The sequence below is a fragment of the Aristolochia californica genome, unplaced genomic scaffold (assembly GCF_029961685.1).
Source record: "Aristolochia californica isolate CCGP_79_NKW_82.1479 unplaced genomic scaffold, dmAriCali1.0.hap1 SCAF_4, whole genome shotgun sequence".
NCBI classification, from domain to species: Eukaryota; Viridiplantae; Streptophyta; class Magnoliopsida; order Piperales; family Aristolochiaceae; genus Aristolochia; species Aristolochia californica.
Window position 1 is genome coordinate 46,017,662 of NW_027182103.1, and position 245,374 is coordinate 46,263,035.

Below are 245,374 nucleotides of genomic sequence, written 5' to 3' on the forward strand. Positions count from 1 at the left end.
TCGGATACGGATTACAGCAAAAATGGCTTATTCGGGTTCCAAGAGGCGCTTTGCCTCCAGTACTGTTAAAAGCCGAGTTTCATGCATCAAATGATACTCAAAGATCTTCTGTCTGGGTTGTTTGATCTTTAGATCTTGTAAACAGGCAATAAAGTGAGAGGAAAAATGGACAATATCTTTGGGAAAAAAAAAGCAAAAAAAGTGCCGTAGCATTCTCTGTGAGTTTTTTTGGGAACTTTCGAGACCTGATAATTGATATGTGATATCCTATCTTATCATAAAAAATGAAACAAATAAAGCCGGCCGCTTCCACTTTTGATTTCTGGTAGAAAAGTGTTCTTTAAATGGGCAAAACAAAAGTTTGATTGAACCAAGATAAGATGTTTTCAAGTGAATGAAGACAACTAAGTTTGATTCCAGTTAACATGTTTGAGCAGACAAGAGCCCCATGGATTCTTTGAAACCATAAAAATGAAGAGACCAGTAGCCTCCAAGCTACTGGATTTCAGCCATAACTCTCCCGTTTCATGGCAAATTTTAGTGTGCTTTTAGTTTTTCCCCGAAATGACTGGCTGTCTAATAATACAAACGCATAGGTTTAATCGGACCGACAGCTTCAATTATTTGTCTAATTTATGTATAGCTTTTTTAATCGAATCAAGTATGAGTTTAGACTTTTTAAGTATTTTGAAATATATTCAGTTAATGTAAGAAGGGTCCTTACTATTACTCGTTGCCTTGGACGAGATTGTTAATTTGAACTAGATTCAAATAAAAGAATTTGATTGCTAGATCAGGTTTAACAACGTTGGTCACTCGTAAAGACAGATTGCATAGTCAAATTGCAGTGGAAGATCCTGTGTCATCGACAAAGTGTCTGAACTGTAACGTGTTGTAGGAAAAAAAAAAGGCCTCAAATGAAGGTAGAAGACGAAGGATTGTTTTCTCGATTTCCTCTTCTGCAGTTAAGATCCTTGGCTAAGCTCTGTTGGCGAAGGAAGAGACAAGAAAACGGAAACACTCCCGAGAAAGAGAAAGAGCTTCTGTTTCACTGAGAGACCCGAGACGAGAAATGAGGGAGCAGACTAGGAGACAACACCAGGGTCCCACCACTCACCATTGCGAGCACCACACCCACCTTCCTAATGCTCACTGCCCGATGGACAAAATCACAATCTCTCCTTCCCCGCGCCCTCTCTTATACCTCATCTTTCCTCCCTTTCCCCCTTGCTCTATATCTCAATTTCTTCCCCCAGTTCTAAGTCCCCTTTCGAAATTCCTGTTTCTCACTGAGAAAAGAATTACATCGAGTGTTGGAAGATAGCGGCTTGATCCACCTCTTTGTGGGTTTTCTTGTTCGCGAGAGGAAGACAGAAGGGGGAGCTGAGAGATGCACGGTGGTGGTGGTGGTGGTGGTGATTCTTCTGGTAGTTCTAACAACGGGTCCATGTCGACGGTTTCGAAAGCAGAGGTGATAGAGCAGGACTACGTGGGCCTTTCGGAGGTCTCGTCATATTCGAAGCCCAGTCGCATGGAGGGCGAGGAACTCGAGCTCGGTCTCGGCCTCGGCTTGGGTCCCAAGGCAAAGCCTTCTGTATGGGGGGAGTATTGCAGGATTCTCACCGCCAAGGATTTTCCTTCCATTATCTCTCCTGCTGCTTCGCCTTCTCCGGCGGCTAGGCCAGGTGTTGCTGGTACAAAGAGGGCCGCTGATTCTGTGCCACAGGAGGTCGCATCTAACTCTCCCAGGTGATTCCTCTCTCTTTACATTTTCCTTCTCACTTTTATTTTCTGCTGAGATTTTCGCCGTGATAAAAGCTCCAAAATGTAGTAGGATCGTTTGCAGTAAGTCTTGCTAATGGGGTTCCAACTTTTTAACATTTTCATCTTCCTTTTGGAAATTAGTTTTGATCATTCAGAGTGGGCTTTATTTTCCTTGTTGAATCCTTAACGTTTCCTTTTCTTTGTTTCTTGTGATGTCCTCCGAAACTGGGTGGAAGGATCGAGGAGTCTCTGTTCCGTTGTAAATGAAATGTGATTCTGATGCAGTCATTAACAATTAAAAAATGGTACAGGGAGAAATAGAATGTTCTTCATTCTCGTGGTTTTAGATATTTCTTGTTGACTGGGGATTTCAGCTACTCATTCAATAATTTCTTCTCTTATCTCCATGTCTTTTTTTTCTTTAATTCCTTTCCATTTGCATGTTCACCAGCATCCAAATTCTCGTCTCTTTGCTGAGCCGGGGCCTTTAAATTTCTCCTCTTTAGTAGTTGCTCAACCCATTCTCGTTTCTATTATCTGAAAGTACACAGCTTGTTGGCTCTCTTTACTCGTCCCTGATTTTTTTTCCTGAATATGATTTCTTGCTTTTATGCAGCCCGGTCGTGGGATGGCCGCCTATAAGAGCTTACAGAATGAACAGCTTAGTTAACCAAGCCAAGGCTCTCTCCGAGGATACCGCCGCTGGTAACGACGATAATTCCAAAAAAAATGCCATAAACTCGAATAACAAAATCAACAACAACACCAGCAATATACGGGAGAAAGGACTTGGAAAATCCTTATTTGTGAAGGTCAACATGGATGGGATTCCCATAGGAAGAAAAGTGGATCTGAGTGCTCATGCTTCCTATCAATCTTTAGCACAGACGTTGGAGAACATGTTCTACAAACCTACCACCAAAAGTAAGTTTCTTTTTCTCCTTCACAGTTACTCATCATTCAATACAGACCTCAACTAAATCCATCTATAATTAAGCTTGTGTTATAACTGATATCGGGTGTTTATGATTAGGCCAAAGCAGAGCCTCAGATCATGAAGTGAAAGCAGAAACACCCAAGATCTCCAAGCTGTTGGATGAATCTTCTGAGTTTGTTCTCACATATGAGGACAGAGAAGGAGACTGGATGCTTGTAGGAGATGTTCCATGGGGGTATGGCGGCAAACTCTTTCAGTGCTTGTTTAAACTGCTTCTAACTTATAAGGATCTGAGTAAACAAACACCGGACAAGATGGGAAGCTCCAAATACAAACAGTGTAAATCCATCTAATATAATTATCAAAAGGAGTCGCTAGTTGTTACCCATCTGACAGCTAAACTGGTTTTGACTTCTTTTCCAACAAGAAGGCCTTATTTCTTGTGCTTAATGTCTAATCTTATTTTTTTAATTGCAGAATGTTCTTGAGCACCGTGAAGAGGCTTAGAATCATGAGAACATCTGAAGCTAATGGACTTGGTAATTGCTGTTTTTAACTGTATTGGCTACTGGGTTTTGTTTTTCTCCAGCCATCTGATGCAATGTTATACATCCTTGAAATGCAGCCCCCAGGATCCAATACAAGGCTGACAGGCAAAGGAGCAAGCTTGTCTAGTATCATTTTGTGCACGCTTGAATGAACTGAATTGAGACCTAAAGGAACTAAAGACAGAACAAAAAAAAAAAAAAAAAAAAAAGAAGAAAAAGGAAAAAGTGGGTTGGATTGAGAGCAAAGCATTTCGCTTTTTTTTTTCTTTTAAATATTTGCTGTTTTTTTTTCATCATTTCTGGTCCCGTTTGTGGGAAGTCCAGCCTTTTTTGTTGGTCGCTCACCTTACACTACTTCCTTTTCTTCGGTTCTTTCTGTAATATCTTATACGTAATGAGTAGATGACTGGTTTCTTCTTGCTGTAAATAAACATGGAAGTCCCTCTGTGTATGGTTTTTGTGGATTTTTTTCTCGAGCACTAATGGTTGATGATATTGATTTATAAGAAAAGACAAAACAATTACTCTTAGGCCCTATTAGTGCCCATGGTTAGAAATTTATATCCCAACAAAAAATGATTACAAAAATGATTAGTTAATTCAGTTTCTTCTCCCCAATATTGAGACTATAAGCTAGTTAATTAGTTCCTCTAAATCAGCTTCATATTCTTCTTCGTATTGTCCAAATTCTACATCATCGCCAGTGGTTTCTCTCGTTCAGTTCCTTCGGCGCTCACAACGAAACATCCACCTGTCATTTCCCAAAGCAAACAGTGTCACAACCGTAATTTGATTTTCCGTGCTTAGGCTACTTTGGCTCATCTTCGTCACTAAAAACCGCGCGACTAGAGCCGAACTGACTCGTTTTCTGGAAGTCGACGAAAGGCGCCGGAAGGGGAAAATACCCAGAAGCCCCGCCCGCTGAAAGGAATATAACGCCCGCGAATCCGTTCTTTTTATTACTGAAGAATCTCTGTTTCCAATATATTTTTTTGCCCCTTTCGATACAAGAATCTCATCTGACGGGAGCGGATTTGTCGCTGTTGAACAGCAGTGGGCGTTTCGCTCCTTTGCTGCTTTCAAACCCTAGAACTACTGGTCGCTTTTCTGTTGAGCTTTGATCATTCTATACTTCGGATTTCTGCCTAGTTCTTCCTGGGTTTTATTTCTTAGGTGCGTGATTCTCTCTCATATGTAACTGATGAACACCTTTCGTCTTCGTCCATTTGGGCTGTGTAGGGAATTTGCATTTCGAGCAGTTTGTTTGTCTTTTCACTTACCGCACGTGCATGTTTGTGTTTCGGCTCTTTCATGTGTGCTGCTGTTTCTAAACTTTTGCAATGTCCGTAGATTGTATCCGTAGATTGTAAAGTGAATTGTATTGCTTGTTTGCTGTCGCTAGTAAATGATTGTCCGGAAAATTTTAGGTATTGACCAATTGGTTTCTATATTGGATCGAACTCGATTCTTAATAATGGTTAAGATTTAGAGTTTTCAGCAATGCGACCTTTTTATTTACTATGTAAGAAGAGAAAGCTGCTTCAAGAGCACTATTTACTATTTACTATGATCGCTTGATCTAATGCATTTGCTTTTGTTTCTTCTTTTCTCGAGCAGGAACTCTTACCTTTGTGTCAACAATCCGTCAAACTGCACGGTATGGGAGATCAAGAAACGGAAGTTGAAAAAGAACTCGAGGACAAAAAAGAGGAGGTGGGAGAGAAGAGCATGCAGGAGGAAGATGCGGAAAGTGATTCTAATGATTCATTTATCGTTGATTCAGATGATGAAGAGGTATCAACTCCCGAGGATGAGTGTGAGTCAAATTTTGAGGTGAGTCATAACATTTTTTTTAAATTGTTTAGATTTTATTTTATTTTCTTTATAATGGCCCACCAACATGGACTATAACAGATTCTGAATACTTATTGATTCTGTTTTCTACTTGTTATGTCTGTGCTAAGTTAGGTGACTCATTTTGTGCTTGTGTCATCCCCACTTTGTTGGAAGTTGTTGAATTTGAATCCTGTCAACTTAGCTAAAGTATTATTCATCTTGGAGCATGTGTGCTACTAAGATAACTGGAAAAGGTTACCTATGAAGGAATTGCATAGTTGTCAGTCTTAATTAATTAAAACGATTTGATTGCTAATGTAGGCTCATTTGCAGATGTCCTGACTTGTAGTGAGTGTTGTGCTTTAGTTTGAATGCAATGTACATCTTGGTAGTTCTATTTTGTCCCTCGGTTTTCTTGTTGAGCTGCCTTGACTTGTCTGTAAAATATTCAAATGAGGCGATGAATGATCATGGAAAAAGGTAAAGTTTGTTAAATGCATGCTTGCCAACCCTATTGCCCTGTGGCAATTGGTATTGTATTTGTAGAGCACACATGGAAGGTAGAGAGACGATTTTGTACAGGAAGAATCCCACTGCATGTGTGGCATAGTTATTCACATATTATCAGTTTGTATTTCCAATAAAAAACCATAGATTGTCAATTGTCAAATATTCAGGGTTTATGAACAAAAAGGGAAGATGAGGTTGCTCTGTGTTCAATTCTTAAAGAAATTGTACATACCACTCGCCAAATGCCTCTAAATAAAAAACTTAAGACTTGCCAGCTTAAATGCTGCTGGAGACAATTTTAAGTCACGGAGATATTTCCTTTCAATCCAATAATATTTGGTTTTTTATTGTTGTATTATTTTCTGTTTTGAATTCTTGATGTAGCTCTTCTGATGTTTTTTTTTTGATAAAGTAGCTGTTCTGATGTACTTCTTCTTCTTTAGGAAATGCTCGTTTGATGTAATTTTTTCTTACTTTTTTTGAAGAAAAAGGTCATTGAGGCCTACCATCCTTTCAATTGGAACAACTAAATATCTACAACCACATAAAGTTGCTTGGGCCCACACTATTAGCTAATACAAGAAAAGAGAAGAATAAATGTTTTGGCTGATAAATGACATGACTTCCTCCAAAATAAAACAAGAAAGAAAAGACCTCCTTCCAGAACATTGATAAGCCCCCTTGCAATAGTTGATAGGTTCCTCCTTGTCCCTTTTGGGTCTGCCAACCTTCCGTCTGACATTGTTGATTGTTTTGTCTGAAAATGATGTTGTCTATATCATTTGGCTTTTATTATTCTACCTTTTCTTTTTCTTTTTTCTATCCAAAGGTATTAGGCAATTGATCTGTTCATTAACCCTAGTAATTTTTATTTTATTTTTATCTTTGTTGTTTGCTTTGCCTGCACCCCTGGTTGTGGGAGGAGCAGTTGTACCTTATTTCCCCTTCTCAATAAAATATCTCATTCAATTTTTCTCAAAAAAAAAAAAATGGTTGTTTTGTGTTTATGAGTGTATTATATTCATGCTTGAGTAGACATGGTATTTTTGGTTTTCTTCCTGCAATTTTGTGGATGTTCATGTGTACTTGCATATTTGATTTATTTTTCTCACACTTGAAAATGTGTTGTCCCTCACTTTCTATTGTTTGCATATTTGATTTATTTTTCTCACACTTGAAAATGTGTTGTCCCTCACTTTCTATTGCTTGAGCATGAACTATAGTATGTTTCATTTGCTCCCAGGCCCCTTTAACTGACACAGAAATTGAAGAACTAATTGCAGAGTTCTTGGAAGTTGAAAGCAAGGTATTCTTCTTCTTGGTTTTTATGTCATTTCCGTTATCACCTTTTTAGTGATCAATTTGTCCTCCATTTTCCTGCTATTTTCTTCTATTTTCCTTTTTTTTCTTCTCTCATTCTAATTTTTAGGCGGCAGAGGCTCAAGAATCTCTGGAAAAGGAGTCACTTGCACGAGTGGAAAGTGAAGTTAGAGCAGAGTTGGCACAAAACCTTCATGTGGATGAAGTTAGTTTCTGCATTGATTGTGTCTATATGTCCTTTTTAAGCCTTTACAGAGCATGCATAACTGATGTCGATTTTGTCTTGTGAATAGCTGGAAGTAGCTGTAGCTACTGAGATGAAGACATTTGTTGAAGACTGGGAAGAAGTTCTTGATGACTTGGAAGCAGAGAGTGCTCTTTTGTCGGTGTGCTTCTTTCTTCTTAGTTTTTTTCTTTTAATTTCAAGTTTTATTCAACTTGCTATCTGCTAAGCATCTTCCAGTAGAAAATGGATTGTGGACCTAGTAAACTTTTCTCTGATGTTTCTAATACCATTACATTTGATGTTTAAGGGATGCTGTAATACTTGTGTTGATGGTCATTCTCACACACTTTTTGATTACAGGAACAACTTGATGGGGCTGGAATTGAGCTACCTAGTCTTTACAAGTACATAGAAAGTCAGGCACCTAGTGGTTGCTCCACTGATGCTTGGAGGAAGCGTATACACTGGGTTGGGTCTCAGAAAACTGATGAAATTACAGAATCAGTAGTAAATGCTGAAAAATATCTACAATCATGTAGACCTTTAAGAAGGTATGGCTGGTTTCTTCCTGGGTCCTGAATTAATGATTTCCTCTCTGTTAAGGTCATATTATTTATTCTTTTCCTTTTTGTGGTCAGACAACGTGGTAAGTTGTTGGAAGAAGGTGCTAGTGGGTACCTTGGAAGAAAACTTGCAATGGAAGAGAATGAAGAATCAACAACGGGAAACTCTGAGAAGGATTGGAGCTCATTTAATGAACTTCTTCAATCTCATAGGCCTTCTATTTCTTTTGGTAGCAAGCATTGGGCTTCTGTTTATTTGGCTGAAACCCCCAATGAAGCTGCAAACTTGGGGCTCAAATTGCCTGGAGTGGATGAGGTAGAGAACCTCATTAAACTGCTTCAACATACAGTAGATTTTCACCTGCTTCTCTATCTTCATTTCTCTCTACCTCTCTTTTCTCTCTCTCTCTCTCTCTCCTCTTCTCCCCCTTGTTTTCTGATTCTGTTTCCTCTCTGGTGCAACTGGAGTCTTATGCTTATGGCCGAATTTTATCTTCTTTAGTAATTTAAGGTCGTTCCTTGTGTACTTTAATCGGGGAATTTCTAATTGGTTTACTTTTATCACAGGTGGAGGAGATTGATGACATTGAGAATAATCCTAGCGATCCATTTTATGCGGTTGCAGTAGCATCTGAGAAAGACTTAGACCTTTCTGAAGAACAAAAGAAAAATTTTAAGAAGGTAATGAAAACTTTCAATTGCATTAACTTTGTACCTAAAGTATAGTGGCTTCTGGTGTCATTTTTGCTGAGATACTGTTTACGATTATTCATTGAATGGTTGGTCCTGCTGTGCCTATTATTTGTTTATAAAGATTATAGCATAAAAAATTCTGTGAAAATTATGATACTGCAAGTTACTCTTACCTGACTGAACTCGTCATTTTCATCCATCAGACCTTTGTTCCAAATATGGAGGCTATTCGTCTTACTCTGGCCCTTTTGGCCTTTCGCAACTTCACTGAAATTGTGATTCAGGCTCTCCTCTTTGTACTCAATTTAAGGATCCTTTGATTAAGCCCTTGTGGTGGAGGGTGATTCTGGAAGTTTTTTATTTGTTTAGTTTGGGGATGCTGGTCCCCCTGGTAATTCCTCCAAATTCTCAATGAGATCATGGATATAATAGAAATCTTGTTATCTTTTGGGAAGCATGCCTATAGGAGAGCTAACCACCTTGTTGACTCCTTTGTTGGTTAGGAATGTGGTTATTGGTTGACATTCTTGTTGTGGAAAATTCTATTCTGATGGATTAGTTCCTGTACTTTTAGTTCCTTCTTTTGTATATTCTTTGCTCTTTATGTAAACTTTGCTCCTCTCTGGGCCGCTTTCTGAATTCTTTTTTCTCATGGCGCTCTTGAAAAGAAAGAAAGCTTACAGACAAAATAATTTGTAAGCAGTCAAAAGTTGTTGTCCAAAAGTTAACAAGTGGGTGGAAATTTTTTTGTTGCAAAGATGTTCATCTGGCGGAATTTCAAATAGGTTATTATTAATTTTTGTCTTTTGTTTCTACTATTTTTATATTTTTGTTGGCAGGTAAAAGAAGAAGATGATGTAAAAGTTACACAGAAGCTACAGTTTCAACTGAAGCGGAGACGTCACAGATGTCGGCGCTATCAGGTAGATTCTTGCATCAGGCTCATTTTTTGCTTAGAGCTCTTTGTTTTGAAGGAGCTAATCAGATGTAACTGATGAAAATATGCACTTTGATTCCAGTTTTGACTATTTCTCTATTTGGTTATGATAGTGAAATAAGTACTTCATCCACAGACATTATTTTCTCAGTCAAAGATATGACCTTTTTATCTTTCCACCTTGTTCATATTCTTTATACCAGGACTCCCTTCAGAAAGAGGTTTCATCAGTTGATAGAGTTATTGAAAGTGAAGTACACAATTCCATATCCTTGAATGAGAATGGTGAGCTTGTTTCAGGGATCAACCAATCTTCTGAGACTGGGAATGAGATTTTGAGTCAGAACTTAAAGGTTGAAAAAGTTGGCAGTGTAGAGGCACCTGAAGCCATTGAAGGGAATGTGATAGTAAATGGTACTTCGGTGGATCATTCTGGGTCCAAGCGTTCTTATGATTCAGATGATTTTGAAAATGATGCTAAGAGGAGCCGAACTGTCATTATAGATTCTGATGATGAAGTGCATGTGGTGGAAAAAATATCTTCAAATGGTACTTCTTGTGAGACAAGTGCTGTTGCACGTTCTGCACTGAAAGCTAGGAAAGCAATTGATATTGTAGATGCTGATGCTTTTCCATCTCCAAGTCCAATTGGGTCTCGTTTCCTTGTGGCAGAAGATTCTATGAGTTTTCACTGCACTGCGTGTTCTAAAGTGTTGAGGGTCTCTGAGATTAAAAGGCATCCATTACTAGAGGTTATTATATGTGAGCATTGCAATTGCATGGTTGAAGAAAGGATGCACCAGAAGGTATTGGTATTTGCATGAATATTTTGCTACTGGGCAGATATGTGTTGTACTTATCTTCATTGTTTATCATACTTATGTGATATCTGGGGTAATGCAGGATCCTGATTGCACTGAGTGTTACTGTGGCTGGTGTGGGAGGTCCAATGATCTAATTAGTTGTAAATCATGTAAAATTTTATTCTGTACAACATGTGTGGGAAGAAACTTTGGAGAAAAACGCTTCTCTGAAGTTAAAGTGTCTGGTTGGATCTGTTGTTGTTGTTCTCCAGCCCTATTGCATGAACTTATTCGTGCATGCGACAAGGCTCTAGAAGCTGCTGGTCAGGTGTCTTCAAGCTCAGATAGTGATTCAGACCTCTCAGATTTTGGTATTGATGTTCGAATCAGGTGATACAAGAAAGTTATGTTTACACTTCTTATAATACTTACTAGGATGTCTAGAACCAGATTACAGTGGATAGTTGAACTAATTTCAGCTGGCTAGCTGCTATCTGATCTAGTTGGTGAGACTTGATAGTGCAAAGGACAGTCTTTTCCATAATCGCATTGCATTATGAAAATTGGGGCCTTAAATTCTTTTAGATTGAGTAGGAAGAATTGGTTATGTTGCCATAACCTATACCTGTCAATACAGCAGATTCAAGAGAGGCCTGAATGGCAGCTGTTCGTATTCATGCAAACTTAGTTACTTCAATTATGTATCAGTTTGAAATATTGTTGACATTTTTGCTGTTCTGGTCAAAATGTAGCCTGGATATGTCATTTTATTCTGTCGGCTAGATTCTTCTTTCAAACGCTGGACTAAATATACAAGTTGCATCAACACTATAAACAAATCTAATGGAAACTTGCCCTTTTGTTTTTTGCTGGTTCCAGCAGCAAGAAACGACAGAATCGGGGAATTAGGAGGATACTGGATGATGCAGAACTTGGAGAAGAAACCAAGCGTAAAATTGCAATTGAGAAGGTCTTTTTTTGTTTTTGTTTTTATTGTGTTTTTAAAGTGAGTGGTTCTATTGGATTTAACCTTATGTTTAGCATGAGTCTTGTCCTTGTAGGCTCGTCAAGAACATCTTAAGTCATTGCAAGGAAAATCTTGGAGTAAGAGTACTGTGAATTCTAATGGAACTGCCCTTGAAGGTGCCGATTCTGAAGTGCTAGGTGATGCAATAAAAGGCTTCATAGTAAATGTCGCTAGAGAGGAGAATGAAGAAGCTGAAAGGATCCCTCCCAGTTTATCAGCAAAACTAAAACCTCATCAGGTAAGTTTTCTTTATCTTATACAACTTTTATTATCATCATTTAGAAGTTAAATGCCACAAGGGCTTTTGGCTCAAATTCAATTTTTGAAACTCCTAGCAAAATTTAGAAAGTCCTTGAGTTTTGTAAAAATTTCTAATAAAATTATCAAAACTCCACAAAATATTTTAAAAATTTTCCAATAAATTGCTAGAAGTTTGAAAAAATTGTTTGAAATCCCTCCCTTGTTTCCTTCATCATTCATTCATTCCCTTTTTTCACCATGGCTGACAAGATTGGTCTGATGTCAGAAATAACTGTCTGCTTCCATCTGACAAAGACAAAAAAGTATGTTTAGAAGAAGGCTCTGGTATCTTGTGAGGCCAAACTCGTGTTTTGTTTTGGAATTCATTTATTTTATGGTTTTGAGTTCAGAACTAACTTGTATTTTCGTGCTTGAACCTCTTTATTATCTTGTTTGGTTCGGATTTTGTAATGGGAAATGATATTTCCTTTTATTGTAAAATTTTATCTCCTTATTGTGGGATCTATGGGGTTGATTATTTCATGCTTGATTAGTGGGATAAAACTGCTATCACACTGATGTAAGTTTTTTCCACTCTATGAGTGGATCTGTCTGATTGGACTTCTTGAGATTATGTTTCTGTTCAAGGGGAGAAGGAAGAAGTTAAATAATGAGAACAATCTGAACCTTCCTTATTCAGTTTGTTTATATTTGTTTCCAAGTTGAGACTCCATGATACAATTCCCCAGCTTGAAAGGGGGTCATGGTAGAAGGTTGTTGGTGTTCATGAAATTTTGTCCAAGAATCTATGTATAAGATGCAAAATTCAAGTGGTCATACACAACCAAGAATTTGTGTGAAATTTTTGTGAGACCAGTTGTTAGACAAAGTTAACTCTACTCAACATATTTGATCACAAGTCATGTGGAAGTCATCCATTTGTTGGCAAGCTGAGCATTTCATTGTTTTTTTTTCCAAGTCTGATTTATTTTGTGAAAAAAAAATGGCATATTCAACTATGGCAAGCTGGTCATCTATGATCTACTGGTGCCAGCATGAGGGGGAGTGTGCGAGTATATTACTTTATGTGAATATAGTAACAGTTCTAATGTAATAAAGAAACTTGAAAACAAAGAGTTTGTTGTACATTGGAGATTAAATTTATAACTAGAATCTGACTTTAACTATGAAACTTTTATGTTGGTAACTGGTGAAGCTTATAAATAAGGGGTGATAGGCCAGTAAGATACTCGAGAGTTCCACTCTCTTAGGATGTCTCTTTCTCTACTTTTACATTCTTACAAGAAGCATAAATGTTCTTTGTCACAATTGATTTCATTAGTTTGATGGCTACATGTATAGTCAAGTCTCTTTCTGGGAAAGAAAAACACCTGCGACTCGAATTAGCTTTATTATGTATTTCTCTGGACAATATAGATTCAAAGGTGTGCTGAGTTGTCTTTTTAATTTTAATGTAGATTGCAGGGATACGATTTATGTGGGAGAATATTATACAGTCGGTCAGAAAGGTTAAGTCAGGGGATCGGGGTCTTGGTTGTATTCTAGCTCATACTATGGGCCTCGGCAAAACTATTCAGGTTATGGTTACTTCTTTTGATGCTTTTGTAGGTTTGCAAGTTTATTTTTATGTTAATTATTGCACTAGAAGCAGAATAATACGGTCCTTAATACTGTCAGCTAATGCAAGATTTGAATAATTTCTTCCACTTAATTTCCATATTTGAGTGCTTTCTTCAAATATCTGAAACTGGTATGAATTTAAAATTTCAAAAGAAGTTCTTAGATAAATTATTAGGCTTTCAGATTAGCTACATCTTGAATCAATCTGAAGTTGAACCTGAGAAGAGGCCTTGCTGATTTGGGGGCTCTACTCTGTAGCTATCTCTGCTCACTTCCTGAAATCCACTAGCTTAGATGATCAATTAATCTCAGGTGTTCTCAGAAACTTGGGCTATGTCCCCATGCTTGCTGAAGTCATAAAGTTTCATCCTTTCTTAATTAGATTTTTTAAAGCCAGCTCTCAGTAGAATTCTTGCTAATATATAGGAATAAAAAAGAAAAAGGTTGATTAATTTCCAGTTTCCTGGTGACTGGGTGGTGCTAAAATAATTCTGCCCCACCATTGTGTCTTTAGCACCTTTTTTGAAGAAATTCAATACATTGGTAAGATCTTGCTGTGATGGGATCCCACTCAAACATTCTTATCTTTCAAGAGAAATACTCCTAGAATTTTGTGGATTTGGATAAATTTTATTCTCATGAGCAATTATTCTAACTAGAATCTTTTTAAACTCTAATCAAACTCTGTTTGTTTTTGCTTGATATTCGGATAAACATTATATTGATTTAACCACTAAACTGTATGTGTAGGTCATAGCATTCTTATACACTGCTATGAGAAGTGTTGATTTAGGATTAAGAACTGCGCTCATAGTTACACCTGTAAATGTGCTGCATAACTGGAGGCAAGAATTTGTGAAGTGGAGACCTTTGGAACTAAAACCGCTCCGTGTGTTTATGCTTGAAGATGTTTCCAGGTTTGAATACTTGTTTCTTACTCATGGTATGGTTAATGGCATGCTCTTAAAGCCAAAAGCCTTATTGTGTTGTCTTTTTTCAAATGATTGCACATTTCAATTAGTCATAATTTTTTCCTTTTAAGTAGTTTATTTTAAAAAAATTATGTCCAATAAATGCTCTTATTACTTGTTTCCACAGGGAAAGAAGAGGAGAGTTGCTTGCAAAATGGAGAGCAAAGGGTGGGGTCTTTTTGATAGGCTATGCTGCTTTTCGAAACTTGAGTCTTGGAAAGCATGTTAAGGACAAGTATGTGGCATCAGAGATTTGTCAAGCTCTCCAGGTGCTTTTCTAGTATGCAAAACTTTTTCTTCTCTTTTTCTTTCTATGGTTCTTTATTATTATTTTTATTTCTCCTCTAATTTCTTGATATAAGTATGCTATCTGCATTTTCTTGTCTTTGTAAGACTTAATTTTTTTCTGGGGCTGCATCTGACAAAAAACAGGGGGTTAGACCTACTCACTTTGAAATTATTACATTGATTCAAGTTGGGTCTAGCTGGCCCATGATGTCTGAGAGGTGGTCTTAGCCTCCATATGAGGTATGAGTCTCCTTTGTTTTTTTTTTTTTTTTGAAAAAGTAGGTATGCGTCTCCTTTCAAAAAACAACAAAACAAAAAATGGTATAAAATGGTATATCCTTTGTCTCCATTGATTAAGTTTAATAGGTTTTTCTTGCCTTTCTAAGACAGATTGCACTGGATTTCCAACAATGCCTTTCTGAGTGAAATACCTTCCTGGATTCATTGTATTTTTTCTACTTGCTTGTTTCCTTGATGGTGCTTAATCTCTATCCTATTAAATAAAAATACTTACTAAAAACCAAACTCACTTTTATTTTTTATTTTTTTATTTCCTATAACAATGAGAAAGAAACTTCATGAATGGATACATCAAAGGAAAAGAAAAAAAAAACAAAACAAAGTACCCTCTTGATTTCCTCCAATACCTTCCTGGATTCGTTGTAATTGTTTTACCTGCTGGATGCCTTGATGGTGCTTAATCTCTATCATTTTAAATAAAAAATCACTTGCTAACAACCAAACTGACTTTTATTTCTTTACTTTTTTTAATATGAGAAAGAAATTGCATGAAAGGATACATCAAAGGAAAAGAAAAAAACAAAGTACTTGCAATAAACGTAGAAGGAAAGGCATAATTAAACGGGTTGCCTAGATGCACCCTCCCTAGCCAAAGAATCTGCCAACCCATTTGCGCTTCTTGGACTATGGCACCATGTAATAGACAAGGTGCTAGAAATGTAAAAACATTTCATCTTAATACAATAAAAATCTCCCTGAAGAAGATGTTGTCCCTGAAACCCAATTACAACCAAAGAATCTCCCTCAACAGTAAGTGGTGCAGAAATCTTGGCTGAGAAAAGCCTCAAACCTTGAAGAAGGGATCTCAATTCTGCCAATTTGGAATCACACCAGCCAACTGGTGTAGAAAAGGAAGAATATTTTTTTGACAAAAAAAAAGAACATAATCTGTAGGGCCTGGAATAATCTCACCTCTACCAGCCAGCTCACGATTGCCACAAGAGCTACCATTAAAGTTTAACTTAAGAAAACCAAGAGGTGGACAGGGACCAAGAAATGAGTTTGGGAATTGGATGAAAGGAGATAGAGATTCACTTTTCCAATTATTTCTGATGAGAGGGCTGGAAGATGGGAAGTCTCATGAAATTTAGTCACCCAAAATGCTTGACTGCCTGAATGACACTAATACTTTTTTTTTTTTGCTTTTTTCAAAATGTTTGTCCATTGTGACTCTTTCCGAAGATTCCAAGAAATTGCAGTAATTCAAAGCTTCTAGAAGTTCTTTCCAATCTTTCTGTAAGGAACCATAGCTGACTGCTCAAGCATTGCAGTGAAATAAGAGGAAAATCATTAATTAGGACCAAATTTTATTGGTGCATGCCAAACTTGCCTAGAAAGTGGGCAAAATATTAGCAAATGCTTGATGCTATTAGGATAATGTCCACATGATTTGCAGTTTAGGTCTTCAATCATATTTTCCCTTTTCTTTAGCTAGCAAGCTCACTGTTTAAATTCTATGAATATGCTCTGTTGAAAATCTCTGTCATTGTTTTCATGTTTTTAGTATTTAAACAGAATATTTGGTGGAAGACCTGAATGTTAATCAGCATGATATTCACTTAATATTCAAGAGACTGGTCTCTGAAGAATTTCAATAACTTCTCTGTTAACATCCAAGCACACTGGTAATACTTTATGAATCTGCTAAGTTGAAAATTTTGGCATGGATTTCCTGTTTATAGTTTATAACATAAAATGTTAGGTAAAACTAGTGAATTTTAGCTCAAGGAATTTTTCATGAGCATGTTGCTGTGAGTAATACTTTCCTCATAACTTTGGCGTTGGGGTTTCTTCTCTCCCTCTCTCTTCTTTAATACAAAGGTTCCAATGTCCTCAAAAAACTTAAAAAGAAAAATTGAAGGAAAATAAAAACAAAAAAGTGAATGTTGATCTGCATGATATTCACATAGTCTTTCAAAATCCAGTAATCTTTTTGAATGGTAAATAAGTAGCTTTATTTGCCAATAATAACCATAGCTGTTGTATACTTTGTTGATGTCTTTGACAGTGCTTTCTTGTTTATATCATATTTACATGAAACTGTTACTTCTGATTCCATTACCTGATAACGATCTCTCTTTGTTAGAATGTGCCTGATATATTTGTATGCGATGAGGCTCATATGATCAAGAACACAAGGGCTGACATCACCCAAACCTTGAAGCAAGTGAAATGTCAAAGAAGAATTGCACTGACTGGCTCACCATTGCAGAACAACTTGATGGAGTATTATTGCGTGAGTTTTTCTTTCCAGTTGCTCTCTGCTTTGGTTTAGTAATCCAAATATCTATTTATTGTCAATGATTATTTGTGTCTAATATGTTTGTGGAGCAGATGGTTGATTTTGTACGTGAAGGTTTTCTAGGCAGCAGTCATGAGTTTAGGAATAGGCATGGCTCTTCACCTATTCTGACTTGCTAAAATTGTGCATGGATCTTTTCTAAATTTTTTCATGTTTGATTTGTAACTATATGCAGGTTTCAGAATCCTATTGAAAATGGACAACATACTAATTCTACCTCTGATGATGTCAAGATTATGAACCAACGGTCACATATCCTCTATGAACAATTAAAAGGATTTGTCCAAAGGATGGATATGAATGTTGTAAAGAAGGATTTGCCTCCAAAAACTGTGTTTGTGATCACTGTCAAACTCTCGTCATTGCAAAGAAAATTATATAAAAGATTCTTAGATGTACATGGCTTCACAAATGTCACAAGTGAAGAGGCTATCAGGAGAAGTTGCTTCTTTGCTGGATATCAAGCATTAGCTCAGGTACCATTTACTTGTATATATGTCTGGAACCTGGAAAAGTTGGACAACAAAGTTTGGTTTACTGCTGTTACTATTATAACGATAATGACCATTATTGGTAGATATGGAACCATCCTGGGCTCTTACAGTTGGCCAAAGAATACAAAGATCGTCATAGACAAGAAGACGCTGTTGAGAGCTTTTTAGTTGATGATAGCTCTAGTGATGATAACATGGACCAAGACATACAAAATGGAGGTAAGAATATTCTATTTTGTTCTGTGAGTGCTTGAATTGTATTTTCTGAAAATATGAGAATTAATCCATGTTTATATCAGACGAAGCTAGAATTTTTCTTTTTTTAAGGATAATCCATTACCTAACGGGACAATGATCTGGATCTCTAATTCATATATATCACATCGCTTTAAGGCTGAATAATTATGAATTATGAGTCCAACCAGTTTTTTGGTGATAGTGAGAAAAAGGAATCCATTAAGAAAGCTTCTGGAGTACAAAGGTAGATAATTACATCATGAGAGATAATCTCAGCTCTAAAAATAAGAAAATACAAGAGACCCAAAAAAGGAGAGAGTTGTCTGCAGCGAGGTTTTTCAGGGTGACCCCCTTCCCTAGCTAATGCATTGGCACTCCTAGGGGTGTATAAACAGTGTCATACTTGAGGTTTTACAAATTTAATCTATCTCATTGAAGAACATAAAAAATGCCCTGGTGAGCCCGTATTCCTGGTGACCAATTAATAGCTGCTGCTGAGTCCCCTTCCACAACTAGGGGATGGAGAATCTATAGGAATAACCAGTTTGATTCATCCAACAATCGAGAGCTAGTCAATGTTATGAGTTATGCAAATGAGTGGGGAGGTGGTTATTCTTCATTGAATAGGTTTTCCAGTACTTTTTTAATTGGCAAACAAAAGTTTGAATCTGCTCAACATAACAAATATCAGAAAGTCGATTGATGACTGCTATCATACAGAATTGTATTATGCATAATGAACATGATATACTTTATTACCCACTCATGATTTCTATGATAAGTTTTCATTTTGGCGATGATAGCAAGCTTGAATAGGAATCTTTTATTTATGCAGAGAAATTGAAAAGCAAGCATGACTTCTCACACCGAAAAAGTGAAGAGAGCTTCTTTCATGAGGTATTGCCAAGCCTTGATTATTGGGGAATTCAGTCCAACCAATTAAACATGAAACAGCTAGTTACCTCTCCATGTGCCCTCTTTAACTGAATACTTTTGGAGTGATTTGGACAATAATGTTGTATGAGAGTGTATCTCATTTACATTTATGCTAATGAAAGTGCCTATAAACAGTTTTCTTATGTGGTGGTAGCCAACATTTTTTTTGTAATGGGTTTAGTGAAGACATGCTTAATGTTGGATAAAGAAAATATCTCGGAAATTTCTTTTCTTTTTACATTTAGAGCTTGGAATTTTTTTATTATTAATCTTGTTCCTTTTTTTATTTATATGTTTTTGCTTTCTTTTTAATGCTTGCATCAATGCCTGTTGTGTATCAGGGAAGCTAATGGACTAATATTTCCTGAATAAGTTTGTCATAGTTTCTACATTTAAGATAAATTTTCATGTGTTTAATTTGTTTTCAATGATTATGATGCCAATGTGTATTCTCTTGAAAAGGTAAAAGAAAAAGAAGAACAACCCTGAAACATGAACCTTTGTCTGCTGCTATCGAGTTGCCCTCATATGACCTATTGGTCCTGTTTTGACCTTTGTATTCCCAACAAATTTATTGCATCAGTTGATTCTTTGTATCATGGCCAGTTGTTCTAGGATGATATATTTGTTTTAAATGATCAGTCTTGAAGAAATTTTGTTTAGACATTTTGTTGCCTTGCTGTATGACTAGCTTTTGTCTGCTGGTGAACATGTGTCTAATCATCCTGATCTCTGTTTCAGCAAATTGACTGGTGGAAGGATCTTCTTCAAGAAAAAAATTATAAAGTGGTAAATTATAGTGGTAAAATGGTCTTGCTGCTGGACATTCTATCTATGAGTGCTGAAGTGGGTGATAAAGCACTAGTTTTCAGCCAAAGCTTGCCAACTTTAGATCTCATTGAGCTATTTCTGTCAAAGTTACCACGAAAAGGGAGAGAGGGCAAATATTGGAAGCAAGGCAAGGATTGGTACAGGTGTGTGTGGATTATTTCTGCTTGCAGTAAGTATCGCATGTCAATTCACGCATCGTGTGAAAGGTACCTTGAGTTTGTGTTGTAGGAGTAAGCCAGTTTTTATTTTCTGGAAAAGATTCAGGAGATATTCTTGCAAATGCTATGGAATATTGTGGAAGTTAGGGAATGTTCAGATTTTGCTAGGGCATTTGAAATATAAAACTTTGTGGGAAATGTTCTAGTGACCATATGGCAAAATTTTCAGAAAATTACAGAATTTTGTATGGAAAAAGAAACACATTGTTAGCTACTTTGTCTACATCCAAGAGAATCCTATTCAAAAAAGTCTCACAGACTTAATGTTATACTTGTGTGAAAAGCTAAGTTATTCATAATTTTCCTAAATTAGATTCCTAATATTTATATGGTTAATTTATGAAGAAATGCTGACTAGGCCAAACATGTAATTACCTTGCCAAAGACTGAACGATTTGACTTCTGTGTCGTAGAACAAGAGTACCGTGCCTTCTTCACAAGCTTCCTTTTACTTATTTCTGAGAAGTTTCTGCTGATGTTAATTAAATACTTCCTTGTTGCGGTTAATGTCTCCTTGGAGTTCCTAAGGTTTCATGTATGTTCTCTTTCCTGAATATCTCTTTTTGGCTGGGTCACTATTTAATTTTGCAATAATATTTTCCATTACATTTTGGACCATGTTGCATGACTTTCTGATGGTCATATTTTCATGTGCCTGTGGTTCAGTAGGGACTTGGGATTGGGAGTGCTTTATTGTAGATTGGGTCTTTGGGTCATTGTCACATGGGCATTTTCTTCATTTGAGTTCTTTGGTTCCACTTGTACAGGAACTTGGAGGACCTATTCTCTGTTTGTAACCAATATTCAAAAAAAAAAAAGTGCTTTTAACTAACTGTTCGCTTGTCTAGAGAAACTCCTATTGTCTGTTTGTAACCAATATTCATAAAAAAAATGCTTTTAACTAACTGTTTGCATGTCTAGAGAAACTATGGAGGAGTATTTTCAGTAATATGCTTAGTGATAGCATAGACTTCTAACATCCTCAGTTTTAGAAAGTCTTTTTAATAAATAGGAAGAACAATATTGATTCGCTCTGGTTAGTAAAAATGTAGTAATTTACTTCACCTATATGCTCCACAGGCTGGATGGGAGTACTGCGGGGTCTGAAAGACAAAAGTTAGTTGAGAGGTTTAATGAGCCAAGGAATAGAAGGGTAAAGTGTACATTGATATCAACTCGAGCTGGATCTTTGGGCATTAATCTTCATGCTGCAAACCGCGTAATTCTCGTTGATGGATCATGGAATCCTACTAATGATCTTCAGGCTATTTATCGGGTTTGGCGGTAAAGATTTGTTTTAAGATCTAATATTTTCTGATAGATCAAGTATACCTTATAAAGCTCTACATTAAAAACTTCTTCGTGGCAGATATGGGCAAATTAAACCTGTGTATGCATATCGTCTGATGGCACATGGAACGATGGAAGAAAAAATCTATAAGCGGCAGGTAACTATCCAATGCAGATGCTAATTAAAATTTTATACAGATAAGTGAGGTTTTTAAAACCAGCCAATAAGTGCTATGAGTTTGACATTTTCTGTAAGTTTTTAACTAGGTGACAAAGGAAGGCCTTGCTGCAAGGGTAGTGGATAGACAACAAATACATAGAACTATGTCTAAAGAGGAGATGCTTCATCTTTTTGATTTTGGAGATGATGACAGCACAGACCCAAAGCTTGAGCAGAAATCCAATCAAGACATGAGCTACGAATTTGGAGGCTCCTCTATGAAAAAGAAAGGCCTACCTTTTTCCCAGGGAAGCTGTTCTGACAAGTTCATGGAAACGTTAGTTAGCAGATATTATCCACGGTAAAAACTTGACTTTGTTCTTTCTAAAAGTTATGAGAATCTTGCAGTAGGTTTGGTTTTTGTACACTTATTATTAACACAACTTTCTAAACATTTTACTCTTTTAAACCTTACTTCTGTAAGTTATATCACTCTTGGATCTTTTGTTCTAATCTCAGATCCTGTTACCAAATGAAAACCGTTATGTTCTATCTGTTTAAATTTTATTTAGTGATTATCATCTGATAAAAGTCTGTTTTCAAAAATAACAAGTTCCGACATGAGTTGCTAAACTAATGGGAGAAATTCAAAGAATATGATAATATTTTGTGGATTGAATGATAATAGTAGACTAAAATCCATCTCTCTCTAACATTTCATCCTTTATCTGCATCTTTGCACTTCATCTAGCAGTTCTTTGTTGTTCAGGATGTGGATTCCCATCTGACACTGCTAATTCCTCAACGTGTCATGGCAGTCCATCTGCCATGCCATGTCAAATAAATAGTCCCCCCTGGTTAAATCTGGAGGTTCTCTTCCTCCAGATCAAGCAGAAAATGTATACAGTTCTTTGTTCTGGTCGAATGCATTGCTCTTCCCATGGCTTGCATTGTTGTACATTATCTTAGTGATTCATTGCCTGGATAAAAACAGATCCAACTGGTTATTGAGCAGCGAGGGCAAGAGACGTGGTTGAACAGCTTCCCTTCTCGTGTGGCTAGTGATGCATCATTGCTGATGAGCACTGCAGGGTCAAGGGAGGCTGCTACTCCAGTCATGTGGCCTTGATGATTGTCACAGATTGAGAGTTGCCGGAGTATTGCAATGTCACTTACCATGGCAGCTAATGTGCTGCTGCAATTATGGATGTTGTGCTGGTGCCATTTGCCTTGTTACTTGAAGATTGACACGCAACATTTTTTTTTTTCGGAGAATCTCCTCCAAAACAATTACTGGAGGACAGTAATGATCCCCTATCGAGGTAGGTGGCAGCTGCATTGTTGTGACCAGAGAAGAAATATTAAGCTTTACCACTAAATCTAGAGGTTGAAGGTTCATGTGACAAGGCATGGGGTTCATGTGACATGGCATTCCATATGGTCTACCGCATCACATGTGAAAATTCCACGTGAATTTGGAGGTTGCACTGTTCCTATATAAGTATCGTTGCACTCATGAAGTCTCTGATAAAGAGCTTCTGTATCATAAGAGTCCGTTACAGGCAAAGGGGTTAGTGGGGCAACCTCTATAAAGTGGGCTCACAGACCTTCCTGTATCACTTTCATATGGTGCGGAAACAGGTTACATTTCTGTATTGTATCAAAGGTTCCATTTCTGAATTATGGCATTTGGCATTTCATATTGTTTCTTCTGTTTCATTTGATATCAGAAAACTTTGGGTTGTTTGTTAGATCTTATGTAATTGAGAAGCTGCGGCTGTTTAATAAGTTCCATTTGAATACTCTTCAGCTGGATTGCTAATTACCACGAGCACGAGAGCCTCCTGCAAGAGAATGAGGAAGAGAAGCTCTCGAAAGAGGAGAAAGAGATGGCATGGGAAGTATTCAGGCGTTCATTGGAGTGGGAGGAACTACAGAGAGTCTCGTTTGAGGAGTCATTGTCTGGGCAAAAGCCCGTGGCTACGGCGGCCCTAACAATGGAGAACAGTCTAAGACAGACCAAGCACAGTATTAGGAACCGAACTGTTCAACGGAAATGCACCAATCTCGCTCATTTGTTGACGCTGAGAAGTCAGGGCACGAAATCGGGTTCAAGTACCATTTGTGGAGAGTGTGCACAGGAAATCAGCTGGGAACGTCTCCACAGGGATGGTAAAGCGAGATGATGATTTGTCATACCGACTTGTCTATATGTCTCTTCAATGTTTTCTTTTGATTTTTGTAAATGTTAAATAGTTATATGTAAACGAGTTCAGAAGTCGATTCAACACTAACACCCATATCCTCTGTACAAATGAATTTCACAAATTAAAAAAGGCAATAAAAGAGAGAAATTGACCATTTTTTTGGTTCAACATTGAATGTCTTCTTCCCTGGGTTTTTTCTTTGTAGCCTATGATCACAAAATGTCAGGATTCCAAATGTCCACCAGATCCTGTATGCTGCTCTTGTAAAACTGTATTTACACCAATATTGTCACTACACGCACCCTGCTGTATATAACATTTATTTTCTTGAATGACATGGATTGTGAAAAATATTTAATGAGTAAAATGAAAAATTCGTTGAGATAATTAATATTGTTTCCACTTTTCTCTAACCCCAGAAGCATTCTCTAAACAAAATCTCTCCTTTTTCGTTATTTTCTAAGTATATATCCGATCCGTCCGCCGCTGAAGAGAAGATTAATACACTTGGCTAACGATCTCTGTTTTACCCTGGCGGCACGCTTTCCCAAATCCTCGGCTCTCCGTCGTCACCTCCAATCAGACAATAACCGAAAACTCGCGGGATGCTTATCTTGTCGTGTATAATTCCCAGTTTTTTTTTCTCTATATATATATATTAACGTCAAAGGTTCACAAACCCAGAACAGCACAGCCTCGCTCTTGTATCGTCAACTCCGATTTGCCCTTCAGGATCTTCCTTTCTGTTTTCTAATTCTGCCGAGGATAGAGATGGAGAAGGCCATCCAGAGACAGAAGATGTTACTTCAGCATCTTCGACCCGTTTCTTCCTCTGTTTCGTCTGATATCGCCGTAAGTTCTGTTTTACCTTTTCTATCTCTGTTTCTGTCTCCCTTACCTTTTGAATTGTCCGGCTATTTCAGATTCTATTGTGCTGCTTACATGGGGTTTGGTAACGAGAGATGTTGCTCTGAAAAATTCGGATGTGTCTTCCATCTTCATTTGGATTTTGTTTAGAATATTAATCGGGTGTTTATTTCCGGTTTTTAGTTGTTGAATTTGCTTTTGAGAATAATTTTAGGTGAAAGGGGTCGAGGTTTTACGTCTGCGCGAGTATATAATTAGATAAATTTTAAGGGTTTATGCAAAATTGAGGTTGGAATTTGTCTGCCCTTGTTAGGGTGCTGGCACTCCTTGGAATTAGTCTTTCACTTGTAGTGTAGAGCACCTTCTGGGAGCTTTATTCTAGGAAGTGGGGTGAATCTACCCCTGTGATCCCTTAATTGACGTTTTTCTTTTTCTGTGGAAAGGCATCGATTTGTTTGGCTGGGGATAGTGCGGCCTATCACAGAAATGCATGTTTTGGAGATGATGTTGTCATTGTCGCGTAAGTTTCTCCTCTGGACAAGTGATTGTTCAAAATTATTTTTTCTGTGATCTCTGTCTTTTTAGCTTATTCCACTTCCCTTTAACAGGGCTTTCCGAACACCGCTTTGCAAAGCAAAACGTGGAGGTTTCAAGGATACACATGCTGATGATCTGCTTGCTCCAGTTCTTAAGGTTTGTTATCATCCATCATATAGTTTTTTTTTTTTTTTTGTATTTGGACTTGAAGATTGAAGTACAGATTTCTGAACGTCACGTTGGACTTGGGTCAAAACATATGAATTATATATTAATACTAGAACTTCCTCGTAAAAAAATACTACAACTTGTATATATGAGCCGCATCTCGATATTAAATAGTTGAACTTTGCTATTAAAAATGTTGAATTTCACCTTTTATTTGTGATATTTTTATTTCTGAATTTTTATGTAGGCTCTGATTGATACAACTAAAATAAACCCCAGTGAAGTTGGGGATATTGTGGTGGGGACTGTTTTGGCTCCAGGCTCTCAGAGGGCAAGTGAATGCAGGATGGCAGCTTTCTATGCTGGTTTTCCAGGTACCCATTTGCTCACCACATTATTTGGAATGTATTATGTAGCATTTGGATTGCTATTTATACAGTTAATCTTTTTTCCACTAACATAAGTACTGCAGAAACTGTGCCAATCAGAACTGTGAACCGGCAATGTTCTTCTGGCCTTCAGGCTGTTGCCGATGTTGCTGCAGCTATAAAAGCTGGCTTCTATGACATAGGTACATGCAGTAAATTTCTGAGACTTACATTAATATAAAAAAAACAAAAGAAAATGAGAATCATTCTAGCTACTTTGTCCATGAATTAGTTACTGACTTATGTTGTTTCTTGATGCAGGAATTGGAGCTGGATTAGAATCGATGACCGCAAATCCTATGGCGTGGGAAGGCTCAATAAACCCTAAGGCATGCTATATCTTTTCCCTTCATTTAAGTTTGTGACACGTCAGATTCTTTATGGCTGTGATTGCTTATGACTTCTTTTTTTGAAACTTCAGATAAAGAATTTCCAGCAAGCTCAAGATTGTCTTCTTCCTATGGGTATTACTTCTGAAAATGTTGCTCATCGATTTGGTGTCACCAGGCAGGAGCAAGACCAAGCTGCTGTAAGTACTTCAAATGTGGAACTTGATGTTAACCTCTGGCCGCTTTTATAATTGCATTAATGACCTATATATTGTTGTTCAGGTTCTATCCCATAAGAAAGCTGCTGCAGCAACTGCATCAGGAAAATTCAAAGATGAAATCATCCCTGTGGCTACAAAGGTGAAATTCACTATGTTTAAAATTTCCATTTAATTTATTATTTTGGATCTGTAGTTTTAAGGTTGTCCTTTCTCCATGGTTGTGATTTTTTCCCCTTCTTTTCTTGGAATTAGATCATTGACCCTAAAACTCAGGAAGAGAAAAATGTTGTGATTTCTGTGGATGATGGCTTTCGACCTAATGCATCTGTGTCCGACTTGGCCAAGCTGAAGCCTGTTTTCAAGAAAGATGGCACGACCACTGCTGGTATCATTTACTTACTACTTGGCTAATATTTAGAACAGTTTTACTTCTTATTAGGCCTTCCACAGGAATAAATGTATAATGTTGATGGGATTTGGTAGAATTCACAGTAGCATTAACAAATAATTTTATCTTCCACCATTTTCTTGATAGCTATACATGCTTATCACTCTGGGTAAATCCAACGAACATTAATAATGGGTATTGTTAAAGTTTATTGTCAATTGATAGTCTATGTAGTCACTACTACATAGAAAACTCTTGCTTCATGTTACTATAGCTGTAGATCTCCATATAAAAAATCGTTGGTTGAATGGATAAATGTATGCTCTCTCTCTCTCTCTCTCACACACACACACCCCACACACACAAGTTGATTCCTAACTTTTATCTCATATCATAGATATGTTATGTATGCAGTTTTTATCATATCGGCCCCAAAATAAGCACCCCCCCCACCCCACACACACACACACACACACACACACACACACACACACATACATACTGTTATTAAGCAGGTTTTATTGTTTCGGCTCCAAAACTCCTCTAATTGATCTTTAAGACCCATATCAATCAAATTAGATCCTTTATCCATGTAATCTAATATATGAAGTCTTTCTTTGCTACAATTGATTAGAAAAAATTAGGAGGTCTACTTGTTTGACAGGTAACTCGAGCCAAGTAAGTGATGGTGCTGGTGCAGTCCTCCTTATGAGAAGATCAGTTGCAGAGCAGAAAGGATTACCAATTCTTGGTGTATTCAGGTATTTTTTTACTGCACATATCTTACTTCAGTTCTAATGCAGCAGACAATTATCTGATTTTTCTTGAAGGATAACGGAATTAACTTGGTAGTCACTATGACATTTTTGACAATTTTTTCTCATCTTTGATATAGGAGTTTTGCTGCTGTTGGAGTGGACCCTTCTGTAATGGGCATAGGCCCAGCTGTTGCAATTCCTGCTGCGGTGAAGGCTGCTGGTCTTGAACTTAATGATGTCGATCTTTTTGAAATCAATGAGGTGAATTGCTCTAAAAGTAATTTGTCCTTTTTTTTGATTTGTGTGTTCTTGTCAGTTCATAATCATTAACTGGTAACACTATCATTTATGTAGGCATTTGCGTCTCAGTATGTCTACTGTTGTAAACACCTAGACCTTGACCCTGAAAAGGTGAACGTCAATGGAGGTGCTATGGCTATAGGGCATCCTCTGGGGGCAACAGGTAATCACTTGGCAGTTGAATCTATTGCAGTATGCTATTTCTAGTTGAAAAAGTTGACATTCAGTCCAATCCAGAACTTGCTACTTGTTAATGTCGTGTATTGTTGTTATTCCTGTTTTATGAGTTTCATTTCTTTTTTCTGTTTACTGTTTGGTAGGTTGAATTTGTTCCTGGTTCTGATTATTTAGGTCTTAAACCAAAGTTGTGCTAGAATAAAAAAAGGCAGAAAGTTATGGAAGCTTAGAAATGAGGAGAATTCCTGCATAATAAGAATTAGTCAGGGAAACAGTTAGCTTAATACATCAATACTGTCTCATCCTTCATGTTTTTTCAGCATGGAGAAGAACACTTGTACCACTTACGGAAAGTACTCGTACCATGAAATTTTTTTATTGTCTACTAGAGCTTTGCCTGAAGCATATCGTGATTGTTTCCATTTGCAGGCGCTCGATGTGTGGGAACTCTATTACATGAAATGAAACGTAGAGGCAAGGACTGTCGGTTTGGAGTGATCTCAATGTGCATAGGTATCTTTCTCAACATTACTTAATTTTAGAAATGGTCCATCAAATGCTTGATAAAACATAATGGGCATTCAAACTTTTTAAACATATTTGGCAGGCACTGGGATGGGGGCTGCAGCAGTCTTCGAGAGAGGAGATGTGGTGGATTCCCTGACCAATGCTCGCAGTATCCAGGCCAACAACCAGCTTTCCAAGGATGCGATATGAAGGGAGCCCCGACTCTCAATTCCCACCTTCTTAATAAAGCGGGATTGGTGTTAAATAATAAGTGGAAGAAACAGGAAATTTCACTATACGATGACATTCAAATTACAAGTAGGCCGATAGTGTTACTGTTTATTGTGTGCTATTGGGCTATCTTCTTCGTCTGCTTTTGTAAACACATTCTAATTTAGTGAAAGACGTGCGTTTTCAATACGCTCGATTCTATTCTATAAAGTAGGCAGAAACTCTCCCCGACTCTCCTTTTCATGCTAATTCTACTGCGACACTGCCACCAGCTGACTTTCTGCTGTTTTTAAGCCGGTTCAAATATGGAAGCTTCCGTCTGATGAGCTAGCCGCTTCTGTAATAAAATATGAATGCTGTTCATGATATGTCTCAATTTGTGTTCCAAATCAGAGTACCCGTAGCACAGGCCCGCTGGTGTCGTTGATTAGGTCTCTCAAGTACTAAAAATCACTGAAACATGGAATGTTTCTTCTGCAACCTGCCTTCGTGAAGACAAATTTCATGGGGGCGGGTAAATCATGACGTCTGGAGGCATTTGAAATCCTATATTCTGAGAGTAGCAGCAGCACCGCTAGTAGTAATCTTTTGTCTAGCAATGTCATATCGATAGCTTTTTGAGCACCGAAAGCTCGCAGCCAATTTCTACTTTGCTGCCTTCATTAACTCCATATTCAAATGCAGCGGGGCTCGTAATAACTGCTGCAGCTTTGATAGCTTTTGCGATAGGCTAACTGGACAGCAAAATTCAGCCAGGCGATTCCATGGTGAAACTACTACCCTATCTGTCGTATTAATTGCTCCAAGTTTGTTCTGTTCAAATATAGACAAGCAGAGGCACGGGGCATTGGCCACAGCAGCGAGAGCAGTGGGTAAGAGGTAAGATCTCGAGAAACTGCAAGATGGAACTTTTAGAAGAAAGTGGCTTCTGCACTTCCACTGGCATCTACTATAGCAAATGGAACTCCCCAGAATTACCGCTTTCTCCTTCCCTCTCCCTCCCCTCCTTCCTACTCGCACACTCCCACCCTCGCACGCTTCTCAAGCCTGCTTTCGTCCATGCCAAGTCCGGCAAGACCGTCACCTACGGCGAGATGCGCGTGCTAGTTAATGCCATTGCCGCTGCCTTGCACTCCCTCGGCATCAGAAAGGGAGATGTGGTCCTCCTGGTGGCTCCCAACTCCCTCTACTTTCCGTTACTCGTCTTGGGGATCATGTCCAGCGGTGCCGTTTTTAGTACCGCCAACCCCATGAACACAAGGCAGGAGATCAAAACCCAGGTGGAGGACTCCAACCCTGTACTGATCCTTACGACACAGGAACTCAAGCCTAAGATGGAGGGTTTGCTACCCACGCCTCTCCTCCTGGTACATGACTTCCTGGATAACGTATTACGAGACGTGCCACCACCCTTACCAAGTCCTCACACCTCGCCGCCCATTTGTCAGAGCGACACGGCGGCTCTCATGTACTCCTCCGGGACGACGGGGAAGAGCAAAGCGGTAGTTTGTTCGCACCGGAACTTGATAGCCATGAGCTGCCTTCTGAAGTACGTCTGGAGCCATGAGAGTGGTGGGGACCTCGACGAGGTTTACCTCTGCGTGGTCCCTCTCTTCCACATGTTCGGCCTCTCGGTGTTCGTCTGTGGAGCCATGGCCGTGGGCTCGACCGTGGTCGTCCTTGGGAAATACTCGATAGAGGCGACCCTGACGGCGGTGGAAGATTACGGTGTAACGCGACTCCCGGCGGTGCCGCCGATAGTGATGCAGATGGTGAGGGCGGCCAAGAATCTGGCCACCAAAGAGTACGATTTGAGCAGCCTGAGGGAGGTGATCTGCTCGGGGGCTCCATTAGCCAAGGAATACATGGAACGGTTCAGCGAGATTTACTCCCAAGTTACCCTCTCCCAGGTGAGAACTTTTAAATTTGAGATTTAAGAGAACGATATCCAGAGTCCAGATCATATATTTATGCAGGAAAAACTTAATTGAAAAGGCAGCATAACGAAGCATTTTAAGTTGATAACAAGGATCACACATTGATATGGGGAGGTATATATGCAGTGGTCTTCAGTCTTCACACACTGAAAACAGCTACAGAGTTCTGCCCGAGCAAAAGAAAAAGACAACAGTGATAAACATATGTTACAGACTTACAGTTAAGAACAATAAATACTTCTTTAGAATTAAAAAAAAAAAAATCCAGATGAACTAAACTTATCATGAAGGTGAAGTGATGATACATATTTCTTTTCATTTTCTTTTTTGGAGTCAACTTTGCTCAGGCTAAACAGATTTTTTAAGGGCGACTAATAACAAAAGCACAAAATTAGAGTAAATTTATTACAAAGCAAGGGCTGTTTTTTGAAAGGAACACAGTAGGTGAGGCAGTTTTTTAAGTTCTTAAGATGTAACAATGACTGGGGCTTGTGTCCACCGGCCACCATATTAGCCATGATGATCTTCCTCGGACATTTGCTTCGTCCACCCACTGAGGTGGTTGGAATTTCAGAAAATTTCTATTGATACGGCATCGGGTACCGGAGATAATGAAGAAACGTGAGCTGTCGTGAGGCCCACACTGAATCAACAACCCTTGAGCTTTTAGGTGATTTTTTCCCGATTCATTCAAGTCTAGTACTGTCGATAGAACAAACGCACTTTCGAAAATATTTCTTTTTTAATGGATTGTTGCAGGGACGACGCGTGAAGCAACTAATGAATTTCATTAATTTTGTTAAACTGGGAATGCAGTGTTACGGCTTGACGGAAACAAACGGGCCGATTACACTCTGCGACGGGATTGAAGGAAGGTTTCATGTTTCAATCGGGAGACTGATCCCGTCTCTGGAAGCTAAGATCGTAGATTTATACACGAGACAGCCCCTTCCTCCTCGCAAATGCGGGGAGCTCCTCGTCAGGGGCCCTCCCGTTATGCAAGGTAGATCGGTTTTCCCGCTCCGGGTAGTGACTATTTTACACTAGTGTTCACTTTCTCTCGTTTCTGCTTTTCGTAGGCTACTTCAAGAACCAGGAAGCCACTTGTTTTGCCATTGATGAGGAAGGTTGGCTTCACACGGGTGACTTGTGCTTCATCGACACATTCGGGCTTGTCTATGTCGTCGACAGGATCAAGGAACTCATCAAGTATAAAGCCTACCAGGTTCGAGAACTGTTTCGACTGGTTCTCCGTTCTCGGTTGTCCGAATATCGTCAACTGATCATTTTGGTATTTACAGGTTGCTCCGGCCGAGCTGGAAGAAATCCTGTGCTCCCACCCTGATATAGTAGACGCGGCCGTTATCCCGTACGTGTCCTTTAAACCCTTTTATCCTTTTCGTCAATTTCTTTCTTCTTGATCTCCAACAAAACTGGGACTGTAACCAACTCAGATGTCGGGACGAAGAAGCAGGCGAGATACCTATGGCTTGCGTCGTGAAAAGCACAGGTAGCAAGCTGCAAGTGGAAGACATTATCAAGTTTGTCGCAGACAAGGTACCCACCCCAGCAAGGGCCTTTTTTAACATTTACTGCTCGGAATTAAAATATCTGCTATGCATTCATTCGTTAAAGCTGTTTTCTACAGGTAGCTCCCTATAAGAAGATAAGAAAGGTGGTGATGGTGGAGAGTATTCCAAGATCTCCCTCTGGGAAGATCCTGAGGAGGCATCTCAGAGTCTCCATTGCACATCCTCGTTTAGAAATCTCTCCGAGATTGTGAGCTGCGGATCATCATTCATCAACTGATATATTAATTAAAATTTTAATTTATCCTATGTGTTTTTGGGTTCTTTCTATTATATTCTCTTCATTGAGTTGATGTTGTCAAGAACTTATTGATGCAATAACAAGTCCGTTGAGAGGCTTCTAAGGAAAAATTTTATGCCATGGCGGGTTGTTCTTCCTTAATCAAGCATAGCAGTTGATCATATTAATTTGTTCAAAATGTAATTTTCAGGATGAGATGGAATCAACATCTATCAAGCATATTGGATCAATTTTCTTCTCACACATTATTGAACAATTTTATTTGCTATACACCAATGGAATAATACATAATAATTTCATGTGTTGTGGTAAAACATCTTAATCTATTTGGCTTGGATTTTCAAGGTGCTAATACCCGACGAAGTCGGACTTGGATTATAGCAATAAAAATACTTATTAATATTTAATCATTAAACTTATAGATAATGTATTAATACTATAATAATCTATGTTATACATATAAAAAAAATTACAATAAAATATTATGTTTATAGGTTTATTATATATTTTAGTATATATATATTTTTTAAGCTTAGAAGAAATAGAGTGACCCACTAAAATAAGAAGAATACCATCTGGATTTTTGTTACCTAATTCGAGGTTAAGATACCTTTAGAAATTGAAGAAGAAGCAAGATTGATGACTATTTTCTTGCTCTCTATATCATATGAGGTTCTTTTTTACCTTAGGGACTTTAATGTTAACATGGTCAGCTACTTTAATTGGTATAAATGCCTTGGAAATGGCTCCTAAGATGGCAATTTGTGTTAGAACCAACTTTGATCTTTCTTCTTGGGCCAACTGAAGTGTCACGTTCCATTTCCATACGTGTGTGACAAAGAGACACAACGGTGGCACTCGTGGGAGGGGCAAAACCGTCAGCCGACTATGTCTCTGAGAACGGCAGCATTCGAGGCTCATTCCTCGGAATAATGATGAACGGATTACTTAAATACCCTTAAATGTTCGCCTTTTTATGGCTGTCATACGCGGTCTTTTTTGGTCAATTCGTACTTCACTCAATTCCCAGGAAAAGCCAAAGGGGTGCTTCTCCTGTAGACAGCGACCATTAGTACCATTTCGCTCCTTTCTGCGTATATATAAATACGTTTTTTCTGTTTTTTTTCTCCGGTTGAAATCTTGTTTACTCGTTTCTTTTCTTTCTTCTCCGGAGGATTCTGTGCTTCAATCCTCGCGTCTGCATGCAATCAGGTATCTCTTATCTTCCTTTTCTCTGATACTGTAAATTAGAATCTTCAGGTTTGGTTGGTTTCGTCTTTGTTGAGTGAAAGATGGTGGTTGGTGGAGAGATACCTGTTTCTATGTGACAATAGGATGAAGTTTCTCGAATTGTTTGTTTTCAAATGACCGGGTATGATTTTTGTAACTGCATTTTATTGTGAACTGTAGGTGATTGTATGCTTAAGTTCGTACAGGAATGTAGCGGCTACTTTTTATGGTTATAGTTTTACATCTAGACCAATTTTTTTTTTGAGAATAATGTCTTTTTTTTTTTAAATTATTAAGCTGTTGATCGATTGTCACAATGACTGAGGTATGGTACAAAGGTGGAAAAAGCTTGATTATTGTTAACATTGTTCTTTGGATTGTGTATTTATGAACATTTGTAAATGTTTTCTCTGGTGCGATCACCCTAGACCATCATATTGTAGACAAATGAAGAACTGATTGTTCATTGCAAGGGCAGAGGGCTATTTTACAAAAGGGTTTGTAGATTTATAGGTTTTTATTGCTGCGGTTTAGTTGCAGGATCTGTATAAGTTAAAAAGTTAGGTTTTCAGTAGATACGGTAATGTAAAATATTTAAAGTAAAATTTTGATCAGTTAGCACATTTAGCTGTCGGTTTCTTAATATGTCAAGATCAGATTTAAATCACCAACGCTACAGGGTCAATTCATTTCTGGGACTGTTTTGCATTGGAATTTGAAATTTGAACAATGTCTGGAAGTTGGGTCACGAAAATATATGTCCTTTTCATGTTTGGTATATCAGAAATTCAAGTTGTAGCTTTGTAATCATCTTCCCACTCTTTAGTATGCGGTGCCAAGAAAGACCTAGAAGTTCATTTTCTCCCAATTCCGTGAAGCCGTTCTCATACCTGATCCTTCGAGGTTTATTACTTTCTTCCTTATTCATTACTGAGCAATTTGCAGTAAAGATGAGGTCTTACTTTATTTTTTTTGCTAATGTTGTTATTGTGCCTCCTCTTCAAAAGAAATTAATGTTATTGTGCTATCAGAAAGTAACTGAAGAGTGTTTTATCCAAAGGCTGTAGCTGGTGACAATGTGATTTTAGAAAAATAAAATGTATGTTTGCAGTTGTAAGATGTACTACTAAGTCAATCTGACTGGAATTTAGGGATATAGAGAGAATATCTGTGGAGTGGTTGGCTTTTCAAAGTGATGGGAGTGGGTAAATTGTCAAGTGTGTGAATCTTTTGGAAAATGGAAGCAGGGATTCCTCACAATTATAAAAAAAAAATCCATCCCTTGACAATGTCTTAAATAAGTTTCTTTTTTAACTGATAGATAAAGGATCACATAATCTAAATTTTTTATTACTTATATGTGTGAGTAGGTTATATTGCAAGTTGATGGCATCAAATTGAGGATGCAACAGACAGTCATCAACCTGACTTCCCAGGCGCTTACCTTACTTAGCTAGAGAACTGATGTACTCCTAGTTATATTATGCGATGGAAAGTATCTATTGAAAGACACATCCATGGGACAAAGAGCAGGCATTATGCATGTATTTTCATAATTACAAAAAGTAAATAATTTTGTGTTCTGCACAATGATAATAGATTAACTTTTCAACATGAACTGAGATGAATGAGTTTTTCTCTAAGCGATCTAAAATGAACTAGTTAATCTTGAATGCATGAAACGTTGTGTCCTAATTTGGTACGAATTAGGAAAACATTTATCGTATTCAAATAGGGCAAAATGATCTCAGCATTCTCTGATAATCATGCTCTGAATATAACTTAGATTTGGTGATTTATTCGGTGATGGGGATTTAAACACCTAGATTTTAACATCTCTATAATGATGGTGTAACTTCTCTTCTCATTTTGTAAGGGTTTTATCAACATCTAAGCACGACCAATATAACATGGATGGAAGTAATAAGGAAATTGTTAAAGGTCAACCTAATAATGGAGGTACCAAATGCTTGTATACAGCAGAGGAGATGGATATTATTTTGCGAAGTCTGAGATCGTTCGGCAGGCTGTGATGATGATGATGATGATGATGGATACTTTTTAAAATATACTAGTTTAATTTTGTATAGACACTCTGGTTTTTAAACTAGATTTTCTTTTTACTAAAATGTTTGAATTTTGAATTTTGAATTTTTGAAATTTTCAGTTAACTCTGTGGCATCCCTTTAACTGTGCGGACATACAACAAGCTGTTTCTTAGCTGGGATTTGGAACCCTGCAGGCAGAAATGTTAAGCAGCAAAGTGGTCTTAACATATCAGCGAAAGAGATCATCAGCTCGAGTTGAAGCTGGTCATGGTACAGAAAGTAAAAATCCTCATTCAGAGTCTCCTGTTAATATTCCTATAAACATATTGAATTCCAGTAATGAATCAAGCACAAAAGACCCACTGGTGAATCGTAATGGAGGTGGTGAGGTGAGGAAGTCATAACTTCATCTATTTTGTTTTCTTAGTTGTGATTTCATTCGAGCCCAATGGCAAAAATCAATAAGAGCTAGGAAGGAGGGTCCCTAACGATAAGAGACCGAAGATTAACCCTTCCTTAGCTGACAAATCAGCTAAACAATTTGTTGATCTAGGCATCTTATATCCAAAAGTCTTGAATTCTTCTTTCAATTTAAGTGCCTTGCTATTTTTGTTCTAGGAACAAAGAAGTATTGGTTTGATGGATGAAATTCACTTTGCTCAATTGGTTCTTTGCTTTTATCTCATGGAAATTCTTAATGCAAGTTTTAGCTTATCAGTGTCTAAGTCACGTCATCCATGTACTTGAACATGTCTTATTCTTTTTGAAGGATGGCTCCAATGGGCAGTTAACAGACTCTGCTTCAAGTGAAAGCTCAGATTCAGGGCTTTCTGGGCTGCTGCAAGATCAAGATCAAGATCCAAGGAGGGAACTGAAGTGTCTCTCCGAGAGGTCTGATGTTGGACCGATTATGCTTTGTTCTCATAAATTGTTCTTGACACCTAAATGTGGACAGAGTGCTTCACAGACATTTGTAAAGGATTCAGATTCTAGTTGGGTGGTGTCATCAACAGAAAGAAATTGTGCTGTTGAATGTGAGGGCCTCACAAAATCAGAGAAATGTTCTCCAGAAACCAATTATAGTGTACAACCCACACCGTCGTTCAGTACTGATCTACATAGAAAATTTAGAAACCCCTTAATTACTTTTAGTCGAAGATCCAAAAAGAAAGAGTCAATGAGCAGGAGTGAGAATCAGACTTGCAATTCAGAGCTCTCTCCAAAAGATGTGGTTTTATTGAGGGAAGTAGCTGGGGTGAACCCATTGCCACTTCAAAGACAGGACAAGGTACATTATATTTACTTGGATAACCTTTTAAAAAAAAAAAATCTACTTGGCTAACTGGCTTTTTAGCTGCAGTTCATGTGGTATATTAAGCTTTTTTGAAGAATAGTAAATAGCTTTATCACTTAGAGAAAAATTACATTACATTCTTATAGCCTAAGGGTTAAGGATAAAATTTATACTGGGCCAAAGCCTAAATTTGAAAGCTGAGGAGAGCTTCAGATCATTAATTGGGGATGAGAGATATCCTCTTGGTCAATGTCTGATATTAAAAAAATATGTAATTCCATATCTATTTGATCAGTTAGCTAGATCAGGTGTAACTCAGGATGGTTTAATTGAAATTTTGATTCCTTTCTTTGTTATCCATGCTGAGTGTGTTTTCTCTTGATTTTCTTATTTTTCAGGAAACTTTTGTATTTTACTAGCTCCGTAATTTTTAGTTTCTTCTGCTCTATTCTACTCAGCTAGTCGTCTTTATGTGTTTTGTATCTTCTTCCTTCGTTGAATGAATTTCTCATGATCTTAAAAAAAAAAGAAAAACATATGTACTTCCTTTTGGCACTATCTGAACCACTGCACTTTTTCTTTGCATCATGCTGTTAAAAAAACAATTAATTTTCTAACAAGCAAGTTAAGTAGTAGAATCTTGAAAAGTGGTTTCTGTTAAGAAATATTGAACTTGCCATAAGTTGCCCCAGTTTTGTGGAGGATTAAGTACTTAGAAGGTGGGGTATAACATGGCCATCATCTAAGCCATGCTAACTGCACCTGTGCTTAAATTCTAAAAACAATGCTTACTTTACTGTTCTCAAAATATAAAATACTGTGGATGTACTGATGTACTGAAGTAGTCATATGTCATTTAGTTTGACTGCCTGGTAAATTCCTAAGAAAGTTGATATTATGTAACAGCCTTCACTTCTGACCTATTGACTTTACTCATTGAACCACTGAGTTTGATCTGCTGGTTTCTGCTATCTAAGTATTAAATGTAAAAATTTAATCAGAAATGTTTATCTCTATCTCTTTCTCTTAATGTTTGACATCTGTATTTTAGTTTGAGATCTAAGTTACCAAAAATTTGCTCCAGAAGAGGGTAGGCTACTCAAGTGTTCTCTTCATCTATTTTTGTCATCTAAAATATTTAGGAAAAAACTGGTGAACAATATAGACCATCTTATTATGAAATCTTTCATGTACAGTAGGTTTCTCTAGAGCTACCTTCATCTGGTACCACTTTTTAGGGCCTTGGAACATAATCAAGAACAATGCTAAGTTATCTTAAAATTGTATTGCATCTTGAATGCTTTATATATGCAGTAGCAATAGTACTATTAGTTCTTGTGAAATCATTCTGTTCTTTGAATAGCTCGTCTGTCTAAACACTGGCCTTTTTGTTCATTTTTATCTCACTGAATTTAGTAAATATTTAGGATTGTTCTTTTGAATATTTTGTGCTCAGTGTGTACTTTCACTTCTTTCTTAGGCATGTCTGCTATTATTTCATTATCTAAATTATTTTACAGTGATAGGTTCATTTATTAAGTTTCATAAATCTTAATCTTTGATCTGGTATTTTGAGGCTTTCTGATCTAGTGCATGTTGAATATGTAGTTATATACGTCAGCAATGTTCTCTTTTTTTATGAATTAAAGGTTTCTCAAAGAAAAAAAGAAAGCAAAACCAGTTTTTACTAATGGCTTGACTTCTAAAGACATAAGAGAATGCCTGGTGTAGAATAGCTTGACTCCTAAAAGGCATAAGAAAATGCCTGGTGTAGAATGGCTGGACACCTAAACGGCATAAGAGAATGCCCAGTTTAGTTGCGGTCTCTGTTTCAGCATTCCAATGTTTGCAATTATGATCTTCTTCTACATTTTAAAAAAAAGAGCTTCTTCTTATACTCTTGTGTGGAAAAGACCTATTGGTATATATCTTTATGTTCAGGGCACTCTTACATAATATCGCACTGCATAAGAAACGGCGTTTTGAGAATTAAATAAACACCAGACTCTGATCCATGATTAACAGATAGCCAATGAAGAGGATGGAGGCTGTAAATCAAGTGATACTGGAACCGTGTGTGAACTTACAAAGTAAGTGCATGTTTTCTAAAGTTCATTGCATGCTGTGAATTATTTTCTATTATTTTTTACACTTTGGCCGTTTTTATGCAAAGTCTCAAGAAAGAATCAAGCACTCACATTCAGCATAGTTTGGACCACTGTCCTTCTCCTCTGAAGGCTGAACCTACTGGTTTGGTCCAGGAGTATTACCATCCTGCCAGACGTGATGAAATATCTTCTTTAACTTGTGGAATGGAAAATTCCTTTTCTGCTGCAAGAGATTCTCGGTCCAATTTGCCAAAAAATAGAGCCAGCACTGGGGAGGCACCCAGGATATTGTCAATGAATGAGGATGAGGCCAATTTGGAGCTATCTGTTGCACCTCCTAATGCCATGAATTTGGATGTATCACGCCGTGCAGGTATTGTATTGGTAACAGTTTACTTTTTGGGTCTTAGAAAGGACACAGAGTGCTTCCCTTTGCTCTGTTAAGCTAATTTTGTGCTATGCTGGTAGATGAGGTGGTCATCAAAAGAAAGAAAGTGGAACACTGCTCCTCAATGCTTTCAATGAACATTTTGAACCAAGAAGAATGTCCAAAGGTAAATTGTAGCTTCTCTATGAAATTGATTTCTTTCTTTAGTTTAATTTTGATTAGAAGTGATTCTAACATGTCATCTGAGTTTTTAGAAGGTGAAATGTTTCTAACTTGTTGGAAATTGAACTCCTCTTGATATGCAGAGCCTTTCTGGAGAGGTATTAAATGAAGTGTTCCCACTAACATGTAGGTCACCAGAGGGAACAACTTCTCGCATTGATCTTCAGGGAAGAATTTTTCCTCCACATCTGGACCAGAGCCAATCTAAACAAAATCTAATGAAGTCCTCACTCTTCCCCCCTCATTTTCTAGATTTGTCTCTACCCATCAACCCTGGAACTCCAGTTGTAACCCTTCAGAATTCGCCTCGTATGCTCTCACCTTCAAGCTTTAGCTCAACTAATTGTAGGACCCAGTCTGCGACTGATGAGAAGGCATCATCAGATAGACACAGGCAACTTCTTGATAACATTTTACACCGTGTAGGAATGTTTAAAGCAAACCAGGTTTATTCATCAGAGAACCTCAGGGCTTACACAAGCATGTGGTCCGAGGAAGAATTGGATTCACTCTGGATAGGTGTAAGAAGACATGGGAGAAATAATTGGAATGTGATGTTAAGGGATCCGAAGTTGCATTTCTCAAATTGGAGGACTGCTGAAGATTTGGCAGAGCAGTGGGTCCAGGAACAGTCAAAACTTTTGAATGGTAGTAAGCATTGTCAGCCAATGACATTATCAAAGGCAGATCTTATTACGTGTGGTCGTGTTGCATCCAAGAATTGGTCCATACCTACCCTTCGGAATGGAGCGACTGAAACCCACCTCTCTCTTGGAGATGTATATGGTCAGAAAGATGGAGCTGTTCTAAAGAAGTATCCTTTCCATTTTTCACAACCCTACTCACCACCTCATATGAAAAAGAGCTCAGTTTTGTGGAGAACAGAGTTGTCACAACAGAAACCCACCAGAGGCCAGAGAAATCGATTGTATACTGACAGTAAACGGGTAACGGGTTTGTGTGATTTACAGGACAAGTTTGCAATGTTTAATCATGGGGTAAGCAAAAGGAATTTATGTGAAGCTCAGTTACCCACCAATGATGATCTCTCATCTGATTTGCAAGAAAAGGGTAATCTTCCTCATTGGCTAAGAGAAGTGACTAGTGTCCCTTCCAGGCCGACTGAGTTGACATTACCTCCAAATGTTTCAGCTCTCACTCGGTCAGTAAGTTTATCTTATAATGAAAATCCAGTGATCCCTTCCATATCTAATCCAGGTTTGTTCACAGTGCAATCAAAAGATTCAATTAAACTGCCAAGGAAGAAGAACAGGATAAGCTGTAGAACCGGTTGTCTTAGAGTCACAGAGAGATCTGCATCAAAAACTCCTGATATGAGTGGTACAGATATTTCGTGGATGGAAACCGGACTTGGTCTTTTTCCAAGCGTGGGATCAAGCCCCTTAAACACTATGAGGAAGGTACTTGATCACAGTAAAAGAGTTGGTCAGGATCAGGTTGAGAACCCATCAGATCGGCTTGCCCCAAAAGATCCGATCGTAGTTGATAGTGATGCCTCTTCTGAGGAGACAATATCTGATGATCAAAGTGGTAGGGAATGTTAGTCGTCAAGGCTAGCATTTTTTGGTTCAAAAGTGAAAGCATCTCACAATTGTAATAGGTTTCATTCTGAGGCGGTTGCTTCTGTACAGATGATATTTTGTGAATATATAGTGGATGCAGAATTAAATTCCCCGTCGTTCACCAGAATAGTTATGCGTATTCCTACCAATAGTTTCGCTAATTTCTTGTAAAAGAACAGAATGAATCTATTGCAAGCACGAACAGAACTCACAATTTTTATTTCATTCATGAATGAAGGGAAGCAAGGTGAATGATGCTACCGGAGCACACGCGCACGCCAACAGAGCCGAGGGGAAGAGAGCATCCACCTTTAGTTTTACCATGAAAAAGCTTCACTCATGAGTGCCCGGTTAAAAGCATAAAAGCACCTCAGTAGTGGGGAGGCATGGTGTGTTCTCTTTTCTTTTTCTTCAACTTTTTCATCCTTACCTTACCCTACAAATCGCGATTCACGCCCACGCACAAAATTCTCCACTTTCTGTTCCTTCTCCCTTCTTCCAACCTACCTACAGTTTCGAGCTTACAAATTCGATCAATGGCTGGGGACTTTATTCTCCTGTTCAAGACTTCTGTTTCTTTGTCACTGGATTCAATAGCAACAGGCGATTAGATACACAGAGCTGTAAGGAGAGAGGGAAGATACAGAGAGAAGTAATTTGATTCTGTCCTCCTGGCGCAGAACAGATGCACTTCCCTAGTATGCTCTTGTTATGCACCAACCAGGTACCGAAACAGCAACAAAAAAGAAGACGACACCAATAATGGCAGTGCAAAGAGTTCGGAGCTCCCTTCTCAGCAACCAGACTCTAATAAAGCAGCAGGCGGAGGTCCACAGACTACCAGTAACAATACCATTGGCGGCAGTGGTGGAACGGAAATGCAACAGCCATTGTCAATTCAAACACAGACGCTTCCCCTCAAGAGTAATCTCAAGAAAACACCGTCCGGCGAAGAACAGCCGCTGCGGAACGGGAAAAGGAAAGTTAGCTGGCCGGATGCCCAGGGCAAGGATCTTGCACATGTTCGAGAGTTCCATACAAGGTACAAATATCTCAATCCTGTTTGTCCATGAATTCCTTTGATGCAAGCTGATGATTTCCCTCTGTTCTCTTTGTGATTTTGTAGTTCATTCCACGACAGTGAACTGGAGGAAGTAAGGAATTCTCGTATCTGTGCGATTCAATGACGGAAGATGTTTCACTTTTAAAGAGTACGAGGCTAGCAAATTTATTCTTGTTTTCTCAAAAACTCAGATAGGAAGTAATCTTCGCCATTTCTAACTATTTCAAGGCAGGATCTAGAAAACATTTCCTTGCGTCAAGTGTGAAGCGAATAGTGAATATGTTCATCCGCAAACTGCTAAGGAATACAGAAATTCTTTCCTCTGATGAACATTTTAACAAAAGGCAGAATATTGACGAGTGTTCATCGATTGGAAGAAGGAATCTGCGTCAGATCGATGTCGATGGAGTAGTTGATGGATTACAAAATTTGTGAACCTCCATGGGTCTATGCGTGTGAAAAATGGCTTATTTCCAAACAGACCCTGATAGCGTTAGTTTCGGATTTCATGACCAATCCTAGTGTGTTATTAGCGATTGGTAACACAGTGATAATGTAGAGGGATGAATTACCTGCAAACGGCTGATTAGTCTGGAGTTGAGATATGATTATGGAGAAGCAAATCCGTGCTTCGCCCCCAAACACCTAAATCTGTGGAAACAACTCTTTGCTGCAAGAGAGAGAGACCCTCCATAGTCTCCAGCCTCTGGAGATCCTCTTTCACCCCATATGTGTGGGAATTGAAGCACTGAACCACAAGGCCTCTTTTGTCTGCTGTCCCCTGCTTGCCACTCAACAGTCGTTCCAGTGCATCCAAATGTACCGAAAGTAATGTTCTTCAATAGCTGTTGTCAAATCCATTAATGGAATTTATACAAATTTCATGATGGGCAGGTAATACGCACCAAGAACATTGACATAAGCCCATTGTCTACCAAGGGGTCAAATGAACATCATCATCACTCATCCTAAGACCCTCTTCTGGGAACTTCAGTTTTTAAATACAAACACAGGCGAACTAGAACCATATGCATGAACTGTAAATAAATTGGATGGTAAAAAATAAAAATAAGGTGGACTGTAACAGACTTAAGGATGGTTAAGATACATTGCAGATCTCTCGATCTTCCAATTTTTTTCTCTATTTGTTTGAGGCAGATCCCTTCTGGACGCCTCCAATTTCCTTATCCATTGCGGCTGCAACAGTCTAAGAAATTTCAACAGGACAACTAAATCATAAGCAATTTCATCAGCTGGTAGCTCTGTACAGAAAACAAATACCTTGGAACTATACATCAATTGAGCCAGATACGATTCCTAGAAAACAATTGCCTAACAATGGGAGAAACATATAAATAATTACCAGGACATCATGGCTGATCTTCATCTGGTCTGGCCCGTGTGAACCTTCGACGCCTCCTTGGAATTGAAACATCATCCCCCATGTCCCCACCAAGATTCCAATCCTCTTCATCCTCATCTTGTAGACCCAGCAGGTTTTCCCCCCACAAGTGACGGCGGTGACTTGTGAATCCTCCAGAAGAGCGGCGGTGTCTTCTCCAGGCCCTAGACAAGCCACCTCCTCGTTGCTCATCAGCATGGGCCATTGGACTGATCATATGGAAGAGAAAGAAGGTCGTCCACCATGACCCGCTTCCTTCCACAGGCACACTTTCTCTATCGCTTGAAACACCATCCCCAGTATCAATAACATAATCGCCAATCACAATTGCTCCTGGCATGGCTGCACGTATTGCACTTACGATATCACCATATTCTTGTTGGTGCTCAAGGTGGCGCCAAGCACGTTGCCTTGATGGGTCCACATCTGCAGGCCGTGTAGTTGGGTGGACCCGTCTAGCATGCCTTCTTAACTCACGGTAGTTGCCAGAAAATGAGCAAGACTCCCTAGAGCAGCTTCTCTGCTTCAGGTCAAGATACTGTCTTGCCTCCTTCACAATCTTCCAGCCTCTCACAGTTCCTCTACAGAGGGGACACGTTAAGTTTGAATTTGGTTCCAGGGTACATCCATCTCCCAACTCCTCAGCTCCAGAGATGGTGTCTCTACTATGTGACTGCCTATCAGAATCCTGGCCATCATTATTTTCTTCCACGGCTGCCAATAGCCCAGCTGCAATCCCCACATTGTTTCCTTGGTAATTGTAAGGTTCATGAGTTTCAGCAAAGCTCCTCCTCCTTCTTGGACCCCTGGAAATGGGTTCAGAATTTGCACTGTGAAATGGCCTGTGAGAAAGAGTTTCACCTTCAGGAGCTCCGGTGTAGGATGGACCAGGTTGTGCTGTCTGGTCATTTTGCTGCTCAGAGGACCTCAGTTTTTTTAAGCGGTCCAGGCAGTTTGAATGCCTGTAACTCGTGTCACAAACGTATGATCTGCAGCCTTTGTCATGAGAGCTGCAAAGAAGAAGTACAGCATTATGTGGGTGGTCCATGCAGATTGGGCAAGATGCGTCATCCCATTCCTTGTGCATGGCACGGATATCAGAATCATTTGATGTGCTTCCTTTCATATCTGTCATCTTCACTCGAACTGTAGACTAATTTATTTGACATATTGAAGCAATTAGTTAGCTACAGTTCATCCGGTAAAAACACAGATTAGATCTGAACATTGACCTTCCAAAAGGATGAGAACAACATACAAAAAAAATGAAAAATAGAACAGGTCACTATTCATGCATTCTCATTGTGAGATACAGCATTCACCTTGAAAGCAAACAGAACTATAGAGGGAAACAAGCCAGCCACACTCCTACAGCTACCATAATTGCATACAGGAAAACTTTGCAGAGAACTGATTCATTCCAATTGATTAATGGCATATGGGAGCTAGATCCAGAAGGTCATTTATAAAAACTTTGAAGGGTAAAAGTTATCAAGAAAACAATTTCTCCAAAAGCCACCCACCTACTGCTACCTTAATCGCAATATCTACATCTGGTAGGTTAAATTGTCGCAACAGAAGCAAACTGGCCGAACCCTCATCTTAGATTGGCTTGCCACATGTCACGGTCACATTTGAAGAGCTATGGTAACCAGCTAATCAACATCTTACAATTTTTGGGAGTAAATCTACACCCTACATTAAATTTATTTATTTGTTTATTAGTATAATACACCATACATTCAATGGTAACTTAGGAAGTGAGCTATTATGTAAACATCAATTCGATGGAGAGTATCTACTATAGTGAAGTCCAAACTAACAAAGGGTTAACATGACTAGATTTCCAATTTCCAGTTGGGAAAGAAAATCTTCCTTCCTTTGCCTTCTTCTTAAGCAAGGGGACCCCGAGTTGGCAAAAGTTTGATGGAGTGAAAGGTCGAAAAGTGCATCCTGCGGAGGTTCAAGCTTTTAAATCTGAGTCCTAATTTATGGCACATGAAGTATAAAGCTGAGTCCTAATTTATGGCCCTCTCTATATGGTTCCAGAATGTCATTATATTGGATTTTTTTTAAGGATAAAAGTTATCAAGAAATTTTTTTCTCCAGAAGCAAGCAAGCAAGCCACACTCCTATGTCTATCGTGATCACAATATCTACATCTGGTAGGTTAAATTGTCACAATAGAAACAAACTGGCCGAACACTCATCTTAGATTGGCTTGCCACATCTAACAGTCACACTTAAAGAGCTATGGTGACCCAGCTAATCAACATCGTACAATATTTCTGAGTTAATCTACATCCTACATTAAAGTTGTTTATTTATTTACTTATTTATATCATACACCATACATTGAAATAGGAAATTAGCTATTATGTAGATCATCAATTCAATGGAGAGTATCTACAATCATGAACTTCAAACTAGCAAAAAGCTAACATGACCAGATCTCCAATTTCCAGTTGGAAAAAGATCTTTCGTCCTTTACCTTCTTCGTGGGCAAGGGATTCCAAGTTGGCAAAAGTTAAATTGAGTAAAAGGTTGAAAAGCGCATCCAGTAGACATTCAAACTTTTAAAGCTGACTCCTAATTTATGGCACATGAAGTACAAATGAATTAGCATAACAGCTGTCTAAGTTGTTTTTTTCAGGAAACTGTTTCTGATAATCAATGGCTATTGATAGATAATAAATCCGACATAAAATGAACAGACAATCTACTTATTTTTCTTCAGGAAATGAGAAATATTTTTCTATACGAACACCCCTTTCGTATCTAGTTGATAGTTAACAGAAATCAACAAAGGCAAGGTAATTCCAATCCTTTAGTTAGAGATTATCTCTCATCCCTTTAGTTCTCTACACTGTATTTTATTGTTTGGTTCCACAAAATGCATTTTCAGCAGGACAGCTAAGAATTTCCACCTGTTCATGGCTGCTCACATAGTGCACAAAACCAAAGAGTTTATACACAATAAGAACTATACAGTGTCATTCAAACTCCATACATATGATCAGGCTCATCGTGTATGCACTTGGCTTGAAATCATAATCCTTGATGCAAAGGTGTTGTTATTCAAAATCACATCCCCTGAACATGAACAGTTTTTTCCTCTTAATTAGCATAGGAAAATATTTTTTGATTACATGCATACCAAGTCTACAAAAAACACCCAAAAAATCACATCGTCATAAACTATAAAGCATATTCTTAAGCATTATTTTGGACAAAAAAAGCAAGCCAACAGCATCCAACGTATAAACACTCACCAGGAAAACAGGAACTCTGGACTTTATCCCTTACTTGTAGCTTCTGAACTCCTATGACTTTGTAATCAGCTTTTATAATTGACAAAGATAGCAATTTTTTGATGAAGGAAATCCTACACAACCCAATGCAGAGAGCTTCCAAAGATTGTAATTAATATTCCAGTGTCCTAAAACATCTCCAATAAAGTGCAGCTTGGACTAAAAAATTAATGTTTATCTCATGCTCCACAAAGTCACCAATGGTTCCAAGATCCTGCACTTACCGTGGAACAAGGATGATAGTCATGTACTTATTATCCAATCATCACAAATATCGAAAAACATGGACATAAAAAGACATTCATAGGCAATTTATGAAGAGACCAGAAGCAAAAGAAATCAAAATCCAAGATTTCACTAATTTCACAAAACTGGAGTTGCCGAGTCCACAATGGGAAATTTAAAAACAAAAGTTTCAGCAGCAAACAAAAGGCTAATCAGATGAGCTATGAAAACTGAAGATGACAGCTAATAAATTTCCCTGGCAAGCATTTCAAGCCCAAAATTGGTTAGCAACCCAAAAATCCAACAAGCAATAGAACAATGACCCATCGCTTAAGAGGAAAAAGAATTGAAAAGAAATCATTACCACTTGCTCTAAATAACAAATAAGGAAAAAGCGACTAATTCATTCTGTTGCTCATCTATCGGATCATAAAACCAAACTTACATCTTGATGAAGATCAAAATACGATTTTTGTTGTAAAATTCAATCCTAGTAAACAACAAACAATTCTCGGGATCGACAAAACCGGAACTTTGATCTTTCCGTAGTACTTGCACAGGATGACTCCCGACACCGCCTGCCAATTTACTCTCTGGATCTAAGGTACAACCCAATTTTTAATTTGTATTCCTTTAATTTGAAATAAAAAGCAAAGACAGCACAGTAATCCAAGAAATCCAAGCCCATCCATGCCACCCAACCTCATACCAAAATAGAGAACCGACCTAATCTATCCAACCACCAACCGGGTTTTCGTTCATTCGGCGTCCTATAACGCTCAAGCGCAACGAAGCGATGTAGATCAACCCAAACAGGTCCAGATAAAAAACTTAATAACCAAACAATAACGTACCCCTAAAAACACAACAAAATCCACTAGCACAACATGGCACAAAAAAAAAAAAAAAAAAAAAAAATCAGAAAAAACATAAATCGTCAAATTAGAAGTACTAAGGTGCGGATTTTACAGAAACTTGAGAGGTTGCAGGATAGGAGGCAATTAGATTGACGGAGCAGAGGCCCAGAAAACGCAAACGTTTTCTTCAATTTCTCAGTTTACCCCCTTCTCCGCAACCGAAAACAAGGGTTTCGTCTTTATAATTATCGTTTTCCTTTTGGTTTCTTGTAGCAGGAAACCGAAGCAACAGAGAAAACCAAAAGCAGACGACTTGGATATATTTTGAACAGCTTTGTAAAAACGACTCTGCGTCAGTGCGTGCGTTACCACTGGTAGTGGAATAAATAAATCACCTTCAAACTCGATTAGTGGAATTACGTTTACTAAACTAATTTATCAAATAATTACGCAACTAATCAGAGTCTTTGGAACCGGAAAAGCGGACCGAGTTAGGCATCGGCAAAAGTCATCCTGCGCCATCGAAAGACGAGTACAAACTATCTCTAGTTGTCCAAAATGGACTCTGACTCTATTCTAGCGTTTTTGTAGGTTCGTGACTCGTGAAATAATGAGCGTCGCAAGGGGTGGTGGCACTACCGGCGAAATGCACGCACCTCGCCGTAATTTTATCACCCCAGACTTTATTCATCTAAAAATAATTTGGCCCAAATCAGACGAGATCTCCAGTTCCTCACTTCCCTCTTGCATGGGAGTGGTGCTGAAAGATAAACAGGTGCCATGATTATGTTGTTAATCCAGTTCAGAGCTGCCTCCTTTTTGGCAAGCAACCCATGTCTCCTTAATTTTCTTATTAAAATTCTCACATTCATATCAATCTTTTTGCACTACCCCCTTGCTTTCTCTTCACAATTTCGTCTGATCCAACCCATCATTCTTCCTTGCTTTTCTTTACAACTCAAAGACTGAGCTATATCATGCTGTCCACTCATGATCACCACCTCGGTCTCTCTGTTGCAGTTCGATTAATTTTCTTTAATATGTAGCTCCTTCCGGATTCGAAGATGAAGAAGGTGATCGGCTAGCTTATGGAGGAGAAGGATCTTCTCTGCAAGTCTCGACAAGGACGTCCAGGGTCGAAGGTAGAGAGCAGGTGTGAAGAAACTACCATGCATGAATCAAGAAAAACTGAGAAGAATCCGGGAGAAGCCAGCAGGCAAAGACCCATTTTCTGCTTTGGGAAGTGGAGAGGATTCAGGCAGCGTACTCGATCGAGATGCTTAGTCTGTTTGCAAGTTCATACGATTAAGGACTTGCCATTGTGTATAGAAGGAAGATCTCTAGTTGTTGGGTGGAGAGCTCAAGGATGGGACGGAGAGACTACTGTTCCAGTTCATGTTTGTGAAGGGACGGTTGATTTCGATGAGATTTTCCTACATTACTGTACCATTCAAAGCCCATCGAAGAGTTTCACTATATGCGTTTCCTCAGCAGATAAAAAAGCCTGTGATATGGGCACTTTCCAAGTGGATATCAGCCAGTTGAAGCCGGTTGAAAATACAAATCCCAAGTTTTGCGGGAAGACGATGAGTTTTGACCTCGGCGGAACGGCTGCCGGCGGGACACTGACTGTTAGTCTCTATTACACGATCATAGAGCCTGAACCTGGTTATCTGCAACCTAGAAGGTGTGATTCGATCGGTGAGTCACTGTTACTCCGAAATTGAATCAAATTGCTGTTTGGTATTCGTTTTTTGCAACAGATTTAGATTAACTACAGAAGTGTTATAAACTCCGATCTCCTGTTAATTTTGAGAAACGAAAAAGCCACGGATTTTGTTTCATAAAACAAAAAATCGTTTTTGCGTGTCGAGAGTTCCGTATTCTAAAAGAAAATCTAATGCAGGCCAGAAGAAGACCGGAAGCAAGTGTTTTTCCTGCCTCCCTGGATTGAAAAAGCAGAGAAAAACCCGCTCCCCATCAGGGTCTAGCCGCCGAGTTTCGTCTCTCAATCTCGACACCAACTTCATCACTATCGAAAACTCAACTGAAGACAATGACAGCTACGAAGACGAAGACGAAGACGAAGACGAAGGTTTTATTACAATCGAAAGAGGATTAGTCCGTGTACGTTCGTGGAGACCTCCTTCCCTGAATTCAATCACCTCCGAAGATGGCGAAATAGAGAAAGACAAGCCATTTCATTTTTCAGGTTTCTTCGAAGAATCTGAAGTCGACCATGTAGAAAATGAGTTCCTCAAGATGCTGGAAGAAAAGTCATCAAATGAAGCAGTGCCAGTACCATCACTGAATAAAATTGATGAGAAATTAAATGTGGGTATTGATTTGGATTTGAATCTAGGTCTGGGTTTCGACCTGGATTCAATGCTGATGGCGGCGGAGAAGGAGCTGCTGAAGGCGTCTCGAGTTTGGAAGAATAAAGTGGAGGCAAGGGTGGTGGAGAAGGCTGAATTTGAAGAGCTTGTGAAGATATGGAGATCAAATCAAAGCTCGAACCCTTCCCAAATTCACGGGGGATTTGGCAGCCCAGTCTGATTTTCCTTAATTATCTTCCAACGTTGAGCCATTGAGTAGAAGCGCAAAACAAGAATTCTACAGATTTTCAGTAACTGATTGAACCTATTGTAGATGACAATCTGATTTATCTTATTTAATCATATTTCAATGGATCTTTAAACCCAAATCCGAAACGTTATCCCAACCGTCGGATTAAAATTATCTTATTCGTCCAATCATGATCAACGATTATTTCAGTTGTCCCATCATGATCGGACGGCTGAAATAGTTGTTGATCGCGACTGGAGGGCTAAGATAGTTGTTGATTAGGACTAAATATTTTGCACCAAATCATTTCGTGTATAATACAAGATGGTGGCTCACTCAATTTACTTTTTAAGTAGGCGATTAAGTTGAAGAAGCCAAGGAAACAACCTAAATGTAGGGGTAGCATCCAGTTGAGTCAAACTCGAACTTGTATATGTTCAAATTTGGTTTGATTTAAATATTTCGAACTCGAGCTGAAGACTGGAGTTTTGGGAGAAACGTGAGTTTGCTCTTCTCCTTTACTTTGCTTGTTTTTTCGAGTTTTTGTCCATTATTGGCATGCATTTGTTTGGAGTTGCATACCCTGTCATCTGTTTCAAATTATTCCTTTTGCATACGATATTTTCTATTGCTTGATGGAAAGTTTTGAAAATTGCAGTTCAATGTTTAAAAGTCTTCATTTTCATTTCGTTTTTCATTCCGGGGCTTTAGTTTCTCGTGCTCTGAAAGGGCTTCATTGGCCTTGCTGTTTTTTTTCTTCTTCTTTTGATTGGGTTGCACAATACAGTTTTGAAATGTCAGGTACCAATCTCATAATATATAAACTCTTAACATTTCAATATTAGAACAGGTAGGATCTTAAAAACGGCGGAGAAAAAAAGGTGAAGAGAGAGGAATTTCTCTGAAGAAGATTCAATCAAGGTGCTTTTTAATGAAGAAATCACCAGCTTGGGTGATGATGGTTTCGAGGGATCATGTGAAGAGCGCCAGATTTTCATGGATGTTTTCTTTAGGATTGGCAAGGGAAGTTTGAGTAAGAGAAAATTCTGTTGCTGAAGCTATGAATTCTGAAGCAGAGTGGATTCTCTTCATTGTTATACTCATCAGTTGCTGGAAAGTCGGTTTATGCCAGACCTCATCTAAACATTCATTTGGAAAGGAAAGGAGTGGAATTAGTGTACTACAATGCATTCATCACAGCTATACTTCATGCATAGGACACAGTGGGTTTGAGGAGAATTCTAAGCAAAAGGAGACTCCATTTGATGTGGCTTGGACTCAGGAAAGTGGAAAAGCAAGCTGTTCATTCTGTTCCAGACAGGAGGAAGATGAAAAGAAAGGTTCCAAACGAAATTTTAAAGAGATTTCCAAATGAGAAGATAGGACTTCCGAAGGTGATTGCCTGTCATCTAAAGGTAAAGAAACTAATATGGTTGGAAGAAATAATAAAGAAGTTGGCAGATGTGAAAGCATAAAAGAGAGTTGCTCAAGAAATGATTTTATAAACCTCTTTTCGGAAAGGTTATCGAGGCATTTCTTCGGGCATAGAGACGGTACTAGAGAATTCTTTGGCTTGTGTGTTTTATGTCAGAATGGTTCTGTCCACTATTATAACTTGTAGCTTCTGTACTTAACCGACTAGTATTTTAGGTGTGGAAAATTAACCTAATCAAGATAGGTGGACCGGAACCACCTCCGACACCTACCCTGCTCCTTACCATTCCCCGCAGTATTCGAAGACAGAACGTGCCGGACCTGGGCACCACGTGGTGCGTTCAAATCTCGACGAAAGCGGTAAAAAATGAGAACGGTGGATGTCAGAGTTAGAGGTGGTTCTATCCACCAAAGGTATTTGGTTAAGCGTGGAAAATCACCGCTTACTAGAGTGGACAGAACTACTCTAATACTTTATTCTTCACCGCAAGAGATTAAAAGAGAAGTGGATACATAAGAGAAGGATTAGAATAGAAGCCAGGAAGGGAGACTAGGAGAGGAACAAATGAAGCTATAATAAAATTATTATAATAATAATTTAACCATTTATATGTATTTGTTCATAATTATATTATATTACATAAAAATTTAATAAGATAAAAAATATTATATTTTTAAATTTAAATATTACAAATAAATCCTATTATATTTTTTTACAAAGAAGAGTAAATAATAATAATATCAAGCTTTGGCACCGGGCGGATCCCCATATTGTGTCCACCGCCATCGGACGGCACGGATTCCCCTTCAAGCGCCTATCGACCTCTCCGCTATAGTGCGCCTTGGTAAACAAGCGCACTAAGTTGGATCATGGCTGCGTGTCACCTGTAGACGCTCGAATCGATACTTCAGTTCTGCAATGCGAATCTATCGTCGGCCCTGATACGCAGGCGGACACGTAAGGTCAGGGTTTCAATGTATGGATCCTTCCTCTTTTGACGTCTCCGCTGTTGATTCTACTTCAGAGTTTCTCGCAGCGCTGGATATCATAGAGCGTCAAAACGATACGAAGGTAATTCCGTTCTCTTTGGTGCGAGTCTTTTGCGCTTTTTTTTTTTTTTTTTTGTCGTTCTTTCGAAGTCGCAAAAATACTCGATCTGTCTACAATCCGATTTAGGGTTGCTTGTTCTTTATTGAATATTCTGTTCCAGATTTTTCTTTGAGAAGGTGGTAATGAGTTTAGTTTCGTTTGCTGCTTGGATTTTGTTTTCTTTAGCGTGTAGGCTGGCTCTCTGAAATTGGGCTGTCATCCTCAATGTACGAGCTATTGCGAGACCTTGGGTTTTTATTCAAGTATAAAGTATTTCGGTGGGTATGAAACGGACTTGTGAAGTGCAATGCTGGGCGTCCTTTTCTACTTTTTTCAGTGCCTTTTCTTTCCTTTCTTAAGAAAAATGTGAATGGCTCTTCGTTTCGGTTATTTATTTAGTTTATCTCCAAATGTCATAACGAGTAGACTGGTACCAGTTTGTTGATTTCGATCTTGACTACCAGGACAAATTCTTTTATAAATTGTTCTTAGATTTAACAAACTATACTGTTTTTTCAGACTTTTAAGGTTTGTCCGACAGTTCTTTGGCGATTTTAATCTTGGTTTGAATTTTTTTTTTATTGCTAGGTGTTAGTTGTTTTGAAAATCTCAAATAATTATGTGCAGAGTATGGAGAGTATGGAGGTGGATCAGATAATGGAAGTTCCTGATATTCCAGATAGATTGGCTTCACAGAAGACTAATGCTTCTTCTGATGGTGATCAAAGTAAGGTAATTTTGAATAATGGGCGAGTTGAAACATTAAATGGTACGCGAAGGGTGAATCCCAGTTGCAGGAACAGCAAAAGATGGTCTCCTAATCCTCTATCTGGTCTCCAAATTGTCAATGAAACTAGACCTGGGAGTTCTAATGGACATAAGAAGCCTGAGAAGGATCAACCTGGAGCAATGGTTTCTGGTGGTAGAATTTTTGAGGAGGTTGGCAATCGATCATCTCAAGTTCAACCTTCTTTTTCACACTGTTCTCCTGATGTGACTGAATTTTTTGGCTTGAATGAGAAGCATAAGATTAAGGAAGAAGCCAAAGGAAAAGTGAGTGATATAAACAACAAAAACATGTCTAATAATAGCCATTCGACTGAAGGTAGAGTGATGGGAAAAAGAATGCTTCTTGGCAATGGCAGTTCTAGTATGGGGAGGAATGTACGCAACGATTTTTCCAATTTCAAGTTACAGTTTGAGTCCAGAAAGACTGAAAAGGGTTGTTCCCTTGGCATGACCCATAATCATGTGCCAGGAGCAGGTCCTATTGGGGCACTTCAAACAGAGGCAACCAGCAAGACACAAGCAGCTGATGGCAGTTATATACCAGCTAATGCTGCACCTTCTGTTAAAACCCCCAACTTTTCCCTGAAAAGAGAGGTATTTGCTCAAGATGGAGCTGGTGCTGGTGGAGATCTTCTGGATCCTACTAGAGGCTTAAGGTGTAAGGATAATGGGAAAAGTGTCGGTCCATGCTCTGGTCCTCAATGTAAAGATGGACAAGATGGTTTGATGTGGTTGCAGTCTCATGCCCCACCAAGGAGAACTGGACAGAGAAGGCTGGTGCGCAATGGGTGTATCTCTCCCTATAACATTGCAAAGGTCACGAGCTCATCCCAAGACAAAGGCAAGAGTGCTGCTAATGATAAACAGGATGGAGATGGGATAGCAACTGGTGGCAGACCTTCAGATCGAACTAATCCAAGCTTTGAGGGCAACTGTGCTGGCATAGAGAAAGGAAAGGGAGTAATGATTGATGCGGTGCCAACAAATGAACGTGGCACTAGAACTAGATCTTCTGCAAGCAGGTAAGCCATTATCTCTCCAATTTCTCCTCATAAGCCAAATATGAACACATCTGGTTTAATATTTTGTCAAATATACTCTTTTCAATTAGCAATCTTTTAGTTACATCCAAACTGCATTTGGTGGCAGCTTTAATTCTGACACTTCGGTTTCTTTTACAGAGATTTATTTGTGCTTGATGAAGATGATATATTCAAATTTGCTGAAGAAATAGGTGGTTGGAGAAGCACACGTAATCGTTCAAAAAAGACATCCTTACCAGCATCTCAGGAGACTAAGAGTTCTATTGACAGAAGTAGTTCATTAGGTGGGAATGAAGGAAATACAGCTGGTGGAATTGAAGATTTAAGGCTAAATAATGAGGATCCAGTCATTCTTGAGCATCCTGGAAGAAGCAAATGTCTTGTTCAGCCATCATCTAGAGTCCTGCCTGTGCTAGATCAGGAGAGGGAAAGAAACATGGGAGTCCAGAAGCTAATGAAAAGAGCAAAGAAATCTACATCTTTGCAAAATTCTCTTGGTGAATGCTCTGATTTGGCAATAGATGAACCAGATAATTCATTCATTCAGTTGTCTGAAAGGTCCTCCAATGTGCTTCCAAGCAGGACTTGCAATTCCCTACATCGTCGAGTGGGGTCAATCATAGAAGTAGATGAGTTGTTTACTCCTGAAGTTCAGAGTAACAATTCTGATGGCACAGATGACATGGTTAATGATGCATCAATTGCAAGAGCTAGACAAGTTGAAGCTGATGAGGAAATAGCTCGTCAACTTCAAGAACAATTCTATAATGAAATGCCAGAAGTTGGAGAGGTAGAGGCTTGTGTTGGTGCCCCTCTTTAATTGTTCTTCTATGTTGTTGGTACTGAAGCTGGCGTAGTGCATTTAGTCAACTATTTAACATTTCTTGTTAATTTTGAGGAATGAGTTGATGAAACTTTGCTTCTGTCCTATCTCAGTTTATTTTGCATTGATTTGGTTGCTGGCAGTTCAGTCTCTTCTCAGTCTGATCTGAATGGCAAATTGTCATTCTAAATTTGGTTCTCAATGTTTTCTCCTACACCTTGAATTTGGTTAGCCCTATCAGGGTCGAATTTGAATTTAGACCACTATATTTTACAGTTTGAATGTCTGTAAGATGATCCAGAAGTCAGATAAAAGTTGGATGTCTTGTGCTTCTAGGGCTGCATGGCATTTTTTTAGTTCTTGAATGTATTCTTGTCCAATGACATCATTGTTTTCCTACATGTCTAGATGTTTTGAAGCTATTTTTGACACAGTGTTTCTTATTTGTTTATTTATTTATTTATTTATAACTAACAGATAGATGCAAGTATAGCATGGACATTGCAACATGAGGAAGATTCTCATGCTACTTCAGTTGGAAGTCACCACCAGCCACATCTTGTAAGTTGACCATTTAACATTTGAGCAGAAACAATGATTATGTCAATGAAATCAACTTGGTGTAGCTTCCAGGAGGCCTGGGGCTCTTTAGCCTCTGAAAGTTTCATGAGAGAAAATCCCATCTGGAGCTGAGGAACATATAAGTGTCTTCACACTATTATTTAAATATTCTGTCAAATTTTCTGCATGGTAGAGTTTACTGATCTCTTTTTTCCAGAAGTAGTTCCCTTTTGAACTTTTTGACAGGTTAGTGTGTGATATGTCTGTGGTTAGAAGCTACTGTTTTCTGTATGCATTTATATTATGTGGTTTTGAGTCTTTATCAGATCTATAGTAATAAGCTATTCTTTTTTATGTTTTTTGAAACTTAATCAGCTATCTTGTGAATGAGTTACTTGAAATATCTGTGTCCATTTTGCAGAGAGATTTGTCAATGGCACATTTATATCAGCATGGGCCACGATCTTTGCGAAATTCTTCTGTACGATCATCCAGTCATGGTCGAGTACCCACCTCTACCAGAATGGCACAACTGAGGAGAAGCTTTCGTGGTCATCCCCCCCCTACATCCTCTGGTGGAAGAGGTTTTCTTTTTCCTTCTAGTATGGATTTGGAAGCGGTAATGGTCATGCAATCTTTCTCGTTTTATTTGATTATTATCAGCATGATATTCTTTTCTTATAAAATTTCTCATGTGATCACAGTTAACAGTTCTTTGTGAGTGAGCCTTTGTATGCTTTCCCCATGTTAGTAGCACCTGTTCCTACCATTTGAAAGAAAATAATTAATAGAATTTCAATTATAAAAAATGTCTTGCAATGGTGTTTTCTTTGTCTGGCCATGTATGTCTCAGGTGTAAATTTATTTATTTTTGAAAAAATGTGTGTATATATTAACAAGAAAAACAGAAATTACAAAGAGGGGAGCATCTCCCTGACAACCAGGGATTGTAGGGTATGTCTCAGGTGTAAATAATACAAGAAAGTTGAACTATAAGCTATTATAGATAAAACCTTGTGTTGAGTAGGAAAAAAGTCCCACGTTAAAAAATGAGAAAAAAAGTTAATGGGTTATAAGATTGAGCAGTCGGGCTCCTATGTGGCTAGTCATTTTAGGATAGAACTGGACACGGTTTTGAGCAGGTTGTGTGTGTAGGCTAAGACCTAGTTTGTCTTCCCTAGGTTATCTATGTTGTGAGCTCCATAAGGTAGGAGTTTGTCTTGTGGTCTTCATGAATAAGTTTGTATGCTCCATTGGAGGTTTGTGTCCATGTCTCGGGTCCGTTATGTGTAAGCCTAGATGTGAGGGAAATTGTTGAGTGGGAAAAAAGTCCCATGTTGAAAAATAAGAAGAAAAGTTAATGGGTTATAAGGTTGAACAATAGGCCTCCTAAGTGGGTGGTCATTTTGGGATGGAACCGGACTCGACCAAAAAATCCAACACTTTGGCTGCCAAGTAATTTGTATTTATATAATAATCTTTTATGGTTATATTTTAGAATTTCTTCCTTGCAATGACCGACAAACTTATTTTTAGCTCTTTGATTTTTATCTCAATTCAATTCTGTTATCCCGAAATCCAGAAAACAAAATTTTCATATTGTGCAATGATCTGCTTTTCTACATTTTTTTGGATGTGTTTGTGATTATTAGAGGAAATCACATAGGTAACCTTAAGTCTGTTTCATTGTAATATCATTAACAGGGTAGCCATGTTTTTTGGGATTTTTTTTTCATTTCTTAAATATTGGATTTGTTACTTTTTGGTATTTTCAGTCTATTATTATGTTAGACTTTGGCAGGTCCAAAGATCGGTAAGAAGCATTTTGTATGTAGATCAAGCAATCATTTCTGATTGTACTATTCTTCCATGAAATTGTTGATATTCTTTTATCATATTTAAAACTCACTTAAGAAATTTCTTTACTTCATGCCATAGTTTCAATATTTGGGTTTAAGTTTGTTTTGTTTGTTTTTCTTTTTACGATTTAGATTATTTTTCTTATCACCCAGAGGCTTCAGTTGTTCTTTTATGATATTTAAGGCTTACTGAAGAATTTTTTTTACTTTATGCCATAGTTTCAACATATGGGTTTAAGTTTGTTCTGTTTGTTTTGCTTTTCACAATCTAGATAAATTTTCTTTTCTTGCAGAGACTTCAGTTGTTGGAAGCACTGGAAGCGGCAGATAATGCAATGGCACTGACTGGTCGTGATTTTCAAGTTCATCGTGATTTCAATGAGTAAGAATTTGTTGTATCAACCATATCTAAAAAAAAAAAATAGAAATTGTATTGACATCATATATATATATATATATATATATATATAATTATTCCATGATGGAGTAGCATCGTAAGTATGGTACTTATAATTCACAAGAATCTGGATGAAATTTTTGATTGTGGTTTTCAAAAATATTGTTCTCCTTGACTTTGGTTTCAGGCAAACCATCTCTGAATCTGTTGACAATTGACATAACATGGACATTTTTGGATGTGTACCCAGTCTGTGTCGATGGATATGTAACTTTATTTCTACTGAATCTTAAACTCTTATGGTTTACTTTTATACAAGTTTTCCTGATGGCCTCGTAGTCTTGACAGCTATTTGGTTATTTATATATTTCTGGTTCTGGCTTTCTGTTTAAGAAATCCGGAGAACAGAAAAATAACCATTCTGTCTGGTAAAGTGATTTTGGTTTGTTTATTCAGTAATTGATATGGACTTAAGCTTTGACAAAATAATTGTCTGTGACAACTTTTTGCATTCTAAAGTCCTGAATGGCCATTTTTTCTTCAAAATAAATTAAAAAAAATAATCCTGAACTCGAAGCCCTTTTATCTAATGTGGGAATACCATCTAATTCATTTTTTCTTTTATTTGCAGAGATGACTACGAGATGCTATTGGCTCTTGATGAAAACAACCATCAACATGGTGGTGCATCTGTTAACCAAATTAACAGCTTGCCAGAGTCAAAAGTTCAGGTGTTTAGCACCTATTTCCTTTTCAGTTTTCTTGATCCAATGCATTTATTTCTTTACTAAGGCCCAAGCATTTATTGGAAAATAGCTTGTTATTATTACTAATTTGGTTTTATTCTTTCTTATGGCTTCATAGAGCTGTAACTTTGAGGAAGCATGCACGATCTGCCTGGATACTCCTGCTGCTGGTGATACAATTCGCCATCTACCTTGCTTGCATAAATTTCACAAAGATGTAATGATCAGTTATTCTTGTTTTTGTAAGCTTATCCTATTTAACAAACTTCTAAGTGTTTTTCTTTCTTTTTGAATTCTCAGTGCATTGATCCATGGCTGCAGAGAAGGAAAACCTGTCCAATTTGTAAGTCAGACATCGGTTGATTCGGTTGTACTGTTTCGGGCATGGTGCTTCAAGTGATATGTTAGTAGCTGGTACTCAGCCAAAGTGATTTGCTCCTCTCTCTCAATCCTCCTGTTGGGGTTAAAACATGAGCGTGTGCTCTTTTTTGGTATGCTGGGCCTGTGGTTTCATTCTCGAGCTGAGTGATAGGTTGTGCTCCCTCAGAAGTAGCATCTGGATAGAGAGGCTCAAGGGAGCAAACTTTTAGTCTTCTCCAAGATAATTGGCCTTATTTTTTTAAAAAGGGTTTAATCATCGAATCTCAACGAGTATGAAACCGTGGATATTATCTTATAACTCTTAGCAAATTTGCTTTACTATTTTGTTTACTGAAGAAAGAATGGATGAAATGTATTCTAGCGTCTGTTGCTACATGAATGGGGCATTCTCAGCAAGGCATTAATGTGGGTAAATGGTTTCACCCATCGTATTCATCCTGAACTGTGTTACTGAACATCTTGAATGCATGTAACAACATAACAAACACAACAGATGTAAGCAATTAATTCTAATCTAATGACTAATCAAGAAAAAAGAAGGTTTCCACAAAGGTTAATTATTCTTTTGTTCCCGCTAAAATGCTTGAATGCTTATCGGGGGCGGGGATTATAATGTCGCATTTGAGCTTACGTCTTGATTTTCTCTCTTCCCTACCATTTGTAAATCCAAAGTAGTATTCGGCTCTGTGCGAGTGGGTTCAGATTCACTGGAGCAGGCAATCGTCAGCAGTTCGCGGACAATGGAACCTGACGAAGAATTTCCTGATTGGATCCTGTCGACGAGGCGGAACTTGATGTCATCGAAGCATCTTATAATCTCTCTAAATCTGAACCCGTATCCTCCTCATCTAAGCGTCCAAAGGCTTCTCCGGAAACCGTTGTCGCTCCTCCGGATGGGCGGCGTCGCTTGCCAAACCGGGCGTAAGGACTCCGCAATCATATGCTTCTAGAGAATCAGCCTCATACGCGGTCTTCAATAGGAGGCAAGATATCGAATTCAAACATTTACAAAAATACTTTATTTATCGATAGGATTTAAAAGTTTTACATCCATATGATCTTGAGAAAAGCATTACATCGCATTTCTCTCGGATTTGATATGGAGTGGACAAGAGGTTTTCGTGTCCTTTCTTTCCATTGCATTGCGGCTGATAGCTTTCTGATCTTCAACATTTAGCATTATGGCGTTGGTAAGGATCTACATGAATGAACTTGAAATCCTGCAACATGTGGTTCATGACATGGGAGGGCTACTATGTACGCATATAGTAGCAGAAAAACGAGTAATGATTAATATATAGTTGTTTTGAAACTTCACTTCTATCGTTTCTTTTGGATTATCTGCTGATCTGTTTCTTTTGCAACATTCTCTGTGGTTAATTTAAAGGCTAGCGTTGTCTCGAGTAAAACCTCTGAAGTTGAGCTGATTTGTCTGGTTTATGCTGTTCATTTTGATCACTGTTAGTTCATATAATCAGAGTTCAACTCTTCTTCACGGATTCAGGTTATATATACCCTACCTCTTTTCCGACTCCTAGGTTTTGGATTTCAGATTTTACGATGGACCATGGAGCAACAATGGTTATTAACGCTAACCAAACTTCTAGGCTGGTAAATGAGATTAGCTTGATGAAGTCTGGTTTGTCACTTCTTGGAAGTAAAAAACTAGGATGGTGTCAACCCCTTTTTTTCAACACAAATGTACCCGGCTACAGGTTACACAAAGAAACCCCCAGCTCACAATTTTCCTTGTGATGTGCGCACTGTGCAATGGCACCCATAGTTAGAAAGCAGAAGTCAGATCCAGTGGTTGGCTGCAAACCTTTTTCTCAGAGAGATGCCCTCTTAAGAAAAACAGATCTGCTCTGTTCTGTTGAAGACCAGAACAGGAAATTGAGCAAGTTACAGGAGAGTGAATTGTCAAGAAAGAATATACAGAGCGGAAGCTTGTCGTATGCCGCATTCTTTACAGATATGGTTCGATGGAAAAGAATAAAATAATAGACAATTAGCAAAACCAAATAACCAATAGGTAGGACGGTTTACTCTCTTCTTTTCTTATTTGTACAAAAGCTATATTCAGATGCTAGTATTTTCTACCCAAGAGGTAGCAGATTTAACTGTCTCCAGGGAAGTAGTATGTCCTGCGAAAACACATCTTCACTATGAAGCCGTATGTTTGAACCCAAAATTTGGGAATAACTATGACCTGTTTGCAGTTGGACTGTGTCCTTTAGCTTGTAGGGCCATGGACATCGAGCGCAGCCTGCAAGCAATCTCAGAGAATGATGGACGAGCTGAAGGATCTGGTGACCAACACTCTTCCATGAGCTTTTTCCAGTCAGGGTCACAACGTTCTGGAATAGGTGGTCTCAGAGTGTTGTTCACTATCCCCCCTTCATTGTTCAGACAAAAGGAAAATTAACATCTATAACATAGAGCCAACCAAGAAAAGAGAAGAATAGAAAGTTGTGAGATAAGGTACTTGCTAGGATTTGGGAATCAGAGTAAAAAAGAGAAGGAAAACAGTGAGAAAGAAGAATGAATGTGAGAAAGATATCGAGTGAGAAAAGACAGAGAAGGTCAAGTTGTCCCCTAACCATCCCCTCTTTCTTTTATACCATTGCATAAATATGTCAAAGTAAATGCATATCCCTGTTGTAGTAATTCTTAAGACGTAGTGGTAAGAAAGAAAATACAAGTAAAATAACAAAATCTAATGAAAAAAGTATGCTCAAAGAGAATTTCATCAAAGTACTATCCTTTAAGGAATTCTTTATTTTAGTAATAAATACAGCTCCTACTACTATACTCTATTAATATTTACTACTACTGCTACTATTTTTTTTTTTTTTTGAAATGATACTACTGTTACTATTATTATCATTAATATTAAAATTACATAAAGAGAACAGTATAAACAAGTTGGTTCTATGTTTCATGAGATTCTATACACTAGAACTCAGAGAGGAAAATGAATGACCAACATCAAGCTATCATAATATGAGCAAACAATTGATCAGCGTTGGGCTTAATAAACTCACCAGGGTAATGTGTTTCAACATTCAAAGAAAATATTACCTGCTTACAAATCTACTGAAAATATGACTAATAAAATCCAAATTTCAACACCACCAAGTTTTGTTTGCCATTTGGCTAAAAAATCACCACCTTTCAAACAACAACAAAATAAGTTTTTGTAAATGACTAATTTGTTAATAGTAACTAGTTCTCCTAGCATAAGAAAAATTGCTTAATACAAAGGGTTAATATTGTTTGCATGTTTTCCTAACTCGGACTCAGGAATTGACTCAACTCTCGAAATTTCGAGATGGATCTAACAAGTTGCTGGGGTCTGAAGGCTGGACTCAGGCAGGAATCACCTAGAATACAAGAGGCAATTCTTCCCCACCTACCTTCCAAGGGTGAGTTTATTTGGTAAGTTGCAATTCAAGATTATTTCTTAAGAGGGCAAAATTAGCAACAAGGTCTTCTAGCATAGAGGCATTTTTTTATTTTTTATTTGAATATTGAACCAGTACCTGGACGAGACGAGAAGCCAAAAGTCCACAATAGAACCCCCCATGTTGCCATTGAGTCCAATGTCCAATACACATCAAGATACTAGTTGATAAATTCAATCTACAACTAGTGCCATCTTATTACAGGATCGTTCTAATTAATAAACTATCTTATTCATTTTTCATTGCTTCTAAGAATTCCTACGAAATTTTAGTAGACCATAAACAAGATGTTTGGCTCATTTTTAAAAGCACTACAACCCACATACAGTCATGGTGCCGTTGTCACTAGTCAAGTCTACATTCTGAATCCGGAGCATGGATATGATCTCAATCACAAAATGTTAGAGCAACAGTCTTACCTATGATTGCACCACAATGCATATTAGCATAAGGTTCCTCTCCTGTAAGGATCTCCCACATTGCAATTCCAAATGAGAACACATCAACCTATTAAAAGCCAGTACGCTAGGGTTAATATCATTGCTACTATAACCAATCAAAAGCAGAGAATAGGCTCACCTTCTCAGAGACACGGCTGCTACTACCATTCAATAGTTCTGGAGCCATCCATGGAAGGGTTCCTCTTACACCTCCCGAAACCAGAGTATTGCGCTTAATTCTTGATAACCCAAAATCTCCAACCTGAAAATGCAATTAACAGTCCTTCCATCACATCTATAACTTTTTGAGTTTGTTTAAAAATGGTTACCATAGACATGCAAGAACCCATGGGCTTGACTAAAGATACATTAAAAACCCTATTTGTGCTGTAAAACTCTATTTTGATAATTTTTTAGTAGAGAAACTTGCTTCCATATAAGATTGATTAAAATGAGACGAAAATTACCTTGCATATTGGTCGCTGGGAATCCCTCATATTGACAAGCAAATTGTCACATTTCAGATCAAAATGAACAATGCTTTTTGAGTGTAAGTATTCCATTCCAAAAGCTGCATCCATGGCAATTATAAGCCTTTTTCGACGATCAAGAGCCCTGAAAGAAAAAGCAGATCCCATAAATTACAGGATTTTCAAATGTTACACGAGCATAATGAAGGAAAAAACAAAAAGAAGATTTCAGTAATAAAAGGATTTAAATACCCAAGAGAACAATGAAGTAAAAGATTTTAAATTTTACATTAGAGAATAAAAAAGGGAAAAAATTCAGTTAACTTACTTGTCTTTCCGTACAAGTACATGTCTGAGAGACCCATTTACCATGAATTCAGTCACAGTAGCTAATGTCCCACCAGCACCATCCGGAACCACCCCATAGAAAGCTACTACATTCGGATGGTGAAGCTTAGACAGAATCTGTGCTTCCCTCCAAAAGTCCTTTGTCTGCAGAGACGAGATGAGTTACAATACCAACTAGTGGAACTATTTTTACATCAGGTTGGCTTTATAGATAGGTATCCAATTACACAAATGGTTTATCTCAAAAAGAAAATACAGACAAACAGGGGAATTGGTAAAAGATTTGTATATAGACCCACCAATCGATCTTGTTCAGATAATCGCCCTGCAAAGCAGCTTTTTTTTATCCGTTTAATGGCAACATCAGTACCTCGCCACTTCCCATGATAAACTGTACCAAATGTACCAGAGCCTAGTTCCCGAAGTTCCTCCAGATCAGCATTCTTTATTATCTGTGCATCAGTGTTTGAAACATTCAGCTAGATACAAATAGGAAATATCTTCCATGTAGGTAAAACGATGGAATGTGTCTAGCTATGCGCAAGGAAATGGGACTTGGACCTTTGCCCTGTGGTTAGCATCTGGTTCCACACCTTGACTCAAAAGTTCAAGTCCAGAATAGTGAAAATAGAAGAATACCCAAGCATTCAAGTCCAGAATAGTGAATCAAATAGAAGAATACCCAAGCACTATTCTTATTTAGTTGTCTTCACAGTTGATTGATACCAAGTTTATCCAATGTACATGCAAAATTACAGAGGAGAAATCTCATCCATCTTCTGATATACGACACAGTAAAACTAACACTGATGATGACAACAAAAACAGCAGCAATCAGAATGCGTTACAAGTTAATATCAATATTTACATTTTTTTCTCAACATAAAAATAATAGTAGTAATAATGCATTATGAATGAGATAACTAATTTTTTGTATTTCTTTTTCATGTAACCTATAACAATACCTGCATGATCTTTACAGACTTTTTGAACTTTATGTTTTTGTCCTTTCTGAATGATAATAGGATAATATTAATAAGTAAAAAGGAGTATGGACCTAAATTCATCTAAGCTGGTGCACCCAATTTTAATTTAACTATCAAACTTAAAACAAATGCCTTAAAACTTAGATTTGTTTTTATTCTACATCTATTTCTCATGCCATGTATGATTCATGTTCATTTGAGTTTTTTTTTTATTTTTATTGATTTTAATGATCAAATAGAGATAATGACATTGTAAAATAAATATAGTAAAATAAATGCACTCTTGTAAATGGTGTTGCTTTTTACAAGAAAAAAAGTTGGGTGTACCTAAGGTTGGCCAGACTTGAGTCCAGCCTCCTTACCCTCAATAAATAATGTAACCTTGCAGGAATTAATGCTAACTTTTGCTGATGGTAAGATAAATATACTTCAACAAACGAACAAATTTGAAAAACAGGAAATGAGGGATCTCAAATCCAAATGTAGTGCAAACCATGACACTTATTTTCTAACCTGCAGACCATAGATTCCAGCTTCCATTTCCGCTATTGCAGCATCACTAATAGATTCATCAGCTTCCCTTTCCTCAATTCTAGCATCCTGGTACAAGTACCAGCATTCAGACAAGGAAAAGCAAAATTAAAGAAATTTAAACATCACGTATAGTTCAAATAATTATAGTAATCACCTCAGATAGAGTTTCTGGAGATGAGCTTTCTGCAATAATGACTTTTGACGAAGAAATGGTATTGTTCAGTTCATCGTCAATTGTCTTGAGATCTGCATGAGGTACAAGAGAAGAGAGAGGGCGGACACCAGAAGGCATATTATTAGTTACATCTTCAATAATGACCTGAATTTTCTCACCAGAACCATATATGGGCCCAGCCTGGACTGAATTTGCATGTTTTGCCTCAGAAAGGTCATAATAAATTCCCTCCAAGCTGACAGCTGCAACCATTGGAGACAGAAATTTCACATGGTTCTGATCATGAAGAGAAGCTTCTCTTCTGGGTGTTTCATCCATCACCTGATTTTGAAATAAGGACCAAGAGGTTGAAATATCTGTGTTCGAGTCACCAGGATTTGGAGGATGTGGGGACAAGTTAACTGAATTAACAGGCCTGAATTCTTGGCCATCCTTTGTATTGCCTGTGCTAACAATACCGAGAGTATTTTTGGACAAAGGAAAAGAGGACAGAGATGCAACAGTGGCCTCGTTTTTCATATTGCCACTAAATAGGTCTCCTGACCTGTGCAGCTGATCACCAATTGTTCCTTCCCTAAAGCCAGGAAACTCATTTGTGGTCATCTCCACCTGAAAGTTAGATGGCTGATCCTCATGAAAATTTACACGAGTGTCAAAAGCAACAGGTGAGATGGGAAGCATGTCTGCCGGTACATGCATGCCAGAACCATTCATGGGATGACGGTCAATGCCAGATAATCTGCTTAAATAGGCAGAAGGTGCAATAGGGTTATGGTTCTTCGTTTCTCTGTCATCCCTCTCATGTGTCTCAGTTGCACTTCCAAAATTTTGGTCATGGTTCTGTTGCTGGATAGTGGTTCCTCTAGCCTTCTTTTCAATTCCACATGCCTCAGTATAGGGTATACTATGGTTAAATGTATCATTTGGGTCTGAATACACAGGATGTTGAACAAATGGGTCCAAAATTTTAGCATGCTTTTCAGATTGGATAGCCCTTTGTTCATAATTCTGCAGTAAAGGTGATAAGCCTGTAGAAAAGGCGAACTGTACATTTTCAGGAGTTTCTTGTTGCAAATAATAAGCAGTCCTGGCACCTTGCTCTTGCAGAAGGGAATCTGAAAGCACATGTGGCATGCCCCGGCAAGACCCATTTGGATCATTGGATTCTAATTGACCCAGGGAATATTCCATCTCCCTTGGAAATTTCTCAGAGTGGAATGTCCTTTCGCTAAGCAAAGGTTTTTCAGGAAAAGAATACCCCTCCATGTCACTACCAACACGCCCAAGAGTGAAAGGGACAAACTCCCTGCTGCGTGTCCGGGTGTGGAAATGTGCTGCCCGAGAATTAATTGGTGAGCTTGCATCCATCTGTCTATTAGCTTGATGAACTCCCATTTCCCCATGTTGATGACAATCAGAATCTAAAATATAACAGTCTGGTTTCTGAACGGTCACAAAGGTACTATTATTGTTACAACTTGCATGACAGAACTGATCCTCATAAGCCTGCTTTAGAGCATTTCGAGAGTTTGCTTGATGAATATGAACAGGTGAGATCGGAGGAGAATGGGTGGGAGAAGACCTAGCATTGATAAGAAACTGAGGTGGGGAAACAGAGAACATTCCAGTCAGATCATTAGCCTCCAAAGGATACAAAGGAGAAGAGGAGTCTCTCTGAAAGCTGAGAGCACTATCTAGAATATGGCCAACTTGGCTAGCCAAGCTGTGCCCACTTGAGCTTTTACGTGGACTAAGTATTCCATTAACAGCAACCACATAATTGTACTCGGAGTTGTTTTGTGATTCTCTTGAATCAAAGGCTTCAGGTTCATTTTCTGAGATAAGGAAAATCCGAAGTCTATGAGACCCATCAACCTCCAACAGTCCTTGATATTCTTCCATCATATTTAGAAGATCCTCATCTGAGGAGATTGATATTAGGGCATCGAGATCCTCTCCAGGAAGCTGGTATTTGATCATATGTGGTTGACAGCATATCGCTAGGGTTTTCTTCATAAGCTCCTTTAACAGGAGATTCTCTCGAATGCTTATGATCCGAGTTTGACCACCTACATATCTAAGTTTCCCATCACTTGGCCGAGGCAAAATCTTCCCTCCAAAGCTGCATAGGAGCTTTAATTTGCAAGAACTATCTGACTTTCCTGATTCACTGGTTGAATAACCAAGATCAACATTAGTTTCTTCCAAACAATTATTGGATAATTTTCTGCTGAGATTTTGTTTATTAGAACAACCCTTTTCACCAACCCACAAAGCTGGACCTGCTGCTCCTGAGCAAGTTGGAACATCAGAACAATGTACTGCACCTGCTCCACTGTGTCCAAAATGTGAGAAATCCTCATAGCCTGGGTGAGGATTCTGATTGAAACCAAGTGCTCCCACTAAATGATCATGACCTCTATCCGTTATCCTTGAAGGGATGCGATCCTTAAGGAAATCCAGTGAAAATTCCTCACCTGTCTGCAGAGAGAAGTTATTCACATGATTTCCCACGGCAAAGAACGAGTCTTGTGCAGTCCTGTGGTCCGAAGGACCGGGTATCTCGTTTGAAACCCCTCGATACATTTCTTGGCTAGTCAGCAACTATGCATTAACACTGCGTGGCTGGCAGGAGCCCTAGTTTCCATGCCGCTCCTCGATGTTAAAATTCTACGGAACTTAAGCAATACTCCCATAGCTTCTATAAAAACGAAACAGATACCAAGAACAGCCAAAATTATCAGAGTTTTCAGCTTCAAGATAGTAATTTCCACCTAAAAAGGCTATCAAATTGACCCAAACCAACGAACGTAACAAGCGTGAGATTAATTCGAGCGGGATCGACCCAATACATCATCTGCAAAATCAATAACGTCTCAAGTTCAGAACAAATTCTTCTAAATTGCGGCAGGATCATTGACTATTTGAAATCACGTAAATTTTGTAAAAAGGGAAACAGCGGAATCGCCACGTACCCGCAAAACAATAGCAGAGCAGAAATCACGAAACATTTGAATGGCATTGGTACATCCGGTGATATTTCAACAGGATAAAATTGAGGCAAACTCAGGTAACCGTCGGATCAAACGACTAGAAAAATGAAAATGGAATTTGGAGAACTTGTAGTCCTCTCTCAATTCCAAAGAGGAGAAGATCTCACAAGCAGCGAAAAAGTGTTAAGGAATAAGGGATCCACAATGGAGAATTAACCGACGTCAGTCCTAAAAAATCCGGACGGACCGAAATATTTTGAAGAAGCAAATTTGAAAAGGAAAAGCCGACAAAGTACCTGCTGTTTATGACGATCCTACGAAAAGATAAGTAGAACTACGAATTTCAGAAGTGAACCATTTGAAAAGGAGCAAGAAAGACGAGGTTGGACTTTTGGATTTTTGTGGAATTTGGATTGATAGAAGGGAGGACCGATGCTTACGGCTGGGAACTTCAACCTGGGGCGTGGGAGAGCGACGCCAATGAGAAGAAGGCGGCACTAAGAAAGGAAACCACTAACTGAAACTCTGAAAATAATAATAATAAAAATTTTTACTTAATTTTAGTCTTTTATTATTTTATATTTTTTTAATATTTTAATATTTTATTTATTTTGCATCCCCTCATCCCCTGTCTTCACTCATCGGCCATCGCAATCTGATGTGGGCATATTTTTTATTTTTTATTTTAAATATCTCTTTTTAAGGATTAGAAAAAAAGGTCAAAATTATTTGGTTTTAACATGGCACGCAGGATGGGATGCACGTGAATCCATTCAAAGACCCAACCATGGGGACTCCATTCAGTATGGACTTGATATCAAGATTTGCACATGAAATTAGTCCCTCCAATTAGAGGACTATTGCCCTCTATTAACTGGTTTAATTTACTTTTTTCGGGTGATTAGAAGGGACAAATCTCATTTCTCGAAGACTTTCATTCTCCAATGCTGCTGCTATGTAGAATTAGCAGATTGACCTGGTATCTGGGCCAGAAAATCTCATAAGTGGAGGGCCATCTCTCCTCTAGGCTCTAACCATACCAGAATCTTGAATCGGTCCCAACTTCCCATATCGATATAGATCCAGATGAAGACTGATCGTCTTTGAAGTGAGTCGCCTGTCAATGCTGTTCAGTACGAGCTGCCCCTGTAAGACCGTCGGCGTGCTTGTTAATTCTATAAGCGTATTCAGCCTTTTCGGCACCTAATAAAACACTGAAATCCACATGGAAGAGCACTCACACCCTTGTGGGCTTCATCATTTACTCCACGAGAAATTTCATCGGGAATATCTAACACCTTTCTCAGATTCAGTGGCTCACACTTCCAAAGGTTCAGAGATAAACTAAATAAATGATCAGACGTTGAGATCATTTAATTAATCGTCGAAGTTCACAGTTATGTATTCTTCTCTTCCTTCACGAACGTTGAACAGAGGAGATAAAAGCTCAATTGACAGTAAAAAAAAAAAAAAGTGAAGTCAATAAAATGCGTTAACTTTTATGGTTCAGGGACAGATGTTTCTGCTAATCCCTAGATTAGGTACACAGTACCTGCAACAGGGCAGGGGCAACGGGCAAAGATGAAACACGCAAAAACTAAACCCCAACAAACCTTTTTGTGAGTATCGAAGACGTTAAAAACAAGTTCCTCACGTAAGCATAGAAGTATAGACATTAAGCTCAGTCATAACAATCTTAGAATGACAAAGAAACTGCAATGTTTTTCTTCTTACAAAATTCACTCCATTAAATTCATACAACTTCCTGTAAACACGTGTTCATATATTTCTTGCTGTACAATGAAAATGGGGAGGATGGGAATGGACCCTCCATCTCAATCAACTTTAACCCGTCTGACTATGACCTACAAAGAATACTGCCCCCACTAATGTTATTCTAGAAAAATGAAGAAAAAACAAACCACACTGCATCAAGGGGTAAGAGCATCTCCTTGCCCCATATAGACTATCACTAAGGACATTTTACAAATCTAAATGAAGAAAAGAATAATTTTACAACTAGGTACCTGAATATTGGTGAAATATTGGAGAAAAATGGGATGGATTTACATTAACCGCATAAAATCGACAACCTTGCGGTGGAATACAAAAAAAGACAGCCCCTGGTTGGTGTCACAGCCTCACTCTTGTAAAAACTGGAAGGCTGGATTCTCAAGGAGCTGCTCTGCAGGTTTCACATCATTGAAGTCCTTCTCTTGCAGAGAATTAGATAGGTCATCAACCGAGAACGGAATGCTGCAGCAGGAGGGCATCAAACATTCATCAGGTTGAATATCTTCTCAAAGAAAATGTCAATGGAGACTAACGCACAACATACATGTATTTTAATTCATTACCTGGAGTTGTCATCCAACAAAAATGAATTGCTCGCAGCATCATTGGAGTCTTCCGTCATCAATATTCTCATGCTAGCAATCACCTGCCAGAATAATATAAGAATGCTGCATCTTTCAGTATGCAGTACAGATAGGAACTGTGTGCAGGTTCAAGAGGACATGACTTCAGAGAACAGTATGTATAAATTAACTAAACCTAGCAAAAAAATAGTATCAATGCCAGTAAGTGAAGTGGAAAAATAGCAAGGGTAGAAGTAGAAAAAAAAGTAAGGTATTCCTCTATAGTGAGCAAACCAAATGAAAAGAACTGAAAATATGGTTTTTTTCTTTAAACAGATACATTTATGGAACAGCACTAACTAGGGGTAAAATGTAAAGATATGAAGATTCTAGGAAAAAATTGTGTTGAAGCACAACCAGCTGTATAAGAGCTTATGAGGTATTCTCGTGTTGATCGTGAATGACACATGCTTTTTCAACAGATGAATGATAAATATTTGCATGAATGGAAAAGATGACAGTAGCTTCAAAAGCTAACAATCATAGGTAGGATGTGAACAAGAACATGCACAAGCAAGCATGAGAGAGAAATCGGTACGACCCCAGTGGCTTACATTTGTAGATACACTTTGAGTGCCATAATTTTCATCCCAATACTGCGTACATATTCTATAAAGCTGTTGTGCACTGAGCACCTGCAGATGGCAAAATGATATAGTTTCAGGGTACATCTATAACGATACACACACACAGACACACACACAGAGATATACCGGACAAAGGTCATTCGTGATATCATCATAAGAGATTCTTGATTTCTGGTGTATTACCTGTAAAAGCAAATAGCACAGGGGCATCAAATAAACTAAATACTCAAGCACAATTCCATTGGATGCCATAAATTTGAATAATTCCTGTTTGCTAATCACTTCAACACTCATAAACATGCTCAGGCTTCAGGCAAACAAGTCCATGGGTTCACAACATTCTCAGTACCTGCTAAAAGCCAACTGGAAACAATTTTATTTTCTTTTTCTGATGAACAGTGGAACATAATTTTGTTCTACCATATTAAGTTCCCTTCGGAGAACAGAGACATTGTATATACTAAATCCAGTGCCTACCACCAAATTCACAATGCAAAACCAGGATCCTCTGTCAAGTATAATTAACTTCATTACAAACAAATAGTTCCAAAGTTTCAATGTATAAGAATGCCCCATGTGATCTGGAATCGACAATATCTACTGTAACAATATTTTGAGGCTAATTAACAAGCCCCTAGATTAAAGGACAAGAACTGGTAAAATCATGCCTCAAGCAAAGACAGATGAGTTTGGTAGTAAACTGGTCAAATATTTCCCCCACAAGTCCAAAGACACAACAATTACCATAACCCACAAACAGGAAGATACATGAATGTTAGCACCTGGCACAAAACAGTTTCTCCGTGGATACACAACAGGTGTAAATATTGATCTTAAGTCAGTAATCTTTTATCTGTTATGTGATGGCCTCCAAAATGACTAATTAGCCTACAACCAAATAATCTTCCACAACTCAAGATTGACACAATTGCACAAGACATCTAATATAAAACGTACATAGAATTGCCAGCAAAACTAAAAAACGATTTTTTACATACCAAAAATCCAACAGCTTGTCTTATATGTTTAAGTTCATCCCAAGATGAGCCAGCATACTGCAAGATACATTGCCAGATTTAGTAAATGGATGTATCACAGTGTAACTATAGACCTTGTGAACAATGAGGATCTAAACATGATATATGAGATCGCTTCTTTCTCTATAATTGTCAAAGAGAATGTACCTCTTCTTTTGCTCGAGCACACCATAGCTCTAATTCAGCCAGGCCAGCCTTAACATACTCCCCATTGGTGAAGCTACAGCACTCACGACGCAGGAGAAGACTGGTACATGTACAAGAAAAAGAAAACTAATAGTAAGCTGTCATGCAGCATGAACTAGAGAGAGGCATCAGAGTTGAATAGCAGCTTTACCTATTAAAGAGTTGCATATTGATATATGAAAAAACCTGAGTAAAGATCTTCTGGACAAGAATTGAAGGAACCTGAAACACAAATAATTATTAGTGTCTTCCCCTATAAATAGTGAAGTGTCGCTGAAAGTTAAACAAGAAGAGAAACTCACATAATTCTCCTGAAATGTTTTCAAAAGAGTATTGAGGGTTTCGATAATGTTTTGCCAGTGACTGTTTACAGAGTTATTACCAAAGGATCGTCCAGACGATCTAAGCACACTTGCCCTTGTTGTTCTTGGGGCCTGTAATGATGTAAAACAAACATTAATAAAGACAACGAACTTTAAAAAGTTTGTTTAGTTAATATCTGCATTCAGTGGTAAGAATCAAACTTCCAGTATAAAATGATGATAAAACTGCAAAGAGGAGCAAGCTACTTTGGAAGTATCCATGCAACTCACCGGCATGGCTAATGCATTTACAAGCAAGAACCACTCAAGCACAACAATCTTGGATACTATGTCAAGCTATAAGTTATCCCCGGTTTTTGAACTGATACCAAACCAATATTGAATTATCATTTACCATGCGCCACTGTTTCTTTCCTTTTGGTTTCCCGTGGTTAAGGATCTAGCGTCGAACTTATTGTGCTACAGTTAGAAAAAATAAAGTAATTTGGAATTTCGAGATTCTGCATATTTGAAAAAATAAAGAAAAAGAAAAAAATCCCAAGCATCATTGTCAACCTTGGAACCAAACCACTAGCTCATGTGACTCAATTGTGAGGTGCCCACATCAGGGTACCCATAAACAACTTCTTGTGCACAATTACACTGCCCCAGCTTGACATTGTTTTTTCCTAATTTCTTGTTGTTTTCGAATCCTTGCTACTGTGAGATTTTCACCATTTTTAATCTTTTCCAATGGGTTCTCTTCTCTTAGCCACAAATAATTATAATAAGAGTAACAATAGTTATTAGTAATAGTAATAATAATAATACAGTAATAATAATAATAATAATAATAACAATAAAAAAATAAAGATAAAAAATCAACACCTAATTTCAATGGTTTGAAAGAAAGCTAAAAGGAATATTTACAGCAAGAACCATCCAACATGCAACTTAATCTTCACAAAGATAACCTCTAAAAACAAAGGAAAGAAAGATTACCAATCTGCTCGTTTGAGCTCTCATAATAAAATTCAGCATCATTTGAAAAAAAAAAAAAAAAAAAACTATAAACCTACCTGTATACAATGATTCAGTGATGTTTGCAAGTCCTTCTTCAAGTTGTCACGAATAATTCCATAGATTTTCTCCACATATGCTGTAAGCTGCTGCTTGAAAAGCAGAGCTGGGTATTTTGCCTCAACTTGGCGTACAACATCAAGTCCCCCAAGATTCGCAGAAGAACGGAATCCCTGAGAAAAAAAATGTATAAGCATTTATGCTTTCAAGCAATTCATATTCTTGAATCATAACCCCAAAAAGCCTATCAAACTCAACAAATAACATAAAAAAAGAAGCTAAGAAAAGGGCACGAAAGCCTACTTGAGTCATCCGGCCAAATAGGGACGTTGGAGGAGGTGGTTTTCTGCGGGGGGATGATCCAGCTCCCCCCGCTGCTTTTAAACTCCTTTGAAGTAAGAAAAGTAAAGAAGATGTATTTGATAGCCAGTAAGCCATATGGTCATTGTTGTCCTGATCCTGCATAAAGGATGATGCTTTACTCAAAATACAGTAGCAGTTGAGTTTCAATAGGTATCACACACTATAAGGAAAAGCCCAGTTACCTCTATTGCAGAACCTATCATCTGAATAAGGCGATCAAAAACACTAGTTCTTTCAGCCTCAAAGGATTTCCAATGGATAAGACACTTATAAATGGTGATTGCTGCAACTGGCTTTCCATGACTGAATCCAAGATTTTGCAACACACATTTTATGAGAGAATCAACACTTTCCTGCAAGAGAAAGAATCTCCATATTAGCTGGCAGAATTTAGGCTAAATTGGACAAATCATTATGCATCCAATGAGCAAATTGTTTTTCAACAGATTCTTTGTCCATAAGAGTAATTGTAAGAACATACATGTTGCTTCTCTACAAGAGATCTCCTCAATTTGCCCTCAGATTCAGCATCACTCTTTCTTGCAGATTGCGGTTCCTGGAGACAATATAAGGACTCAGAGAGGATAATAACAACTCATAGATGCAAGCAAAGATGAATGCATCCATTGACCTACACTTTTGTCTTTATGCTCTTCAACCTCATGGTGACCATTCTCTAAAGTCTGCCAAAAGAAAACAGAAACACATTAAAATAAAGAACTAAAAGCAAATTATACAGAACAACAGGAAAATCTTCCAGAAGCACAAATACCTTAGCACTGACAATTAACAAATGCTCTGACATGGGTTTTACCGGTGAATTTAACACTTGTTGACGGAGGATTTGATCTTCAGTTTCCAAGTCAGACAGTTTTTCTTCGAGCCTGACAAACAATAAATGAATGAATTTTCACTGCCAAAAAAGTAAGGGTCTTGTCCACTGACAAATTAACAAGTGCATCAACAGAGAACCTGGTATACTCGAGCTGAGAGAGCAGGATTCTTCATTAAATTAAATCAAAATATATTTTTATAGTTAACAGAAAAAAAATGAGAACCTCTGCATTGCAGTCTTCAACTGAATTATCTTATTCTCAGCATCCTCAGCTTGCTTCAGTCTTTCTTCACTGATCCTCTGTGTCTCTTCAAATTTCTTCTCTGTTTCATCAATCTTTTTCTCCAGAGAACTCACCATAGCCTATGACAGGTTACGTAGAAAAAAGACCATAAACATACAAAAGTATGTAGCATATAAAAACTATATTTAAGCTCATCTACAGTTTTCAGCTGAATATAGTCAAGTGAGTAATCTCACCTTGAGTTTTTCATTTTCAGAAGTAAGCTTCTCCAGCATTGCAGTATCAACAATTGGGACCTCCTGTATTACGGGAACTATTTCTGCAGCCCGTTTGGCAGCCTCTCTTTCCTTTATCAATAAAGCCTTGGTTTCTTTGAACTGGAGTTGAATCTCTTGCAAAGAAGATTGCAGTTTTGCATTTTCTTGAGTTTTGCTTTCCTCCATATCAGACTATAAAGACAACAAGATGCATCAAACAAGCAACTGAGATCGAATAACACCAATTACAAGATATAGAAAATAAAAGAAAAGTAGTTGAGTAACACCAATTACTGGATGTACAAATAAAAAAAAAGTAGCCAAATAATACCAATTACTGGATATAGAAAATAAAAGAGAAGTAGGCATAGTTTTCTGAAGAAAGATAGTTGAAGTAATACAAAAGACAATTCCCAACTAGCAATATGCAACCTATGAGCCTCAGATGTCCGATAAAGAAACTTAGACTGCATGACACAAACTCATTAGCATGTAAAATTTTAATTTGCAGTGTCAAAATTTTCTCTTGAGTAATAGACAAAAACTTTCAGCATTTTCTCAAACTCTGTAAAAAGCTTACCCTCATGCGTTTCTCCAGCTGAAGTCGCCATGTAAGTTCCTCGACCTGCTTCTCCAGTTTATTTTTAGCAGCTTGGAGAGCACCCGTTTCTCGTGCCGTCTGCAAGCAAGGCAGGTATAGTATTATGCTTAAAATAAATCAATCTTCAAATAACCTATGAACTATCTTTAAATTGGTACGAAGTTGAATTACTTGACCAAAGAATAGGTTGACTCATGAGATATGGGTTTAGGGGTCTCCAAATTATTTTTTGAAAAAGCTTTTCTAAATAACGAACTAAATGTAAAATCTGAAATGCTAAAAACGTACTGAACTTGTTAAAGAAGTTAGATGCCAGAAGGATCTGGAAAACAGTAATGTTAGACTGGTGTTGCTTGTGTTCCCTAAGCAAATCAAAGATATATATTTCCTTTCTTTCAGAAACGGAGCCAATACTAAGGAACCATGTTTTAATTAAACCATTAGCCTTTAGTAATGCCAACAGGGGGAAAGGGGTGGCAGTAGTTCCTTATATGAGACCTGGGCTCCAAGTATCTGAGGGTGCAAGGGGCGTATTGAGACACCTGGTAAACTGAGTTGGATGGCCTGAGTCGGGTCAGGTCATGGACTAGCCTAGAATAGAAGGGTCGGAACACCATGGTATAGAGTCCAATATAAAAAAAAATGATCTTACCATCTTAAGTTTGCGTAGCTCTTTTCTTGCCACTCTTCCTCTCCATGCACATTGTGTGGTGATTGCAGCTTTCTTTAACCTCATGTAGTGTAAACGAGCCAAGTATTGGCGGCACCAACTCTGGCATAAAGAATTTGAGTACTCATTAAAGTGGATAGGAAGATAACCTCATATAAGTGAACCATTACAAATACTGCTAAAAAATGTTGGTTGCCCATTGTGATCCAACAGTTTAACCCCTAAAACAGAAAATTATGAATTTATCCATAAACAAGCTCTACCTGGATAATAGTTGCAGTTTTAGTTTGACGCCTGGACTTCAACTCATTACGAGCAGCCGTCCCACGCAAACCAGATTGAATTGTAACAGCAGAAGAAAGCAATTGGTTGTAAGCTTTTCTTGCAAGATGCATACGTAGATCTTTTTGGATCCTGAGACAGGCAGCTTCTCTCCGCATATCCTCATAAAGTTTACGTACGAGTTGTCCTGAAATTAGAGATAATATGAACGCATGTACAAGTAGAAGGAAGAAAGAAGTGAAAGTTCATATCCAACAATACATGAATCTCCTATAACAAACTTTAAAATGTAAGATACCTCTGCATACAGCTTGAATCTGTATTGTAGATCTCCGCAACAAAACAAACATTTTGCGGGCCAAATGGGAACGAACTTTTCTTTGGATGATGGCAGCTGATCTTCCCAAAACTTCACTCCTTCGGCCATCTAATTCAGCCATCTGACCAGCCCGAAGAAACACCTTTGTTTTACCTATCTGCAGATTCAAGTCTAATGATCAGACAACTCAACTGATTCCACTTTTATACAACATATTACTCCCTACAAATTGGCTTTGATACCATTCCAAGCAATTACCTGATAGCCTCTAAGACCAGCCTTCTCTAGCAACCTTCTAGCAGCAGTGACCTCATCACAGCTGATATCGAGAAGAAAAAAAAAATAACTTCAAAAAAAGAGTCAAATAGCATTTAGGTAGTGGTTCTAAATGCTGAAAACCAATGTCACTCAGCTACCTTCCATCCAAAACTTCAGGAGCAAGGATCCCAAAACGGTCGACAAATTCCACAAATGTACGTCTTGTTGGGTAACCTGCACAGCTTATCCTTATTGCCTCCATGACACCCTATTGTTAGATGAACGGGAAGTTATGACCAATAGGACTATGAGCAAAAGCCACACAGCAAAACCAAGATGCAATCCTGAATAACATAGATAAGAACCCTCTTACCCCACATCGGAGCTGTTGTAGAACATTATAATTTTCAAAAATTGCTGGCTTCAAAAGATTATTAGGTTTTACACAACGAATATAGTGTGGCTCAGTGGCACTCAGAGTCTCTAACAGAGATTGCAGTTGTTGCTGCATGGACACAAGAAATGGTTTAATGATGTAAAGTAGAGTGACATCTAAGCCAACTGGAAGAACAACAGTAACTGACCTTAAACCTTGCGCCTATTGATGCAAATTTAGTTGCTTTTGCTGCATCCTCCACTGGTGGAAAAAGACTGGACACAAAGGAACACTTTGAAGCACTCAAGAGTGCTTGGTGCTCAGCAACAACATAGTCTTTGTTCTTGTCCAGGAATAACTCTGTTTGGTAAGTGACCTGCAAAATATTAACTATTTCTAAGTGAGAATGCATTCAAAATTTTGACACAGGAATTTTATATAATAAGAAGGTGCAGCTCTGGACAGAAGGGACTTACATCGCCAGCATAATGAGAAATAGTGAAGTCAGTGCGTGCCAATTTTGGCTTGCTAAAGCGCCTGTGGTTCTTAAAAGTCTGGTATAGCTTTTGGGAAAATGTTTCATGCGTTGAACGTGGAAACATACTACAAACAAAGAAAAGACAAATCCATCTCTTAGCAAAAAAATTATAAAAGAGAAAAGCATCAATTGTTGAGTTCTATATTGCAAAGCTGAACTACCAAGCTTCATCCAGAAGTGCAATTATTCCGCCAGGCTTCTGCAGGAAATGAAAGGAATCATTAGGAAAGAAAACATGAACTACATTCAGAACCACACTTAACAATCAGGTGGCCTCTATGATCTACACACACACACACACACACACACACACACACACATATTATATATTTAGCAATCAAAACAGCTTCACATGCTAGTATTGCTGTATGAACAGGTGTTCACTGAATCATCCCAACTCTTAACATGATACATTGAACAGCTACTTCTTCATGAAAAATAAATCACTAGGACGCTCAACTACTATTCCAACACAGAAGAAAAAAAAAAGAAAAAAGTGCACCTTTTCAATTAGATCTAAAACATCTTGGTTATCAACGAAGTCGATATAGCTCCAATCGATTTCCTCTTTTGTATATTCTTCTTGCTCCATTTTAAAAACATGCTGTTTCATGTAAGACATAAGTATGTATCAGTGTACTCTTAAGTTGTGTTACATCATCACAGGACCTCATCAAGAAACAAAAAGGAATTCAGGAAAACCTGATTGAAATGCTGCTGAAGTTTCTCATTGGTCAGATTGATGCAAAACTGCTCAAAACTGCACAGGACCAAACCACAAATGGAATGAATCTGAGAACAAGTCACATGTCTAAAACATATCATGGTAACTACCATAATTGATACTAAAAAATGATTTAATTCCCAAAAATGCTCACAAAAAGCATATAGACTTCTTTAAAGGTTCAGCAAGATTTGCAAGGAAAATAGAACATTAGGCACTGCGGATCAAGAGAACCAAATATAGCATACTGTTTGGCTGATTCCTGAAATTCCAGCTAAGACTCTGAATATGACTTGTTTAAGCAGATAGGCCTCCATGAGAAGTCTAAAGAATGTCGATTTTCCACAAGTCTCTATGACGATTCTGTGCTTCAAACAAGATATGAGCATCTCTTGGAAGTTGGAACAATGTCCAGACACCAGCCAACTCTCTAGCAGAGGAATAGACATGGCTTTTGTGTTTACTCATGTTTCACAATCAATAGTATGGGACATTTGCCAAAATTTTGGTTACCTTAACAAGGAGATTAAAATAGAAGAATGTTTACCAATATACCATATATTCTAGTCATGTAACATAGCAAAGCTTATTTGAAGTAATCACATGAACCTTGGTTTATCTTATAAACCACGTTATTGCTATTTGAGATTTAATTCCATTGTTCTAGAAACAGCTGAATAAGATCTCATTCCATTGTTCTTGCTACAGAAAGCCATATCTCCCTTTACTATGGGTGAAGTACACTTCCCCTGACATAAAAGCACAGGGTTTCCATGCAGTTTGGGAAGAACTTGACCTCATAAAATGATGAACACAAAAAGCGTACCAGTTAAGCACCTGTTTGTCTTGAAACTCTCAAAACCATAAATATCCAGCACTCCTATTAAGACTTTTGAATCAGGATCCTGACCAATTGAAGAGTTTATTTTGTTTACAAGCCTGCAACAAGGTTGAGGAATTGAACAGTTAAGTCAAACCCAAGAGGAGCAGATTCAAAATGAATCAAAACAAAAAAAAAAAAAAAAAAAAAACAGATCCAAAACATCTTCAAAATAAGCAAATCCAACAGAGAATAAATACCCTCATGGTAATATCTCAAAGGAAAAGCTGAGCATACCAATTTCTTTTTAAAATATTAGGAAGTTCAATCGAATAATGAAAATAAATAGCAGGGAGAAGACCCCAAGATAATCGTACCAGTCAAATAATCGTGAATATACAATTTTTGCCAAAGCATCTCTACTTAAAGTTGCAGCTTCTGGGTCAAGATTTTTTGTAATGCTCTCATCACGTGTAACAATCACTCGCTTGCACAAGGAATCTTCTAGAGCCTTCTCATCACACCTGTACAAAGTTCAAGGGAACTGGAATTACACATTTGAACATGAAACACACTGGAAGAGGACAAAACATTAAATGAAATGGGCATTTACATGAAAAGCTCAGCAGCAGTCTTAAGATGGAAGCAGGACTTTTCATCTTTCGGCTCCGAAGAATCATTTTCTGTCCCCTTTGCAAATTCAATATTTCCTAAATGAAGAATAGCAGCCACAACTCGAAAAATAGCATCCTGAGCAACAAAAAAAAAAAGAGTGTGTGAGTGTGCTAGTCAGACTTAACAACAGCAAAAAGTGGCAACTTTCTTTGAGTTAAACAAAAGTTGTACCTGGTCCTCATAACTGATTCCTACAACTTCCATTGCCCTCCTTGTAGCTTGATATTCTTTAGCATCATCTATCTCATCAAGTTCATAGCAATTTGACTGATTTAGATAATGAAAAGTTCGTGGATTTCCCAATTTGTACTTCTCAATATCCTGTCAGCAGCAAAATAATACATGAGAGGCTTTTCTTGTAATTTTTTAAGGGAGAATAATCTCACAGGGGCTAACATGAGGAAAAGTCATGTACTTATTAGTTTCAATTTTGGGATGGACCTAGACCTAGTTTTAACAAATTTAAAAGCTTCAATTGCTGTCTCCAGTTAATTTTAGTCTGGCGACTGAACAAAGTACCTTGAAAATGGGAAAAATCACATGCTTTGTACCCTAGCAGAACCTCTAAACCACAGAACGAGTGTAATACAAAGCAGAAAAGAAACAATTCAGAGGAACCAACCTCTGTTGGTGCAGCACAAAGCATATAGAAACAATGGTAATTTCTCTCTGGATCAGACACTTGACAAACACGGGATCTTTCGAGCAAGTAAGTTCTGATGGCAGCTCCAGAAATCCTTCGCCTCTGGTCAAACTGAATCTCAACAAACTTTCCAAAACGGCTGCATCAATTAAGAAAAATGTTAAACAACAGAATTTAAAGAAAAAAGGAAAGCAGAAAAAAATCAAAACATGAACTCTGAAACACTACACCTCGAGTTATTGTTTCTGACAGTTTTGGCATTTCCAAATGCTTCCAGAACTGGATTGGACTGCAATGTGGAAAATGAACAATTTGGAGTTTCACTAATAAAACTACTTAAAAAGAGTTAGAATGACATGATTTTTAAGGGAAATTTGATAAAAACTGACTTCCAGGACTTGTTGCTCCACAGTTCGGCCCTCAGAAACTGCTCTTCCACCCATGTAAGCCAGGTAGCGCATTAGCATTTTTGTGCTTTCTGTCTTACCTGCCCCACTTTCACCACTAACTAGAATTGATTGACTTATTCCTTCATTAATCATCAATCTGCAATCACAGGCATAATTTTCTTTTCCCAGTTATCCAAAAGTATCTATCAATCTTGAATTACTTGCAATTACAGGGTAAAAGAATACCTATATGCAGCATCTGCAATGGCAAAAGGATGAGGATTCAGCTCGCCCAAAGCTGCCCCTTTATATTGTTCCATCATGTGACTGTCATATAGGTGAGGTAGTCTTCTAAAAGGATTCACCGCAATCAAAATATTTCCAGTGTATGTCTGAGATGCAGTTTTAGGTCCATCAGAAGACAAAATAAAAAAAAAAAAAAACTAAGAGCAAATACTAAGTTCAACCTAGGGCTTACAGTTCGACTTTTTTTTTTAATGGCAGGACTTACAGTTCAAATGCAATCCAAAATGCATAAATAACTTTTTTCAAAAAATAAGAGCATTTAATACAAAAAAACAAATATCATATCCCTTCGGCGAAGCATCTTAATCCATAAAAGCTCAATTAGTGGGCCTCTTTGGATAAAAGGTGACTCCAGTTATAATAAGCTGGAGTGAAGAGGAAATCAAGCTGCCTTGGAGACATTGGCAGATCTTCCACAAGATCATGGACCTCGTTTCTGATTAAAATTGTGTTAGGACAAATTTACCTAGATCAGTCAATCATATTCCCAATTACCATATTCCCACTTTCAGAATGCTGTAGTAGCACATAATAGTAAATGGCATCATCACATTACTTGTAATGTCCAACATGTCTTGAATTTGGGGGACATTATGGATGTCATGTAAAGCCTAAGCTGCAGACAGTGATGTGTTACAGAAGTTTACAGACATTGCACGCCAAACATGTGATGCATATCATGTGGGGTTTCCATAATGCCACCACTGCCTTACAGGATGTGAATGCCAACTCTCTATGAATTATATTCACAAGGAAAAGACTTACATATATTTCATTCATGTCATATCTTGATCTCAGATTCTGTAAAAGTCCTGGCTCATGCAAATAAGCTAATTTTGTCATATCATCCACCCCACAAGGTGGTACCTCAGTATCTTTAGCACAAATTTTGGAAGCATGAGCAACGACCTGCAGGCAAACAATAATCATTTGCCATGAATACTATAAGAGCTTCCACCAAAGGAAAATGGAGACTTAGAAACATTATTTATGAATACAAAAATAAAGCAGTAGTAATGGATAACATCCACAGCTTTACTCCCTATATAATAAATGACATACTTCAGACTATGAACACAGGACAAGGAACATAGCAAACAACATACTGTCTTTTCATTTGTACACTGGATCTTGACATCTTCACCATTGACCTCCAAAATCTCTCCATCTATCCAGGCAACCTCTGGATCCTCCACCCAAACCTGAGCGCCTACCACTATATTGAGCTGAGTGGTCTGCATATTTCGCCATGCCAACCAAATAAGTAAGATAATAACAACTTCCCTCGAGTTTTTGTAAGTAGCCTTAAGTTTTTGTGAACATAAAGAAGTGAAGGGTCAAGGAGAACTACTATAACCTACAGATACATCTTTTAACAGATCTCAAGATAGTGAAGAAGAATCTACAATTTGACAAGCACATGTTTATAATTGAAACAAGATGAACAGAGTAGATATAAACTCTTATTTTTCCCAATTGAGAACATTTCCAATAAAATCTGCGCATAAAGGATCACCAGGGTTTGATTTATCTGAAACTGAACACAACTATAACTTATATAGTAAAATAATTAACTATTGATGAACTTTATGGGTAGACACAAAAAAAAAGTCCTCCAGTAATTTGAAAAAGGAGTCATGCCTAATACATACGTCTAATGATCCTAAAATTCACACAGTAAGTCAAATTTGGGGACATTATACATTCATGATATCAGACTTATACAAGGGGGCAGACATGCACGAGAAAAAGGAGTAGGACACAATGGGAAGTAAGTCTCAGTCAACACACTGCTGTGAGGAAGCTCTGTTTCTGCCCAAGGAATGACGCAGATGATTGGTTCCATTGGCATCTCAATCCAGGACAATGTGTTTGAGCACTAATATCTTCGATACTTCTAACAGGCTCTGACTTGGCCTCTGTGGAATCATCCATACAAAAGAAAGCAGAGGAGAAAACAAGAATCTTCTCATGCAATCCCAGGTTGTATCTCTACCACCTGCTAGCTCGTGGTACCTCTTGAGATACTGCCAACATTCAATTTGATCCATTTATCAGGTGGAGGATCTTAAACCCTATTTCTTCTTTAAGAATAATAACATATCCCATCATTTTAAGACCAAACGAACAAAAAAGGTTAAGAGGTACATAAAATAGTCGCTTCGGGTGTCTAATCTACTCCCCGTATACTACACACCGAGTGAAGATTATCACCAATAAGAGAAAAAACAGAATTGAGTAGTCAAGGAATGAGAAAAGGAAAAATGTCAGTCAGATAAAATGGCATGAATCATAATTCACGAATGGAAAGCTGCCCGCAGAAAGCACTCTTTCTCAATAAAATAAAATAAAATAAAAGCTGCCAGCAGCATCCATAACAGCTTGGAAACGATTTATTAAAATCATTTGTGATTTATTAAATCAGTCGATCGTAGAATATTCAAGGATTTTGATAACACAAGACGGAAGTAAAAAGTAAAAAAAGCAAAAAACATAGAAATACAGGAACTATCATCGAGAACAAAGACAATGTTGCATCAATCTGATTGAAGACAAAAATCGAACTAAATCACTTAGCTCGACCTGATCTATCTCATGGCTTGTTAACAATGTCCAACTAATATGAAAATAAGAAAGAGGATATTTTATCTTCATGAACCAAATTGGTGCAAGTAGAAAGACACCCAATCAGTCTCCAACACACACGACGAACAAATTACTAAACCGGATGGGTAACACTATAAAATCGGTTGCATTTACCTCAAAATTGCACCAATCCATCCCGAGGAAAAGAACATATAAAATGAGCCAAAACAAAACAAAAATGAGCCAAAAAACTCAAGCAAACCATACCATTTCGAATTCGATCTGATCAGAACTGCCGCCACAACGTGATCCGCCGTAAATCAACCCGTTTGCCCCAAAGATTGCAACTCATAACCTCTGCAATTTCGCAAGATGTAGTCCTCCCTGCTAAATTCCCTTGCTTTGCCAAGAAACAATGCTGGCGAGGAGAAAGAGAGAGAAAGGCGACCAAGAGAGCCTCTCTGTTTTTCTATTTAGTATATTCTATATCTTCTTCCAGAATAATGTACACCGGCCGGAGGGCTACCCTCTCCCTTTCCCTTAAATTTCCTAATATTCCTTCTACAACTTGATTCTATCGATTTTCTACAGATTTACGCCTCTTGCGCTGTTCAAATGGAAAATGTTGCAGAGTCTCAGCTTCAATCCCCCACCAGTCCGATCGCCGTAAACCGGCCTGTGTGAAGACCAAAACCCTGCTGCAACCTTTTCACCCTTTCTCCGCCTCCCAGACCAAAACAAAAACACAGACGTAATTAATTTTAAATTAGGCATTTTCCGTAAATGTCCTTAATTGTTAAGGCAATTGCCACCGGATGCCCTCTTTCCATTTATTAAAAAAAAAACTGAAAAAGTGCAAGAAAATTATCCCGGCTGGTAGCCTGTACGGCGACAAAGCGTTTCCGGTTTTGCCATTGACTCTTCATTTATTTTAGCTACTTACCACTAACTCACCATTCGTTAACAATTTAATTTTAGGTTAATTCAACTCACTTTTAAACGCTAACAAACTATTAACGTGAGAAGCATGTGCTGCGCGTATCCGGGTCCACTAACATGACTGCCCCCAAAACCGGGGACCAGATGATGCATCATCATTGCATAGTTATTTTACTGCGTCAATCGAGGCATAATTGATTCCCAGATTGAGATGATGTTCGATCGATGACGTGGGCTCAGGATCCGGCTTCTCCTGGGCTTCTTTCACAATGAGCTCTCCACACCTCCGTCGCCTGGATAACGTGTCGAATGAACTGAGATCTTTGAACAGCAGGCAGCAGCACCGTTGGTTTTCGACCAGAAAGGTTTTGATACCAAAACCAAACAAGATGGTGAATTGAACGAAAGATGGTTATTCTTTATTTATTCTATCTTCTGGCCTAAGCAATGCGGCGCATCACCCTGTACACTGTTTCATCCATTTTCCAGTCTTTGCTTTCAGTGGGGTGGATTGGGCAGGAAACCGAAGGTAAAAGATTTGGCTTGCAAGCTTCATCCAGCTTCAATGGAGGAAAAGGACACATTTGTCACTCCACAGATAACTGGAGGAAAGAATTGTTCGTCATCGGCAACACCCTCTTTGGCCGTTACCCAGAAACAGTTGGGAGTAAAGAGAATCGAAACTTGAATGGTTTTTACTTTTTAAAGGGGACTCCCACCGTACGACAAGAAAATATTTTCAGCAGAGAAGAACTGAACAAGAAATCAAGAGCTTTAATTTTTTTTAAAGAATGAGTCAAATGAGGTGGATCGGAACGGGTAAGGGTAGATTAGTAAATTAATACAATGAAGCATTTCCGCGTTGACGTATTACGTCTGAGCCAAAATGGTTTATCCTTACACCAGATCTGCACCGTCACAGGGAGAAGTTCCACAAAAATCTCGTGAGTCTTTTTCTAATCGAACACGTAACTGGAATCGCACGGTGCAGGATAACGGATCGGAAGGGATCAAGAGCTGCGGGTCCCACTGACGGTGACGACGTTCAAGCGACCTTCAGCTGTCGAAGACTCGTTCGACGCACGTCTTTTAGCGCGTCGCGATGTCGGAGGGCGTCAGCACGGTTAATGTCGAGAAGAGAGCGAGGGTGGCTGTTGGGATACGGATTCCAATTTCGAGGTCTACGGGCGGAAAATGGACCGTTGGATTTGGGAAGATGTGACGTGGATGATCGGCGGAGATGGATTTCGGCGGCACCGCTTTAAAGTTGGACCGACTGCGTCTAACTAGGGTTAGGGCTTCCGTTACTTTCGGAGTGAATGTTCGCATTGACTACGAGCTGTGAAGAAATCAAATCCCCGAAGGAAGTCCTCGGACTACTAAGTTTGGTAGCCCTCACTAAATCACGGCGCCGTTTGCTGGATGTAAAGATGTGACACGCAACGTTTACGCGGTTGATCTCGGGGCCACTCGTCCATATCATTTTCAGTCATGGCAAGTTCCTGTAAAATCTGAAGAAGGAAAGTGTTTGTAAGAGAATGATTGGAATTTAGAAGTTTCAAATCACGCAGGATCGATCAGAGTTTCAGAATAAGATTTTGAATTTAAATAATGAAGGCGGATAAGAAAAGGGATCAGGAGAGGACGAGGCTGTCAAGCGGTGAACAGATGGGAAAGGGCAAAAGATACGATTCATCATTTCGTCTGCTTAGCAAAGCGGCAGCTTTTGAGGGGAGGGGAGGGAGACAGGCGACACTGCTTCTGATTTTTGAAATGGAAGCGATGAGACTTCCAATTCAACATTTGCTTTTTACAATCTTTACACTTGAAAAGACGAAGTAAGAGGAGAGAGAAGGAGGGTTTGGAACGTGATTGTAGGACGCTACCTTGTCAACCTGATAGCTCCATCTGTTTGTCCTTTGCAGATCTTTTCTTTCTGAAGGGCAATTAGCAAAAAGTTCTGCGACGGCCGAAGGTTATTATAATATAGTCAATGAAAAGTGAAGTGAACCGAAAAAGGAATGGATCTGTTTACGGAAAGTAACAGCTGCATGTCATATAAAACAGAGGCCAGAGCGTTCTGGTTTGAGCTGGAGGCCTGTCGTAAACTACGCTGATTCAGTCCCTCATAAAGGTTGTATCAGCTTAGCAACTCGTTATGCTTGCTTTTAAGCAGGAGCAACTGCCAATGTCACCGGCAGCTTACTCCACTGCACCTTTGATCAAGATTTTAGCAGTTCACGCACAAGGAACCCAAACAAGATATGCAGACCGATAAATTCCAATCCCAATAAACTGATCAGAAAGTCATGGTTAGCTGTTAAATCAAGCAGAAGCATCCATCCAATCTATGAAGAAAGCAAATGAAATCTTGTTTCTTTTTATTGCTCAAGGAAGAGTCCCAGCCGAATTCCTTATTGCTGTACCAAAACATGATTATCATCATCTCTTTAAACTGACAAAAATAAAAATAAAAATTAACATTCCTGACAAAAAGTATAAAACATCTACCTTCCCTTTCTTCAAAGATTATCAGACAGTTCAAAATGCCCCACCCTTTACAGTTCTGAATGGTGAACATCTCACTCTTCTGGATCAGTTTTTTAGCTCCAAATCGAAGAAGGCTATTTTTGGGGTTAAATTTCAGTTCCAGTTACTTTTTCACTAATTGTAGTGCCATATCCTGGTCCACCCTTGCGGTATGACATGAGAAACTCAACTGGATAACCCTTCAGTTTATGAGGCACTACTCCCAGGTCATCAAATGTTAGAGCTACAACACAGAAAACAAGAGATGTATCAAATAATTATACTTCTCAAAGCATCATGAACGGAAATCTTCACCAACTCAGGGAACCCAAGCACAAACCATTTGGAGACACAAGTGTATCTACAGTGAGAGCATTGATCTCATCCAAATTGAATATCTGAGGTGAGGGTAGAGGAACAGGAACTTTATTTAGTAAGAACTCTCGAGGAGACGCCAGTGCCTGCAAGACCATGATTAAACTGTTAGCACTGATGCCAACGATCATTATAGAACATTTTGATTTTCTTTCTTCTAGTTTCCTTTTGCCTATTTTGACAACAGATTGTTGGATCTTCAATAGCCAGGAAATTAGATATCACTTATAGTTCAAGGCAGCGTATAAATCAGAAGAATGCATTTACGTAAATAAAAGAAAACAAGTGACAGACGAGAAGCTCTATACCAAACTTAGAACCTAACTCTCTTTCCTGTATACAGATATTCTTGCTTTTGAAATCTATGCATGATGCACAACCTTTTTCGACCTTTCCTTGTATTTCTTATTATAGCTTTAACCAATAACACTCACCACTAAAAAAAAAATGTAGTGAAGATTAACTTCTACACAGTCTAAGATATAAAAGATGGACTCAAGCAGATTTTACAGACCAAGCTTTTTTACTTCAGAGACTTCAACTTGAAGATCAATGCTTGACAAAAGCAAAGAAGTAATATAGAGATGAATCTTTACAAAAATCGTCTATTAATACCTGAAGATCAAAGCAGGCACATCTCAAAAGTTACTCTGAAGAAATATCAGTAATCAACTAACAGACCAGAGAATCAGATTGTATATCAATTTGAACTTGCTGAAGAGTAATGTAACCTTGCAGACTAAGCACTAAAGGGCAGAGACTTACCCTTGCAATGGGGAAAGGAACCTTTACATAACGAGGCCATTCACGGATAGTGTCATACATTAGCTGTGCCTGCATAATACCAGCGCTACGAAAAATGATCTCTTGTTGAGATAATAAGCAGATTTCTTTCCATTTTCCATCACTCAAAAATGAATGCAAAAGACCAATAAATTACCAGTTCATGTATTGTAAAAACCTCCGGTCCACCAAGTTCATAAATCTTCCCCTTGCTAGTTCCGCCATCCTTCAATGAAGCAACTACTGCAGCAGCCACATCAACAACATATACTGGTTGAATTCTGGAACAAAAAAAAAGAGCAGAAGTTATTTTCGATGTTTTGTCAAGACTGCAAACCACAAAAAACAGCAACCAAAGTAAAAACACATCAAATGAGAAAAGACTGACAGTCGAGAAAAAATAGAACAGACTGAAAAGAATTTCTGGACATACTTGGCAGATCCATCTCCAATGAGTGGAAGAAAGCTCCATTTCTTTGCAAACTGTGCCCATCTATTCAATATCCTATCTTCAGTACCAATCAGGACAGCAGGTTTCATTATGGTTGCCTGTGAATGGAGCTTAACACAATCAATCCAGCTGGCCACAGAAGGTACAAGTTTCATTAAAGCCACCATGCTTTAACACTTTTTTACTAACTAATCGTGCATATTCAGGAGGGAAAATGATCAAATGGTAGCTTCCACTTTTTTCCCTCAAAACTAACTGAGTTTGCCTTAGTCAAATGAAAGTTTAAGATCTCAAGCCAAGCTAAACCTCAACCAGAAGAACACTGATTCCTTCAGAACCCTAGCTTGGATAGCAAATCCTTGTTTGTCTTGAAAATTTTATAACAATTGATAAAAAAACAAATTCAACATCACATTTCTTGAATGTTTGCGATAAGCTCTTTCTCAGAAAATGATGCCTTTCAGAATGGTTCCAGTCAAGTGTTGCACTGTAATTCATCCATGACCATCCATTAGTGAAGAATGATGCAAAAGAAGAGACATTGAGAAAAATCCATGCCTAATTACCCAAGATTATATGAATTTGTGAAGCTAAGTCTAGCCCCTATTGCCAGGTTTTTGCACTTCTGTCAAAATTTCGCATTAGTGATACTCCTTTTTCATCTTTTGACTTATGACAGGCAGGAATTCCATTGGTGAGACTCAATGTTTAAACTTCTAGCTGAATTCTGGATTTCTGATTTTTCTCGAAGAAGGCATTAGCTAAAATCTTAAGCTACTTCAGTAGATTGGCCAAGAAGATTGGAGTGCAAAGTCTTAATAATTTGACCAATTACTGCAGCCACTTCACTTTTGAAGACTAGTCTCCCTTTCCAAATTTCACAACATATGTGACTTGAGGGGACTTCTAAAAGAGATTTACTGCCTTGGCACAGGAATAAGAAACATGACAAAGGAATTTAGAATAGGTGTCTCATAAGTACCATTAAGCACATATTTCACGAAGAACCCCCAAGCAGAAATGTCAAAGAGTACAGAAAGAGGTGATCCACAACAACCCCCACAAGAGTGCAAGAGAGCCAGGCTTTATTAACCCTCTCCATTGAAGCTGGCCACAAGTAAGATTTCTCCTTTTTGTGGCACACTTGAGAAAGAGTGAAGCTTTGGTCAACTGAAAGCTTCCATGGGAGGAAAAGGAAATATTGGTGCGGACCAATGCTTTGGAGATGAGCAGAACAAGAAAACTGTGCCACTTCCACAAAAATGTCTCATTGTGGCACATTGAAATGGGCTTAAGCTGTATATAAACAGTCATTGACCAAATTAGCCCCATCTTCCCTTACCCTCTCTCAAGGTTTGAATTAAAGTATGAATGGCTCCACCCTAGAGTCTCCACTGCTATCTATTTATCCTTGCTATGCTAAGAAGAGAATCGTAAGCTGCTGCTACGCCCCCACCCCACACACACACACACTCCTCCTCGGTCATTGAGATAAATTTTCTTATTGTGAGAAAGGTTACTTATGCACTTATAAAAAGAAGGTTTACAGAAGGGAGAGAAAACGCCAGAATACAAAAAATGTATAAAAAGGAAAAGAATAAAGGGGAAATCAAAGGATCAAGAGAAGAAGGCATCAGTCAAATGGGGGAAACAGAACAAACTCTTCTTACCCCATCATTAGCCAGCAAACTTGCCTCCAAGCTGCCAGATAACAGACCATGAGACAAAATTTTAACAGTTAAATCTTTTATTTTCTCAAAATAGTTACCATACCACAAATGAACAGATCTTGCCCATGAAATCACGCTATAAGTATTTCTTTCCACCATTATGGGGAATGAGAAGGTCTTGACTTATGGTATTCTAAGAATTATCTATGCCAGTATAAACAACCGAGTAAAAGACTTGACCTCAGGAAATTCTCTTAAGAGTGATTCTTCTCCAGCTGCCTTAGCTCTCAGCATTCTAGATGGAGACGAAGAAGAAGCACCCAAGCAAGATAATTGCACAAGTCTCTCAATTCCACCATGTTCTCTAGCTAGCTGAAATGTGAGAAAAAAGGAAAACTTACTATCATATGATCCAAATAATAACAGAGGTTTCAAACAAATGTATTATTCTCCACCATCAAAAAGTTTTGTCACAGGATTCATAAAATAAAAACCAGAAAAGAGAAGTTCTTTGATATTTGACGGATTCTCGAGGTCCCTGGATAAGTTGTTCATACAAAATATAAGTTGAATCATGTTCTAGTATCATAGGGTTCAAAGTAAAAGTAACAAATCTAAAAAATATGCAAATATAACCTGAAAAAATCTCGTAAAATAAAGAATTTGAGTAGAGAAGGGAGCAGATATTTTTAAGTTCTTTGGTGAGTTTTCTATACAGAGCAGATAATAAAAAACATTTTAGGTGCTTACTGCATCAATCATACATACTATTTACTTTCAAGAAGTTACAGAGACATAAGATGGCAACCTATTTATAGTATTTTTTAAATGGTATTTATAGTAACTTTTAACGTGTGCTTCACAAAATTTCAATTTCTTTTGTCTGACACGTTGAAGTGATACAATAATAAATGAATAGCAAAATTAATCTTCAATAGCCTAGAGACACATGATATCTTGCACGAAGTTTATGGTGAACTTGTTTTTTGGTCACAAGAAATTACTCTAAATAGTGTTCAGAGACTTTTTAAATGGAGGCGACTGTAAATAGTATCCGTAGTCTTATTCTCATTACCTCTCTAAACAAAGTTGGATTTCAGTATACAAAAGATTAAGAAAATCTCTCTAACAAAGTCAAAATGTCCTTCTGTCAGTCACTCTTTTAAGTCTTTGCAAGCAAACCAAAAATTGTGCAAGGAAAGGTTGAAGTTTGTCAAACCTAAAGCCCCTATCAGGACACAGAGATACTTCAAATTTTGTTGCCAGAATATTGGTGTTTCAACAGAAGCAACAACATCTTGCATGGGTTAACATATGAGGCTATATACTGCTAGATCAATATTTTCATTGTTTTTAACCCGTCTCATCTGTACAAAGTTATCTGCCTTTATGACCCACCACAATAAAGTGGCTTCCCACCTTTGCTAGTATCCCAAGATGTCTATTCCCAAACTTCATACTACAAACCGACCTACTGGCCTGGTTCCTGAGGTTAAACAAAACAAGTCTGTTTCTGGTATATTTTCTGATCATTCCTCCCCAACAAGAAAACTGTTTTTGCAATTAAACATGGTTTCCGGAAGAAAAAAACTGTTAGAAGTTGTCATTTTAAGTCAATTAGTTTTCCTTATATTCTAGAAAACTAATTTCATCTAGAAAGTAGATTCTTAGGGTTTAGGGTTTGCAAGGTTTTGAATATTGTTTAACTATAAATAGGGGATGGTGGTCTCTAATGTCAAACGCCTAGCCAATACAGCCCAAAAGACCGGTCTGTTAAGTGCAGAAAACCAAGTACCTAACCCAGGTGGACCAGGGGTGGACAAAACCTAACCCAGATGGACCGGAACCACGTAGCTCTGACACCTACCGCTCCCGTTCCCTACCGCTTCTGCTGGGATTCGAATGTGGAACGTGGTGCCCAGTTCTAATATCATGTCAAACGCCTAGCCAATACAACCCAAAAGACCAGTCTGTTAAGTGCGGAAAGCCAAGTACCTAACCCAGGTGGACCGGAACCACCTAACTCTGACATCTAAACCCTAGTCTCTCCAACACTTTTCTCTGGCAAATCCCATATAGTATTCGAGCATGTCGTTTAGGGTCTATGCGTTGACCTGGTCAACTAACAGAGATCATGTTCTTTTCTTAATCTTTATATGAGATGTTATTGTTTGTAAATTAGTTTTTTAGTAAAATAGTTTTCTTCTCCCCCAACCAGCAAGCTTTGTTCCCGTGCAACCTCCTCCTATGATTTGAGAAGCTTGTCTGCCTCTGACAATTGAGTCTGCACTGCATCATTCCTTTGTTCCTTATCGATGCCAATGTTGAAGTAGAAGATTTTTTAAGCGAAAGATACTACTATGATATAGCAAAGAAGGTCAAGAATTCAACTGTCACTGCATCAAAGTCAGACTTGATGAAGGCGGTCCCGTCATACTGATCAAAAACAATTGTCCAAAGCTGCCTCTCAGTCCCCACTCCACAACCCCCCCCCCCCCCCCCCCCCTCATATATTTCTTTCACACTCATCCCCTATATATATCACATAGTCAGTTGTGCTAGCTTTTGCATGCCTCTGTTGGTTTTGTTGATGGATTCGGTGCCAACTAGAAATCAAACTCCAAATCAGTTGTCTCAAAAATCTTATCCAACAGGCAACCATACAGTGGATTCTCACAATTGGAGTTCTTGTGGGCTCCTCTTATTTGGATTGGCTGTTGTGTGATGAGTTTTCAGCAGGATGCTATCAAACGGATTGGATTTGTAGCTAGTGCTAGTGAAGATGATTCAGTCATAATAACTCATCCACGTGGTGGGATATCTATGCAGGAGTTCCCAAGGATTATGTTGGAGAAGAGGTATTATTCCCCTAGGGGAAAAAACATCTCTTATTGGTGACAGCCGGAAAATTGTTATCTTTATGTTGATGACCTAGTGGCAGTATTAAAGATAAAACAGAGTTTGGGCATAAATAGTGCTCTTCTTTTTTTTTTTTTCTTGAAGGCCCAGTTTTTATAGTGTGGCTGCTGGGATGAGGACAAAAGGAGAAACTTTTGGGCTTCTCCTATAGCATTTCACAAGAGAAACCTGCACCTATGCATCAGAATTCTGGTGCAGCCTCCATTGTTAAGGACGATTGGGTTCTTGAGCTCTTCCCTTGTGCAACTGCACTTTGTGCCCATGTCCAAAGCCTTAGTCCACTCTTTCAGCACTAGGTTGTTCTTCTCTCATTAATCAACTTTAGTGTTTACGTGTAGTTAAATTTCTGGTCAGATTTACTAGTCTTATTTTACTAGCCCAATTTGATTGATTTGCTGATAAACTCTAGGTTGAGTTTGTGGTCTAAATTGATGGACAATTTTTTTTTGTAAAATTATTTGATCAATGTTTATGAATGGTTTTCATGGTGATTTTGGTAGTTCACTCTGGCGGTCTCATATTGTTATGCACTTCGAGTTAATCATATTTTAAGCACTTCTGTTAGTAGGATCCTCCCGTAAGCTTTTCTACTCATTGTCACATTCCATCTTAAATTAGGAAGATGACTCTCTATAATTTAGTACAATTAATTCCTTCATGTTTTGAGATGAAACTCTTTATTTTTCTTTGGACTTCCAAATACTTTGTGTGGTTCAAACTGTATCTGGAATTGAATGTGTCAATCCCTTCACATGAGCTTCGTTTGGTTTATTATTGTGGGGTATATGGAGTAATTTTGTCCTTCAAGATGTATTGTGGCAAATTTCTTCTGCTACCCATAAAAGTTGGTGGTTTTTCGCCGCCATTAGGTAGTCTGTTCCATATATTTCCACCTTTTCTGTGCCATACCCTCCTGCCAGGGTTGTGAGAGTCCTTGTCTTTACTAGCATTTTTTTGTCTGTATTGTCCGCTGGGACAACTTGAGGTGGCCTGATATTCAAGGGAAAATGGAAGAAGTTTAATGTCAAAGCATCTAGAGTTTCACTAATGTTCACGCTACAATCATTGGTATGTATTTCCTAGCTTGACAGGGGGGAAAGAAAATAGTACGAGTGCTGATGAAGTTAAGCCCAGAACCATCCTACAAGTGCAAGCTCAAGAATTAAAACTACAAAAAAGTCGAAGATCACATAAAAGTTACAAAGCTTCACAAGCTGCAAAGTGAGGTGACCAATTTCTGTATTTCTTTCTTGTTCTTATGCTTAGAATGGGAAATTACAAAACATATTTTGTGACAAGCTGAACATATACGCTCCTGTTAAAGAGGTTTGTAGAAGTTGTTATTTTGAGTTAATTAAGTTTTTCTTATTGTATAAGAAAGTATTTTCATGTAGAAGTAAATTCCTAGGGTTTATGTGTTATAGGAACATAACTGTTCTTTGGATATTATTTAAGTTACAAATAGGGGAGAGGAGTCTCTAAACCCTAATCTCGTCAACACTTTTCTCTTGCAAATTTCACAAAAACCTACTTCCTAATGCTAACTGTTGATAATGTGGAGGTAACGAGTCAAATATGACATGTATGGCATTTAGAATTTGCTAAGTTCCCGTTTTCTTGCAAAAATGAGTCCAAGTTATCTCAAGAAAAAAAAAAACTTCTTCCCGTTGGTCTGATGATATGAAGATTGAAAGCTAAAGCAAGATGTCACCTAGCTATGGAGTAACTTTACAAACATGTTTAAAACATTGGGTTGTGTCCTATCAAAAAGAGAAAAAGAAAACACTGGGTTATAGAAGGGTTTGGCTCACAAAGCCCTAGTAACTCAAAAAATAAAGCGGATCTAGATGTGATGAGAAAAATCTTAAGTTTACATGTATCTATGAAAACAAATGGAGCAAGACAATTACAAACAAACAAAGGACTGCAAAAATGATTAGATTTTAAAATTTAGAATTTTTAGAATTTTTGAAAAATGTCAAACACATAAAATACTTTTGTATCAGAAGCAATTGGTGTCTAGTAGCCAAGATGATGACTCCATCAAAGTTTCAAGTTGCTACATGGTATCCCCTCCAACAGGGCTGTACCAAGCTTAATTTTGACAAGTTTTCCAGGGGTAATCTTGGGGCTTCTAGCATCGTTAGCGTATTTAGAAGATCAGATGAACACATTGCCCTCTCTTTGTTTGGGCCTTTAGGCCAATCTGATTGCAATTCAGTAGAAGTTAGTGTTGTGTTGCAGGGATTGAAGCTCTATCACAACCATTTTTCTAAGCAGCTGGAGGAGGGGGATTCCAAGGCAGTTATTAGCTGGTGTATTAAGTCCCTTAAGCCTCCTAGGAGGCACTAAAAATTTTCTTTGAGATTTATTCTAGCAAGCAATGTTGTAAGTAAATGGCCTCGCTGACAAATTGGCAAAGGATGGGGTAGATCATCAATTTTCTCATTGTTAAGATATCATTGTTAACTAATTCAAAAAAAAAGATCTCATTGTTAACGAAAAATCACCTTTTTCCAAAGCAACAAAAATCATGTTGTGAAATGAGAAAGAAGAAAACATAGAATTAAGAGACATTCCTCTTAATAAAATCAGTATATTGAGCCTCACTAAGCAAACTTAAGTCAAAAAATTTCAAAAAAAAAAAAAGAGAACTTAAATAACGTAGCAAAACCCTATTGGTTGGCACTCTGGAAGTTCAAAAATCATTTTCTTAGATTACATACTATGGTCTTTCAAATGGGTATCTAGCATCTGCTGTGGGATGATTCTGCCTAATATGCCACTTTGTTTTCATGTTTCCAACCTACATTAGTACTTTTTTTTTTTAGGGTCGAAAAAAGTTTCATTCGATATCAAGGGAAGAAGAAGACGAAATAGCGACCCAAAGGCCCTGGGAGTCAGAAATACAGGACCCTACATTAATACATAGTTTCATCCATTCATGTTTAAAGATAAAACCAGGAACCTACCACTGCAATCTGTTCAGCCATTGCATGATGAACCTCCTCAAAGCTATAGTTTCTTGTCTCATAATCCCTTCCTGCTAACACAATCTACATCACTGATTTTCAAAATTCTAAAATATCCTGAATTCAAAAAAAAAAGATAAAATAAAAGACTACTGACCTATGAGGTTAATAACAACGTTTGCCTTTGCCAAAACTGCTTTCACAGAATTTTCATCTCTAGGATTGTATTTCATGGGTACAATCTGACATGTTAAATAGTACAAATTTGGTGAGAAGAAAACTGAAATCAGAGTAATCACAAAAACCAAGGTCCATCAGCCACCCAAAATGGAATTGGAGTGCATGATCACTATTTACCTGACCCAGATCACCCATTAACTTGAGATGCCGGGGAGAATCTTCAGAACCTCGAAAAGGAACTAGCACCTGGGACCCCATTTTAGCTGGACACGCAAAAGACTGGATTAAAGTCCATGGCTGTAGTAATAGTTCACAGACATATAAGATGAGAAAACAATTAACGCTATCACATAGCATATGCAAGAAAAAAAAAATGTAGTGAAGTAGCAAATAAGAAGAAATAGTGGAGAATGACCACAGAAATTAATTTCCATCGTACTGACCAAGCTGTTGGACAACATAGCGGCCAAGAAACCCAGTAGCTCCAAACACTGTTGCTACAATTCCACTGTCAAAGGACCCCAAACTCCATTTTAGATAGTAAATCAAAGATAGGATATTGCTTTAATAAATACAGTAGTCAAACGTATACCTGACAGAAGATCTTCCACCAGTACCTTTGCGAACAATGTAGCCTGCACCCCTAGAGGTGAGGGTTGATCCATGCCGGGGATGATCAATTTGATAATCTGATTCAGAAACAAAGCAGCGAAATTGTGATGTCGATAGATAAATCAGAAACAGAAATTTATAAATCATATGAAGAGAACTATAAAGAGAAATACCTAAAACTGTGTATGGGGAGGACAAGAGCATAAAAATTTACAATAGAAGTCAAACTAAAAAGCCACAATCACGGAAGAAACTTTCTGTTAACAAAAAAAAAAAAAAAATCGGTCGGAAAGGATCAAAAGAAAGGGAATAGCCAATCTACCAGGAATGCAGCACAAACAACTAGAGAAGACAATAAAATGTTAATATTTTTAACTACAAGAGAATAACCCCCGGAAGGAATAAAGTTACATAAACTACACTGAGAGAAAAATGCAACTTTTAACAGAAAATAAACTGAAAACATCATATAACTGTTCGTTTTCGTTTTAATAAACTCTTCAAGTTTCAAAAACAAAAACAAAAAAAATCAGATAACTTGCGGTAAATGACAACAGAAATTGCCAGAGTAAACATGCGAAATTGAAAACTATAAAAGGAAACGAAAATGAAAATCATGACATGAAGCAAGGGAAAAGCACAATGATAAGAACTACAGAGACTAGATTAGTCATATAATAAAAGCTCCAACAGGCAACGAAGCTGACAGCCAAAAAGTTTGTGTAGACGGAATGCGCGATCACTAAGCCCTAAAATAAAAAAGAGAGAAAAGCACTAAGACGAAATTACCACTAAAGTAATAAATGGATTTCAGAGGAGAAACCGATGATGGAGGGCTCAGTCGCTGGTTGACGAGGCATCTGCGATACGCCTGCAACATTCTTCTCCCCGCTCTGTCAATGCTCTTAGGCAATGTAAAACAAGCTGAAAGAGAAGAAAGAGAAGAAAGAGAAGACAATGGAAGAAGCCGAGAGCTGCACTGGATCTGCCTACCATTGTGGGCCGTGAGCACAGTTGGCCTATGGATCTTGCGAGCTCCCGTTCACCGCGGGCGAAGTGTGCCAGCGTGCACAGCAGGATGATTGGCCGAGTTAGATCAGTGTCAAAAAGCGTCAACTCGGTTCTGACTCAGATAATAAACCTAAACAAACATGGTTAATTTTATAATGAGTAATTTAATATAATATTAAAATATATTAATATAATAATTAATTAAATAAGATATTTCATTAATAAATTAAGATATATTACTATTTAGTATAAATTAATACAATAATTACGAGTTAAAATTAAACAGTGCACTAATTAATTATGAAATAATATAATATTTAAACAAAAATATATACTTTTATAATATCTAGATACTTAATCAAATTCTTACTTTAATAATATTTTAATTATCACTCTTAAATCACTAATTTAATATAATAATAACAATAATAAAAATAATAAATTAATATAATAGTATTTTATTAATAACATAAGATAAATTATAATATAGTATAAATTATTAAGACAATTAAAAAAATGAAATTATTAGTTTAATTAACCATAAAAATTAAATACATAAACAAAGATATTTATTTTTTAATTTTATGAATAAAAATATAAATTATTTATATTATTATATATAAATAAATAAATAAATAAACAAATAGAGTGAAGGAAAAACAGGGAGAAACATAGAGTGAGAGGCGAGAGAGAGGAAAAAAAAAACTGGACACAAAGAGCATTGAGCGAACAAGTAATAGTGAATGAACTAAGTTTAGAGTAGGAATTCACTTCCACTCGTTTTAATGCACTAACGTTTTTGGGTCTAGGTAAATGCACTAACATTTTTGGGAAGTGAGAGAGCATAATTTCTTTGCGGGTAGTTAACTTATATCAGTAAAAAACAAAATACCCTTATAAAATCGGTTTGATGAATTTTAAGCTCATCTGTTGATTTATTTAATCAACAGAGAAATTTGGAATTTGCGACTGAATTTGATCAATTCGCAGTCATGTTAGGAACGTACACGTTGGTTTCGTGGGAAGAGTCGCGCTCCTGGAATGAGTTCAAGGTTCAAACTTAAAAAAAACGATGACGTTGCTCGAACTGGTTCTGTTCCCTCCAAGATTGGGTGATCGTCCTTCCACCGAATAGCCTGGCATCTCCGAAAGCCAATTCTTTGCAGCGCTGCTCCCCTCGTTTATTGGATTCATGTTGGCTTCTTACGTTGGCATCTACTCACCGTTGAAGACTATCAGAAACACTTTATCTCGTTACTGCACTTCCGCCGCTGTAAGCCGACCTTCAGTCCATGTCATCCACCTCCTTCAACTTGCCACCGAATTCCAATCTCTTCGATTTGTCCGTCAATCTCATGCTGTAATATTTTCTCTGGGACTCCAACACGACACTTTCTGCGGGACGAAGCTTATCTATGCCTACTCAACTTGCAGGTTCCCCTTTGAAGCTCAGACTGTCTTCAGCACGATACCCCGAAAGAACGTGTTCGTTTGGAACTCCTTGGTTAGTGGGTACGCTAAAAATCATATTTTCGAAGAACCCTTGACACTTTTCGGTCAAATGCATCGAGAAGGAATTTCCGATAATTATACTTTTGCCACTGTTTCCAAAGTAGCTGCCGAGATCGGCAGTTTGGAGTCTGGGAAAAGCATTCATTGCATAATCATAAAAACAGGATTTGGGTCTGACACAGTTGTGTTGAACTCTGTAGTCGCAATGTATTGTAAATGTAACAAACTTTGTGATGCTCATAGTTTATTTGAAGAAATGACGCATAAGACTGTAGGTTCTTGGAACGTTCTAATTTCTGAGTATGCAGACAGAGGGGATTCTTTATCGAGTCAGAAGGCATACAATCTTGTTAAGCAGATGTGTGACTACGGGGTCAAACCAGATGCCCATACAGTTGCCTCTGTTCTTCCGATATGCACTAATAAGAATGGGATTCGTGGAAGAGAATTACACGGTTTTATTATAAAAAATGATTTGATTTATGGTTCTGATCTCCACGTTGGAAGTTGTTTGGTGAATATGTATGCGAAGAGTCATAACATATTTTTGGCGAGACATGTTTTTGACCTGTTGAAGTACAAAAATATTATCTTGTGGACTGTCATGATTGCAGGTTACATACAAAATACCAATTTTGCAGAGGCTCTAACTCTTTTCCGCAAAATGCAAGTAAGAGACGGCATAATGCCCAACAGGGTATGTCTAATTACTGTTCTTCCTGCTTGTGTGACACTTGCCAATTTGATCCAAGGGAGAGAAATTCATGCTTTTGCTATTAGATCACATTTCATTTATGATGTTTCACTTAGAAATGCTTTAATTGATATGTATTGCAAGTGTGGGAGCCTGAAATGTGCAAGGTATACCTTTGATGATGATTCATGCATTAAAGATGTCATTTCTTGGAGTTCAATGATTGCTGGTTATGGACTACATGGCAAGCCTGAAGAAGCTATCCTATTATTTTATAAAATGTGCGAGCTAGGAATGCATCCAGATTATATAACATCTGTGGGGGTTCTTTCTGCTTGTTGCCGAGGTGGCTTGGTTGACAAAAGTATGGAGATATACAATCTGTTGGTAGCTGATTATGGAATTGTGCCCACAGTGGAGATATGTTCATGTATGGTTAACATCTTGGGTCACACTGGTCGGCTTGAACATGCTCTAGATTTCATTTATACGATGCCTGTGAACCCTGGTCCCAGTGTTTGGGGAGCATTACTGAATGCTTCTGTTATTCATGGAAACCTTGACATGCAAGATTTGGCTTATAAGTCTCTCCTGGAGTTAGAACCTGAAAATCCATCAAATTATATATCACTCTCAAACACACATGCTTCTTCTGGGAGATGGGATGTTGTGGCAAAAACTAGGTCGCAGATGAAGGTGAGAGGTCTGAGGAAGCTTCCAGGATGTAGTTGGATTAATTTTAATGGAAAGGTTCATTCCTTTTACGTTGCTGACAAGTCACACCCTTGCTTGGAGCCAATCTATGCCACATTGGATAATCTTGTGTTGATGATGAAGGGAGTTTCTGTTCCAGATTTTGAATATTTGCCATAGAATTTGAAATTTTGGGTTTGATTACTATGATGGGTTTATCTACCATAAAGACTGGTCTCGATCATGAGAGCCAATATGAGGCCCATACAATCTGATGGATAGCGAGTGGAATCGCCATCATATTTGTCTTGCTGACATCTTATTTGAGGATCCGATGTGGCATTTCTCTTTCTGGTATTTGAGCTTTCCCTCCACATAAGTTTCCATTTCAATCATCAAACATGCTGCAAGAAGGATGCCCGTTTGAATTATTTATTTCACTATGTAGCTCTTCAAAATTAACCATTTGATATTAAGAGTCGTTTTTTGTCATGATGGTTCCACGAGTTGTCAACTAGACCAGAACAATGTTGAGCAGCTGTATGGAAATGCTGGATCACAAAATAGTATACAATTCTGATTCCAAAAGTCTGCTGGTCTCCAAGATTTATATTTTTTTCTGATTATCTATTTAATTACTTGCAGTTGCACTTCTTGGAGATCTAGTTTGTGAACCACTATGAAGCTTTTAACCGGGACATGTCATTTCTGTAATCTTAAATTTGAGCTTATTTATGACATTTTGTGTGAGTGTTTGTGCTTTTTTTTTTTGTAATCGGGCCCTTATAATTTTTCATTAGTTTGAAATTTGGCTGCTACCTATAAGTCCAGTTGTTTGAGATTAGTTTTTGTAACAGTTGATGTTGCTGCCAAATGCTCAGAGTGTGTAAGGAATTCTGCTTGTGTTTCTTTCAAATTAAAACTAGATTCCTGAAACTCTGACATATCTTTATGACAATATAGGGGGCTTTTGCTTAATAAGAAGATGAGCATGTTAGGTTGGAATGTCTAGGGTTAAAGGAACATGAATTTGGTAATTTAGCTTCACCATGTGAAAATGGACTTTTCAAGGTATACTTCACTAACATTAACTTGTTATTAGTATATTACTTTTCTGATATTCAGTTTGAATAGTTAAAAAACTCAAGGACAGATAATATGTGATGAGATCTGAGTTGAAGTTGCATTGAGGCTTTGACTGGACATTCTACTTTTGATTTTTTTTAATAAACACATATAAAGGTTGTTGATCAATTCAATCAAGGAAAAGTTTCTTTGAAAATGAATGAAATATAAAAAAAATTGAAGATAATTTTAGAAAATAATGTTACATGGATCTGTTCTCTTAAGAATGCAGGGTTATGTGATTGCTACAAGATGAAGTTCTTTTGTGCAGGAGACAATTCTCATACTTCTGAGTGAAATATCTTAATTTTGTAGACAAGGATTTTTGATTATTTCAATATCTTTCAAGATGATTTATTTACTTTAAAAACTTTACATGTTAGTGACTGTTTTATGTAGTATATGCTCATAAGCACCATTATTTGCAAGATAAAAAACCTAAAAGACGCTGCATATTATAAGAAAGGTGAAACTGAGTCCTGTGATCATTGACTTTCTATCATTTTTTTTTCTTTTGAAGTTTTATCCATTATGGGCAGGCAATCATGGAGAAGACATAGAACTGGGACTTCCATTTACCTGTCTTGCGCAGTTAATTTCTGAAAATTTTCTTCTGATTTTACCTGTCTTGTGCAGTTAATCTCTTATAATTTTCTTTTGATTTTCCTTCCTTACATGCTCATGCATCTTTTGGAAGTAAATGTTTGGGATCTTTCGCATACTTTTTTCAGGAAGGAGAGTTCAAGTACCTTGGATCTGCAGAATATGGGTTACAGACAGAAGGAACCATCATTGTTATAGGTAATTTGTGTTTGCAGCAAGGTGTCACTAGAGTTCTACTTGGCACATAATAGCTTACAGAGAATAGAGCATTGGATCTTGCGGTTAATTTTACTGCACACAAGGTAGCATCTACTTTGGATTTGCAGTCGTACTGTTTAGAGTGATTTCATGCATGAGTGATGAGCTCCAATTTCAATTTTCTGAACCAATGGTCTAAGGAATCAGCACTTTCAGTTTTCTGTGATTTGTGAAAATCTGATCTTTCCAAGCCTTTAATCCAAGCCTTCTGAGATGTGTAATTATTTTACATAGGAGGTGTATCATCTTGTCCTGTTAAAAATCTGAAATATCTTATAGATATACAAGACTTTGAATGCCTGTTACCCATACCCAAATCCTTACCTTATCCATGATTTCTCCCTGTTCAACATCAGATGTTGCACAGAGAAAGAGTCCAGGCACAACTACATCCTTTCAGTGTACTTCTACTTCTCTTTCCTTACCTTAACCGCGAGTTCTTTCCGTTAGACATCAGATGTTGCTCAGAGAGAGTTCAGGCCCAACTATCACCTTTCATTATTCTGGTACCACTCTGTAGTTTTGATTTGAAAAGGTATTATTCTTGATGTAGGTTTCAAGTTTTAACTAGCCGCGTGAAGCTACAGCAGAAGCAACCAATAGTGTAAGTTGAGAAGAGGTTTCAGTGTTCCCATCATCAAAAGTTCCCTGCATAAACCTTTCAGGGTAATTGAAAAGCAAACACGGTTGTGAATGAAAGAAAGTAACAGAGACAATGACAAAAGAGAGAGAAAGAGTGAGAGAGAGTCTTTGACCACGGAAGATATTAAATACACAGTGACAAGTAGCTAGAAACGATAGAGCAGAGGACCAAATTGGATGCTTCTCCAGGCCATGAGTAGTTCACATGGAGGGACTAGCTGCTTCCACCGTCTTCACAAGCTCACCAACTTCAGGTCTTCCTTGTAAACCAAACGCACAGCCTCACAGACGCTCTCCTCTACACTTTTGGACCAATCTAGTTCCTCTCTAGGTACGTCATTCAGGACCACTGGAATTTCAGCTTCATCAACGAGGTATGGTCCAGTTTAACTCTTTTTTTTAATACAAAAAAGAGGATTCAACTCTTGGCATGAATGATGAGTCCACCTCTTGGGGTGGTAGGTGTGAACGATATGCCGCCGTAATAGAAGCCTGCAGACCAGGCTTCCATGACCGGAACCGACACAAGATGACCGGATCACAGGGTTTCACAAATAGCAAATTTCTATTTCTACTTTTATGTGCAAATACTCAATGTAATATTGGTTTCTAAATCGTGGTGAATAAAGAGATTGTTATTGAAATGTTATATGGTATCCGAGCAGATATTCATATGTAGGCCTTTACCCAAATTATCCACATGTAATAGAGGGCCTACATGTGAAGGGGAGTATTAAGGAATAATCTCACATGGATTAGTGAAAACAAAGATTTTGAGTTTATTGTTTAGGAAAGAAGTTTTCTAAGATAATCATTTTGGGATAATTCTTGGACCCAGATTATTCCTTAACAGTAGGACGAGGCCCAATCCCTTGCTAGAATAAACCCATTTTTGTAACTATTGATTTTCATCGAAGCCCATGATTGTATTGTCGACACATGTCGTGTTTAGGATAATATGTGTTAGATTATAAGGGTGCTAAAGTGACACAATATGCTTGAAATGACTCAATACCATCTGGTACATATTGCAATTCGCATTTCAGGCATATCATGTCGGGATTGACATGGCCCGATACGACACACGATATTGATAGGTGCTTGCCAAAGACCACTTGGACCAAATTAAGTTTGGGAAAAAACATACCATTCAACTTGTACCATCCAATGTCTTAGGTCGAAGCTCCCTTAAGACGGTGGTCTCTTCTTTGCCAGCGAAAAAGGAGGAGAGGAAGGGGGTCAAAGCTTGTCCTACATCTTATTTTCTTTTGGGATCTCATTATGAAGGAAAAATGCAATGTCACAACCAATGTTTTTAAAACCGAATTAGTCATCAAAGTGGTGGCTAAGCTGTCTAATTTTAAGTGTAAAAGGTTAGACCAGGTTCAACCTTAGGCTGGACCAAAATGGTATCATTTCATTTAAGTCTAAAGTTGAAACACTAGGAGTGGTTTGGTGGGTGGTTAGACATTTACTATGACTACATTGGATTGGATGCTATATGCTTTTTTTTTTTTTTAACTTAATTTTATACATTTTTGATGTATGATCCACCCAACTAGATGTACCTAAAGTACCATTGTCTTGATTATAATTAATACATATTGGCTGATGTGCAGATACTTATCGGATTTGTAGGCCATATATCCAAACCCCTACTCTCAAAACTCAACTTCTCATGTCAATTTGGATGTCAACTATTGCACTTTTGCCGTATCCATGACTTGATACCTAACTTGGGCCATGAAATAGACTCCATGCCAACCACATTCAATCATATCTTCACTTCATTAACCCTAAGTTTTATATCAATAATACTCTTCTCCATTATTTATTTCCAAGTAGTTGATTTTACATAATTAAAAAATAAAAATAAATATTAAATAAAAAATAAAGAAAAGGGTCATTAAAAGCCCTAATTAAATTTTTTAGTTTAATTGAAAAATAAGATAATAATCAAAATTTCTTTTAATTGATCACCACCTTTGGGACTTCGGATGAAGGGGCTGGGTGGATGGGAACAAATGTCCCTCTATTTGAACCTGTCAGGAACTTCCGGACCGGCCTATGATTGGTCCTCCTCCACGTATTCCTAAATTGACTACACATTGATACGAACAAGTTGGAAATAAAATCTGGTTGGCAAAAGGTCCACTCCACCCTCCATCGCTCTCCCACCATTGCACCATCCTATAATACACATTCCCCTTGCTTCCATCTGGCATCGGCAGCCCCAGTCCCGGCCAATCGGAACGTCCACACCGTCGCCGTCGCCGTCACCGTCGATAGTAATCATGTACCCATAATAGCTCCGATACGGCTCGTGATGAGGTGGCCCACGAACACAGATAGGTCCAACTCGTCACTTTCGTCCTGCTTGGATCACTGCACATTATGCATTTAACCTAAATCTTCCCCCATGCAGGTTTCTTTCTTCTTCCTCTTCCTTGATCATGAGCTTCACTGCATCCACTTTGGGCACTTCCCTTCCGGCTTGTTTAATGAGCGAAACACTCGCTGGCTTAGGCTTTGGTTTGGTTTGGTCTGGTTTGGACTCGCATGGTCGATCGACTGACCATTTATTTGCTCCAGCAGGATATAGGTGCAGTTCTTTTCACTGTTGACATTGATTTTGAGCAAGGAGAGGTGATGCGAAAGTCTTACATAGCGTGCTGGGTGGGTCCTCCTGCATGTTGGAGGTTACGCAAAGATTTACGTCTTTACGTGGTGGTCAATTGAGAACACTCGATCGACTGGTCGAAGTTGGAACGTCTGAGAGTCGTATGGGTTTGTTGTTAAACAGGAATACTAACCAGTTCTTGGAAAACAAGAACACGAATTCAGATAACCTAAACTTTTTGATTGTTAACAGTTAATTCGGGAGCTCAAGTCGATCGAGAGAAACCATGTAGTTTCCGTCATTCGAAGATGCTCATATCCATTAGATTAGATTTCTATGCGAGAAATGATGGAGTTAGCAATGTGCCATCCACCTATCTTGCTTCCAGACGACTGTTCTGGGGAAAACAATACAGTTGTCTTCGCAGGGAGACAGAGAGAGAGAGAGAGAGAGAGAGAGAGAGAGAGAGAGAGAGAGGAATCGTTTCACAAGTTTTAAAAAACAGGTTTACATCAGATTCAGGGAATATAGGAGGGAGCTAACAACGATCTCTTCAAAGATAACGGGGAATCTTGTCATTGCTTCAGTTACCAGAAGTTGAGACATGGTAATATTCCATCTTAAAACGCTAGAAATATGTCTGAACTCTGTCCTGACTGGTAAGCATGTGGGTTAGGTTGACATCTAAACAGGGCCTGAAATAGAAATCCAGACTCCAGAGTGCAGACATTATGTTCGATAAATTTTCTACTTAACATGTTTATGCAAGACCCGTGATTCCTTTTTAATTTAGAAAGAAACTCCAATTCATTAATGAAATGATACAACCGGAGTGATCTTACCAGTAAGAGAAGGATATCGCATGACCCTTTTGTCAAATTTTTAATCTGCATTCATTTTGATTTTACAGGAGGAGAAACAGGTATCAGGCTTTATCAAGCGCAATGGTTGAGGTAGTGGTTGGAGGTGGAGGACCACTCTTATTCATATCCCATCTTAGTATGAGAAGACGACATCAGAGAGCGAGAGGAACAGAGACTTCGTCGTTACTTACAACAAGAGATTGAAGATGTTAGCAAAGAGAGCTCGAAGGCTCCAGAAATCTGTTTCAGAACGTTCTTCATCTGCATCCAAGACATGTTAAGTTTCCAGTTTCTTGAACTAGCAGATTCATTACAATAACTGCAACTTCATTACTACGTCCATGCGTTACAACCACATTCAGTTAAACTGATCTCCTAGTCGGATGGTTTCCTAAGAAGCTTTTCGTCGAACACAAAGGTGGGTTCAGTATAGGGTGGGACTGCAAGAAGAACAAGGAGCAGAAGCAGGTCTGAGCCATTTGCTCTCTAGGCACCAAGAGAAGTCAGAGATTAACAACTGCCCGACCATCCACGTGGCACATGTGCAAGCAAATCGTACAGACCACATTGTGGGCTCCACGATATGAGTACAGACTCGACCTCTACATGTTTGTTTGAATGCCCGACTTAAAGAGAAGGCATGGGCGCGAAGGCAATTGTGGTGGACAGTGAAAGGAGGCGACCATCCCCCATGTGGTTTTCTACTGTTTCCCTCAATCTGTGACGACTCCCTTCAACCTCGCCGGTTGCAAGGATCAACGCTTTCCAGCAGAAGCTCCAGTTTTTCTCATTTACAGTGGGTGTCGAATTGGAATTTCGACCAAGTTCCAACCATGGCTGAAGCTGGGATAGTACTAATACCAGGTTGGTGCAGGCGCAGAACTATGGGAAGGAGGTCAGAAAACCAATATACTGATTCCCTTGCAGGTCCCCTTGAATGTGCTAATTTGGTGGCGGCAAAGATACAGGTGAACGTGGCCCATAAAAATAATGTTCAGTGGTCTTCTTGAAAGGGAAAGCCACAATTCGGTATGTATTTATGTTATCGTATTGATCGTCATTAAAATTTTACATGGGTTATGCTCTGGCACTGCTACGAACTCCTACCTTGTAGTTTCTTTCAAAGAAATGGGGAGATTCCATCTGGGGCCTGATCATATCAGAGTTTGGGAAAATGAAGTGTATCGTAAGGTGATCTTTGCTGGAATTTAACCCATGCAACGAACGACCAACGAGGGAAAGAAAGATCCCCTTGTAAAAGTCGAATAGGCAGGTCAAGTTGGGTTCTTTCCTTTTCTCTTTCTGTGAAACTTTTCGTGTACTTTACAGAGTTGATGGAAAGGGCATCCGTCTTCTTCATCCTGCATTTTACAGCATGATGCAAGCTTATTCTGGGTTACCCATTAACCTGAAGAAAGATCTAGAGGTGAATGGAGACTGGAGAGGTTTTCTTTCAGAGAGGTTAGTTAAAGGTTTTGGTAGAAATTCTTCGTCGCTTTATAGCTGTGGATACAACTCAGTCACATAATGAAACAAGAAAGCTCTTTAAAGACAAATGATTAATGGAAGCTGCTATCTTGTTTTCTTTGCAGAATGGATTATTTTATTTAACTGGGAGAGGACTTGATGGAAGCAGCTGCGGGACCCAATTATTTGCAGTATAATGAATTCTTTTGCGCTGTAAAAATGCTTGCGAGTCCCATCAGGTGGCTTTTTCAAAACGCATTTGAAAAGTTAAAGTGGAGTGGGAGAGAGGTAGATGTCCCTTCATAAAACAACCAATCGGGCAGCAATTAGATGAAAATGATATATTTCCTTTTGATCTGATGTTGAACTGTATAGTACAAAAAGCTACAAAATTTCTCAAAAGAAACTGTAACAATCTCTCTTTCCTCTATACAGAAATTGCCCATTTCTCTGACAAAATTTGGGCTACTCGGAGAGGGCTGGTTTATGTGCTTTTTTTTACAGATTATTGTACATTCAGGTCAATTTGGTCACCATTTAATGGCGTCTCCAAAAGAAGAGAAGAAGTTTTAGAACTGTTGTGAGATGCATCTCCTGTGACAGGCACTGAACTTCTTTGTCTTCCTTGTTTCCTCTTTCCATACTTTGCCAATGTCTTGTGCTATTCTTACAGCATCCAGGGAAGCACCAGAGAGCCCTCTCTTTGTGAACCCAACTGCATAAAGACCGGCTTTTCCTTTCCAGCTATTTGGGAATGGCTGCTTTGGAACCCCTGTTTTGGAGAAGAAGTCACTCTCCTGTACAGAGATAACAGAGATGATTCAGTCCAAATTTTCTTATTATATTTGCCTGGTGAAGCATTATAGAAGAAATTAAAACCTTTTTTTTTTCCTTTTTGAGGGAGAGAAAGAGCAAGGACCAGTGGATCACTAATCAAACCCCAACTGCTTTTTCTTTTTTATTATTGTTACTGGGGAGCCCTTTTCTGGGAAAAATAGTAGCGGTCCTGTTACAGTTCCTGGAAAACTATTTGAGAGAAGGGAATTCATCTCTGAACTCTGAAGATGAAGACATTACGACCCAATTCTAAGCCAAATCTGATGTCCTTTTTACTTCTTGTCTTCTAGACTGTTTTTTCAGTCTATCAAATCAACGAGAGCAGGAGTATAATAATAAAACAGAGTAAACTCGAACGTAAGCTCACCTGTAGCCATGAAGGGACGTTGCTGCGGTAGCCTGTAGCCAAAATGATTGAATCTACGTCAAGGTTGTCGCCGTTAACGAGCTCAACTCTTCCTGGATAGAACCTCTTTATTCCCGGCACTACTTTTATATCGCCTGATTTGATCTTTTGCAGTGCACCGACGTCCAGAACAGGGGTCTTTCCCAAGGTGTTTTTGAGCTGCAAAGGCCCCATGGAAGGACGTTTGAGGCCGTACTTTTCGATCTTCCCTAGCACCAGCCAGGCCAAAATCAGGAGAAGTTTGTCGACCAGCCACAGAGGAAGCCATTTCATGAGTACAACGGCTGTTTCAAAGGTAGATTTCCCAAAGACTTCTCTTGGTAGCACATGAACCTGTAATTAGAATCAGGACCTCCGTCAGTAACATCGAAATGGAAACAGAAATCGAGGGAAGAAAAAAAAATTGTGTATCAAGGAAGCGCTCTGTAATTCCTTTCCAGGTTTCGGCCTTTCCGGTTGGTCAAGCATGAGCTGGCGCTCGTTCGCTCGAAGCATCAAACCGAGAAGTCGAACTTCGGTCAAAAAGACAGAGATTCCCATCAAATTCCATCTGGGTCTGTTTAACTGTCATTTCTATAAGCCGAAAGAATCGACCTATCACTCACCGTGCTCCTAACGACCATGGAAGGGAAGGCATTGTGGTTGCAGAGATCAAGACAGACTTCCATGCCGGAATTGCCACACCCGACTACTAGCACCTTCTTTCCTCTGAAATTCTCCCCGGACTTGTACTCGCAGGCGTGCTGGACCTGCCCGCCAAACTCGAACAGCCCCTCGATCTCCGGCACCACCATCTCCGCATTCTCGCCGGTGGCGACCACTAGCCACCTGCAAATGTACACGACCTCAGGCGCCCGAGAGGCGGGGGATGCAGGCTTGGTGTTCAGGGTCTTGACCCGCCAGAGACCGCAAGTGTCGTCATACTCGGCGGACTGCACGAACTCGTTGAATCTGGGGTTAAGCTCAAAGTGTTCGGCGTAGTTGTCCAGGTACTGAATGAACTGCTTCTTGCAGGGGTACTCAGGGAAGTCTTCTGGGAAGGGCATCTTAGGCAGTTGGCAGAACTGTTTGGGGAGGTGAAGCTTCAAACGGTCGTAAGTCCGTTTCTGCCACAGAGAGGCAATGCAGTCGGCTCTCTCCAGGAGGACAAAGGGGACGCCCTGCTCTTTCAAGCAGGCCCCGACGGCGAGCCCCGACGGCCCGGCCCCCACTATGACCGGCCCGTTCACCCACACGCACCTGCGAGTGTGAAAATCTTCCCTATCAGCGACGAAAGCCATGGATAATTTATAACGAGAGAAGTAAGTGGGTGTACGTAAATTGAAACAGCTGAGCTAGAAGAATTGGAGGGAAGCAGAGAAGAGTGGTAGTACGAGAAGGAAGGAAGGAAGGCAGAGAGAAACGCTTGTAGTAGTCGTTGGGTGAAGTAGTAGATTAGAACTGGCAATGGCTTGTGTGATTGTGAATGAGAAGAGGAGGGGAATGGAGGTATAAATAGAGAAGTTGAGAGAGAGAGAAGAGGTATGCGATGTCCATGTGAGTAAGTTGGTCTTCTCAATATATCGTTGGAAGATGGAAACCAGTTGCAGGCTCACTTGAATGTATCGTTTTACACTGAATCTCGTTTCACGAAACTCTTGAGCATAAAAGAAGCTGCAGTAATCGATCCATCCAATTCCTTCTTCCCCCCCTGTTTTACTGGGCTCTGATAAAATCCCAAGTAGAACTCGGATTCAATATTATGAACGAGTGATCGACGTGGATTGAATTACATGGGTTTCAATGTTTGCCCGCATTCTAAAAATTACTTCCCATCTAAATTCTTTGACCATTCAACGATTCAGGTGGATGCTATGGTGTTTACGAGGGAAAATGAATCCTTCGGCTGCATTTGGCTGTCGAGAAAGAGATAGAAGAGGGAGAAAAATGAAAATATAAAGGACAGCAAATTTTAGGCTCTTTTCTCCATCTCATGTAATTCACAATAGCAGACAAATATAATTTGATCAAATTTAAAATAATATGTATTTAAATAATTTAAGTTCATATATTTAAATAATATAATTTTAATTATTTAAAATTATTTATTATTATAAATCGACTGAGGAGGATTAGATTTAACTTTTCCCATTTTCTTTCCATTTTTGGAATTCCGTTTCAATTCTTAGAGAATTGAATTTGAATTCCAGAGCTACTTAGAAAATTTAGAACTTCCGAAAAAAAAATTTCATAGTAATTCTAGACCTACTAACTCTGAAATTGTTTTATCTGGTATTGAATTTCAATTCTTGGAAAACATTAAAGTTGGATTAGTGTCCTTGAAATTTCTATTTTCTTGACTCGAAAGTCAAAAGAGACGGGGGACGGCCTGATTTTGAAATATCTCTTCGACAAGTGCCATGTGGGACGGGACCTTGCTGACTAGGACCCCCTCCTCCCTGCTCACCCACGTGGTACAGTAGTTGTTTCAACTCGGCTCATCTGCGCTCCATTTCGGGTTCATGGTCGGACCACCACCGAAGGCGACTGCTGCAAGCCGCATTCTGGGTCCCTCTCGTTCATTGCCTCGCCGACTCCCTCCGCCTGCCATGTGTTCTTCGAAACTCCTCTCCGACTTTAAATTTAGAACCACTGAACAGTTCACTGAAAGCTCAGCAACTACGTCCTTCTCTCTACACTCAGATTTTAACTATTTGAGTGATTTCGAAACAGGCTTTCGGTGGCAAGACAATCCGATGTCGATTCGAATGGACCGTCGTCTGGGTTCTAGGAAGGATATGAGAGATCGGAGAAAGTAACGGGATTTATTTAAAGAGTGAGGGAGGGTGAGGGTGAACCCCACTCTCCCTCTGAGAGAGTGCTGAGGAAGGCATGTGCAATGGACCTTGGTTTCATGGGACTTTCTCTGCTTTTTATGAAGAAAGAGAGGGGAGGCTATTTGGCGTTTCTCAGAGGTTATTTTAATGGTGGGGGGAGGAGGAAAGGGGAGTCTGAGTATGAGTACGAATCCATTTTTTGCCAACCTTGTAGTGACCACTCCTAGCTTGGCTACTTGCTTTATCATCTGCCTTGCGATTTACTCGACTGCTGAGAAAGAGAGAGAGAGAGAGAGAGAGAGAGAGAGAGAGAGAAAGAGAGACCCGATTGTGAATCGGCCACTCCCAGCCAGCTGAGTCTGGGAAGCTCCCCCGTCTCCCCATTGCCAATACACTTCCAGCCTTGTTGCCGCCACTGGAAACGAACTTTCACGACGATCATTCCCTCACTTTTTCTCATGTCACTTTACGTGGTCGGCTCTCGCACTCACTTCGAAGCAGATGGTGCTTAAAACTCCACCGATCAACATAATTAACTAATCTTAACAAAAAAAAAAACGCCATCGAAACTCTTTAATAGGGTTCCGTCACGCGTAAACTCGATATCAGCAGGAGCCCACTATCTTTTTCGACACCACCAACAAGCTCATAAGTAGTCGAGACTGATCGTGTGGATCCACTTTGGATTCTTTACGTTCCTTTCTTCTTCTTCTTCGTCTCCGGTTTATTAACTTACTTAAGCCTACACAGATTGGGTCAATCTCCACAAGCGATGAGAATTTCTCCCCGAAAGGGTTGTATGCGTTATAATAATCCCACCACCCGTTCTGTTTATGATTAGAAGAGGGACCCATTTGATACCAGTGGCCTGTTTCGAGTTCTAGTCGGAGTTCGAGAACTTTTTAAGCAATCGGTCTCAGATATTCCTTCTTTTAACAGTATTATATATGCAGTTGCTCATTGCTTCCTCATCAAGCTTGACGGCTCCATGTTGTTAACCATATGTTTATGCATTTCACTCATTACTGGTTCAGGATTAATAGAATAGCGATCTTCAAAAGCTTCCGTCCTCGGACCTTCCTTCTCACCTACCTTCTTGAGTCCATTCGGTCGAGTTCAGTATCTGTGGTCCGTAAGTGATCAAAAGAGCTCAGATGATTAGCCGTGCAAATAATTTAAGCACGGCTACCCTTTTCTCCATTAATCTTTCGTAATAAAACAGCAGTTGCTGGTTTTCTCACACATGTCATCATCTGGACTTGTTTCCATCCGAAAGTTGCGATGAAAACAGTGGAGGAGTTGAGGCTTTAATTTCTAGGGTTCACTTTAGATCCAAAGGTTCTTAGATGATAGGACATGTGAAAGGAGATATAGGTGCCAATGGAGGATATGATTGAGAAGGGTCTTTAATACCACTTGTGAGTCATCTCCACTATAGAAGCCCTTTAAAATAGTAGCAGATAGGAATCCCTGTGACTATCAAATACATAAGAAATGCAGGGATATGTAATCAAAGGCTTAATAGCTAGGGAGTAAGGCCTTTCTCTCTCCTTTTCTTTTTTCAAATAGATCTTTAAAGTGCAAACATGAGGGAAAATTGACTTTGGTCAAATTAATGTGTTAGTCACATGGCCTTCTTTTAATACAAGTGAAAGAACCAAAATTTGGTCTAAAATCAAAATGATCCACAAGGGAATATTTTCTCATTTCTTCTATACATCTCCGCGGCTTCATGTTCTTATCCTTGACTCGACTATTCTCCTTAATCATTAAAGACTCAATGATAACATTCTTTCTAACAAAACGCCAAAACTTTTTGGGTTTGTTCACATTTTGGAGTTTGGCAGTCGAGAATCATTGAGAGAAAAAAAAAATAAGAGAGAAAATCACTCTATTCTCTCACAAAATGATGGGTTTTGGGGAAAAAAAGAAAATAAATAGAAACTTGAGAGAAAATGTTAATCATAAAAAATATTTTCTGATCGGATCATTCTAATCTTCCTCTATTATTTTTTTAATTAAGGCTTCATTCTCCACCAACCATTTTATACTCCTGACCTGAAAATTAGGTTGGATCAGAGCTCTGCTGGGTCTTGGGGAACCTGCAAATCAGTCATCTTTGAATTGAATAGTCTAGTCAATCCAGGATAGAAAAATAGTGATACCATTCACCTATTTTCACTACATGTTCTATCCACTAAGCCAGTTCTTAGTAGTTAAGCTCTCCAAATTGAGTAATTTCCTTAATAAAAACAAGAGATTTTGCTGTAATCTCAAAGATTTGAGAGAGAAACTGAAGCAGCAACAATCCATTCAAAAGTTGCGGAAATTTTCAACTGTTCCAAGTGGTATTTCTTTAGAACAGATGACAAAGAAACATCTGTAAAGTAATGAATGAGATGAATTAAATGATATGGGAGTGAATGTGGGTGACCTCATTCCCTCTTCCTCCGCCGATCTCATTCCTCTCTCACCGTTTCCCAACGACTAGATTCGGTTTAATGAGGTCGGTAGAAAACGGTTTGAATGCAGAGACCAGAGCCTTGCATGTGGCCTAAACCGCCCCTATTTCAATCCAATCCATACCTTCCATAGCAGTTTTCAGTTTCTGCTAAAAGAATTTAGTCTTTCAAAGTCAGTTATCGAGACCTGGGATTGAGAATCTCAGTGGAGAAGAAAGTAAGAGAAAGGAACGGAGGTATCATGTGGTGATTTTCAGTGGGAGGTTCCCTCGTTTCTGCTAACCCGTCTTTCTAGAATCCTTCCGCCTACACGCCTCACATGGCGATTAAATAAATTTTCACTCGCCCAGAAAAGATTGGACCTGTGAAAAACTAACAATCATATCCACTCCTCATGCAGCTTTGTTTATTCAACCTTTCCTTGTATGGAACTCCACACCATCTTCCATAGGCGAACACATACGAGCTTAGTCATCTTCTCATTAAACTCCAGACACCATTAACCACCCAAGTGTTTGTTTTTTTTTTTTTTTTTCTCTTACACTATCGAGTCACGAATCTGCAGATTCTTTCGGTAAACAACACTCATCGTGTTAGGAAATAATTTCCGCTTCTTACCCTACTAAAGTTATGAATTTCAAGATCCCCCCGGGTGGGGAATTCAAGAACTGGATTCATGGACATCTCTGTCTCTCCCCTTCTTTTCGACAGTAGCAAATTGCAATATTATTATCCTCTGAGGTTCAACGCATTCGTGTCGCCTATGTAGTAATTTTAACTTAGTTGAGACAAGGCTTTGATCATGATAAACAATAAGTAAAACATTACGAAACCATGATTGTAAGAGCTCTAAAGCATGATTTGAGTCTTTTCTGTCTCCCGGTGTCCAGTCAAGATCAAGTGATTAACATTAATAAATAAAGACAGTTTAATTATCTCTATATGTTATTAAATGACATTCCATATATGGTGGACAGGAGAAGTCATTAAGGAGTTCGTAAGACCTCAAAAACACTGGATGAGAACATGGGGAAGAAACGGGAGCAGAGATTCTCAGAAGAGAAGACCAGATTGACCAAGGAAGGAACACATGAGACCACATGGAAACCCATTTTAATTAGAACATGAATATACTTAAAAACGATAATTAATTTAGCTGCTTTAATGAAACCGTTAGCGATCGTTTAAGTCAAATCAGAGCCAACATGTGCACAACAAATAAGTCGAATCTCAGTTCAGATTTCTCAATTTTGATCAAACCTGCAACCGTTTCCCTAAAAAAATCTTCAATTATTTTACAATAACAATCGTTTTGATTTCTTTTGAATTGGCTCGATTCTTTTATATTTTTTTAAAGGTTTCTGGGTTTGTAGGAAGCAACTTGAGTTGTGCAGGAGATTTGATGCAATGAGAATGGAAGAACATACGATGGGACCCACACTAATCCCACTCATTAAAAGGAAATTATTAAAAAAACGGCATGCTTATGGTGGCATGTGAGAGGCGAGATGACTGAGACAACTATTGATCACGATCGAATGGCTGAGATAGTGTTTCGCATGTTTCGCACCAAATAGTTTTTCATATTGGATCAACACTCCATGTATATATAATTAAGTTTTCTTTAGATATTAATGAAGACAAGAATATGACTTAACCATATACAAAACCCCCCACAAGAATAAATTTGCCCACCAATTGATAGAACAATGAACCTATTCTTAAATGGAAGAAACAGGAGCTCTTCAATACACGGTTTGATACTTTGGAATGTATAGAAACATGATCAGTGACCAATTTCTGGTGATTTGGGGACATCGGCTCCCTCAGGAGAATTGGACCATAGATCCTATATCAGCTGAGGCTTTTGTGTGGGCTCTGATGGTCGGGGCTGATTGCTATGAAACAAAATCAACTATGGGAGCTTCACACACTCTTGTCACTGACCAGAGCTCGGAAGGAAGTGTTATAATCAAAAGCAGCTATCATCTCTACATGCTATCAGCCGACTGTCATCCACTTTGACATGTACTTAGAGAGACTTGGAAGGGGTCATCAACTTCCAACTCTATTCAGCTCAGTCTCAAAGTGTGAGATACGGAAATCTGATAAAACAGAGAAGAGCTGGGTCTCTACAAAAAGCTGCAAAAACAATGAACATGTGTGTGAGCAGAGTAATAGAAAAGGAGGTAATCACACTGCCAAAATATCTGTACAGGCACACAAATATCTCATCGCCCAGATTCTTGTAGACCATAAAACTAATTTTTTCACTTGAAGTTTTGGACATTGCTTTGCAGGACATGAGGTTACCATCGTTGCAAATATCAGCAAGTAACTTCATACTTTCGTAGATCAGGTAAGTGAGCAAGATGGAGCCAAAACCAGAGAGCTGGTTACTCTACCTTAACTCTTCTCAGCCCTTTTGGGTCTTTAATACATACCACTAAATTTGAGGTTCTAGAGCAGAACCTTTACAAATTACACTAGAGTTCTGAAGGCAAATTCAAAATATAGAAGCTTCTACGTTCTAGTGACAAATGAGTTGTCTGAAAAGACTATGATAGAAAGATGCAAGGGAAATGGAATTCGAATACGGAATACCTTTATGAAAGATCTGTCCCTACTAGAGAAGGAGTCAATAAAGCTGTCTTTAAGGAGCAATGATACCTGAGAATAACCAGTACCCCCTTTGAGTGAATAAGCTCATAGTTCAGAGAGCCAATTGCATAATAACAATACCTGACTATAATGGACATTTATTCAAAAAGTAAATAAGTGGGAAGCTGGGAAGAGCTTTAGCACATCAAACGCAAACCTTGTCATCAGATTGTACACTAGTTATAGTGTGAGTCCGCAAATTTGAGCAAAGTGATTCCAAGTAGGATCTCGTTACTTTTAAGAAGTCCCCAGCAGCTTCTGCCTGCAACATGATCAACACAACCAAGGAGCTTAAAATAAAATAACTAATTAAGAAGCGAATGTATCTTAACTCTCTCGCAGTGTTACATGCCAACAAAAGCAGCTCTTTATGGAAAAGATGTACCAAGCTCACAAATCCAGGAAAGAAACATGGGGCAGATCTGGCAGTATGTATGTGACAGAGAGAGAGCGCACCAGCCAAATGCTTTTTTTCAATAAAATTAGCAAAAAATGTGCCCTTAAGATGATCTTATATTAGCAGCCAAACAGGAGTGTAATTGTGAGTACCTGAACCTCACTGCACTTATGTACAGGATGCCTTTTGGCTACCGAATTTTCACATGAGAGTCTAGCATGAATTGGCTCTAGTGCTGCAACAAGCTCACTCAATCGTGGAAGCTGAGGCAATGAAGGCATCTTAACCTGCATGGTTCACCACATAAAGGAATAAGAATCTATATCTAATTGTCATGAACAAACCCGACAAATTACAAAGTGACATTTGACAGTTTTAGAAGACAATTACATGTGTGTAGCCTATAGCTGATTCTAGGCTGCTTGTGTGTAGGGAAAGTTGATATAAGTGACTAAAATAAGACAAAGGAAGTTTTCCCAAAGTTGTTTTTTCAAAAAAATTATGAAAATTATGAAGAGACTTCCTTTTTTCAAAAATGGATTGGCCAAGGTTGTGTTTGTGTCTCTTTAAAAAGCCACAGGATCCTTTGAAGAGGCCCAAGGAGTCTCTTTTAAACACTAAACAAGAGCTCTAATTCAAGAGTTTCAAACATGAAGTTCCTTGAATACATTAATCAACAAAGTCTATATGGTGTTTCTCATAATTGTTGTAAATCAAACACTATAAGGCTCTATTGTATTTTAAAAAGGAAACTTACCAGCAACCCTTCACCAAACTTCATCATGAAGTGATGGCAAATATTCCTCTAGTAACTGTTCTGGAGTCTTAGAGTCCCCTAATACTAATTTGTTATGTTTCATAGTGATATTAAGTTGCACATTCGGGTGATGCCAAGTTACTGTAACCTATAAACCTATATTGCAATTCAACGCAATACCAGATTACTATAGATCACATATTACATTCTACAATGACAGCAGGTTAACGGTTTTCATAAATACTACCATACAGACTCTAAAGATCCCACGTTGCTGAAAGAAGAGCTATACTAGGTTAACAGCAGAAGTTATACTATGTTATCAAAAGGGATTTGTAAGGTTGGAAATTGAGGAGGGAGAGAGAGAGAGGGGGGGAGGAAGGGAGGGAGAAGAGAATAAGGCACAAGAAAAATGAGAAAGCTGCATTAATTGCAGCACTCTATTGGAGTCCAACATCGACCTTGAACTCTACTAAATACTCAAGTAAAAGTTAAAGAGTACAATAACAGAAATACTCCTATGCATTAAACTGTCTATAACTCCCTAATTACATGTCATAAAAGACTGAAAGTTCAATCACATAATTACCATATGAAGCAGAACACCTCCCCCCCCCCCCCCCCCTCAAACTGGAGCTTGTATATCAAAAATTTCTAATTTGTTACAAAAATTCCCAAGATTCTTGTTTTCAAGTCCTTGGTTAACATGTTAATTAGATGACCACAAACCACTTTTCACAACATCACGAATGAAATGACAATATACCTCAACATGTTTGGTTCTTTCATGGAATATAAAATTACTAACAATGAAGATACAAGTTTGGTTGTCACAATGCATCATCTTGCTCTTCCAAATGATTTTCTCCAACAAACACACAATATCCAGTAGATGACTTCTTGTCCAGCATAAGACCCTACATAATCGGCATCAAAATATCCCATAATCTACAAATGATCATAAGGCTCATTTAGTAACCCTTTCCCCAGTGCTCCCTTTAGATATCTAAATATTCTTTGTATTGCCTCCAAACAAATTTTCCTGGAGTTCTCCATAAATTGGCAAGCTATACTTACAGAAAATGAGATGGGTGGCTGAGTTACTAGTGCATAAATTAGTTTGCTCACTAGCCTTCTATACATGGTCTTGTTCTTAAGCACTAGACTGTTATGTCAGTATCACCCATACAACCTTTGCCTTCTTGTCAACTCAATACCAAGGAAGCACTTGAGTGATCCCAAGTCCTTGCTCTAAAAGTTTCTACTAAAGTGTTCCTTTATTTCTTCAATACCCTTTACATCACTTCCTTACAACAATATGTCATACGCCTACACTATTAATACCACAACTCTAGATAGATTTTTCATAACAAACAATGAGTTATCAAAGTGTCTCCTTCAAAAACCAAAAGGCAATCACTTTTTTCTATATCAAACCATACCCCTAAACTCTCCTTTAGGCCATAAATAGCCTCTTCAACCTACAAACTTTTCTTGTCTTCTCTTGAGCAATGCACGCAGGAGGCTGCTCCATGTATACATCTTCCTCCAAGACACCATACAAGAAGGCATTCTTCATGTCAAATTGAAACAAGGGTCAGCTCTCAGTAGCCGCCATAAAAATCAAGACATGAACCGAGCTCAATTGTACTACAGGAGAAAAAGTCTCAAAAACATCTACCCATGGATTTTAGTGTACCCCCTAACCACTAGTGAATCTTTATAACTTTCTATGGATCCATCAATCTTGAACTTCATAGCGAATGACCCATCGGCATCCCAAAATGGTAGCATCTGATGGTGGACCACACAATGTCCAAGTATCCTTATCAAGTAAGGCATCCATCTCCACATCAATGGCTTGCTTCCATTCAAGAGATGACAAAGCAACCTTCACTAAACGAGGAATAACATAGGAGGATAACGACAAGGCAAATGTCTTGAAGGAAGAGGAGTAAAAAAAAAAAAAAAAAAAACTTGGATAAAGGATGGTGAGTACTAGCATAGATACCCTTTTGAAAAGCAATGGGGAGATCCAATCACTTACCTCCAAAGCTGCAAACGAAGAGAGAACTGGGAAGGATAGAGGAAAGGGTCCTTTGAAGGGTATCTTGGCAGGTCTTCTACACTGATAAACTTGCATTGGCTTTGACTAAATACCAGTGGATGTGGGGCTATGAACACCCTCTAAGATAGGGACCACAACATCCATGTTAATCAATGAGGGGACAAGAGACTCATTGTTACTTGGAAAAATAGGGAACATCCTCAAAGTGACATTTGTAGAGAATATGTTTCCATGTGCAAGGATCATACCTTTTGTATCCTTTTTGAAGATGAGAATATCCTAGGAAGACACACTTGATAGACCTTGGTGATATCTTGTCAAGGAACGGACCAAACACATAAGGACAAAGAGGAAACGCATCATCGGTGGGCTTGAGGGTGGGATTCCAAACCCCCACCCTCCACCCCAATAGACCAAATTGAGGAAGTTTTCTATTAATGAAGAAGCAAGTAGTAAGAACAACATTGTTCCAATAAGATTTAGGGACTTGCATTTGAAGTAGCATGGTCCGTGCAACTTCTAATAAGTACTAATTCCTCCTTTCTACCACCCATTTTGTTGTGGGCACATACACAAGAAGACTGCTGAATAAAACCATTTGTTTTACAAAAGAATAAAACTTATGGTTCATAAATTCAAGCCCTTTATAAAATCTAAACACACAAAGTGAAGCACCAAACTAATTTTTTTATTTCATTGTTAAAATTTAGAAAGACATCAAATATTTTGGATTTCTCCCATAGGAGACACACCCATGGACCTACTGGAATCATCAATAAACGAAACACAATATTGATAGTCAAAGATTCTAGGCACCCAACAAGGGTCTCATACATCTGAATGGACTACAAACAAACTTGAACTTCTTTGACTCTGACAAGATGGAACAATGCAAAATGCTGCTTTCCAAGATGACAGGATTCATTATGAAAAGATGAAAACATTTAGAGTAGTTTGGTTGGGGACAAATGACTGAACTATAAGTGTCATTGGTAACATGATATAGTGTTAAGCACCTAGCCAATACTACCCAAAAGACCGGCCTGCTAGGAGCGGAAGGCATAGGTACTTAACCCCAGGACCATAACAGTACACCCACCTTCACGAACCGACGACCACGGTGGCCGGGATTAATCACACGCAGCTATCGGGACGCCCGGGATTAACACACACAGACACCTTGCGCGGGAGTCAAACTCGAGACATAGCGCCAACTTTGATACCAAATATTAAGCACCTAGCCAATACTACCCAAAAGACCAGCCTGTTAAGAGCGGAAGGCATAGGTACTTAACCCCAGGACCATAACATATAGCTGCCTGTAGAGCCGAGGAGGGTTGCACTTGTACACCTTCCAAGTGGTACAGCCCATCTCACTTACGCCTTGAATTAATCATCCTCCTAATCTGGAGGTTTTGAAAAACATAAGGAGTAGAAAAAAATATCACCAAGTAATTCAAGGATTAAGTAATTTGACTCAAAGATAACAAGTTGACAAGAAATTTTCGTACAAAAAATACGGACCCTAAAGATAAGGATAAAGTAGGTTGAACCATGCCTGCACCACTAATAGGCAAGGGGGAGCCATCAACAAGAGTAACATACTTAAAAGATGATGACTAATTAAGGAACTAAATAGTGATGGCATACCAGACATTTGCATAGATGTGTTAGAGTCAATCACCCATGTAGGAGGAGTTACATGGAGAGTAGACATAACTGAGCTAATCTTAGTAATTGTGGCTGTGAAATCAGTGTGGTGCACAAATGTGGTAGATGATACCGATTATCCCAACCTTTGAACCAGTCACTGAAGTTCATGAGGTGCCAAGAAAAATGCTTATCTCACTATGTTATACCCCGACAACAGTAATACGAATTTTCAAACCAAAATGATGAAAGCGACGAACCTTTTGGTATCGAAATATCCCAACAATAGTAATACAGATTTCCAAACCAAAAGGAAGAAATCGACAAACCTTCTGGTATCGATATAGCCCAACCACAATAATACGGATTTCCAGCCAAAGGAAATAAATCGACGACCCTTCACTGCTGAAATCGAAATAACGGAAACTCCTCTGTCGAAATCGATATAGAACTCACCGGAAATAGTTGCCGATAACCCTGGCATTCGAGAGACCAGTACTCTCCCTGAGCCACGCTCTGAAGACAAATCGACGCGCCCCTTCCTCTCCCTCGGCTCCCTCTCTAAATTCCCTCCCGAAACCACTTAACATTGTTAAATTCCCAAAATACCCCTGACCCATTAATCACCCTCTAATTATTCTTCTGTTTACTCCATCTAAGTTAAGTAGCCTAATCTGGGGTCTATCATTACCCCCCGCCCAAACTCTCACCTTGTCCTCAAGGTGAAAAACAGGAAACTAGAGCCTCATTGCCCCGAAATCCTCCTAAGTGGTTTCAAACTCTGGTAGGTCTTCCATTGCACCAAAACCTCCAACTGTTGCAGCCCATTCATTTTTTTTTTCCACTTGTCGTATATTCAGAATGGCAGCAGATTGTGACATTGCCATTGTGGTACTGCCCACCTCCACAAGAACCCCATGACCCTCAATCTTGATAGTTCGCATCATCGCTTTGAGTGAAACCAAATTTTTGTGCAATGAGGGATCTCCTTGTAACACCACCTTCTCATTACCCAATCTAAACTTCATAACATGTGTTTTCCAATTCGTATATGTTCCCTTAAGGTCGCCAACCACTGTACACCTAAAATCACATCGGTGCTTCCCAATTCCAAAAGGCAAAATATCGTCCACAATCTCTATTCCTTGGAGAGTTAATCGAACCCCCTTACAAATTCCTTCCCGGGGCAGGGCCGCACCTGTACCCAATTGAACGCCATACTTGGCTGTTGGAGATAAAGGCAAGTGCAGTTTCGTGACCACTGTGGTGGAAATGAAATTATGAGTTGCTCCCCCATCAATAAGTACAACGACTGGCTGTTCTCCGATGCTTCCCGCAATCTTGATAGTCTTCGGAAGTGTTAATCCAACTACCGAATTCAACGACACCTCCACTATTTGAGCAGCCGCTCTAACCTCATCCTCCTACTGTTCACACTTGCCGACGTCGCTATCCTCCATAACTTCTTCTTCCAGCTCCTGTAAAATCAGCACTTGTAGGTCCTTGTTTTTACATCTATCCCCAACTAAGAATTTTTCATCACAACGGTAGCACAAACCCCGCTCTCTCCGGTATTGGATTTCGGCTTCCGTGAGTTTCCTGAATGGCGTCCTCTTCTCCATCCCATGTTTCAGCGTTTCTGCCCTGGCCACAGTGCTCTCATTACTCCCAACTATGGGCCCCTCTGGGTTTGGAGTACCCAGCCCAAACCGAGTTTGCTTAATAACTTTATTTTTTTCTACCAACTTTTGGGCCAACTCCATGGTCCTTCCCAACCTATTTGGCTCCAACACCCTCATCTCAGCCCGAATTTCGGGTTTAAGCCCATTAACAAAGTTGGACTCCTACACCTTTTCTGGAATCTCTTCCAATGTGGAAGCTAAATCCTCAAATCACCTTCTGTAATCTCTCACGGTGGTTTCCTGCTTCAACCCCAAAAATTTCTCATAAGGAGAGTCATCTTCGGAACTTCGGAACCGTTTGAGCAATAAGGACTGAAATTCTTCCCAGTGCATAATCTCCCTCCTATTATTTTCATACTTAAACCATTTTAATGCCTCCCCTTCCAGACATAATACGGAAGCTTCCAATTTTTCACCGTAAGATACCCGGTTAAGGGAGAAATAGCATTCAACTCTGTAAATCCAGTCATCTGGGTCTTCTCCCTCAAAAATTGGCAACTCTAACTTTTTGGGCTGCACTTCATATCGGTTCTACCTATTCTGATCAACCTCGCCACCGTCTCTTCCATGTCCGATACCTCTCTAGATCGAGTTATCGCCCACTGTCGAGTCCAGCCCCTGTCTCGCCGTCGCCGTCCTACTCTACGCATTCAGATTTTGGTTGAACTCCTCTTGGGTACGCAAGAGTTGCTCAACACGCCCAATCAGCGCCGTCAACCCTTGTTCCATGGCCGAAATCTTTTGGACCTCTTCCTTCATCGAGCAAACCTCCTCCCTTACTGCGCTAACAATTCCTTCCACCGAATCCACCCTCGACTCCATTCTAGTAGTAGCCATGAGGATTGCTTTTTTTTTTTTTTGCACTATTTTTTTTTTACTCTTCTTCTTCTCTACCAATCGTTGAAGTCAAAACTCACCCTCGACTCTCGGCAGACGACGTTTCCGATATCCTTACTGCCGAAATCGTAACAGAACCCACCTTCGAGCAGACGACGCTCTGAAACCTTTGATATACTTCCGATTCAGTAGGCCAATGCCATGAATGCAACCGAAATAAAAAAACAGAAACTCCTTTTCACTGCCGAACTCCAGATGCGAACCCAGCCAATGCTCTGATACCAAATGTTATACCCCGACAACAGTACTATGAATTTTCAAACCAAAATGATGAAAGCGACGAACCTTTTGGTACCGAAATATCCCAACAACAGTAATACAAATTTCCAAACCAAAAGGAAGAAATCTACAAACCTTCTGGTATCGATATAGCCCAATCACGATAATACGGATTTCCAGCCAACGGAAATAAATCGACGACCCTTCACTGCTGAAATTGAAATAACGGAAACTCCTCTGTTGAAATCGATATAGAACTCACCGAAAATAGTCGCCGATAACCCTAGTATTCGAGAGACCAGTACTCTCCCTGAGCCACGCTCTGAAGACAAATCGACGCGCCCCTTCCTCTCCCTCGGCTCCCTCTCTAAATTCCCTCCAGAAACCACTTAACATTGTTAAATTCCCAAAATGCCTCTGATCCATTAATTACCCTCTAATTATTCTTCTGTTTACTCCGTCTAAAGTAAGTAGCCTAATTTGGAGTCTATCATACTATTGGCTGTAGCCTCACTACCTTCTCAAAAACAAGAGTAAGCCCATGTTGGTTTGCCAAAATTTTACCAACAGGTTTGCAAGAAGTGATTGTTGCACTCATAAAACGCACACCTCATATCACTCTTGCCATCACCATGACCTCTATCACTTCAAGAACCATCTTGACTCGTCCTTGACCACCCATCCACGTCCATGGGCAGTCGGGAACCTACTTTGAATTAGCTAAATATTGAAGGCAACAACTTCTATCCCCATACTAGCCTTGCTGCCTTTGGGCACCATAACAATCTCTGCTCATATAACTTGGCTAAAGACCTTCTTCAATGTGGGCACATCATCATCAGCTAGTAAATGGGCCCGAATTGCATCATATTTTGGACACAGGAATTTAAGCAACTTTACCACCTGAATTTGTCCTTCTTTCTTGCAAAGTTCCTTTCTATCAAATAGTGAACGGATGGTAGACACTAATCTCTTGTAGAACTCACTTACAATTCAATAAAGTACTCAATTATTGTCTTATCTACCATTTTGAGGTTAAAAAGCTTCTCATACAGTTTATATACCCTTGACAAATTACTCTCCTAATAAAAAATGAACTCTTATGGAAGTCCAAATCTCCTTGGCTGTCTTGTAACTCATGACTTGATTCTTCGGCCTGGACTCCATAGGATATACCAACCAGGTCATAACTTGGCTGTCTTCTACTTCCAAGCTCTTAGTCATAGAAGTAGGAGGGTCATTCCTGATATATTTGACTTTCCTTTTGGCTTTTAGATACGTAAGGACATATCTAGACATGTCCCTAGACCAACTCAAGTAATTTTGTCCATTTAGCTTCTCAGAAGTAATCTGTTTGTACCATTTCCATTAGAACTTCTAGAGTCCTTAATTAGGTTAATAACATCACCGAAATTAGACCTAATACCGTACCAAGCTATTCAATCCACATAAGAAACAATCTAGAAACAAGTCCACACAACCACTAACAAACAATGTAAATCTGCTAGCACATTTGGTGGTGCGCACACAATTTGGAATTGGAGCACAAGATCCTCAAGTGGAACACACTACCATGCAATCAACCAATTAAAACAACTCAGATTAATAAAAAAAAAAGAAGTAAAATTTGCTAAGTCAGCACACAGGATGATGACACAGGCACGCATGCATCTATAAGACTTGCACGTCATAGGGGAAAAAGCACCAAACATTTCTCTAAAGGCACAAAACGTATAATATTGCCAATAAGCAGCACAAGTCATCAACCCTACCATTATGGCACAAAAGAAAGAAAGAAGAAAGATCAAACCTTTTAACTCCAATCGGACCTGGAGAAGTCACAGACTTAGTAGAAGGATTACAAGTGGCCAAAACTCCTCCGCACAGGATCTTATTGCTCTAATACATGCAGAAATTGGAAATTCAGGGGAGAGAGAGAGAGAGAGAGAGAGGAGAAGATAAGTCACAAGAGAGTGGAGAAAGCTGCATTATTTGCAGCACTTATTGGAGGTCTGAAATCAACCTCCAACTCCATTAAGAACTACTAATGTAAAAATTAGTGTACAATGACAGAAATACCCCCTACATTAAACTCTTTATAACCTCCTAATTACATGTCATTAAAGACTGAAAATTGAACCAGATATAAGAAAACTACCATATGAAACAGAATGCTTTCCTACTCTAGAGGGATAATCTGAAGAAGGTAAAATGACCATAATACTCTTAACATATAATTCAACAAGATCATATCAAATTACTTCCAAATGAAGACTTATAAATAAATTGGTTGCTAAGTTTTCAAGCCAGCCCCACACCCAAAACCAGCAAGCAATATTTTTCAACTAAGGTCAACATCCAGTTAGTGTGATCCTTGTAGTCCTTTAATAGGTGATGCCACACAAATGACTAGCGGAAGCAACACATAGATTGGCACGATTCATGCAGTACAAGAGTGAGCCTTTACTAGTCTTAGTTGGCCTATACTGAACTATCTATCAATTATAAAAAACTTGTATGAATGAATCCTAAAGCACAATTTGACTCAAAACGACCATTTTGCATCATCACTCATCAACAACTGATCCATCTCACAACCAGTGATGGGCATGTCAGATTCCTAATAGGTAATATTGGTCCATTGGAGACCTCAAAATTCAATTCATATCGGAGACCTCAAAATCCAATACGTATCGGAGACATCAAAATCCGATACATATTGGAGACCTCAAAATCTGATATGTATCAGAGACCTCAAAATCTTGATACGTATCAGACCACAGAATCTGATGTGGGGAACGTAATAAGTCGATGAGATTCCCCATGTATCAACCTGTATCAGGTAGGACAAAATCCAATACATTTCCGTAATATGCCTATCCCTGGTCACAACATCTTGAGATAGGCTCCTCCAAGAGGCATCACTGTGACATGTCTTACATTGTTATGAACTACTAGCCCCCATGTATCAACAGGTGCATACATCTAATAGCTGAAATTGCAACGGATTCAATGATGCTAGAAACTGATTTGTACAGCAACAGTTTTCTGTTTCCATGCTTTTGGATTGACAATTTAATCAAGACAGCATATTTAAGCACAAAAGTATTGGCAGTTTTAGCTATGAAAGATTATATATGAATACTCAAGACCCCAAAGAACTTAAGCTATGAGGCCAAAGGAACAATTTGTCTGCAACTAACCTGATCCTTCGAAACATTAACACAAACAAGATTAGAAGCTTTCATCTTCAAATCAGCTGGTTTCTCTTGAATGCCAACCTACAAAACCAACTAGGCATGAACATCTACAATCAATATTGTTCTAGTATCAGTTCCAGTTTGTTATGCATAGGTAAACAAGCAAACTCTTAACTGACTATTCTTTGCCATCAGGCTTAATAAAGTTGCTTTTTTCAAAAAAAAATCTAAATATATTTTTACTCACTTGAAAACGATAAATTGCGAAATAAATTTTGTTAATTTGGCACCAGATAACTGTGAGGAGAAAAGACATCTAGGAATAGAAGTTCCAAATAATATGTATCTCAATCTGGAAGTTGGAAAAGATGGTAAAAAGCTGGCCAACATTAGAGAACAAAAAAGTTGGCCGAGAGTGAATTCTCTTGATAATATGCTCAAAACATATTAGTACATAGGGAAAATAGGTTGGAATCTACAATACTCAGAGAAAGTGAATCATCTTCTTTATATTTTAATGAGACAAAGTGATATTTTCATCTAAAATTTATCCAATTTTACTCTTTTGTAGAAAATATTTGAGTGAAACGAGATGGCATGATGTAATCCTCCATCTTAGCCTTAGATTTGAAATAGAAAATTTTGTCCCCACTATTTCCATTAACCTTGTAATTTTTTAACAAAATTTTAAACTTTCAACTTACACACCCCCCAAAAAAAAAAAAAACTAAAGAAAGTAGATCACCTTGAATAACTTTCACTCTCTTTCTAGGGTGATCTACTTTCTACAAAATAACCAGCCGATGCTAACTTGCAGAAGCTTCACGTTGTTGCATATTTTCATTGATTCTTCATATGTTAACACTATTAAAAGAAGAGGAACTCACAATGAACGGCACAGGGGCATCGAGAAAATCATGCATCTTCTGTGGAAGAACCTAAAGTGTTCACAGGCTTGATGAGTGCATAAGCTCCTGATCTTAAAATTCCACATTTGTCAAGTCCAGAAGAGAAGTGTTTCCAATTTTCAACTTACAGGGAGGAATAAGCTCTGCCAGTGAAATGGGCGAATAATTGGTATAATTGACAGAACAGTAGCTGACAGGATTCCCTGAAGCAGACAAAGTTTAAGGACAATAAGCGCCATATCTACCCATGAATCATCCTGAAATATCAGTTAACAATCGAAAGACACTGTATAGTGGGTAACCCCTGACTTTTCAACATTTAACTTACTAAATTGGGACATATGATAACTACTTGCTTTTCCAACAGCACCCCTGTCAATAAGGCCAGAACCTGACAGAGACCACTCCATACTTAGTCTTAAATTAATGCATCATAGATGTAGAACGACGATTTTCAAGAATGACCTTCATTAACAGATCCATAAAGAGTCTGAAACTTAAGTCATGAAAATTATGGTAGTGAAAACATTACACTTTGAAGAGACAATGCACGGCAAATTGTTGCAGTGGTCCAGATTGAAAGTGAAAAAGCTTCCTCAGCAGCAGTTAACCTAGCATTGACCTTGTCAAACGAGATCCTCTTCAGCAACAAATAGCCAAACATAATAGGTTTACTTAGAAGAAAAATGAACTGATGAAATGCCATCAACAGCAAACAGTGTCTAACCTCAGAAGGCTCTGTGGCAAAACTGTCACTTTCTATAAAAGTTGAGTTTTTGTCAAAATCCAAGGCAGGTAGTCCTGGTCGACTATACTTGATTGGTTGTAAATGTTCCAAAGGCTGAAAAACTACTTCAGATCCTCTTGGTGGCAAAGGCAGAGCATGATAGCCACAGACAATTTGAAACAGGTCATTTTTATTCTCCTGCCCAAAGCATTTTTTAATGAAAAATTGTTTGTTACACATGTGGAGCTTTGGATAAAATACCTCTTCTCTAATGACATTTGACTTACAAGACTACCTGATAAAAAAATTTCTCTTTAAGAAGAATGGAAAGTACCTTGGCCCATTCTATTATTTCCTCATCTGCAGACTTGGTGTTGACTTCATTAGTGTCATCATCCTCATAGCCCAGGCTTCGTACTGAACTGTCCAAAGCAAAGTTTTATTTAATAAACTTATGGCCAGGAGATACTGAAAGTACCTTGAGAAACCAATTACATTCATCACATTCCACTACAACAAAGATCAGACAAGCCCAAAAGTCTTTTAGTTTTTTTATATAGTGGATCATATCAAGTTAGATGGTCAAAAACTATTAGAGAAAAGGCAAAGAAAAATTATAAGTAGATCTAAAAATAAGAAATTTTTTACCACCTGAGCAAGGACTCTGAACTTCCAATTCTCTCTAATGTATGGTTGACTGAGGAATATAGTGTTCCAATATCAGGAGAAGTATGACCATTTTCGAAGTTTCCATTCATTCTCTCAAAACTATCACAGCATGACTCTGAAGTGGCCTCAGATGCATAATCATCAGCATAATGCAACCCCTTTCTATTATCCTTATCTGTGTCTCTTGTTTGACTAAAGTATGAAATATCGCTTGTGGAAACACTTCCAGGAGAGTGACAAGACTGGACCTCATTATCTGCTGCAATGCTTGTTGAAGAAGCCTTAGGGGACTCAGTAGTGCCCCTAGAAGACTCTGAGTTTTCAGTTGTTTGATCCAAAGTTGTAACCGAAGGTGAAATGGAATCTATGAGAGCCAACTCATTAACAAAGTGTGTTACCCGATCTAAACGCTCTTGCGCAATTATGCTGTATCAAAGAAACCATAGTTACAGAAACAGGAAAAATAATCCACCCCCCTGTTTGCTTAGGCATCCTTATGGAAAGAAGGAAGGGAGAAGTTCTGAAATTTCAGAATCTCAAGTCAGGCATACCCAGAAAATGTGGCAACAATTTACAGGCAAGACCTTGGCAGTTGGCACTCCATCAGGCCGATGCCCCTGTTGGGTTTTAAGCCACTGGTTTGTAGAGATTTGTCATTTGTCAAGGTTTTCAATGTGGGATAAACCTATATCATTTGATCCCCCTCAGGCCTGCTCCATAGTTCATTGCCCACAAAGCAAACAGAGGGTACGAAATGCCTAGAGGATGCATTATCTGCAATGAAATGCAGGTCAAAGAACTGATTTAAACCTGTTCAGCATCTCATAGTGCAGCTCAAAAAAGGGCAACCGCGTAAGTATGCAATAACAGCGAGGTGCATAAACCAGATACTGACTTCCTCTTCTAGAAGTCGGTGATGTCAAACCTAAAAAGCCAGGCAACCTTTGCACAATTTCCTGAACATGTAAGCAAACACCATAAAAGGTTGCATTGTCTGCCACCTGATTAGAAGCACAGCAAAGACTTCAGCAACCAAACTTCAAAATTGAAAGGCCAGAAAAATTTGCAGAACACAGTGCTCTTTAGGTCTCAATGAACTTTCATCTGAGCTAAGCAAAAGAAGGAACAATATAAAGGACAAACCTTCAGTGAAAAGATGAATGACAAATCATCCCTCCGTAGATGCTCCTGTACACAAGTTCAATTAAAAAAACCAAAAAAAGACAGTCTCATTAATTTGAACCCACAAGTGAATAGAGGCAAACTAGGAGTGGATTTTGGACAAGAATAGGGGGTTGCAGGAAATTAAATCAAATAAACAAAGAAAATAACTGCAGAGGGAGCATATATGAGTCAATCCATAAAAAAATCAGAGCAACCAAAGCTAAGTAACAAAAGAAAAAACAGCTGCCCATTTAGGAGGGTAATGTAAATTGCAGACTGAATGAAATCATAGGACCTATCAATGCACAGGGAAAGTTACCATAGAAGTCACTCTCTACAGAATTCGACTAAAATGTGTTAGTAAAAAAAGAAAAGTGCAAGAGGAATTCATTTCCCCCAGAAATTCGATTTCCCTCTTTTGATTATGAACTAGAGAAAGTGAATTAAATTAGCAAAAACAAGTGAATTCACTTCTCTAGAAAAAGTTCAGAACATGAAGAAGCTACCGTGTCTTACTTCAACCTTAGAATTTTTTTTTATGAAAAACCTTAGATTTGAATTAGAAGATTAAGCATCAGTTCACTTATTATTGTACTTCCCATCTGTCCAAGCTAATGTAGAAAACCACACTGACAGGAGAAAATACATTATTCAAAAATAAAATTGCAATTTCTTTTTCCCAAAGTGATCTATTTTCTCAGTGAACGTACACTAGCAATAGAAATCAATTTTCAGCATGATCTCAAACATCTCCAAATGTATAGACAAAAGTTCTCAGGAAAAAGAAAAAAGTGGCAAATTTAAGTATTGGTGGTAAAGTGGAATTAATCACGAGAACTTTAGGATGTTGACACCATGCAGAATCAGTTATACAGAAGACCGTGCTGCTTGGATCCTCTCAAAGACATGAAATATAAGAACATTGTCTGTGGTAGAGTGTGCAGAACTAAATGAGACTCAACATCATTTGCAAAAAAACAATATAATGTTCACAAAAATAAGGACTTAAATCCTCCAACAAAAAAGTTTTATGGAAAATTTGCAGATACTCCTAAGAAAAGTAATAAGAGATAAGATGATTACTGTACCTGACCGTATATAAGTTGATTAAGATCACTCATGGATGGCGTCTTTTCCATCATCTGACACTGTGCAGGGGTTACCATTTGGATGTTAGACCATTTCCACGCATGACAAATTGACAGTACAGAAACTAAAACCTAATCAAAATGCATGATCTACAAAAAAGATGAAACTTGCAGATAGAGTTCCTCTCAATGTCAAGATTGATCTTTTCAAAAATCCTAATCAAAAGATATTATGCACAAAATCATAAAGTCCAAAGATCAGAGATATAAGACCTTTACTCCAGTAGGAAAACAGAATGCAGGTATATCAGAGACCGGCACGCCTAACCTCTTTCTAGGAGGATATTGGAAAAGAATCTGCTCAGAAAAGTACAAGAAGAGTCACATCTCAATGATAATGACATCATGTGAGCACAATATTAGCAAAAGCAATCAGAGTATGGGACAGGCAGATACACAATATAACATGTTATGCAGCTAAAGTCAGTCATTTTTCCTGAGATATATCTTTCTCTCTTCTCTCGCCTCCATTATCTTTATTTTCTACCAAAAATGCTATTGTCCCAATGGATGTCTTATACACTATGTTTGAACTAGGTGTACATATGTTTTCAAACTTCGTGCAGGTGAAACCACTGGTGGAAATTCACAATTGTTTTATTAATTTACGGTTAGACAAGTTTCTTTGCTAAAAAAAAAAAATAAGACTACAACAACTGACAAGAAACACAATAATACAAAAGGTTACAATCTCAGACAGCAAGTACATTGCCAGAGATTATAGCCCCTTTATCCAACTGATTATGTGAGCAGTCTTCACAATGCTTTTGTCAATAATAGACCTGCAAGCTAAAAGATATCCAGGCTCTTCAATATAGAGTGGGAAATACAAAAGCAGCAAAGCCAGATTGATTCATCTTATAGAATTTAACATGTCTCCCAACAATTCAGCAGGCTCCCAGACTCACTAAAAGAGTCCCACAGCTTTGCAAAATTGGCACCACTCCATCATCTACTTCCACAGGATAAAAAAGAAACAAATTATGTGGATTTCACAGAATGAGAAACAAATCTTTATTCCATAACAGAAAGAAGCTCAAAGAATAGCAGTCGAATCTCAACTTAATGGTATTCACAATTAGCTTTCAAGCAAAGGTTATGCCAATAGTACTAATAAATTTATGATAATGCAACAGAAATTGAAATGAACTTGCCAAAAGCAGGAATGAATCTATTAATAGAAAATCCTCGAAATTAAGCAAAATTTTGCATCAACCTGTTTTAGTGCAATTGCGATGATGATGCAATTATGCTTAACATTTGTCTACAGTTCAGTAGATTTTAGCACCTATCCAAACCACTAGCATAAGTAATTGAGAGCACCTCAGGTTCCAGTGCTGGAGGAGGTGGCCCACGATACTTAAAATTTCTGAAATCTAGGAGTTCAGATTTTGCGATTTCTGACTCCCATTTCTTTCTCCTGCCATAAGCATCTTCAAGAGCCTCCACATTGGCATCAGCAGGAAGACCTACAATGAGGAATTGTTCAAATAATGAACAAGGTTCCTTATGTTGCTTATGGTCCTGCAACAAACAAACACCTTCGCTAAGTTACTCTCTAATGAAAGAAAAAGTAATGACACATAATCATCTAAAAGAACATTGCAGATTTTTTTTTTAACAAATTATAGTCAAAGAATAGCATCTGTTAGAGCTGTAGAAGTCATGCATCTGATAATTAAATCATAAGAAGAAATATGGATGATGGAAGGATTCTATCTATGGATAAATCAAATGGGATGTTCTCGGTATGGTTCAGTATGAATGAATCAAATCCATAATAAAGCACTAATATAAAATGATGAAACCTTGTAATACAAATAGTTGCTATACCAACCATTTCCCTAGATTTATATCTAGACCAGCAATAATTTTAAGTTTCAGAATTTAATCACTAAACCTTATCAGAAAACATGTGTCAATATGCCTACTAGTTTAGGTACCACCAATTTCATTGATTCTATGCCCAGAGCATCTCTCAGTTTGTGCATTCTGATTGGTAACTATTTTGCATTGTCATGGGATACATTTGAATTCTACATCCAACCTAACATTGTTTCAGCCTTTGATGTTACATGTACCTAAAAAGGTTAAATAAAATAAAACAGTTACCTTATCAAATGTACCTAAGAAGGTTCAACAAAATGAACAGTTACTTTATCTAATGTGGGTAGACTTTCTTCATTCTCTCTCAAGAAATAGTAAATTTAAAGTCACCTCCCATGTATTGCGTGTTTTATGTTGCATAATACCAATTGACGTTCAATTGCTCTTTCCAAATCCATAGTTACTAATTATTTCTAAAAGAATATAACAAACATTTGACCAGTTTTCAGATTACAAGAGCTAACGAGCATAAAAAAAATTCTGAAGAGAAATACAGTTTAGATCCCCCTTGCACCAACCAAACCTATTATCACCAGATATACACCATTCTAGACCATCATTCCAACTAGTTTTTGCACCGTCGCCTAAAGTAAGAGAGTATGATGCAGAAGAAATTTGTTCAAAAATAAGTAGCAAATGAGACATCCACACTCTTACATATTAAAACCTAGTCAAGTTCATCATATTGATTTTTGGGTTAAGCCCACCATAGTCATCAGCAGTATCGGATAAAACAAAGAAACAAGAACATCATACCATGGTTCGAATGTGATTCTTGTACCACTGACGCTTCTGATTAGTTAATTGCTCAGGATTAAAGGACGGTTTAGAGTTCTGGTTTCGGGTAGCAGGACCCCTTTTCCACGCCCTCTGCATCTGCCGTCTCCATCTCTGAAAACTATTACTACGTTGCTGCATCGCTGTAGCCCTTGACTTAGGCAAACCAAAACTTTGAGAGGACTGATCAGACACTCCAACTTCATCTTCTGAATTTTGGCTCGTTGCTGGTGACGGAGATGTTTGATAGCAATTTGATTCTGCAACTTCCTCCATCATTCACATGACAAGCGGTTTATGTCATATTTCATACCAGCCTACATCCGATAGCAAACACGAAAGCTATCCTAATTCAACCCCAAATCCTCATAAAAAAATAAAAAATCTTCATCGTTTGGTTCCAAATTTTACAATTGCAATTTGAAGCTTCAACACGCAGTCACCCTCCGCCTAATAAACAGAGTGCTCCTCTAAAAATTCAAATGAAGTTGTCACTAAATCACCAATGCCCTGCATCATAGAGAAAGAAACAGTCATAACAATCCAACAAAACCGTTTATCAAGAGTCGTTTAATTGCTTAATCCGGCATGCACAATGGCAGCATGAAAATCATAGACAGCAATATCTTCCTATGCATGAAAGAAAAACAACTTCACCGAATGGAAATGAATAAACGAATAAAAAAACAGAAGCAAAATCATTTCAAATTATCGTTAAACAAATTCGCGACATTTTATCTACAGCAGCAATTCCTGCGTTCGACAATCTGCTCAATGATGACTTACCGAAACGGAACAATGGCAATTGTTACATTGAAAAGTAGCATAATATCGTCGTCCGTTACGTACCTGAGCTTACCTTTGTGGATGGGGATGAAATGGGGCGGTGCTTTTCAGGCACAAGTTCCGTTTCTCACCTTTACAGGAAGATTCCCCGACTGCAGAGCATTATCAGCGGTTTCGGAGAAACAAATAAATACTAATAATAAAAAGAAATGGAAAAAGATCAAGGGTGGGAAAAAGAAAAGAAGAGAAGAAGACTCATGTGAGACGACCGGGTTAGCTTAATATGGAGTTTTCCTGTCCATTTCAGAGACGAAAACATAGATATGGTTGGAGTAGCTTTCGGGCAAAAGGGATGATGAATTATCTATTGTTGCGCAGAGTGGTGGCGACCGCCCTTCGTGGGTATTTTTCGGGCAACGTTAACTAATTTTAGCTTTGCCTTTCTCTCCCTTTTACATGCTTTTTATAGATGACGAAAGAAAAAACCAGGATTTTTTACGATTATATAGACTATTAAGTATAAAAAGCCCTGGCATCTTGAATCTTTCATCTTGCAGTCTGTGAACGAGATTAAAATGAGAAAGAAGTGCTACTTTGTAAGAATAATTTCCCATCGCAGAATTGCTATAACTTGTCCTATACTTGCCGATAATTGAACCATCAACCAGTCGTTTTGAATAAACTTGCCGATATAACTAAAAAAATTATAAAAAGTACGACAGGTTACAAGGTTAGAAAATATGAGTCGTGGAAGCCTGGAACTGTTAATCGAAAGGAAACAGAATTGTGAAAAGCTAGAAGCCTTAAAACAACTTGAAAAGTTTAAGTTTAAAGCCACCATCAGCTTACATCCATTAAACCCATTTTCTCATGTTTTGCTTCAATGGGTATAATGGGATGCATTATTTCAGTCGAGCGAATGAACCAGTTATCTCCGTTATTGGGTTCATCTGAGCGTTATGGTGAATGGGCAACCACCAAATTGGTTTGTTGAAGAGTCAGTTGAAGAAATTGGAGATGAAGAAAAAGCAGACGCACAGAAGAGGATAAATTATAAAATCTAAATTTGTGAAGGAGAAAGTTCCGGTGTAATTATCTGCAGTTGCACTTTTGACTTGATTGTTTGTACGAAAAATGGTTTTTGAGGACATGGAGATTGCAGTAAATTTACAGACGTTCAGTTCACAGAAGTCGAAATGTTGAAGACGACGTCGCCTCGAATGAATAATTATACGTCCAAAAAGGTTGGTAAATTCAGAAAATACCAGAACATAACTTTCGGGTCTAAGGATAAGAAAAATCGATTCGCAAAATTCGGTGATCTTAGCTGAAGCTGATAGAACCAGTTTCGAAAGGGTTCCCATTTTAGTTGATTCGGACATTGCAATTGGCCCTGAATCCGACTATCGACAATGCTTCTGTCTTTCCAGAAATTTACAGGCCTGACTTACCAGAAGCTTTTGGACATACAATACGGGCAAAATCAGACAAACAGCTCAATATAAGATTGCCTGATTACATGAATAATTAACTTACAGATGTTTTACATGGGTGTTGAACTGAAACTTGCAGGTGTCCTGATAACAAGGGAAGAGTCACTCCAGATCTTGCAATTTTGTGGCGCTTATTCTCCAAAATGAACAGATTGAAGTAGTGTCATCTTTGCATGGCACCGGTTAGATTTTCTCCATTTCCCGCTGCCTTGCTCGTTCCATTTTCCTTTTGCGCCACTCTTCCAGAGCTGGAATGACCAACAGAAGACGCATGAAAAAGATACTAAAAGAAGATTCTACTGAATGCTTGTCAAGTCAATCCACAAAGTGCTTTCTTTGTTAAGCTATTTGTTGGGCCAGTACGTATTCCGTTTCAGCATTTACAAGTGGAACAAGTAACCAGAAGCCATCAAAACAGTAATCCTTAGTATTCCACTTAATCAGAGATAGACTAACTGATCTAATAAATGAACACAGCGGATTCATTCATCTGGCTTGGTGTATTTCCATACTTTTCTTTAAACAAAAAAAATCTAATACAACTTTCCTTCAATGCACTAGTATGCATCTTTTTATTCAGATCAGTTTGACACAAAAAGTAGCTCGAGTAACTAGTTGACGGTTCATGGAAAAAGTTGCAGGGACCAACATAATCATGAGCAATCCAGTGTGAGCTGCAAATATGACTTAACCAAATAAGACTCGAATGACCGAAGTGTTTATCTCTAGGCCTATTGGAAGTAGAGTTTTGTTGATTTCTAGGGCCAACACATAAACACAAGAAATCTCAAGGGAAGGAAAAAAGAGAGAAACTCTAACTCCAAGGAAAGTGGAGAGAATAAACCAAGGGAGAGAAAGAAGAGGAAATGAAGGAGAGGTGTAAAGACAAATTTGAGCCAAGAGAAAGATGTTTGAATGCTCATGCCTTGAGGTTGTATTTATAGTTGTGGGCAGGTGTTTATAATGACTACAATGCCCTTAGGGTTACATGATTCAAAAGGAAAACAACATAAGAGGACATACACCATCTTGCATAATTTTAACTCTATGTCATATCTACGAAAATTTTCCTTATTACTAGTCATACTAACCCTAGACACGCACGCGTCTTTTAACAAGATTAATGAAATATCAAGACATCAAATTATTAAGAGAAACCTCACAAGATTGAATGTTTCTCATAGACTCTTCCCTCGGTAGGAACTCAGAGCCATAACCAGAATGAATTTCTCTTGGTTGTGCTGGTGGAAGCAGTTAACTTGTGTTGTCTTTACTTTAAAGTCTAAATCTAATACCACTGTTTAACCAGCTCATTTTTTAATGTTAAAATCCAATAGCCAGTTTCTAATATGAAATGTTGCACAAGTATCCTAAAGGAACTCTCTCAAGAGCGTAAATCTAACAACATTCTTCTAACGAAGAACTGTTCCAAGCAATAAAAACGTTTTGACAACATTATATCCGAATAAATTGACACATTTTCAGGGCAAGACAGCTGACTAAAATATTCAGAAACCACCAGATGTGGCATAGGAACCAATTAAAACTCTAGGCAACAGTTTTCAAGGGTTCTGTATGGATAGACTGGTAATTAATACCTCTTCCTCCCCACATTGTTCCTATTTTCTCACTTCTAATCTTTACCATGATAATTCAGACATCATCCACTTTAAATAGTTGAAAAGAACAGAATGAGGATCCTCAAGTTCTCACCTTTCTTACTGTTAGCATCATTCAGATTACGAGAATCATGCAACCTCTTTGAAAGATCAACTGCAGCAGTCTTCCTCGGAACTTTTTCTTGCTCTGATGTCTCAGGATCTGCATATGCTTCTTCTTGTATCTCTCTCACCTAGGTAAGCAAAGTATGCCTTTGTGTTCAATTCATGAAAAAACATAGATGAAAAAACAACCCATTCGAAGAAATAAGAGTTTTTCCAGAAGCATTGCGGCTAGTGGACCGGCATCTGAGTACCTAGTATTTAAACTTATCTCTTAATCGTTTACCTTCTTTGCCTAGTAAACCACATACCAGGTTCTCCTTCACAGAGGAATTTCTTGGGCTCAATATACAAGCAAAACTCCAGAACAGCCCAGTTCAACCAAATTATGGACTTTCTTTGTCAGTAGGAACTTTCTAATTGAGGCACTAAAACGCAGATGCATGATAGTTCAAGCAGTAAACACATCAGGCTGTATTCAATAAAAGGCCAACAGATGTAACAAGACCGTGTAAAAATTTTTTGCTGTCTTAATTCAAAAAAACATTAAAATTAAGGTCATCCGACCAAACTAAATTTTTGGATCATGGGCCTTTAAAAAAGGAAATATGGACACACATTCTCATCAGACATGGACACCAATTTATGCTACTGCCCTCTCAGGAAATTGTGGAAACCCACAGAAAAGCTTAAATATATGCCTTTGCTAAGAATGACAACGATTGTTTCATACGACAGTCAATCAAAAGTCAGCTTGGGTCACTCCAAAAATATTTCCTAAAAATAAACCTGCTCTCCCAAAAAGGATAACAAGGAGAAGCATTTAGCTTAACCGAGCAAAAAAATGCTTACAAACAAAAAGTGTGTTTTGACATTTCCAAGAGGATTTTCAACAATTTCAGGAGATGGCACCAGCCCTCTATATGTAAATAAAACAATGACCAAACTCAACCAAGTAGTTTTCTTCCTAGAACAAAATTAACTCTCTCACTTTCTATTCAACCCACACATACCCTCTTGATCAGTTGTAAGGGCTCCATAGCACGGCGCAACTCTTCAGCCTCCATGATGTACCTCCACTGTGCTGCATATAAATTTTGATGCATAGAGGCAGAATTAGCTAGTAGTAGATGATGTTTATTATCCAGTAGATCAAAACTTGTTGAATGAAAAATTACACATAAACTGTAATTTGCCAAGATTCGGAAATTTAAGGATAGTCTGAGAGGAAAAACTTCAAATTAGACTGACACCAAATTCAAGTATCAAAAAGTAAGGTGTTTTCCAAGAAAAAAACATAACTTTGACTCAGGTAAATTGATATATGATGCATATATCAGTGGGAGAAACGGCCAATCAAACGGCAGCAGCTTAAAGCATAGAAATGACAAACAACCCAATTGATAAAACCAGCAATTGTGCGACGGATGGCTTCAAGACGGCTCTGATATATCCTTCTTCTCTTTCAATGACGCGGGTAACTCGTGTAACAGTATTTCAGCGTTCCCCAAACGTTCTAATATGGACTACATAAGTAGGCAATATCACGAGGACGGGAATTCAAGGTCTGGTGTCACGGTGTATTACCTGGTGGAAATAAGCTAAATGTTTGTTTGTCGTTTCATTTTTCAAACTGCTAGGAGAGGGCGAGAATTCCACGAATTAGTTAAAATTCAAATGATTAAATTTTGAAAGAAGATAGCAGAGTGTCGGATAATAAGTCATTCTTAGCATCGATGCGTGCTACGCAAAAAAAAAAAAAAAAAAAAATAGCAATCCAGACAACAGAAGGGAAAAACAAAAAAAGGTTGTCGGCGTACCAGAATCCAACCCATTTTCGGAGGTTTTCCGGCCGGAACCTCCGAGGAAACCTTGAAGCAGGAGCAGAACTGTTACGAGATTAAACAAGCAGACGACGATTGTAGCATTTCTGAAGGAGAATCTCAGCCGCCATGATTGATGGTTTTCCATACCAGCTTCAACTAGAAATATAACAAAATACAGGCTTCCATCAAGCCAAAGACCCCATAGAGCAAGAAAAGACAGAAACCGGAAAACCCTGATATCGAGAAGAGGAAGAAAATTTGGAAGCGTGAAGCTTCGTTTCCCGTAACAGCTGCCACTTCAGTTCTCCACAAATCGCCCACCGGCTCTCAATTTGCAGCAGTAAAAAACTAGAGAATGTTAACGGGGTAAGCAAAACTGGGTCCACGCGGAATAACATCATAACTACCGAGAAAGGTCTGTAGGGACGCAGATCCATCAGAAAAGATCCCCAGCAACAAGCTCTCACAGATTCTGCTTTGCAGTGAAAATGTGAATGAATTGCCTTCTTCCATCGTGCACCGAGTCAGGTTAACTCACAACTCGGCTGGTCAACCCAAAGCGGAGAGAAGAAGGGTCAGTCTCGACTCGTCTATTTTGGACGAATCATTCAACCACCACTATTAAATTTATGAGTCATGATCACACTAGGGCAACTCAACTCGGGTTTTTAGGTACCCAAGTTGAATTCCAATTCTGAATAAAAAAGCTTACCTTTAACAAAGAAGGCCAAGAAGGCATCCTCCTTTTCAAGCATTAGGATATACCTAATTTGGGGGGACCTCCCACCCTTCGTTTGCTGTTTGTGAACCAAATGTGAGACTTCTATGTAGGGATCTACTTTTCCTTTTCCATTGTTTTCTTTATCTAAGGTAAGTTAGGCATCTTACTATTCAAAATGGATAGAAATTTGTTTAAATGGTACCATTAGACTACCTAAACACTCCCATGCCATATACTAGGAGTAGGAGTGGCACCAAGCCAAACTTGTTTACAAATAGTTGGAATGGCATTGCATTTATACACGGGTGTTCTCTGTACGGGAAAGTGTTGGAATGACCTGTCTTTAATATGCAAGTTGCGTCTTTACTAATAGGTCGATCTTTTGGCGCAATGGTTAGTAACAGGCTTATTAGATCGTAAACCGATTCGTTAACATAGATTTTTTACAAAAATATATTTTGCTTTAATTGCTTTAGTCAATTCCCTCTTTAGTTGGTTGATAGTTATTTTTATTTACCTAAAATCTCAAAGACGATCAATAGTTCAGCCCTTTTAAGTCCCTCAAGATTTAATGTTGTTATTTATCATAATATTTTATTTATTTATTTTTATAATTTAAAACTTAGGTTAAATCGAGGCTCTCAAATTCAATTAAAATTTTTGGGCTTGAACTCGATTCCAATATTAGGCTCAAGGCTAAGCTCGAGCTCGAACTCAAAGTATTTAAATCGAACCAAAATCAAACATATATTATAACATACTTTGATGAAATCATCCAAATATGCTTAATATCATTTCATAGATTGAACCATCATGCAAAGTGTCGTACAGATGAAGACGCTACTCGCAGTACAGGGCAAGAGAGATGCGAGTACAGAGCTGTACTTCCTGCATTTCCGCCGTAGTTTGTCGCAGTACATTCGAGTTCGAAGCAGTACTAACACTCTCAAAACGCTTAATATAAAAGCAGACAGATCATCTCGGCGATGAAGAAGTAGACGGAGAGGGGAGCTCCAGCCGGAGCGACCTGGGAGCATATGAACGCCGTCGAGTGGAGACACCCGGGCATTCTCCGATTGTCATATGTTCTCAGGTCGCCCCTGCCGGACCTTCTACTCTCCCAAACTCAGCCTTTTACCCTTCGGTTACAGGTTGAACAGTTGATCCAGTTAGAAGCTGCTCTATCGACGACCGAGATCTTTAATTCTGCACAGGTAAAAAAAATGCTGTCAGTTTCTATTTAACGCCATTGATGTAAAGCTTTAAACCCTTCAACGAATCAGATACGCGAAGAGAGGGAGAGTAGGCGTAAGGAAGTGTCGAGTGATGATGTCGACTGAAAAAAAAAAACAATTGGTTATGTTGAGAGTGGGATTTGAACCCACGCCCTTTCGGACCAGAACCTTAATCTGGCGCCTTAGACCAACTCGGCCATCTCAACGTTGTTGGGAATATCCCTAATTACACATATTCTAAATATAAATGGAGAAATTTTAAATATGATTATCTAAATATTATTTTTTAAATACGTCATTATTATTATAATTGAGTGCACAATTATAACCTAAGTTGTAGTGAACCTATGACAAAAATAAAATATAAAATATTAATTTTTATAATATAAAATAGATAAAATATAATCGAAGAAAAATAATAAATTATACAAAGATAGTAAAATACTAAACCACTAGTAAAAAAAAGTATAAATTAAATATATTTTTTGTTTAATTTATAGTTAAAATATTTAAATTTTACTCTAATAAATAAAAAAAATCGTCCATTTAAAAACGTTAATAAAAATAAATAAAATGTGGGATCCAGAACTCATGATTCTAATAATTTCCATAGGGAATCGAGATAGATATTATATATGTATATTATCTAGATTTTTATTTTATTTTAATTATAATAATAATTATTTTTTATGAATTGGTGATGGTGGTTTGTCTTAGATAGGTTGGATGGAGGGTTAGAATCGGCCCTTTTTTTAGCTAATCTACCTTGAGTCAACCTGAGTCCCGATCCGATTCAACTATTCAACCCGGGTTTCAGGGTGCGGGAGTTGGTTTTCAAATCCGGGTCGGAAGCTCCGAAGTTTGGGTAGCAGTGTGGCCCAGCAAGTATGGGCTCGTAAGCGTATGCAAGTGAAAGGTACCCTCTCATACATAATAAGTGAAAAGTCAGGCCCAGGCCTGGTATCTTATTTCGGACCCGGGTTGCTCTGTTGACGGTCCAAATGGTTCTTAATCACCTTAAGCACCAGTTTTTTTTAGCAGAAAACAGGACTACTTGGATTGACAAGGAGAGGAGGCACTTCCCCCGCGGTCACTTGCCAATCGCCATTTTCTTCCGTGGTTGCTTCGCCGATCCAAAACGCGAGAAGGGAAGTGTAAGAGGTAGAGCCAGATGAGTGGGCACGACTCCAAGTATTTCTCTACCACGAAAAAGGGGGAGATCCCTGAGCTCAAAGATGAGCTGAATTCCCAGTACAAGGTAATACCTCTTTCTGAATCCAATCTTTGCGAACCATAACATATTTAGATTTTCGTACATTACTTGCCTCCGTTAGGTCTGCATTTCGCGGATCTATCTATATTTGAAGCTGATGTAGTAGGATCTTCTCAGATCCGCCGGTAGTGTCTTTAAATTTCATTTGTGTAGGTATTTACGTGCATGATTAGCGGTGCCTACGGACGTTGATTTTATTTTATTTTTTATGCGTTTATGCCATCTTGCTTGTCTCTGCTATTCTATTGCAAATATTTGATTTGGGTGCGGTGTTTCTCCTGAATCAAGTGGATCAGCGGAATTCACGGTCATAGTTTGGGGAAAAAGTTGATATTATTGGCTATGTTCGATGTCTAAGTCATAGTTAAGTCGGCAGTATATTTTCTAAAACCATTGGAATTCATGGAAAGGGATGGGCATCTCTATGCTTAACAGAACTGGACCTTCGTGGTCATTTTTTCATCTCATAACACCGTTCCATTGCATAAGCGCTATTTTAAGCGGAGCAAAGCTCCTGTGAGTGTTTGTTTGTCAAACTACCGGGCTTCCAATTGCTGGAAAAACAAGCTAGTGCATGTTCTGAGTCAAATGTTATGTAGTTACTCGTTCAAAGTTTTGATGTGCATTAGTTTGTCTAATATTCATTCTCTTTACTCAAATATGTTCGTGCAAAATTTATTTGCCTGTATAAATTTGAAAAACTGGTGTAGGGAGATAGGAGTGGCATAATTTGTAGAATACAGCTTGCTGTTTCTGGGATACTGTGGGTTCCTTTTTTAAGGCACTGGGTTCCTTTTTTAAGGCACTCATTATCTGGCATCGATAAGAGAAATTTGTGAATTTTTTTGAGGCCTTTGTTCTGATGGTTCGATTGCTTAGGTGATACTATCGAAAGTAAAATAGACAATATCATTTTCAACTTACATCTAGAAAACCCTACTTTGATAATGTTCTTTTCAACTGGACAAACAAAAGGAAAAAAAAAAAGGCTGGTAATGAGAGGTCATTACCATTACAAGGCATGTGTTGTCTATGCTGTGATGATATTTGATCCTTGTAGTTCCAGTGTACTATTTTTCATGGTCAGTTCTGGAGTGGAGGAACTACAAGTTGCCATCATTGCCTATCACTCTTTTTGCATATCATTATTTTACAAGATTCTTTCTATTTTTGTTTCTTTGTCAAGTCATATTGCTGAATAGTACTCTAGTTTGTAAATTTTTTACTTGTGATGGGTTTGGAATTGGATAAACATTTTGTTTAAATATTATTTGCATAATGAACATCAACCAGATTATTCCTTGTCAATTATATTAATTGCATCACTGTAGTTTGGCTTTAAATCTTATTTTCTCTTCTTTCTTGTCATGTTAAAAATTATAAATATGAATGTTGTTGTACCTGTTGTTGATGTAGTTGTAGTTATTTTTCATTGTTTTGTTTCTTCTAATAATGACGATTCCCTCTCCTAGTTGATAATTATCCAGTATCATGCTTCCTGCAAGCCTTCCACTTTATATGATTTGAAACCCACCACGTCTGATTGACTTTTCAGGATAAGAAAAAGGATGCTGTCAAAAAAGTAATTGCTGCAATGACCGTTGGGAAGGATGTCTCGTCACTGTTCACGGATGTTGTGAACTGCATGCAGACAGAGAACTTGGAGCTGAAAAAGCTTGTCTATTTATATCTCATAAACTATGCTAAAAGCCAGCCAGACCTAGCTATTCTTGCAGTGAATACCTTTGTGAAGGTAGCTGCCTAAATTTGGCATCCATGATATTGAACTTGATTTATTTCAGCTTTACAAGAGTGTGTTGCAAAGTGTGTTCAACTATCCTTAATCAATTGGCAAGGCATGCTTGTACTGTACTTTTGCATTGCATCGCTTCTTTTCTATGTAATTCATATTTTTTTATTTATTCAGTACTTTTCCTGACATTTTCCTCTCCATGTTACAAATTCTTTGCTTCCGCAAACTGGTTGGTCTGTCTATTAAATGTTAAGAGGTGTAAGAAAAACTAAGTTCATATAGGGTGGAAGTTTTAAATGATAGATGTAATTAGGCTTGTCACTGCTTTTCATCTTATCAGAAGTGCATTAATTAATCTAAGCTGCTATGAGATGCTTATGTTGAAAATCCTAATATGATGCCCGAGCTCATATGTGGTCATGTTCTTGCTTGATTGTTGTGAGGAACCATGTACAGAAGAGATTCAATGATTCAAATACCTAATATTGCAGCTGATAAAAGAAAACAAGTTGAACTTCCTATTTTACTAAAAGAAAAATTATTGAGATGTGGGCAATGTATTATTTTGGTTAATTTTACCTCTCTACACCTTTTCTTTCGTAGTATGAATCTTTGATTTTTTTTTTTAAATCCTGCTCTCTGGACCATAAGTGTCTTAAAGTAGTCTGTAATTACGTGACGATGACCAAACCAGTTTCCTACTGTATATTATACCGGTATTAATTGAATTACATTGACTTTCAGGATTCACAAGATCCAAATCCACTGATCCGTGCTTTAGCTGTCCGGACTATGGGATGCATCCGCGTTGACAAAATTACAGAATATCTCTGTGATCCTCTTCAAAGATGTCTCAAGGTTTATCTTTTGTTGGTCCATATTAGGATTTCCCCCTTTTTTTAATGTTTTTAATTTTTTGTTGTTTTTGTGTTGCTCAACTCACCTTAATGACATTCAACTTCATAATAGGATGATGATCCGTATGTTCGGAAGACAGCAGCTATTTGTGTTGCTAAACTTTATGATATAAATGCTGAGCTGGTAGAAGATAGAGGATTTCTTGAGACCTTAAAAGATCTGATCTCTGATAACAACCCCATGGTAGTTGCAAATGCTGTGGCTGCACTTGCAGAGATTCAAGAGAGCAGCAGTCGTCCAATCTTTGAGATCACCAGTCATACACTGTCAAAGCTCCTTACTGCCCTTAATGAGTGCACCGAGTAAGTTTATCAGGTTATGTACATCAGTAGGCTATTCATAGTTTCTTTGCTGTGGCATGAAATTCATAGTTGAATTTTATTGGATGGATGGTATACAAAAACATACATAAATAAATCTCTAAGTGTGCTTCTGCACATACTACCTTTTGTTGGGTTGCTAATTGCTACACAAGCTGCATTTGTCTGTTTTTTTTTTTTTTTTTTTTTTTTTTTAAGATGCATTTGTTTGTTGGCAGAATCCTTCCAGATCTATGAGATTGTGTCCGTCTCTCTTTCTATTTGTGTGTGTATATATATCTACCTCGTCTCTCTTTATTTGTGTGTATAAACATCTACCTCTCCATATGTGTGTGTGGTAGGTATATATTTATATATCTTTCTCCTTTGCTCTCTTTTAGTTCCTTTCTATATTCTGTATTGAGCTGTTTGTATTAACATATTCAACAAGTAAATATTTTTTTGATAAAGTCAATTCCTTGCTGACAAATGGATTAGTGTTGACTATCAAAAGTTGAATTTTACACCCATGGGTAGCTCAAAATACTGCATTTTAACTATTTCAACATAGTTTCATTTTCCATGAAGCAAAAAGGATAGATGTATGATCAGCTTAGAGAAAATGGTGAATAAAAAGTTGGGATCAACTTTTGCATGTGAAACTAATGTGTTTAATAAAAATGGGAAAAAGAATTTATTAAGAAGTCTCCCTAAGGAGTGAGAAATGCATTTATGCGAGTTACGACAAGATGACGAACAAAAAAAAAAAAAATTAAATTGTAGAGGGAGAGGAAAGCCAACAACATGTTGCTGCTGATCACATATTTTATGTGATGAGACTATGCGACGGTTGCCGTTGTTCCTGTTGCTGAGTTTGGATGTTCTTATGGTTTGTAGATGGGGTCAAGTTTTCATTTTAGATGCTCTATCTAAATATAAAGCAGCGGATGCTCGTGAGGCTGAGAATATTGTGGAGCGAGTTACCCCTCGTCTGCAGCATGCAAACTGTGCAGTTGTATTATCAGCCGTCAAGGTGAGTTTTCTTGTTAGTTTAATGGTGTTATTAGCTATCTTAATTTTAGAGGAGTCACTTGAATACTGTTGTCAGGTCAGTTCTCTCTCTGTGTAGTCATTGTTCAGCAATTATTGTCTGTTTACTGTAATTTAATCATTCGATGATGTTTTTCTTGATGTTTTGATTTCCATGCCAAGAGTTATTTTCTTGATGGAAATTTCTTACTGTTATCAAACAAACAAAGAAACAAAAAGTTGAATGGGGCAAATCCTGTCTGACAAGTCAAAGAACACTTCCTTGAGCGGTTGTTGACAGTTTTATGTTCCCCAGTCTGCTCCTTTCTTCTGTCCTTTCACCCCAAGTTCATTTTGTGGCTGATGAGTCTGATGATGTGCTAATTCATTATTTAACTCAATGAAGAGGGCACTAAACCCTCCTTGTCGTCAAGTATTTACTTCTCCTTCCACAGTTATGCAATTACTGCATGGATCTGTAACTCAACTTGATTGCTTAGAGGAGTTGTCCATCTAGATTCAAAAGCTGTAGAGAAAGCGATGTAAACTCCTCTTTCATGGAATTGTGGTGACCAAGTGCAACATGGTATACTAGGGAAACAATACCACCTGACTCCTGGACACCACTTCCTTTGTTGGGTCAGGGTTGCCTCTATAGTTGCTGCCACAATTGAGCTCAAGGCATTCAGAGAGACTGGAGGCCCACAAGCCCACAAGCGTGACCTAAATCATTTAACCAGAGGAGGTTACTACTTGCCTACCTCCAGTTAACCCTCGCACAACAATGGGGAAGGAGTCTCCTACTGCAAGAGTGGCAAAAGGCACATTCCTTATCAAAGACTGATTATCAGTCCTGAGAATGTGTAGCCACAAGACATCGAGCTGATTATATAAGTCCATAATTTCCTCAAAAGATTTAGATAAGTCTCCAAGGTAGAGGGAATTTTATTTTCGGAAAATAAGGTGGATGAGAGTTTCCTTTCATTCAATGAATGGCAATGAAGTGCCTTCCTCTTTTTCTTTTTCAATGTTGATTTCAAACACACCCTAGATTCCATTCTCACACTAGAACGACCCCGGACACTCCTGCAGTGCTCTCTCTACTGTCACTTTGGCTGAGAAATTCTGGTTGTACAATTTTATTACCCGAGGCAGGGCCCAAAATCCAACATGCATTGAGGCACTACTCCTTAGTAGGGCCAGAAAAGATGAGGAGAAAGAGCTTCATAATTTCTTGTTATCCCTCCAAATCCAGCTTTCCCCACATCCCCAGTTGAACTGCCATTAGAGTTTAACTATAATCTGCTCTGAGGGGAAGGTAGCCAAGGAGATACACGAGTTGTGGACTGGGTAACAAAGGTAGAAATTAGCTTCCAGTGCTTCCTGATTATGGATAGGTAATCGTTGGAGGCCTTTGTAGATGCTTGTCCACACTAAGATTGAAATTACAATGCAAGTAGAAGTTCTTTCAAATTGTTGTGTTCTTTCAAAAAGAGCCACAGGATGGCAGCAACTGCTACTTTCCAAGGTTCTGACCTGTTTTTTTTATAGCTTCCTCATGTGGCATTGAGCTTATAGGCTTTTAACTTCAATCTGCTTATTTCTTTGTGTCATATTTATGTAGATGATCCTTCAGCAAATGGAACTCATCACTAGTACTGATGTGATTAGAAATCTTTGTAAGAAAATGGCTCCTCCTTTAGTTACTTTACTGTCTGCTGAACCTGAGATACAGTATGTTGCTCTGAGAAATATAAATCTTATTGTGCAAAAGAGGCCTACCATCCTTGCACATGAAATCAAGGTAAATCTTGAATCTGCATTTTTTTTAATCTAAACTTGTCTCCTTTGCAGCCTGCTTTATTCAATTCTTTTCCATGTCTATACTTTCTTTTAGGTATTTTTCTGCAAGTACAATGACCCGATCTATGTGAAGATGGAAAAGCTAGAGATAATGATAAAGCTTGCATCAGATAGGAATATAGACCAGGTACAAAAAACTTCTTTTTTAACTGTCTCAGAAATGATTTACCATTCCATCTTGTATGAACCAGAAATAATTTTTTTTGGACTATCAGATCCTGAAATTTCAAAAGAGGAAATGTACATTATCATATTTGGTGGGTTTGGTTGGATATAAGGTAACTTTGGTCTTCTTAGAACACTAATTGTGTATTTGTAGGTTCTATTGGAGTTTAAAGAGTATGCTACAGAAGTGGATGTGGATTTTGTAAGAAAAGCTGTCCGTGCTATTGGTCGTTGTGCCATCAAACTAGAAAGAGCCGCAGAGAGGTGCATTAGCGTGTTGCTTGAGCTTATAAAAATCAAAGTAAATTATGTTGTTCAGGAGGCAATCATTGTTATAAAGGATATTTTCAGGAGATATCCAAATACGTAAGTTGCGAACTGGTCTATCCTGGTACATTATGTTCTTGTATACAAATTCCTCTTCCTTCAAATTTCTAATATAAACCTTTATTTCTTGGCAGCTATGAGTCCATTATTGCCACCCTCTGTGAGAGTTTGGATACTTTGGATGAGCCAGAGGCGAAGGTTTTTGTCTTTTTCTTTTTAATATATGCTTGAAAGAGACATATAGGGATATGTGCTCTATCATTTGAGTACCTGGGCCAAAAAATAGGAATAATTATGTGCTTTGGCTGTGGCAGGCATCTATGATCTGGATAATTGGTGAATATGCGGAAAGGATTGATAATGCTGATGAACTACTTGAGAGCTTCTTGGAGAGCTTTCCAGAAGAACCTCCTCTAGTGCAGTTGCAATTGCTCACTGCTACAGTCAAACTGTTTCTCAAAAAGCCAACTGAAAGCCCCCAACAGATGATTCAGGTTCATTTATTTTCTGGCTGGTCTAGTAATTTTAGTTATTTAATTATTCAGGATAGGTGTATATCTCATGGTCAGTAGGCAACCTGCTAGCGTATGTGCATGTTTTGGTACCTGTGTTTGATAAATTTGGTAAAGTGAGGACCCTTTTAATTCATTCTGGAAAACTTTTATATGAATTTTCCAGTGATCAGTTCTTCAGAACTACTTATGTTGCTTTCAGGCCTTTTTTATGGTTCAATCATCTTGCAGGTTGTTCTGAACAATGCAACTGTGGAGACTGATAATCCAGATCTTCGAGACCGAGCTTATATATATTGGCGTCTTCTTTCTACTGATCCTGAGGTATACTGTTGAAATAGTTGGACACTAGCAATTCGTTCTCACTGATTACCAATCCTTGAAGTTGCCTCTTTTATCTTAAGCATGATAAAAGATTACTTTTTTTATTGACCCCAGGCTGCTAAAGATGTAGTTTTAGCCGAGAAGCCTGTGATCAGTGATGACTCAAACCAGCTTGATTCTTCTCTCCTGGATGAACTTCTGGCAAATATTGCTACACTTGCTTCCGTGTATCACAAGCCTCCAGATGCTTTTGTAACCCGTGTTAAGTCAGCAATCCAGAGACCTGAAGAGGAAGAATATCCTGATGGCAGTGAAACGGGATACTCTGAAGCGCCCTCTCATGTGGCTGATGGTGTGCCATCTGCATCGAGCTCAACTGGGGTTTCGGCTGTGCCAACTAGGCAGGTTCCAGTTACACCTCCTGCCACAGCAGCACCTGTACCAGACTTGCTTGGAGATTTGATTGGCTTAGATGGGGCTCTTGTCCCTGTAGACGAGCCAACAGCACCCTCTGGGTAAAGACATGGATTTAAAATTATCTAATAATCATTAGATGCATTTCAAAACTTCATGCATTCAATTTTCTCAAATGAACTGAGTTGTATCATATGGTTATCTTCGGCAAGATTAAAAGTGATCTGGTGATATGTTTCGCACTAGAATCAACTTAATTTTCTATTAATCTTTCCTTTTCTACGATGTTTGGAACATTATCCATCACTCTGTTCTATGGATTTTCAATTTTTTTGTGTTAATTTCAATGAAGGCTCCTGAAGGCGTTAAGGATCAAATTTGAGCATATGTAAGTTAGATTCACAAAAAAGCTAGTTTTCTAACGGAACATTTTTTCAGGCCTCCTCTACCTGTACTGCTACCTGCGTCAACTGGACAAGGATTACAGATAAGTGCACAGCTTATACGGCGTGATGGTCAAATTTTCTACAGTATGCTGTTCGAGAATAACTCTCAGGTTCCCCTTGATGGGTTCATGATACAGTTCAACAAAAATACGCTTGGTCTTGCAGCTGCTGGGCCTCTACAGGTATCTTCATTTCCTTATATGATAGGCGCTCTCTCTCTCTCTCTCTCTCTCTCTCTCTCTCTCACTCACACACACACACACATAGGTTCTCAATTTATTGGAATTTTGATTTTTTGCATCTCCTAGGTTCCAGAATTGCTACCTGGAAGTTCAGCTAGGACACTTTTGCCAATGGTGATGTTTCAGAATTTTTCCCCTGGACCTCCAAGCATACTTCTGCAGGTTGCAGTAAAAAACAACCAACAGCCAGTGTGGTATTTTAGTGATAAAATCTCCCTGCCTGTATTCTTCACAGAAGATGGTAAAATGGAGCGGGCAAACTTTCTTGAGGTCAGCACTTCGTTCCACTTCTTAGTATATTCATTTTCTTGGGATATTTCATTTGCTTTTCTGTGTTTTTGATTTAGGTGATCTCTCTTTCTCTCACTCACACATACACTCAATTACTTTGTGCAATTCACCGTTGAGGCCTTCTTAGTGCACTTTCAAGAGGAGTGCTTGAGTAGTTTTTTGTTTGAGATGGCTTTCTTGAACCATGATTACCCTTGCTTTTGCCTGGAATTCTACCTGTAAAGTCATGTCTTCAAAAGTTTTTTTTTCTATTTCTCTAGAATTTCAGAAAGGAGAGGTAGGATATTCTCTCTAGTTAACCTGTCTGTTTATCCCCTCTTTCCCTCTCTCTACATATCTTGATTTTGCCAAGAAGGATGACCATTCTGTCACCATGTCCTGTGGCTCCTGGTGTTTAAATATTTACCTCGCCAGCATCAGCTAAATATTTTGATTGGTTCCCTTTATCAGTTTTGTGAGGATTGGTTGATGAGGGACTTTTGGAATAGTTGGTACAATATGTGGATTTTCAATCGTCTGTATGAATTTGATTTCTCATTTTGATTAGGGAGGCAAGCTTTCTTAAGGCCCTTTATTGGGCATGAATCTTCTATTGTAACTAAAGATGCTTTCTCAAACGTGCAGACATGGAAGTCTCTTCCCGATTCAAATGAGATTACCAAAGACTTCCCAAATCATGTGATCAAGAGCATGGATGTTACAATTGAGAATCTGATTGAAGCAAATGTGTTTTTCATTGCTAAGCGGAGGAACATGAATCAGGAGGTACTATATCTCTCAGCCAAGGACCCCCGAGGTACCCCTTTCTTGATTGAGATTACTGCTATTGTTGGGACCCCTGGTGTGAAATGTGCCGTCAAAACACCAAACCCCGACATGGCTCCACTTTTCTTTGAAGGGGTCGAGACTCTTCTTAAATGAGAAATTCTTGTTGATGCTTGTAGTTTTGTAAAATGTATGATTTAGTTAGTTTTTGTTCACTTTTTCTTTTTCGTTTCTCCTGTTACAGTTGCTTAGAGGAAAGTTGGGGTTGAGGGTATTAAATTTCTGGATAGCAAAGCATTAATGCAATGTGATTATATGATTCTTTTGATTTTACTGTTAGCCGAAGCATCTTCTCCGCGTTGTTACTGCCGGAAGTACCTAGTGCAAAATTTTATTCATTATGGTCTTGTTTTTTTCTTTTCTCTCGAGTTTATCGTCCAGTCTCAAGCTTTATTTTTCTATGAAAGGCACCTGAGCTTTGAACTTGTTACTCTGTGATAATTGGCAGTCTGGTAGAGGCCAGGTTTGAGTTCAACAGTGATATCATTAATATTCTCTATATCCTTGAGGAAAATGCCATTTGGCTCCGTTGGTTTGTGAACTCATTTGCCCAGCATTGAAGTATATAGATGGTTAAATTCCCAGCCAAGAAGGCCTTGTTAGATACCATTAATTTTAAATATTTACTACCTGTATAGGCTGATCAGTATATTCCGTTTTCATTTCTTGTCATTCTAGTTTTGATATCGAATGAATCATTGGAAAACTCTTCTTCCACATCGCTTCTATAGCGCCAAAACTATTTGAGGACTATTGTCAAGTATGGAAATGCAAAATAATCAAAAGGGTGGATCAACCTCTCCTCTTCTATCTGAAAGAATTCCCAATAAGTCCATCAAATCCTTCTCCATTTCTCTGAGGGTGACCAAGGCAAGGATAGAACTTCTTAATTGAGTTCTGCTGAATATCAATTTAATAAAAAGTAATCCTTGTCATTCCTCTTTAATTTAAGGGTCTTATATTACTTTGAAGTAGATTTTTATAACCAAGTGGCTGTAGTTTAGTGGTAAGAATTCTACGTTGTGGCCGTAGAGACCTGGGCTCGAATCCCAGCAGCCACAAAGATTTTGCCGGAAATAGTATCGATCTCGGTGTCATCTTCCTTTGACCGTCTTTTTTCCTTTTTAACGTCAACTTCACATGGGAATCCTTAGTAAACCGTGCCACTTGTCACCCGTCTGCTGCTTCCACACCATCCTCTTCGATCCACAGAACCTTCTGGGTCATTCCTCTGAAGACTCTCCCCTCTCCTCTCCTCTCCTCTCAGATTGATATCTTCAGGCAAAGTGATAGATTTCTACGTGGCAAATAAGCTCACCACATGATCTTGTCACAAGTACCCCTTTTGTTATTCTGTAACAGGCACAGAGGAGACATCTCTCCCTGAATCAAGATACTCATCTTCTTCTTTCCGTTGATCCCACCCTTCATCTCGGATCTGACTCCTCTGGACGACGGGGAAGATGGGTACGAAGCTGAGGTCAAATCCCAACAGGTGGCTATAAATTACAGAACGAAAATGATGTCTACGGGTTTCCTCCCGAAACTTTTTTCTACCTGTAAATCAAAGGGCAATGGATTATTTACTGTTTGATCTAGAAATCTGCATTTAGAATGAGATTAGCACAGGAAGAATCCGAATCATTTAGTTGGGAATTGGAAAGAATTGAGCAAATGCAAACATGATTGGCAGAGCTGTTTCTAGAAAGTTTGTGTTAATTCCTAAGGGAGACTTGACCGCCCTTCCTTTCGTGGATTTCTTAAATATCTGTCGTCTCCCTCGCGACCGGCGCCACCACTGGAAGAGGGCGAAGTGAAAGTGTATACACGTGAACCAATCAATACCCATTTGTCATTTGTCGTTTTTGGTCAGTCATGCATGTCTGACAACAATAATTCCTCCCTTCTGAGGAGAAGAGCCGCCTTCGTTTGTTTTTTCCTCCGCATTCAGAGGAAAAACATTTTAGTATTGAGATTGAAGTTGGAACTTGTAGCTTCTATTGGATTTACCGCTTTTCACGTTCACATCTTTAGTAAACCACATCATCACTTGTGTACGACAATTCATCAGGACACGTCATAAACACACAGGTTCAGGACTCCATGTCAGTATACCTTTTTTCTTAATTTTTTATTTACGTTCTTTTGTAATTTAATTTTTTAAAAAAATATTAATTTTTTTATTTTAAAAATCTTGCACATTTCATTACCTTCTATTTAAAATGATAAAAAATATAATTTTTTTATTAATTATTTAAAAATGTTTTTTAATGTAATTAATACTTTTACAATATCGATTTAAGATATTATTTAATTTAATAAAATACTTTGTAGGAAAATAATTTAACTTTTAAAAATCTTATTTATGGGGTACATATTTTATTACCTTCTTTTTTATGATAACAAAATATAAAAATTGTACAAAATATTAATTAATTAAAAATCATATTCTTACCTATCTAATATCTTTCTTTATCGATTTAAGATATTTTTTATTCCTAAAAAATTTTAAAAAATATATTTTAGTTTTTAAAATGTTATTTATTGGTACATGTTTCTTTACCTTCTTTTTATTAGAATAAAATATCAAATTTTATATTAATTATTTACAAAATATTTTTTTATATAATTAACACCTTTCATTATAGACTTAAGATTTTTTTAATAAAAATATATTATAAAATTTAATTTTAGTTTTCAAAAATCTTGTTTGTCGATACACCTTCTATTTATAATAATAAAATACAAAATAAATAATTTTAATTTATTAATATAATAATTATATATTTTATTATTACAAATAAAAGGTAATAAAATGTGTACCGATAAATAAGATTTTTGAAAATATCTTAATTTGATAATAAGAGGAGTTAAATAGTTTTGAATATTATTTTTAATTAATTAATATACAAACAATATATTTTTATTATAAAAAAGAAGGTAATAAAATATGTAACAACAAAAAGGATATTTAAAAAACTAATTTTAAATTTTTTTGTATTAAATTAAATAATATATTAATTCGATAATGTATGTTATTAATTACATTATAAAAATAATTTATAAATAAATTTATACTTTAGTTATATTAAATTGAACCAGAAAATAATTTTTTAAAATAGTTTTTAAATTACAAAAGAACTCAAATCATAAATAAAAGGAAAATAGAAAAAAAGGTATACTTTGATGTAACGTGTCATGATGACATGTCAGGTGGCGGGGTTACACACTTGACCGATAAGACTTAGTTATTTTTTATATTAAGTTGGAAAGTTAGTTAATTTTTGTTAATATGTGCAACACAATAAGTAATTTAGTAAATTTGGCTATTTACTAAGAATACCTGGCCCATAAATCCCCGGACAAGTCGGTTTCTACTCTTCCTTGCCGAGCTTCTTCGTCATCTATTTTTGTCCCTTATTCGGTCGAAAAGCCTTTCTCTGTAACCGATTATCAGAAGAACTTCTCGGATATGGAGCGAAGCAAACACTTGGTGCTGTTTCCCTTCATGGCCCAAGGCCACCTCATCCCATATCTCGCACTCGCCAGGCTGCTTGAGCGTCGTTCTGGGGTTTCCCGCGTCTCCCTCGTCAGCACACCGCTCAATATCGCCAAACTTGCCGCGTCTCTCCCTGCGGACTCATCTGTCAACCTTGTCGAGCTTCCCTTCTGCAGTACCGACCACGGTCTTCCTCCCAGAACCGAAAACACGGACTGCTTAACTTCACAGTTTCAACTCCCTTTCTACCTCGCAACTCAAAGCAGTACTCTCAAGTCGTCCTTTGAAGAACTCGTCTCCGGTATCTGTAAACGGTACGACGATCTTGCCGTCTGCATCATCTCAGACTTCCTTTTAGGATGGACGGTCGAGGTCGCAGAGAAGCTAAGCATCTTTCATGTAGTGTTTATCCCCGGGGGAGCTTACCCTTTCGGTATGTTCTTCTCCTTGTGGCTGAATCTCCCCCACTGCAATGCCGACAAGGGGGAGGAGGATCAGTTCACCCTCCCGGACTTTCCAGAAGCACTTACATATCGCTACTCGAGACTTCCCAAATATCTTACACTATGTGATGAGACGAACCCTTGGACCAGATTCAGCCAGTCACAGCTCAATATGTGTTTGCGATCAGATGGTATTTTGTTCAACACAGTGAAGGAGTTGGAGGGAATAGGGCTGGTATACTTCTCAAGGAAGACGAACCGTCCAGTCTGGACAATCGGGCCTATTGTTACCTCCAAGCTTGACAGTCAGGCAAGCTGTTCTCAGCCTTGCGTCCAATGGTTGAATCTTCATCAACCATCTTCAGTCCTTTACGTATGCTTTGGTTCCCAGTTCAGCATCTCAGCCCAGCAAATGAGGGGGCTGGCCAAGGGATTAGAGGCTAGCGGCAAGCCCTTTATCTGGGTCGTTAGGCCACCTCTCGAGTGCGATTATAGTCCTGCTACCGAGGACTTCAACCTGGACGACTACCTACCGGAGGGATTCGAGCTTCGAATAAGAGAAAGACAACAGGGGATACTGGTGAGGAAGTGGGCTCCCCAAGTGGACATTCTTGCTCATGAATCGACGGGTGCGTTTCTGAGCCACTGCGGATGGAATTCAGTGATGGAGAGCTTGACACACGGCGTTCCCATCATAGGGTGGCCCTTGTCCGCCGAGCAGTATTACACTTCGAAGATGTTGGTGGAGGACTTCCAGGTGTCCGTGGAGATTGCTAATGGAGAAAGCATGGAGATCGACAGTGATCATGTGGGTGCAGTAATTGACATGGTTCTCGAGGGGACGAACATGGGCGGACAGATGAGAAGAAAAGCATTAATTATCAGAGACGCGATGGCAGCAGCCATCAAAGAGGGAGAAGAGTTTGAAGGTTCTTCCGTAAGATCGTTGAATGATTTTCTACGTGCTTCGTTTTCCACTGGGAAGACCGACCGTGCCACTCTCTCTCCTTTGATCTGAGACGGATGAAGACGAACGCTTGCGGTGGCAGTAAAACAAATTAGGAAGCTGGGGCGTTTTTTCTATAATAAGACAAGACAAGAGTTAGCAGAGCATTTACGCAGACAAGGTACTTACATCATGCAATGACAAATTCTAACCGTCTTTCTTGAATGTGACTTCGTTTCATCCAAAAGAAGGTTTAATAATTCAGTTTAAAAATTTTACTATCGATACACCCGCTCAACCCACATAATTTATCATAAACCCAATTCCACGAACCTGCTGGGTTATTTTATCAGTTTTTGTATTCAAATTTGTTAAATGTTAGAAAAGAACAATTGACAAAACTATAAATAACAGTCATACACCAAACAATATTAATGCGTCTTAGGGAGCACTTCACTAGAGGCTGATTTGAAAAGTTATTTGAAGTGAAACATGCGAAATGATTATCTCGTTCATTCGACGGCTATTTGTCCGATCTTGATCAATGGTTATAAACTGTAAATGGAAGCCCAACAATCACCGTCGTTCTCTTCTCTGCTTCTGTTAGGCTCTTTCGCTCTCTAATAACTCTTACACGATAGTGTATTACTGAAGGGGAATCAGTGACCGAGATTGGGGACCAAATATTTTTATTTATAAGCTAAGCTTTCATCAAGCTTATCGGCTTCCTATAACTGCCGATGGGAGGGAGTTATAACTCATGATAGACGTGGATCATAACTTCTGAAACAGAAGTTACTCCATGATAGAAGTTGGACTGCTGCTTCTAAAACGGAAAGGATATAGTTAACATTCTCCCACTTGGTCCAAATTTCTAGTGGAATCTGAATCCCATTGATAATCTGAATTTAAGTAATAAATACATGAATCATGGTGATAGGTCCTCTAATGACGAGTATTACCTTCCATGTATTACTACGTATTTATTTCTTATACTTTATGAATAAACCCTATGTTTATTCTTGGTCCAACATAGATGAATTTTCTCAAAATTAAGGTACACATAAATATGAGGAAAAATATCACTATAATTTAGAATTTCACTAAAATAACATTGTTCGTACAATAAAAAATTACAAATTGGAACCAAGTCCTATATTCACGACATGATCCTTGAATTTAAACAGTGGCATGCCCTTAGTCAAATGATCAATTATCATTAATTCAGTGCTTACGTGCTCGATGACCACTTTCTTTTCTTTAACATGTTCTCTTATGGCCAAATACTTTATGTCGATGTGTTTACTTCGACTTCCACTATTGTTGTTCTTGACCATAAAAACAACAGCTGAATTGTCGCAATACATTCTCAATGGCCCAGAAATGAAACTCTTAAGCCATACACCATGTGAAGTAGCTTCAAAACAGGAAACTAAATTGGCTTCCATAATGGACGTGGCAGTCCCGAAGATTTCACATATGATCAAAAATCAAAAGTCTGTTTGGCACTCCATGATTTAGTTCCATTGACCAATAAGAAAATGTATCCTCATGTTGATTTGCATGAATCAATACAACCATCAAAGTTAGAATCTGAGTAACCAATTACTTCTAGATTGTCCGTCCGTCTATACATCAATATGTAGGCTTTGGTTCCTTGAAGGTACCTCATTACTTTCTTTGCAACTCTCCAGTGGTCTAACCCTGGATTACTCTGATATTGTCCCAACATTCCTACAACAATGGCAACATCATGTCTTGTGCAAACTTGAACATACATCAGGCTTCCAACAGCAGAAGCATATGGAATGTCCTTCATTTGTTCACTTTCAAGGTCATTCTTCGGGCATTAGTTCAAATTGAACCTATCACCCTTCACAATGTCAGCTACATTTGGTGAACAATCTTTTATCTGAAATCTCTCTAAAACTTTTATAATACATGTTTCCTGAGACAGACCTAAGATACCTCAAAATTTGTCTCCATAAACCTTAATGCGAATGACATAAGATATCTCACTCATATCCTTCATATCGAAATTTTTAGAGAGAAATTGTTTCACCTCATGAAGAAAACCCTTATCATTGGTTGCTATCAAAATGTCATCCACATATAAAATAAGAAAATAAAATTTAATTCCACTAACCTTCTGGTATATAAATTGATCCATAATGTTTTCTACAAAATTGAATGAATAAAATTACATTATATAATTTCAAATACCATTGGCGGCAGCTTGTTTTAATCCGTATATGGATATTTTTTTGCTTGCTAACCAATTGGTCATCATCACTAGAGGAGAATCCTTCAAGTTGTTTCATGTAAACTTCCTCGTCATTTTCGCATCCATTTGTTGCAACTCTAAGTAAAAATGGGCTACTAATGCCAAAATAATGCGCAAGGAATCTTTCTTAGATACAAGAAAAAAAGTCTCCGTGTAATCGATTTCTTCTTTCTGAGTGAATCCTTTAGCAACGAGTCTTGCCTTGTATATCTCAATGTTTGCCCAATAAGTCTTTCTTTGTCTTATTGACCCATTTACATCCAATGACTTTAAATCTATTAGGTAACTCAACAAGATCCCAGACTCCGTTACTCTTCATAGAATTCATCTTTTCCTTCATGACATTGTACCATAATTCTGATTCTTTACAATTCATGGTTTGTGAAAAGAACTTGGGATAATTTTTGGCTCTAATGTTGTAGTCAGATTCACAACATAATCATCAAGAATTATTGATCTCTTTAGTCTAGTAAATCTTCATAATATTGTACCATCATATTCCTGAGAAGTATGTAGTTCAACGAGTTGCTCAAAAGTGCTTGACAACTCTTGAATTACCTGATCTACTTGAATGTCATTAGCATCTTGTGGAACTTCAATGATTGGTTATTCAACACCAGTTTGTACTTGAAGGGTGCTATAAACAATAACCAATTTATCACTTGAGGTAGAAGGTTGAGATTCTGAATGATCCTTCTCAAAAACTATGTTCCGATTTAGATTTCTCCTACTGATTAAGTCATTTTCAAGAAACTTTGCATTTCTTGATTCCACAATCCTAGTGTTGTGAGATGGACAATACAATTTGTAACCTTTGGACCTTTCATCATATCCAATGAAATACCCACTAGTGGTCCTTGGGTTCAACTTCTTCTCTTGTAGATTATAAATTATCACTTCAGATAGGCATCCTCAAACGCGTATATGTCACAAACTCGGTTTCCAACCTTTCCATAATTCAAATGGCGTTTTAGGAACAACCTTGGTTGGAACTCGATTTAATATATACACTGTCATCTTAAGTGCTTCAGCCCACAAGGATCTAGGAAGATTTGAGCTACTAAGCATACTCCGCATCATGCCTAATAATGTTCGATTTCTTCTATCTGTTACACCATTTTGGTCCTGTGAACCATGCATGGTGTATTGGGCAACAATCCATACTCTTAAAGATACTTTGCAAATGGTCCAGGTGCTTGTCAATTCTCTTTGTATCTACCATAATATTCTCTACCTCTATCTGATCTCACGATATTAATTTGCTTACCGCATTGTGTCTCTACTTCAGCCTTAAATATCTTAAAGGCATCTAATGTTTCAATCTTGTTTTAAAGCATGTAGAGATACATGTATCATAAGTAATCATTTTTATAAGAGACGAAGTATTTCTGACAATGTGAGTCCATGTTTGGACTACATATATCAGTATGTATGATATCTAATATTTCCAAACTCCTATTAGCACATTTCTTTAACTTGTTAGTCTGCTTTCCCTTAATGCAGTCTATACAAGTCTCAAAATCAGTAAAATTTAGAGTATTAAGTATCCCTTCATTTACTAATCTTTTAATTCTCTCCATGAAGATATGACCTAATCTCTGGTGCCACAATGTAGAGGAATCCTCATTAATAATACCTCTTTTATTACCAGTTTGAACATGCATTGAATCATAAGTGGCATTATTTTGTAAATTGATGCTATAAAGACCATTAAATAAAGTATCATTCCCAACACAATCAGATTTATAAAATAAACTGAAAGATGAATCTGAAAAATTAAAGAAATATTCATAAGGTACAAGCCTTGAAATCGAAATCGCAACGCACGCTAGATGAGGGTTGGTGTGGCCATGCGGGTTGTTGCTTGTTCCTATCCTTTCGTTTATTCGGTCAGGGTAGAACTCCGTAAAGTTTTTAAAAAAACTTTGAACATAAAAGGTTTTGTCTAATTTTAAAACAAAGCCACTACTTAAATTTAAATAGCAAGCGCCTATAACTTCCACATGTGAGCTCATATTGTCTACTGAGAAGTTGTTATGCTCACTTCCCACTTGTTTCCTTAGGTTTTGCAAACCCTGCAAGGAATTCGAGATGTGGATTGTTGATCCAGAATCAATCCACCATGTGTTAATATTGACATTAACCATATTATATTTAAAACAAACATATGAGATTGGATTACCTTTGTCCGCAAACCATTTATGAAACTTGGCGCATTCCTTTTTTATATGTCCCTTCTTTTTACAGAAGAAACACTTGGAATCTTTCTTAATACTAGCTTGGGGGCGTATTTTATCCTTCCTTTTCTGTTTGGCTTGGTATTTGCCTTTTCCATGCGTTGCCAGCATGTCACTTTCTCCTTGTTTCATCACCAATCTCCCTTCCTCTTGAACACACATGGTCAAAAGTTCATTAATTGACCATTTATTCTTATGTGTATTGTATGAGATTTTGAAGGGTCCATATCAGTGCGAAAGGGTATTCAGGATGTAGTGCACCAGGAAAGATTTCGACATTTCATCATCGAGTTTCTTCAATTGAGCCGCAATATCCCTCATTTGCATTATGTGCTCGCGCACACCTCTTATACTGGTGAGTCATAGGGATGAGAGCTTCATGATTAGGATGCTTGTTAGTGCCTTGTCTAAAGGGACAAATTGTTCATCAATGGCTTTCAGCAAGTCTTTGACCTTTTCATATTAGTCAACTGAACCACGAATACCAGTAGAAATTCTAGTCTTAATAAACATCATGCTAAGGCGATCCCATCGTTCATAAAACGTGATTTCAGCTGCAGTGCTGGTATTAGTAATTGCTCGTGGTTCGTCTTTCCTAATAACATAGTCTATATCCATCCACCCTAAATGAAGAAGAATTCTCTCCCTCTAGCCTTATAGTTATCTCCCTTAATCAGGGATATCGCAATGAATATCAGAGAAATTTGTAGGTTGTAGAACTGCATAAAATTACAAATTACGTGTTTATGTTATAATTGAGGCCTAAATAAAATCATGTTTTGCCAATGTAAATCATGCTTAAAAACTGAATCTATTGACATAAAAAATGCATGTGGGCTAATTTTTTTTAATTCAAGCAAATTGAATTATTTTTTATGATTAAACTTTATGATAAAATTATCAAATTATTTATGAATTCATAATTTTTATGAGTAAATTATGAATAATTTGATATGTTATCCTAATTAATAAACTCAAATATAATAAAAATTCATGTGGGATAAAATTTATTATATTAAGTATAATTAATTACAATTAATATCTACTTTTTCTTTAAGATAAAACTATCAAATTATTTATGAACTCATAATTCCTGTGGGAAATTATGAATAACTTGATATTTTATCATAACTAATAAAGTCAAATATAATTAAAATTCATGTGGGATAAAATTTATTATATCAAGTCAAATTAGTTACAATTAATGTCTAATATTCTTTATGTGATCCTAATCATAATATATAAGTTTTTACTAAATTAAAGATGTTGTGGCTACACTCTAATTAATAAAAATTATATGGATCACTAGACATTAAATAGCATAAATGCAAAATTGACATGAGAATAGCATGGATTGCATAATCTTAACTAATACTAACATGTTATCATTATGCACAAAATATTCTCATAATATACGCTTAATTAAAACTATAATATTATGCATAACTTTAATTTCATGCATTTAAGCATATGCCAAAAATACATAAAAAAATAATTATAGGAAATACAATTATAAAATACAATATGTTTAACACATGACTGCCCGTGGCCTAATGGTCACTAGCGGCGAGCCAACGCAACCCGTCCGAGTCAACCCAAACCTTCGGTTTGATTTTATTTTATTTTATTTTATTTGTACACCAAGTCGGCCTGATCTGAGACTCGATTGTCAAGTTGGAACAGCGAGTCGCAAACGACTCAGCTCGAAACAACTAGGACTATATTTACAAACGAACCTTATGTTTTTTAATTATACGTTCTACGCATTGGAGGTCGTCTTCAACCTCAAGCCGCGGGCAGAAACTTAGGTTCGCTGGCGTTCCTTAAAGTCGTTGATGCCAACGAACCTTTCGGAATGGTCGCGGGCACCAGCTCCGACACATTTCTGATGCAATAGATGCCGGGCAAGGTGAGCGCACAGAGACTGTCGACATCGACTTTCTTTACGATGTCGACGCCGACAAACCTTTCGGAATGGTCATCGACATCAGCGTCGCGTCTTTCTTCAACACTTTTCACTGATGCAAGAGCCCCAATTGTCGCATGCGGTGAGCGCACAAAAAACACTCAAAGGGAATCAACACGCAGGATCAGAGGTACTGCTCTGATACCAATTGTAAGTTTAAACATGAATTTCTAACTTCATGAAATTTGTAGTATAAACTGTAAACGAAAGCCCAAAAATCATACCTCATTCCATACGATCAAATTCAGTAGAAATCACCGCCGTTATGTTCTCTGCTTCTGCTTGGCACTTCTACTATCTGATCACTCTCATACGATGGTGTATTACTGAAGGGGAATCGGTGACCGAGATTGGGGACCAAACATTTTTATTTATAAGCCAAGTTTTCATCAAGCTTATCAGCTTCCTGTAACTGCTGATGGGAGTTATAACTCCTGATAGACGTAGATCATTACTTCAAAAACGGAAGTTACTCCATGATAGAAGTTAGACCAGCAATGACAAATTCTAACCGTCTTTCTTGAATGGCTTCGTTTCATCCAAAATAAGGTTTAATAATTCAGTTTGGAAATTTTACTATCGATACACTCTCTGCACCGACATAATTTATCATAAACCCAATTCAAGGACATGCAGGGTTGTTTTATCAGTTTTTGTATTCAGATTTGTTAAATGTTAGGAAAGAACCATTTGCAAAACTATAAATAACATTGATAAACCAAAAAATATTAATGCCTCTTAGGGAGGAGCACTTCACAGGCTGATTTGAAAAGCCATTTGAAGTGAAACATGCCAAATGATTATCTCAATCATCTGATCAATCTATTATCTCACCATCAATGGCCTGGGATAACTATTTCGCGGGTTTCACACCAAATAGTTTTTTCTATGGGATCAACTAATTGACCCGAGTTTATTAAAAAAATTCACCTGCTATAATATATCTAATGTTTGTAATCCCTCCCCATGGTATCACAGACCTTATTCACTTAGAAGTATACAGTCCTAAAATGAGCCCATGTAAGGATTTCCAGGCACGAGATGCGAAAACTACTACCTGGAACATCGGGTTTTCCTGAAGCGCTGTTGTCTGCCTCTCCTGGACACCCTCTTCTCATCTCTGCGGTCTCGTGGAGGAGAAGAGGGATTGGCGGGTGGAGGCAGAGGGTCTCCTTCACGGTGTATTTCAGGTAAGGAAGCTTGTCGAGGTCGTTCTCGTGCACCCTCCTCTCCAATCCCACCACCTCTGCGGCTCCGCTTGCACCTTCCGAAGTTCCTGCGGACTCTTCATTAGCTCCGCCATAGCCCACTCGATCGCCGACGCCACAGTGTCTGTTCCTGTCGAAAACCCCCACATACTGATCACTCTGTCCTAGCTTCATTCTGTTAATTCGAAGCAGAAGCGATCGACATAATAATAGAAATAGAAAGAGTAGTTAAATTAAAATATGATAGTACATACGATAATCGGGCCTTGATGTGCGAGGCCTGAAGGTTGTCAGAATAGCCGTCGGCGGCCTGTCTATCGTCCAGGAAAGCTAGTAAATCGTCCACCTTATCTGAATTTCTTCTTCAATGTTACGTATGGCCACGTGTTCGTTGATGATTTTATCGAAGAATCGATCGAGAAGGTCGATTCATCTCAGCTTGGGGTGGACACGGATCGGGTCGGGTTGGAGTTGGGTTAGAAAAAAACCCGTCCTGATCTGAAACCCGACGGATTTTCATGGTATCCACACCGTCCCAAATGGAGGCACACGATTTGGCACGCTTTCCGATGACAACATCCATGAGAAAGGTCTTCTCCTTTACAATTTTATGAAAATTGTGTTCATAATAAATAATTTAAATTTAATTAGTTAAAGGATATTAAATAAGTATATTTTATTCCGAATTTTAGAATAATAAAGTAATTAAAATTATAGAAGTAAGGAGACGTTCTCATCCAATTGCAAACTATGAGCTCTATTTGGAACCCCATAGAAAAAGAAAAAAAAACTTTAACCATTCACCAGTGAACACGTGGAAAGGCAATACGAAAGTGCGCCTGGATAAAGTGAGGTAAGATCTGACGCATTTCCATTAAGATCCGTGAGAACTCTTCTTATCTATGACCATCTCTGACTACAAATGCTGAAATGCCCAGTGCAAATAGCAGTCGCTTCTTCCTTCTGGTACATCGCTGCCTCGCCTCTGCTCTCTGCTTCCTCTTATATTCGCATATCAGATGGCCCTCCGCAGCGAAGAACACCTGATTCTCTTTCCATTCCTGGCGCAAGGTCATATCATTCCCTTCATGGCCTTGGCTAGGGTGCTGGAGCAGAGAACGGGCTACACGATCACATTTGTGAACACCTCCCTCAATATCCGGGCTGCTCGAACTGCTTTCCCTTCGACAACCAAAATCCGATTTGCCGAGCTTCCCTTCGACAGCTCCGACCATGGGCTCCCTCCCAACTCGGAAAACACCGATGCCTTGTCCTTTCCTCTCATAGGCAGACTCTTGGAAGTCACGCTCACCCTCCGCCCCGCCTTCGAACAGCTCATCTCCGACATCATTGCGCAAGATGGCCGGCGCCCTCTCTGCATAATCTCCGACTTTTTCTTCGGATGGACAGTCGACGTTGCCAAGAGCTTTGGCATCTTCCATTCTATGTTCATAAGCAGCGGTGCTTACGGCACCGCCGTCTATTTCTCGCTCTGGCTTCACCTCCCCCACAGCAAGACCAACGCGGAGGAGTTTCCTCTCCCGGACTTTCCAGAACCGGTTTCAATCCACCGCTCCCAACTGTCAAACCATCTGAGTGCCGCCGATGGTACCGACCGGTGGTCCCTCTTTCTTCAGCCACAGCTTTCCAGTTGTTTACGCTCTGATGCGATTTTGTTCAACACGGTGGCGGAGCTGGATGGTTTCGGATTGAAATACTTTAGGGAAAAGATGGGCGACGGGAAGGTATGGCCGATTGGGCCTATCTCGTCTATACTCAAAACCGAAGTACATCGCAGGAAGGAGCCTGCAATGAGAGTGGATGTTTGCATTGAATGGTTGAATCAACATCCCCCGGCTTCGGTGCTTTACATTTCTTTTGGATCCATGAATACCCTATCTGCTTCCCAGATGATGGAGCTGGCGATTGGACTGGAAGAGAGCGGAAAGCCCTTTATCTGGGTGATTCGCCCTCCTCTGGGACAGGACATAAATGGGGAATCCAGTTCCGAGTGGCTGCCGGAGGGATACGAGGAACGGATGAAGGAAAGGAAACGGGGGATTTTGATACACAGATGGGCTCCTCAGTTGGAAATACTGTCACATAAATCGACGGGCGCGTTTCTGAGTCACTGCGGATGGAACTCCACGGTAGAGAGCTTGACGAGAGGGGTGCCCATGATAGGCTGGCCCTTATCTGGGGAGCAATTTTACAATTCCCAGATGCTCGAAGAAGTTATGGGCGTCAGCGTAGAGATTGCGAGAAGTAACCGCTCGGAGATACATCACGGCCATGTCGTTGCCATGATTGAGATGGTGATGGGCGATACAGAGAAAAGAAAAGACATGACAAATAAATCCCAGAGAGTGAAGGAGATGTTCGATGCGGCGGTTAGGGAAGAGGAGGGTTTCCAAGGTTCTTCACTCAGAGCGCTGGACGGTTTCATTAACGCTGCTGCCATCTCCACGACAACGATGGCCGATTAACCAACCGGTTGGACTTTCAGTTTCTGAATGTAAGAACTCCAATCATCGAGTTCAAATCTCCATCTTCAACAGAATTTCGCGACCATTATTTATCTTTCGTTGTTTCTGAATCAATCTTGGTCCCGATAACGACAAAACCACAAAAGATGAGATAACCATTCCCAAAATTATCTCATAGACGAAGTTAAGGAACTTCACTTCTTCCTTGAAAACGGTATCTCGTGAATAATCCATTGCTAAAGATGAATGACAAATGACTTTGTAAGATAGCTCCACTAACCAAACGATGCGACATGCAACATTAATGGAAAGTTCACGTAAAGATGACTGTTGCACCATTTTAAATTAGATGAGATGAATGTCATATTCAAATGCCAATAAGAAATTTTGCCACGTCTCCCTCTCCGTTACCCAACTAAAGAGAGCGACGCTAAGGGAGATAAAAAGTTAGGGTGATTTAACCACTTAAGTTAGAAAAAGATAAAATAATATTTTTTATGGTATTATTTTTATTGATACATGTAGTTATAATTATAAAATAATAAAAAGATTTACATGACTATATAGTTATAAGTGTACGTGACTGTAGAGTAAGAAGTTGAGATAATTTTAACTTCTCTTATCTTGATCATCTTGATCTCTATAATGCCCCTATAAGATGAAGCTCCGAGAGGATATTCTAATCTTAATCTTCAATAGGAATATGAACCTCCGAGTTCGGGGATCAGCAGATGATACATGACTTTTTCTATAAAAACATGAGCTATTGGAAAAAGAGAGGAAAAATCACTAGAGAAACTGCAAGAGCTCACCTTCAAATTTGAAGTTCGCCTAAAGCCCTATTGGATTTATGTAGTGAATATAATCAAATAATCTCTGTGCTGTACATAGCATTTGGGTCGGTGGCCACCATCTCTGCTTCACAAATGATGGATCTTTCTTTTGGATTGTTAAGCCTCCGGTCAGTTACCAAGCCAACCAGGAGGGGTTGTCTGAGGGGTTTGAGTCCCTGTGGTTGGAATTCGATATTAGAGAACTTGGGTGCCGGTGTCCCAATCATCTAATGGCAGTAAGCGTGCAGATTGCAGGGGGTAACAGCTCAAAGATTGATGCTGCTCACGTCTCGGCGGTGCTCGGGACGGTCAGGGGGGAAACACAGAAAGGAGAGAATATTAGAACAAATGCTCGTAAAATTAGAGAGATGATGCATGCAGCAGCGAAGGAGACTGCAGGTTCTGAAGGTTCTTCCATCAAGGCACCGGATGATTTCGTAGTCACAGCATTGTCGAGGAAGAAGATGCTAAACGAAGAAACAAGATGGTCGAGCAGCGAAAAAGCTGATTCCACTCAATTAAGCATTTTGTGTGAATTTTATTTTAAAAATAAGCAAGGCAAGATATTCGATATTAGATTTCTTCTGCCTTGGACTTCATCAATGGAAACGCTCTGTTTATGAAATCGTCCAAAGCTTTAATCGAACAACCCTCTTCTCTCGTTGCCGCCTCCAACATCGCTCTAACTTTACTGGCATTTCTTCGAATTTCTTCACCTTTCTCGGTCTCCCCCATAGCCGTCTCAATCACAGAGGATACGTGAGCTCGATCGATTTTTGAGCTATCGCCTGTTGCGATCTCTATGCTCACTCTTATCTCTTCTACCAACATCTTTGAATTAAAGTGCTGCTCTGCAGCCAACGGCCATGAGATGATTGGAACCCCATGTGCCAAGCTCTCCAATATGGAGTTCCAGCCACAGTGACTCAGGAACGCTCCTGTAGACTTGTGCGCTAGAATAGCTAGCTGTGGCCCCCAAATTTTCACCAAAAGACCCTGTTTTCTCTTTTCAATCCGATCTTCAAATCCCTCTGGCAACCACTCTGCTCTGAATTGCTCTGCTTCTTCGAATCCGACCGGCGGCTTAACGACCCAAATGAAGGGTTTACCGCTCAATTCCAGTCCAAGGGCGAACTCCATCATCTGCATGGCGGAGATGGTTTCGGCCGACCCAAAAGCGATATACAGTACGGACGAAGGGGAACGGAGATCCAGCCATTTGACACATTCGTGATCCTGAAGTCCAGGTTCTCTTCTGCACCATCGCTGGTCGTTTTCGGAAATAATGGGACCTATAGCCCAAACATGGCGGCCGGACTTCTTCCTGAAGTACTCCAGTCCGATGTCCTCCAACCCTTCGACTGTGTTGAAAAGGAACCCATCAGCGCCAAGGCACCTGGACGACTGCCTCTGGAGGAACTTGCACAAGAAATCGGTACCATCGCTGAATCTAAGGTAGTCCGGGAGCTCGGAACGCCGGATACAAAGCGGCCGAGGAAAGTCAGCAAGGGAGAACTCGTCCGACTCGACCTCGCCGCGAGGGGGTTGAAGCCAGAGAGACACCGCCACTGCTGTGCCGTATGCCCCGCTTGTCATGACTATGGAAATAAGCACGCCGAGCTTCTTCGCAACCTCGACAGCCCATCCGACCAAAAAGTCCGCGATTATGTGGACGGAATCTCGACCAGCCGTCTCGCAGAGGTCAGATATGAAATTTTCGAAGGCAGATTGGAGGGTCTCGGAGGCTTCAAGAAGAGCGAGGCCGAGGTCAGTGCAGCTGAAAGGAAGCTCTGCTAGACCAATTTCAGAGTCTGAAGGGGCGATCGCTTTGAGCTTTTGTAAAATGAGAGGGGTGGTAACGAGGGTGATATTGCACTGAGTCCGTTTCTTGATGTGACCTGCCAAGGCCATGAACGGTATGAGATGGCCTTCCGCCATGAAAGGGAATAATACCAGGTGTTTGTCTTTGAGCATTTCCATGGAACGGGGACGAAAGAATTGGAGCGTGCACGCACGAGAGCAACTCCTAAGGAGGAAGATAACGAAACGGAAGGTCAGACCATCGGTTTAGATTAAATTATCGTTTCTTTTATTGAAACTTCTTCGATGATTATCATCTCGTTTTCAGAGACCTTATACTAACAAGAAAAGATAATGAAAGCCCGGCGAGGACTCCTCTTTGAGAAACCGAGAACAGGGGAAGACAATTTTCATTTTTTTTCTTCCATCTGAAACAAAACGAAGACGATTTTTAGTCTTTCTTCGTCTGACCTTCATTTAGGTTAACGAGCGTCTGTCGGAGAATCTCTCGCGCTTGTCAAGTTGAATACGCAACGCGTCAGTATTTATTTATGAGTATTAGGTAGTCCTGCTCTTTCCTGCTCTTTATTAAAGAGCACGACTACCTAATACGCATAAATAAATAGTGGCTTCGAACTGAGCCGGTTCGCGAGCCGGCTCGGTTTGACTCATTCGTCATTTATCGAGCTCGACTGAAGCTAGGTTCGGTTCGTTGGCTAGCAAGCCGGCTCGAAATGAGTCAGATCAGTATGAATCAGTAAGGGGATCGTGAACGAGAGTGAGGGGGGGAAAATTTTTCCTCCCCCCTCGTCACCACCGACCCCTCCCATCGGTTGTTGTCGCCGCCTCTACCACCGTCGTAACTATCCGTCAGCGTCTATACCGCCATCGCAGTTGCTCGCCAGTCGCCTCTGTGGCCGTCTGTTCGATTTATTCATCTCCTCATTGTCGCCTCTGTTTCCGTCGCCGCCGACTCCGTCGTGGGCGTCATCCCCGATAATATGTCCTCCCCGGCGCCGTAACCCCCTTCCCTTCGCATCATCGGCGAAAAACCAAAACAGGGGAGAAATAATCTCCCCCTTCCTCGCGAGAAGATGATCTCGCACGTGCGAGATCATAAAATAAAAAAAATAAAAAAAAACTTTTTTCTTGGGAAAAAATTTAAAAAAAATTTTATAGAAATAATTTTCTATAAACTATTAGGGTCTCATTTATTTTAAATATTTTTTTAATTATATTTTTTTATTAAAAATCATATAATTTTCTAAGTAAGATTTTTCATACCAAGATGGGGTAGAAAACTATATAGAAAATTTTTGAATAACATTTAACAGTTGATGCTGTAATACTTTTAGCATGAAACAATTTTTATTGCAATTTTGTGTTTGATATTTTATTTAATTAAAAATTTATCGATAAGTATAATAATATATTAGATTGATTATTAATTTTTATTTATTTCCCTAAAAGAGACAATAAAAGGTTCATTTAACTTTCCTAAGAAAATTTTAAAATATTTCCTGTAATTTTCTAATAAGTCACTAATTGTAATAAAATTTTATTTAAAACTCGACTCAGACATAAACAGGTTCGTATTCGGTTCGGCTCGGCTCGGCTCGGCTCGGCTCGATGCCAAGTGCCCCTGGATATGATCCCATCGCGAGTCAAATATGGGTGATTCACGTGGGAGAGATTGAATTTGATTATATTACCTATTTTTAACTAATATTAACAAAAATAATTAACTTTCAAACTTAAAATAAAAAATACCGAACCAAATAGTTCCACGTCGGCACTCCACATCATTAACCAAATGAATTAATGCCCCGTCACCAAACATGTCATCACAACTACATGTCAGCAGATATATAAACGACATCTCATTATGACATGTCAACGAAATGTGTAACTTTTTTTCTTCTTATTTTTTGTTCATTATTGATTTAAATAATTTTGTAATAAAAAAATATTTTAAAAATATTAATTAATTATTTAAAAATCTTTCGTTTTTCATTACCCTCTATTTAATATAATAAAAATAAAATTTATTTATTAATTATTTAAAAATCTAATGTAATTAATATTTAATACTACCAATTTAAGATATTATTTAATTTACAAAAATATTTTTTAGAAATTTTATTTATGGGTTCAAGTTTCATTACCTTCTATTTATTTACTTTATTTATTTATTTTAAAAATATTTTTTAATATAATTAACACCTTTTATTATCGATTTAAGAAAAAAATTAATTTCAAAAAATATATTAAAAATTATTTTATTTTTATAAAATCTTATTTGTGGCACACATTTTATTATCTTCTGTTTACAATAATAAAATACAAAATTATAATTTTTTAATTAATTAAAATTTTATTTTTATATTTTATTATCATAAATAGAAGGTAATAAAACATGTACCAATAAATAAGATTTTTGAAAATTAAAATAAAATTTTTAAATATTTTTTAAATCTAAAAATATCTTAAATAGATTATAATATGAAAAAATAATATAACAAGATATAGATTTTATATTTTATTAAAACAAATAGAAGTTAATAAAACACGTATTGACAAAAAAGATATTTAAAAATTAAAATTATTTTTAATTTTTTTTAAAATTTTAAATATATTAAATCAATAATAAATATATGCTAAATAGACCATAATATTTTTTTAATTAATTAATATAAAAAATAAGGTAATAAAATATGTACCGAGAAATAAGATTTTAAAAAAACTGCCATTAATACACCTCTCAACTTTCAAAAGCTTAAAGCGGCTAATCCGCCAGACTCTACAATTCGCCTTGCCGAGATTTCCTTCAACAACTCCGATCACGGCCTCCCGCCAAACAGCGAGAGCACGGATGTGGTGCCTGGCCATCTCATATTTCCCCCCCTCCCCCCCCGCATAATCTTTGACGAGTTCATGTCATGCTTTGTCGAAAGTGCATGAAGGTTTAAAATATTTCATTGCTTAGTTTGCACTGCTAGCTGCCAATCCATTACTAATTCCCAATCCTTACCCTCGAATGTCGACACTGAACTAACTATGCTTTCTTCACAAAATTAATAAATGAAAACATAGACACCATTAACCTCAATTTCTAAAATTATTCCACAATTTTCAGGATTTTTACTGTAAGGAATGGAGGATTTATATGAAGAACAAAAAAAAATCTCTTTCCGCGTCCTAGAGACAGAAGCAGGAAAACAAATACATACAGAAAAAGAAAACAAAGGTGTTAACAACAAAGAAAATGGAACTGGAAATAAGTTCCCTTCTCAAAGAAGGCCTGATACTGGTGAAGTACTGAACACTGGTTTATTATCTTTAATGTTGTCGGAAGTGGGAACGCCATTGCTGCTGCTGCTTTTCCTTCTGGGCTTTGCCTCGCCCAACATGGTTAGAACATCTCTCATGGAGGGCCTGTCTTTGGGCGACTTGGCCGTGCAGAGGAGAGCGATTCGAAGAACCAACAGCATCTCTTCCTGTACGTGTTTGCATTGGGCTCCACTCAGAGATGGATCCAGCGCTTCCATCCCCTTGTTGATTCGTATCTTGGTTCGAACCCACTCGACTATGTCCACGCTTTCTCCAAATTCTGGTTCGAGGGGTTTCTTCCCCGTCAGAAGCTCCATTAACACCACTCCGAAGCTGTATATGTCGCTCTTTTGGTCTACTTTGAGTGTGTAACCATATTCTGTTGATGTCAAGTAAAGAGTTTGGAAGACGGGGACACCAAAAAGATTGAATTTAATAAAAATGGAGAGGACCCATAAAGCCTAAATTGAAACAAAGCCAAGTCATGCTTTAATCCTAAAAATGTTGGATGAATTTGATCTTATCGAATTGCAAAAAGGGAGGAAATTACTTAATTACCTGGTGCTATGTAGCCGTAGGATCCTGCAACCATGGAAACCGTCTCGTTCTTCCGGATCATCATCCTCGCCAGTCCAAAATCTGCAATCCTAGCCTCCAAATTGCCGTCGAGTAGAATGTTATTAGATTTGACATCTCTGTGGATGACCGGCGGCGAGCAATCATGGTGTAGGTACGCCAAACCCTGAGCGACTCCCACGGCGATGTTGTACCTCGACACCCAGTCCACTAGCATCCTTCCTTCCTGCTTCCCGTGCAAGGCCTCCCCGAGGCTTCCGTTGGGCATGCACTCGTAGATGATCATGTTATCCGTCTCGTTGTGGAGGTAACCCAGGAGCCGCACTATGTTTCGGTGCCGCAGCCGCCCCAGTAGATTCACCTCTCCAACAAAATCGCTTCCTTCCATTGTTTCTGATTCTGTCCCTACCGGCCTCCACAGCTTCTTCACTGCCACCACTGCGTGAGGCCTCTGGATTTCCGCCCTATAAACTATCCCCGTCGCACCCATACCGATCACGTTCGTTTCCTTTATAGCAGCCAATATGTCCACGCTGGTGAAGCCGAGTCTCTGAAATCCGGTTAATCTCCACGGCCATTCCCCTCTTTCTGATTCGAATCTATCTTCGCAGAATCCTCCGTTGGTTCGCCACCTCTGATACACTCGTCTCCCGCCAAAAAGAGCAATCCCGAGTGCCAGCACTGCCGAGATGCCGATGATCCACCCGGCAATGATGTGCTTGACGTGGACATTTCTCAGGCTTGAGGATCCGGCAACTAAGCTCGACGAACAAGGAGGAAGCATGCCCCCGCATAGCCCAGGGTTGCCGACGAGGTCATCCGGGTTGATGGTTCGTAACATCCCATTTGCAGGCACAGGACCAGTCAAATTGTTATAGGACACGTTAAGCAGTTCGAGAGCCGGCGAGGATCCAATATTGGGTGGCAAGACTCCCGTCAGCATATTTCGCGATAGGTCCAGGATAGCCAACGACGGCATCATAGCTATGGCGGTTGGAATTTCTCCTGTAAATTGGTTGTTTCGAAGGTTCAGATTTACCAGCTTCTCGCTGGAGGCAAGACTGGCAGGAATTTTCCCGGAGAAATTGTTTTTTGAAAGATCTAGGACTGCGAGAGATGGGCAATCTTGGAACTGATCTGGTATATTGCCAGACAGTTTGTTACCAGACGCAGCAAATGTTTGCAGATTGGGTATGGCAAGAATATTGTAGGGGAGAGAAGATTGCAGATGGTTAAAGGAGAGATCAATGAAGGTGAGGGATGCGGAGAGGGCGAGATCGTCTGGGATCATGCCGGAGAGATTGTTAGATGCTAATTCCAACCTCTGGAGCTTGGGTAGTTCTCCGAACCCTATGGGAATGGGGCCTGAGATCTTGTTACCTTGCATACGGACTCTGACCAGTGAAGCACAAGCCGCTAGACTTGCCGGGATAAAGCCGGAGAAGCCATTGTTGAATAGAATGAGCTTGGTGAGGTTGCCCCCGTTGCACAAACCTTTCGGAGTGTCTCCTGAGAAAGAATTGGACGACACATCCAACCATACCAAAGGTGAATTCCGACCAAGATCAGGCGGCAATGGTCCAGTGAGCGAATTGTTCCATAATTCGAGCACCCCTAACCTAGTCAAGTTGCCTATTTCAGCCGGAACTTGACCGGAGAGACGATTGCACATTAGATTCAGCAGCTGGAGTTTTTTCAGCTGAACCAATTCAGTAGGAATATGACCAGTCAACGAATTATCGGAGAGATCCAGTTGCTCTAACGATGTCAAGTTGCCCAATGTGGAGGGTATCTCGCCATCGAGATTATTCTTGTACAAAAAAACTGTTGTAAGTGACTGTAGTTTCCCTAACTCGGCCGGAATGTTGCCGTCAAGATTTCCGACGGCAATGTCTAGATACTGGAGATTGGACAGATTTCCGAATTCCGCCGGAATGCTCCCTTGGAACTCATTGTATCCAATGATGATCTTTTCTAAAGATGAAAGGTGGCCCAACTCGCCGGGAATTCGCCCGGTGAGGTTATTACCGGACAAACCCAGAAACTTGAGTCTCTGCAAGTTCTTATAAGCTAGCGGAATCGTACCTTCAAAGAAGCTTCCCCGGAAGTCCAAGCTCTCAAGCGATGTGGCGTTGCCTATATCCTCTGGTAGCAAACCAGAAAAATTATTGCCGGAAGCGTTTACATTGATCAGTCCCGTCGCCCGATCAAGGCCGGCCGGAAAAAGGCCCATGAAGGAGTTCTGGCTGACGTCGAGACTCTTCAAAGTGGTGAGACCGGCAAGAGACTTTGGCAGAGAAGACGCGAAAGAGTTGCAGGAGATGTTCAAGACAGTGAGGCTACGTAGCTGTTGAATGTCTTCAGTCACCCGCCCGCTCAGATTCTTATGTGAAAGATCTAGCCTCTCGACCGCTCCGGTTGAGTCACAAGTCACTCCAGTCCACTTACAGTGAGCATCCAGAGCAGCATTACTACGGGGGTTCTTCTTCCAATCTTCAAGTCTATTGAGAGGATCGATAAGACTTGATTTTATCGATAGTAGTAACGAAAGTTCATCGCGGGCGGCGGAGTGAAGTGGCGCGCCTTTCGTAACAACTACGGAGATGATGGAAGAGAAGAAGAGAAGCAGCAAATGGGTCTGCATTCTTCTTGTTCCCATTCTTCCCTTCTCTTACTTTCTCCTAGATTTCTGCCATTTGTTCTTCTTCTATCTGCAATATTACTGGAGGACGAAGAGGAAGAATTATATGAGGGTGACGAGAAGATGGGTTTTACGTTAAAAAAATGGAATTATTTTTTCTGCAAGCTCATGAGGTCTGGGGTTCTGCAACAGCTGTTAATGACAGGAAGTGTTGGACAGACATTGCAAATCGTTGGCTAATGGAGAAACAAACCCTGACATTAGATTTTTTTATGGATAGAATGTGTTGCCTTCTTCACATTGTGTGAATCTTTTTTCTAGAAATTTCATCTCAGTGAGAATAAACCAATAAACAATCACGACGAAACAGTTCAAGTAGAAAAAAGAAATTCCTTTTGAAGAAATGTAGCAGTTTACAGGCCTTCACTTGCTCACGTTGCCGTCTCAACCGCAATGAAAGGTGGCAGAAGATGTAAGTGTCTCAAATTCTCTCTCATTTTCAACCGATTCTTTTCGTTTTGAAGTGATTATCCGCTGCGCTCATTCCCTTCTTCATGCTCTCATTTTCCATGAGTATCCAAACAAAAAAAAAAAACCCTCTTTTCTCTTTCTCTTTCTCTTTCTTTTCTTTTTCTTTTCTTTCCACTTCCTGTGTTCAAAACACAACCCAGCAAACACCGGAAAAGAACTTTCTCTCCTCTTTAATGGTTTCCAAACATGCCCATAGCTTTGATGAAAAACCAAAAAAAAGCTAAAGCAAAATTTTTCTTATCCTCGAAACCTTGCACAAACATTAAAAAAAAATTTGGTTACAGAAAGTAACTTTATGTTTATATTTCTTTTCATGTTGTTCATAATGGCACCAAAAGATTCATGTGTTTCCAACAAGCGGGCAAAGGAAACCCTGATTGTCAATTTTAGGGTTTAGGGAACCTGCCTTGTTACAGCCACCTGAAGAAGACGGACGGCGGTCCTTCAGACTCCGATCATAACATAGTCAAGTCGTAAAAACCTAAACTCACATTTGATTCCCCTGAAGGTCAAATCATCACTGTAAATCCCTCACATTCATGCAGGAATCAAGATAAGAGGTTGACCCTCCAAAGACTTATGATATCGTCATGATGGAGCTGTGGTGAATGGCACACATTCCAAAAGCTCGAAATGTACCTCCCAGAATTTTTTTTTAAAATGGCTCTGATTATAAGTGACAGAGCTCATCCGAATCTGACCGATTTCAACCTCTCCTGTTGTTGCTCTCTGGAACATCAAACATGTACGTGAGTCATCACAAGCTTTAATCTATTACAAATCACCCATTAAAAGCACATTAATTAGCTATTTTTCAGAGGCTGCGGTTCGGAAACAACCGAATCTTTCCATGTTATGGCGTCACAACAGATCGATACGGAACAAATTTCACTGGTAAGGAAAAGAGAAAAACTGAAAGAAATGGGCTTGAAGAAGAAAGAGTGATGGGTCGCCATGGAGGGAGTAAAGGAAGTGCTCCCATATGCAATCATGGCCGGCGTAAATCCACCGAACGCAATTTCTTTTCGACTAGTGCAGTTTTTCACATGATCCCACGTGCTGCTTTGCGTTAAAATAATCCTTACGAAGATGGAGGGCCATGTGAAATAGTTTTTCGCTTCTCTCTCCATTATTGGGTTTCACCTGGTTCTCCCCATTTCTTTGTTGCTTTTCGGCCACTAATGGCGAATCCGTGTTGAGTGATGAATACGTGCTTCCACATGCTTTTATGCCCAGTTTTAGTGATATTTTAGAAAGCTTAAGCTGCTGAGCTTTTCCCTTTCAGATCAAAAGACTTTTTTTTCTTCTATTTGGCTTTACCTTAACTCGCAAACGATCACTGAACTGTGACTGTGCCACTAAATCGAATTGCTAATGAATGGTTTTGAGCTAAAAATGTAAAGAGCTTACGAGTGGTGAGGAAACAGAAGGGAGTCGGTGAGGTGCGTTCACTTGGGCATTTTGTCGAACATCTTGTGAATGAATTCTAGAGTACTTGGCCATTAGCACTTTCATCGTCTTCTTCATTTACCAGTCGCTCCGGAGAAAGATACTCCGTGAAAGTAAAGTAGCAGAAAGGAAAAGACAAAGACCACTTGGGTAATGATAATGTCATGTGAGCAGAGACCACACAGCGGCAGGCGTTTCTTTTCAAATGTCTAAATCTCTAATGAAGCTTCTACTGGACTTCCCTGCCAGGCCTTCTCCACTTCTTTTTGTATCTTTGCTTCATGTCTGATCATCGATTTGGATCATTATCATAACCCTCTTAGGAATCAATCTTCACTTAATTACTTCAAATGGATCAAACTTGCTTCACAATTCAAGACTACAAATTACAATATTCTTCTTGCTGCGTTATCATTACCCACATTTGCTGTATCTGAAGGAACCCATTTTATACGAAAAGAAAGCAGATTGGGAAGATGATTAGATATTTGAAGCTTAATTAGATTTGATTACTTTAATAGGAAGAGATAGTCGATTTCTGCTCAACTAGTCCCATGCAGAGTCATCCCAGAGAAATTAAACGAAGAACAAGAATTGATTCCAAAAACTTATCTTTCAACACTTTGGGGGAGAGGGGATTAGTCCACAATGAACTTGAATTGAAGTGAATAATTGAATTGAACTTAAATGAATTGATTCAACTTCAACTCATCTTTGGGTGTTAGTGAAAACAGATTCCAGTGTTAGTGCCCCCAAATGAAAAGTATGATATAAACAAGAGAATGAATAACCTTTTATAATATACTTAAATAGAACATATACCTAAATAGATAATTAACCAAAATAAATATAGTTACTACATTTATAAGTGATTTAACGTGTAGTATTAAAATATGTTAATATCCTTATTAACGAAAATTATATTATATTACTTAATGATTATAGTTTATTATAAATTAATACAATAATTACGTGTGACTAGAATAAATGATTAAAAAATTAAAAAATAACTGAAGCGCATATAATAAATAAATAAATTATTTTGTAATAACATAAGAAATATTTTAACATTAAAAATCACTAATTTAATATAATAATAAAAAATTAATATAATAAATAAATAAATATATTTGTCAATAACATAATATATATCTTTATGTATTAATAATTAATAATATATTGTCACAAAATTTAAAACCATTGGTTTAATTAATTATAGAAACGGGATAATTAAACCAAAACAATTTATAAAATATATATTTTAAAAATATTTTAATTATGACTATTAAATCATTAATTTAATATAGTAATTATAAAATAAAATAATTATTTTATAAATAAAAAATATAAATTATTATTCCTTTCGGGGGGAAGAAGCAACGTACGCCACGCGAGGAAAGTGGTTGATTCATAAAATAGGTATGAATCAACTTTCCCCCGTTTTTGCCTGAGTGGATGAAATTGTGTAATCTCACTTCAATTCAATTCTTTCTTCACTAACGCCATTATTTGATGAACTAGAGAATGTGAGGGGAATTCATTTCGCTTCATTGTGGACTAAGCCCCCCTTTGTTTTTCGTTTCATGCAAAGATTGTGAACTCCACAGACTCCTAGTCAATAAAAAATGTTGTTAAGATTCGTTATATAAGATAAAAAGCTCATGTCAATCCACTAAATTCCAACCAAAATTTCTAACAAAAACAAAAAGAAAACCTTATTCACACAATATAAAGGTATGTCACTCCGATTAGACATCCCTAAAAACACGTATCACCTATGAAGTTAGGTCCAAGGCTTATACCAAAATGACTAGTCATCTTAGGAAACCTCTTTCCCAACTAATAAACTCAACATATTTATTCTCACTAATGCAAGTCGGACTATCCCATAACATCACCACGTTTGTCCTTCTTCATCAGTTCCTTTATTCTTTAGTACTTTTTCGTTTTTTTATGCAACCTTGTGACATTAGAAACAAAACTATTTGATTATTCTATATATATCTCTTCTTCTAACTCTTAGTTCAAAAATATTAGATCCATTATAAATACATCAAAGTCAAAATATGCAACTTATTAATAGAATTATTCGAAGAGAAGTAAATTTTGTCACAAGTGAAAAAGTATCAATATAATAACCTTTTTTTTCCATTATATATTTTGAGCACTAGGCTCCTAGAGACACTCACAACTAACTAATCAGCCACCAACGGACTAAATTCCTCCCTCCATCAATCCGTTCTTTATATTTCCTTGCTCCAAAATTATGAACATTGGCGACAGGACTGGAAGCCGCCGGCCGTCCTTTCAGCTGGGTCCATTTAACACTACAATTGTATACAAAAATGATATTTTTAGTAGCCTAAGAACCTCAAATACCCTTATAAACTCACCCTCTGGGCTCTGAGTTTGTCGGTCACCGGCTGCTCTCATCAGACCACATTCAATTAAACGGAGTCCAATGGTCACTTTTATTTGGAGTCACTTCCTCCTTCATGCCTACTGACTCGGCTGCATTGGAGCCTGGTCGGTCTTGAGTGTCGCAGAGACAGAGCACTCATCAGTCATGGAGGCGACGGATCATGTTATCATGTTCCCATTCATGGCCCAAGGTCATCTCATCCCTTTCATTGCTTTGGCTAAGCACATCGTACGCCGTAGCAAGTGTCGTGTTACCCTCCTTAGCACTCCTCTCAACATTCAAAAGTTCAGATCCACGCTTCATTCCGACACTGCAATCCGCCTTGAATCCCTCCCTTTCAACAGCTCCGACCATGGCCTTCCGCCTAACACTGAGAACACTGACGGCTTGCAACTCCCTTACTGGATCCGTCTCTTCCATGCGTCGCGGACTCTTCAGCCTGCCTTTGATCATTTCCTCTCCGACTTCTGTCGCAGCCATGGGCGTCCCCTCTGCATCATCGCCGACATCTACATGGGGTGGACCGTCCAAACTGCCCGCAGTCTGGGTATCTACCACACCACGTTCTCCACCTGCGGAGCGTACGGTACCTCCGCTTTTTTCTCGCTCTGGACGAATCTCCCGCATGCCAAGACCGACGAAGAGAAGTTCAATCTCCCGGGTTTTCCAGAAAGCTTTTGGCTTGATCGGTCCCAGTTGTCCGTTTATATGAGGGCTGCTGATGGAACTGACGATTGGTCGAGCTTCTTCCAGGGGCAGATACGGGCGTGTTTAGAATCTGATGGGATGTTGTGTAATACAGTGGAGGAGATGGAGCGAGTTGGTTTAGTGATACTGAGAGGAATGACGAAGAAACCCGTTTGGTGTGTCGCTCCTTCGCTTTCTTCTTCATTGCTCTGCTACCACGCATCATCGTCTGCTTCTCATTCTCCTTCTACACGATCAACCCATGATTTTACAGGAAAGGAACCCGGAATCTCGATTCAAGATTGCGTCGACTGGCTGAACATCCACCCACCATCATCCATTCTCTATATTTCGTTCGGCTCCCAAAACACCATCTCCGTGTCCCAAATTATGAATCTAGCCCGAGGGTTGGAAGCTGCCGGTCACCCTTTCATCTGGGTCATTCGCCCTCCAGTTGGACACGATGTAAACGCTGATTTCAGAGGAGAGTGGCTCCCTGCAGGATTTGAGGAACGAATGAAAGAAAAAAAACAGGGGATTGTGGTGAGAAAATGGGCACCCCAGCTGGAAATCCTCACTCATAAATCGACAGGTGCTTTTCTCAGCCACTGTGGCTGGAACTCCGTATTAGAGAGCTTGAGCCAAGGAGTACCTATAATAGCATGGCCGCTGGCATCGGAACAGTTCTATAATTCGAAGATGATGGAGGAGGAGCTGGGAGTTAGTGTGGAATTAGCTAGGGGTACTTGTGGCGAGGTCGCGGTCGACAGCGTCGTGAAGGTGACTCAAATGGTCCTGTGTGAGACCGAGAAAAGTGCCGATATGAAGAGAAAAGCCCTTGTTGTTTCTGAAATAATAAGGGCTTCCACGGGAGAGGACGGAAAAATTGGTTCTGCCATTGATGCAGTTGAGGATTTTATCAGGACGGCTAGATCAAAAAAATAAGCTGCGATGCAATTCTTATTGCTTAGGTTGATTTGGCATTTAAATATATGATTTAACCAGGTATCCCACGTAAAACTACAACGCTGATCGGTGAGTCTTTGCTTGCTTGGTGCAAATCTTTCCCACAATAAATCAGATAATTGGACTCAAATGAAAATCATTTCATAGGTTTCTGGCAGTGTTTGCAGGTGTGTTCTCAGTTTTTCTTCTTCTTCTTATTATTATCTTATTGGTCTTGTTTAATTGTATTCAAGATTAAGGAAGAATGATGTGACGTACCCGACAATAATATTTTTGTTGATTTGTACGAGACTCCGAGCAGCTCTGGTTTTTTTTTATTCTCCTGATAGCGGTAGATTATGAAATTCTTCCAACGAATATTTATATTATTATGCTTTGTTGTCTTTCTCTGACCATGTTTGAATACATTGAAGTGAAACTTCAAAGCTGATCGTTTCATCTGTGTACAGAAGTGTGAAAAAAATCACTTTTCAATTTAAAAAGTTCTCGTTAACAAGATAGACGAACACTTGTGGAATGAAGGATGAGGATTTCGTGTCTATGAGATCTGAGAAGCTCAATGTCGTAATCCCATTGATGTAGAATTTTAGTTACATCGACTTTTATACCTCGCAAGCGTACGAATCGTTCATGTAATCTAGCAGTAAGCGAGGGTCATATCCACAGGGAGAATTGAATTTCGTGTATTCTTCAGTCAACTAGCCTAACCAGATATGATGAATTAATATGAAATAAACACTAATTATATATTAAATTATCAAGTAATAATTTAATTAACTACTTGCACAACAGGAAACGTCAACTCTGGATTTTACCGTGATTCGTGCCTCTCTCTAGCGCCACGTAACCACGAATCCGGATTTCTCAATCCTTGCGTCTAGCCCCTCTCGGGCGCCTAGAGTTAAAGACAGAAATCGGATTAAAATACCAAAATCTAACCTCAATTATAATCTTACCCTAATTAACTAATTTAATCAAATATCAAGAAAACAAATCTTAAATAAACCTTAATTATCAAATCAGATTCAATTAACATTCAAAACCTAAGCTCAAACCATATAAAAAATCAAATTCAATAATGACGAATTACTCCCCTTCTTCTTCCTCTCGCTCGGGCAGCAACTCGTTCTCACGGGTGCTGCGATTTCCGGAAATTGGTGGTGTCGGGTAGCAATAGTCAGTGGCCGGAGGTAGAGACGACGTCGGCGACGACGGTTAGAAGCCGACGGCCGGAGGTAATGTCCGGCGAAGAGCGAAACAGAGCTGACGTTCTCTAACCGGCTCTCTCGAGTCTCGGTTAGAGTCGGAATGGCTCCGGGACTGGTCGGAATATGTAAACGACGCTGGAGGATGGTCGAAAAACGGAAGTGGCACTGGAGAAGCCCTCTCGGATCACTTCTCGGCCTGGCGAGCGACTGTCGAACTCACCTCGACGGAGACTCTCTCGAGCTCTCCTCGGGTTTGTTCTCAGTTGGTGGACGGCGGTGGACGGCGGTGGACGAGGGTGGCGTGGCGAAAGGTCTTGGCCGGCGAACAGCGGTGGGGAACTCCTCTCGGGTCCTCCCCTGTTTCCGGTCAAAGTCCTCCCTTTTGGTCTCTGCTCCTCTTCTCTTTTCGCTCCTCCCTCTTCACGCTCCTCCTCTCCTTTAAATATGATTTTTCTTATTTTAAAACGATTTGCCCTAGAAATTACCTCCATTTTACTAAGGGCATTTTGGTAAATATCTTCTTCTCCACCCAAATTCTCCTGAAATTCCATAATTGAATCTATAAAAAACATTTCAGGAAGAAATAAGACTAAAAAATAATGAAATATAATTCAGGAGAGAGAAATATGCAATATCGACAGTGATTAATGCCAAATTCAATAAAGGCTCATTTCATTTGAAAACCGATAAGTAACCACCTATAACACAATTATAAAGGTTATTCTATTATAATTAACCTAGTTCTCATGTCAGAATATGGCATCTATCACACCCCCAAACCTAAATCTTTGCTAGTCCCTAGCAAAACAACAATCGAAGGAAAATTAAGCCTAGGAAAACAAAATGCCACTTTCGTAGGGAGCACGATTGCATTTAGCGCATGCAACAAGCCGTTAAACCCCTACTCTGCAGTAGTGGACGAGTTATGTCTCGTGAGGGTTTGCATGGAATTTACCCACAAAATTCATCTAAATCAATAATATAAAAAGGAAAACTAAAGAAAATTTACTACTCATTAGCATATGACTAACACTTAGTATCGTAAAATATCTGAAATTCATATGAGATCTTGCGAAATATTAAAACCTGTGTAAAAGATAGCCTATTATCAATCCAAATACACTCATTGTTACTCCACCTGAACCAATGTGACCCATAAGCTATTACTTCAACAGAACAAAGAGGCAGCAAATAACAATAAAATCCTGGTCACATCACAATTAAGAGAAAATAGTAAAGTAAGTTTGTTGTCTTACAATCTCACCAAAGAAATATACCAATTTCAATCTTGACTTGTAACTTCTTTCAAATTACAATTCATCATCAAAGTTAAGGAAACTCATTGCTTCCAGATTTAAAACCATTTTTCGCTATTACCAGCGCACTTTTGCTATTACCAGCGTAATTTTTGTTTTTTTTTTTCTTCACTGAATACTTTTGGTATTACCACCATTTTGTATTCGTCTTCACTGCACATGCACTTATTTTTAAGTAACCGACTATTCCGGTGCATGTCCCTGGGTTTGCCCAGGCTGTTTCTGAAGTTATCTGTCTTTTGCAAGCAAGAGCATTTCCATTTGCATTTATACATTACAACAAGGAATTTTACTAAGGTATGAGTTCAAATAGGCATACAAGACTATTCAGACTAACATAGATCAACACTAGATTTACATGTTCTCTTTTGCAACTAAATTCCAAGTCTAATGCAATAGGAAGCTATCCCACTGAATTCTCATGAATCACAACAAATGATATCAAATTTCTAATAGGCATATTCTACACAAATTTACGAAAATTTTTGAAAAAGATTTGAGCAACTTATTTTAACGCTACTAATGTTAACCACATACTAAGAGGAGTAATTTGAAAACCACGAACAAAAATCGAACGAAAATTATTGCTAAGACATAAAAGAGTCGTTCCCCCCCCCAAACCTAAACCTGACATTGTCCTCAATGGGGAAAAGTTAAAACAGTATAACGACTACAAAAAATAAAAATAAAAAAATAATAAAGACCCCCAGGAATGATACATAGTCTCCCTCGAAGAAAGTTTACTCGTATCAGCCGTACCCGTAGGTAATCATCCGTAGATGAAACCGCTATCCCACATCACACTTTGAAGAAATCTCTGTGTGACTGGCCACTGAAGGCAGCAGGAATCACGCGCTGAACACAAGTCCTTAAGTTACTCACCATAAGGTTTTCATTCAATACTTCAAGATCGAACTGGTCAATCCCAGAACGGTTGTTTGAGTACAGACCTCTCAAACTAGGGACCAAAAGTCTGGTCATCGACTACCGGAACCATTTATGCTCTCAGCCGGTAAGAGAGTATGAATAAACCAAAAAATAAAATAAAAATAAAAATAAAAATAAAACTGTAATGTACAAAGGGATAGAAACGTGGAGATTGCCCACAATGTGCTAAGTTTATAGTCGTAAGCAAGACTCTGACGCATTCAAGATGAAATGACAGGTTCCTCCAAGAAAATCACCATCACCTCCTCTGGTGTGGGGACATTCTCAAGATACGGTTTGAGCCTCTGACCATTAACTTTGAAGATCGACCCGTCTCCGTGATTGCGGATCTCAATAGCGCCATGAGGAAACACCTGTGTAACTTCAAATGGACCGGACCACCTGGATCTTAGCTTCCCTGGAAACAAATGCAATCGTGAGTTATAAAGTAAAACATTATGCCCAACAGTAAAAGACTTGCGAAAAATAGATTTATCATGTAAAATCTTTGTTCGCTCCTTATACAGTTTGGCATTCTCATAAGCATCATGACGTATCTCTTCCAACTCATTCAATTGCAACTTTCTCTCCTCACCCGCTTGAGTTAAATCAAAATTTAAAGCCTTAATGGCCCAATAAGCTCTATGCTCAAGCTCAACAGGTAGATGACATGCTTTGCCGAATACTAGGCGAAATGGAGACATCCCAATAGGAGTCTTATAAGCGGTTCGATAGGCCCATAAGGCATCGTCCAATCGAGTGGACCAATCTTTCCTATCAAAGCGAACCGTCTTCTCCAAAATCCGTTTGATCTCTCTATTAGAGATTTCCACTTGACCACAAGTTTGCGGGTGGTATGGAGTGGACACCCGATGAGTGATGGAATATTTCTTCAATAAGGTCTCAAATGCTTTGTTACAAAAATGAGATCCCCCATCACTGATGATCGCTCTCGGGGTACCAAATCGATTAAAGATATTTTCTTTTAAAAACTTTACCACCACTTTGTGATCGTTTGTCTTACATGATATAGCTTCAATCCATTTAGAGACATATTCAACAGCAACAAGGATGTATTGATAGCCGAACGAGATAGGAAAAGGACCCATGAAGTCAATACCCCACACATCAAACAATTCAACAATAAGAATGGGGTGAAGAGGCATCATGTTCTTCCTAGACAAACAACCAGTTCGTTGGCATTTATCACACACCTGACAAAACTCATGGGCATCTCTAAATAATGAAGGCCAATAGAAACCACATTGCAAGACTTTAGCCGCAGTCTTTCTAGCACCAAAATGTCCACCACATGCGTGGGAATGACAAAATTCAAGAATGTTGGCAAAGTCTTGCTCATGTACACAACGCCTAATGACTTGGTCAGAACACACCTTGAACAAATAAGGGTCATCCCAAAAAAAATGTTTGACTTGGGAAAAGAATTTCAACCTATCTTGTTTACTCCAATAATCAGGAATCTTATGAGTTACAAGATAGTTGACTATGTCAGCAAACCAAGGCAACTGGGATACTTGGAGAAGTTGTTCATCAGGGAAGGAATCATTTAAAGGAAGGAATCCTTCCTGAGGTACTACACATATCCTAGATAGATGATCAGCAACAACATTCTCACAACCCTTCTTATCTCGAATCTCAAGGTCAAATTCTTGCAATTGCAAGATCCATCTAATCAAGCGAGGTTTAGTGTCCTTGATGGATAATAAATACTTCAAAGCAGAATGATCAGTGAACACTATAACCTTTGACCCTAACAGATATGATCTGAATTTGTTCAAGGCAAACACAACAGCTAGCAACTCCTTCTCAGTGGTAGTGTAATTCAATTGAGCATCATGAAGAGTTCGGTTAGTATATTGAATGACACAGGGCATTCTATCCGTATTTTGCCCCAAAACAGCCCCCAATGCATAGTCAGAGGCATCACACATCAACTCAAAAGGCAAAGCCCAAATAGGGCGTTGGACAATGGGTGCAGTGGACAAACATTTCTTCAGTGTCTCAAAAGCATGAATACAAGCATCATCAAAGGCAAAAGCAACATCTTGAGCAAGTAAATTCGTCAAAGGACGAGAAATTTTGCTAAAGTCTTTAATGAAACGCCTATAGAACCCAGCATGGCCAAGGAAAGAACGCACTCCCTTCACAGAAGTAGGTGGTGGCAGATTGGTAATTAGGTCAACCTTGGCTTTGTCCACTTCTACACCCCTCTCAGACACTACATGTCCTAACACAATTCCTTCTTTCACCATGAAGTGGCATTTCTCCCAATTCAAGACTAAATTGGACTTAATGCAACGGGACAATACGAGTGAAAGATTGTACAGACATGTATCAAAACTAGAGCCAAACATAGAAAAGTCATCCATAAAGACCTCTAAAAATTCACTAATCATGTCAGAAAAAATACTCATCATGCACCGTTGGAAAGTGGCGGGTGCATTGCATAAACCAAAAGGCATGCGTCTGTAAGCATAGGTGCCAAACGGACACGTGAATGTGGTCTTTTCCTGGTCTTCTGGAGCAATGGAAATTTGATTGTAGCCGGAGTATCCATCTAAGAAGCAATAAAAATTGTGGCCGGCCAATCGCTCTAGTACCTGATCAATGAAAGGTAGTGGGAAGTGATCCTTCCTAGTGACGGAATTAAGTTTTCTATAGTCAATGCAGACACGCCACTTGGTGGTAGTTCTTGTGGGAATCAATTCATCACTCTCATTTTTCATTATTGTTATCCCCCCTTTCTTAGGGACAACTTGAATTGGACTCACCCAGGTGCTATCAGAAATAGGGTAAATGATTCCTGTCACAAGCAACCTAATGACTTCTTCTCTCACAACCTCCAGCATATGGGGATTTAACCTACGTTGCATCTCACGTGAGGCTTTAGTCCCCTCCTCCAAATGAATACGATGCATGCATATGGAGGGGCTAATCCCTTTTAAGGCATCAAGAGTCCACCCCAATGCCTCTCTGTGTGCTTGTAAAACTTCAGTCAATTGTTCCTCCTGCTCAATACTCAAATCAGAGGAAATAATGACTGGTAATGAGTTCATGGGTCCCAAGAACGCATACTTCAACGTGGGAGGAAGTGGCTTAAGATCTAGCTTGGAAGTTTCGAGAGGTTTGTCTAAGTCAAGAGGAAGATCCTGTGGATGATCAGTTGTGATAACCTCATAAGCTTCCTCCAACAGAGGTACAGAATTGAGTAAAGAATTAACCTCTCGGAAATATGTTTCCTCATCAAAATAGTCCATGTCTAAAGATGTTATGCAAGACTCAAAAGATTCAAGAGTGGATTCGTTATCAAGCATAACAGTTTCTATATTAAATGCAGGACTCAGATCATCAGACTCAAGTGGGTGGTGCCCGGCATTAAATACATTCAATGAGACCTTAAAATTTCCAAAAGACAACTCCAACTCACCACTTTTACAATGAATGATAGCATTAGATGTGGCTAAGAAGGGACGTCCTAGGATGACAAGAATTTGGTTGGTCACATTGAATACTAGTTCTGTATCAAGAACAATGAAATCAACCGGGAACAAAAATTTGTCCACTTTTATCAAAACATCTTCAACTATTCGTCGTGGTATCTTGACAGAACGGTCAGCTAGTTGAAGTGTGATGGGGGTAGGCTTCAATTCCCCCAAACCTAATTGCTGGTACACAAAGAAATGAAGCAAATTCACACTTGCTCCTAAGTCAAGAAGAGCTCTCTGGATGGTATGTTCACCAATGACACATGAAATTGTGGGACATCCAGGATCTTTAACTTTAGGAGGAGTGTTGTGCTTCAGAATTGAGCTTACATTCTCAGTAAGAAAGACCTTTTTGTTAACATGTTGTTTTCTCTTCTGTGTACAAAGGTCTTTCAAAAATCGGGCATAGGCAGGGACTTGCCTAATAGCATCAAGAAGTGGAATGTTAATGTGAACCTTACTAAACAGTTCCAACGTTTCATGCATGCTATCTCCTTTCCTAGGTGGGCCCGATAACCTCTGCGGATAAGGAGCTAGTGGGACTTGGTTAGGGATCTGCTTGGCTGTTGGTGGAGAACTTGGAGGTTCGTCACTGAATGATGTGTCCCCATTGTCATCCTTTGACTCCTTAGACTTAGTGGTCCCTACCCCATTGTTCAACTCACGACCACTCCTAAGGGTGGTTATGGCTTTTGCTTGCTCATGGTGGGGTTTGGAACTCAACTCACTCTCATGTGTGATTTTGGGGTTAGGAATGGTTTGACTCGGGAGTCTATTTTGTGCTTGTTCACTCATGTAGCTGGCCAACTGACTCACTTGCATTTCAAGTTTGGCAATGGAGGACTGTGTATTCTGCATGAATAATTGAAGTGTATCCTCAAGTGAAGGTTTTTGTGGAATCAATGGTTGTTGGGTGAAGTGTGGGCGCGGAGCTTGGGGTTGAGTAAACCCTGGAGGACCCCCAACCTGTGGGCCCTTGGACCATGAGAAATTTGGGTGCCTAGCCCAACCCGGATTATATGTTTCTGAAAAAGGATCGTTCCGGTTTGGTCTATGAAAATTCTGGACTGCATTCAAGTCCTCAATGAGCTCTGGGTAGGATGAACTAGATGGACACATTTGTGTGGGATGAGATGAACCAGAGCATATGGCACAGACAGTAGATGGGTTAGGAGTAGGTGAACTCTTGGACACCATAAGGGCATCAATTTTTCTAGTCAACCCCTCAATCTTGGCCATGAGCATAGGTGTTTCACTAACCTCGTAGAGACCCCCTCTTTTGGTTTCGTGGGATCTCCTATCAACATTAAATGACGAACCCCATTGCTGAGATTGATCACTCAACGTTTCAAAGAAGTCCCACGCCTCACTAGCACTCTTACCCATCAAACTCCCACCACTCGTTGCATCTACCATGGATCTAACCTGGGGTGTAAGACCTTGATAAAATTATTGCACTAAATGCCATTTCTCAAACCCATGATGCGGACACTTACGAATCAAATCCTTCCATTTCTCCCAAGCCTCATAAAAGTGCTCACCCTCCTGCTGCATAAAGTTGGAGATTTCTCTCCTGAGGGCTGTAGTTCTCTGAATGGGAAAGTACTTGGACAAAAATTTTGTGACTAACGTGTCCCATGAAGTAATGCTGCCCACCTCCAATGAATTAAGCCAAGACTTGGCCTTATCCTTAAGTGAAAATGGAAAAAGTCTTAACCGGATAGAGTCATCTGAGAAATTCTGGAATTTAAAAGTTGCACAAATATCTAAGAATTCCTTGATGTGGTAATATGGGTCCTCCTTATCCAACCCATAGAATGTAGGGAGGAGTTGGATCACACCCGGTTTCAACTCATAACTGGCGGCAGTAGTGGGTGGCAATATAATGCAAGAAGGTGATGTGAAGTGGGATGGGATAGAATAATCCCTCAGGGCTCTACGGTCACCTGCTGCAGGTAACTGTAATGGTTCGCCCTGATTGGCCATGGTAGCTCCTAACTTGACTTCGGGTGTTTTCCTACAAATATGTTCTACCTCTTCAACAAAGGGAGCTAATGGTCCACCTAGGGAGCGGCGCCCGTGCATAAAAACACAAAAAGAAACAAAATGAACTATCAAATTAAGCTAACAAACTCGCTACTAAAAATATGAACTAACTAGAAGAAATAAAAATAATTTCATAAAAAATACCAAACTAAAATTATGAAAGCAAAAAAAATAAAAAAAATAAAAATAAAAACAAAAATAAAATAAAATAAAATCTAACCTACGACTATGGAGAACAAAGATATACGCTTAATACGTGCCTCCCCGGCAACGGCGCCAAAAACTTGATGTAGAATTTTAGTTACATCGACTTTTATACCTCGCAAGCGTACGAATCGTTCATGTAATCTAGCAGTAAGCGAGGGTCATATCCACAGGGAGGATTGAATTTCGTGTATTCTTCAGTCAACTAGCCTAACCAGATATGATGAATTAATATGAAATAAACACTAATTATATCTTAAATTATCAAGTAATAATTTAATTAACTACTTGCACAACAGGAAACGTCAACTCTGGATTTTACCGTGATTCGTGCCTCTCTCGAGCGCTACGTAACCACGAATCCGGATTTTTCAATCCTTGCGTCTAGCCCCTCTCGGGCGCCTAGAGTTAAAGACAGAAATCGGATTAAAATACCAAAATCTAACCTCAATTATAATCTTACCCTAATTAACTAATTTAATCAAATATCAAGAAAACAAATCTTAAATAAACCTTAATTATCAAATCAGATTCAATTAACATTCAAAACCTAAGTTCAAACCATATAAAAAATCAAATTCAATAATGACGAATTACTCCCCTTCTTCTTCCTCTCGCTCGGGCAGCAACTCGTTCTCACGGGTGCTGCGATTTCCGGAAATTGGTGGTGTCGGGTAGCAATAGTCAGTGGCCGGAGGTAGAGACGACGCCGGCGACGACGGTTAGAAGCCGACGGCCGGAGGTAATGTCCGGCGAAGAGCGAAACAGAGCTGACGTTCTCTAACCGGCTCTCTCGAGTCTCGGTTAGAGTCGGAATGGCTCCGGGACTGGTCGGAATATGTAAATGACGCCGGAGGATGGTCGGAAAACGGAAGTGGCACCGGAGAAGCCCTCTCGGATCACTTCTCGGCCTGGCGAGCGACTGTCGAACTCACCTCGACGGAGACTCTCTCGAGCTCTCCTCGGGTTTGTTCTCAGTTGCTGGACGGCGGTGGACGGCGGTGGACGAGGGTGGCGTGGCGAAAGGTCTTGGCCGGCGAACAGCGGTGGGGAACTCCTCTCGGGTCCTCCCCTGTTTCCAGTCAAAGTCCTCCCTTTTGGTCTCTGCTCCTCTTCTCTTTTCGCTCCTCCCTCTTCACGCTCCTCCTCTCCTTTAAATATGATTTTTCTTATTTTAAAACGATTTGCCCTAGAAATTACCTCCATTTCACTAAGGGTATTTTGGTAAATATCTTCTTCTCCACCCAAATTCTCCTGAAATTCCATAATTGAATCTATAAAAAACATTTCAGGAAGAAATAAGACTAAAAAATAATGAAATATAATTCAGGAGAGAGAAATATGCAATATCGACAGTGATTAATGCCAAATTCAATAAAGGCTCATTTCATTTGAAAACCGATAAGTAACCACCTATAACACAATTATAAAGGTTATTCTATTATAATTAACCTAGTTCTCATGTCAGAATATGGCATCTATCACCCATACGTAACAAAACCAAGAGGGAAGGGAGGAGCTTACGAGAGTCCGAGCTTTGAGTCTCCTTCTACCATGCTTGGCTTCTTACTGCTCTTCCTCTTTAATGGAGGCCATCGATCACATTATCACGTTCCCTTACACGGGTGAAGGTCATCTCAACCCCTTCATGGCTTTTGCACAGTTAATCGAGGCAAGAAGTAACTGCATCGTCTCCATCATTAACACTCCTCTTCAAAGGTACCTTTTGCTTCTATAATCCGCCTCCACGAGCACCGCTTCAATAGTTCCCATGACGGCCTGCAAAAATTTTTATACCCTGCACAAACATTAAAAAAAAACATTGCTTAAAGAAAAAATTTCATGTTTGTATTTCTTTGGGAATTATAAGATATTACCCAATTTTTTTAACATAATAACACAAATAACCAATTTTTTAACTTATTTGCATAAATATCCAACATTGACCAGTCAACTACACATGTGTATAGGCAAAGGTGATACGTATTCGTTGACCAATTACTTGGTGCCGCGTCACCATGCTACATTAGCACGAATCTTATGCCACTACAACTACTGACATGTCATTCGCCTTGTCGTCGATAAGGCCTCCGCTTCAGTTTACTTTTTCCTCTTATGTATTTTTTTATTATTGATTTAAGTTATTTTGTAATAATAATTTTTTAAAATATTAATTTCTGGCTTTAAAAATTCTTATACATTTTATTTTATTACCTTTACTTTAATTTAATAAAAAATATGATTTTTTATTATTATTTGTTTAAAAATAATTTTTAATATAATTAGGGAATTTCACCAAAATAACCATTTAAAACAACTTATTGAAAAACAACGACATCATCAAATTATTTTGAAAAATACCTAACTTTGACCAGTCCACTGCACATGTATACAATCAAAAGCGACACGTAAGCTTTGACTGCTTACATGTCACCACATCATCAGCTCAGTGAAGTTAAATGAACACGTCATCTGCCATGTCATTATTTCACCACGTCATCTGCCACATAAGTTGCCATGTCATTAAATAAAAAATTAAATATATTTTTTAAAAAGTAAAAAAATCAAATACACTTTTTATTTCCCCTCTCATCTTTCTCCTCTCCTCTCCTCTCTCCCTCTCGCCGCCGCTTGGCCTCGACCTCCTCTCCTCTCCTCTTGCCCCTCTCCTATTGCCCCTCTCACCACCGCTCGGCCTCGGCTTCCTCTGGCCTCGCTCTCTCTCCTCTCGCTGTCGTCGCTCAGCCTCGGCCTCCTCTCCTCTCCTCTCCTCTCTTGCAGTGCCTGCTGCCGCTGCTCCCCACCGCTTGGCCTCGACCTTGTCCTCGACACTCCCCTCTCGAATATAAAATTTAAAAATATTTTAAATCGATAATAAAATATATTAAATTAGTAAGAGTAAGATTTTTTAATTAATTATATATTTATTTAATTTTTAATTATTTTAAATATAAGGTAATAATAAATTTTAAAAAAAATATATTGATAAATTTGATTTTTAAACTCAAAACTAAAATTTTCAAATTTTTTTATTAAAATAATTTTTAAATCGAAAATTAAAAGGTGTTAAAATGGTAAGAGTAAGATTTTTATAACTTATTATTTTAAATATAAGGAAATAAAAAGTGTACTGGCACATTTATTTTTTAAACTCAAGTATAATTTTCAGATTTTTTTAGTTAATAAATATTTGTAATTGATAATAAAAGGTGTTGTAAGATTTTTAATTAACTAATATATATTTTTAATAATTTATTATTTTGTAACTAAAGTGAAAAAAATTATACAAATAAATTGTATTTTTAAACTCTAAAATATTTTTTTGTATATTTTTTAAATTTATAAATATTTTAAATTTCTAAATATTTTATTTTCTAAATATTTTAAATCTAATTAGTATACTTATTTTATTTTTTATTTTTTAAAATATAAAGTAATAAAAAGTGTAACTATAATTTTTTTAATTAATAAATATTTTTATTGATATTAAATGGTGTTAAATAAGTAAGAGTTAATTTTTTAATAATTTATTATTTTAGATATAAGGTAATAAAAATTTTATTTTATTTTTTATGTTTTTTTAAAATTATTCAATTTTTTTATCATTTAATGATGTGGCAACTGACATGGCAGAAGACGTAGCAAAATAATGACATGACAAATGACATGTTCATCTTACTTCACTGCACTGATGATGTGGCGACATGTAAGAAGTCAAAAATACGTGTCACCTTTGATTGTACACATGTGTAGTAGACTGGCCAAAGTTGGGTATTTTTCAAAATAATTTGATGACGTCGTTGTTTTTCAAAATAAGTTATTTTAAATGGTTATTTTGGTGAAATTCTCATATAATTAATATTTTATTTACTTAATACCTTAATTTAATTATTTTTTATTTAAGATATTATTTAATTTATACAATATTTAGTAAAAAATAATTTTGTTTTAAAATTCTTTTTTGTTGGTACAAATATTCTACCATTTTTTATTGTAACAAAACATAAAATTCGTATTAATTAATTAAAATAATTTATTCTTACCTATTAAAACACCTTTTACTATCGATATAAAATATTTTTGAATTGAAAAATTATAAAAAAATACTTTATAATTTAAAAATCTAATTTATCGATACACATTTTATTACCTTATATATAAAAAAATTAAAAAATAATATTTTAGTTTTCAAAAAATTATTTAAATCAAAAAATATTTTTTAAAAAATAATTTTTTATATATTTAAAATTCTTTTCATAACTAAACAAATATTTTAAATATTTTAAATTAATTAAAATTTAAAAATATTGAATTAAAAATCTAAAAAATATTTTAATTTTTGGGTGAGGAAACGGAAGGGAGTCGGTGAGGTGCCTTCTCCAGGCCCCACATGGGACGCACTTGAGCATTTTGTAGAACATTTTGTGAATGAGTTCTGGAGTACTGGCCATTGGTTGTCTCAACGAGAAACCTATCATCGTCGTCTTCTTCCTTTACTAGTCGCTCAAGTGAAAGATACTCCGGTGAAAGTAGCAGAAAGAAAAAGACAAAGACCACTTGGGTAATGATGATGTTTATGTGAGCAGAGGCCACACCGCCGCAGGATTTTCTTTTCAAATTACTAAATCTCTAATGAAGCTTCTAGTGGACTTCCCTGCCAGGCCTTCCCACTTCTTTCTGTGTCTTTTCCTCATGTCTGATCATCAATTGGATCATTATCATTACTCTCTTAGAAATTGATCTTCACTTATGTAACCCAAACTATGATATGCACCTCTCACTGATCATCGTCATCCTTCAATGACTGCAAAACTCGTACACGCACCTCTCAGTGATCTTCGTCATCCTTCAATGACTGCAAAACTCGTACACGGAACGGAAAAGCTGAAACAAAAGAGTATCCAATGTCAAAGAAAGATGAGCTCATCAATCGACAAAAACGAACTACCCAACAGATCATCATGCTCCCTTTCATGTCCTAAGGCCATTTTAACTGTTTCATGCCTCTGGCTAACCTGATCCTTACTCGAAGACGCAACCTACGTCGTCACTGTCGTTACTACTGTTGCAAAGATGCCTATTCGGTGCATCTATGCTTCCCCCGCCGGCATTGCTCCAAGACCAATCATTGCCTTCTTTTCTTCTTCTTCTGCTTCACCTTCTCCCTCGTTAACCGCGGAAGCGCGATATACGATTGCCTTGAGTAGCTCCACCTCCGCCTTCCATCGTCCGTTCTGTATATATCCTTCGGCTCCCAAAACAGAATCTCCATTTCACAAATTATAAACATGGCAACAAGACTGGAAGCCGCCGGCCTCGATCTCCGATTGTATTTTACCAATACAATTGTATTTAAAAAAGGATATTTTTAGTCGCCTATGAACCTCAAATACCTTTATTTACTCACCCTCTGGGCTCTGGGTTAAGTGGGTCACCAGCTGCTCTCTTCAGAGCACTTCATCCAATTAATCGGAGTCCAGTGGTCACTTTTATTTGAAGACCCTTCGATTACAGCGCTCGTCATTGTCTTTACGAACGAAAACTATCTTATCGATAAGGAAAATATTAGGGAGAACTTCCTCCTTCGAGCCAACCGACTCGGCTCCAGTTTTCCCTCTCTCTGTATTGGAGCCTGATCGGTCTGAGTGTCGCACAGACACAGCACTCATCACAGTCATGGAGGCAACGGATCATATTATCATGTTCCCATTCATGGCCCAAGGTCATCTCATCCCTTTCATTGCTTTGGCCGAGCAGATCGTACGCCGTAGCAACTGTCTTGTTACCCTCCTTGGCACTCCTCTCAACATTCAAAAGTTCAGATCCACTCTTCCTTCTGACGCTGCAATCCGCCTTGAATCCCTCCCTTTCAACAGCTCCGACCATGGCCTTCCGCCTAACTCTGAGAACACTGACGGCTTGCAATTCCCTTACTGGATCCGTCTCTTCCAAGCGTCGCGGACTCTTCAGCCTGCCTTTGATCATTTCCTCTCCGATTTCTGTCGATGCCATGGGCGACCCCTCTGCATCGTCGCCGACATCTTCTTGGGGTGGACCGTCCAGACTGCCCGCAGTCTGGGTATCTACCACACCACGTTCACCACATGCGGAGCGTACGGCACCGCCGCGTTTTCCTCGCTCTGGACGAATCTCCCGCATACCAAGACTGACGAAGAGAAGTTCCATCTCCCGGGTTTTCCAGAAAGCTTTTGGCTAGATCGGTCCCAGTTGTCCGTTTATATGAGGGCTGCTAATGGAACTGACGATTGGTCGAGCTTCTTTCAGGGGCAGATACGGGCGAGTTTGGAATCTGATGGCATGTTGTGTAATACAGTGGAGGAGATGGAGCGAGCTGGTTTAGTGATCCTGAGAGGAATGACGAAGAAGCCCGTTTGGTGTGTCGCTCCTTCGCTTTCTTCTTCATTGCTTCGCTACCACGCATCATCGTCTGCTTCTCATTCTCCTTCTACACGATCAACCCATGATTATACAGGAAAGGAACCCGGAATCTCGATTCAAGATTGCTTCGACTGGCTGAACATCCACCCACCGTCGTCTGTTCTTTATATTTCGTTCGGCTCCCAAAACACGATCTCCGAGTCCCAAATTATGAATCTCGCCCGAGGGTTGGAAGCTGCCGGTCACCCTTTTGTCTGGGTCATTCGCCCTCCCATTGGACACGATATAAACGCTGATTTCAGAGGAGAGTGGCTCCCTGCAGGATTTGAGGAACGAATGAAAGAAAAAAAACAGGGGATTGTGGTGAGAAAATGGGCACCCCAGCTGGAAATCCTCTCTCATAAATCGACAGGTGCTTTTCTCAGCCACTGTGGTTGGAACTCCGTATTAGAGAGCTTGAGCCAAGGAGTACCTATCATAGCATGGCCACTGGCGTCGGAACAGTTCTACAATTCGAAGATGCTGGAAGAGGAGCTGGGAGTTAGTGTGGAATTAGCGAGGGGGATTTTTGGCGAGGTCGCCGTCGAGAGCGTCGTTAAGGTGATTCAAATGGTCCTGTGTGAGACCGAGAAAAGTGCCGATATGAAGAAAGAGGCCCTTGTTGTTTCTGAAATGATAAGGGCTTCCTTGCGAGAGGACGGAAAAATTGGTTCTGCCATTGATGCAGTTGACGATTTTATCAGGACGGCTAAATCAAAAAATTAAGCTGCGATGCAATTCATATTGCTTAGGTTCATTTGGCATTTAAATGATTAGCCAGTTATCTCACGTAAAACTACAACGCTGATCGGTGAGCTTTTGCCTGCTTCGTGCAAATCTTTCCCACAATAAATCAGCTAATTGGACTCAAATGAAAATCATTTCATAGGTTTCTGGCAGTGTTTGGAGGTGTGTTCTCAGCTTCTTCCTTTTCTTATTGGTCTGGTTTAATTATTTATTTTCATGAGTAAGGAAGAATGATGTGACGTACCCGAAAATATTATTTTTGTTGATTTATACGAGACTGCAACTCTGCAAGCAGCTGTGTTTTTTTTTTTTTTCGTCTGTGTATAGAAGTGCGAAAATAATTACTTTTCAATTTAAAAAGTTATCGTTAACAAGAGAGACGAATACATGTGGAATGTTGGATGGGGATTTGGTCTCTGAGATCTGAGAAGCCGTCGTCATCCCATACGCAACAAAACCAAGCGAAACTTACAAGAGGGAAGAGAGGAGCTTACGGGAATCCGAGCTTTGAATCTCCTTTTACCAGGCTTGGCTTCTAACTGCCCTTGCTATTTAATGGAGGCCATCGATCACATTATCATGTTCCCTTACATAGGTCAAGGCCATTTCATCCCCTTCATGGCTTTTGCACAATGCACAATTAATCGAGGCAAGAAGTAACTGTATCATCACCGTCATTAACACTCAAGTACAAAAGTTCAGAGCAACGGTACCTTCTGCTTCTATAATCCGCCTCCAAGAGCTCCGCTTCAACAGCTCCGATCATCTCCGACTTCTCTAGCCACGGTGGCCGTCCTCTGTGCATCATTTCCGACTTCTTCATGGGATGGACGGTGGAATGGGCGCGTAGCTTTGGAATCTACCGGTCTGTTTTCATAACCAGCGGAGCCCACGACATCGCTGCTTATTTCTCGCTTTGGTTGAATCTTCCGCACTCAATGACCGACTGAGACGAGTTGCACCTGCCGTGGTTTTCCGAATCGTTAAAGCTGAGTCGGTCTTAGTTGTATTTGTAAGATTATTTTAAATAGAATTTCGAAAGTATATATAAAAGGGAAAATACTGAAGTCATCAAAATATTTCTAAAACTACTTAACTTTGACCGGTCAAATGCCTATGTGTGTAGCCAAAAGCGACACGTAATTTTTGACTGCTTATGTGTCGACACATCATCAGGGCAATAAACTTATATCGACACGTTGTCTGCCACGTCACTATTTTACCATATCATCTGCCACATAAGCTATCACGTCATTAATTAAAATATTAAATAATTTTTTATTTAAAATAAAAAAATAAATACATTTCGTGCCACGAAAGCCCTCACTTAAGTTTCAATGTGTTTGCAGTGACCATGCATCACTGGATTTTTAGAAAGTTTGATTGTTGAACTGTTATCACAGTAAGGTTGTGAAATCATGTTGAAGATAATAGTAAGCAGCGATATGAAGTTTGAAGAAGAAAGTAGTTGGAATTGGAACAAGAGTTATGAAGAAGCTATTATATTTGATCTGGATTGGGGAGAAAGTGACAATGAATCTCTCACAATAAATAACAATGGAAGAAACATTGAAGTTGATCGCTGTGACAATTCAACAGAAGATATTGAGGGTGATTATTTAGATGAGTCAAATGAAGAAATAGTTAGAAGGCCACCAACTTGGATGCGAGATTACGAAAGTGGAGAAGGTCTCTTTGAGGAAGAAAATATTGTATACCAAACTTTGTTTGTAGGTAGTGATCTAGTCTCATTTGGCGATGCTATGAAAAAAATGAAGTGAAGAAAACAATGGATGCAAAAATAGAAATCATAGAGATAAATGATACATGGGAGTTGATAGACTTACCTGCTGAAGCAAAGAAGGTTGGGGTAAAATGGGTTTATAAGACAAAACTCAATCATAATGGAGAAGTGGATAAGTACAAAGCCCGGTTGGTAGTAAAGGGAGATACTCAAAATCATGAAGAAGATTATACTGAGGTCATTGCAGTCATCATGATCAATCCTCTCTCAGGATGATAAATTTTACATTTCTCATGTTGTATGAGAATTGCAAACCCCTTTTCTTGTAGCTGTCCAAAACTATGCAAATTAGTTTTCAGTTCTGAAACATAAAATACCTCAGTGGTGACTTGCACGAGTCCATTCACCAGCATTCTTATGTTTTTGTTTCATATCATAACCGTGCTTGAATTGTCTCTCAACTTTACAAAATTGCTAAAACTTTCTTCAAACTTGGAGAAGAGCTCATTCTTGCCACACATATGGTTGTTGCAAACTTAATCAATAAACCATAACTCCTCTTTACTAGATTCTTTGGAGTCCACGTATGCCATTAACAACATTTCTTCATTAACTTCTGCATACTGTGTCTGTGTCTTTGTCCCCTTTGTTGGACATTCGTATGGTTGTAACAGTCAATAGTAGATTTGTCAATGTTTTACCTACCTCATCCACTTCCTCTAAATCCACCATGACCTCGTCCTCTACCTCCTCATTGTCCTTCATAAGTAACTTTCAATGCTTGTTCTTCCACAACATGATTATTCATGCGTTGTCCATGCAATAGAAGATTGCTTTGTAGCACATCAATAGACAAGGTGTCTAGATCGTTAGACTCTTCAATAGAGCACACAACATAGTCGAATTTTATAGTCATAAATCTTAGAATCTTTTTAATGACCACAATATCCTTCATTTTCTCACCATGAATGCTGATCTTGTTGGCTATAGTAAGGGTTCGAAGCAAAGTATTCATTCACAGATTCTCCTACTTTCATGTTGAGCACCTCGAACTCCTTTCAAAGTGCTTATCATTGTACTCGCTGCACCCATGCCATCCCCTAGTACTTTTGCTTCAAGGAGTCCAAAATATTCTTCATTGTATCCTTGTTCAAAATAGTTTCCAGGACTGATCGATCAATGACTTGGAAGAGATAATTCTCAACCTTCAAATCCTTCAGCTTTGTATCTGCAATCACCTTCTTTTGTCTTTTTGTGAGATATGCCCCTGCTTCTGCTGTAGGGATCCCTTCCTCTATTAAGTCCCAATATTCCTTCGAGCGCAGAAATTTTTTCGTGAGCATACATCAGTGATCATAGTGTTCATCAAACTTTGGAATTGCTGGATGAACAAAGCTACTTTCAGTTGTCATTCTTACTAGGCCTCAATAGTTAACTCAACTTTGGTTTGGTCCGGGTCGGGTCGTTGGTCCGATCTGGTCTGCACCCATTTACTAGGCCTCAAAAGTTGACTCGGCTCGAGTCGGGTATGGTCCGGATCCGGTATGCACTCTCGATGGTTCGAATTAATTATGTTTCTTAACTTTGGGCGGAATTAATTTTAGGCCATCGTCGTCCCCGCGACACTGGTTCCTGAAACAGTGTGGGACAGGAAAATTTCAGACTTCTCGACACCGAGGCCTCACCACCGAAATAGTGAGCACCAATAGAGGCACGGCCGGAATTAATTTCAGGCCACCGTTGTCCTCGCGACGCTGGTTCCTAAAACAGTGCGGGACGTGAAGATTTCAGACCTCCTAACATTGAGGCCTCGTCCCGAAATAGCAAGCACCAGCAGAGGTGTTGCACGTGACCTCTTTCCTTCTACGGTTGCGATGCAAGAAAACGAGGGGTAATCGTGGGTTTGCCAAAGAAGATTTCAGACTTTTCTCCTTGTATGGCTAAGGCTTCGCCGATCGGAATTTTCCTTCCATAATGGTCGCCGAACTAGTTAACCCAGCTCTTAGAGATGGAAAATTCGTTTATTAAAAGAAAGAAACAGCTTACAAATAGCCTTACAGAAAACAAAAAGTTCTTTCGTTTAACAATTCGAAAGAACTGGTCTAAAGACTATAGTTCTTTTAGTAACAACTTTGACAGGGATTTTGCAGGGAATTGTGAAGATGCCAGTTTGGTGTAGTGGCCCTTTGCTCCCTCCTTCCTCACTCCAAGACCGCTTCTCGGTTTCTGTTTCCATTTCTGAACTGTCTCTCCCGCGTCCTGGAAAACTGCATGAAATCTCCATTAATCATTGTATCCAGTGGTTGAATATCCACCCTCCATCCTTTGTTCTCTACATTTCCTTTGGGTCTCAATTCACTATCTCGGCTTCCCAGATGATGGAGTTGGCCACTGGAATAGAGACCAATGGCCATCCTTCCCTTTGGGTGATTCGCCTCCTGACGGACACGACATTAATGTTGGTATCGAAAGAGACTGGTTGCCCCTTGTCTTGGGAGAGAGAATGGAGGAACAAATACAAGTCTAAATCTTAAGTTCGGTAAAATTCAAATTCTACAGCGTACGTCTGTTCTTCTCCTTCCGACGAGTTCATTTAAAAAGAAAATGGACGTATAGTTTTTAACCCACGTTTTTAAACATAATTGTATAAATGATGAAATTTTGAATTTATTTAAAAAATACCCAACTTTGACCGATTAATTATACAGATACCATGTCATTAAATGACACAAAAATCATCTGTTTAAAAGGTGGCAATCACGTCACCATCCATCTAGTACTTTTTATAATTGATTTAAAATATTTATAAATAAAAAAATATTCAAAAAAATATTTAAGAGTTTAAAAATCAAATTTATCGATACACTTAATGCTGATGTGGTGTATGATGATATGGCATGACGATGTGTCAAATAATTTAATGATGTAGCACATGTGTGATGATGCGTCCATTGATGTATCATTGGACTCTGATGCGTTGAGGTGATGGGGTGACACTTAATTCGGTCGTAACTCAGTTAAAATTGGGTATTTTTTTAAATAAATTCAAAAATTCGTAATTTATGTTTAAAAAATTGGATAAAAACCTTAAAGTCTTAAAAGAAAAAGTTGGAGTCGAAAATTGTGGGCGTTAAAACGTGGCGGGAGGCTATTGGGGAGTATGACGTCTACATGTCGAGCTCATGGGGCGAGCATCGTGAAGGTCGTCGCCTGGGGCACCGGTTGCGTTACCGGCCCGCCTCTCCCTCTTTATCCTTTTGGCTTCGCGGGTTCGTCTGCCAAATCTCCGTTTTACCCTCCTACTATTTATAAATTGATGGGTACCCTAGAATCTTGAATCTGAATAGTGCGTTATTGTTGAAAAAACAAAAAAAAAGAATCTAGACGAATATTCGCCGCGCCAATTAGCTTGCTTTTCTGTAACGTAACGTAAGTGTGACAATGACATACACCGAACTAGTAAGTATTAGCAGGCTTGGGACGGAAATTTCAAGTGAGAGGGCAAATTTGAACATTTAAGGGGTAGCAATTTGGTAAATTCAAGCGAATGGAGAGCCGTCGTCTCCTCTCAACCCAACCCTCTAAACTCGCCTGGCTTTATTTTTTCCTTGTATCCCTTGTTTTCTATCTTTGCTTCTCCACGGGAAATGGACTCTCTCGACACCTGCTTCGCTGATGGCTTCTTAGACTTACCGCTAGACATAACAGAGCTAAACCCTAAGCTTGAGGACCAACAGGCCGAGGCTGAGGCTGAGGACAACGGAGATAACCTTCACGAAAAGGCTACCCCGTTTGCTTCGCAGACGGATGCTCATGACGCCTCGGATGTTTTTTTTTACACTACTGATGAGGCTTTTCCTGTGAGTGCTCTGGTGCTTCGTTTTTCTTCGTTAAATGTGCCTTTGTTTTCTGGGAGGGGAGGAGGTAGGCTTGGTCTCTGGGCTTATTCTTTTTTAATCTGTTGTTGCAGGAATTTTTAGAAGAGTTAGAATGGTTATCGAACGAAGACGCGTTTCCGACGCTTGAGACGTTTGATATTTCGGTAGACAAGCCGAGCGCGGGGACGAAGCACCAGAGTCCCGTGTCCGTGTTGGAGAGCAGTGTCGGCAGCTGCGTGGGGCCCAAAAACCAGAACCCGGTCTCGGTTCTCGTGACCGGCGAAGGAGCCGGAAGCTGCGGGATAGGATTTCCGGTGAGAGCGAGGAGCAAGAGACGGAGGAGGAGACGAGGCGTCTCGTGCTTCGCCGGCATGTGGAGCCAAGCGAGGATGGCGAGCCAGCCGCCGCGACGCAAATGCTTGCACTGCCTGGCCGAGAAGACACCCCAGTGGCGGGCCGGCCCCCTCGGCCCGAAGACTCTCTGCAACGCCTGCGGCGTCTGGTACAAGTCCGGTCGGCTTGTGCCGGAGTATCGGCCGGCCAGTAGCCCGACTTTCTCTAGCGAGTTGCATTCAAATTCTTACCGGAAAATCCTAGAAATGCGACGATTGAAACAAAGGGCAAATGATAGATTCTAAGACTTTTTGTTTCGTTCGTTCCTTTTTTTTTCATTAAGAAAAAAATAGTGGGTAAATGAATAATCATCTCTTTTCCCCGCTTCTTTTTTCTTTCTCTCAGAAAGAAATTTTTATTTTTTGAACAAAAAATGAATGAAAAATGGAAAAAGAGTAGTGAGCTGCGAGTCGTCCCCCAGTTATGTTAGCGTTTTTTCAAATCCTAATTATATAATATAAGTGCTCAAAGTTCAGACGAGAGAGCCGGTGGCAACGAATCAAAGTGATGTCATGGAGAAATATAGAATTAATGGGCGGCGCGCAGCGCTGCTGGCCACATCTTTGTTTCAAAATGGTGACATGGGGATGACCAGTTGGGGTTCAGGGTACCACCACCTCCATTATTCGCAACAAGATAAGACCCTTCCCACGTTGCCGGTTCTGAAAATTCTGAAAAACACAGTGGGACCTCGATTCATTGAAGGGAGGATGGAGCAGGCCCTTCTGGACTGCTTGTTTCGGTGCTTTTCTCTGCAACTGCTGCTGCACAAGCAATCGCAATAATATGATTTATGCTTTCTATCCTCGGCGGATTGGAAAGCCCAGCGCGAGATTAATATACTGATCCTGGACTTTTATTCTGGGAAATTCCGATAGATTTCGTTAACTATTTCGGAGTGGTTTCGATCCCTAGTCAGTAGTGTGTTATGTGGGATTGATTGTCGCCGTGAATCGCGAATGATAATGGAACAGTGATAGGGCGATCTGTATGATGGGGAGAGTATTATAATGGAGTTATGTTCACTTGGAGGTCTCACGTGATTCGGCATCTTTAGGTTGCTGGCACAAGATTCGTCCCTCAGGAGGCGGAGCTGCTCTCTTTTTGTTTTTTTCTTTTCTTTTTTGCGCTCTCTGCATCTTTACTACCGCTCTTTACCATAGAATGGGAAGAGGGAGACATAAAAAGAAAAAAAAGAGTAATGGACATTGACAGAGGCGGGAAGGATATTGGTCTGCGAGATTTTTTGCAACTTTTCTGTCGTTAAAAACTGATGGGAACTCTCTCATGCCTAAGAGATTGTCAAAGCGGATTCCTTCCCCGTGAATACCGCTTCAAAGGAAAGATCGTATTGTTTTTCTGATCCAAACTTAAATGCAAAACGATGGAAGTGTTTGAATGGAGCAAAGATGATCGCTTGAATATGCTCTTCTGCGAGGTGCTCCTCTCGCTAATGACTTTAAGAATCCCATATGAAAATTTGTATGAACTCAGTAAAGATATTGAAGACCTGTCGTCGTTTCTCAATGAAGATCTTCAATAACATCAAACAGTGGCCGTTACTGGGAGCAGAAACTCCAAATCATCTCTTTCCTTAGAAAAAACAAACAAACAAGTGATAGTTCTTTCTGATACCTTCCTTCATAAATCATGAGATAGAAGAATCGTCTAGGTCCAGTAAATGGAGAAAAGAATACGGATAATTCAATCGTAATTCTCTAGATGTTTCCCCAAGGATAACTTATTCATTTGTTAGTAACAGGAGAAAAAATATACTAACACAGCAACATAACAGCGAATTGAACATACCATAGTAGCACCCAGAGAAGCACTGGCAAGCACAACGATCTCAGAAGCATTTCCCCTAATAACAGAAGGGAGAACACCCACAAGTTCCAGACACGCCGAAGCGGAGACGGCGAAAGGGTCGACTACCCATGGTTTCCCCTACTCCGACCACAGAGCAGCTGCGGCCTTCATGGAATGGACCCATATTCAAGCAGAGAGCACCAGCGTGAAGCCCCCGCTGCAGGCAGAATGTTGGCCATGGATACGCAGTGGGTATTGCATTGGATGAGCGGACATCGGACATGTAGAGCAGATAGTAACTGCCATGACTTCCGGGGCAAAGCTTCTTCTGGCTGTATAAATCCTACTTCGTCTTTCTTCACCTAAATCTCCAGCTTCCCCTCTGCTCCTTCACGGCCCCGCGTTCTTCCGCCGCAAGCAGATGACGAGAAGTCATAGAAAGATTCTTTTCTTTCCAATGAAGTAAATGGAAAATTCCATAAATTATACATCTTTTTTGTGGTCTTGATACGATCTATTTTGGGTCCCACACCAGTAACCATCTGCAATCCGTTGGATTGACGCTATGGTGGGCCCATGAGGATGCGTGAGAGAAACATTTTAATGTGATTGCATTTCTCTCTTTTCTGTTACCGAGGGGTCTCATCGGTCACTACATCAAATGTCGTCTCGGTCCCTCTCGCCGATCCGGCTTTCCGATAACGCCAGCGCTCCCCAAGAAAGCCATGCTTTCCGACCTCTCTGCAGGCGCCGGATCTGCTCCCAAGGAAAGCCGAAGTCTGTATTGCCTCATCACCATCGCTCTTCTTTCTCTCCTCCTCCTCATTCTCTCCTTCTCCAGTAATTCCTCTCTTCGATTCTTCGTCTCCCGCCCGGTTTCATCCGCTCCGAAGCTGCTTCTTCTCGACTCTTCATTGTCTCCTCCGCCCTCACTCGCCTACCTCATTTCCGGCTCTAATGGCGACATCAATCGTGTCATTCGCCTTCTCTCAGCCGTCTACCACCCGAAGAACCACTACCTCCTCCACCTTGATCTCACTGCCACTAATAAACAGAGGGAGCAGCTCGCGCTTGCTGTGCAGAGTGTGCCCATTTACCGCGCTAAACGGAATGTCGATGTCATCGGTAAGGCCGATTTCGCGGATCCGCGTGGCTCCGCTGCCCTTGCCGCAACCCTTCATGGGGCCTCTATATTGCTGCGGTTGGCTCCCAATTGGGATTGGTTTATAAATCTTTCCGCCAAGGACTACCCTCTGGTCACACAAGACGGTACTATTTCGTCCACTTCAATTTCTTGGTATTCCTCATATTTGTTTTTCCTTCCGACGTATTCTGGAACTGAAACTGGATCCACTGTGACAGACCTTCTCCACGTATTATCTTTCTTACCGAGAGCTCTAAACTTCGTCCAGCACACCAGTAATTTTACTTTGAGAGAGTGCGTACTTCTCTCTTTTTTTCCTGACGAATGAGATTGTTTATCCACATTTATATCTTTTCCCAATTTCTGATTGATGTGTTGGGACGAGCATATATATTTATTCACGGTCATGGTTATTATAGATCTCGCCGAGTAAGACTGATAAATGTGGACCCCGGATTTTATCTCTCGGAAAGGAGTGATATGTTCTATGCTACCCAAACGCGCGATTTGCCAAATTTCTACAAGTTATTCACAGGTTAGCTTTCTGTGCAGCTTTCCCTTGTTTATAGTTGAATGCATCTTGTTTCAATAAATGCTGGTTTGTGTGAGATTTACATGTTAGTGTTTACCGTCTTTTATTTACTCGAGTGACAGCGAATTCTTCCCCATATGGAACTAACACTCAGTAAGTAGACCCAGGTAATGGAAGCAGAAATTTAGACGGCCATACTGAGCCACTGCCCCGCCCTCCCCTGGTTCTGTCGATGTTGCTATAATGCGGGGAAACCTTAATCTGACCTTTAGTAGAGTGAGTGCCTATTAAGATGGAGAGCAGCTGCTGCCTGGAACAAATTCTGCACTTCTGTCAACATGATCACTTTCTTAACGCAAACTATTTATTCAATATTAGAAAATAAGGAAGGTGATAGCAGAGGATTAGGTGACTAACATTAGTTTACGTTTGAACCTGATGTCTTGGGTTTACTGTGGAACCCAGAGCCTCCAGAAGATTTGCCATTTGACACGATAAGTAAGACTGGTTTGAGAGAGCCTGTTGATTATATGGATCATGAAGATGTTTGTCAAATTGGAACATAAACAACATTTTTTTGACCCTCTTAGTGATCAATATGTGTTCGATACTCCATTGTCTAAGGCTCATAGGAGATTTCAAGTCTATTTTGCTTTTTTAAGCTGTGCTCATTCCTTTTGGTCATTTATCTGTTGCTTTTGTAACTCAGTGAGCTTTACTGCTGTTGTCCAAAGGTGAAGAAGGAAACGCATCTAGCTCGAAGTGCCCTTTCCACCTTGTGTTGCCAAGGGTCATAGAGAAGCAGTTAAGCTTGGAAATGGTCCTTTTAAATACTTTTCAAAAGAATATGTCCTTGTAAATAATAGTGACTTGCTCTCTTCTTAAGCTGATTCTTTAGTTGGTCTTTTTTCCTTTAAATATTTGATGTCACACTGGGATTCAATTCAAGTTCATAACTAATTATTTAAGGAATATGTGGCTATCGATTAACTTCTCACTGAGAATAGTTAACAGAAGTCTTGAGGAGGTTACTAATGACTCGTCACTTCCTTTATCTTTTTCTCAGCATGTTTGATAGAGTTGGGCAGCATAATCTTAGGAATCTTGAGTGTTTCCTATAATGAAATATGTGTAGATGGTGGAAGATACACTTCAAGTTAAAAAGGGTAAATTCTGATTTGCTTGAAGGCATAAGAATCTTCAGGAATTTTGTTTCTTCAAGTTTTTCATGTACCTTGTGCTTTTAGCCAAATGGCTAGGTTCAGTTCAACAAAAGCCATTTTATACAGGAAGAAAAAAATTAGCTGTAGGAAAGGGCACTTGACCTAAAGAGGTATTAAGTTTTTGAAGTATGAAATTTTAGGATATAATTATTTCATCCAGAAGTATAGAATTAGCTTTTCCTTATGATTGATTATTGCCTTTTCAACTAAACTGCTTCTGGAAGAAGTTATCTGCGTTCTGATTGCCTGCTTTAATCAGACATTTCATAGCAAGTTTGGATTCAAATGAATTAGCCAAAATATCTTGTGATGTCCTTACAGCTTTATAAGTGTATGCACCTTCGGTCATTTGAAGTCTATAACCAAATGGAGTCATTAGAATGCATGTTGACATCTTTTTTCTCCCATGCAGGTTCTTCTTATGTAATTCTAAGTCGCAAGTTCGTTGAGTTTTGCATCTTGGGGATTGACAATTTACCGAGAATTCTTTTGATGTATTATGCAAATACCCCTTCAGCACATTTGAACTACTTCCATACCGTGTTGTGCAATTCACCCAAGTTCAACAACACCACTGTTAACCACAACATGCAATTTGTTTCATGGGATGACCCTCCCAAACGAGATCCACGCACCCTTGGTCTGAAAGATTTGAAAGCAATGCTTGAGAGTGGAGCAGCATTCGGGACCCAGTTCCCTGAAAATGATCCCGCTCTAGACCTTATTGACCAAGAGTTGCTGAATAGGAGCCTTGGCAGGGTTGTGCCTGGTGGTTGGTGTCTAGGTGGAGATGATGATCAATGCACCCAATGGGGTGATGCCGATGTTCTTAGACCTGGCCCCGGAGCCAAAAGATTGGCAAAATCTGTTGTACAATTATTTTCTAATGGCACTCAGAGGTCCAACCATTGTATATTTGAATGATACTTTTTTGCTCGTTTGTTTTGGATTCATATTGTTGTTTATTTCTGTAGGTTCAGCTTCAGTAATTTCTGGGATTCCCTCTAAATGGTGTAAGAACATTCTTCTTATTCTAAAGCCCTTTTAGGGTGAAACAATGAAATTGGCAGATTTTTCAGATTCTCAGAAGAGTATATAAGGATGATACAAGAACTTGATTTCTTTCAGATGAGGTGTACTTGACCAGCTCCCTAGATTTGAATAATACGAACTACAAAAAGGTTTCTTGGAACAATCGATCCACTAACCTAGAAGTTAAACCGACTCAGAACCAACGAGACTTGAATTATTTACTAGGGAATCCTGCCAACCCAGCTCCGATTAATGTGACCACCAAAGAATGAGAGACAAAAAAGGAAAGGTAGATATCAGAGAGAAAATATAAAAGATCATTCACCAATATTGATTAAATAAATCGAAAGCTTGCTGAGATGCACCACCAATAACGTAATAATGTATCAAACGAATCCAAATATTTCTCACGAACGTTACAACCTGTCTCCTTGATTTACAATGCCTTCCTTCCCTTCATATCGAAACATGGCCCTCTCAATTCTGGGTTCAAGGCGGTAATATCACTGGCAGTGCAGTCCCCAAGCCCCAGGGCTTCTTCTTCCCCTGTTTGTCCTGCTGTATATGTCATCCTTCAAGTTTTACCTTACCTCCTCTCCGGTCACATAAACAATAAATCGCCACAACTATCCTTCAATGGTCCTCCTAGTATTGTTGACGCTGACCTCCTCTACCTTTCTTGGATTTGCCCTTGCTCTCCTGCATCTTCTTTTTCTTGGCTTCAACAGTTATCCATGTATAATCCGGGGGAATCATAAATGGGTCTTGAATATCTTCTACCCGACTAGTGGGGCCTGACATCACGGAGGAATTCTGACGGTATGGGGCCTTGATCCAATCAAACCATGAACTTGAGGACTGTGGGACAAGGTTTTCTCTGCCTTCTGACTTGGAGGCTCCTGGGCTTGAAGGTGGCGTGCAAAACTCCTCCAATGGCTGTAGCTCTTCAAACCTCGTAAATGTCACCATCACCCTAATGGTAGGAACAACTGGAATTGCAACCTGAAAGAAAACCACAATAAAATTCATCAGAAAAAATTAAATAGAGGAAGCAGAATATCTAGCATAAAAAAGAATAGTAGGGCACTATCTGCCAGAGGTGTTGCAGAAGGTCACAGGACAAAAATGTTGTCATCCATGGATTACCCACACCCATCTCATGGGCAGAAATGGCAGAAACCAATCCAAAAAGCAACGGCTATCCAAGATGATAAGTGGCAGTAACCTTGGTTATCCCATATGACAAAAGTAAGCAGGTAATCAAATGATTACACAATAACATTAAGTGAAAGACATATACAAAAGAAAAGCACTTTAACAGAAAGGAGTTCAACAAAGATCAAAGGCAGCACTGGCAAGCACCAGAATGTGTAGGACCACATAACAAGTCGTGAAGCATGAATCCAAGATAACATGAACAGCCATGCTTCTAATATTGTTTAATTATCAAACATTAATTACAGCTTTTACAGTCAATGATTGCCGAACCATGGTCAACCGTGAGCAGAAGCAAAAGAAGTATACTAGATGTCTGCACATAATTGTCCACACTCCATGCTGTTCAAAGTCTACCAGCTAAATATAGAATCATGTCGAATTCTTGTGTAGGAAACACACACAATAACACTTTTTAAGGCCTTCTGAAGTTTAAGATATCCCAGTCAGAATAACATTCCAAGCTTGCAACCACCTCTAGAATGGAGGCCAAAATGCCAATAAAAGACGCTTAATTCATTTTTTTAAGAAACTTTAGTGAATAGGGAAGGGCACTACGTCCCAGATGCTTGTTTAAAATCAGTCTGAAAATGAAAAGTTTGTAAATAGAAACATTATGCCCCACTGGAAGACAGTGACAACTACATACAAAACAAAAAGCACAAAACACTGGACAATCCACCTAGAGAAACTATTTTGGGAATAACATTTTTTAAGACTAAATCTTAAGTACAAACCCCAATCTACAAGTAATCAAAGTCAGTCGCATGAATATGGAACTATTAGACATCTCATTACACCGACAAACAGATGCGATGAGAAACGAATTAAGACCGACAACAACTCTCCACCAGGCAGAACCCACATTTAAGCTTGCTCCCTTCCTTGACCAACAATAGTGTCGGGTGGGTGGATGCAGGACGGAAGCAGACCATGACATGTTACCTGATCAACTTTGAGACGGCCCCTTATCCAGTTTAGTAAATAATAATTATAGTTCAGAAAATGAGCACCAATTATTTTGAAGCTCGCTAAAGGAACCCCCCAATTCAGTTCCTTCATTGCCACATGTCACCTTCTTCAACCCTTTCCTCATTACTTCCCATGAAACTTATGGCTTCCATAATTTCTAGTGAATGGACTGACCACCATCACCAAGATCCTTCTCACAAATGAACCATTTGTTTGCGCCATCTTAAATGACACTCTAATTTCTCGTGTATGGGTGCTACTCCCAAATGTTTATTAATACTTTCTTCAAATTTTGCTCAGCAAACACACCAGAAAGCTGCACTACCTACTCTGAGAAAGTATTGATCAATCCATAACCATAGTAGGAAGGCCAAATTACAAGCATGAAAGATTGGAGACACATAGATAGGCCCAAAATGAAAGGGAAACGCACTACACTACAAACAGTTATTTTTTTTTTTATTTTTTTATTTTTAAAGAAGAAGAAACACGCATTCTTCTTAAGCTATAAGGAGTTGATGCATGTTTCGTTCTACTTCTTCACTAGTTTTGTACACAGAGCATTCGGCATGCATTCACAGAAATTTTTTAAAGAGGTGCACTGCATGCCTAGAATTATGTCTGAGATGTTTAACTCTTTCAACCTCAATGACTTGTATTGAACTAATAGTCTTAGTACCCATTAAAATGTTCATTCACTCGAAGAATATGAAAACAGCTTGGAACTGCACTCAGGACTTTTCTCAAGCCTTCTATTACTTTGTGGTGGGAAGAATATGGGGGTAATCTCCAAATAGAGTCCCGAATTTTCCTAATTTCAAATACAGCTACAAGAACTGTATTTTACAGAGTCAAATCCCTAAGTACAGCTCACAAGAACCTGGCAGAATTATTTATTCAAGCTTGTTCACTTAAATTGTTTAAAAAAAAGCCGTTCTACCCCTCCTGTTCTAATGCAGTGACAGAGTAAGAGGTGGACCCCCAAAATTTCCCTTCCTTCCTGAAGCTGGGAGAGAAGGACATGAGAGAAATCCCCTCCAGTTTTCCTCTCTGTGAACTTCCCTATGCTCTCTGGCGCAAAGCAAGAAGCTATCCTGCACAGATGCTAGGGGGCTGCTTGAAGCACCTAACTACCACTTTACATAAAATAAATAGAAGATATTTAGCCCCTCACCTCTCCCTCAAAATGTATAAAATTTTTAAAATCTTTATGGACAAATTTAAAATTTCACATGTCCAATGCTTCAATTACAGATATTTGCCAGCAAGATCTCAATTATATGGCTGCATTTGGAAATACAGCAAGCTTGTGGGAAATTGAAAATTAAGCCAAAAATAGAGCTGTATTTAAAATTTTCTTACAACAAGGATAATCTCTAGTTATAAGATATACATGCAAATGTGTAGGGTTAATGGACAACAGTTAGAATCCAAACCACCATACCCAGTCAAAATTCACAGATTATTTCTCCTGAAAGGAAATGTCAACACAAATGAATTACTTCCCACTCCACCCTCAGAGATTGTATTCTCAAAATCCAAGTCATCTCTACCTCAATTGAAAAAATGCACAAAAACTACCATACCATACAAGTCAGAACCTTCATTCAAGTAGCAAATTTTTAAAACAAAACTACCAAGAAAAGATAAGAGGCTCAACCGCAAGATGGACAAGAAATAAAACAAAATAAGAAGCAGAAAGAAAGAAAGAAAAAAACGAAAAAGACAAAAAAAGCCATCCATGTAAAGAAAAAGAAGGGGCGAGCACATCAACAAATGGTCCTAACAAATATACCACCATCTCATGTATAAAATTGCATTTGAAAAACCTTTAGGGTCCTATCGCTGAATAGCATGATAGTACCATGTACCCCATTGATGCCTTTGCAACAAGAGAGGTAACTAATTGGAGAGAGAATGAGAACCCTAGCCATGTGGAAGGTAAATGTAAAACATCACCATAGATTTAAGGATGTAGAAGACACAGAAACCAACTATTAAATACCAAAATAAAAATAAAAGCATATAGTAAAATCTGAATGCAATATTCGTTAAGGTCAATCACCTTTACTGGAAATGTCCCTGGAGGGAGCTTAGTTGTAAGTAGTTCTCTTAGCCGACGAATTGCCTTCACCTTGTTGGCTAGAATGTCAAGCATTGGTAAAAGCTCTTCAGTCTGAAGTGGAAAATTTGGTGAAAGCCAAAGAATCGGTCTTAACCCTTTCTTGTACTCACTTTCTCGGCTACTATTCTCCCTGCGCCGAGGTCCACTTTCAGAACTACCAGCAGACTTTCTAAGATCTCTATCCTTCCCCTTACGGTGGTCCTCTGCCATGGCTGAGACCTCCACAGAATGCCTTCCTCTCTGATATCTAGACGGAGAAGATTCTCCAAGGAGATCACTTACCTTCTCATCCACACAAACTGAACTTCTTGGGGGAACCATCTTTTTTTGTGTTTCATGCTTGCACCCACGCTTTCCCCAGTTGCTAAACCACCCTTTTTTTTCATGATTGATCTCTCCATTGCTAGAACTGCTCATGTCTTCAACAGGGATCTCCCTCGCCTCGTAACAACTGTGCCTATGAGGAATAATCCCATCTGACGAGCTATCATCATTAACCTCCGAGGAGCCCATTTTAAGAGCTACTTCCAATTGCCTCTTTTCATCTTCTGTCAATAGGTCCTCATAGCCCTCACTCTCTGTATCATTCCCATTGCTGGATGAGAAGAACTCATCATCTGTCATAGCTCCAGGAACCTTCCTAGATTTAACACTTACTACCACATGGTGCATATCATACACCTTGGCCTTCCATGCGCCCACCATTTCTGTTTTCTCCTGCCTCCGCCAAGTTAACTGCGGCAATAACACAGCCTGAGTTACATCAATCCCAGGTCTGAAAATATTAGTCTGTGACATTGCAGCAACTTCCTGTTGGATTTCCGCTTCAGTGGCCGGTGCCCCTGCGCCATCCAATGCATTCATCACCTCCTTATCCTTATGTGAAATCATGCAAAGTGACCCGGGAGGGACCCGCCCATCCTCAGTCCCATCTCCAAGAAACAATATGCTCTGATCTGAGCGCTGAATCCTGAAACCATCAAAACCTGCCAACGTCATATCAGCCCTCAAATTTGATCCCCTTTTCCATATCTTGTATGTGTCAGATGGTGCTATCCTAGAAATAAAAGGAATTACGGAACTTTCAAAATGGAAAGTGATCTCCATATAAAAATCTCTCATTCTTCTCAAGGTTCCAATCAAACGAGGCAGTCTCCTACACCATTTGGCCCATGCGAGTGGCTGGTAGTGTCTCACAATTATCATGGCAATTGTCTCCTCTCTTGCACATATAGCTTCTTGAAGGGCACTCCAACCATGTTCATTCTGCAAGCTCCAATCAGCCCCAGCAACCATAAGCATTTCAGTAGCTGTAGCATCACCAAGCTTGACGGCTAGATGGAGTGGGGTCTCACGGTTAGGTACATCTCGTCGGTCAACCACCGCAGAGATTTGATCGGATTTTTCTTCTTCAGCTAATGAAGCCGCCTCAGTACGGATCTCAGCTGGGTCTGCTAGCCGAGGAAGGGAGGCCAATATGTGCCGCAGGGAAGCATAATCCCTGGAGATTACGGCCTTATGGACGGGGCTATGGACGTATTTGGAAATTTCAAGTCCCGCCATTGATAGGAAGGATCGGTCAATCAGAAAGAACTCTAATCATCAAAAGCAACAGAAAAAACCCCAGAGAAATAGTCGTTAAAAACGGTGAGGAGAAGGTCAAGAGCAGCTCAAAACAATCTACAAAATAATTCCAATTGATCAAAGGCAGGAAAGCTAAAATGATCTAATTCAACAAAGGAACAGGTTCTACCGGTCCCCCTTTCAAATGGATCCAGAAACACCTAAGAAGAGACCAAATTGGAGAAACCCGGGACAAACATATACGGTAAAAAAAATGGACAAATAGAGAAGACCCACAGACCTTTCGCCAAAGGAATCCTCAATCACCACAAGAATCAGACGCGGTACGTAACTGTATTCGAAATCTCACAAGAAAAGATATCAAGGAAAGGAAAAAGGGAAATAAGAAAAAAAGAAAAAAGACTACGCTTTCTGCTGAGGGGGATGGGGAAGCAATGAAAAGATCAGAAGCAGTTCCCAATCATGGACGAATGAACAACCTGGCCTCAGATCTCCTCCAGAACTCCAAGAAAGAATTTTTCCAGATGAGAGGTTATAAAGAAAAGGAAAAAAAGAATAGACCCCGAAAGGTTCAAAACCCCACCCCACCTCAAAAGCATATAAAACAAGAGATCTCTGCGTTTTAATCCAGACCAGACAAGCCCAAGAACATGCATGTATCGAGGGAAGAAAGAAGTGCGGAATCTGTTAAAGAAACGCAAAGATGAAGAATCAAGAAAAGAGTGCTCGAAAGAAACAGAGCCCCACCATCGAAGCAATGGAAACCCAACACCAGAAACTAATAAAGCAGGTAGAATATAAGCATCAAATATCAGTTGAGGGAGAGAGAGAGAGTAACAGAGAGAGAGTTACCTCTCCCCGCTGCCAAACGGATTAAAAAAACAAAAAGAAAAAATGGGGTCTTCGCAATCCCTGCTGGAAACTGCAGAAAAGGAAGACTCGCCGGGTAGATACCCTGTCCGCTTCTTATTACGAGAGAGAGAGGAAGCAACGGTTTGTCTAAAAGGCAAAATGGATGGATGCGGGTACTTTCCTACCGTTTTCTCTCTTGATTACTAACTCCTTCTCATCACTGATCAGGCGGGCCTCCTGTTTAATAATCCCCGAACTCTTTCCAAAGCTGACTAAAGTCTACAGAGCGTGAGCGAGTGCGTGAGCTTCTTCTCCCTCGCGCATGGACGACAAAGCAAACCAGACCAGACCACAGACGAGTTGGCGATATCAAACCCGATTCCCTGACGGCGTTAAAAAATCGAAACTCGTGCCCTTGCGTCCATCTTATCCCCACCCTTCACGAGGCCTAACTGTCTGACGGTAGACCCGAGACCGTCCATCATCAACCTTGACATGCAAATCCCCTGTCTCCAGTCATATAGCCATGAAAATTTTCTGCATCGGCACTCCAAAGCAAACAAACAGACGAAAAAAACCCATTTTCGTGTTCTTTTCCTCTGTATTACCAGACGAGGACGTACTTCGGGTAGATGAAGTGCAGCTTCGAGGGCAATAAAGTAACAACACTCTAAATCGTCCTCACGGAGTCAAAGATGCCAACCTCCCTCCATCCCCTTTCTCACATCTCCGACTCGCTAGTTGTAACTTGTCAGCTGTCACTCGTTCGGCGAAACACCAGACGAAGCAGGAAGAGAGGGGACAGGGACATGAGACGGCCCCGGTGGAATCGTGGCAATCTGTCGTACACGTGCTAGAGTGATTCACAGTGCGCCGTTGACACGTGGGCTTCAGATCTAGTGCAGGGCAGGGCCGGAGCTTTAATTACTCGAGTAATGACAGAAGTGATTAATGATTAAGAATTCTTTTACTAATCGTCTTCGTTTCGAAAGTCACGAGAGAGTAGATTAAAGGGAAATTTACCTCAGAGTGATTGGTGAGACACGCGTGGTGTAAAATCTTGCAAAAGTGTTTCGGCTCAGAGACAAGGTGGAATAGTGGGACCCCTGCGCTTTCAGAACGCTTGTGTGTGAATCCGACAGTGTCATTATAGCTTGATGAGGATTTAGAGGTGTGATGTGCCCCAACGTTTTTGAGACGATTACCTCACGCTTGTGAAGGTTTGGATCCAATCATGCACGAGTCACGACTCCTGAAAAAAAAAAATAAGAGGAGAATCCCATCTTCTGGAGCCAAACATCTTCCTGTAATTCCCTTATTATTTAAAACTCAGTTCAGGATAAGACAGATGCTGAATCTGTTGTTACTTTTACCTTTTGGCGCCATCGACGAGCTTCTGATAGAATCTGGTGATTTCAGGTTTCAGCCTGCAAGAGCTGCAATCAAAGTACAAAGACAAAAACACAGAACACTTGAACGGTCATCACGCAAACACCCCCTTTCGACAACTTAGGGTGCCGAGTCTGCCGACTTCTTTTAGTCTCGTTTAATGGAAAAAGCAAGTCAATACGGATATCCATTTCCTGGTAAGCCTCGGATGGGGCAGAGAAACCAAAACCACTTAACCCAACACTCGTCCGTCGAGTAAAACAAAATTAAACCTCTAGTAGAAAAATTGAAGGAACGAAAAGTCAGAGACTACTACAAAAGAAACACACCTAAACAAGCTCTCAAAAACTTAACACTAAAAATAAACTTTCGCAACTCAACCTCCTAGTACAATATCATAAAAATGAAACTGAACCTTAAACCCTAAACCCTCCTCAGTCTGAACCCACTTGGCCAAAATATTTCCTGAAATGAAACTATTGCCTCCGAACCCAAACAAAAATGGTCCGTTCCAAGCAAATAAAGTGAAAAAAATACATAAAATAATGCATCAGATGCCGGTGAAAGTTTACAACTCAGTATGACTACATCAAATGCAATCAAAATAATACAAACATAACTAACCAATGAAGTTTGCAAAAGTCATTAACAATGTCAGTTGCATGGTTTATACACTTCAAGCCTTACAGAAAAACAAATTTCAACGAGGGTCAAATCCAGATTTAGGCTCATTTTCCTATCATTTTTAATTTGCAATATCACTACTAAATTGTTACATTACATTACATTTTATTGACTATTATTACTTGTTAAAGAATTAGACAATTTACTACGATCAAATTAATTAACTAATTAGTCAAGATGGTTCCAATAACAATATATCATTAATTATATTACATTGAAATCTACAAAAAATTATTATTTATAACTAACAAATCAAACTAATTAAGAAGACATTAACACAATCACACATTATAAACTTGCACAAAAAAAATTTAAAATGAAAAAAACATTAGCCTCAAGAACCAATGAACAGACTCAAATTGGTTTCTCATGCCAAAATAAGTGATCTCTAAAAACTTCCATATTTGTTCTTCCCAGTGTTGAAGAGACATTGCTGGTGAGAAAATGGATTGGCTAGTTGGAGAAGAAACCATACAACTTGAAGAAAATGGATGGAATATTGTTGTACAGGAAACACTGCTCGCTTGAACTGTAGATTGGTGTCTCAATCATATCTGTATTCCTTGGCATGTCACACATCTCAACTGAGTGACATCATCCACTCAATTAGTTGACTCTTTCAGCTCAAGATGCAGTCTACCCAATTCAAACATCCACATCATCATAGGATGTTGAAAATCGGAGACATCTAATGAGTCAGATAACCATGACTAGAAGTATGTCACCCTTATCTACTTAGAACTGAAAGAGCACCAGAAGCATTAGTCCCTCTTAAAGGATTGAAGGTTCATTGAATGACGAAATTTAAGATAACAGAAAGTGCTTCTTTTGACAATGAAAGTGACAAGGATGATTTGTAACTAATAGTACCTAACCTTTTCATCCTATCTTTCCTTGCACCTCCAACCGCTGAAGTGAAAGAAAAAGGAAAGGAACTTGGAAGTACTTACAAGCAAATGATAAAAAAAACAATGATTTTACAAGAGTACAACCAAAACAATCTTTTATAAAGAGTAGAGAGAAGAAATTATAGACTCTCAGCAGACTTCTCAACATGTGTGATGTTGCACACTCCTAAACATGCTGTAAATAACTCCAATATTAGATGCACGGAGACAGAAATTGCTGGTATCCCGAACATATGAACTGCCATATCAAACTAAATGCTTTTAGAATAAATAAAATGAAGTCACAACCGAAAAAGAAAAACAGATTCAGAAAAAACATAAGATGCATGCTTGGAAAAGGGCTTAGTTGTAAAAAAAAAAGCGCTATTACAAGCTTCTGCAGTTTTATTAAGCTTTAGTTACAAGCTAGAGGTCAGGAGAAAATAAAGATAGTTTTGAAGCACTGAAAAAACAGAGTTGCCAAATGATCTACAAAACAAAACGAACAAAAATATACGCTCACAAAGGACGAGAGAGGGGGAAAAGAGAGAGAGAGAGAGAGAGAGAGAGAGAGAGAGAGAGAGTATCACTCACATATTTGAAATGTGGTATATTCTAAAATCACCACTTACTCATTGAGCATTAAACAGCGGAACATTCTTCAGTGAAAAACTGAAAACATACATTACTGTTCATCCAAATCTGCCAGGCCTACCAAATGTGAGACAACACCATTAATGCTTGAAATGCCAGTAGCTAGTTCATCATGTAATTCTTTTGACCCATTGTTCGGCTGGGACCATTGAGAAAGAGCACTAAACATGACATTCACACCTCTCTGCAACAAAGCCACCCCTTCATGAATTTCATCAGGGAGCTTCCTCTTTTTCTTAACAGAGTTCTCATCATCAATTTCCACAACCTTGTCTTCAGCAATCTCCACATCACAACTTGTAAATTTCTCAATCACTTGCTTTAACCTGTGACCCTCTCTACTCAGAAGACAAAGTTCTGCATCACATGGAGTAACCTCAACCAGAGCACTTTCTTTCTCAAGAAATCCCTTTAGTTCTGACATGAATCTCTCTTCATTGGCCTCTTTCCCTGTCTCAGCATCAAATGATAGAGCCGCATCAGAGGGCACAAATCTCCACAATTGGTTGCAAGTAGTCCGAGCAGCAAAATAACCAAAAGCAGAGAGGGCCAAATGAACTATTGCCCAGTGACGCTCCCTCAGCAGCAGATGGTACAACTCCCAGATAGCAGAGCTTGTCATACAGTCATCACTCTCTACTATCTCCATGTGACTAAGGCCAGCTAAGAAAGATGCCAAGGCAGGTTTACACTGATGCAGCCAAATGTCAGAGGCCGAGGGACCTTCCACAAATAAGCTCTTCAACTCCAAGATAACTTCTACCATATTATTAGATGTGTAGAGATGCTTAGTGTTTGAGATTATTTCTAATGTCTGACTAAGAAGTTTACTATATTGTTCCTTGTATGAACTGCTGGTAGAGGTTCTGTAGCCATGGGTAACTGCAAGCATGAACTTCAGGACTCCTGAGAAGTTCTTCGCACCCATATCGAAACTACTTGTCTGGCTGCACGAACAAAAAAAATTGTCATCCAAATCTAGTCAGGTAGTTCTAAAATCTGACTAAGTTATATCGAGCAGTCCTATCAAGACATGTTACTGAAAAAGATTTCATGATAAACAAGACAGCAAATCCTTGAGACCCCAATTGAAGGGCCCCCATCACAGATCGGGCATGGCATGAACAATCACTTCTTTTACAAAATTATTGCAATCCAAGCATCAACATAAACAAGATTTTCTATACTTGTGTGGTAGTACTAAGAAAAGCCATTCACGAGATATGACTCCCAAATCCATAGAGGTAGCCCACTAACAGGGAGTCTTCAATTTGTGGATTGTGTAGCATATAATCATGTTGGAAAATCAAGCCCTAGATTTGTCAGTTGCCAACCCATCAAAGTCAAGTTGTCAAATAATGCAAACAATTACTTACAGAGAGTGCAACAAGCCAGACAAGGAACAGACAGCTAATCCGTGGTGAGAAATAGAACTCAACGAACTATCACTTTTACCATTGTTTTCCACCAAAACACAGAATCCAGTAAGGACTCTTTGGATAGCAAGCTTTCTCAGGTCATCTGATAGGGAATTAATTGGGAGGCCTTCCATGAGCAAGGCTGAGAGCATGATAGATGATGACTGACATTTATCATCACCAGCAACAGAATTATAAAACTGATCCACAAGTGATTGGGTCCCACTTGTAAGAACCACGCAGAGTGACCTAGCCATCCTCCTTAACGCAGAAGAGGGGGACAGGGATGACTCCATCATAGCTACTGTCTTGAATAGTGAGCATAATCCATCAAATATGTCATCCACCATTTGAGTTTCAGCATTTTGGATCAAAAAGCACCAGACTTCAATAACAATTTCCCAGCAAAGAAAGTGAGGATGAAGAAAGTTTATGAACAGAAAAGACTCCATCTCCCTCCAAGCTGCACTTCTAGCTGCTACAGTCATGAAGGTTTTCAGTGCTTCTACAGCATAAGGAAACATGGGCTTCCAAGCTAACTCTGCTGTGGATCCAGAACCACTTAAGACAGGAATGTGCAAAACAAGAACACAAGAGTAGACATCTTCTTTCATCAAAAGCTCCAAAAGACACCCTAGTTTTTTTGAGATTCCAAGAACTACCTCCTCTCTGAGATATGGAGAACTTCTGAGGAGACTCAAAAACAAAACAAACCTGCCAAGCCTTAATACCTTTGAACAGGACATGGATTCACATTCAACAGTAAATATTTCTTCCAAAGATGTTATCAGGATAGAACCACCAGAACTAATTCCCTCTGTTCCAGAACAGGTTGCATCTATGAATAACCAGTCTAATATTGGCAATTTAGCTTCATGTTTTAATTCAACTGAGTTTAGTAGGTTAAGAAGTAGGAGAAAAGATGTCGGTTCCAGAAATTCAGCCAGTGTTTTGCTTGCCGCTTTCAGATAAGTTTCTTTGCTAAGAGAGATGCCAAACGTTGAAATCATCAGGACACATAAAGTTACCTCCTTAAATAACCTCAAGGCCTGGCTTGGATATTGGGAACAGATCCGAACAGCATTAATTAAGTAAAATTTTATTGGCATGAACGTCCTTTTAGCCTCAGCTACATCCAGAGTTTCTTTGCCCATGGAAGACCATGCTCCAGCAGCATTTCTCAGAGACTCAGTGGCCAGTGAAAGTAGGGTCAGAATAATATCTCCTATGCTTACCTTATCAGCTAAAGTCCTATTACCAAGCTGCAGCAGTGAAACCACACCTTTCCATGATATGTTAAGAATAGTTACAAGACTCCCTCCACCAGAAGCTGCAATTGTGCCTAATTCGTACAAGTTACCAATTGTACACACTGTGATGTTGATGACATGTTTCAAATTATCCAATCTTCTATCATCGCCTATGGTCAGATCCTCTTCAACATTCGGCACATCAGTGCCCCACTTAACTTCTTGGGAGTACGCTCTGCACAATTTTACAGAAGAATCAAGGACAACTTGGGCCAACTTCAATACTTCTGAAGCAATGAAAGGAACTCTCTGTTTTGAAAATAAACCTGTTAGAACCTGACCTTAAAGAGATAATCTATTATACACATATATTCATCAATTATGGACATGAAAAAAATAGCCAACTTTCACAACCAGAAACGTTGCAGAAGGAAGAGTCTCAAGTGCTCACCCATTCCCAGTTTACCCATACACTCAGAAAAGGTGCAAGTTACACTTGAAGAACTCAAAATGAATAAGTAATTTGAAGAGGCAACAATGAATTCTCAGGAGTCAAGGGAACAAATGACTTGAGAGAGAAAATTCGACGCTTATTTAATTATTGATCTGTCACTGACACCTAACTATACAAAGATTTCATTACATTTTCGAAAAAACGCATATGCTGACATTTTGACCACAAAAGCTATAAGCAATTTTTAGGGCAGCATCTCTGTAGGAGACTGCAGCTCAAAATAAAAGTAATGATACTATTGTTAATCTGTACATACAATTCTACTCTTTCTCCACATAGAAGACCGTTACTTGTTGAGAACATCATAATTCATACATCTCTTTTTTTATGTTCCTATGCACTTATAAGACATGTGGTGTAAGGGAATAAAGGTCATGACCACATAAAATCATGTTAGTCATCTATATCATGAAAGTAAAGAAACTGAATACGTTTCTCCATTTCTTGTGAACTACCAGAAACATGAGGGTGCCAACGACTCCTGTGAAACATTTGTAGCTACAGACATCTTCTATTGCCTATTAACTAATTCAAAATTTTGATATTTATTTTGAGATTGTGGTTGCAATCTTTAACACCAAAACTCATGAATCTCAAAACTCCAAATTAACAACAGTCAGAGGAAATGCAAGCTTTTCTGCAGTTAGGATACTAATATTTGTACCTTGATTCCTGATATTAAAGCCTTTGTAAGACTTAGTTGTTCCAACATGAAACTTTCCACGGTACACAATAACTCTTTTTCACAGAGGAGAGTAGACCTTTTCAAGACAGACCAGATGGTAGAAAAGAAATTTGATGCATCCATGATCAACTGCAAAATCATAATAGATCAGTATGATAATTAGGAATGACTACTGAAAAACAAAAAGAGGACATAACTCACCATGATTTAGTTTTGATTTAGCAGAGCCCACAAAACAAATTATATTTCTAACATAAGTAATAACATTATGGTACACAAAAATAATAGAAATGCAATAGGGATTGCAACATTTCCTTTTGGATTTGATAACTTTTCTGAAAGGAAGTAAAAATAAGCAAAATTAAGGAGCTGTACTGTTCAGAGTATGATAATACCCTTGACAGAAATCACTTTGAAGTATCCCATTAAACCTTTCTTGCTCAAGATAAGAAACTTGTAGTGTATCAGAGATTATGATGCATCAGATCTGCTACGCACATTAAAATCTTTGCATATAAATTTTCAAATTAATAATTGTTATCGTTAACAGAACAATAAATAAAAAACTGAATTGTGCAATTCAACCTGAAGCCAAGAAGGCTCAAGTTAAATAAAAAGCATTGAAGAAAAAGGAGCCAACAGATACCACTTGTTAAGTCAAAAACTGTAAATTCAAATGCATTAAAGATGACAATTGTACTTGGGAAGAGAAAATAGTTATGAAAGGAACTGTCATAATAGACACATAAGAAATTGGGTTATTGAATGGATAAACCATGGCAAGAAGATGAATTTGAATTTCTCAGATGATAGTGTTCTTATTTGTTTATGTTGGCATGGCCCAAGTGCCTAATTTCAGCTCAATTGTGGAGCTCTGGGAAACTAGTGGTCATTGAAACTCTGGTTTTCACAGTAAGGAACTTCTGATCAACCAAAGATGGGCTACATCAGCAAGGGACATATTACCAACACTACAAGATTGCATGCTGTGTTAAAAGGGGATTACAAGATTGCAACAAAAATAAAAGAGTTAACCATGCAAAAGCTCACTACAGAATAACCAATACCTGAAAAACAAGGTTTGAATGTTTTTCATCAAGGGATTCCTCGGTCTGAAGATGTTTCCCACACCACACACTCACCTAAAAAAAGATATTCGAGTTATAAGATGGGGGAAGACAATTAACAGACTTTGAATCAGGGATATATTGAGTAACATTAGACCCATGAAGACAAAAACAATACCTTTGTTCCAAGCACCAGAAAATGGCTTAGACAAAATAACATGTCCCTCTCTACATACATTTGAGTAATATGCAAGATAGATTTGTTTAGTGTGCACTGTGGCATACCTAGGCAAGCAGAATCCTCCCAAAAGCTCTGTCTAATGGTTAAGGAGAAAAACAGAGAGGAGCTAAACAGTAACAAGTCTGTAGAAAACACACATCTATATGTGGAGTTCAGAGATATATGTTCTATTTAACTAAAAGAACAAATTTGGAGTTTTGAGCAGTGACTATCATTTGTTTAGATCAACAGAAAAAATGGAAATGAATCGCATAAATTAGTATAATTGAGCATATGTGTTACAGAAAAAGAGCATATACTTTACTCATCAATATCGTTGAGGTTACATAAAATCCTAAAATGCTCATTGAGATACTAGCTCTATGAAGAACCAAAGGCATAGTGAACACGTAATCCTGTTTTCAGAATAAAAGAAGACAACAACTAATTCAACAAGTTAACCTTGAGAAACAGGAACAAAGTATTAATGTCAACATATTCTCAAGTATAATGTCTACTTCCAACTTTTCTTGCAGTATTTCCCACCTACCCAGGGCATATTGAACACGTAATCCTGTTTTCATAAAGTAAGATGGCAACAATTACATTCAACATGTTAATCTTGAGAAACGGAAACAACATATTAATGTCAACATATTTTTAAGTATACTGTCCACTTTCCAACTTTTCCTGCAGTATTTCTTCTTACTTTCCCAGTGCTTGACACATTTCAAGTACCTAGAACTCACTTTTGAAGGCATAGCTTTCAAAAGAAGGTCCAACAATGAACTTGTGCGCACTTGGTAATTCACATCTAGATAAAAAACAGACAGCATAGGTTTCAAAAAAATTAGCAGAGTTGTGATGCAGGAAGCCCCTCAGCCAGTACTAAGCCAAAACCTTCAAGCAAATCCTGATTCTTGTTTACTAAGGCAAGTGCCTTGTAAAAAGCAATTCTCCCATACTACTTAAAGCAGTTCTCCCGTACTACTTCCAGTCTAATTAAGTCTGCTAAACATATATTCCGTCAACTTCCATAATGTCCCTATTGAATCTTCAAATGACAATATTTCAGCTCCCCATGCTCTATGGACAGATGTTGACAACTCATCTCAAAGACAAACATATATACAATTGGTTTGGATACGACAAGGCATTCCGCAAGTAGAATCAAGTCAGACTCGTCAATAGTATTGGAAACGCCGAGTTGGTTAAGTAGATCAATTCTGTTTTCAGTAACCTGTAAGTAAAAAAATCTGATGTAAACTTAAAATCCCCAGATAACTCATAAATATATGAATAAATAAATAAAGGCAGTTACAGAAGATTATGTTTAAACTGGAACCTGAAAAGTCTCTTATCTGAAAAAATAATAAATATAAACAATTATATGCTAAAATCACGATAAAAATATTAAAAACAGCTAAAATGTGACGAATTATATGGTTTCGTCGATATCAGATAAGAACTTGAAATTCACACATAGGGCACGAGTTGCAAAAAACTTAAATTATCATGTCAATGCTAGAGAAAAAAGTGAATGAGTACTCTAGACTCATTAAACAGATACTAATGGTAAATTCCCAACCCTAGCTCTCTCCACCATAGGAATACTACGTGCTGATCAACGTCGATCTGAGATACATTACATTTTTGTTGCGGATGTTTTGCATCGAAAATACGTGTTAGCTTAACGTTCTTAGCCCACCGAAGCAACAGAACGAAAAGAGTTTTACTAGCTTACCTATAGCAATCGTTTGCATTGAAGTATCAACATTCGGTGAAAAAAAGTGAAGCATATCAGGATCAAAGACTAAAAGAATCGCGATCATTTCATAGTGGCGACTAACCTTTGAAGCTCTGATGGCTTCAAGTAGGCTGTGCACGTCGTTTTTTTGTACTTCTCTCTCCATCTGTGTCCGGAACTCGTTTCCCGCCTCCACGAGATGCTCCAATGTTTTAGCGGAGGCGCCAGTTTAACTGTATGAAATAAATCGTACATGGTGCGGACTCGGATTCGGGACGAAGCGGGTTCGATCGGGTAGGATCGCCCCTAATCCTCCACGTGTGACAAATTGCACACGAATGAAAGCATGTATAGGCTCTTCAAAAAAGTGGCGAACTCGTTTTCCATCCTCTACCCTGTTTGCGACATTGCGACATGCATGACATGGGGCCAACATTTCAAGCTTAATTTCCAGAATAAAGAGTGGGTTCCCCCGCGGCCCTGCCTGGCTCCCTCTTCACGTACACGCTCGTTGGATGGTCAAGCATCAGCCCTTACAAGCCCGCCAAAGCAAGAGCTCGTGGAGGCCAGTTAGCCACGCAACCAAGCGCAGGGTCTCGATGCCCGGAAGTTGGGAATCAACTCATCAAATGCCGAAGCGACATCAACTTTCACCCTCTCCAGTACAGAAATTATTATAATATAATTTTTATTTTATTTTTATAATTTTATTATTATTTAATTTTTTTTAGTAGGTTAGAATTCGAACCCGATTAAAATTATTGGGCAAAATTAAAAAATTCAAATCAAACAATATATATAGATTCCCTCGATACCCCTCCTACTCAGAGTTAGTCCAGGAGTTTGCAAGAGTTAAGACACAAAACACAATTGTCTTTTATTTCCGCTGTTAGATATCTTTTTAATCATCGTTTAATCATTTTTAAAACAAGGTCCAAAGTACGTGTAATCCATTTTGATTGTAATTCATCAATCATGTCGCTGAAGCCGCAAAGCCGCGAATCCAGGAAAATTCGCATCGGTGTCGCAACCGGGTTAGCCCAAAGCGATTTCCGATCTGAAATTACAAAACTCTGTCGACGTGTCTTTTCCTGTTTTGCTGATACAACGTCAAGCACGTGCCTCTTCTTTTTGTCTTATCTTGATTCGGTGGACGTCTACCGGCAGTGGCGAATGGGATACGGTCGTTATACGTATTTCAGATTAGTAGAGACCATGGAAGTCGGTGGTGACACGTTCGAAAAGTCCTCGTTCCGTGGTAATAGCTTCTTAGTCGGTACCCACTAAATGCGTCTTCAGCGCAACTCGTCCCGTACCGAGTCAACTAAAATTTAATTAAAATGTGTAACAGTTTATAAATCTAACGAGTCAACTAATCGAAATGGAGAATGCGGGCTCCACTTTTAAGAAGGTAGACTCGATAGAAGCCCCGTATAAAATTAGATTTCTTAATGGTCTTTGCTTGATTAATTACTTCAATCGACTCATTAAAACTCATGCTAGTTTCTGAGTCCGTACCGATTTAAATAATGGCAGCATTAAATTAAATTAATTTTATAAATATTTTCAGGCCAATGTTGATGGATACATGAAAATATTAAAAGTGCGATTACTCATGTTCCGTAGTACGCAATCCATGTGCTTACCTTACATGCGGAGGCAATTAATGTGATTACGCGATAATTAAGGCACGCATAGAAGATACCAGACAGGTTTCTCCACATCAGGGCTAACGCTCGATTTATACTCGTCAGCACCGGGCTGACAGACACGTAGTCATTTGATCCGACGTGGGACTACTGTCACCGGCTGCCGACGGAGCCAACGCGGTATACAGCACTAAAGTGCGCTTCTGATCTCTTCCCAACTTATATAGCGGATCGATTCGCTGCGGGGGTTCAAGGATGGACAGCACACACTGGCGCAGGAAAGGCTAATACAATTCGTCACTCTCGCCGTCGTGCAGTAAGAGTTAGCTTTCTCATCGGTTTCTCGTATTCCTTTCTTGCTTTTCTTGCTCCAGTGTGGCGATTGATTGTTGGGTTTATCTGGGTCGGCGTTGTGGAAAACTGTGATCTGGGGAGTGTCTGCTTCCTGGGTGATCGATGTCGTAATTGTGATAATCCGTCTTTCCGCGTTTCTGTTGTTCCTTGTTAGAAAAAAATCTCGGTGTTTAGCGAGGCTTTGTTTATCTGCCGCTTGTATCTTCTTCCTGACCTCGTCTAATCACAAAGGCGATTCAAGGTGGGTTGCGAATTTGGCATCACTTTCATGTCTAGCTGCGTGAAGCTTGTTTCATTTTCGACAGTTCTTACATCTGGAATAAGGCCTAGGGTTTCTTGGAGTTAATCATCCGTCGGGCACGTTGATTGATATTGTATTAACCGTGTTATCGAGGAATCGTGGAATTGGGTTAGGGTTCTCCTGAGCTTGTTATTTATTTCGTCTCGTGGAAGGTTAATCTGTCCGTTTTATGAGATCGTTCTTTGACGTAGGTCCTGGTTTCTTAGTGATCTCATGAGACGCCGCCCATCTGCGTGCATTCCTGGTGTTCACATGGAGAAAGCGTTGGGAAAGCAACGATCGGGTCGGTTCTGTTTCCTTATTTCTTTGTCCATCTTATTTTGGTTCTTGATATTTTACTTCCATTTTTCTGTTATCGGGGGTGGGACTGTTGACAAACTGGAGGAATCCATTTCATATCACTCCGAGTCATCTAAAACTGTTAGCCCCCCTAAAGATTATCCATTCACGCGAGCCCTGAGAACCCTTGAAAACACAAGTGATCCATGTGGCGGAAGGTATATATATGTTCATGACCTGCCCCCCAAGTTCAATGAACAGATGCTTAAAGAGTGTAAGAGTCTCAGCCTCTGGACCAATATGTGTAAATTCACCACCAAAGCGGGACTTGGCCCTCCACTTGAGAATGAAGAAGGAGTCTTCTCTGACACTGGATGGTATGCAACAAATCAGTTTGCTGTAGATGTCATATTCAGTAATAGGATGAAGCAATATGAGTGTTTGACTCAAGATTCCTCCCTTGCTGCTGCCGTTTTTGTGCCATTCTATGCTGGATTTGATATTTCCCGATACCTCTGGGGGTACAACATTTCAGTAAGGGATTCTGCTTCTCTTCAACTGGTTGATTGGCTTACAAAAAGGCCTGAGTGGAATGTAATGGGAGGCAGAGATCATTTTCTCGTGGCTGGTAGGATAACTTGGGACTTCAGGAGGTTATCTGATCTTGACACAGATTGGGGTAACAAGCTTTTGTTTTTACCGGCTGCAAGGAACATGTCGATGTTGGTTGTAGAATCAAGCCCATGGAATGCAAATGATTTTGGTATTCCATATCCAACCTACTTCCATCCTGCGAAGGACTCCGAAGTGTTTCTTTGGCAGGACAGGATGAGGAATTTGAATAGGCAATGGTTATTCACGTTTGCTGGTGCTCCGCGTCCTGATAATCCCAAATCCATTAGGGGGCAGATTATTGATCAATGCAAGAAGTCAAAAGTATGCAAGTTATTGGAGTGTGATTTTGGTGAGAGCAAGTGCCACTCTCCAAGCAGTATAATGAAAATGTTTCAGAGTTCTCTCTTTTGTCTCCAACCTCAAGGGGACTCTTATACGCGAAGATCTGCTTTTGACTCCATGTTGGCAGGTTGTATTCCAGTGTTCTTCCATCCCGGTTCAGCTTACACTCAGTATACATGGCATCTTCCAAGAAATTATTCGACTTACTCTGTTTTCATCCCAGAGGATGATATTCGTAAGAGAAATGTTAGTATTGAAGATAGATTGAAACAAATTTCTCCAGAGCAGGTGAGTATTATGAGGGAGGAGGTAATAAACCTCATACCAAGGCTTGTATATGCAGACCCTCGATCCAAGCTTGATACTTTTAAAGATGCATTTGATGTGGCTGTACAGGCAATTATTGACAAAGTTACACGGCTGAGGAAGGATATCATAGAAGGTCGTGATAACGATGATTTTGTGGAAGAGCTCAGTTGGAAATATGCTCTGTTAGAGGAAGGACAGAGGAATGTAGGGCCACATGAATGGGACCCTTTCTTTTCAAAGCCAAAGGATGCTGTTAACGGGGATTCTGTCAAGTCCTCGGCGGAGATTGGCAAAAACTCCTGGAAGAATGAACGGAGGGATCACTCATGATGCTGATGAATGTTATCATCTTTCGAAAACTTATTTTAAGCCCATGGTAGAGGACGCTTCAGCAGGTCTAATTCCGCTGCAACTTAGGAATCAGATGGTAGTATTGAAGATTAACTTTGGAGGGAATGGAGAACCGATCCATGTACACATTGTGTAAATCTAGAGGGTCGTCTTCTCTGTCTGATATATATAGTTTTCAAGTTAAGAGCACTCCGCCTTTGGGCAGTTTTGTCTGAGCCTAATAATTTTTTTTTTATTTTTGTTATACAGGAAACATAATGAACTGCTTTGTTTTTCTTCTATTATTTACTATAAACGATTGAAAGTAATACGTTTTTTTTATCAATAGTCACCGAGCTCCCGTTGTCAATGAGAACAATTCGAGGTTAACGGAGACGCAGAGCAAAGGCCAACTGGTTTGCTGCTCTGTTTCTTACTTGCAAATGACGATTGGTCAGGTATATTTTTCAGCACTGGTTCCCACATCCCCAAGAACGAGTAAGCAATGCTCAAATCGGATTCTTTTCCAGTTGCTCTGACACAATGAAATAAAGAGAGAAGCAAATCAATAACGTTGATGGAGACGACACAGCGAATGCACTGCAGAAGCTCACATGATATCCAGGGTGGAGATTAAGTCCATGTCTTGGATAATTACAGGCTGCATCACAGTGTGGGACCCAACCGAGGTTTGTGGACTTGATTACTCGTTGCATACTGGCAAGCGATTTGAGCCCATCTCGTTCGCCCAAGGCTGTTCTCTACTTCACTTGCAAATCGAATTACTTAAAGGCCCTCTTTAGATGCTATAGTTTCATTTTTTGGTCATCTAGACGTGCCTAAATTAAATACGATAATTAAATATTTTAGTTACTTTCACTTGAGTGTAAATTTTTAAACAATAAATTAAGTCCTTAATTTAATGTTTAAAAATTGAAATGTCGAGCTAAAAAGTTGTTAACTAACTCAAACTGTACGGTAGTTGTCTTGTCTGCACGTCCGAGCTTTCCGAACTATCCTGTATCTAGTAGTTTGTGTGGCTGAGACAGGGCTTCTGTCTCGCTCCCTCGGCTATGGCTTCTTCTTTCATGGCGAAGGTCTCTTCTTCAATCCTCGCTTTTTCATCTGCATCCGCATCTCAGTCACAAGGTACCCTTTTGTTTTTAATTGCTTAAATTCGGACTTTCTCATGCATCATGAGTTTTTTCTACATCTTTTCCTGAAGCAAGTAGCATCTGCGTTCTTTACTTTTAGGAATAAAGGATATCTTTATAACTTAGTAGAATTCGGCTTTAATGTTGGCTATCAGAGAAAGGGTCTAACTCGATGAAGCTTAGAGACGATTGGAGGAAACGCTCCAGACCAATTCCTCCTGGTGGCACATATCCTGCCAAAGATCACTGCAGGTTCTACCTTGTTCCCCTCCCGTTACTGCTCTGGATTGGAAGTGAAAACCGTTAAGCTTTTCCATTTCATCTTCTTTGGCAGCCAATGTGGTCTATGCGATACATATTACATTGCCCATGTCAAGAATGCATGCGCTTTCTTGGGAGACGGCATGTCTAAAATTGAGGTAAATAAAACCTGAGAAATCCTCTCTGCTCTTTTCAGGCGTTATTGCTTTGCTCCTAAGAGTCGTGCATTTTTTTTATCTGTAGGTACTACATAGATATGATACAATGAGTTTCAAAACATAAGCTCAGATTGAGGTTCAAAAGAGTGCTGTTGTAATGTTGAAGATTGAAACATTCCCTCGTTATTTTTCTGATTATTCTCATTTCTTATATTTGGATGACATTGTTTTGTGGGTGATTGCTTTTATTAGGCCTTGGAACCGGTTGTTCATGGTAGAGGGCGGAAATTGAACTCATCTGATGAAACATACTTCGGTGTGCATGAGGAGCTATTATATGCTCGGAAAACTACTCCTGTACAAGGTTCCATACATTTTATTGTTTTATACACATTTGCTTGTTTCTAAATCTAGTTTCTGAATGTGATTAAGTGACAGATTAACAATCCCTACTAAGACTTAGTATTCAAAATTTTGTGCTAAGTGTCACATAACTAAATTATAAAGGAATATTTGAATTGTAGGAGCTCAGTGGACAGGGATTGTGACAACTATTGCAGTGGAAATGTTGAAAGCAAACATTGTAGAAGCTGTAATTTGTGTTCAAAGGTATTAGCAGAAAATAGGAATAATAGACCTCATGAATCTGGTTTTTGCGCTTTTATTGAACATGTACTAATTTCGGTTCATTCTGATCTTATTCTATTGCTGCTGTCCCCAGTGATCCAGAGGACCGACTAACTCCAAGACCTATTTTGGCCAGGTATGTCAAACTAATTCATACTTATATGATCTTCAGGTATTTGGTAAACGTTATTCAAAATTAGCATGTTGAGGGAAGTAATAATTGCGCTTTCTTTGGATTAATATAAGTAGTTCATTTTCATTGTTCAGAAACTTCCAAAAAAGATCAGTAAACGTTATATGCAAAATTTACAAAAAATTTCTTACTCTGCAGATAAGATTTCTTATTTGTCTGGTTTAAAACCTGAAATGTGGAAAACACAATTCTTTCTTGTTATTGCCTCCAGAGGGCTTAAATATGTACTTAACAAGGAAAATTGATGGCTGGGATCGTATGTCTGGCCTATTTTTTAACCCAACATTGCATCAATTAGGTGGGCGTTTTTTGACTTCTGCAATTGTTTTTCTTTTCGTTGTTTCTTCGTTTTGATTCATTGTGAAGACAATTTGAGATTCCTTGAGAAATGTCGGATGCACATGGATGGTCTGGGCTGGTGTATTCAGCTTCACCAAACAATTCTGACCAGGGGTGGTGTCTCTGTTTTTCAAGACATCTCATGCATAATGTCTGGAGCTGTAAAGCTAGTATAATGGATTGCATCCAAGTCTGCCATAATGTCTAGAAAATATCTATGAATATTGAGGTTGTTGAGGAAAGTGTAATCATAGAACTCTTTGAATTTCTTCCTAGTAGGCAGTGGACTATACCCTTAAATTCACTGCTGGTACTGTGTTTTAGTTATACGTTGGTAGTCCATTTATTGATGGTAGATACATCGACTTTTGGAGTGATCCCTTCTTTTTCTCTCTTTCCACAACAAATTTTTTGACTGTTTGCAGCTAAGCAGTCCAGTTGCATTTAATTACAACTGGGTCCAGCCTCTACTTTGCATTCTTTGGCTAGGCAATTTGGTTTTTATGACCATATCTTGTTGCTCTCCATTGTGAACTTAAAGAAATATTTTCTTTCCTGTAGGACACCAGATGAAGTTCTTGCAGCCAAAGGTGTCAAGCCTACACTATCTCCAAACTTAAATACCCTCGCACTAGTTGAGGTCTCATTTTTCTAGTCTCAAACTATTCTAGATGTGCCATAACTCCAAATTTGCTGTCTTCTTATCATATGGACTAGTTGACCAGTCTATGCACATCAATGTGTTGTTTCCTCTCATGTTTGGTAACATTTCAACTTTTTTTCATGCTGTCAGGCCGCAGGTGTGAAGCGTCTTCTTTTCTGTGGTGTGGGTTGCCAAGTGCAAGGTAGAAAGCAGCTTCTAATTTGATTTTGTTTTTATTTTTTGCTTATTTGTGACTCATATCACTTTAATGCAGGCTAATCGCTAAAATTCAGCATTAAGATCCATCGAGCAGTACCTGGGTTTAGAAAAGCTTTATGTACTTGGAACCAACTGTGGTTAGTTGATTTAGCATTTCTTCAATTCATCTTGCTTTATTCTGTTTGCTTTTGCTACAACCTACAGAATCGATATTTTGTTCTAGTATATTTTACTACTGATTTTTCAGTTAAGGGATCTGTGCTTTGAACCTATTATTGATGAATGACATGTCAATGCTCCCAGTGGATAACGGAACTAGGGAAGGATTAGAGAAGTTTTTGAAAGCTGCAAGTAGCGATCCTGAAACAGTGCTACATTACGAATTTATGCAAGACTACAAGGTTTCAGTGTTAAGCCTCTTCTTCTTGGCCATATATAAGATATAACTTTGTCTTTAAATTTTCTTCAGTACTGTGCATGAAAATGCTCAATTTTAAAAATTTATTTACAATTTTTTCATATATAATAGGTACACTTGAAGCATTTGGATGGACATATTGAAGAGGTCTCTCTCTCTCTCTCTCTCTCTCTCTCTCTCTCTCTCTCTCTCTCTATATCTCTCTATCTATCTATCTATATGCTTTCACATGCATATTACCATGTTTGATTTACAAATTTTTTATCTTATTGAGCAGGTTCCTTATTTCAGTTTACCTGCGAATGATCTGGTTGATGTTATTGCCCCCTCCTGCTACAGGTAAGTTGTTTTCTCTTAGAACTTCAATCTGTCTACCTCTCCTTTTGAAGTCATAACCCACGTACTCATAAACCAAAGTTCATCAAAATTTTAAGGCAACTGATACTTACTCTAAATTGTTTTGTCTTGTCACAGATTACCGTATTTTTGTTACACTCTCTGTTTGACAGCGGATACAGCTAACCTTTTCTTTGTTTTCCTCAACCTCTGCTTGCTCCTCACATGTGAACGGCATCTTTTTGGCTGTGTCAATAAATGCTTTCTCTTTATCTCTTTTACTGTATTTGTGCATATATAGGGTGCTATTTGTCTTACATTTATCCTGTGCAAGGGCTAAATTGTCCTTTTTTACATGTGCTGCAGCTGCTTTGACTACACCAATGCATTAGCTGTGAGTTGCTTTATCTCAAAGCCCTGTTATAATGATAGTTGCCAAAAATACCCTTAGCATATTTAATAGCAACAAATTATTTTCTTCTTTCCTTTAAAAAAAAAATCTTAACTACTTGGGCAAGTGTGTATGTAATATTGCTTCCTCATTCATGTTCTTTTTGTTTGAATAGCTGTCTTTTATCTTTATATAATCTGCAGGACTTAGTGGTGGGATACATGGGAGTACCAAAGTATTCAGGGGTAAGCATGACACAACATCCTCAATATATTACTGTGAGGTAAGGGCCTAATTGAATACAGTGCTGGAATTGGCAGTTTTTTATTCTTTTATTCTTTTTTCTATAAGTTATTTTTGGATCAATTAAGTCTTATGATGGAAATGCAGCAAAATAGTGTTTGGTAATATAAGTTTCAAAAATTCAGCACCAACTAGTTTGATCATGAACTCTATGACCCGATTTCAAGTTAACAAGGGAAAAAAAATACTAAAAAGGGGTTCTCTATTCTATATTTCTAAATTATTATATAGTTTTATTTTTCTGGCAAGTAATGGAATTTTTTTTTTTTAAAATGAAGGGGAAAAGGAGATCTGAGGGTCAAGAAGTATAACCCAGAAAAGGAAAATACATAAAGTCAAATACAAGATATATACAAAACTATATAGGTGTCGGAGGGATAGGGTTCCCCCAAAGGTGTTGTTGGACCCTGTTTCTCCCAAGTGGATAGCCAAATGATTGGCTTCTCAAGGTGTGTAGCTCCAAGGGATGGAGCACTAATCTGCAACATCGAAAGTCTTTTTGATCTGGTAAAAGTGTAAAAGAGGGGGGAAGCCTCAAGCCTGAAGCATCCCAACTAATTATAAACCTAGGATCTCCTTCCACCATTAACAAATTGGAAAAGGAACTAAAGCATAAAAATTACCTGTTCCTAGAAGAGGTTTTTCAACTTGGCCTTTGCCAAGTGTGCATGCCCAAAGGGGGCAGAACACGATTAGGATATTTCCGCTCTCTCTGACGACTCCTCTACATACCTCCTGTCCAAGATTACTTGTCAAGCGTCTGTTAAATGTAGCTTTTGCCAACCTTTTATCTCCCTCCTGGTCTTTGGATCAGCTATCTCAATTCCAATTATCTTGGTTAAATGCACAAGGGATGTTCTGAACTCCATAAACTGGCCGGCGTAGAAATGAGTGTAATTGATGGTTTTCCCAATGGCTCCTAAGGACCTAAACTTTGCTTTGAAAGTATAGGTGTATGCAGGGAAGCACGGTACCTTGATCTGGATACCTGTACTATGTTGCCATTCGTCTTATGTTCTCTGGTACAGGTTAAATTATTTGGTGTTCCTTTGTCAAATCTTGCGTTACGTTGTCCTGCCCATCTATGTCTTAGAAATTCAGTGGTTGGTTTACCATGATCCCTTTCTAAGGTCTTTCCCTATTCTCTGTTACTCTTGTCTTTACCTGCCATGTTCACGGTAATTCTTTCTTGCTTCAATATTGCTCAGTCATCATGGCCCATCTTATGTCTAGTCTTTATTAACATATTCCTGCTAACTGAGTGTGATTCTCTTCGGTTGGATCGGTTGTGACCTGACCTGGTTGCCGTGACCTGGATCCATGAACTTCCTACCTGATAATGTTATCATTGAAGTTGAAAAGTCGAATCATCATGTGTATTTGATTTTATTACATATACAGACCATACTCAGTCTCTTTATTAAGATAGAATTAGTGATACACTTTTCAAATGGTAGGAATGAGCGTGGTAGAGAAATGTTAAGCCTAGTGGAGGGCCTTCTGGAGATGACTCCTACTGTCAGCAGTGTAGGCCAATTTCTATCTCTATTTTGTTGCCCCTGATGAGAATTTTATTGCAAGTGGCTGGAGTGAAATGCAGATTATTATTTTTTTCTTTTCAGGGTAACAGGCGTCCATTTGTAATGGAAACGGTTAAAGCTGATGACAAAGCTAAGTCAGGTGGTTGATTGCTCGTACTTTACTCTGTTAACACTTCTTTGTTGCAATCAACATGGCCAGTCTGATATCTGCATGAACCCATTTATGATGACTGAGGCTGGTATTTAGATATTCTGGAGCAGAATCAAGTAAATAGATATAAAGTGTGAATGTCATGGAAATCTCGTTGAAGGATATAGATCCAATGCTCAATAATGTTAAAGATCAGAAAGCAATAAATTAGGTGTTTGTTTCCACACGCCATAAGGATATGCTTGAATGCAAATTCTGATGATTTCTGACATAATTTTTGACTGGCATGCTCAAGTAGTTCAAGAATATATTTGGATCCATTATTCAGAGCTGATTATATAATTTGTGTTAGGTAAAGGTCCATCCCAACCAGCTCCAAGATTTGTTGGTAATCTTATTGCTTTCATTTTAAATTTGGTAAGTATAGGTCTGACAGATGATCTGTATGTAGCATAGCTAGTCTGTGAATTTCATACTAACTCTTCTTTGCCTACTTGTTTTAGATCGGTCCAAAAGGTCTGGAATTTGCCCAATATTCTTTAGATTATCATACAATCCGTAACTACTTACACGTGCATCGTACTTGGGGAAAACAGAGGTATGCACTTCAAACTTTTTACGAAATGAGTAGTACAATGTATTTGGAACTGGTTAGAACTTTTTCTTATTGTCATTGGAGCAGAGCTGATCGTCATATGCCATCATATGCAAAAAAGCTTGTTGACATGTACAACAGGGATGGGGAAATCAATCGTATCCTTGCCTCAACTGAAGGAGAGTAACTCTTTGGTTTGCCATCTTATTTTCTTTTTCAATACTATATTGAAAGATTGAAAGAGATAAATGTACGTAGATAGGCTGTTTTTGGATGACATAAACTAGTTGGATATTGAAGAGCTTTTGGAGTTTGTAGTTCTATCCAAAATATTCTAAAATCTTCTTTAGGGTTCCTTTGTCTGTTCTTGTGGCTCTAGTTATTATCTTTGCTGAAAATTTGCAGTATGTTTACTTGCATGAAGCCGTAGATTGAATGAATGAAGTTGGGTAGGATTAATTTTTCGTTGGAGAGTATAGTTTAGTTAGTTTTCCAAATGAGGGTGATATAGCCAAAGGTGGTGTGAGTGGTGATGCTGACACGGGCTCCGGTGGGCTGCCTTTCTCTGTGTCATTGGAGTTTTGTCCCTTTGCATATATCAAAACGAGATCTACCAGCTTTTGGGCCAATGAGAAGACCACATGTGAAAGCAGTCACTGGACACGAGCTTCTTCCATAGGGGTGGTCTGTAACGGGGAAGGCCACTGTTGACGCCCTAACTGGCACGTATCACCCATGCCTACGTGTTGGTGGCCTAGCGCTCTTGGGAGGAATCAACACAAAGTGGCGGGAACGTGTCTGCCCACTTCGCTGCCGTTCAAGCTTTATCCATTCTGGGCCTAGTAAGAGAGAACATCACCTCTTGGAGTGCAGCCCAAACGTGCCACTCAGCCGTAACGAGTACTTCTGACACTTGCCAGTCGTTGCAACCCTCGCCTTGCTCTTTATTAATAGTCTTCTCCTACTCCTGCTTAACGGCCGTCCTCTCCGTTTCTTCGTTTAAATGGTAAGTAGTCTTTAACTTCTAATACCACTGTTCTATCAATTCCCTCGGATAGAAATGGGATGCTCTGAGAAGAAACTGCCGACAAAGAAAACTTTCACTTACGATACCAGTATCAGACGTTCTAGGAAGGGGTGCATGAAAGGCAAAGGGGGTCCCGAGAATGCTCTCTGCACTTACAGAGGAGTGAGGCAGAGGACCTGGGGTAAATGGGTCGCTGAGATCAGGGAACCCAAGCGAGGGACGCGTCTCTGGCTCGGCACCTTCAACACCTCCTTGGAAGCCGCTCTAGCTTACGACGACGTCGCTCGTAAGCTCTACGGCCCCTGTGCTAAGCTCAATTTGCCCGACTCCCTACTCAACAATACCCACTCCAACGTCACAGACGCCTCCTCTTCCGCCTCCACTTCCATCGCCGACGTGGCTTTCATCAATAGAGAGCCTGAAATCGAGTCCTCCTCTTGCCAGGCTGATCAAGTCTTCGAGGATCTTATTGCCAAGTTCCCGACGGTAGACTCGACGACGAGCTATTTGTCCATGTACCCGAATGGTTTCACGGTAAACGATGGTGGAGACTCTAAAGGTGGATTGTGGAGGCAGGTGATATCGGGATTGGCCCCAGAAGAAGAGATATTCCCGGTGACCAGCTACGACATGAGTGTCAATGATCTTGGGTTAATCAAACCCAACCTTGGACTGGGAGATGTGGATTTCATTGACTTGTAGTTTCTCATTATATTTAGTTTGTTTCAGTTTTCGGCACTTAAAATGGCCTCTCAGTGCTTAGTACCCCTCGGGTGCTAAATGATAAAGGATAATATAATCCTCTCTTTGGTTATCGGATAAGATCCCGATTGTATTTATCACGTTGTAATTTTCTCTTCATGTAAACTGTATAAATATACTCTTTACCAATATAAATATAGTGGTTCAGTTCAATATTTTACATGGTACTAGAGTATATCGATCTTTTGTATTTGCCATCCTAAAAAAAAAAAGGTTCGCCTCCTCTGCCTCTCCACCCATAAAGCGTTCTTTGTAACTCCCTCTCTATAATACACGGCTCTTCAACGTACCAACCAAGCTCCGGTAGCGCCTCCGACTGTGGTGCAACGATCGTAGTTGAGCCATCGGAATGGACTTTTGATGTCCAAC

The 245,374-nt window shown here is 38.9% G+C and overlaps 27 protein-coding genes, 1 long non-coding RNA gene and 3 other non-coding genes across 45 annotated transcripts; 19 read left to right on the forward strand and 12 right to left on the reverse strand.

Annotated features, from left to right (window-relative positions):
• Positions 1 to 1,199: 1,199 nt before the first annotated feature.
• On the forward strand, positions 1,200 to 3,680 carry LOC137962687 (auxin-responsive protein IAA12-like). The gene is made up of 5 exons (XM_068809699.1): positions 1,200 to 1,749; positions 2,381 to 2,688; positions 2,798 to 2,936; positions 3,179 to 3,240; positions 3,327 to 3,680. Exons 1-5 carry the CDS (start codon positions 1,391 to 1,393, stop codon positions 3,374 to 3,376), a joined length of 918 nt encoding a protein of 305 aa, XP_068665800.1. The 5' UTR covers positions 1,200 to 1,390; the 3' UTR covers positions 3,377 to 3,680.
• Positions 3,681 to 4,025: 345 nt separating this feature from the next.
• On the forward strand, positions 4,026 to 23,423 carry LOC137962702 (protein CHROMATIN REMODELING 20-like). 8 transcript variants are annotated; one of them, XR_011115155.1, is made up of 27 exons: positions 4,026 to 4,422; positions 4,867 to 5,082; positions 6,839 to 6,901; positions 7,025 to 7,120; positions 7,209 to 7,301; positions 7,502 to 7,692; positions 7,780 to 8,020; positions 8,272 to 8,385; positions 9,237 to 9,320; positions 9,538 to 10,140; positions 10,238 to 10,527; positions 11,017 to 11,107; positions 11,199 to 11,402; positions 12,883 to 13,002; positions 13,796 to 13,962; positions 14,144 to 14,285; positions 16,691 to 16,840; positions 16,939 to 16,994; positions 17,082 to 17,382; positions 17,484 to 17,619; positions 18,473 to 18,534; positions 19,315 to 19,547; positions 20,703 to 20,906; positions 20,992 to 21,070; positions 21,180 to 21,433; positions 22,067 to 22,701; positions 22,883 to 22,963. XR_011115155.1 is itself a non-coding variant. In XM_068809718.1 (26 exons), the coding sequence occupies exons 2-26, from the start codon at positions 4,909 to 4,911 to the stop codon at positions 23,256 to 23,258; spliced, it is 4,524 nt and encodes a 1,507-aa protein (XP_068665819.1). In that variant the 5' UTR covers positions 4,026 to 4,422; positions 4,867 to 4,908; the 3' UTR covers positions 23,259 to 23,423. The 8 variants fall into 8 exon arrangements, 4 of the variants coding, with proteins under 4 accessions (XP_068665819.1, XP_068665821.1, XP_068665823.1 ...); XR_011115156.1 differs by having other exon boundaries at positions 22,067 to 22,713; positions 22,883 to 22,957; XR_011115157.1 differs by having other exon boundaries at positions 22,067 to 22,394; positions 22,883 to 22,931.
• Positions 23,424 to 23,770: 347 nt separating this feature from the next.
• On the forward strand, positions 23,771 to 28,414 carry LOC137962448 (3-ketoacyl-CoA thiolase 2, peroxisomal-like). Its single transcript, XM_068809317.1, has 14 exons — positions 23,771 to 24,131; positions 24,590 to 24,666; positions 24,755 to 24,839; positions 25,099 to 25,225; positions 25,324 to 25,422; positions 25,541 to 25,608; positions 25,701 to 25,808; positions 25,891 to 25,968; positions 26,082 to 26,214; positions 26,882 to 26,978; positions 27,113 to 27,236; positions 27,330 to 27,438; positions 27,882 to 27,965; positions 28,060 to 28,414. Exons 1-14 carry the CDS (start codon positions 24,051 to 24,053, stop codon positions 28,167 to 28,169), a joined length of 1,380 nt encoding a protein of 459 aa, XP_068665418.1. The 5' UTR covers positions 23,771 to 24,050; the 3' UTR covers positions 28,170 to 28,414.
• A 652-nt stretch (positions 28,415 to 29,066) lies between these two features.
• Positions 29,067 to 32,125, forward strand: LOC137962944 (peroxisomal OPC-8:0-CoA ligase 1-like). Its single transcript, XM_068810086.1, has 6 exons — positions 29,067 to 30,100; positions 30,944 to 31,130; positions 31,207 to 31,352; positions 31,429 to 31,496; positions 31,582 to 31,684; positions 31,776 to 32,125. Exons 1-6 carry the CDS (start codon positions 29,093 to 29,095, stop codon positions 31,908 to 31,910), a joined length of 1,647 nt encoding a protein of 548 aa, XP_068666187.1. The 5' UTR covers positions 29,067 to 29,092; the 3' UTR covers positions 31,911 to 32,125.
• A 961-nt stretch (positions 32,126 to 33,086) lies between these two features.
• Positions 33,087 to 40,932, forward strand: LOC137962912 (uncharacterized). The gene is made up of 7 exons (XM_068810041.1): positions 33,087 to 33,169; positions 35,355 to 35,624; positions 36,005 to 36,523; positions 38,555 to 38,619; positions 38,703 to 39,010; positions 39,106 to 39,191; positions 39,331 to 40,932. The coding sequence occupies exons 2-7, from the start codon at positions 35,436 to 35,438 to the stop codon at positions 40,810 to 40,812; spliced, it is 2,649 nt and encodes an 882-aa protein (XP_068666142.1). The 5' UTR covers positions 33,087 to 33,169; positions 35,355 to 35,435; the 3' UTR covers positions 40,813 to 40,932.
• Positions 40,933 to 41,059: 127 nt separating this feature from the next.
• Positions 41,060 to 42,496, forward strand: LOC137962329 (uncharacterized). Its single transcript, XR_011115118.1, has 2 exons — positions 41,060 to 41,872; positions 41,957 to 42,496. It is a non-coding gene; the product is annotated as an uncharacterized lncRNA (long non-coding RNA).
• Positions 42,497 to 42,530: 34 nt separating this feature from the next.
• On the reverse strand, positions 42,531 to 48,021 carry LOC137962328 (uncharacterized). Of its 2 annotated transcripts, XM_068809131.1 has the most exons (4): positions 47,801 to 48,021; positions 46,568 to 46,820; positions 43,257 to 44,448; positions 42,538 to 43,100 (listed from the first exon to the last, which is right to left on the reverse strand). In XM_068809131.1, exon 3 carries the CDS (start codon positions 44,428 to 44,430, stop codon positions 43,264 to 43,266), a length of 1,167 nt encoding a protein of 388 aa, XP_068665232.1. In that variant the 5' UTR covers positions 44,431 to 44,448; positions 46,568 to 46,820; positions 47,801 to 48,021; the 3' UTR covers positions 42,538 to 43,100; positions 43,257 to 43,263. The 2 variants fall into 2 exon arrangements, with proteins under 2 accessions (XP_068665231.1, XP_068665232.1); XM_068809130.1 differs by having other exon boundaries at positions 42,531 to 44,448.
• A 4,571-nt stretch (positions 48,022 to 52,592) lies between these two features.
• On the forward strand, positions 52,593 to 59,751 carry LOC137963963 (uncharacterized). Of its 3 annotated transcripts, XM_068811194.1 has the most exons (10): positions 52,682 to 52,759; positions 52,964 to 53,055; positions 53,405 to 54,588; positions 54,748 to 55,399; positions 55,910 to 55,993; positions 56,415 to 56,612; positions 58,146 to 58,234; positions 58,881 to 58,982; positions 59,114 to 59,212; positions 59,296 to 59,751. In XM_068811194.1, the coding sequence occupies exons 3-10, from the start codon at positions 53,408 to 53,410 to the stop codon at positions 59,393 to 59,395; spliced, it is 2,505 nt and encodes an 834-aa protein (XP_068667295.1). In that variant the 5' UTR covers positions 52,682 to 52,759; positions 52,964 to 53,055; positions 53,405 to 53,407; the 3' UTR covers positions 59,396 to 59,751. The 3 variants fall into 3 exon arrangements, with proteins under 3 accessions (XP_068667293.1, XP_068667294.1, XP_068667295.1); XM_068811192.1 differs by lacking the exon at positions 52,964 to 53,055 and having other exon boundaries at positions 52,593 to 52,759; positions 53,366 to 54,588; positions 58,881 to 58,980; XM_068811193.1 differs by lacking the exon at positions 52,964 to 53,055 and having other exon boundaries at positions 52,593 to 52,759.
• A 1,518-nt stretch (positions 59,752 to 61,269) lies between these two features.
• On the reverse strand, positions 61,270 to 69,263 carry LOC137962806 (uncharacterized). Of its 2 annotated transcripts, none has more exons than XM_068809888.1 (9): positions 69,083 to 69,263; positions 65,773 to 68,650; positions 65,598 to 65,684; positions 64,398 to 64,550; positions 64,079 to 64,242; positions 63,748 to 63,895; positions 63,420 to 63,542; positions 63,260 to 63,347; positions 61,270 to 61,772 (listed from the first exon to the last, which is right to left on the reverse strand). In XM_068809888.1, the coding sequence occupies exons 2-9, from the start codon at positions 68,377 to 68,379 to the stop codon at positions 61,579 to 61,581; spliced, it is 3,564 nt and encodes a 1,187-aa protein (XP_068665989.1). In that variant the 5' UTR covers positions 68,380 to 68,650; positions 69,083 to 69,263; the 3' UTR covers positions 61,270 to 61,578. The 2 variants fall into 2 exon arrangements, with proteins under 2 accessions (XP_068665989.1, XP_068665988.1); XM_068809887.1 differs by having other exon boundaries at positions 68,769 to 69,263.
• A 1,459-nt stretch (positions 69,264 to 70,722) lies between these two features.
• On the reverse strand, positions 70,723 to 85,997 carry LOC137962263 (myosin-8-like). 2 transcript variants are annotated; one of them, XM_068809030.1, is made up of 39 exons: positions 85,549 to 85,997; positions 83,802 to 83,930; positions 83,461 to 83,604; positions 82,636 to 82,781; positions 82,390 to 82,546; positions 82,231 to 82,289; positions 81,980 to 82,139; positions 81,529 to 81,678; positions 81,296 to 81,432; positions 81,060 to 81,206; positions 80,700 to 80,801; positions 79,841 to 79,898; positions 79,641 to 79,742; positions 79,300 to 79,337; positions 79,077 to 79,203; positions 78,809 to 78,976; positions 78,598 to 78,729; positions 78,383 to 78,492; positions 78,225 to 78,285; positions 77,946 to 78,123; positions 77,629 to 77,834; positions 77,348 to 77,467; positions 76,675 to 76,773; positions 76,074 to 76,286; positions 75,817 to 75,956; positions 75,531 to 75,642; positions 75,394 to 75,441; positions 75,240 to 75,314; positions 74,941 to 75,111; positions 74,699 to 74,854; positions 74,395 to 74,568; positions 73,316 to 73,447; positions 73,165 to 73,235; positions 72,975 to 73,074; positions 72,789 to 72,845; positions 71,917 to 71,973; positions 71,758 to 71,838; positions 71,144 to 71,226; positions 70,723 to 71,042 (listed from the first exon to the last, which is right to left on the reverse strand). In XM_068809030.1, the coding sequence occupies exons 1-39, from the start codon at positions 85,549 to 85,551 to the stop codon at positions 70,928 to 70,930; spliced, it is 4,518 nt and encodes a 1,505-aa protein (XP_068665131.1). In that variant the 5' UTR covers positions 85,552 to 85,997; the 3' UTR covers positions 70,723 to 70,927. The 2 variants fall into 2 exon arrangements, with proteins under 2 accessions (XP_068665131.1, XP_068665130.1); XM_068809029.1 differs by lacking the exon at positions 85,549 to 85,997 and having other exon boundaries at positions 83,802 to 83,936.
• Positions 85,998 to 88,573: 2,576 nt separating this feature from the next.
• Positions 88,574 to 99,665, reverse strand: LOC137962264 (NADH dehydrogenase [ubiquinone] 1 alpha subcomplex subunit 9, mitochondrial-like). The gene is made up of 12 exons (XM_068809031.1): positions 99,501 to 99,665; positions 98,692 to 98,788; positions 98,543 to 98,607; positions 98,277 to 98,362; positions 98,077 to 98,161; positions 97,920 to 97,990; positions 92,269 to 92,400; positions 90,341 to 90,456; positions 90,065 to 90,188; positions 89,890 to 89,958; positions 89,090 to 89,210; positions 88,574 to 88,993 (listed from the first exon to the last, which is right to left on the reverse strand). The coding sequence occupies exons 1-12, from the start codon at positions 99,589 to 99,591 to the stop codon at positions 88,857 to 88,859; spliced, it is 1,194 nt and encodes a 397-aa protein (XP_068665132.1). The 5' UTR covers positions 99,592 to 99,665; the 3' UTR covers positions 88,574 to 88,856.
• A 1,175-nt stretch (positions 99,666 to 100,840) lies between these two features.
• LOC137963956 (pentatricopeptide repeat-containing protein At3g12770-like) lies at positions 100,841 to 103,317 on the forward strand. Its single transcript, XM_068811186.1, has 2 exons — positions 100,841 to 102,975; positions 103,267 to 103,317. Exon 1 carries the CDS (start codon positions 100,915 to 100,917, stop codon positions 102,799 to 102,801), a length of 1,887 nt encoding a protein of 628 aa, XP_068667287.1. The 5' UTR covers positions 100,841 to 100,914; the 3' UTR covers positions 102,802 to 102,975; positions 103,267 to 103,317.
• A 7,302-nt stretch (positions 103,318 to 110,619) lies between these two features.
• Positions 110,620 to 112,915, reverse strand: LOC137962700 (probable indole-3-pyruvate monooxygenase YUCCA5). The gene is made up of 3 exons (XM_068809716.1): positions 112,048 to 112,915; positions 111,404 to 111,775; positions 110,620 to 110,996 (listed from the first exon to the last, which is right to left on the reverse strand). The coding sequence occupies exons 1-3, from the start codon at positions 112,720 to 112,722 to the stop codon at positions 110,769 to 110,771; spliced, it is 1,275 nt and encodes a 424-aa protein (XP_068665817.1). The 5' UTR covers positions 112,723 to 112,915; the 3' UTR covers positions 110,620 to 110,768.
• A 5,391-nt stretch (positions 112,916 to 118,306) lies between these two features.
• LOC137962495 (uncharacterized) lies at positions 118,307 to 138,735 on the reverse strand. Of its 3 annotated transcripts, XM_068809394.1 has the most exons (20): positions 138,381 to 138,735; positions 137,943 to 138,041; positions 137,511 to 137,848; positions 136,191 to 136,391; positions 135,081 to 135,164; positions 134,808 to 134,867; positions 133,699 to 133,743; positions 133,366 to 133,556; positions 132,538 to 132,981; positions 132,221 to 132,308; positions 131,887 to 132,084; positions 131,692 to 131,781; positions 131,488 to 131,550; positions 131,288 to 131,362; positions 131,139 to 131,189; positions 130,255 to 130,332; positions 119,931 to 120,065; positions 119,539 to 119,643; positions 119,325 to 119,390; positions 118,307 to 118,862 (listed from the first exon to the last, which is right to left on the reverse strand). In XM_068809394.1, exons 3-20 carry the CDS (start codon positions 137,808 to 137,810, stop codon positions 118,776 to 118,778), a joined length of 2,361 nt encoding a protein of 786 aa, XP_068665495.1. In that variant the 5' UTR covers positions 137,811 to 137,848; positions 137,943 to 138,041; positions 138,381 to 138,735; the 3' UTR covers positions 118,307 to 118,775. The 3 variants fall into 3 exon arrangements, with proteins under 3 accessions (XP_068665495.1, XP_068665496.1, XP_068665497.1); XM_068809395.1 differs by having other exon boundaries at positions 137,511 to 138,041; positions 138,391 to 138,735; XM_068809396.1 differs by lacking the exon at positions 138,381 to 138,735 and having other exon boundaries at positions 137,511 to 138,222.
• Positions 138,736 to 139,638: 903 nt separating this feature from the next.
• LOC137963882 (uncharacterized) lies at positions 139,639 to 143,710 on the reverse strand. Its single transcript, XM_068811107.1, has 4 exons — positions 143,352 to 143,710; positions 142,545 to 142,615; positions 141,524 to 141,662; positions 139,639 to 140,058 (listed from the first exon to the last, which is right to left on the reverse strand). The coding sequence occupies exons 1-4, from the start codon at positions 143,500 to 143,502 to the stop codon at positions 139,994 to 139,996; spliced, it is 426 nt and encodes a 141-aa protein (XP_068667208.1). The 5' UTR covers positions 143,503 to 143,710; the 3' UTR covers positions 139,639 to 139,993.
• A 1,728-nt stretch (positions 143,711 to 145,438) lies between these two features.
• TRNAL-AAG (transfer RNA leucine (anticodon AAG)) lies at positions 145,439 to 145,519 on the reverse strand. Its single transcript has one exon. It is a non-coding gene; the product is annotated as a tRNA-Leu (tRNA).
• An 848-nt stretch (positions 145,520 to 146,367) lies between these two features.
• LOC137962190 (beta-adaptin-like protein B) lies at positions 146,368 to 156,299 on the forward strand. The gene is made up of 15 exons (XM_068808921.1): positions 146,368 to 146,571; positions 148,142 to 148,339; positions 149,084 to 149,197; positions 149,309 to 149,559; positions 150,454 to 150,589; positions 152,210 to 152,389; positions 152,483 to 152,575; positions 152,768 to 152,979; positions 153,075 to 153,138; positions 153,255 to 153,434; positions 153,684 to 153,776; positions 153,891 to 154,291; positions 154,629 to 154,818; positions 154,945 to 155,148; positions 155,794 to 156,299. The coding sequence occupies exons 1-15, from the start codon at positions 146,485 to 146,487 to the stop codon at positions 156,088 to 156,090; spliced, it is 2,700 nt and encodes an 899-aa protein (XP_068665022.1). The 5' UTR covers positions 146,368 to 146,484; the 3' UTR covers positions 156,091 to 156,299.
• Positions 156,300 to 156,983: 684 nt separating this feature from the next.
• Positions 156,984 to 157,055, forward strand: TRNAH-GUG (transfer RNA histidin (anticodon GUG)). The gene has a single exon. It is a non-coding gene; the product is annotated as a tRNA-His (tRNA).
• Positions 157,056 to 159,466: 2,411 nt separating this feature from the next.
• On the forward strand, positions 159,467 to 161,072 carry LOC137963472 (UDP-glycosyltransferase 92A1-like). The gene has a single exon (XM_068810588.1). It carries the CDS (start codon positions 159,467 to 159,469, stop codon positions 160,952 to 160,954), a length of 1,488 nt encoding a protein of 495 aa, XP_068666689.1. The 3' UTR covers positions 160,955 to 161,072.
• An 8,409-nt stretch (positions 161,073 to 169,481) lies between these two features.
• LOC137962901 (UDP-glycosyltransferase 92A1-like) lies at positions 169,482 to 171,164 on the forward strand. The gene has a single exon (XM_068810026.1). The coding sequence runs from the start codon at positions 169,597 to 169,599 to the stop codon at positions 171,061 to 171,063; it is 1,467 nt and encodes a 488-aa protein (XP_068666127.1). The 5' UTR covers positions 169,482 to 169,596; the 3' UTR covers positions 171,064 to 171,164.
• A 1,274-nt stretch (positions 171,165 to 172,438) lies between these two features.
• LOC137962902 (UDP-glycosyltransferase 92A1-like) lies at positions 172,439 to 173,870 on the reverse strand. Its single transcript, XM_068810028.1, has one exon. The coding sequence runs from the start codon at positions 173,868 to 173,870 to the stop codon at positions 172,470 to 172,472; it is 1,401 nt and encodes a 466-aa protein (XP_068666129.1). The 3' UTR covers positions 172,439 to 172,469.
• Positions 173,871 to 176,986: 3,116 nt separating this feature from the next.
• Positions 176,987 to 180,246, reverse strand: LOC137962899 (MDIS1-interacting receptor like kinase 1-like). Its single transcript, XM_068810024.1, has 2 exons — positions 177,585 to 180,246; positions 176,987 to 177,405 (listed from the first exon to the last, which is right to left on the reverse strand). The coding sequence occupies exons 1-2, from the start codon at positions 180,244 to 180,246 to the stop codon at positions 176,987 to 176,989; spliced, it is 3,081 nt and encodes a 1,026-aa protein (XP_068666125.1).
• Positions 180,247 to 184,744: 4,498 nt separating this feature from the next.
• LOC137962900 (UDP-glycosyltransferase 92A1-like) lies at positions 184,745 to 186,459 on the forward strand. The gene has a single exon (XM_068810025.1). It carries the CDS (start codon positions 184,790 to 184,792, stop codon positions 186,275 to 186,277), a length of 1,488 nt encoding a protein of 495 aa, XP_068666126.1. The 5' UTR covers positions 184,745 to 184,789; the 3' UTR covers positions 186,278 to 186,459.
• An 8,270-nt stretch (positions 186,460 to 194,729) lies between these two features.
• On the forward strand, positions 194,730 to 194,836 carry LOC137964341 (small nucleolar RNA R71). Its single transcript, XR_011115538.1, has one exon. It is a non-coding gene; the product is annotated as a small nucleolar RNA R71 (small nucleolar RNA).
• A 6,101-nt stretch (positions 194,837 to 200,937) lies between these two features.
• LOC137962839 (UDP-glycosyltransferase 92A1-like) lies at positions 200,938 to 202,921 on the forward strand. Its single transcript, XM_068809939.1, has one exon. It carries the CDS (start codon positions 201,182 to 201,184, stop codon positions 202,667 to 202,669), a length of 1,488 nt encoding a protein of 495 aa, XP_068666040.1. The 5' UTR covers positions 200,938 to 201,181; the 3' UTR covers positions 202,670 to 202,921.
• Positions 202,922 to 208,039: 5,118 nt separating this feature from the next.
• On the forward strand, positions 208,040 to 209,102 carry LOC137963928 (GATA transcription factor 1-like). The gene is made up of 2 exons (XM_068811160.1): positions 208,040 to 208,294; positions 208,405 to 209,102. Exons 1-2 carry the CDS (start codon positions 208,082 to 208,084, stop codon positions 208,948 to 208,950), a joined length of 759 nt encoding a protein of 252 aa, XP_068667261.1. The 5' UTR covers positions 208,040 to 208,081; the 3' UTR covers positions 208,951 to 209,102.
• Positions 209,103 to 211,133: 2,031 nt separating this feature from the next.
• Positions 211,134 to 214,491, forward strand: LOC137963027 (beta-glucuronosyltransferase GlcAT14A-like). The gene is made up of 4 exons (XM_068810206.1): positions 211,134 to 211,783; positions 211,877 to 211,952; positions 212,078 to 212,193; positions 213,826 to 214,491. The coding sequence occupies exons 1-4, from the start codon at positions 211,240 to 211,242 to the stop codon at positions 214,335 to 214,337; spliced, it is 1,248 nt and encodes a 415-aa protein (XP_068666307.1). The 5' UTR covers positions 211,134 to 211,239; the 3' UTR covers positions 214,338 to 214,491.
• Positions 214,492 to 214,765: 274 nt separating this feature from the next.
• On the reverse strand, positions 214,766 to 221,781 carry LOC137962486 (uncharacterized). The gene is made up of 2 exons (XM_068809376.1): positions 218,698 to 221,781; positions 214,766 to 215,447 (listed from the first exon to the last, which is right to left on the reverse strand). Exons 1-2 carry the CDS (start codon positions 220,318 to 220,320, stop codon positions 215,091 to 215,093), a joined length of 1,980 nt encoding a protein of 659 aa, XP_068665477.1. The 5' UTR covers positions 220,321 to 221,781; the 3' UTR covers positions 214,766 to 215,090.
• A 2,484-nt stretch (positions 221,782 to 224,265) lies between these two features.
• On the reverse strand, positions 224,266 to 231,886 carry LOC137963749 (uncharacterized). The gene is made up of 8 exons (XM_068810931.1): positions 231,812 to 231,886; positions 231,109 to 231,201; positions 229,920 to 230,054; positions 229,742 to 229,816; positions 228,654 to 228,803; positions 226,184 to 227,784; positions 224,748 to 225,754; positions 224,266 to 224,412 (listed from the first exon to the last, which is right to left on the reverse strand). Exons 1-7 carry the CDS (start codon positions 231,872 to 231,874, stop codon positions 224,839 to 224,841), a joined length of 3,033 nt encoding a protein of 1,010 aa, XP_068667032.1. The 5' UTR covers positions 231,875 to 231,886; the 3' UTR covers positions 224,266 to 224,412; positions 224,748 to 224,838.
• Positions 231,887 to 233,589: 1,703 nt separating this feature from the next.
• LOC137962334 (xyloglucan galactosyltransferase MUR3) lies at positions 233,590 to 236,189 on the forward strand. The gene has a single exon (XM_068809138.1). The coding sequence runs from the start codon at positions 234,226 to 234,228 to the stop codon at positions 235,885 to 235,887; it is 1,662 nt and encodes a 553-aa protein (XP_068665239.1). The 5' UTR covers positions 233,590 to 234,225; the 3' UTR covers positions 235,888 to 236,189.
• Positions 236,190 to 236,920: 731 nt separating this feature from the next.
• On the forward strand, positions 236,921 to 243,561 carry LOC137962307 (7-hydroxymethyl chlorophyll a reductase, chloroplastic). The gene is made up of 19 exons (XM_068809100.1): positions 236,921 to 237,036; positions 237,197 to 237,293; positions 237,376 to 237,460; positions 237,713 to 237,824; positions 237,985 to 238,069; positions 238,182 to 238,223; positions 239,181 to 239,259; positions 239,413 to 239,464; positions 239,556 to 239,618; positions 239,785 to 239,882; positions 240,011 to 240,046; positions 240,177 to 240,238; positions 240,602 to 240,629; positions 240,830 to 240,909; positions 242,387 to 242,456; positions 242,552 to 242,609; positions 242,974 to 243,038; positions 243,125 to 243,219; positions 243,304 to 243,561. The coding sequence occupies exons 1-19, from the start codon at positions 236,961 to 236,963 to the stop codon at positions 243,401 to 243,403; spliced, it is 1,383 nt and encodes a 460-aa protein (XP_068665201.1). The 5' UTR covers positions 236,921 to 236,960; the 3' UTR covers positions 243,404 to 243,561.
• The last annotated feature ends 1,813 nt before the right edge of the window (positions 243,562 to 245,374 follow it).

Coding starts and splice junctions, on each gene's coding strand:
- LOC137962944 (XM_068810086.1), top strand. CDS start 29,093: ATGGAACTTTTAGAAGAAAGTGGCTTCTGCACTTCCACTGGCATCTAC. Junction 31,497..31,581: donor GTAGACGCGGCCGTTATCCC/GTACGTGTCCTT, acceptor TAACCAACTCAG/ATGTCGGGACGAAGAAGCAG. Junction 31,685..31,775: donor TCAAGTTTGTCGCAGACAAG/GTACCCACCCCA, acceptor TGTTTTCTACAG/GTAGCTCCCTATAAGAAGAT.
- LOC137963928 (XM_068811160.1), top strand. CDS start 208,082: ATGGACTCTCTCGACACCTGCTTCGCTGATGGCTTCTTAGACTTACCG. Junction 208,295..208,404: donor CTACTGATGAGGCTTTTCCT/GTGAGTGCTCTG, acceptor CTGTTGTTGCAG/GAATTTTTAGAAGAGTTAGA.
- LOC137962334 (XM_068809138.1), top strand. CDS start 234,226: ATGAGACGCCGCCCATCTGCGTGCATTCCTGGTGTTCACATGGAGAAA.
- LOC137963882 (XM_068811107.1), bottom strand. CDS start 143,502: ATGGAAAACCATCAATCATGGCGGCTGAGATTCTCCTTCAGAAATGCT. Junction 142,616..143,351: donor CGAAAATGGGTTGGATTCTG/GTACGCCGACAA, acceptor ATTTATATGCAG/CACAGTGGAGGTACATCATG. Junction 140,059..141,523: donor TGATGCTAACAGTAAGAAAG/GTGAGAACTTGA, acceptor TGGTCATTCCAG/CTCTGGAAGAGTGGCGCAAA.
- LOC137962495 (XM_068809395.1), bottom strand. CDS start 137,810: ATGATGGAGGAAGTTGCAGAATCAAATTGCTATCAAACATCTCCGTCA. Junction 135,165..136,190: donor CTCCAGCACTGGAACCTGAG/GTGCTCTCAATT, acceptor TTTTCTGAGCAG/ATTCTTTTCCAATATCCTCC. Junction 131,190..131,287: donor GGCAGAGCTTATTCCTCCCT/GTAAGTTGAAAA, acceptor TGAACACTTTAG/GTTCTTCCACAGAAGATGCA.
- LOC137963749 (XM_068810931.1), bottom strand. CDS start 231,874: ATGGAGAGAGAAGTACAAAAAAACGACGTGCACAGCCTACTTGAAGCC. Junction 227,785..228,653: donor CTTTAATATCAGGAATCAAG/GTACAAATATTA, acceptor TTTTCAAAACAG/AGAGTTCCTTTCATTGCTTC. Junction 225,755..226,183: donor TCTGGCTTGTTGCACTCTCT/GTAAGTAATTGT, acceptor TTGTTCGTGCAG/CCAGACAAGTAGTTTCGATA.
- LOC137962702 (XM_068809718.1), top strand. CDS start 4,909: ATGGGAGATCAAGAAACGGAAGTTGAAAAAGAACTCGAGGACAAAAAA. Junction 11,108..11,198: donor GTAAAATTGCAATTGAGAAG/GTCTTTTTTTGT, acceptor TTGTCCTTGTAG/GCTCGTCAAGAACATCTTAA. Junction 20,907..20,991: donor GCTATTTATCGGGTTTGGCG/GTAAAGATTTGT, acceptor TCTTCGTGGCAG/ATATGGGCAAATTAAACCTG.
- LOC137962901 (XM_068810026.1), top strand. CDS start 169,597: ATGGCCCTCCGCAGCGAAGAACACCTGATTCTCTTTCCATTCCTGGCG.
- LOC137962263 (XM_068809029.1), bottom strand. CDS start 83,936: ATGCAGACCACTCAGCTCAATATAGTGGTAGGCGCTCAGGTTTGGGTG. Junction 76,774..77,347: donor AGCTACGCAAACTTAAGATG/GTAAGATCATTT, acceptor CCTTGCTTGCAG/ACGGCACGAGAAACGGGTGC. Junction 71,043..71,143: donor TTGTTGGATGACAACTCCAG/GTAATGAATTAA, acceptor CTCCTGCTGCAG/CATTCCGTTCTCGGTTGATG.
- LOC137962687 (XM_068809699.1), top strand. CDS start 1,391: ATGCACGGTGGTGGTGGTGGTGGTGGTGATTCTTCTGGTAGTTCTAAC. Junction 2,689..2,797: donor CTACAAACCTACCACCAAAA/GTAAGTTTCTTT, acceptor GTTTATGATTAG/GCCAAAGCAGAGCCTCAGAT. Junction 2,937..3,178: donor GTAGGAGATGTTCCATGGGG/GTATGGCGGCAA, acceptor TTTTAATTGCAG/AATGTTCTTGAGCACCGTGA.
- LOC137963963 (XM_068811192.1), top strand. CDS start 52,667: ATGGATCCTTCCTCTTTTGACGTCTCCGCTGTTGATTCTACTTCAGAG. Junction 52,760..53,365: donor AGCGTCAAAACGATACGAAG/GTAATTCCGTTC, acceptor TTTTATTGCTAG/GTGTTAGTTGTTTTGAAAAT. Junction 59,213..59,295: donor TGCATAAATTTCACAAAGAT/GTAATGATCAGT, acceptor TTGAATTCTCAG/TGCATTGATCCATGGCTGCA.
- LOC137962806 (XM_068809888.1), bottom strand. CDS start 68,379: ATGTATCGAGGGGTTTCAAACGAGATACCCGGTCCTTCGGACCACAGG. Junction 63,896..64,078: donor GTACTTGTACGGAAAGACAA/GTAAGTTAACTG, acceptor TTTTTCTTTCAG/GGCTCTTGATCGTCGAAAAA. Junction 61,773..63,259: donor GCATTGTGGTGCAATCATAG/GTAAGACTGTTG, acceptor TGAACAATGAAG/GGGGGATAGTGAACAACACT.
- LOC137962902 (XM_068810028.1), bottom strand. CDS start 173,870: ATGCTCAAAGACAAACACCTGGTATTATTCCCTTTCATGGCGGAAGGC.
- LOC137962328 (XM_068809130.1), bottom strand. CDS start 44,430: ATGACAGATATGAAAGGAAGCACATCAAATGATTCTGATATCCGTGCC.
- LOC137962912 (XM_068810041.1), top strand. CDS start 35,436: ATGTTAAGCAGCAAAGTGGTCTTAACATATCAGCGAAAGAGATCATCA. Junction 35,625..36,004: donor ATCGTAATGGAGGTGGTGAG/GTGAGGAAGTCA, acceptor TTCTTTTTGAAG/GATGGCTCCAATGGGCAGTT. Junction 39,011..39,105: donor GGATGTATCACGCCGTGCAG/GTATTGTATTGG, acceptor CTATGCTGGTAG/ATGAGGTGGTCATCAAAAGA.
- LOC137962900 (XM_068810025.1), top strand. CDS start 184,790: ATGGAGGCGACGGATCATGTTATCATGTTCCCATTCATGGCCCAAGGT.
- LOC137963472 (XM_068810588.1), top strand. CDS start 159,467: ATGGAGCGAAGCAAACACTTGGTGCTGTTTCCCTTCATGGCCCAAGGC.
- LOC137962839 (XM_068809939.1), top strand. CDS start 201,182: ATGGAGGCAACGGATCATATTATCATGTTCCCATTCATGGCCCAAGGT.
- LOC137962448 (XM_068809317.1), top strand. CDS start 24,051: ATGGAGAAGGCCATCCAGAGACAGAAGATGTTACTTCAGCATCTTCGA. Junction 24,840..25,098: donor TGCTTGCTCCAGTTCTTAAG/GTTTGTTATCAT, acceptor ATTTTTATGTAG/GCTCTGATTGATACAACTAA. Junction 27,237..27,329: donor ATCTTTTTGAAATCAATGAG/GTGAATTGCTCT, acceptor TCATTTATGTAG/GCATTTGCGTCTCAGTATGT.
- LOC137963956 (XM_068811186.1), top strand. CDS start 100,915: ATGTTGGCTTCTTACGTTGGCATCTACTCACCGTTGAAGACTATCAGA.
- LOC137962190 (XM_068808921.1), top strand. CDS start 146,485: ATGAGTGGGCACGACTCCAAGTATTTCTCTACCACGAAAAAGGGGGAG. Junction 149,198..149,308: donor CTCTTCAAAGATGTCTCAAG/GTTTATCTTTTG, acceptor ACTTCATAATAG/GATGATGATCCGTATGTTCG. Junction 155,149..155,793: donor AGCGGGCAAACTTTCTTGAG/GTCAGCACTTCG, acceptor TCAAACGTGCAG/ACATGGAAGTCTCTTCCCGA.
- LOC137962307 (XM_068809100.1), top strand. CDS start 236,961: ATGGCTTCTTCTTTCATGGCGAAGGTCTCTTCTTCAATCCTCGCTTTT. Junction 237,037..237,196: donor ATCCGCATCTCAGTCACAAG/GTACCCTTTTGT, acceptor GTTGGCTATCAG/AGAAAGGGTCTAACTCGATG. Junction 237,294..237,375: donor CCTGCCAAAGATCACTGCAG/GTTCTACCTTGT, acceptor CTTCTTTGGCAG/CCAATGTGGTCTATGCGATA.
- LOC137963027 (XM_068810206.1), top strand. CDS start 211,240: ATGCTTTCCGACCTCTCTGCAGGCGCCGGATCTGCTCCCAAGGAAAGC. Junction 211,784..211,876: donor CCCTCTGGTCACACAAGACG/GTACTATTTCGT, acceptor CCACTGTGACAG/ACCTTCTCCACGTATTATCT. Junction 212,194..213,825: donor TTTCTACAAGTTATTCACAG/GTTAGCTTTCTG, acceptor TCTCCCATGCAG/GTTCTTCTTATGTAATTCTA.
- LOC137962264 (XM_068809031.1), bottom strand. CDS start 99,591: ATGTTGCAGGCGTATCGCAGATGCCTCGTCAACCAGCGACTGAGCCCT. Junction 98,789..99,500: donor ATCCATTTATTACTTTAGTG/GTAATTTCGTCT, acceptor TTTCTGAATCAG/ATTATCAAATTGATCATCCC. Junction 98,363..98,542: donor CTATGTTGTCCAACAGCTTG/GTCAGTACGATG, acceptor TTGCGTGTCCAG/CTAAAATGGGGTCCCAGGTG.
- LOC137962486 (XM_068809376.1), bottom strand. CDS start 220,320: ATGGCGGGACTTGAAATTTCCAAATACGTCCATAGCCCCGTCCATAAG. Junction 215,448..218,697: donor CAGGGACATTTCCAGTAAAG/GTGATTGACCTT, acceptor GTTTTCTTTCAG/GTTGCAATTCCAGTTGTTCC.
- LOC137962899 (XM_068810024.1), bottom strand. CDS start 180,246: ATGCAGACCCATTTGCTGCTTCTCTTCTTCTCTTCCATCATCTCCGTA. Junction 177,406..177,584: donor CTACGGCTACATAGCACCAG/GTAATTAAGTAA, acceptor TGACATCAACAG/AATATGGTTACACACTCAAA.
- LOC137962700 (XM_068809716.1), bottom strand. CDS start 112,722: ATGGCTTTCGTCGCTGATAGGGAAGATTTTCACACTCGCAGGTGCGTG. Junction 111,776..112,047: donor CCATGGTCGTTAGGAGCACG/GTGAGTGATAGG, acceptor TTCTAATTACAG/GTTCATGTGCTACCAAGAGA. Junction 110,997..111,403: donor ACGTCCCTTCATGGCTACAG/GTGAGCTTACGT, acceptor ATCTCTGTACAG/GAGAGTGACTTCTTCTCCAA.